General features: G+C 39.6%; 1 protein-coding gene across 2 annotated transcripts; it reads right to left on the bottom strand.

Moving 5' to 3' along the window:
* Positions 1 to 8,037: 8,037 nt before the first annotated feature.
* FLT1 (fms related receptor tyrosine kinase 1) lies at positions 8,038 to 171,874 on the bottom strand. 2 transcript variants are annotated; one of them, XM_063103564.1, is made up of 30 exons: positions 171,536 to 171,874; positions 146,469 to 146,565; positions 145,874 to 146,097; positions 121,776 to 121,900; positions 118,339 to 118,501; positions 118,105 to 118,238; positions 115,351 to 115,525; positions 114,274 to 114,391; positions 112,024 to 112,193; positions 111,290 to 111,449; positions 92,651 to 92,765; positions 85,121 to 85,229; positions 78,911 to 79,219; positions 73,904 to 74,050; positions 55,586 to 55,717; positions 46,714 to 46,820; positions 42,230 to 42,362; positions 37,496 to 37,600; positions 33,792 to 33,905; positions 31,536 to 31,624; positions 27,961 to 28,117; positions 27,435 to 27,532; positions 26,624 to 26,746; positions 24,908 to 25,019; positions 21,058 to 21,157; positions 15,310 to 15,415; positions 14,907 to 15,049; positions 13,329 to 13,413; positions 11,438 to 11,532; positions 8,038 to 8,342 (listed from the first exon to the last, which is right to left on the bottom strand). In XM_063103564.1, exons 1-30 carry the CDS (start codon positions 171,597 to 171,599, stop codon positions 8,141 to 8,143), a joined length of 4,011 nt encoding a protein of 1,336 aa, XP_062959634.1. In that variant the 5' UTR covers positions 171,600 to 171,874; the 3' UTR covers positions 8,038 to 8,140. The 2 variants fall into 2 exon arrangements, with proteins under 2 accessions (XP_062959634.1, XP_062959635.1); XM_063103565.1 differs by lacking the exons at positions 8,038 to 8,342; positions 11,438 to 11,532; positions 13,329 to 13,413; ... (12 more) ...; positions 55,586 to 55,717; positions 73,904 to 74,050 and adding an exon at positions 74,617 to 78,747.
* Between the last annotated feature and the right edge of the window lie 42,067 nt (positions 171,875 to 213,941).

The following is a 213,941-nucleotide window of genomic DNA, read 5'->3' as shown; positions in this document are numbered from 1 at the left end:
TATTGGCTCCACCACTTAGAGCTCTGTGATCTTGACTAAACCACTTACCACTCAGTACCACAGTTGAATAAATTGGGATTCGCTCATTCATTAAATATTTATTAAATGCCTGTTATATGCCAAGCATTGTTCTAGGAACCAAGGGAAAATTTGTGACCACAACAGACCGTTTTCTGCTTTTAAGATCTTCCATTTCTAGTGGGGATAAGACAATTAAGTATATAGTATGTCGGAAGGTAATAATGGAGGAAAGCAAAGCAGGGTCAAGGATGTGGGTGGGGGTGCCAGATTTAGCAAGTTAAAAATAGAGAACACCCAGTTGAACCTGAATTTCAAATAAACGATAACTTTTTTTAGCATAAGTACGTCTCAAGTATTTTATGGGACATACATGCACTAAAAAATTATATGTCCCCAGTATTGCATGGGATATATTTATACTAAAAAATTCTCTGTTGTCTATCTGCAATTCACATTTACCTGGCCATCCTGTGTTTCATATTGCAATTCTAGATGTGGAAAGTGTGGTGGGTAGTGGTACAATTAATTCCACTTGGTGGTACAGTTAATTCCACATGAGGTCGCCCGGGAAGGAGGCCTCACTGTCAATGCAATATTTGAGCAAGGGTTCAAAGGAAGTGAAGGAGCCAGCCATCCGTGCGGATATCTAAGGGAAAAGCGTTCCAGGTGAGGGAATGTGCTAGGCACGTTTGAGGAACGGCATAGAGGTGCTTAGTGCAGAGTTAAGTAGGAGGTGACATCAGGAAGGTAATGGGGAAGGGGCTGTACTTGTAGGCCATTTTAAGGTTTTTTTTTTTTTTTTTTCATTTTAAGTATTTTGCCATTTACCTTCAGCGAAAGGGGATACTGTAGGAGGATTTTGAGCAGAAGAGTAACATGATAACATTTTAAAGGGATCACTGTGGCTACTGTGTTAAGAAACAGATGGGGAGGAGGTGAGTGGTGGGAGCAAGGAGGCTACTTAGGAAGCTCTTGGAATATGTCAAGTGAAAGGTGGGATTTGACTAGGTTGGTAGCAGTAGAGGTGGTGTGAAGCGGTTGGATTCTGAATACATTTTAAAGATAGAGCCAACAGAGATGTCCTGATCCATTGAATGTGGAGTAAGAAAGGAAGAAACAAATCAAGAACGACCCTTAAGGTTTGGCTTGCTGTTGACAGGATGGAAGACTGTTGAATTGAAAGAGACTTGTAGGAACAAGGAGTTTTGGGGGGCCAGGGCAGGGAGGATGGGGAAGTGGGGAAAGATGATAGAGAGATTGGTCTGGGGCAAGTAGTTTGAGATGTTTACTACACATTTGTTCTGGTTATTTATTGTTTTGTAACAAATGACTCCAAACTTGATAGCATAAAACAAGCATTTATTTGCCCAGTGATTCTGTGGGTCAGGAATTTGGGCAGGGCACAGTGGGGATGGCTTGTCTGTGCTCCATCGTGTTTGAGGCCTCAGCTGGGAAAATTCCAATGGCCGGAGACTGAAACAACTTGAAGGTCGGGCTCATCTGGGGACTGTCTATGGGAGCACTGACACATGGCCTCTCCATGTAGCGTAGGCTTCTCCAAGCATGACGATGGGCTTCATAGTGGGAACTTTTGGAGAGTAAGTGTGCCTAGAGACTGGTAGAAAGTGCATGATCTTTGACCTGGCCTTCAAGTCATGCAGTGTCACTTCTGCCACATTGTGATGGTTACAAGTGAGTCACAAAGCCAGCTCTGATTCTAGGGGAGGGGGATTTGATGGGAGAGTGGCAAGGGCACATTGCCAAAGGTCATGTGAGATGAAAGGTACTACTGCAGCTATCTTTGAAAAATTAGTCTGCCAGGGCTTCAAGAGCAGATGTCAGTTCCACTTACAGATCACTGTACCACTTGCATATATATGAGTTTGAGGTTGAGGGGAGAGATCTGGTCTGTACGTGAAGGTCATTGTATGGATACCATTTAAAGCCCTGAGATTGGTTGAGATCATGAAGGGAGTTAGTATAGAGAGGAGAAAAGCTCCAACAGCAGAGTCCTGAGCTAACTGGAGCAATGCTCTAAGGTCAGGGAAAAGAGGTAAAATCAGTGAAAAAAGATAGAAGTAGCCAGTGAGCTAGCAAGAAAACATGTCATGTTCTGGAATCAAAGTGAAGAAGGTGTTTTTAGGAGTAAGGGTCAAGCTGCTGATGTGTCAAGTAAGAATGGACTGAGAATTGGCCACTGGATTTAGCAATATGGAGGTCACTGATAACCTTGGCGATTTCAGTGAGTACGAGCATGAAAGCTAGAATTGAGCAGGTTTAAGAGTGACTGAGAGGAGAGCGGATGGAAGCAAGTAATAGAAGCAACTCCTGCAAGGAATTTTGCTCTAAAGGGGAATAGAGAAATAGGGTGGTAGCTGGAGGAGAAAGTAAGGATGAGAATTTTGTTTTGTAAAATGAGAGAAATAATAGCTTGTTTGTATGACCCAGTGGGAAAAGGGGAAAATCGGTGATGGTAAGAGGGTGATGAATTTTGGGAGCAGTGTCTGAGTTGTGAGAGGAAGGGGTCAAGTGCACCAGTGTGTGTTTGGGGTTGGCCATCTAGAAGGGAAGGCAGAGTATATGAGCGCAGATGCCGGCAGGTGGGGAGATGTGAGGGTGGGATACTGGACAAGTTCTTTTTGGTTAATTTTCCCATTGAAGAGAAGAGCATATTCAGTACCTATCATGTTGGATTGCTTTGGAAATTAAATGAGTTTATTCCTCTAAAAGCACTTGGAATTGTTGCTGGCGTATACTAAGCATTCAAATGCTAGCAATTACTAGCTATCAGTGGTTCACAAACACCAATCTGTGGAACAACATTTGTTTGTCAGTTCTTCCTAGTACAAATGAAAATGGAAAAGGATAATATAGGTTTGTTTCACATATATAGTTAATATATCTTAGTCTGAGGTTAAGTCCTTCTGCCTTTTTTTTTTTTTTTTTTTTTTTTTTTAATTTTATTTTGTTGATATACATTGTAGCTGATTAATGCTCCCCATCACCAAAACCTCCCTCCCTTCTCCCTCCCCCCCTCCCCCCCAACAATGTCCTTTCTGTTTGCTTGTTGTATCAACTTCAAATAATTGTGGTTGTTATATCTTCTTCCCCCCCCCCCCCCGGTTTGTGTGTGTATGTGTGTATGTGTGTGTGTGAATTTATATATTAATTTTTAGCTCCCACCAATAAGTGAGAACATGTGGTATTTCTCTTTCTGTGCCTGACTTGTTTCACTTAATATAATTCTCTCGAGGTCCATCCATGTTGTTGCAAATGGCAGTATTTCATTCGTTTTTATAGCTGAGTAGTATTCCATTGTGTAGATGTACCACATTTTCCGTATCCACTCATCTGATGATGGGCATTTGGGCTGGTTCCAACTCTTGGCTATTGTAAAGAGTGCTGCGATGAACATTGGGGAACAGGTATACCTTCGACTTGATGATTTCCATTCCTCTGGGTATATTCCCAACAGTGGGATGGCTGGGTCGTATGGTAGATCTATTTGCAATTGTTTAAGGAACCTCCATACCATTTTCCATAGAGGCTGCACCATTTTGCAGTCCCACCAACAATGTATGAGAGTTCCTTTTTCTCCGCAGCCTCGCCAGCATTTATCGTTCAGAGTCTTTTGGATTTTAGCCATCCTAACTGGGGTTAGATGGTATCTCAATGTGGTTTTGATTTGCATTTCGCGGATGCTGAGTGATGTTGAGCATTTTTTCATATGTCTGTTGGCCATTTGGATATCTTCCTTAGAGAAATGCCTACTTAGCTCTTTTGCCCATTTTTTAATTGGGTTGCTTGTTTTCTTCTTGTAAAGTTGTTTGAGTTCCTTATATATTCTGGATATTAATCCTTTGTCAGATGTATATTTTGCAAATATTTTCTCCCACTCTGTTGGTTGTCTTTTAACTCTTTTAATTGTTTCTTTTGCTGTGCAGAAGCTTCTGCCTTTTTAAAGTGGGTTTTTCTTCTATGAAAAGTTGTGGTAGTAGATGGTATTTTTCTCTTAATAATTTTGTATAGACTAGCATATGTACATACATACATATATATTTACAAATGTATAGGCCAGTGAATTATATCACAAAGTGAACACACCTGTGTACCACCACCCAGATCAAGAAATAGAACATTCGTAGCATCTAGCTGGATTTTTGGTTTCTTTTGTTTTTTTCTCCCTTAAATTGTCCTTAGTTCACAAAATAGAAGGCTGGCCATCCCTGCGTTGGGACCCAGGATATTTTTGAAATTTCCTGGCCTGTGAAACCCTGAAGTCTGGTAATGTGTTTAACACCGAAGAGTCCAATAAACCTTACTAGGCCGTCCTTAATGCTGGAGGAAAAGAAAAAAAATCAATTCCCAGATGTGCTATAAGTTTCTACAGTCATGAGAAAATTTCTAAACTATGACGGGACACTGATTCCTCAAACATTCTTCAAATCATTTGCCTAAATGAGTGACTTTACTCATCATGAAAACCAATGACAAGGATTTCAGATTCTTTAAGATAAAATGCCTCTTGCCCCCTGTGCTGATCCCTGTACCACCAGTGGCAAGGGGGAAAAAAGCCTCTGGCCCCCTTCAGTTAACCACAAGTTTACTGAGATTAGACATTTACCCTTTTTCTCGTCTTTGTCGCAAAGTAGGTAGGCTTAATTTTTCCCCTTATGGTGTCTCTCCAATCTAGTTTCTTTATGTTACTACACAGGTAATAGTATGACCACTTTCTAAGACAAGGTGTTGGCCATTTATCCTATGTCTAGTAATTATTACCTGAGTTGTTTCGGATGTAATCCACAAAACAACATTGAAGAATTCTTAGCTGATGTTCTTTTCTTAGGGAAGTTCCTGTGCTTTAGACTTTTGCCTGTTATTTTCTATGGTTTCCTCCACACAACCTCTAGTACGTACCCTGTAATTATGGTAATTGCTTATCAGCCGAAAAGGAGTGTTTGGAGAAGACTGCTCCTTTTTAATTGAGGGCATTTTCATCTGCAGCCGGCACTCTCTGGGTGTATGCTTTACTCATTATCGTGATCTTATTCGTTTTAGTGTTTAGTTTTCTGGGCAATGTGCCTGGTTTGATTTTGTTTTTTATTTACTGTTTGTAGAGTCCAAGTTGCTCAGAACATCCATTTTGTGGTACAGATAGAAAGGTCTTTGCCTTCTCTTTAGCAGTGTTTGCTTTATCTTTCTTGTGCTGTGTTTAATAATTGGTATTTAATGAGATCTCCCAGAACCAGTCCCCCAACCCCAGGGATACCTATGACCCCTTTTTTCACTTACAAGCAAATCAGGGAGAAAATATGTAGATGTTCTTAGAAGTTAATTTTATTGTATGAAGATAGTATACAAAATACATTCATCATGACTAGAAATGTAGGACCAAATCATGTCTTACTTATATCTGTTGTATATATTCTTGGTTTGTATAAAAGTAACTTTAAAATTCCAGTTTCCTTAAATAGTTATGCACAAAACACACACACATTCACACACATATACGTATAGTTACTGCTACTGTCAGTCAAAGATGTGCTCCTCCTTTAAGTCATTTTAAATGGGGTTGGCAAGTATCTGTTTCATGTTGGACATTCTTATGAGCAGGGAAACAAGGCATAACTCAGAGACCTAAGCAACATTTTTCAGATTTGAACAAATTTGTCCCAGGGGCTACAACTAATGTCTGAACATTTCTTGGACTAACTAAAGACTTGCACGTGGTTTCCGTCCCATTCCACCCACGCTGTTACATGTACATTATCTCACAAACCCTGAAAGGAAGTGCTTATTCTTTGTTAGCGCCAGTCATCTTTGTCATAAGTGGCAAATGGTTCTAACATCTAATTTTCAGGGCTGTTTTAATGAACAAGCACTTTGCAAATAGGTTTATCTTCATTATTACAAGCTTTTGTTTTTCTTTCTACGTTAAGACTCCAGATGGAACCATTTTTTGACTTACAGACTCATGTAGGCTACAAACCTGAGTCTGAAGAAGCTGAATAACAAAATTCTAACAGGTTTTTTTCTCTTTTGGAAAAAGGGCATTTACTTACCCTTTTGATTAATGACTGAGTGAGATAATTGAAATCAAGACATCATGTGAGTAGTTAAGGTTTTCTTTTTTATCAATAATTGCTCGGTCCTTATCTCATTTGAAAAAAGTAGAAAATTGATTTGGGTCTTTTATTTTCTTTACGTTGAGCCTCTTTCTAGTTATCTGATTTATAATTTGCCAGCAGTCACAGGTGGTTTTATGTATGTAAAGAAGAGGAAGAAGGAAGATTTCCCCTCTTCTGGCCTAGCCTGATTGTTTGGATTTAGTTCTTGGCAGAGGGAGAGGCCCCCCCGAGGGAGCCACCACAGGGCACCACTGTCTCACCTGGGAATGCGCTGACTCTTCCATTTCTTCATACAAAGAACCTTTAAACAAGAATGTGGCACACAGAGAAGGAAGCATACATTCTTCTGTTTCTTAGAGTTCAGGTTCTAGAGTTAAGTTACACACATAAAAGGAAGCATGCCCTTCTCTTCTGGAAGCAGCAACTCACTATTGCCCATCCAGCTTTAGACTGGCTCCAGAAGGTACATATGTCCTAAATACATAGACCATAACTTGCATAAATAGCATCAAACAGAACCAGCTGAGAGATCCAGGGCCCACTGATCTTTAGGCCCTGAAAAGTAGGCCACTCTTCTACCCTATTGCCATCGTCCTCAGACCCAAAGCAAGGCCCAGTGCAGATGAAAATAGGCTTTTCTCCTATTGATGGCTCATTAATATCCCGAATCCCAATTGTAGACATACCTTGCATAAATCACATACCACCTTTCTTCTCAAGGAGCATAAAGTGCTTAATAAACATTGGTTAATGTTCTTCTACATCCTGCCAGATCAGCATGAGACAGTGGACTCCCCATTAAATAAAAAAGATACATGATTGACTTCCTGTGCTTTGGGTCCCAACTGTTTTGGTGCATTGGTTTGGTTGGTATAGAGAAGGTGTTTTCACTCTGCCTTGTTTTCTTATTCCATCAGTCCTAGTTTGGAACAGAAAAAAACTCTCTACAAGACTACATATTCATTCTCCTCAGGTTCCTTTTATAACTAACTGTACAAAACAGGATGATATAGAAAATTCAGTTGTGTGTTAACTATACATTAATACTCAGAATAGAATCTGACATTATTTTTTTAAATGTGGCTTTAAGCCCAAGAGTAGATAATCATAACAGACCAAACTGATTCCACTTAGCTTCCCATGAGCAAACCTGGCTCTGGGTGAGTTTTCAGTGTATCTTGCTAGAGGGGTCAAGAGTATGGGCTCAGAGCTGGGCACCACCCTCAGTGCTATAAATCAAAACATGCCACGGAAGTGGGCATAGGACCAGTCCCACAGGTAAAGTTTAAGATTTGCTTTAGTTCTAAAAACTATGTTTGTCCTTTACTTGCCTCCTAGAAGCCAGAAAATGTCCCCTCCTCTCTGTCCTGTCTGCTCCTGGCTCGGCTCTCAAATGTGGAATGGGCAGGGTTGGGCAGCCACTGAGACCGCACTGCTGAGAGCCTCTCCTGCTCCTGCCTGTATGCTCCGTCTCAGATTCTTTCTTGCGCCCTCTCCTGTCTTCTCTCTTCTCTCCCTTCTTCCTCCCTTTTTTCCCCTCCTTACATGTCTTCTGCCTGCTAAAAGACTCTTGAGACATTGCTTAGGCCAGCTAGTGACCCCTAGAGCTACAGGGCCTGTTGCCCCCTGGTTCTAGGGCTACGGGCCTGGCCCAGTGCAGTCTGTGTTGTATCTCCTGAATCCTAGTCCTGCGTGCCCTGAGTCTCGGGGGGTGGAACAGGTAAGTCATTGGGCTTAGAAAAGATTTCTCTAGCACAGTGAGTAATATGAGGATTTAGCAGTGGTGGTCTTCACTTGTCACTATTGCTCTACTTATCTGGGGTTACATTCTTGTTAGTCAAAAAAAAAAAGCACTATTAAAAATCACAAAAAGCAGCTGGCTCCTGTGGGAAGATAAAGGTGTAAACTTATATGCATAATACTGGCAGAAGCTGGTATTCTGGGGTTATAAATACACATGTGCTTCTAGAAATAAGGCTGTGTGTCAAACTTTAGACAGGTGGAGTGGAGTAGAAGACCACTGAGTTGTAGTCTGGGGGAGGAGAGCAGCACGAAATCTTCTTCTCCAGCTCGGAGTTGTCGTATGTAAACCTGCGCTTGCCTTTGTTGACGTGCCCGCAGCTGGAGCGGCAGAAGCTGGGCCCGGTGAGCTCAGAAAGCCCTGACTCCTTACTTTTACTGGTTACTCTCAAACTAAAGAAAGAAAAGAAAAAAATCAAATGTACAAAATTGGTTTCTTGAAGACAAACACTAAAATCCACTCTTTCTTAGTGGGTCATTTCTTCATACTATCCTAGAGTTATTGGCTACTGAAACCCTTCTGAATCTTTGGTCAGATTTTCTTCTAAAGCTGCACACTGCCTCCCTAGTACCAGATTGGTGTCACTGGGCAGAAAAATGCATTCCAGTAGCTGGGGGTAGAATGTATGATTTGATCATGCAAATCCATAATTCCAGGTGCAAAATAACTCCAGGACTTTGAGACAGCCCTCTCCTACTCTTGGGTCAAATAGCTTCTGTAGTAGGCTGAAAAATGCCCCCTGCACCCCACCCCCGCAAAATCCATGTCAAATCCCTGGAACCTGTGAATATTGCCTTATATGGCAAAATATATGATTAAGCTAAGGATCTTGAGAGGAGGAACTTATCCTAAATTTTCTGGGTGGGCACAATCACATACATCCTCATGTAAGAGAGGCAGTGGGAGATTCATGACTGTACACAGAGAGGAGAAGGCCACGTGAAGATGGAGCAGAGAGATGCAGCCACAAGCAAAGGAATGCCTGAAGCCACCAAGAAGCTGGAAGAGGTTATAAATGGATTCTTTACCAGAACCTCTGGAGGAAATGTGTTCCTGCCCACACCTTGATTTTAAGACTTCTGGCCTCCATAACTGAGAATAAATTTCTTTTTAAGTCACCAAGTTTGTAGTAATTTGTTACAACAGTCTCAACAAACTAACCGAGCTTTACACACAAAGTACAGTTGTCTCCCTATCATGCTTGTGTTCTAGAAGAGAAAATTTTTTTTTACGTTACGGGATAGTATATCACTAGTAAGGCTCAAGGGTGGAGAAACTTGCTTCTGGGTCCTATATGTTACATCCAGCCTAAGACAGATATGTGATAAAAAAAAATCTTTATCCATATTTGTTTGAATTTTTGGTTTAACAGGAGCTGGGATGAGGGAGAGAACCTCATGAACCACATTAGTTTGGTCTAAACTAACACATCCATGTTTTATATTTTTAGTCTCAGAATAGAGGATACAATTTATGGTTTTCTTTTACAAAGATCTAGATAAAAGCAGACACCCATTTTCTGAAGTGTTCCAAAGTAGGAAGCAAAAGAGCATGTTATCCATCCTACTTTCTCCTTTTATCCATTTATTCCTCATCAGTGTCCTGTAATCTGCTATGACTCAACTCTGGTACCATCCTCTGCTCATGTTAAAAGGAAACAAACGTGCAGATGTTTGTATGGGAATGTCCCTGTCTTTTCAGTTCACTTCTGGTTGATGAATTGTGCTAAATGTATCATTTGGAGGCATCCATTGCCCTTCTTTGATTTAGATCAGGGTTCAACACACTACAGCCCATGGGCTGGCCACCTTGTTTGTTTTTTATAATGAGAGCTTCACTGAGATATACTTTACATACTATTTATTTAAATAATTCACCTATTTAAAGTTTTTAAGTCAGTGGTTTTTAGTATATACACAAATTGTGCTCACCACAATCAATTTCAGAACATTTTCATCACCCCCCAAACCCACCGCCAGTCTCCTCCTCCCTGTACACACCTAGGCAGCCACTTCACCTACTTTGTCCTTCTAGATTTGCCTATTCTGGAAATCTCATATAAAAGGAATCATGAATATATACTATTTTCTGACTGGTTTCTTTTACTTAGCATAATATTTTCAAGGTTCATTTATGTTATAGCATTTATCAGTAATTCATACTTTTTATTGACAAACGATATTCTATTTTATAGATATACCACATTTTCTTTATCCATTCATCAGTTAATAGACATTTGGGTTGTTTCTACTTTTGGCTATTATGAATAACCTGCTATCAACATTCATGTACAAGTTTTTGTGTGGACAGAAGTTTTTACTTCTCTTGGGTATATACCTAGGAGAGGAATTGCTGGGATGTTGGGTAACTGTTTAACCTTCTGAGCAACTGCTAACGTGTTTTCCAAAGTGATTGCACCGTTCCACCTTTCCATCAGCAATGTATAAGGGTTCCAATTTCTCCACATCCTTGCCTGCAGTGACATTTTTTATTCTAGCCATCCTCATGGGAGTGAAGTGGTATCTCATGGCGGTTTTGCTTTGCATTTCTCTGATGACTAATGATATTGAGCATCTTTTCACATGCTCATTGGCCATGCCCACCTGTTTCTGTAAATAAAGTTTATTGAAACAAGCCATGCCTACTTGCTTATATATTGTCTATGGCTGCTTTTATACTACAATGGCAGAATCAGCCAGTTGTTTACTATCTGGCCTTTTAAGAAAAGGTCTGCTGACCCCTAATTTAGATGAAAGAGGAGCAGGTTCAGCCTTTGAAATAGGGCAGGCATTAGAACCGGGAAAGGAAGGAACATCAGTCAGATAGGCCCAGCCTCTCCCAGTCCAGTGCTATTCCCAGTAGAGACTAGCACAGAGAAGCTGAAGTGACACACAGGGCCAGTGAAGTGAAGCCAGAGCCTAAGTACTTCTGACAATAGTGGCCACAGTATGGAGGGAGAAGCCAACTGACTGACCACGCTGAGGGTCGGTAGAGAAAAGCGTGCTAGGACCAAACAGGAAACAGAAAGTCCTTCATCTAGAAAGGTTGATTTCTCAGGGTGACATGTATAAGGCCTGGAAAACAGTATTGTGAATCTTGCAGAAACCCTGCCAGCCCAGGAACAATAAGGGCCATCATTCTCTCCTGCCCCCGGAAGCCTGTGTCCATCTGCACCACTCACAGATGGGCGTACCAGGCTCCTTTCCACCAGGCACTGTGCTTCGCATGTTTAGACTGCCTATCTCTGTAGGAATTTTCTGCATGTTTTTCCCTCTTAAACCCCCACCTTCCTTCCCAGAGCTTTGTTCTGGGATGTCTGATTTTATGCCCCTTTCTTTCACTTGGGGTGGGGTGGGGAATGCTATTCTGCAATGCTTGAACACTACAGTTCAAGAGGGCAAGAAGCCCTCAACTATCCCCCATTAAACCATCTTTCTGCACACTCCTCCAAACAGTTGATCAGAGAAAAGACACCCAGGTCCCTTACTCAAGCTTCAGTGAGGCCTTGGGTTTACTCTCAGTCCAGGTGAAGCGCTTCAGCAAGGGGGAGGCCAGCAGGCTGCAACTGTCCACCTGGTAATGCTGGCAGGGAAGAAGAAGAAGAAAGGTTACATTCCTGTCTGGGGGATGACACCGGGGTACACCTCTGTCACTCCAGGCTCTGCCCTCACCCTCCACAATCCCTGCCTATAGACACAAAGCATTTTCTCCATATTGGCAACTAAGTCTTGATCAGTTGCAAGAAATGCCCATTCCCAATGACTCTGAGGCTCTTCTTCCTGAAGGTGAAGTACATAAATATAAACAAAAGGGAAAACTGCAGGAAACAGGTCAGCATTTTCCATAGTAAACTTTTATGCAAATTATTGCATAAACATATTAAAAACAATTTTGGCAGATGACAACTGGATACAGATATGCTGTTATTTGGTGACTATGATATGTAACAATTCTGAGGAATTATAAAAACATGTTTCAGTTTTTTTCTTAAAGATTCTGTATAATTTTCAGGTCCCCCTTGGTCATAGTTTTCAGCAATTACATTTCCTCCTTGATTCATCTTTAGCTTTTAGTGTTATGCAGACTTTTTGTTACTCTGTTAATACAGCATGTTCCAGTAAGTATATTCCACACTTTGTTCTTGCCACCCAGGCTCTTACTGGGCTTTGTTCACATCCTTAATTATCAGTAAGCACTTAAGCAAAGAAGTTGTCATAATTCCCCACCGTATTAGGATGGGGAAGATTAAGGTTGAGAGAAATCTGTGTTTTGCTTGGTATTGTTTCCTTGGCCACCCTATAACATCAAGGTCAAGGGTTCAGATCCTTGTACTGGCCAGTTGCCAAAAAACAAACAAGTATTGTTTCCTTGGACTTGAAACCAATGTACCAAGCAGCAAAACAAAATTTCCCTCTACTTTACCTTTGTATTCTGCGGTATATTTGTAATGGTTTTAAAATTTTAAATCATTTTTCCCCTTTATCTGGTGTGTCTGAGAAGGTTTTTATATTTTTTAAGGGTAACTGTGATTGTCTGAAAGCCGCACTGATTGTGTGATCACCTTCACACTGTAGTTGGTCTTCCAGACCCTTTATGAGACATAGTCATCATCAGCGCCTCTCAAACTTTAATCCCTAGGGACCTTTAGGGATCTTGTGACAAGGCGAGGTCTGACTCAGTGGGTGTGGGTGGGTCCTGCATTTCCAGCCTGCTCCCAGTCATGGCAACGTGCTTGTCTGGAGACCACACTTTGAGCACCAGGATCTGCAATACCAGATGTGCGCTCCTGCCCATCCCGCCCCTCCTCCCCTTATTCACTCAATCCCACATCCCAGGGCTTTAAAGAGAACAGCTGCTTGAGGCCTCTTGTTTGCCAGGCTGTACCGGTTGCTTCTCCCAGTGTGGCTGGGTAGGAACATGGCTGTTGAACCTGCACAACCCCGGGGGACGGGGCATAAGGCTTAGGGGGACTTCTTTCAGACTTGAAGCTGCTCTTAAGAGACAGCTCTTTGTTACATCGCAAGGCTCAGCTGCTCACACAGTGAGAGTTCTATTACCCTGACAGCAAGGATGCAGCATTGATAACCAAGAAGCTTAGAAACACACTCTGAAGTTTTCTAAGGGACTAACTTTGTATCAGGCAAGGACTTGTACCCCAGAGTGAATTCTGGTTCATCTTCAAACCATGGAATTCTATGCTCAAATTAGCTCTGCATAGCTAAGTCTAGTTGTCAGTCCCTTTGCCATTGTCATTTCAGCCAGCACTAATTATTGACCCTCACTGACTGAGGGCCATGAGACTACTGGAGTTGGTGTTCAGATGGAGCCTGGCAAAGGGTCTGCTGGGGTGCACTGAGTAGCTTAACTTCATGACTTACATCAAGCATGGAGGTGGCATTTGGTGAAAGTTCTTCAAAGGTTTTGATTCTTTCCAAGCTGATGATTTTGAAGGCGTTTACATATCTAAAGAAGAGGCAGAAAGAATAATCAAGATAAGAAAATATATCCAGCTTTGATTAGTGAAGAGACCGTGGGCACTGTATCCCAGCTAAGATGAACCAAAATATCAGGAGGAATTGTCTAAGTCCTGAGGCTCAACTTTCCTGCCGTGTCCCTCTGGCAATCCTGATGGTAATGCCACTTTCTCCCACAGTTGTCAATTCACATTCCATAGTTTTGAGCAAAACCCCAGAGAGACTCACTCTGGTCTCTTGTGGAATCAGAAAATGCAGGGCCTAGAAGAGACCTGAGACATCATTTGTTTTGAGCGCCCTGTGATAGATACAAAGGAGAGAAACGATGCCCAGGGAAGTGATTTCACTTTATTTACCACTTACAACCGCCTACTTCCTAAAAGGATGTGAGGTCACAAATAAAATGAACTGTTAAGGTTACACAGTTGACTTAATGGCATAATTGAGTACGAGGGCTAGTCTTGTACATTCTGTTCTGTGCTTACATAGATTGTGAGAAATGGGTAGTATTTGTATGACTTTGCTATAACTACTGACTTTTGTGGATGACCTATTAGGAAAGACCATCCTGTATGACAGGAATAAGATGTACTTCATAGGATTGTTCTGAGCCTAAAAGTAATTGATAAAGTAATTGTGAAGAGCCTATCCCAGTGCCAGGTCACAGCATGTGTCTGTGTAACCATTAGCACCGAATGTGTTTAGTATGTGTGTAACTGTGAGTACCGAGTGCAGACCCCTGGCCAGTGGAGTCTCAATAAATACTTGTTCCCTTGCCCCTTCCTCAGTTTCCTTCACAGTAATGCAAGACACTATATTAGTTTATTAGGCAAGGGGCAAAAAGCCAGTTTTGTTTGTTTGCTTGTTTAGTTTTATCTAAGGTTTGGTCAAAAAAGGTCAATGTAATGGGGAAACAAAAGATGGGGGGATGGTTCTAAAATAAGATAAACTAAATAAACTCAAGAAAATGCAATGTGTTATGCTTTTTGTTTGTTTTTTCCCCCACAACTGGCCAGTATAGGGATCGAACCCTGGACCTTGGCGTTACTATTAGCACCATGCTCTAACCGACTGAGATTATCCGGCCAGCCCACAATGTGTTATTCTTGATTGGATCCTGCTTTTAAAAAAAAGTGTAAAAGACATTTGGGGGAAATTATGGAAATTTGAATATTAATGATATTGAGAAATTTCTTTGGTGTGATAATTTTGGTGTGGTTACACAGGAGAATGTCTCTTACAAGACATATACCAAAGTATTTAGGGGTAAAGTGTTGTCATGCCTCAAGTCCTCTTTAAAATGGTTTGGCAAAAAGAAAGATACACACATACAAACTTAAAGCGTGTATAGACAAAACAGGGCAAAATGTTAACCATAGTTGAATTTAGGAAGTGGGAATATGGGTAATTATACAATTCTTTTTTTTTTTTTTTGGTATGTTTGAAAATTTATAGTAGAAAGGTGGGGAAAAGAAGTCTTACCTGACGTCATCAGAGCTTCCTGAATTAAACTTCGGAGCTGAAATACCTTCCTTGAAGAAGTCCTCAGAGAAGGCAGGGGTTGAGCATGTAAATCCACTGTTTCCTGTCAGTATGGCATTGAGTGGGATATAGTCTTTACCATCCTAAAATACCAAGATAAAGCTCTAATTGGACACCTATCTACTTCAGCCAATTTTTGTGAAGCATTATGTCAACTTCAACTATGTCATTTGTCCAATCTCGGTTATATTTTGAGAAGATAGTTCTGTATACACACACACTTTTTTTTTAACTGATCTCAGCTATTCTATTAATAGGTCTTAAAACAACAAACAAACACCCCCTTGACTTACATTCAAATGCATATTTGGCCTTCTGATATTCCAGATAAATTTAGCTTTACCTGTTGCACATTTGCCTGAAGCAAATCGCCCAGTTTTTCCACAAGTTCTGCAAATCTTGGCCGTTCTTTCGGGTCTTTGTGCCAGCAGTCCAACATGATCTGATAGCTGGTGGGTAAAAGCACAGTAGAAATAGCTGCAGAGCACTAATAACTGTAAGGATTTCCCCGTATGTTGCAAAGTGATGGGTGTCATCCTGTATATAAAGATCATGCTTTTTTTAGTATGTGACACTGCTTCCTTTTTAGGACACATGAAAGACTGTTGGGGCTGGCAGTGGAAAACATATGCCTACCAAGGTAGACTAACCACCAGCCCTCAGAGCTCATCAAGACCTAAGTTCTTTGGAGCACCTGTGGAGCAAGCAGAGCTATTTGGACAGGGAGCACCACCACTGTTCACTGCAGTTTAATGTGAAGTGAATGCCTCCCCTCACTTCCAAAAGCAGAACAACGTCCTTAAAGTTAGAAAACTTAATCGAGCTACAAATTATCAATAAGCGAATAATTTGCGGAACTTTTTTCCACTCTCAGGTTGAAACAAATGTTGATTTGAGCTGGCTTCTTAGGAAGCATGTAGTATTTCCGAGTCCTCACAGACTGGTGGAGAGGCACTGTGTACATGACCCACGTCACTTCCAAAAGGGGAAGCCCACAAGAGTGGGAGTAGTTCCTTGGGCTCTGTGCAAGGTTCCTGTGTGTGGCTGATTATTTTCCCCCCAGCACTTCAAAGCTGCTCTTACAAACTGGCCTCCCACCACTCGAGGCAAAAAGTACAGGCTGAGCTTCTGGATATGAAAACACTTGTGTTAATATCACAGTGGCTAAATCTCATCCCGCGATTCCAATACCAGCAGGTTCCTCTGTGGCTCTTCTCTTACATTTTGGACATAAAGGTACAGGGCTTAGCTCTTGCTCATGTCTGCACGGAGTAGAGGTCTGTACCTCCCCTCTCTCTGCAAAACACATGCCAGAGGTACACACACACAGACACACTGGATTGAGGATTTATTCTCTTTGGGCTCTCTGCTCTCTTCAAGGATGTTTATCATAAGTTATCTCTTCTCTCAGAAGATCGTCTGGACCAGAGAGGACTCTGACTGAGTCAGATCAAAATCTGAACGGCCTAGACTTTGGAACTAGGTCAGAAACAGGCCATGAGCACTATGTGGGCAGGGACCTCATCTCCATACCCCTCAACCGGCCCAGGGCCTGGCATATAAGCATTCAGTAAATATCTGCTGAAGGAAGTCGGACGGGTCTCTGGGAAGAGACAGCTCTGCTCCTTCCATGAATTCTTCAGCCCTACTGCAGACATCATTTGTAGTGCTAGGAGCTGGGTGTTGCTGGGGGGAAAGCCTGAGAAGCTCCAGTACTCACCCTACCTCTGCCATGTCCTAGATGAGTGCCTTCAAGTTGCACCAACAGTTCCAGATATTTCTTAAGTATATCCCTATCTTGTTTCAAAGGATATGAGTTAGTCGACAAAGATGGTAATAATACACAAAGGTTAAAAAAAATACTAGTAGGAAGGTAAAATAAAGAAAATGGGTGAAGCTACAGGCAAAGTTAATATGTAAAATTTATATCATGATTCTGAATATTTTGACAGAGGCAGGCTCTAACATTCCAGGCAGCTGGTGAAAAGAGGGAATAATTATATCATGCACATAAGCCAGAAGTTAAAAAAACAAATGAACAACTGCTCAGAAGTAGTACAGCTATTCCTAGCCCTGAAATCTGAAAGGAGGTTCCCGTGGAACTCTCAGCATCACTATTACCCATCAGGCAATAATGACTTCAGGCGGCTGTTGTGCACAAATGCTTTTCAATGTCGGCCAAAGCCTTAACAGAAAAAAATACCATTCAGTAATAACAATTCGAAGAGGCAAAACAGTGGGTTCCAGGTGTGTGTGTCCTAAGGTTCTGGTTTAACCCAAGGACAAAACTCTAGGTGCCCAAGGGAACGGAGGCACCGTGTGGTCTGTAGACCCCTTCTGTGGGCACTGGTCTTCAAAAGAAAGCTTTCCTAAAGTTGGGTGGCAGAATTCAGGTTCTATTTTCTGACAGGTGCCTGGCAAGTAGATCTCCTAAGTCTTTGATTAAGGGGAAAAAAAAGATCATACAAAAATAGGAAAATCTGCGATTCAGATGTGGTGATCTTTACGTGCTCCTGTCCCTTAATCTTTGTCCAATGTACAATCCTGTGGATAAGACTCTTCTCAGAAGGCGATTCTGAGTTGCCTCTCACCCCTGTACTTCACACATGGTACCCATTACACCTGACTCCCGGGGGTGTGGTGGGAGTCAATGGGTTCCAGGAGCTGTGAGGGCCCTTTGCACAGTGTGATGTGTGGGCCAATGTCAGGCACCACTGCGCTGGGACTCAATTTACAGAAACTGAGGACATTGGGAGTGAGGAAGGGGACTCTAACTCTCTAACTCTGAGCTGTTGTCCCTGCTCTCTGGGAGACACAGGACATGTATCCACAGCACCCAAGGTCCCAACTGTCCCTGACCAGCAGCATCTTAGAGTGAGGGCTCTTGAGCACTTTTCCCTGAATGCTCCTGAATGCTCCCAGGACTGGCCATTCAGGCACCCTGGACAAGCCTGCTAGTGCCCAAGAGCAGAAGTAACATAAGACACACCATCTACACAATACTACAGGGACCTCATCATATGGTAAGTTTATACACTTTACTATTTATTGTGATAGGTACAAAACAATATACTACAGAGACAGTCACTAGACAAAAGTCTGGGGTCCTCAGCCCAAGGTGCACTGGCTGTGGCAGAGGCTGGCCTGCTTCCGCCTTACCACACTCAAGCCTAGACGTCCAAGCCTCCTTTATCTCCAGCAATGAACAGTTTCTTGGAAGCAGATGAAAGGACATTGAATATATACCTAGATAATCTATAAAAGGCAGCCAAAGCAAGGAAGGCTTGAGCCAGGCAGACAGAAAGGGGCCCTGAGAGCAGGGGTAGGGACCACCCCATCAAGCCAAGGCCTGGGCTTCTCTCCACCAGCATCGTCCTCTCACCAGCAGCAGGAGCAGGCAGCTGTCTGGGAGATGCACCACCACAAGTAGGACCCTCCCCGGTTTCTCTGCTGAAACTAGCAAAAGGGACCACCTATATAACTACTTGCCGTTTTTTATGTTTGATTCTCAGTTTCTGATTTCTAGTTTCCACTCCTCTTGCCTAAAATTCAATGTGAATCATCTCAGCAAATACCAAAGGAAAAGGAAAAAAACCCAAAACATTCATTACTATTCCCTCATTGAAAGACATCTGATTAAACAGGCTCTGGGCAAGGAACCAACGACGCAGCGTTGTACAACTTTACATCGCTAAGTAAGTAGGTCTAATAAAGTAAAGAGACATTATTTGCACCCAAGCCAGGGGTGAGGCACCTGTGGGAAGGCTTTCCTTTCCAAGCTATCCCCCAATTTCCCAAATGCACACCGCTTTAGGCCAAGTTCAGGTCACAGAATCCCATATCTGAGAGCTGCACTCTGTCCTCACCCAGACTTTCCTACTGGAGGAACAAACAAGAAGGAAATTAATCCATTAGCTTTTACATGTTTGAGAAAAGGGCTGAACATTTGGATTCTGGCCTTCTGAAGAAACATTTCACAAAACTGCTTCTTACTTTTTAAAATTTCTCCCTCCCCAGTAGTAAGGAATCATACCTCTTTCTCTACAGGCTGCTCAGGGCACAGGGGCAACCTGGGTGAGGTTTATGTAAAGACTTGAAGGTGTGATAAACTCCAAGGGAGCTTTTAGTCCAAAATTGATGTGACTTAGTACCTCTAGAGTTATTTTGCACCAGAAGCTGGATAAGAATTGGAAATATACCCAGTAGGTATGTAGGATGGTGTTGTGGACTCTGGACTCAGACTGAGTTTGCTAAACTTAGTAGCAATGTGGCCTTGGGCAAATCACTTAGGTGTTCTGTGCTTTGGTTTTCTCTGTAAAATATAAAATGGAGATAGTAATAGCAACTACTTTACAGGGTTGTTATGAGCATTAGGTAAATTACGTTAAAGGTGCTTAAAACAGTATCTGGCACTTAGCACTAAATAACTAGTTAATAATATCGAATATTGCTATTTATTAATAACTTCAATTATTATTACTGTTAGTAATGAGAACTTACTCTGAGATTATATGAAAGGTGGAAGGACTCACGCAATGAATTCAAAGCATGAGTGGGCATATCAGAGAACCATTTCTTCTGAGGACTGTGGGGTATGTTCCCAATTTCATAGCCCCTGGGGTCTAGAGAGATCAGTCCGGAGGACTGGGTTCTAAATCTGTCTCCTCTGCTACTTAGCTGGCAGAGGGCACAATGCTTCACCTCTCAGAGTCTTACTTTCAATTCCTGTCCAACTCAGATTATAATATCTGCCCTGCCTGCTCCTCAAGATTGTTGGGAACTTCAAACGAGACTGTGTGTGGGAAAACACTTAGAAAACCATAAATAGCAAAGTGATCTCATTTTAAACCATGTCTCCTGTTGTTTGCCCCTCGCCAAGTAAAAGGAATCAAGCAATTAAAAACTCTTAAGGCCTTCAACACCTTCCAGCCCAAATGTAGTCTGGGGATAATCTAGCTCCATCTCCAACTCTCACAAAGAGACCTTACTTCAATCTCCCTACACATTCCTGATGAGGACACCATGCAAGAGTGACTGGGATAGGTTTCTCCCTCTTCCCTGCACTCAGGTTGCTCCCCAGCCCTGCCTTTGCAGCCTGAGTCCTCTGCTCCCCGAGCCTTGTCCCAAGATGATGAAGGAAAGAGACAGTGACCTTGCCCTGGGCCAGGTCCACACTTCCTTCATTCCCTCTGACTCTTCCCCAAGAGCCTTCCAAGGGCTTCTGACAGGACCCCATTGTGTGGGTGGACTGGGGAGGGCCGCCTGCCAGTTCAGGAAAGGTGGTGCCACCTCAGGGAGGCCCAAGTCCTTGTCAGCAGCTCAATAAAACCACCAGTGTCATCACATTCCTGCTCAGGTCTCAAAGTGCAAAACATCCACAAAAGCGCAGGGAAAGTATCTGAGAGAGGCAAGCAAGTTCAGTGTGCACAATGGAGAAAGGCTTCACGTGGAGCCTGTCATCTTCCTAGTCACCAGAAGGCACTGGCCTGGTCCAGGCAGCTCCAGACAGCTGCCGAGCCTACTCCTAAAAAATCCTAAATAAGTTGTATTGCCCATGTAGCCTTCTGGAGCATAATTACAGCTTCAGTCAGGAAATTCTTTCCCTCTCCAGCCCCTCTTCCCCTGCAGAGCAAACCAACCCCTCATCGGTCTTCAATGTGGATGGAAAACTGGTCAGTAGCACCTTCTAGCCTTTCATCCCTGTGGCTGCTTAGCTTATTTGGCTCCCATTTTATGAGTGAGGCCCAGGTCCTGCATCCAGTTCTTAGGTGTTCTATTAGTCTTGCCTGAATTCATACCTAGAAACTGAATTTCTAACTTCAGTTCCCAGCTAAAAGTCTTGAAAAGTCATGTTAGTGGTCAGGAAAGGAAATAGGTAGGGATGGATCAAAGACAATGTGCCTCACTTCTGGAAAACACTCCTGAACAGCTGGACCCACAAGGGGATGAAGGGGGGCATCCCTAAAGAAAAGGGATACCCTTTGCATCTTCCAAGGCTGGGATTCTAAAAATCAACAGAACACTCCCTCTTAGAGATGCCCTGCTAGGAAGACAACTGTCAGATGGGGACTGGAGGAAGCCAAGGGCTCACATTTCAGGAGTGGCGCATTCAGGAGCCCTCATCCTCATGCCATCCTTCAGGCGACTGCAGAAGTCTTCATCCATTTGCACTCCTGGGTATGGAGACCCACCTGGAGGAGACAGTGTGGGAAAATGCAGAGTACATTATGGCTTGAGGGTAGAAAATATCATGGGAGGGCTATTCAGTGTTTCTTTCCTCCCTGGAAAGTGATGTTTTAGTAATAAATTCCCAGTGATTAGAACAGATTTCAATGTACAGTGCAACCACAGAGTGGAGCAGCAAATCTTTTTGCTGGTGACGCTTGCTTGGGTGGTGCTGGGTGTCTGATGCCCACAGGCCATTCGTTCCTATGGCTACTTGTCTGTTTGGTCAGGGAAAGGGGTGTCATCTGAAGGGTCTCCTTCCTCTACCCACATGGATCTCTAAAGAAATCCCATCATTAGAGATTAATTCCTTGGGTAATGAGCTTGTTTTTAAAAAGCCAATAGACTTAAGATAGGCTACTTATTGACCATTCATACCACAGTGAGGATGATTTTGATCCACTACTTATTTATTTATTTATTTTTGCAATGTAGTTGGTTTTTGTGGACCTTTACCAATTCCTCCCTTTCCCCCCTCCCTCTCCTCCCCTCCCACACCCATAAACATCATATCTGTTCACTTATTTTAACAAATTCAAGGAATTATTATTGTGATTATTGTGTCTTTTTTTCTCCCATTTATGTTTGTATATTTATTGATTTATTTTTATTAGCTCCCACATATAAGTGAGAAGATGTGATATTTCTCATTCTGTGCTTTGCTTATTTCACTTAACATAATTTTCTCTAAGTTCATCCATGTTGCTGTGAATGGCAGTATTTCATTCTTTTTTACAGCAAAGTAGTATTCTATTGTGTAGATATACCACATTTTCCTTATCCACTTATTTGATGATGGGCATTTAGGCTGGTTCCAACTCTTGGCTATTGCAAATAGCACTGCAATAAACATGGGAATACAGGTATCACTTCAACATGATGATTTCCATTCCTTTGGGTATATACCTGTTGCTTTGCCTCATACAGGGAAGCCCATTTCTTCTGAGCAGTGAGACACACTGAAGGGGTTAATTTCCTGGAATCCTCAAGAGAGAAGCATTCCTCCTTGGGAAATTAACTTTGAACTGGGGTTCTGTCTCAGTATTTATTCGCCAGGCCAGAAAGTTACAGAAAAGGAACGTAGGTAGAGTTATGGCTAAGTATAGTTTAAAAATAGAAACTGGTAACATCAGTGAAATAACAAAGTAACATTCCATAATGCAATTTGCAAAAGGTAAAGTTGATCCACCAACAAAAGCTTGTTCTTAGCAAATACTGTGTTTTCCTACAGTAGTTTCCTCAGTATTTTTACATAACAATAAAGCAACTTTCTTAACGTATCAATCAGTAGGTTAACCTGCTCCAAGGACATCTGTCCCTGAGAGCCAGCAATTTTGCTGTGTTACAATTCTTTATCTATAGCAGAGACTTTAGCCTGGGGAAAGTTTCCTGTCTTTTGCACGTTTAACATTTCTATATGTAATTTAAAAAGTTAGGCTAAACCTGAAACTGCAGGGCTTTGGAAACTAGGCCCTGTGAAATACATTTGCTTTATAAATGTTAGTATACTCCACATATAACCAGCCATTGGATAGCTCGGTCATGGCTGATCTGTAATTGTTTGAGGAACCTCCATACAATTTTCCATAATGAATGCACCATTTTGCAGCACCACCAACAGTGTAGGATGGTTCCCTTTTCTCTGCATCCTTGCCAGCATTTATCATTCTCAGTCTTTTGGATATTAGCCAGCCTAACTGGAGTGAGATGATATCTCAAAGTGATTTTGATTTGCATTTCTCAAATGCTGAGTGATGTTGAGTATTTTTTCATGTGTCTTTTGGCCATTCACATATCTTCCTTCGAGAAATGCCTATTCAACTCCTTTGCCCATTTTCAGATTGGGTTACTTTTTTTTTTTTTTTTTTCTGTTAAGCTGTTTGAGTTCTTTGTATATTCTGGATATTAATCTTTTGTCAGATGCATATTTTGCAAATATCTTCTCCCACTCTGTTGATTGTCTTTTCACTCTATTATTTCTTTCATTGTGCAGAAGCTTTTTAGTTTGATATGATCCCATTTGTTTATTTTTCCTGTGGTTGCCTGTGCTTTTGGGGTCATATTCATAAAATCTATGCTCAATCCTACTTCTTGAAGTGTTTCCTTTATGTTTTCTTTTAGGAGTTTTATTGTTTCAGGATGTATATTTAATGTTTTAATCCATTTTGAGTTGACTTTGGTATATGGAGTGAGGTATGGGTCTAGTTTCATTCTTCTACATATGGATGTCCAATTTTCCCAACACCATTTATTGAAGAGGCAGTCTCTTCCCTCGTGTGTAATCTTTGTGCCTTTGTCAAAGATCAGATGGTTGTAGGTGTATGGATTGATTTCTGGGTTCTCTATTCTGTTCCATTGGTCTTTGTGTCTGTTTTTATTTACCATGCTGTTTTGGTTACTATAGCTTTGTAGTATAGTTTAAAGTCAGGTAGTGTTACCTTCAGCTTTATTTTTTTTTTGCTCAGCATTGCTTTGGCTATTCATAGCCTTTTATTATTCCATATGAATGTTAGAATTGTTTTTTCCATTTCTGTGAAGAATGTCATTGGTATTTTGATGGGGATTGCATTGTGATCTGTAGATAACTTTGGGTAGTATGGACACAGCACTGAGAGACTAAAGTTGTGACTGGTCTGAGGGAAAGGGAACCTTGGGCTCCAAGATGAGGCTGAATGGTATGTGGTGGGGGCTGCCGATGGTCAGGAGTCTGCAGACCTGAGGGTGCCGGAGGGGCCTAGATTTTGCCTTTTGCCAGTTTTACTGTCTAAAATCTTGGCTGGGGTAGGGGTGGGCAAGGTCTCCCAATTCACTGTCTTCCAGCCTTCAAACCTAGTCTATCTCAACATTTGTTTGTCTGCACTTTCCAGTGATTATTGCTGGTAGGAAGCAGCTGGGAGACATGTAGTGCTGGTAATGTGTCACTACGGGGCCATTGTGGCCACCAAGCTGCTTTCAAAAACTGTAAGCAACAGGTGTCTGTTATCAAAAGCAGGAGAATGATTTTTACACATTACAGGAAACCAGGGATGTTACAGGGTGACTTTTATTTGCTGCAAAAGGCAAATTTTTGGCAAAGCCCAAACAACTCTTGGCTAGAACTTGAGTTTTGGAGGCCTCAGATCATCAGTGTGTGTCTGCAACCAGATGTGGGCTCTGTGTGTGTCTGCGTGCCTTCAACAAGGTTTCTAGTCACTCACAGTGGATGTTATTGCAAGCAGAATAAGTATAACCAGGGTTCTTTATTGTTCATCCTGCATAAACCTGGGTCCAGGGCTGTATCATGTGCTAATATCAGAGGCATTTAAAAGACCTCCTGTTTCTAACACCTTGACATTGGTTCAGCTGTGCTTGTAGTGCTTTTCCTAAGGAGAAATTTTGAGCAGGCAGGTGATTCAGGGAGGGAGTGTGTAAGGGCATTAGAGATCTAGGTGTGTGAGGAATTAGGAGAAGGGACAAAGGACAGAGAAAGATAAATCTGGCTTCCTATTTTACACTCGTCTGACCTTGTTCTTGATCATATAGACCATTTTTACAGTATGAGACACACATACACACACCATCACTCATCTGAGATTGTACACGGACCCATGCCTCCAAAATGGTTTTCGATTGTTTTACGTGCTGATCCAAAGGTTCTGTCTATCCTGACAACACTCAGCAGAGCATGCAGAAATTTACTCCTGGGCTATTTGATCTCGTTCTTCCCCCAAATTTACCTAAGGAGAAGATTTCCCACAGCAACACTCCATAAGACCACACGTCACTCTTGGTGCTGTAGATTTTGTCAAAGATAGATTCAGGAGCCATCCATTTCAGAGGAAGTCGAGTCTGGAAGAGGACAAGGGGGCCTTGAGCAGAAGGACATGAAAACAAAGCACATTCAACCTAACTGCCCATGGGTCGCCTCCCAGATAATACTTGACCCAAAAATCATTGCCTAGAGCAGCTATGGTTTCCTAATACCAGGAAAAGTCTTCCTGCATGCAGTGTTATGCTAAAAGAGGGAGCTGTGCTATTCTGAGCCCTGTGAAGGCAGTGCGTGTTTAGTGAGCCTCTCTGATGGGTCCAGCATGGCCTAACTCTGCAGCTCTGTAAGAAATCCTTCTCCCAAAGAAAGCCTGCGCTTCACAGGGACATTCAGGGCTTGGAAAAGAATGATCTGAATTAGAAGACATCTGAAAATTGGTTGGTGATTTGTAGGAATTTTTCATTTTGAAAGGCATTCCTATGCAAAAAGACAGGACTTTAAAAGTCACTGAATGGGAAGAGTGGGCAAAAAAGCATTGGGATGGAGGAAGGTGATGGACATGAGAGAACATGCTGCTGTTTTTCAAGTGTGCAGACAAATCTTCCTTCTCTTCCAAGTATCAGAAGTCCCAGTGAGTTAGCCTTGCCACTTTAGATGGATAGGGGCTGTTGAGAAGTGTGGGACAATGGAGAGACGAAGAGGAAAATGGGAGGGGGGAGAGGGGGGAGGGGCTAAAAGAGACACAGATGGCTAGAAGAGAGGGACAGACTGATAGGTAGATGCCATCTTTGCAGACCAGGGTTCCAAGGAAAGTCTGTTTTCTTCTCTTTTATGAAGAGACTGTGGAGCAGTGGTTCTCAAAGTATGATCCTGGGACCAGATGTGCCAGCATTACCCAGAAACTTGTTAGAAATGCAGATTCTCAGGTTCCACCCAAGACTTACTGAATCAAAAACTCTGGGGGTGGGGCCCAGCAACTGTAGTTTAACAAGCCTTCCGGGTGATTTGTACATTCACTGAAGCTGAGAACCACTACTGAAATGTAATCATCAGAGCCCTGACATAAGCTTAAGTCCTCAGGGTATAGGCTGGAGAAGGGAGGACACAGGAGGTCACCCACAAAAGTAAAAAATAGCACTGTGTTCAAAAACGAGTGGGAAGACAAGCCATGTGAGCCAGCAGGGAGATGTGAAGTATGGACGGCATGCATGGGAGGTAAACTATTTCCTCCCTAGGGAGATAATACTGATCGCCTCCCCCACCCTTTCCTAAGATACATACACCTGCTGAATCAATCATCCGGGTTTATTTGAGAGAAAATGTCCAAGCTGTTCTTTCTAGCAGTACAGGGAACTCCCACAGGAGTCAAGGGAGGGAATGACATGCTCTCACCAGGGCCCCACTAAACCGTAGTCAGGTTGGCAAGTCTCAGGCAGCACTGCCCAAAGGACAGGTACCAAGTCAGGGATTAGAGAAGAATAGAATCAGGAGACAGTGGCCTTTCTGAGCCCCACGCAGGGGCTCTCTGGTACACAGCTCATCTGGACCTCTTGCCTTCAGAGAAAGCACATGACGGTGTTCAGGGACTACTGCTGAGGAAGTGTAAAGATTCACCAAGGGCTTCAGTCTGTGGTTTAAAAACGACAGGGTATAAATGAGTCAAATAAACATCAAACCAACTCACATCTCCTTTTCTCACATAATCAGGGTTCTTATAAATATCCCGGGCAAGGCCAAAATCACAAATCTTCACCACATTGTTCTCAGATAAAAGAATGTTCCGTGCAGCCAAGTCCCGATGAATGCACTATAATAAAACAGTTGCATAATCAATGCATTTCCTTAATCTAACCAACAAATTTCCCGTGCCTTCCCTGTCATTCTGAATTCGAGGATCCATTTCAAATGCTGTGAAGGAAGTGACTCTCAGTGCACATGGAATTATCATAAACATGAAGCGCTTCATTACAAATAAAAGTCCCTAGAGGCCTCAAAGTCAAGAAATGCTCTCAATCCACTGGACTACTGTTTTGCAGACAGCATCCTGGTCAACAAAGTTGGCAATCTGAATTTTACCAGTGAGCAAAACTTCCCCACAGCCTTTCATCCTGAGCTGCTGAGATCAGATGTCTATCCAGCTGCCATTTGTGGGAGGATGTTTTAAGAGAATGGATGTATAAGAGAAGCTCTCCTGTGAACATATATTCTAAGATTCTGGCCAATTTTGAAAATATGCCAGAGGGCACAGTAGAGTGTGATTGCCAAATGCATCCTGCTTGAAACCTGGTGAGGTTTTCCCTTAGAATTAAGTTATACCCTTTGGTATCCAAGGCTCATCCTTCTCAAAATTCCTCATTCAGGGCAAATTAAGGCACGGTGGTGATGTTTGTTCTCCATTTAAGGACATAGGTATAAGCAAGTACTAGGAAAAATGGATTTATAGCAAAGGTATGTGTCCAGGCCTGGCAAAGAAGAAAAACAGAAGAGAGGCTGACCTTTCTGGAAGACAAAAACTCCATGCCTCTGGCCACTTGAAAACTGTAAGAAATCAAATCTTCCATAGTGATGGGCTGCTTGTAGAAATCATCAGAATCTGGAAAGCATTAGAACCATAACTGTTTGTGAAGGTTCCTGTTATTCCACGAAATCCCAGTTTATTGGAACAATGTTAACAAAACATAAAATAAACCAACAAGTAGATCAGAGTTCATTTTCAAGAACATTTGAGTTTCAACATGAACCTCAGATTTTTCCAGGCCTCCAGCCCATTTTACCCAAGCATGGGGGGAGGGGGATGATCTTTTAAGACAAAAAGGCCTGAGGGGAGACAATTATACAGTTCCCTGTCAAAATTAGTAACTCTGTAAATAATCTTAATTCAAATCTTATCTCCTCAGGATATTACCCTCAGAGTCTCCCACGGATGTTTATTAGGGTGATAAAAAAGACAAAAATTTCAGAGATGCACATTATGCTGTAAAAATATCTCAGACTGTAGGACAGGAAGGAATTAATACCTACCCTCCTCTTCCTCAACATCACTCAGACTTTTATCTTCCTGAAACCCGGAGCTCGCAGAGCTCTCACTGCTGGTGACACTATCTAGTCTTGGTTTCTTGCCATGCTCCAGGTCTGGCTCCATTTTCTCTTTCTTAGGCTCCACATGTAATGCTGCATCCTTTGAACAGACCAAGAAGGACACGGATGAAAGCGTGCTCCAGCAGTGGGGAATCTGGCTCCTCACGTGGGCAACTGCCTGAGTTGGCAGAGCGTAGTTCCACACAATGGATAGTGAATTAGCGTTGAGGATCTTATGGTGGCCAGGCGCCTGGCCACCTCTGTGGTTGTAAAGTCTGTCTTCCTCTTGACTGGGCTTCTAGAAAGCATCTCGGTTCAGATAAAAGAACATTAATAGCAGCTGGTATTTACTGAATGCTTATTCTGTGAGAGCCACTATATTAAAAGCTTAGGTATGTTTTCTCATTTAATCTTTCCAACAATTTTATGAAGAGTTCTTACTTATACATGGAGAAAGAGGTTCAGAGAAGTAATCCAAAGTCATACACAGCTAGTATATGGCAAAGCTTGAACCCAGCTGTGGCCTCCCAAGAGTGCCATTAACCACTTTTCCGTACCACATGCCATCTTGTGAAAGATGAGATGAATGGCAGAAAAGGACCCCGCTGTGCACTTGGGGCTTCACTTGGTAATCCTTACAAAAAGTTATAAGAGGAGGCTGTAGTTACCAAGTTCTCTGGTTTCCTTGGGGAAGGGGGGAACATGAACATTTTTCCCCCTTCCATTCAAAACAAAGATACAGTTCGATTCTAACAAGGGTAGAAAGGCCTTTCAATCTGGACTGGGCATCCATGCCCTGGTTTGTAATCTGGCTCCATTCATCATGTGATCTTGGGCAAGTCACCTTACTTTCCAGGGTTTCATTTTCTGCATCTGAAAAGCTCTATCACCCCATTATTTTATGACTCTTAGGAAAGGAGTTGTTGGTTCTGGGTGTTCATATGGAACCAGAAAAGATTTTTATTGTCTTTAGTAGTTCATCCAGTAACTATAACACTAGAAACTTAGCACGTCCAGTAGCTTCATGACTGAACCATGTACCTAGCCTCGATTCTTCTAAATGGCAATACTGAGACAGAGGCTCAGTGTTCCTTGATCCACCTGCACGGTGTGGCAGTATTAGGATTAGCCAGCATCCTCACCCTTCCTTGGCTAATCTAGAAATGTCACAAGGCAGGAGTGATCCCTCCACTAGAGGGCACAGTGGGAGCAAGCAGAGGACAGGAGGACGCTTCAGGAGAGACAGCCCTAACACATTCTGAAAGTGTAAAAGGGATCGAGGTTCCTGCCCCCTGAAAAGAGACTCTCCCATGCTGCAGAGGGAGGCAGGCCTCAGAGTGAACACCCACTGCCACTTCAGGCAACCCACCTGAGGGCAGGTAAAGAATATCACTATTTGTTATTGTATCTCTGTGGGGGAGGTAGGTTTGATTCTGCTCAGTTGGGAACTGGAATTTTCTTTTTCACAAGACCCGTCCCAGGGCGGACGGCAGCAGGGAAAGTGCTGGCAATGCAGTGGGGAGAAAAGTACTCCAAGGGCTCAGTCAGGGCTCAGCCCCATGAAAACCCTCTCTGGACAGCCTTCTTCCTCAGGTCTCCCAGGAGTCACAGCCCAGGGCATGTCCCTAAGGACAAAAACTCAAGCTCCCTCACCCCTGGATCAATGGTATATTCAGCCTTCTTTATTGGTAAGCATCTCTGCTAAATAAAGGTTAATTTACCGAACTCTTGGGACTCTGGCAGAATACAGTGAATTTATTACAAATAATATGGAAGGATCCTGGTGAGTTTATTTGAAAAATGAATTATCCCATTTCAATTTAGCCTTTTTGTTTTGTTTTTCCTTCACCTTTTCTTTATCTTATTTTAGGTTCCAAATATGAAAGATAGCTGTGGGTTTTCCATGAAAACACTAAGCTCCACCGAGTTGCACAGGGAGGCAAATCATTAAATATAGCCAGAGAAGGAAGCAAACTCTTCAAAACAAAGGACGCACAAACCCAAACGTTCCATCCTGCCCAGGTCCCTAGGGCATTCTGCTGGCGTGGCTCTTCCTTAAGACAGGCCAGCATTTCAGGACTGAAGGGAATTAGCACTTCTTTCAGCTCAGGGTACCACTTCTCAGTGTTTCTTATTTTTCTTTTTTCACCTTATCCATTATGGTGTACAGAACAAGCACTGGAAGGGGAGTGAAGAGAGCTGGAGTTTTTCTCCCCCTGACTTTACCTAATGGCAGGTGTGTGTCTTTAAGCCAATCACTTGACTTCACTGGGCACATCTGTAATCTGAGAGTGTGAACTATTTGATCACAAAGATCCCTTTCAGCTTCAAGATTCTATATATGAGAGGGTCTGGCTTAAAACTGGGGAAAATATGTTCTTGCATACTTATTGCCAGGTTGGTAGAACACCTGTGTTTTGGTTAGATCAAAATTTGGGGGATGAAAGAACAGGCCAGCTGTTCAGTGGTTCTTTGCACTTGTGTGACAGAGATGGGCAACATAATTAGATATCTGACACTTTATCCACCATATAGATCCGTGTTTTAAGTTGGACTCAACCAATCTTTCTATGTTAGTGGGTCAGTGATGATGATGATGGTAATGATTAACATTTATTAAGTGCTCAACTAAGAAGATTTTGATTCTCCCAACAATCCCAACAGTTGGGCTCTATTATTAACTACATGAAATATATTAGGAAACTGAAACTTAGACTGAGTAACTTGCCCAAGGACCCAGATTTCATGAGAGGTAGAGACAGGATTTAAATCTAGGAAGTCTGACTCTGGAGTCTGAGTGTGTAACCACTGTATTATACAGATTTGTCACTAATGTTGCTAATTACTGGTGACTAATGTTCAAACATTGTTCCCTGGACTTTTCCAGCCCTGAGATGGACACAGCAGTTGTAGTAAATTATTTCTTCTCCGTTCAATAATCTCATTTAAGCCTTGGTTGCTCTCAGGTCTTGGACCCAGGTTTTCCCTTTATTACACAGCTTTCTGGTTCAGAGTGTGTATGGGGATGACTAGGTGTGAAGGTGTGAGGAAGTGGGAGAAAGGGCAGTAGGAAGGGAAGAAAATGATTTCAATCTCTGGCCCCATCACTGTATTGCTCACTGTATAAGTCATTCAGTTGATGGTGTCCTTAATTCCTCTAATCTAATAAGTGGAGGCAATTATATTTGTTATCATCTTTCTTCAAAAAACAAGTGACTTGTGCGTGTGTGTGTTATATATGGAGGAAGATAAAGAGAAATATATTTAAAGATGACCAGTAAATTTAACTCCCCAATCATTGCTGCATACACTGGAATCGAATGATTCCTTGTGCTATACACAAAAGATTGTAACAGATTAGCATGGAACGAAAACACAAAAAAAGGAGAAAGAGCAGAGATTGAGTTTTAAGCCTAATCATTAATAGAACAATATAGGTTTCTCTTGCTTTATGCTGCTACTGCCTAAATGGAAACGCATTGCTCTCTTTTAAAAATGCCAATCTTTAAAATCCTTACCTTGTTAAGAAAGAATAAGTCACGTTTGCTCTTGAGGTAGTTGGACAGATTTCCATATTTGCAGTATTCAACAATCACCATTAGAGGCCCTGCAAGCAAAACAGCATGTGCTCAGCCACCCCAAACCAGTCACCATTTGCCTTCAGCCTGCCTGAAAAACCTCAAACAAACCTGTCTTTATTTCAGGGAGACCTAGGGATGCAACTTAGAGATGAGAGACCCATGGATGCTGTGACTTTTACCCATTTAACCTGAGAAGGGGGTTAAAAAATACAAAAGAAATAGTAGAAAATGGAGGCTGGGTTGGTGACAGGGAAGCAGTAGTAGGAGAGAAATAACTTTGAGGAGGAGAGAGGCAAAAGCCAGGGCTCATAACTAGCTATCAGCCACCCTCCCTCTCTGTCTTTTAGCCAGACTCTGGCAAGTAGAGGGGCTTCTGGTCACTGTTACACCAGCCCCAGCACTGTTAATTAGCTCCCTCCCTCCCAGGGCAGAGAACAGGCTACCTGGCCTGTCTCTCCCCAGCAGCACAATGCCTGGTGGTGTCTGCACATGGTTTGCCTGGGGCTTATGAGAGACTCTAGAGCAGGAGTCTTTTGTAAAGGACCAGACAGGAAATATTTTAGGCTTTGCAGACAAGTATTCAGTTCTGCCTTTGTAGCGTGAAAACAGCCATAAATAATACAACCAAATGAGTATGACTGTGCTCCAATAAAACTTTATAAACACAGAAATTTGAATTTCACATAATTTCACATGTCACAAAACACTATTCTTTTGATCTATCCGAACCCCATTTTAAAAACTGACACTACTCTGAGCTCATAGGCTGGCTGTCGTTTGCCAAACCCTGGTCTAAAAGCAGCAGAAGGGTTGGGAAATGAGTCCAGCTGCACTGAGTTCCATGCGGTGCCCTGCAGGGCTCCCGCGCCCTGCCCTGCTTTCCCACCACATGCCCCGGCTAGGCGTGAGGCCCACAGTGCAAGGACCACTTCCAGGTCAAAGCAGAAGTGATCCCCCACTGTGACCCCGTGACCCCGGAGCTGCTGCCCCGGGGCTTGCCGGGAGCCGGCGGCTGCGCTTGTACCCTGCAGGGAGGGGCCGGGCGCCCAGCTGCTCTTCGAGGCTCATGGGCCCGGCCTGGTGGGGTGGTTTTCCGTTACTTTGGGGACTTCGCTGGCTTTTAAATGCATGTTAGAAATCCTAACAGCACCTCCTCTTCCGTCAGAGTTCCAGAGCGGAAGTCGCGCCCTAGAGTTTGCAGTCTCCACACCGACGAGGAGGAAGGGACAGATCTCGGGGCCTGTCTGGGGCCCAGCAACCCTCCCGCTCGGGAGGTCCTTCCATCCTGCCGTCGGTTTCACGGAGCTCAGAGGTGGGTTGTCTCGTCATCCGTGGTGAATTTTACAGATGCGAAGTTGAGGCACACAGGGCGAGGTTGCCACGGCACAGAACTTAAGCAAAGCTTATCAAGGGATAATGGAGAAGCAGGCAGGGCGGTGTCTAGGTCCCTAAGGCTCTGTTTCTGGCCTCCCCGGTCCTTAGCTCCTAGCTCTCCCGCTGCTGCTCCTAGCAGGCAGGTATTCCCCAGCTACACTTCATCCTTACTCACTTTGATGGGAGCTTGTGAAACATTTGGATGCACAGCTGCTTTGCACCTTTCTTTCTAGACCAAGCAACGGTCACACATCTACACCCAAGCACTAACTTTGCTATATAAGAGAAGAAAGAAAGGTCTGCGAGATCATGCTGGAGCCCTTAATTATAAGGCACGGCCCTGTCCCTGCCACTTGCCCCAGTTGGGGAGGCCTGTCTGCATGATGGATCTGAAGGGAAGGACCCTTCTGGTTGTCCCCCACATCACCTCCTCCTGGGATCCTATCAGTAGTGATTCATTCATTCCTTTAGGTGAAGCCTCAAGGAATGTTCAACCTTCTACTCTTTTACCTTAACTCTGGTCGCACTCCCTCAAAGTCATCTTGAAAGCAAAATGCTCTCCACTTGGCCTAGAGGCTGTGGAAGGAGATCTGAAAGGGAGTCCTGCTCAGAGTATTTAACTTAACTGGACAGGGAAGGCATTTCTAGGATGGCAGCACCCTTCTATAAATGGACAAACTGTTTCCTCTGGAGCTACTGAGAGGCCATTTTCCTGGAGGTGAGGAAGAACAGGGGTGGGGAGAAGGTGCTGTATGTCAGAGAACTCTTCTCTGAGTGTGTGCATGGGGAGATGGAGCAGGCCCTCCCCTTCTCCTTTACCTCCTTGCTTGGTGCAGGCTCCCAGCAGGTTAACCACGTTCAGATGGTGGCCAATGTGGGTCAAGATCTTGAGCTCAGTCATCAGAGCTTTGTACTCACTGGCTGTGGCCCCCTCTGTGTGAGAAGCAAGGAAGAGTCAGGGCAACAGGACAATGGGGTTCCTTCCGCCGGAGGCGGCATTCCTGCCCTCCTTGTTTGTCAGTGCTCAGCCGGTTGCTTCATTAACTTCCCCACATTCTGCAGAAAGGCCAAGTCTCCAGACTGTTTTCATTTCTCCCATCCTCCTGAGCCAACATCCTTTTGATTACAGTAAGGCCCAGTGCAGTGTGGGGTTAGTCACTGGACATTTCCTCTTGGTGGACTTAGTTCTGCTCAGCAATGCGCTGACTCAGAGCTGGGCACCCTGCTTAAGTGCCTTCAGAAGGCTTCTCTTATGTCAGAACCAGCTGCAGCAGGAACAGTTCAGGCAGGGGTGTGCCCGCCCCTCCCTCTTTTTTTTCTCACTCTCCTCCTTTGGGGAGTCACAAGAAGCAGCACAAGGAGCCTACAAGGGCAGAATGGCCACTTCTGTAAACATTTTTGCAATGTGTTATCTTCTCCCTATAACCTTTTCCTCCCTGGAGTTCACAGGGTTATCAGTGGTTGTGAGGATCCATAGCGTCTGACTTCAACTTCATTCTCAGAGATAAGCCATATCGGTCCAAGAATTAGTGGAGTTTAAAGCCTCAATTGAGTGTGTTCTGCCTGTTCTTATTGGTTAATTTCTAAGGCATTTACAAATTCTAAATTATTTTTAGAAATATAAAAGTCATCTTGTAAAATATTCTAACAGTATGAGTTGGAGTAAAAAGATATGGAGTAAAAGGATCTAGAATAAAAAGTGAAAGCTACTCCAACCCACTTACCTGCCTGGAAGGAGCCATTGTTAATAGTTTGGGGTTCAGACCTTTTTCTATGATTTATAAATACATATACCCAAGCAAAGGCTTTTTTGTTTTGTTTTTTTAAGGGTTTACACAAGTGGGATCATATATATTACATATGTATGTATTTTTAAAATTTGTTTTCCCCCTTTTTCAATGTGTCAGAGACTTTTTCTGTTCTTTTTAATTGATTAATTGTATTTCTTACATTTAGACTGTCCACAGTTTGGGTTTTTATTGCTATTACAAATAATGCTATAAGAGACAGCATGTGTATAATCTTTGTGCACTCGTGCAAGTATTTCTGTAGGACAGAGCCCTGGAAGTGGGTCAAAGGTATGTGCATTTAACATTGTGGTAGGTACCAACATAGTCTTAAATAAGCGCAAATCATTTTTTAGTAATAACCACATAAACTTCTGAAGCCTCCCATTGGAGTTGGGGCTTGCTCACAGTAGGTGCTCAACTGTTTTTGGATAAATAAACATCATGAGTACTCTCCTTATTTCAGACATAGGTGTAAGGTCCAAAAAGGTTAAAGTTTTTGCTCAGGGGCACTTTGAAAGAGTTTTCGACTCATGGCCTTTGTTTGACATTCTGCCTTTTCTACTTTTCCTAGAAACGATGGCCAATCAATTTAAGCAAGAAAGCTGAATGAAAATGGTTTTATAGGAATTTTATAGAGTGGGTAATTTGGCAGTCTTTTTCAATCAGTGGTGATGGCTAAAAAAAAAAAAAGATATGCATTTATAAAGATATTACATACACGATTTCCATATTATATAAAAGAGAGAATTTCTCTGGGTCTTTAAAAAAACATCTCAAGTCAGAATCTCCTTTCAAACTCATCAGTCCCTCTAAGCATTTATGCCCCTTTGGCACAGAGGAACAAAACAGGCTCTGATGCTCAGACTGTTCCATTTATAGGCAGGGCCACAGGTGTTATCTTGGACCCACAACAGACTAGCATGGACATCAGACTTGTGTCTCTTGGAGATGGTGTGCGGCAGTGAGCAGGGAAATGAGACTAGCTGAGGAAACAGATGCCTCCAGATTTGGTTTTGACTTATGTCTAGGTTGGATACTGGATTCTCTCCATAAAGCAGGCCAGGATCATTTACAGAATTTTGGAGCAACAGGCCAATTCCAGGAGGCCACATCTCTGCAGCCCCTCTTTTGTGACACTGTGGTATGGGGGAAAGAGCACTGTACTGAAAGCTGGAAGACTTGCACACAAACCCTTACTTTTGCATTGTGCAGCTGTGTGGCCTCACAGATTCTATCAGAGAACTTTAAAGTTCTTAATCTTCCAGCCCTGACTCCATTATTTCAGAGGCCCGTGGAAGGATATTTTCCATCTCAAAAGGCTATCCTCATCAACGAAAGAATGATAAAAGTTGACAAAGAACCTGCCAGTTCTCCGAAAGTAGCCTGGGAAGGAGTTTTGCATCTGCAAGGCTAACCTTTCTGAGTCCTTTTTCCTCTGCAAGTTGGGGATAACAATAACAATATCTACCTCACAAGGCTGTTGAGAGAAAATTAGAAAAATGGCAGTTTTGTGTGGTTCAAGCTAATATATTGAGTCTCTAATCTGGTGCTTTCTCACATAGAAGACACATTGATGTCTCTTCTCTTTAGAATCTGGGTTAGGGTGTCAGCATGCAGATATTCTTACAGAAATGCCTGCCATCATCTGGGTAGTCCACCTGTAACCAAAGTCCTGACTTAAGGATGCAAAACTCCTTCCCAGGCTACTTTCAGAGTAGAACTGGCATGTTCTTTGTTGAGTTTTATCAGTCTTTCCTTGATGAGGACAGCCCTTTGAGATGGAAAATATCTTTACACAGGCCTTTGAAATAATGGAGTCAGTGCTGGAAGATTAGGAACTTTGAAGTCTCCCAAAGCAAATGGCTCTTTCTCCTGGAGCCTGTGCTGTGTACCTGCTTAGTTGGGTGCACAGCTTCCCAGGCCTCAAAATACTTAGGAGCTAATAACTGCCCTTTGAGCTTTCAGCCTGTTTCTTTTTGGTTTTGGAACCTTAAAGTGAATTGAAGTAAATGAAAATTCCATCACAAATGAGGAAATGAAGTATTTTCTACACTTCGAAGGACATCTGAATCTTTGAAACATTTGGTTTACACAGTTTTCACTGATTTTCATTTTTCAGTCTGTCTTACGGTGATGTTCATAAATCACTGTGTGGTTTAGCTTTACCTCCCAGTGCTTCATAGAGTGGTAGTATCTTTCAACACTAGAAAGATAATTTTTTAAAAAAAATTTCTAAAGAGGAAATGGTTTATGGTTGTGGCTCAACAGTATAAAATAGTTTAGAGTTATGATCAACTAAGCTGTTGTAGCTTCATAGTTTCACTTTATCATTAGGTCAAGCCCAAGCTAAGCCTTGGGGATTTATGATGTGCAGCCAAGTTTCCATTACAGAGTCATAGTGGAGCATGCCAAAATTTGAACTTGTGGTTGTAATAGGCTTAAGTCCCTGATAGTCTAGAGTCTGGGATGTAAGAGGAGAAAGACCTTTGAGGTGACAGAGATTGTTTTCCCATGGACCATGCTGGATTGTTCCATTCAGAAGATTTATTCTGAGTTTGTGCTGGCCTAACCTAAAACTCCTGGAGCAAAGGGGCTCCTAGCAGTAGAAGAAAGTTATGAGACCAGAGCAGAAATAGCTTGTGTCTCTTTCTAGGCAATATCCAACTTGCACCAACATTTAGGAAACACAAGAAGGTGACGGGTCAGTTGAAAGCCAAACTATAGCATACATACCTTTTAGCATTTTCACAGCCACAGTCCGGCATGTGGGTGATTTCTTAATGCCAAATGCAGATGCTTGAACCACTTTTCCAAAAGCCCCTCTTCCAAGTGATTTTCCTGCAATGAAAAGAAGACATTGGTTTGTTTGCCAAGCCAGCAGGGTGAGTTTAAGTCTTTTTCAGGAAGGAAATGCCTTTTCCTATGTGTGTATTTGAGGCATGTAGTTTGAATGGAATCTCCAATGAACTGACCCAAAAAAAGAGACAAAGTAAGGGACATGTTTTTGGGGTCTCATCCTTCCAACTTTTAACTCTGCTTCTGAGGCCCCCACATTCTTCAGAGCTAGGGTAGGTCCCTGGAAGGCATCCAGTGAAGGCAGATGGCCAGTTTCCTTTTCATAGGGTCCTCCTGGAGGAGAGGTACTACCAATTCCTGGATGGTCTCTTCCATTGTTTAATAACATTATTACCAAGAAGTCTTCCCCATGTTTAACCTAAGCCCCTTTTCTTGCCACCTAAGGTCATTTCTTCTGATCTGTTTTCAGCACAAAGGGAGAAATAGAGAATAGTGGTTACTGCTATGGGTTATAATAATGCTCCATAACTTAATAATAATCAGTAAGTCATTTCTCAGACTTCCTTGGCAGTCAGAATATTCCCAGTCTTTTTACTATGTCTTTATATGATGGTTACAAATCCTCATGGTTCACATGAGCCTGTCAACCACTGGTAGAAATTTGTTTCAACCACAGAGAGGTAGCTGCTAAATGTAGTAATAAAGCAAGATTTCTTTCATGGTACCCATTATGTTCTGCTATAATGACTGTTAACATGTTTCTTTCCCCACCTTTGCATGAGCCAACTTGATTCAGAGGGACATGGACTATGTCTGAATCTTCCCGGTATCTAGTGCCCACTGCCTGGTGCATAGAAAGTCCCCTGTATATTTGTGCAGAATGGAGAGTACCATTTGAGAGTTTGTGGGATGCCCAAAGCAAGTCTCATACAGTCATAGGCAACTAGAGGGACCCATGGGATGGAGACATTGAGATTGATGTCCATTGGGGAAGGCACTCCCTGGAATTTCTTACTACCTTTTATATATGGGGACCTCTTTTTGCACCATCAGAAAACAGCTAAATAGAACTTAGAGAAACAGTACCTCCAGCATGATATGCCAAAAGAAGAGTGAGCCCAAGAAACCATTCTTTTCTGGCTCTTCTGGGGGGAAAAAAATAAACAACAACAAAATGCCACTGGTCAAAAGGAAATCCTGGCAATTAGAGTGTTAATTTAATACAACCCCTCCTTTCTCAACCAAATCCTCTTTCTCAGACTGTCCTGATAACATCCCTTCAGTTAATTAACCTTCCTTGCTCTCTTCCTTCCAATCTCTTCCCTCACGGATATTTTTTTAAAGTTTCTTGTAAAGTTTGTAATGAAGCTTTCGTGCTTCCTCATCATATTATAGCCTTTACACTTTTATGCACAACTACTCAGTGACAAAAATATCTGTACCTTGCCTCTGCTTAATATCTTCTACTTCCCACCACCCCAGGCGTCCAGTTAGGACATGGGTAAGTTTCAGTTACCAGTGTAATCATTAGGGCCCCTGTGTGGCTGTCCCTCTGCATCTATCTCATAGGGATGCAATCTGCATTAGGAGGGGAGCATATTTTCCTCTGGTCATACATGCACCTGTGGTGACTACTAAATGTTGTCCTCCCAGAGCATGCAACATGGGCAGAGATACAGTCTCTGCTTCTTTCTTCATGTAAAATTGTCCAAGGAATAGGCCAGAATGGGGCCTCTTGAGTGAAAATAAAAATGCCTCCAGTGAACCCTGAAAGTGCCGCATGTGGAAACCTGGTATGGGAAGAGCGCTGGCAGAAGCCGTCTTCAGCCTGGTAGAAACTGGTGCATTTTGGTTGGAGGTTTATTCCTTGCTTTATTTAGGGTGAAAGAACAATGTTTTTCTTCTTCAGTGCCTCCTACCGTCTAATATGAAAAGGGTCCTGAATCTGAGAAAGATCAGACTAATCTCTCCTGATACTCCTAAGACTCTTGCTTGTTTGGGGCAGGTGGAATCCTTTCGTTTTCCACAACTTCAGCCCATATGAATTACCTTCTGAGACATCACAACACACTTTGTTTTAATGAGAGTTTGGGCACTTTTCTTCTATCAGTGAGAATAGACTGGTTCTCACTTGGTTTCCCTCCATCTTTTCACTTACTCTCTCGGAAGCTGACAGCCGCCTCATAAAACAGAATGAAGCTATTATGGGCTCTTTAATCATCTGTTGCATTGAATCCTTCTGCAGACCCATGGTTACAGAGAGCACTGTTGCACTGGACTTGAACTTGCCTGATCCCTCTTTTCCCTTAAAATTCTCTGTGGTTTTGCCTGGAATGCCACTAACTTGCTTGGAAATGTGTAAGGTAACTGTCATAGAATACTGGAATCTCCTCCAAGAATGTCCTGGACTGGCCAGGGTTCATAGACACTCTGGGGACAGTATATGGCAGCATGGGCTGGGGCCCTCTCTGGCATTCAGGGCTGGTCTTACAAGAGACAGCACCAGCTCATGGCACCAGCCACTTGCCAAATTCCAGACTCCCTGTGTTGTTTCTGGTATGAGGTAACTCTAACTTTAAATCATTTTCTGATAGAAAGATGCAATATCAGACATTATCCTAACTTCTGTGATAAATTTATAGGAGCTGAATTCTCTCCCAAGGTTAGTGAGGAATCATGAAAAAAAAGGGGGAGAGAGATTTTTTTGATCCTGAATTGCAGGAATTTTGGTGGTAGCAACACCTCAATCCCAAATTCCAATTGTATCCATCTATCAGATACTATAAATTCCTATTTCCCTCACTAGGGCTGCTAATAGTAACCAACAGAGTAAAGACAGCTGAAATCAGACACAACTTTGTGTGTTTCTCTACATTTATAACCCCAGCAAGTCTGCCGATCAAACCAGCTTCTTCTCTCCATTGGTCTGGACATACTGTTGGTTACTTTCACTTGCCAGGCATTATTTCACATTACTTTCTGTCATTTATTTGGCTTAAAAAAACAAATGAGTCTTGGGCTTCCTTGCTCCCATGTTAATTGGAAGAGCATTCCTCCAGGCCTTACAGCCACATACTGCATTGAAAGACAAAGTTAGTAGACTTGATACACTTTCTCTCACCCATCAAAGACACTCAAATGGACATCAGCCAAATCATAGCATGTGGCAACAATGGAAAGGAGAAGAACAAAAAGAAAGATCTCCAACAAAGGGCATCTCCTGAAATGGTGTTATGTCAACCCACAGAGCCCCAGAGGAATTCTAGAAGAAGGATTAGCAATCTGAGATGGGACAGAAAGCTCATGAGTCCTATACTGGATGAAGCATGTTTGATTGTGACTAATAACTCTGGAAAGCAACATGGCCTGAGAATGGCTCATGATTGTGGGAAAACTATCCCATGTTCCCTGCCAAGGTCACTGAGGGACTGGGCTAGCTGCCGTATAATTTAGACTTGTAGAAGGAACTCATCCAGTGTGCCACCTGCCCTAAACTACTCTAAATTTAGTTGATTTCTTTTCTTCTTCTTTTTTTTTTTTTTCCTGTCAGCAGCCATCGCTGGCTTTCTCTTGTCTCTAGCTTTTAACTGATTTCCCAGTTGCTTCCCCAGGCCAAAAAGAACATACTCCTGGAGCTGGTTTTTTCTCAGTGTAAGCAGAGTTATTTCAAGGCCCAAGAGAAAAGCAAGAAAAGGCATTTTCCCTCTGCCCGCCTCAGACCCCTCACTCCAATATATAATTTGCATGGGGGGAGGGAGCAATGCTCTTGAGTTTGAAACAGCAGGCTCTTCACACTGAGAGTGATAAGCTCCAGGAACACTGGATCCACAGTCTGTTTTCCTAGTTCCAACTACTAATGACTCTGGCACACACAGGAATGAGTGGAAAACTTTCAGAAGCCACAATCCAAACATTTTGGGTAGGAGTAATAATTGAGTCTCCAATTGTTTTGTAGCACCACAGGCTGGAGATTAATTTGTATTGTGACGTCTGAGCTGGAGGAACTGGGGGGGGTAAGCTGAGGGAATACACATGCGCCTGCTATTTATAGCATCTGCACTACCTGGAAAACAGGCTTTGCTATTCAAAAATGAAACTTAAATGACCCCCTTACACTTTCTTCTCTGTCTGGACATTCCCAACACCCTGGGAAATTCAAAATTTATATTTTGTGGCTTTGCACAGAGGGGTTTTTTGATTGAAGTCACCAACTCTTTCACCAAATGTTTGATTTCATTTTTCCTTGCTGTCTTGAATTATGTTCTGGATCACAAATTTCTAACTCCTCCACAGTTTTCATGATTTAAGAGTGCCTGTACTTGTATGCCTCCTGTTGGAACCACTCTCTCCCCTTACCCTTCACTTGTCTACTTTTGCATGTATCCAGATGGAACTTTTTGATGGAAGAAACTCAGACACCTTTGTGATCCCTAGGGCTTAGATGAGTGTCTGCTGCTCAGAGAAGGTGCCTACTAATAGTTGAAGGGACAAACAGGTACTCCCTTGTCACCTCATACTGTTGTCCCAGCACTCCTTTAGAATGATTTACCTCTGTGTCCAACTCTCTTGCTACTTTATCAGCAGCTGTAGGGTAGAATCCTGGGTCTAGTTTACTTTTGCGTGTAGTAGGTGCTCAGTATAGGTTTTGAGTCTGTTTAACAAATACATTACCCAGTTTAAGTCTCTCCCGGGCAAACTCCCACTTGCTGGCATCATAAGGGAGCCGCTCACACTGTTCATCCAGGGGAACTTCATCTGGGTCCATTATAATCGATAGGTAGTCAGTTTTTATTTCAGAAGAAGACTGAGAAATAAAGAGATCTCAAAGTCACAAAGACGGAAACAATTTTTTTTTTTTAAAACCCAAACATCCAGTTTAAAACAATATTTTCTGCTACTTTGGGTCATTTGGTTGAAACTGTGTGGTCAGGTACAGAAAGTACCCCTCCACTTACACGTGCACATATCACATACGTGTATGCACTCTCTATTAAACAACTCCTTACTGTTCCCACAGTACCTTTCTGTAGTACTAGCTCGAACATCATATCATGGATAAAATGCACTCAAATTCTTCAGTGACCTTATGTGTTGTGTTTATTCTTAAACAATTATATGATGATCTTTCTAAAAAATGCAAAGCATTTTTATAAAGTCATTCCAAACAGTGACTAAAAATAACTTTCCATGGTCATTCTGTACAAATAGGAGTATACATTATAGATGGGTCAGCAGTAAGAGTGCATTGTGGCTTTTCTATACTTACAAGAAAGGCCAGAGTGGCAAAGTAAACTCAAGATCCCTGAGGTAATTAATGAAAGTTACATTTCTTATGAAGTGTTTAAACACTCAGAAGGACTAACCTCTTAGTTGCTTCAGCTACCTGAAGAGACTATAGGGTCTATTAGTGAGATTAGAGTAAGCTTTATCCTCAGTAAGAAATAGAAATTGATTATTTCAAAGGCCAAGAAGTAAATATGGTGTAAGACTTATACACAACCATATTTTGAGTTCATTTAGCTATTGGTAGAATGTCAAATGAGTAAGGCAGGCATCTGCCTCGAAGTGCTTGTTTTATCTTGGTAATGTAAATCAAGCCCAGAAAATACCCTTCATTTCAGATCATAAATAACCAGATTTACATTTAATGTGTTAGATTCATATCAATGGGTACATTTCCTGTTAATGGGCAAATTTCCAGAATTGATGAGTGCATTTCTGTGGGCAGACTCTTGGACAGGACAGAAAAGAAGCATGCTTTCCATATAACTCTTGCCTAAAAGCTATGTAAACTTCATTTAAATGAGTTTTGGGGTGGTGCTTTTCCCTACACAGGATCAGAGTTGGAAATGGGAAGACAACCTCTCTATACACACCATTTCACACCCACCCACATTCTTCAGCCCTTACTGACCCTGTTCTGGGCTGTCAGAGCTCACCTCATCCATCACTTGCAATCACTTTCCTTCTCACAGAAATTATCACTAAAATGTGTGACAAATAGCTCAAGCCAGAAAGATTTGCCTGGCCTCCATAAGGAGAGGAAACAAAGATATGAAGCACATTTGTCACAAGCCGCATTTACCACTGGTGTTAGAGTATAAGGGACCAGCCTGTCAGACACTCATATGAGTCTGTAAGACTGTAGAAGAGTAAACATTTCTATACCAAGTTGCTTTCTGGGTGTTCATTAGAGAAGCTGCTGGAGTAGATTCTACTACTAAACTTTTCAATGTCCATATAGCCAAGGCCATGAGAAACAATCTCCAGTCCTCAAAGAGCATAGGACAGCTGAAACCTAGCAAGGGACATCTTGGGTTTGTGCAGGATGTGTGGGAGGTCAGCAGTAGTGCTGATAGAGGCAGGGAAGTAGGCAACGGTAGACAGTCTTCCCATGTGGCACCTATGGAATTTTATGGTTTATCTCAATAAGGCAGATGAGAGGAACACCAAACAAACCTTAAGTAAGGGCTTTGAGGAGAGTGTGATAGTAGAGTGTTAGCTGCCAAATATTTCTTCTTTCAATTGACATTAACACTGAGCAGCTACTAGGTGCTTGGCATGGAAGGTGAGTAGCCAAGTGCTTCAAAGCCCAGGCATTGAGGCTGACTGCCTGACTTGAATCATAGTTCAACTTCTGACCAGCCACGTACACTCAGGCAAGTTGCTTAACCTCTCTAAGCCTAATTTCCTTATCTGTAAAATAGTGATAATAATGATACTTATCTCATAGGGTTGTTGTGAATGTAAAATGAAACAATTCATGTAAAGCTGTTAGAACAAGAGCTGGTATATAATAAGTATTAATAAATTTTAGCTATAATTATAACACTGGCCTGGGCAAGGTGAGGCTAAAAAGATAAAATGCAGTCTTTATCAATGAGGAATGTACACTGTGGTTAGAGAAACCACATAGAAATAGTTTTTGATGTCTTTTTCCTCTTTGCCCCACCACAACCAATCCCTTTTCAAATTTTATAGGCATTCTGGTTTTGAAATAATAATCTCTTGCTCTCATCCATTTGTATTTGCATCAAGATTTCACAGAATTGTAGAAATAGAAGGGACCTCTCCAATTTAGTCTCAACTTATCTTTCTAGTTTTATCTTCACTATGCTCCTATATGCCAAGTAACTAGATTACTTCTCCAGTCTGGGGAGTAGGAAAGGATAGGGTGGGCTGTGTTTTTCTGCTTCTTTCCTTCCAGCTACAGCCTTCAAAGTCTGTCTCAAGCATTGCTTTCTGTGAAGTTTTTTCTCCCCCTCTCCTCCTTTGAACTCCTATAGCCTTTGTACCTCCCTTACGGATTTGGCAAGTTTTGCTTTTGTTAGATGTATTTCCCCACATGATGTGTCTCCCCTTTCAAAACTATTGTGTGACCTTTGTTTCCTTCTAAAGCAGTGGCCTTAATTGTCATGTCTCAAAACCAGTCACTCATATGGCAAAAGCCTGTTGTTACCATATTTACCATAGAGGATATCTGCCAGCTGTGCTTCTCATATCAACACTTTATAGTACACTTTGTTGGTTATGAATATCAAGTCTAAGGTAAACAGCCTGGGTTCAAAACTAAGATCCAACTATAGTGACTTTGGACCAGTTACTTTCCCTCTCTGAGCCCGTTTCCCTCTCTGTAAAACAGGAAGACTACTATACCTACCTCTTTGTGGTTTTGGAAGGATTAACTGAGATTAACAGGATTAACTACATAAAGAGCTACCAGGTGCCTCTCTATTCATTCTTGCCCCCTCTGGTCCATTCCAACAGCAGCCAAAATAATCTTTTCAGACACATATCTGTGACATTTACCATCCCCCACCTTTTCTTAACATCTCTCCTCTGTCAAGGCTTCCCAATCCTTCTAGAATACAGACTAAATTCCTCACCATGGCCTACAAGGCCCTGCCTGGCCAGGCTTTGCAGCCTTGCCTTTCCTTTTCTTTCCTTGGCAGCCTCACCTCTTACCTTGTTCCACTGCAGCCCTATGGGCCTTCTGTCAGTCTCTCATTCTCACAGTGCTCCCCTCCCCAGCCCCAGCCTCATATGTGCTGCTTCCTCTGCCTACCACCCTTTTCCCTTTCTTCTTTGCCTGACCACCTCTTTTACACATTGTTTAGTCAGTCAACTCTCTCAGCTAACTCAGAGTTGCAGTTTGACCTTTATCTGTGTAGTTGATTAGTTAGTCTCCTCCCTAGACTGCACACTCCAGCATTTGCCCTCTGCTGTCACCAGAGGGCCTTGCACAGGGTCTGGCACTCTACAGTGAGCAGGTGAGCAGTAAATATTTGAAGCATGAATAAATGAATGAACGAATGAATGTTAGCTATTTCCAACTGAATTCTAAGAAGCAGGTTGCATTGTAGGTGTAATTATAGAAACCTGATGTCCTAAATTCAAACCTGGACCTCATACCCTAAAGAACTTAATTTTATGGTAGAACTCAGAGTATGGAACAACAGTGCACTTGTTTGCATTTCCATAATGCTGTGAGAGAGAAGTCAGAGGTGGGTCTTTATTTTGCCTTTCCTTTTTATTTCTTAGCAGAGAGTGATGTTAAAAAAATGAATACTTCATAGGTCCCATGCTAAATTTAAAGACTCTCTTACATATTTTTTTTTTTTAATTTTATTTTGTCGATATACATTGTAGCTGATTTATGCTCCCCATCACCAAAACCTCCCTCCCTTCTCCCTCCCCCCCTCCCCCCCAACAATGTCCTTTCTGTTTGCTTGTTGTATCAACTTCAAATAATTGTGGTTGTTATATCTTCTTCCCTCCCCCCCCCCGGTTTGTGTGTGTGTGTGTGTATGTGTGTGTGTGAATTTATATATTAATGTTTAGCTCCCTCCAATAAGTGAGAACATGTGGTATTTCTCTTTCTGTGCCTGACTTGTTTCACTTACATATTTTTTATATCAAAAATATCCCTTCTGTTCCTGAGAAATATTCATCCACTCATTTGTTCTGGCTTTTCTTTTGAATACCCTGCTTTGTGGTTAAAGACATTTCAATGATTTATTTTTCACATTCACTAGGTCAGAGATAGGAATGAGACGAAAGGGAAAGAAGAATGTTTAGTACCTGCTCTAGACTTCAGACCAGGCACTTTAGAATATTATGTAAAAAGGAACATAGGATTTCATCTGTATTCTTACCCTTTTCAGTTTTCGGATAAAGAGGGTTAATAGGAGCCAGAAGAGGGTTGCAGCCACACAGGTACATGTCAGAGTGATCAGCTCCAGATTAGATTTGTCTGAGGTTCCTGGAGAAAGAAAATCACCAAGATGGTGTTAAAAACAAACTCTAAAACTTAGGGACTTTGTGGTTTTATGAAAGAAGGCCAGTGCCCCTAAATGGTTCATCATAGTGAGAACAATCTGCTAGTGCAAAATTAGCCTCTGAGACAGATCCTGTCTAACCTTCTGAGTCAGGCAGGGTACACAATATTAGCGTAATGAACTCTCACATATATTAAAAGACTTTCCAGAAATTTTGCTGTTGAGTTTGCAAACTTTGTAATCCCAGAGATAGCTAATTAAAAATCAGAGAGAAATTAAACATGAGAAAAAATTAAGGCAGGAACAAAAGCCCATTCAAGTACTAAATCTGGAATATGTTAAATCTCCCTAATGGATTTTAGAGGAAATTCTAAAGAAAAAGAAGAAAAAAAAAAAAAATACAGAAAAGGGTTCCTTTGGGACTCACAAAATCCTTCAACGTAGATTTTAAAAATAAAAATAAAACTCAAGGACTGTCACAGTTGTCAGCTTGCTCCTTTTTGAAAAGCCAGGCCAAACTACCTACATCCCACTCCCTGAATCTGGGGCTCTGTTTCTAACCACTGTGGCAGCCAGCTTGCAGGGCTGAGGTGAGAGGAGGTAACTGCTGGAAATGGATCCTTCCCAGTCATCTCATTTCTCAGAAACACAGATATCAAAATGTGAGCACTATTCCCCCAAGACCAAAAAGAAAAGATCCAGAGTATTCATGTGATGCCTTTAGAGAGGGAACTCTTTGGAATTTGTAAAAGAATGCCCCAGTGGAACAGAAGAGAGGTTCCCTAAGTATTGATTCCAGTGGACAATTTCCCAGGAATTCTAAAGTAATGCCCTTATCCTTTAACTTCACTGAAATGAGACAGAGGTCTTATATTATTAAGGTAGGCAAAGAACAAGTGAGAGCCAAGCACTTAAAACCACCCTACGAAGTAGATGGCAGTAATATCCCAGTTTCGTAGATGAGTACTTCATCTTATGGGCTCTTTGTTTCAATTCAGCAAATATATATTGAGACCACTACAGACAAGGTTAGAGGCTGGAGGAGATAACATGGTAAGGGAGAGTTGCCACTCTCAAGGAGCCCATTCAAACCTGACCAAGAGACTTAAAGAAGAAGAAAAAAAAAGGTTTTTGGAAGAGGCAACATTTGAAATGGATTTTGATCTGCAGAGATGAAGACAGGGGAGGATATTACAGGCAGAGGGAATAGTACGAGTAGAGACCCAGACCTGGGAAATGACAGGGCACCGATGGCAGCGTGATGCAAGATATAGGACAGGACCAGACCATAGAGGATTCTTAGTTATATGCATGACGGGTTTGAACTAAATGGTGCAGGTAGTTGGAACCAGTGAAGTTTCCCTGCCCTGAATCACAGCAAATACACAAGCTGGAAACCTGAGAATCACAACAACAGTAATACTCACTGGCACTTATTGAGGGCTTTCTATTCTAAGGACTTTCCTAAGGTCTGACATGTATTAATTCACCCAAGACTAACAACAACCCTGTGAGCTAGATTATTTTCATTTTATGAATGAAGAAATTGAGACATGGAGAGATTAAGCCTCTTGCCCAATGTCACAATCTGCGAGTGGTGCAGCTGTGATTTTAATGCAGATAATCTGACTCCACATGCTTATTGCTAATCTTCCAAGCGTATGCCACTTCTTCCTTCTCTCTTGTCCTTTCAGCCTTTTGAAGTGCATATTAATCACTTCCTATAGGTCATAGTCCCTGCCACAAATTATTTTTTAGTCTGGAGTGAAAACTGACATTTTCTCTCCATCTTGTCTCTCACAAAGTTCTGCGCATTCTGCTTCCGTGGCTCATGAAATTGTCACCTCTTCTCTACCCCACTGTCACTGCCTAAAGTAAGGCCTCGTCAGTTCCCACCTAGACCACTGCATTAGCCTCCTACCCAGCCTTGACTCACTCCAGTCTCTCCTCCACCTCTGCAGCCAGAGTGACCTTGTCAAATCACAGATTTAATCCTATTACTCCTCTGTCTAAATTCCATCGTTTTCTCCCTATCACCATTGGGATAAAAGTCCAAATCCTTAGTCCTTTATGCCCAACCTTTCCTGTCTCTTCAGCTTCATCTCATACTGTCCTCCTCCTTGTTCCAGTCACATCGAAATTCTTACAGTTTCTTAAATACACCAGCTATTCTGCACCTCCATTCTCTGGCTTTTGTTATTTCTCTACCAAAATGTGATCTTCCTGGGGCAGAGGCCACATCTTATTTATCCCACTTATCAGATTAGGTGAATGAATGTATAAATTATGTTTTGATTTACCTGTCTCCAAGAGTTTCATGAGGATTTCAAAGAGTTCAGGGTCAAATCCCTGTTCCTGTGTATTATCCAACAAACATGGACCATCTCCTACATCTCAGATCTGTTCTAGGTGCTGGTATACAGTGGTAAGAGAAAGGGCATGGTTAGAGCTCACAGTCTGATATTCAGATCTGAGGTGATAACTGTGTTAAAAATTCTGAGTGAAGCAGCAGAATGTAGCATTATGGTTCTCTTGTTCACTGCTACATCCCTAGTGTTTAGAAGAGTGCCTGGCACATAGTAGAAATGGTGGATGAATGAATGAATTTATTTGGCTTTATTTGCTGCTGTGTCAGCTTGTGGTTAAGCTTCCTTGAACCTCATGAGATTGATTGAGAACAACCTCCTTAAAGAAGTTCAAAGTACGATAGGCTTTTCTCTCAGTACACATCCTCGCAATGGGAATATTGCAAGCTCAAACTCATGAGTTGGGATTTCTTCCCCCAGTGTGAGGTCTAATGCTGCCTTGCTGTGTACACACACACACACACACACACACACACACACACACACACACACACACACACACACTCGCTTACATTTCTTCCCCCAGTGTGAGATCTAATGCTGCCTTGCTGTGTACACACACACACACACACACACACACACACACACACACTCTTGCTTACACAGCAAATACATTTTGTGGAATTTGATTGGGACCTGCTCAGGGCACAATGGCCTTTAGCTGTCGGAGATGCTTCTCGAGACATAATATTACTGTCTGCATAAAACCTCTGCAGTTGCTTCCCACATGGGAGAGGTCCCTCTTTCCCACTGCATTCCGTGGGGCAGGAAGCTGACCCACAAAGTCTAATTCCATAGTCCTTACTCAAGCAAAATTCCTTTCAGTGGAACCAAATGTGTTTATGTGCAAACACTAACACATTGAAGGAATTAATTCATTAAAAAAATCTTTAAGATGAACATTTATTAGGAAGGAAAGACCTATTTAATATTAATATTCTGTACTGCTTACTGAAAAACAAAATTAGAACTCGATAGTATATGATATAATATCTATATTCTATTTGATAGCTCAATCTCTATTTGAAATACAACTGTTAGGACAGTCTTATGCTGGATAGACTGATTTAAGCAATCCCTGAGGTGTTTTCTCAGTGGTCAAACATCCACACACTAGCCGGACTAGACCCAGCTTCAACTTGCTGGTGACAGCTGGTAAGCTCAGTGCATGAAATAGCCCAGCTGCACATGGCAGGGGGAAGGATGCCAGCAGAAGTGTGAGTGGGATTTGACAATAAGTAGGAGGTAGCATTGGTTCTCAGGGATGTCACTCCCATATGATGTTTGTGAAATGCCAGCATCAGTACAAGGTTATTGTTATTTGGGATACTGACAAGACAAGAATGTGGCCAATTTGAAGAGTGTATGGTAATTATACTTTTATTACAGAATGCTGACCCTGTTGCATGGAGCATTCCATGTCAATTACTCTCCCAGGCTTCATACCATCCCTCTTGGAATAGTAAGGGCAGGTGCCACACAGGGGATGGTCTGCATTCTGAAGGGTGATGTGCCTTGTCTAGAGTCTCTGCAGCTGCACAGTGTCCTGAGTCTTTCTGATGGCAATGGCCGCTCTCTATGCACACAATCTGGGCTACATGGTCTAGCAGCCTCACCCTGACACGTGGCACCGTGTGGCATCAGACTGCTTGAATTGACAGGTGGCAGAGCCAGTCAGTTCAGCTCATGCAGTATAGCCAGATAGAGTTTCCCAAGAGCTAAGGAAGCACCCCAAGCAAAAAGCTGGGGCACCTCCTGGCCCAGGGTCTGCTTGACTTTTGAGTACAAGTTTCATCAAGAAAGGGCAAGAAGCCTTTATGGGATCTATGAGCAACTGTGCTGTAGACCAAGGACTCTGCCCCACTTTCCTCATCCTTAAAAAGTGGAGACGATAACAGCCCCTATTTCATAAGTGAAATGTGTAAGCCTAGTGTTGGCTATTATTTTGAAGGCTTCCTTTCTTTCTCTCTTTTCATTTGCCCTCCCTCCTGACTACCCCCCCCCGCCTTTCTTTTCTTTTTTATTTTTTTCCTTATCACTTTTTGGACTTTTTTTTTTCATCCATGTACCCATTATTTTCTGCAGACAGTTGAGCTACCACCTTCCCTGAGAAGTTTGCCTGACATTGCAGCGTGGTTTAGATGTTATTCTGGTTGTATGGTTATTTTAATTTAAGGTAACTATTTATGTGGGTTTATTGCCCACTAAACTTTTAGGATCTCAAGAGAATATATTTCTTGTTTATCTTGCGTCTCCAACACTGGCCCAGAGGAGGTCTCAATAAAGATTTATGTATGGATGAAAAGAAAATTAAATCAGATCGACCTAGACCTAAACTCTCCACATTCCTGACCAATATGAGGTAATGAAACAGGGCTACCTCCTTCTAGCTAAAACCCAGTAACCAGTAATCCAATTAACCGTATTATGAGGTTTCTCTAAAGCCTACTGAAGTATCAAAATTGGCCTGCAGAACTTCATTACTATTTATGAAACTTTTAGGAATCTATATACACCAATTTGAAACTACTCTTAAGGATAGTGATGTATGGAAATACTGTATTCAGCTTAAATTTGAAGTACATTTTCAAGAGTCATTTTGAGTAAAGATATTTAAAATTGCTATTATGTGACATTAGTTCTGTAACACATTTTTATAACAAGTTAATTCCTAAAGTCAAACAGGAATTCTGTGGTTTGGAACACCTTTTGGGTGACTGCTTATCCAGGAAAAGTATAATACAGAAAGTTTTGTTGAAATGGAATTTGGTATATCATATTAACAAAAGGTAATGTTAGCTAATACTTACAAAGTTTTTATTATATGCCAGAGACTGTTTTAAATGTGTTAATCCTTACAACAACCCTATAAGGATTGGTAAACCATTAACATCTTCACTTTTCACTGAAGCACCAGGAAGGTAAGTAACTTGCCAAACATTATTAACAAGCTGGTGAGCAGTGAGATGGCTTCAGAGTGGGTCCTCTTAATCATCACATTCTGCTGCTTTAGAATTGACACACAATAGAGCAGAATGGTAAACATAGTTCTAATTCTCAGCGCTGCCAATTCCTAGCTGTGTAGGACAAATCATTTATTTAACCTTTCTGTGCATATATTCTCACTTTTAAATAACTGCACTTCCTCATAGGATTGCTGCAAAAATTAAGTAGGATAATGCATATTTGGTAAGATATAATTACATAGTCCCAGGTCTTCACAGAACCCAGCACCAAGTTCATTAAGCCTAACACCACTTCTATGATACCCTATGCAGTTTCATGCCAGCCTAGTTTCCCCAGGCGGAATTAAGATGAATTTTTTTTTACTTTGAATTATTTTGTCTCAAGAATTATCTACAAAGATCTTACATCACCCTAACTGAATTCCATTACCATTATATGAATTCTGATCAAGGACAGATTTATGTCATGTCAAAAGGCATGTATATCCCCATCCCCCATCCCTCCTGTGTGGAACTGGTGAACAGCCAATTCGTCTCTCCATTTTGAGCACTGTTCTCTCCTTGGGAAACCCTTCTAAATAGCCAACACCCATGAGAGGAGTCACATCAGTCCCCAACATATTCCATGTGAATTAGTTTATCACATCCTTCCTCAGTGCCAGGTTAGTCACGGGCATAAATTTGGGGACAGGATTCAGGAAGAGGAGCTAAAGTGGAGGGCAGTCAGGGATCAAAGGAGTGTCAAAAAGAACTGAAAACTGAAAGCTGGCTAAGGGTGATAAAAAGAAGTGGCTGGGGACCCAAGTTTTGAGCTTTTTCTATTCTTGACTCTTGGAATTTAATTACTAGAGAACATAGTGTATACTTTCTACTGTACATATGAGTCCTTTCTCAAATAATTGTAATGTGCAATTATTGTGGCATAAACTTTGCAAATCACATCTATAATGCTATGTTGAATATTTAGACTCCACGACTCTGAGGCATTCTTTTTGAGCCTTCCCTGACTTTTGTATTCATCAGTCATCTTCAAAAAATGTTTAATATGGTAGTTGTTCTTCAAGTTGTTTTCTCCTGTGTAATTATAAATGCTATTGAACTGTAGTGAGGTCTAAATCTATTACAAGGATGTTCTTATATATATTGTGGTTATTAATTGCAATAATAATTATGAAGTATTGCTTATCTTAAGTCCTTGGATGAAAATGTGCCACACTTTCATTGTAACAGGTCCTGTGAGTTCCATGGGTTATTGAGTGGCATGTTAATTTCAGGAATGATTTTGGTTACTAACAGTTTTGTCGTTGGTTTTGATATTGGAACTTCCCCTTTGAGAGCTCCATGTGTGTTTGTGCTCATGCTCTGTCCAAACCAAACAAGACCTGTGATTATTTAAAGAAGCTACTTTGACTCCCCAGTCCATTCATCCTTTTCAGATACAAAAATAACACATTGTTTTATCTATGAGTATAAGAATCCTTTTTCAAAGGAAATAAAAAAAGCAGACAGTTTCCTTCCTGGCTAATTCATGAGCCTCTTTAAACCTGTTAAACATAGCCACAGACACAACTCGTTTGCCTGGTTTCATTTCCTAAACTTGATTTGACAAGATAGGTCAGTGTGAAGAGTCCATATACATCTATAACAGGAAATCAAGTCTAAATCTAGGGAATGTTTCACAGCCACCAGGGTGATAAGAATAATGACTTAGGCTCTAGAGCAAGAATCTAATTTCAGTTATGAAATTACTGAGCAGACACTGCATTCAACTGTTCTGAATGGCATCCAAGGATCAAATTTTTATTCAGTGAGCCCACAGTACTTCAGTTCAAGAAACTCCATCTAACTCACACGTGCAGGCTTTCCTAAGATCTACATAATGTCATGCCAGGGCTTCTCCCAACCATTGCTGACCTGTGTTCCCAGTACAGAAGAGTGGGAGCAGATACATGGCGAGAAAAGGCAGCCATGTGGTAGGCTGAGGTGAGTTCACAAAGAGTCCAGTTTTCACCTCAGGTCTGCCATTACCTGACTGTATGATTTAGGTTAATCATTTCAGACCTCTCTGGAGGTTCATAATAGTTGTTCTGTGTATCTTAAGAGGTTGTTGAGAGGATATGGGGGAAAATACCATCTGCTCTGAGAACTGGGGAGGCCTCTGCTTTCTGCTCTCCCTGGCCTACTCCCTGAGGGCTACATCTTGGAGTCCTTGCTAAGAGACAAATTAGCAACCATTTGAGGAAGGAGGTGTTAGAAATGCACACTCCATAAACTGTTTTCTCCATGTGTGAGCAGAAGAGTCAAGAATATTTTAAAACAGGGATTATTTGGGAGACAAACAGGACCATTACTAAAGGTATTCAGTGAATGCTACCCTTTCACTTTTTCTGCAAGTATAAGTTTGTGGTAGAGTAGTTTCAGATTTTCAGGAGACTCTAAAATCACCTCCTTGTGAAAGCCTGAAGATGATGTTCTATTTTAAAGGAGTCTGAATTCTCAGAGTTACAATCTTTAAGTAATGTAAGTTCCCAGGACAAGAGAACTGAAGTACATCGACTTCTTCCTAGTTCCTCACCCAGAAATACTTGCATATGCTGAAGTCTGCTGGTGAGCATTTGGAAATAGGCTACTGAACAAGTTCTGTCTTTCCATGTAAAATCTCAATATGCTGTAGATATTTACATGTAAGAGGTGCCTATTTGATAGCTATGATGCTGTAAACTTAATGTTTTGGATGATTCTTCGTATTAGAGAATTGAAATTGAGGTCTAAACTATTTTTTAAATGGAAGCCACATGGCCATAGCCAGAGCAGGATTAGGCCTCTTTGTACTTTGCTGCTCAACAAGCTTTCTGAGGCATGTAAAGAGGAAGCACTTGGAATATTTTTCTTAAAGTGGTCGTTTATAATATGTTGCTTCTCTCTGATAATATTTTGCAGCCTACTTCATTTTAAAAACCAGCTTATGAAAACATTTGGAATAGCAGCATATAGTCTAACTACTGGGAATTGGAAAAGGAAAACAAATGAACAATGTCAGTGTGTGGGTTCCCCCCACACACCCCTTTCTTCCTTCTCAGACTTATTTCTCACAGGTATGGACCACTCCGGCCATTCTCTGTGGGTCAATGTAATCACACTGTCAGCAGCTGGGTTTCCTTTCTTCCGGGAACTACTCCCCCTGTGGAGACTGTGTTCAGATCGCAGGCTCTCAGGGACAGCCAGCCAGTGTTTTCACCTTCTTCCTTCCCAGACAGAACAAGACAGTCCCTCCCAGGAGGGTGGGGAGAGGGGAGAAGGAGGTCAGGAAAGGAACAGACTGGAGCAGGCAGCAGGAGACTGGAAGGTGGGAAGTTAAACAAACAGGGAAATAGATGTCTGAACAGTTTCTTGTTGCTTTCTTCAGTAGCTGTTTACCTTGCACAGTGAGGTATGCTGAACTTTCCACAGAGCCCTTCTGGTTGGTGGCTTTGCAGTGATAAATGCCTTCATCCTCTTCTGTGACTCTTTCAATAAACAGCGTGCTGCTTCCTGGTCCTAAAATAATTCCTGGGGAGTGAGAGATGTTTAGATTAGTGGGCCTGGATAACAAACAAAAACAACTACTTCTGCAACACAACCTTCTTCCTATCACTGTGCATTCAGACAAGGAAATCCGAGCTCTGGATAACCTGGGGCAGGGCTGCTTATTTGTTTTCTCTCAGTCCACGCTTTCTGATAGTACCGTCAGTACCCAGCAGATCCCCAGCTTTGGAGATGCAGATTCACTCATGGCATAGGAAGAAAGGAGAGAGAGCTGCCATACCCAACTTTAAAGTTGCAGATATCAAGAAGGTAGCATATCTAATAGTAACAAGTACCATTTACTTAATGCCCACTACATGCTAGGCAGTATGCAGCACATCATTCATACCTTAACATTTACAACCATCCTGTAAGGTGTTATTGTCTCCTTTTTGCGAATGAGGAAACTGAGATTCATAAGATTAAATAACTTGACCAAGAGCATGCAGTTTGACCGAAAGCAAATTTATGGCATGTCGATAGAGGGAAATCATGTTTCAGTTGTCATGTAGCCTGATGAGGCCGTATAGCACAACGGTAAAGAGCTTGGGTTGTGTTTTAATCCATGCCTTAGCACTTCAAGTTTTGTCACTTTAGGCAAGTTACTTAACTTTGCTAAGTTTCAGTTTCTTCAGTGTTAAGATAAAAATGAAAGCAGTTCTTACTCTATTCATGAGAAAATGAATGGCAAGTATAGGCATATAGTTTAAGTGTTCAGCAAAAATAAGCTTCAGTATTACTACAGAGCATGGTGTAATGGAAGGAGCACCATGAATTTTCAGACCCTGAAAACTTCAAGACCTGCTAGCTTCAACACCTAGTACTATTATCAAGTATTTATTGAGTGTTTATTCTGCTGTCAGTCTGTGTAAGATACTTTGTGGTTCAGACTAAGACGTAGTATCTGCTGAAGAAGAAAAATTAATTTATACCAAACACACAGGTATAAATTCTCTCTCTCTGTATGTCACACTCACACACACACATAAACCAACAAACAGAACATGTTTAATGAATGAGAATGAAGAAATGTAGCATAATATAACCAATTAAGTGCAAAGTCTGGCAGAGGGAGGGAGATAGTAAGGAAGGGCGTCCTCAGGGAAGGCTGCATGGAAGAGATGGCCCTTGAGCTGGGGTTTGAAGGATTATCAGAGGTAAGTGAGAAAGGAAAGTAAAAAAATGAAATGAGTGTGTTGAGTACATGTTCTGAAGTAGTGATAGAATGGGCCTGACCAGACTATAGGCTATATTTTCTTAGTTTAAACTGATTATAAAAGATATACTCAATATAGAAAATTTGAGAAATAACTAAAAACATTAAAAAAAATTTTAAAAAACACAAAAACCCCAAACACCTGTAGTCTCATCTCCCAGATGTTCCTTTAGTCTGTTTTAAGTAAACTTTTTTTAAAAAAAAACAGTTTGTTCATTCATATAACAAATCTTTTTGAGCTCCTACTATGTTCTAGACATTATACTAGATGCTGGTAATACCGTAATAAGCAAGGCAAATAAAATCCTTGCCTACAAGGATTTTAAATCCTTGCTTATATACTAGTTTTGGAGAATTGCAAATAAATAATGTAATTTCAAGTAGCAATAAAGTCTGTAAAGAAAATAAATCAAGTTAAGAGGATCATGAGTTAAGGAGGGTGAGGAGGCTATTTTAGATTGGGTGTTTAGGGAAGACTCTGTGAGGAGAACCTTTGAGCAGAGACATGAAAGATGGGAAGAAATAAGCCATTTGAAGATCTGGGGCCTTTTAAGTATAGGAAATAACAAATATAAAGTTTCTGGGGAAGGAATGAGCTTATTTAAGAAACAGCAATAAGACCATTGTGGCTAGAACACTGTAAACAAGCAGAAGAGATGAGAGCTAGGGAGGGCCCAGATCATTTGTGACCCCATAGGCCATGGTAGGGATTTAGGGTTCTGTTCTAAGTGCAGTGGGAAGCCACTGGAGGGTTATAAGACTATATGAGAACAAGGGTGGAAATAGGGAGAGCAGGTGGCTGGCAAGTGAAGTTGCTCAGGAAAAGATATGGTAGCTTGGACTGGAGTGACTATGTTGGAAATGGTAATAATTGGTGGCTTTGGGGATTTTTTGGAAGGCAGAACCAATCGGCGTGCTTATGGGTTAGCCTGCGATATGTGAGAAGAGTAAAAGGTTGACTTCAATGTTAATGGTTTGAATAAGTGGGAGAATGGTGGTACCTTTCCTGAGGTGGAGAAGATTGTGGGAGAGCATGTTTGAGGGAGAAAAATCAAGCATCCTGCTCTGTTTTGCACACAGTAAGTTTGAGGTGCCTATTGCACATCCACAGGGAGCGTTCATCAGAAGCTCACGGAGGAGGTCAGGACCAGAGAAACCACGTGCAGTCAGCAGATAGAAGGCGTAGAAAGCCATGGGCATGGAAACAAACCTCATGGGCACTGAGTCCAGAGAGAAGAGTGGAAGTCTAAAGGCTGAGCCATGGGAACTTGGAGTAAGAGGAGGAAGCAGCCACAGAGTCAGAGGAGGAGTGGCCAAGGAGGTGGTAAGAAAACCAAGAGAGTATGGTTCCTAGCACCCAAGGAAGGAGTTTCACGAAGGAGAGAACAATCAGCTTTGATCAGTGCTGCTGAGAGACTAAGATGAAGGGAGATAACTGACCACTGGGTTTGACAATGAGCCATTTCAGGAAGTGTGGGAGCAAAATCTGATTAATGTCACAGAAAGAGAGAACAAGAGGTGAACAAGTGGAGATGGTGAGGATGTTTCCTTTCAAGGAGGTAGCTGTCTGTAGACTAGCATGAGGTGGAGAAAGGAATTCTTTCTCAAAATGTGAAATTTTACAGCATGAGTCTGTGCTGATAGAAAAATTCAGGGAGGGAGAGGTAGAAAGGGAGGGAAGCAGAAGGGAGAGAGACTGATGGTACAGGGGCCAGAAGGAATAATGCCAAAATCAGAGTTCCTGAAGCAGTGAGGGGGACCGAATCCAGTGGCCAAGTTGGCCTTGAGTAGGAGCAGAGGCGTTTTAACAGGAAGGACAACAGTATAAAGGGATGGGTAGATTAGACAATTTGGCGATACATTTTCTGAATAAATAGGAGGTGATTATCTGTTTAAATTGAGGAAGAGGACGGAATTTTGGAAGTTTGAAGAGAGAAAAAAAGGTGTTAGTGTTAGTTGAAGAGAGGAAAAAAGGGAAGTATTGTTTTGGGAGAGAAGGAAAACAAAATTACTAGTGTACAGTTTCTTTCTAATGATCATACAACTTTAAATACCGCCTCCCCCCCAATAGCACAACATAAATATTCTCCCATGTTCTTATATACTTTTAATATAATTGCCCATTATATATGTATCATAATTTAACTATTCACCTATTGATTGGCATTAGTTATATGTAATTGTTCATAACTATAAATAACAATGCAATTAACAACTTTAGGCATAAAGATTTTTCTGTATTAGAGATTGATTTTTTAGGACAGATTCCCAGAAACAGAGTTGTTAGGTCAAAAGCTCTTGATTCATATAACCAAAATTGCATTCCAAGTTCAGATTAAGGAAAGCTTTGGAATCTTGGTTGTGGAGTTTTGACTCAATGCAGGAGCAAAGAGAGAGTCACAAGGCTTTCTGACCAGGGAAACAACATAATGAAAGCAATGTTTAAGGAAGTTTATGTCTAGAAAGAGAATGCAGGGTGAACGGAATGAGAAAAAGTGGCATCTGAGTCCAGTTGTAATTCAGGCAAGGAATGATGAGGCCTCAAACCCAGATGGTGGGAAAGGAAGTAGAGAGGAAGAAATGGAAACAGACATTTTGTAGAAACAACCTACAGGAATTGGTACTTTATTGTATCCAGGAATAGAGAGAGATGAATCCAAGGTGATTCTAATATTTTAAGCCCAGATAACAGGAAGAAAGAGTTCTCCCCTATAACCTTGGCTAAGTCATTTCATCTCTTTGGGGCTGTTTCCCCATCTGTAAAATGAGAATAATACCTGCTCTGCCTATTTCATGGTATTGCTAGGATGATCAATTGAGATAATTTAAGTATATGCTTTTGAAGCTTTGAAAAGTATAAACTATGGTATACGTGGCAATCACAGAAAATTCAAGTATGGCTGCATAGTGATTGGTCAGGGTCAATGAACATTTATAACAGCAGCTCTCTTGCTACCTACAGTCATCTCTTTTGCAGCAGATCTGAACTTCAGTCAATTTTCTATGTCTCATATGCCAATTTAAGGCTAATACCATGAACAAATAAAAGTCAAAGGACTTGGATTTCTCCCAAGGAAACGTGCAGTTAGGGAAGGTGAAAGGATAGTACCACAGATGCTGATGAGTGAACCTCATCTGGCACAGATTCCGCTTTCCATGCGTGGAGGAGAGGAGATGGGGTGAAAGGATGTCCAAATTCAGTGGGCAAAGCTCTTCTTTCTGACTTGCCCTCACATTGCACTGCAACCAATGGCATGGAGACATTGAGGTGTCACCATCAGACAGGCCACTCAGAACCCTCCCCAGGCCCTTTCTCATTCTCTACTCTTGCTACTTATTTCCCTTCTCACAAAAATGGGCAGGTTACTCTCTTTTTATTTTTTCCCATTCCTCAAAATCTTCCGTCCATACTTAATTCATAGTTGTCTCCCCTAGTTTCTCTAATGCCTTAACTTGATGATGCTCATTTGGTGTGACCCAATCTCTATAATAATAGGCTCTGTTCTGTTGATGAATGCATCTTTTTAAAAAGGTTCTGTTTTTGGTTTAATTTTAATTTTTCACTGTCAAAAATTTAGAAAGTGCAGAAAAAACATAACCCTTATACCCACCATTAAGATTATCAGATGTCAACATTTTGCCATATTTGCTTTAGATCCCTTTGTCTCTCCCTTTTATGTGAAATAAAATCTATAGATGCTTTGTCCTTCCTTTACCCTCTCTCTTCAGAGATACCACTGTCCTGTAGTTGGTACATATCATTCTTGTGTATGTTTCTGTACTTTCTCTAAATAGGTATGTATCTCTTTACAATATATAACATTTTATATGTTTAAAAATTCTAAATGAATGGTATTATACAGATTTTATCCTCTTCAACTTGTTTTTTTTCATTCAACAATGTTTTTATATTTATCCTTGTCATGTATATCCTTTTTCTACCCTGATATCATAAAGCATTCCCCTTATATACTTTCTTCATGAAATCTGTTTAAAAGATTTAGAGTTTTGCTTTTTTTTATTTAAGTTTTTAATCTGTCTGCACTTTCTTTCAGGGAAGGGTATGGTATGGTGTGAAGTAAGTATCTAATTTTTACCATATAAATAGCCAATTATCCCAGCATCATTTATTGAATAATTTATTCTGTTCCCACTGAGTTGTGGTGCCTGCTCTACCAGATACTAAGTTTCCATATTTTATGGTTCTGTTTCTAGGCTTTCTATTTGTTCACAGTGACCTAATAATCTATCCGTGTAGCACATCATTTAAATTATGATTACTTGATAATACATCTTGATATTTTGTATAACTTAACCCCTTCTTCCTCAAAATGGTCTTGACTATTCTTGGCCCTTTATACTTCAATATGAATTTCAGGTTTAACTTGTCAAATTCTGTGAAAAGCACTGTTGGGATGTTGATTGAAATTCCGCTGAATTTGTATAATAATGTGGGGGAAATTGTCATATTTACTTTAAGTTGAAGCATATGAAACTGCCAAGAAAAATTTTGACCTACAGAAATGGCAGTATGGTTCCACCTAATAATAAATGTTCCCATCCAAGAAAAGCAAGTATCTTTGAGTTATTTAGGTCTTCTTACATGTTATTTAATCGTTTTATGATTTTCTTTTTAAATATATTGTTTTTCTTTAGTTATATTTATTTCTAAATATGTTGTAATTTTTGTTGTTATGCAAAATGGTATTGGGTTCTTTGAAGGGTTACTCCATATGAATTTTTTCTTTCCTTTTTGGGTGTGTTAGTCATTAGAACTAACATGTAAAACTCAATTATAAACATGATGCACCACATTGTGTTGCTGAGATAACTTAATTGTAGGCCTCCTTGCTTCTAGAGGGATAGCCTAAGTCATTTCCATGTGCTTGTTTATGTATTTCCATGGCTTCTGACACTGAATACAGATTCTTCAGCCACCGAAGATGTAACAATTCCCATGGAAACTGATTATTTATTTTACTATAAGAAGCTGTATCAGAGTGGACCAACAGGATGTACAGCAGAACTTGCAAATGTAGATACCTTCAGGGGCCAGGCATGTAACATGAATGAGTTGGGGATGAGATAATGGGAGGGGACTGTCTATGGAGCACAGAAGGCCTAATAGCAGAAGCCTCTACCAACCTTCAACCAATTGGAAATTTGGGAACTTGAGTTTAGTGTTGTCGACTGAGTTTTAAAGAGAAGGCAGAAATCTGAATGTTTTATGTTAAAGCTCATGTTTTTTAAATGTTGGCAGCCAAGTCGACATATAAATTTACTGCAAAGGCCAATAGAAACACGTATGCTGGATAGATTAGACACAACTTTGAATTAGACAATGTACCTGGGGATAAGCTTTTATATTTTTATTAAGCAAGGACCTTCATGATTTGGCCCTTGCCTATCTTCCATGCTCCTCTGCCTGTTATATCTGTAAATCTGTCCTTGGTATGAGCCATACTAATCTGTATACAGTTCATGATAAGCCTTGGTGACTTTGTATATGTTGTTTCCTTGACCCTTGGTTAACATTTGCTTGTTTTTTAATATTCAGTTTAAGCATTAGCTGCTCTGGAAAGCATCTTCTGATGCTCTTAGGCCCCTTCTCTGTTACTCCTGTATCTCTCTGTGCATGCCCCTACTCTGGCACTTAACATTTTGTAGTAATGGCTGACTTGCTTATCTGCCCATTCCACTGTGGGTTCCTGGAGAATGGTAACTCTGCCATATTCATTACTGAATCCTCAGCACCTAGTGCTGAGGTGACAGACAGTTGGCTTTCAGTAACTGAGGAAATGACCAAATAAGATAATGGAAAATGGAATGTAGGGAGTGAAGAATGAGAGTGAGCTCTGCAATCTTTGCTGAATATTATGAAGCTAAGCTCATATCAGTGCTAACTCCCTGTGTGGTAGTATTGACTGATGACCTGCAGCGTGCCCAGTTCTCACAATCTGTAAATTGTATGTTGATTAATTTTGTCATTTTATGATTCAAAATGCCCCAGTTCCTGGAGTTTAAAAATGCAAACTCGGGTGGTTTCATAGGTTTGCTTAAAACATTAGCTCCAAAGGGACAATTAAAACATAATACTGGGTTGTTCTCACAGGAGCCTGTAATGTACTCCATCCAAGGTGTCTAATGATGACATTCAGTGTAAGAACTTGAATGACCTATTGCGTTGGTTGCTAATGGGAATTATGGATCAGTTTTAAACCATGCTGGTCTATATATTTATCCATGGAGTGCAGCCTAAATTTTAAATATGCCCAACCCTTTTAGTATTTAGTATTTTCAAGGGACTTTGGCAATAATTTTATTTCTTCCCATTATACCTTAAGGTGAATGACAATCTTGGCATTTTATATATGAGCAGCATATTGCCCAGGGAAGAGCATGGAATAGAATTTTTATTCAATTCACCACTGGGTGAATAAATCTGTAGAGATTTTGGATTCACCTATTGATTAGATAAATGCACATCACGTGTTTACCTCCTATTCCTTACACACACACACAAAACGACCTGTCATGTTCCTAAATTGGTCTACCAGTCTGACCAGTGACTCCTATTTTGTTGCTCTATTGATGATTTGTACTTCTGACTTAGAGAACATCATTTCCATCTAGTTTGGCCAAACTAATCTTCATCATCAAAACTCTCTTCTTTATCCATCAAAGTCCAATTCAAATGACATCTTCTCCATGAAACCTCCCTGAACACCCCAGTGAGAAGTGCTAATTTGTATCTGGTGGAATCTTATACAACTCACATTACACATTTATTAATTGACTTTGCACCTATTATGTGTAAGTTTTTCTTTTTCTTTTTTTTTCTTTTTAGTGACCGGCACTCAGCCAGTGAGTGCACCGGCCATTCCTACATAGGATCCGAACCCGCGGCCGCTGGGAGCGTCGCTGCGCTCCCAGCGCCGCCGCGCTCCCAGCGCCGCACCCTCCCGAGTGCGCCACAGGCTCGGCCCATGTGTAAGTTTTTCAAAGGTAAGGACTAAGTGTTGCTCATTTTCATTTTCTCTAGAATATAATAAAGTATCTGGCTCATGGTGTATGTAATTAATAAATGTTTGTCAAGTTTAATAAAGCAAAAAGTGAATTTTGTTTGTTATTGTTGTGATAGTCTTGGCTCTCCAACTAAATGATAAGTTCCTTAAAGCTGGCACATAATAAGTTTTCAATAAATGATAGCCATGATAATGATGATGATGATGATGATGTTCTAGGTATACAGTAAATAATCATATCTTTAGATTGATAGCTTTTAAAGGAATTGATTAGCTAAGAGTTATGTATGAACTAAGGACCAGAAGAGACAAAATATAGATTCAAGATGGCAAAAGGGGACCTAAGAAAACTAGAAACAGCATGTCTGATTGACTTCCCGCATAGGAGATTTTATGTATCTAGTCAAACTTTGGAGGTTTGGAAAACTATGGAGAAGAGAAATCCAAGTTTAGTAAAATAACAAAGGTTGAAAAAAATTGAGAAATGATGAATAATGGATCCATTAAGTGGCACTAGAAAGATGAATGATTTGAATGTTCCCAAATGGTCACCACGTAGCTACTTCTTTATTGAGATTTTACCCTAAGATCCATCCTCATGGCAAATCCCTTGCAAATATAAGGAGACAAAAATGTTGGTAAAATGTGGAATAATATGAGACACAGTGTGTTAAGCTGGAAGAGAATTATGAGGATGTTGCAAAACACGTGGTCTAAAGGAGATTTGATGGGCCATATGATCCCTATGAGACAGACTATTTTCTCTTTAGCCATGAAAAAACAAAAAAACAAAAACAAAAACAAACAAACAAAAAAACCAGAAAAAGGAGAGGAACTCTTAGAAAAGAATAAGATTGAGGACAGAGATGAAAAAAGTTGTATATTTTTTCTCTCCATGTAACTACCAAATAAGGGAAGAGCCATAAACGAAGGTCCTTTCATTTGGGATAATGTCTATTGCTTCACTAGTTTAACGTAAAAAATTGAGTTATGATACTAGAATAGTTCCCAAAAGCTTTCAGGAAATCATAAACTGGTTCACTTGAAGGGGTTATGGTTGAAGTGAACTCCTTGAAACTGTGCTGGAAACACACATATCTGAACATTTAAAAATGAAAGCACTTTTTGTAAACTTTGCTGTTGTTCTAACAAAGTATTTCAGGATACTTCAGTCACTTAAAAAAATGTGTCAAGTGGTGCTGACTTATGGTTATTGGGTATAAAACCTTTGTTGTCAACTATGTATATCTATAAATTGTAAACACACATGTCTGTAAATTGACACACATGCACATGCCCCCACCCCTTTCCCAGGAAATTCTTGTGGTATGTTCAGATTTGCTATCACATGTCCATAAGGTTGGATCCATTTATACTGCAGTATATAGCCATCTACCTACAGTGGCCTTTCTTTGTATAATGAAGTAGCATTTCTAATGACCATTTTAAGACAGAGAAATACTATAGCATTGCATAAGAAGTTAAAGTCAAGAAAGTGTTTTTCTATCAATAGAGGAATGGCTAAATAAATTATGGGAATACATACTATTTTACAGTGTATGGCTGCTAATATGAGGTAGAACAATACGTATTGACATAGAAAGACCTCCAAGATATGTTAAATGATAAAAACAAGTCATAAAACAATACATATAGTATGATCTTAATTCAAATTCATCTTAGATAGAGTTGCTGGCTTTCCCATATAACCGCACCACCAGTCACACAATATAATCTATTATTTTATTTTCATCATAGCAGTTACTATTATTTGACCTATGCTATAAGCTTATGGTTTTGTTTGTTAAATTTATTGCCTGTTTTTTTTTTTCTATTAGAATGTAAGTTCAAAGTCCTTGTTTTTTTCCCAGCATCTAGGATGTACTTGACAAAGAGTTGGCTCTCAGTGACTATCTGTTGGATGAATGAATAATAAAATCCCATTTATATATTTAAAAAAGCCTCCCATTAGTATATATGCACACATATGTGTAAAAATGGAAAAATAATTGACAAGATACGTAACGGACAGTTAATGTGTTAATTCTCCATAAGGGAATTTTTTATTGTTTATTCTATTTCTGTACTAAGTGAATCTTTTACAATGAAAAAATATTTATGTATTACTTATTTAATTAAATAAAATAATGGTAGTTTTAAAAATGAAATTATAGGCCACTTTACCATCAGCAAAGAGCCATTGAATGAAAGTTTAAAAGCTCTATAGATCCAAATACTTAAACATTTGCAAAACTTTGTAATATTGACTATGTATAGAATGATCAAATGTTTTTGAAGCAAGAAAAGTAGATTTATGATTTACAACAATTTATAGTTTTGGATAAAAGCAATAAAAGGACAAACCAAAACCCATTTCATGAAAATACTGTCCTCCAGGGAAGGGTCAGCGTTGGGGGCTAGGAGCCGGGTGGGCGATAGAGTATGTTTTCTGTGTTTTGTTTTGTTTTTCAGTGATGGTCAGTTTAATTATGACCAAGGTGAATGAGATGGCTGCTTAAACTAATATACAATCTTGATTGTTTAAAGCTCCTTTGTAGCAGGATATTATGTAAAAATCAAGTTTATCATTTGAATGTGACATGGGTGGGATGAACTTTCTTGATTTGACTTTTTCAGCAGCAGTTTAGGGTCATGTGAATGATGGCTGAATTCACTGACTACGTTATCTGTTTGCATATTTTTCTTAATTGAATTGGGGACAGTGGTGACCCCACTTGCAGTGTTCCGTATGTGTCACTTTAGTTCCTGGTTAAAGTGTTTCAGGTTTGTGCTTGGGAGGAAGAAGGATTTCGATGCACATTCTGGACATGTGAAATAAAAAAAAACTCATCTAAATTATTTTGGTAAAGAGGGGGGAGAAACCATATCTTGGGTATGAGTTTTCCTTCCTTAGTCATCCAGTCTTCCGTGTGAAGAGGAATTTGCAGATTGGAGATTGAAACTCCTTCCACTTTAAGAGCCCACACAGTGGCTCTTAGTTTTGGGGTTAGTCTTTAGGCAGGTTTCAGTCTCTGACAGTTCCCTGGGATGACTGCTGGGAGCATATACCACTTCCACCATTATATCCCCATATTTCTTTATTTCTCTTCTCTTTGCTTTTCTTCTTCCCCGATCCTTTTTCTTAGCTATAGGTACCTCAAGCATAACTGCTCTTCAGACAAAATAACCTGCTGACGTTGGCCACGCTCAGAGAACAGTTCCGTGTGTTGCAAGAGGTTACAGAAAGAATCAAAAAAGGAGGTTAATTCATAGTCAAAAAGGAGGAGCTTTAATGGGTATGGGATTTACATTTGGGGTTTTGAAAAAGTTCTGGAACTAGATAGTGGTGGTAGTTGCAAAACATTGTGAATGATCTTAGTGCCACTGAATTGTATACTTCAGAATGGTTAAAATGAAAATGTATGTTACATGTATTCTATGCCACGATTTTTAAAAAAGGGGAGAGACTTTTTCTAAAGTGATGGTGACATTTGCAAGTTCTCTCCTATTTCTTACATTCTAGATTTTTCATTTGAAAATTCAAGAGGACTTAAAACACACACACACAACCAAACTTAAACAACTAGCAGGGGCCCTACTATTCGTATGAATATGTTTGTGCTGCCTAATATGTCATCATCCCTCAGTTGGGTCTTGCTGTGGCCAGCAGCTTTTAGGAGGCTTTTCTGGGCTGAATGGAAATGAGGATTATGCTGTAAATTTCATTCAAGAAATTTTCTTTGAGCAAAGTATTGGGATATGATAGGATGCTATGTATATATGTATGTATATAGGTGCAATACCTAAATAAGCTGGAACTTGCCAGCAAAGAGATATGTTTGGGGCCTTAGATTGATTCTCCATAGATAGCTTCTATTGATTTCCAATTCAAAATGGGACTTTACTCCTGGGTTACTTTACTTTTCTGGATGTAAACCATAGAATTCTATGGCTATACTTTTCAGTCCCATTAAACTCACCAAACATTAACAAAATCGCAAAATTGCAGGAAGTGCATAAAGTAACATTTTCCATTTTTTCACCATGTTAGGGCTATGGTTAAAGTCAGGGTCCCTCTGCTGGCTGAGGTTGTAGCTCTGAACTTTGGTAGTGCCAACAGATTATGTGTTTTCTGTGCTGTTACCCTATCTCACTCCTTACTTAATTCCACTCCTTTCTCCTCACCTTCTAAAAGGAAGTTTTATTCCTGGAAAAGAACCAAGCCTTGAATCTGCAACAGTTCAGAGTGTTGCACATATTTATATTGTCAGAGGTGCAAATAAACCTTATAGATATGTTTGGAGGTCCTGGCAGGGGAGAAGAGCTATTTGTATATCCAGTAGTGAAGCTTGGTTCTTGTTGGTTTGGATACAGAGACCCCCTGACCTTAATGACACATACCGAAGAGAAAGGACTACTGAGAACAGGTGCTTAGCTGATCACATCAGCACACTCTGGCTTCAGTGGGGATGATAAATAGAGCAGCCTCTCACCTTCACATGCAGTGCCCTATGTGTTGTGTGCCTGGGAATCTTGCACGCATATCTACAATAATAGTTCTTCATTGTGTACGATAAGGGTCAATTTCATGAGGAAGAAGAGGCAATTACTATTCATGTTTTGCAAAAGATAATTGGCATTTCTGAGTTTCATTATTACTAAGAAATCAAAGAGGTAGTAAAGACACTCAGTCACAGGCTCTCCAGGTAGCTTCATACCATTGTTCCAAGTCTGGGTGCAAACCTTTAAAATTTTTAATCCAACAGGAATAAATGCTTCTTAAAGGAGTTTTGCTGTATATTTATTCCTAGGAATCAAGCTATAAAGCAGCCACTGTCAAGTAGAATTCATCTTCAACCTAGAATACTTGTGTGGTGCTTTCTTGGTACTGGTCTTTTCAAACTACATCTTTCTCTCTCATCTCTGGTTCTTTATATTATACTCACTTTAGCTTGTCCACTCTCTTTCCACCTGTCTCTTCAAAGCAAATATGTTTTAAATTCATCTTTCAACAGTTTGTACCCTATCAGTCCCTCCTAATGGTTCTCAGTTGCTTCTTAACTCAGTTCTAATTTGTAGACTATACTACCTTTATTACTTCCCATGTCTTTTCTCTTATTTCCTCATCTCTCTTCCATTCTGTATATTCAACTAATAATTAACGATTGAGAACCTACCGTATGCTCAGCATTAAAGTAAGAAAATTAAAGCACAAAGGATATTTTTTTCAATTATCTAATATATTAAGTATATTTTAATCCTGTGATTGAGCCATAGTATTTTCTACTTGCCTCATTTATTAATCCACCATATTTCATCATTAGACCAATTAACATGACAATAGTAAATAAGACAGGACACACTTGGCCTACCCACACATGGTTGCTGCTTGAAGAAGCTGTATTTTAATTAGACACATACATAAATTAATTACTTTAGATTTTTGGTTAGTCAGACTTTAGTTTTCTTGTTCACTGCTATTTTTGCAGAGCCTAGCACAGCATCAGATACAAAGTAGTGAATAAATATACATTTGTTGAATAAGTAAATAAGTGAGTGTTAGGCTAATACGGCATGAATTCTGGACTTTTTAAAACTTAAAAGTGGGGCTGGCAGTTAGCTCACTTAGTTATAAGGGTGGTGCTGATAACATCAAGGTCAAGGGTTTGGATCCTCATATCAGCCAGCTGCCAAAAATAAATAAATAAATAAATAATAAATAAAACTAGAGTTGGGTTCAAAATAATTTTTAACTTTATACATGGCATGTTGAGTTTTTAAAAATGCTTCATATAGCTCTCTTTAAAAAACGCTTCATGGGCCAACCCCGTGGCTCACTCAGGAGAGTGCAGTGCTGGGAGCACAGTGGCACTCCCACCACAGGTTCGGATCCTATATAGGGATGGCTGGTGCGCTCACTGGCTGAGTGCGGTGCAGGCGACACCAAGCCAAGGGTTGCGATCCCCTTACCGGTCACACACAAAAAAAGAAAAAAAAAAACCGCTTCATACTTCATATATTTTAAAATGTACTTTAAAAATGTTTAAAAATATGCTTTAAATGAACTCAAGTCTTAAAGAGACTTAATCTTTAAGTGTTAGGAATGACAAGATATTCATTGTTTTAAATACATGTTCGTTGATGCCTACTAGGTCATGTAAAGCTAATGCTTGCTTGTTCTCTTGTGAGTGATGTGTGTGAACTAATGCTTAGTTCCACAGGCTCAATGTATAGTGTGGTTTACGGGGCCCCTTCTCTTCCCACTTGGGTTGCCCTGGCAGAGAAATTGCCTCTCGCATTCCCTGTGCACATGCTTTCTGAGCCTGCACATTTAAGATCCCTTTTGTTCCTGCTTGATGCCCTTTGGCCCAAGAGCTTACTATTCAGGTTTTATAACACTTTCTTGAAATTGCGTTTCTTCTGGAGAATGGTTGTGCCCCACTGAAAGGTTTTTCCTGAAAGGAAATGAGAAGGGAAGGAAAAGCTCCAACTAGCCTAAGTTCTTTCAGCAGGCATTTTATGGCCACTTGTCCAGAGTGTGAGCTCTCATGTGTGCCCTGCTTCCCCTCTTGTATTTTCTTTGGAATGAGAGCAAGTTATCATTTAACAAATAACAATGATAATGCACTGGATCCTATCAGTGATCCAAGGTCACTAAAATTCTCTTGGAGTATAAATCCTTTTTGAGCTGCCAGGCTTTGTATAAAAGATGCATCTCAAGTCTCCAAAGGATATATACTTTATTTCCAAGGTTTTAAAACTCATTCTAGCTTGCCAAGGGCTTAGTTAGTAATGAACTAATTTTCAGTCTTTTTAGGCCATGATTTTAATGTTCTTTCATTTCAGCTTTGGAACCATTGAGTCAAGGAGTATTACTTTGGTTATGTGTCATCTTTATTCATAGGTTTATAAACAGAAATAACCATAAAAGAGTTGGCACTTTTAAAGATATCTGTATGTACAAACATAATAGTCATAGTCATGGAGCATATTGCATGGAACCTGCGTTTGCTGCCTCAGATGGGAATATTCCATATGAAACTTTATAGAAACTATATACAAATAAAATATTATCTCCAGAGAACTAAGAAATTCCTCTCCAAAAGACTATAGTAGTTTTAAGGAATGAATAAAGGGAAATGAAAGATAAAATTGATCACTTAGCATAGTTGAGCTTAATAAATCCTAATATGTAGTAGCATACTAAAATGATATCTATAAAAGATTTTATATAAGAATTTATATGACTCATTTTGGTTATTCCTCGTTTGCTCAGAAGATCAAAGGAACATTGGGGGAGGAGGGAAGACATCTTTAATATACTGTTTTTGAGTTGTTTGACATTTGAGCTAACTTATTAATTAACTCTTGATGCCTTCCCGTGAATTCTGACAACTGACTGCACAATTTCTGTATAAATGAGGTGGTTTGGAAGGTAGTATTTACTGAGCCATGAATATGGGCTAGCTTAGTCATGTTAACTCATTTAAACCTCACCACGTTCCTGTGTGGTTAGTATTATCTCAATTTTATAAATAAGGAAATAGGGGCTCAGAGAGTAAGGACAAGAATTGTCCAAATTCTTACACGACCCATGAGGATGGAGCTGGGACGCAGACCCTGGTCTCCCTAGCACTGTATATTTCCATTTGTAGTAACTAATCCCATAATGGTCATGAGCTTTCAAAGTTGATTTAACTCTGATTTCTTAACCCACATACAAAGTATGGAAACTGAACTTATGTCAAATTAACTTATTTCAAGGAGCCATTCAACATCTTACATGATTTCTTAAATTGTATTTTGTAATCAAGTAAGTTTGAGAAATACAGAACTCAGTTTACCAGGTTTCCTCTTTGGCTCTTTGATATGCTCATGTGAACTCTGAATCTCTAAGGGGAGGGTACTGCATCCTTTCACAAGCTATTTATTTATTCATGTATTAATTCATCCTTTTGTTCTGGTAGAACACCTCAAGGGATTTGTTTTTCATTAAACTACCCATCTTTACTGTGTCATCTTGGGCAAATCACTTTAGCATTTTGGGCCTAAATTTTCTATTCTACGTATTAGATTAAAGATATTCCAAAGGTCCCTTCAGCTTTAAAAATTCTGTGATATAGGCTGCACCCCCAATGTTATCAAATGAACTGGCTAAGGATAGAATAAGATTTTCTGAAAACCATTCATTCATTCATTCATGGAACATTTATTGATTGCCAAGCACTATGTCAGGGTCTAAGGATATAAAGACAAGATACAAATAAGACAAAAAGATATGTTCTCTGCCCTTCTAAGGGAAAACACATATCAGCTGTTAGTTAGAAAACGATATAGTAAGAGAGCAGTAGAAATATGCATAGATAATACAGACACATATGAACTGATGATTTTTTTAAAAAACTCTGTAAGAGAAGTAGAAACATTGATAAGTTATAATAAAGTCTCATGGAGGAGCTGCCTCTTCTTTGTGGGAGTTGAGTAAACCTTCTGGAGGGAGAACACCCAGTTTGAGTCCTAAGGGATGGGTAGGCATTAGAGGAAAGGAATGTACTCCAGGCAGAGGGGACAAGAGAACAAAAAAGTAATAGGGATTGAAGAAGCTTAATGTATACAGTGATCTATAAGACTTTGACATTGCTAGAATATAAAGTTCAAGGCACAGGAGGCAGAGCATAAAGTTGTAGAAGTAGGCAGGGGCCAGTTACTGAAGGCCTTTCTCAGTCAGATGCTTGAACTCTATCAAACTGTGTGATGGGGAGTCAGTGGAAGACTTGAAGCAGGGAAGTGACATGTTCAGAGCTGTTATTTTATACAGCTATGTGAAAAATAGATGAAAAGAGAGGTAGGGAGATGAGTTAGGAGACTAGTGCATATGTTCAGAGGATAGATAATGAGTGTCTGAACCAAGAGAACAACAGGTGAACAGAAGAAGGCATGGATTTGAGAAACATTTGGTAGTTAGTAGATGTAACCTGCTCAGTCTAGTGACTGATTGGACAGGATGGTGGAGAAGAGGTCCACCTTCTAGTTTGGATGATTAAGTACATGATGTCAGCATAAGACAAAGTGCTACTTCATGAAGAGAAACGATGTGATGTGACTGGTTTTGGACCTGCTGAGTGTAAGGCCTTTCTAAGACATTTGCAGATATCTTAAAATTTGGAGTTGTTATTATACAACCCCATTCTGTGTATCAAACTCAAATGGAGGTTTCATTTTGAGGAGAGGACTCACATTTAAGGACCACTCCATATTGTCACTTACTTGATTTAGGTTGTTGGCAAATAAATGGCAATTTTATTTTTAATGTAATTATCAATCAAAATTTTAAATAAGTTCAATTTAATCTTATTTAACCATAGAATTAGGACGCAGGCAATCGGTAGGGTTTATACTTATTAGTTTAAGTCTACTTTTTGATAGAATATTTATTATTGAATAAATGAATAACCACTAGTGTAGATTTTTTTCACCAGTATGATAAAATATCATTTTAAATAGGCTTTTCTTACCAAATCATTAGAATCGCTGTAGGTGAATTGAAAAGATTATAAATATACTTCTCTGAACTTCATATATGTTAAGTGTTCAAAGCTCTTGTTCAAGCCAAGAAACTCACTTTCCCAGCTGTCAAGATGAACTGAACCATTTTCTAAGTGGCTCTTCTCATTTCTTTCTGAATGCACTATTAAAAGCATTCCAGCTGAATAGATTCTGTAAGGATCTTTCTATATGGTTAGGAATATGGTCTGCATAGGAACTGGCCCAAATATTCCTCATTTGAAATGATATACACATGAACCAGAGCCCAATTTTTGCAGCTCTGTCAGCAACTGGTTGTAGATATACTGGAAACAGGTGATAGGAATGTTAGGGGGAAAAGGGGTGATGAAGGATGAGGAGTAAAGCAAGGAAAAAATCTCTTACCGGGTTCTTGTTGTATTTTGTGGTTGTTTTTAAACCAAGTTATCTGAGGCTCTGGGACACCGTTAGCATGACAATCTAAAGTGGTGGAGCTGCTGATAGCCACTGTGTGATCACTGAGGTTTCTTAGGAGGTACGGTGCTTCCTGATCTAGTGAAGAAAGAAAGGGAGTTGTGGTTACTTGTCAGTTTTATTCTTTTATTGTATATGCATATCAACATTTAAAATATATATAGAAAAAGCAAAACTCTGCTATAGGGTTTCATTTGCGTTTTGTTTCCTAACTTTCTCCTCAAGAGTTAACTTACTGCTCCCTCTTTAATAAGATGCTACAATAAATTGAAATCTGTTAAACACAGTAAAATCAAGGACTAGATTCTGTACTTTTAGATTTCAATGCAAAGGTTTTTGCCTGGTAAACTGGTTTTCTTCCTTTTTTTTTTTTGAGAGAAATCTAAAACCCAAAAATTTTGTATAAAATTTCAGGAGCTATAAATGAAAAACATGATTTTGAATATAGGCTTGTAATGAATTTTTGCATAACTATATAGTGTTGTAGTGATGGGCTGATATAACTTCATATGTATTTTTATTGACATGTTTGTGAGGGCATGTTTGTATTATTCATCTGTCAGTAAGCTAAATCGTAAGGCAGCAGACCAAACAGGAGAATTTCTTGAACTTTGAAATCTTTATTAATTATTTCCTTCCTCCATTCCCTTCCCAAATGCAAGTGACCAAAGGATTAATTCAAGAGGCAGAGGCACAGATTTGTAGTTTTTGCACTATATAATAGTACAAATATTATATTTTATATTATTTTCTCTTAAAACATACAAATATGATACATTTTATTTTAATAAAATGCCAACCAATATAGTACAACAAAATGAATTTAATACATTAAGATGCAATACATTACAACATTAAAATCCCACATAGAAACAACAGTACCCACAAGGCCCCCAATGTCTCTATTTAATGAAGTAATCAGTCAGTCCCGCTGATGTGTATACATTCTAGTTAGGTGGGTACTGGATTGGTAGCTCATGCTTCCAAGGTAAAAGAATAAAAACAACTCCTAAGGTCGTCCCTGCCCTCCCAAATCATCCCTTTCCCCTCTTGTTGCAAATCCTGAAACAGAAATCAAAAGAATTTTGGCATAACTTACACATTCTGCGTCACTGGTTTCAATTATACAGTATGAGCTTTCTCTGACCATTTTTGATTTCCTCATCTTAGTGTATTAAAACTGTGAATGCAGCTTAGGAGTGATTACAATGTTATAAAAGATGATACATTGCAATGGCTTTTATTCCATGTCCCTGCAGGATTCTGCTGAGTCCCCAAACCTTTCTCTTTTTATTCCTGCAGGGAAACTCTCAGGATTAGCATTCGTTAAAGCAATTTAGAAATCCCAGGTTAAAGAATATATTATCATATAACTTTTATAACATGTTGAAGTAGTATAATATGGCAGGGTTACTATCTGTTAGGAGAAACAGATTTCTCAATAAATCTTGATTTCCATAGCTTATCATTAGTCTTCTCGTTTCATACAAGATGAAGTCTGAAGGCAAAAAAGAGTATTGAAAGAAGTGCTGTCATTTACAAAACCTTCTTCAAACATAGTGTGGAATGAATGAAGCAATGATCCTTTGGCCTCTCTCATTGTATCTTTCCTATCCTATGTTGCCCTTCTAGACAGAACCATTACAATATTTCTGTGTTTGCATTCTGTGTAATCTGTCAAACAGCTTTTCCTAGTTGAAAATGCAGGCCTATATAACAAAACCTTCAATTTATGACAATTTGTACATGCTTTCTTATTACAATTTTGACCTTTTTACACAGTTAAGACCCCAAACGTATCAGTGAAACATGACAAGATAATAAAGAATGGTATCATATTACTATATAGTATCTTTTACAGTGGCAAGCCAACTTTTACATATCTCATTTAAAACTCAGACCCAGTTCACTGAGCTGTACTTTTAATAGCTTTCTCTAGTAATTTACTATTTCCCATGCATTAAATATGGTAAAAATAACCTATCATTTCCCATAGGCCTTATAAAATGTAAGTCTGAGTATAGGCACACGATACCCAAATTACTTTCACAGCTATGAACTATAACATCATCAACACAGACAGGATTTGGACTTCCCTGACAGGTGTATTAGAAAACAGTGCTTATATAGAAGAGAACATTTTATTTTAACATAAATGTCATGAAAAACTCTCAAATGCCCTATTTGTACTACACAAACTTCAGACAATAGAAGCAGCACAAAGGCTGCAGAATAAACATGGGACTCTCAGTTAAGTACAAAGTTCACATAAACATTCTGAAACATACAGTATTGTGAGTTTTTTCTTTGTACCCATTTCTGAAAAATGTTCTTCCTATGTTAAAAGTCTCATTTTTGGCTAGTTTCTAAATGACCAATCAACCCAGGAATTATATTTTGTCAATTCCTACTTTATACATTATAATAATCCATTTTGACATTTCAAATAAGAAAGGGTACATTGAATCCATATTTTAAAACCTAAGTTATTTGATAGAAGTAGGTAGCTGCTTATCAGAATTTAACAAATGTAGCTGATTCCTTCAACCTGAGAAAATTAGAATTGACGTAATATTTCTGCTGGTTATCAGTAGCCAAGGATAGCTCCCCACCAGGTTCTTCTTTTACTTTCAGTGTTATGGCCCCAGAGATCTGCCAGGTCCCATAAATACATAGTTTCTATTCTTCATTCGAAATGGGGACTGAGGAACCAGCCTCACTGCCCCCTCCTTCATCTCAATTGTTCTCCATATAATGCTCTTTTTTCTTTCTTTTTCCCTGTTATCCTCACCTCACTTAATATCCCAAAGAGTAACTAATAAAAAACAAAACCCACCCAACAGTTTATTTTTTAAATAAAATCTCAGGAAGGATTAATTATACAGTGAACACTTAATTACTCTATGGAATTCTTAAAATCATCTTTTGGAAGTACTAAAAATCACCTTCTGTAAATACTAACATCCTCACCTGCACACAAAAATTGTAATAAGGGGAAGGAAATGGTAGATTCTGCATGTCCAATTCAGCATTTTTTCATAAGCAATCCCTAAATCATTCCATTTGCTTTTCAAGCTTTAGTAAAAATTGAGGTCCCCAAGTTCTGTGGTACTAAAGCATTGTTTCCTGAAGGAACACACTGACTTATAATGAACAAAGACGCCAGGCCAAAGAGCCATAGGTAAAATTTCAAGATACAATTGATTATTCTTTCCTTTGAGCTGACAACTTCCAGGTTACTAATTGTTTTCAGAGCATTTGGGGCTCCATAAAACTGGCATTCTGGGGAAATGCTATTGTTTACTCTTTCACACTTGACAAAAGCAATTCCCACGTGAAAGACAAGTTTAGCCGTGGGACAGAGTCTGTTACCTAAAGGAGGAAACAGTCTGGTGAGTTCCCAAGCTTGAAAAGTTGTCATATTGTCACCTCCTATTGAACAGCCCAGCCACTGTGTTTCTCAGCCATGGCTATTTTGGTCATTATAGTTTTTTTTCCCCCTATAGTTCATGCAAGTCACATATAATGATCAATCATAAATGAAAACAACAGAACAATGCATATTAAATTAGTGAAAAAGTCAGTTTTCACTCAAATGGAAACTTAAAACAAGAGATCACAATCTCTCTTGATTTAAAAATGGCGTGTATTTTTAAATGACTTCAAATTTTGCTTCCATAATTTTTTCATTTTTTAATCCCCATGAAAAATTCTGTTAACATTTGCATAAGGTGAAAGTGGACTTTTAAAAATTTTAGAAGAATGTATTATACCTCCAGTCACAATAGCCTTTATTCCTTTCATAAACTGATTGTGATACACCTTTGAATGCCATGATTTAAACATGATAAAGTTCATTAAAAGAATAAGCAGGGGACAAGGCATGATCCACTTTTTTCAGGTGCTATAAATAGTGTATAGTTCAGTCAGAGGCAGTGAGGAGGAAACCCTTTGCTAGACTAGTTTACTATGAAACCCATTTAGCACATCTATAAAATAAGAATGAAGAACTTAAATTCATAGAAAAATCAGGGTCTCATAATGAGCATCAGAATATAAAAGGATGAGAATTTATCTTTTTACTTTAGGGAAACCTATCAAACACAGCACCTAAAAACCAGTTAAGTACTAATTGCATAATGACCTGGAATTGCGTGAGAGGAGGAGGGAGGTGGGGTTAATTTGGGTGGACTTTCATAATTTACACTGTGATAAAACTTGACTGTCTCTGAATTACACCAACATCTTGCACCCCTGGGGCCCATTTTAGAAACTCCAGTTTAAGATCAATGCGCTTAATGTAAAAAAAAAAAAAAAGCATTTTCAAATAAATAAGCATTACAACTTGCTATCCAGGTGCTATTTACAAATCATGAACAGATGAAATAGTACAAAATAAAACCAGGCAGAAGTCCGACAGTCTCAAATTCAGCTATACTCATTCTGAACTTATTCGTGTCCATCTTTGGCAGAAACCAGCATTTGTTTAAATTATTCAGTTTGTGCAGCTTCAAAACTTAAAAATTAAAAGAGGTTGGCATCAAAGTGGAAGGAAAAGATCAGTCCCAAGTTGTTGTTTATCAGGCAGGAGAAAACAGCAAGAGCAAAAACACAGAGAATGCAGTGCAGGGATCCTCCAAATCCAAACGTGCACCAAGTCCACCCCAGAGAGCAGACCCCTTGGCCTGAACGAGGAGCCCAGAGCTGGGACCTGGGGTCTCATTATTACTGCTATCATCTCCGAACTCATTTTGGGAGGAGCATCTCCTCTGAGCCTGAAAGTTAGCAACAGTGACAATAAATCAAGATGATATGAGACAACTGTTACTTTTTAATGAGTCCTTTAATGTTTTACATTACTTTTTGTGGTACAATCATTCCTTGTGCTTTTAAATTTGGAGATCCGAGAGAAAACAGCCTTTTTGTTGCAGTGCTCACCTCTAATTGTAACTTCTTTCTTTTGAAGGACTTCTTCCCCTGTGTATATGTTCCTGGCTCTGCAGGCATAGGTGCCTGAATCTTCCAGGGAAACGTTCTTGATGATGAGATTAAGAGTAATGGAGTACTCTTTAGTGACGGCCATTTTTTGCTTGCTAATACTGTGGTGCATTGTTCTGTTATTAACTGTCCGCAGCAAAATCCAAGTAATGTCCCTGTATAAGAACTTGTTAACTGTGCAAGACAGTTTCAGGTCCTCTCCTTCTGTAGGCATTTTTTCCAAGTTGACATGAAACCCATTTGGCACATCTGTAAAATAAGAATAAAGAACTTAAATTCACAGAAAAACCAGGGTCTCATAATGAGCATCAGCATTAAAAAGGATGCGAATTTATCTTTTTATTTTAGGGAAACCTAACAAACATAGCACGTAAAAACCAATTAAGTTTATTTCATCCCAAGTAAGATAGAAAATGCAAAACAGGACAGTTATTAGAATGGTTCTTTTTCCTTATTTGCCCACAGTTGCTCTTCAAAGTTGGGATGATGACCTTGTTTCCCATTTCTTTGTCATGTATAGTACTCCTACTGGCAAGTGGACATTTGAAGTGGACAATATAGTGAAGTAACATAAAAGCAATTTGTACTAAAAACCAAAGATACGTTTATGGTCAAACTTATCCAAATTATCTTTGGGAACAAGTGAGAATAGGAAGTCCTAGGTACGTGCCAATCAACACCACTTTCGTCTTCAACTTTTCCAGTGAAAAGCAACTGTTAATTGGTACCCTCCTCCTCCTACTGTTCCAAATTACTTTTCCTGATCTCTGCTGGCACAGTGGGCCAGAGAAGAGCAGGTTACTTGCTCAGGACCCCTTTTCTGGTGATGGTTCTCTCAAACATAAAGGAGCAAAGATTTCTTCTGAAAATGCAGACAACTAATCTGGAAGAGTTGCCAAGTTCTGAAGTGGGGGCAATGGGGGGAAGAGAATAATTTTAAAGATCAATTTTCATTTTCTCCAGTGTTGATTCCCAGCTAACCTTTACCTCTATCTCCTAAGTGCCTCTAGCAACACCCCATGAGCTCTCTCCTCTTTAGCTTTCCTACACTGGACCATCATTTAGGTTTTGGACTGAGAGTGTCATTTTGGACCATTTCACCAAAAGATTTTTAAAAATCATTGGTTATTGGCCCTGAACTGACATGCTCTCAAAACCCTCCCATTGCTTGTTACTCGTAGTGTATCTATATTTGAGTAAAGAATTTGGGCCAACATTTTACAAAGTGCTTTGAAGATGAAAAGCACTATGTTATGCTATTATTATTATTATCCTTTGCACACAAAGCTATAAAGAAACCTTTAAACCTTAAGGGGACAATAGTCCAAAATTAGTTAATAATAACTCTTTCCTAAAACTCACTTTGCTTGTTTTTCTGATTTTTCTGGGCTTTGGCTTTATTATAAAGTGTCACGTCTGAAGAAATGCCAAAATATTCATTTGAAACCTGGGAGCAGGGGGTAATAGTGGCTTATGAAGCTGTCAGTGATTGAGGAAAGAGGAGACCAGTGGAAGTTTTCCTGCTTTTAAAATAAAAATCTAAGAATGTGCCAGAAGATTCAGGAGCAGCTGACAGTCATTTTTAACATAACAATAAAGTGTCCGAAATAGCCACTCTAATTCAGCATCTTTTTTATATTTGGGACATTTTCCAAGCATAAGGAGCAAAACATCAGCCATCAGCTTTTACACAGAGACTAGAGCAGAGGTATTGTGTACTAGTTGCTATCGAATCATTTCTTAAAAGACCACAGACTTTCCATTTATGAGGTCTCATCCTGGTAGTTGGAACCCAAACGAGCTGAAGTAACACCATTGAGATCATGTAGAGAGTTTCTATTTACTTTAGTGATTTGAAACTTCCTGTGGAAATAGCTCACAGGTTTCCTGATGGAAGATTTTGTTTATCTTTGCCAAGCACCACCAGGAATCTCAAAATAAAATGCATTTAGTGACATTGGGAAACCAGGGAGATAAGGCAGTGCTGTTCCTGTTTCACCCTCAGTAATTGCTAACACACCCATAGTCATGCTGAGTGCCAGCAAAACAGCAAAAGCATACTCATAAGAAAAGAACCAAATCCGTTGGAGGCCTGTTTCTTATATAGAGACATGGTTACTGAAGCTAATTTGGTTCATGTTATCAGACTGCCTCTTAGAAATGATTATCTATTTCTCATATTCTAATCCTTTTGGTATTCTCTTTTGATCATGGAAGATGATAAATAAGATGTCCTCAACTATTTAATGAATCCAGAGGGATTTTCCCCTTAATTCATGTTGATTTTTTTTTTAGCTTGAGTACAAAAACAGACTCAAGAAAGAATAGCCTTCTAACCCTCAAAGTGAAAACAAAAAATCTTCTCACACTTGAGTATCTGTTGCAGATTCAGCACAATCATCATCATCACGAAATATGACTCATCCATCTAACATATTCATGTCCATGGCATCTTGTGAGGTGTCATGGAGAAGAATCAACCCTTGCTCAGGGGTTAGGTGAAAGAGTAATCTATTTTTATGGGTGAATATTTGGGGTTGACATTTTTACTCAATTGGATCAGACATGTGGTGTTAATACATGAAAGAGACAAGCATAGAAATTTAAAAGGATGAAAGGGATCTCATTTGTCAGGTGGAAATAAAGAAGGCTTTACTTCCACTGAAGAATGGAAATAACATTCTCTTAAAAAGTGAGTGATTACTAGAAAGTTTTGCTTATTTCAAGTAGATGCTATGTACAAATGAGTGCCAAAGTTTGGAGTCAAAGCAGTCAAGGATTCTAACGGCCACGGTTTTCATCAATTTAGAAGGCAATTCTAAGTTATCATTGTATTTTAAGGCGCAATGTAATTGAAATGAAGATCAATAAAGACCCAAATCTAGATCTTTAGAGAATTAAAATTTTAGATGGCCCTTTTAAAAAGCATGATGCATTACTGAGTCAAGTATAAACACTGAACAAATATACATTCATTCTTTCAGAAAATAGACGTGTCCAAGGTGTAACATTCCTGAGTATGTAGTCTCATTTCTAGTGAGAAAAAAAATCTCATGACAAAGATTTGAGTAAGAAAAAGATAATAGTTAGTTAAAAATAAATAATGAATGTAGGCAAATTAATCTACTGTCGCCAATCAAAACTAGAACTTTTCAGGACTGGTAGAAAAGAATTCAGAGAAAGCATATTCTAGGCAATGGGGGCTTGATTGGCTGAACTTTGGTTAAGTTTTAAGATTAAAGCTCTTGAATTTCTGCTAGAGGAAAAGTATTGTGAGCTTCAAGTAGATATGTTCAAATTAAATTCTCATCATGAAAAGGTTTTAGCAACTCCATGGTTACAAAATTGTATAATGTGGTGAGAGGTGGGAGGGAATTTCTGCCTTAATCCAGCAGGTGGTCAACTTTACCATCTGGGTCCCTTTCAGCAACAATACCATGCATAGAAATACGATGCAGCAATGGAAAATCTCAGTGGGATAGGCCAGATGTTGGTGCAGTAATTAATGCTGAGCATCATTAACCTTTCTTGGGGACTGTAAACAACAAGGAAGTGAAAATGATGTTTCCGTCCACTCTTAGCACATCTTCCAGGATTGCCCTCAGACCCAGGCAAGGAGGGTCCCTGTCCTGGACCTTGAAATGGCTTTGTTCTGGCTGTACCCCTCCACACAAAGTGAAGAGTCTGTGGAGCCAAGAGGGCATGCCCACACAGAATCTGTGTCACTTCTTTCCTACATCGTGCTTGGAGTCCCTGGGACCCCAGAATTCCCTATAAAGATGATCCTAAGTCTGCTCCCAGCTTGCCTCAGGCCTCTTTCCTCTTCCCTAGGTCTGGCCTCCCAAGATCAGACTGCTGATCAGTATGCGCACCTCTAGGTCCATCCAAGAAGTGGCTGTGGGGATACTATTTGGGAGGGGCATGGGCAGATTCTGGATGTGTGTGGCCAGAGAGACCACACACATGGGTGCAGGGCCCTTCATAGTGTGGGACAAGAGTGAGGGGTGGGAAGAGGAGATAGGTGAGTCTACGAGCCGCTGCCACAGTCTGCTCTGGAACTCTGAGCAGTCCCCAAATTCTAAATTTATCCTGACCTTTCAGGCCATCATGAAGGTATATTTGTCCATATGAGACAGAAACATGTTTAAGGACCTGTTTGCTTGCTTTAGAATATGTCAGTGGTTAGATTATGGTTTGCAGGACTCCACTGGTACTCTTGTCTTGGCTCTGAAAATGTCAGGGCAAGCCTGTCCTCTCTAGCTGTTCAAATTCTATACCCCCTTTTCCCCAGGACCTCTTCAAGTCTGGCTTCCATGGGTGGCTTTGGGCACTTGAAATGTGGCTAGTGTGACTGAAGAACAAATTTTATTCAATTGATTTTATTTAAATTGATTTCAATTTAAAAGCTGAAGCAGTGTAATATTTTTTTAAATGTTGTTTACATGTTGAAATTATAATATTTTGTATATATTGGGTTAAATAAAAATAATTTCACTTTTTTTAACTTTTTAAAAATGTGATTACTACTAGAAACTTAAAAATTTCAAATATAATATATGTGGCTTATATTATATCTCTATTGGATAGTGATGGCTTTAGAGAGTAAATTCATCTGTCACATTACTTTTGCACATACATTTTGATACTAGGATATATGAGGGTACTTCAAAAAGTTTGTGGAAAAATAGAATTGAAAGATACTATGAATCTTTCCATGAACTTTTTGAAGTTCTCTCATATATAATTTAACATTTCTTTGTTTCCTGGGTGTTAGAACTGCCTTCCTTGAAGGACAGGGCCCTGTGTTTCAAGTGCTCAGAACAGAGTTGAACTGTCCTGTTTAACATAGTTAGTGGTCATTAAACTGTTGCAAACTTGTTGAATGTTCAGAACAGAACAGAAATTGCTCAATCTTTTGCATTCTAAATCAGACATATAAGTACAGTGACTACGGATTTGGACAGTAACTTGTTTCCAACCAAATATAAAGAACAGTGCAAACCTTTGTATTTAATTAGTCCAAATCATTTGAGGTTTATTAGAGAACCAATCTGTGTGAAATTTCTATCTGCATCCTTCTCTAAATAAAGGCCTTTTCTTACTTGGAATAGACGCAAAGATGATTTCCCTTTCCCTTCTCTAAAATGAGAGACAGGGACTGAATTGGTCTAGAGCTGCTCTGCCTAGAGATACCTCTTCATTTCTCCAAATTCCATTTCCTCATCTGGAAAATGCGGGAACTGTAATACTGAATTCTCCAGTTCCTTCCAGCTCTAACGTTCTGTGAGAATCTACTCAAGGATATATCCCATGGCACGGCTTCTCTGGGGCTTGGCTAACTTGCCAGAAGTCTCCTGTGATCTGACAACCCATACATCTCACGGAACTGGACCTGCCTATTTCTTTCTGGAGGCCTCTAGGCAATTTTTGCAGCTTGCCCCATGCAGTGCGAAGTTTCCAAAGTGTTGGCAGACTGCCCAGGTTTCCTCAGAAATTGGGGGAGTGTGGAGCCAGACAATTGTTTTTATACTTTGAGCTACTTACTTGCTTCCTGTACTCATGGAGGGACATAGGGAGTGCCATTTGTGTTCCTTGGAGGTTTTAAGATTTGCAGAGACCATCATATTTAAGGCTAAAAATTCTTAAATGCTACCAAAAAGTAACCCATTAATTACTGTTAACAAAGCTCAGTTTCACATCTCTATAGGCAATCCTCATTCCCCCCAAAATCTAGATTACTTAAATTGTGAAACAATTAGCTTCTTGGTTAACAAGAAAACCATGTCATCATATGTTTTATAATTAGTTTCCTCTATTGTTGTTGAACAACCACTGTGTGCCAGACCCTGTGCTAAATACTGAGGGAATTTGAAAAATGAACATGTAACATCCAAAATTCATAATCCAGTCTGGGAGGTAGACATGCACAAATAACTCTAAAAGAAAATTAGGAGAAATAATAGAGGAGATCCAATGATGTTGTAGAATTCTATTCCTGAGAGCAAGGACGAAGGTATTCAAAGTTTGACAATTCTATGGAACTTATTTTTTTTTAAATCACTCAAGCTATAAGTGCACTAAAAGCAAACAAGACTGAAGAGAGACTGAGGTCACCAGGCTGTCTTTATGGGTATAAGATGTGTTGCTTACCTGTGATATAAAAGCTTATGTTTCTTTCCACAGTCCCTACTTTATTGGAAGCCATGCAACTGTAGATTCCAGAAATTATAGAGTTGGCCACAACCAAGGTGCTAGCCGTCTGTAAAAGAAAAGGACATTTTAGCTAGGAATAGGATAAAAAACTATTTGAACATCCCTAAGGTATTTCTGAGGGTTGAAATGATTCAGCTATTCCATTCATTCAGCAAAGATAGTGTTGCATGGGTGGTGGTTACCAGAAAGCTCTCCCCTTGCCGAGCCCCAACAAGAATGGAAAAATAACAGGAAAGCAGGTCCTCAGGAGACCGGGGCCTATGACATCCGACTCATATGAGGGTTTCAGGCTTATTTATCTCGTGCTGCTGGCGTAACAATTACAGACCTGAAGCCGAGCTGTGGGACTGCACGTCCTACCCTAAGAGGTGGTCAGTTCCACGTCAATGAGAGGAACAGGTGAGGCAGAGGCCTTCCCTTTTGTTTGGGTGACCTGGGAGCATGGATGCCATTTAGTTACAGGAGCCTTCTCTGCTGTTTAGTTCTATAAATTGGCATGTTAGGTGAGCAAGGACAGACAAGAAAGTTTGGCTGAACCATTTCTTTCATGTACTCAAAGAATGTGGCATGCATCCCTGAACAGTTCTGAAGAAGACACTAGGCCAGAAAGTTCACTAAGATTGGGGTGTGTGTGTGTATTTGTAAATTATTTAATTTCTCAGTTTTGTCAATTCCTCATCTAAAAAAGGAAGATACAAGTTATGAATTAATACAACAATACTATTTCACTAGATTTTAGTGCTACTATTTGACAGCTTAGCCCCTAAAGAAACAGTCAAGTTTATGTGAACATGAAAGCACTTTTCGAACTGTGATGTCTAAAAATTAATGACACAAAGTAATGAAACAAAAATTTAGACAACTTAAAGACTTGCGTTGTTTTCTTTTAAAGAAAAAGATTAATGATATCAAATTGTTGAGCATTCTTAAATTTAACCCAACCCTGCATTAAAAAGTAATGTTTATCTGTGTGAAAAAAATGAAAAAGCTAGTTTTTCATACTTAAAATTACAAAAAAAAAAAAAAGTTCATCTAGTTACTTATAAATTTTTGCAGCCTTTCTGGTAGAACACAAATAACTAGTCATGGGCTTTGAAACTGTAGAGGTGTCATAGCTGAAGTATTAATGATCAAATGACTTACAAGCTAAAGTAATGCACAGGCTGAAATGTGACAGTGAACTTTCCAAGGTGGTGAACATACTGTATAAGTGGTTTGGTCATTGGGAAGGCTCCTAACTAACGTTTTCTGAGTTGCTAAGTAATATACTAGGCACTTTACTTGTGTCCTTTTATCCCACCTAATAAATTAAGGTTCTATTGTCTTTAACTTACAGATCAGGAAGACTAAAACACATGCTCCTAATTTTTTTAGCCAGCAAATTCATTGCTCCAATTTCTCCATAATTTGCACTATGGTATAGTGAATATCACATAGTGCCTTCTTTTCCATTTGTTGGGAGGATCTGCTTAATTGCATCTACCCATATATTTTCTGTGTATTATTGAAATTATTGGTAATGAGAGTGTCAGCAATATGTGGCATTTTTAATTCAATTTTGCCAACATTTATTGAGTGATTATTAAGGCATTGCCCAGATGTTATATAGGAGACAAGAAATGAATATGATATAATTCCTAATCTTAACAACCTTTAAGGTGATAGAGAAGAATTTTCCTACTTTGAAGATCAAATATATATTATTCTCTCTTTTGCAAGGAAACACTCCTTAGAAGACAAATAATTAGTGGAAAGAGAGCTCAGGTATCTCTTTCCTTGTTTTGATTATTAATTTTTATAAGAAGTGGGAAATAAAAAATTCCGAATAGCCATCTCCTCTTAATTATTTTACCTACCACTTAAAGAGTCATGGAAGAAAATGAAGTAGTTAGAAGAGAAGCTTGTAGATGTCAAGATGAAAAACTGTTAGCTGGTAGCAGCTGGAAGGAGAGTAAAAATCATCAAATAAGATTCTGACCCCCTTATGTTATCTCAGGAGTCTCAGGCACAGATGCTTCAAAGCAGTTTGCAACAGGTTCAGAAACAAGGAGCTCAGATGAAGCCTTCTCATGCTCGCCTGTCAGCTCAAGCACTGTTCTTCTTATGAAGTTAGTTCTCATGTGTTTATCCTTAATGGGCCTAAATAGAAACTTTGATTCTCAGATTTATTTTTGCTCAATAAATAAGTGAAAAACCCATTTCTGTTGGCTTAAGAATTTAAAAAATTACAGACAGCAATTACCTGCATCTATAAGTTGTGTTTGGGTTTCTATTAAAATGATTTTGATTTCACTGAACTCAAAGCAACTGAGAACAAGAACTGGGTTTCATGGCAACAAAAAGTCAGTTTAGATGTACACATTTGCCATGTTAAGAACCCATGCAGGTAATCTGGGAATGGCTGCAGCCATTTTACAAGTCTCCAACAAATAGTTGGATAGGTCAGAATTTTTATATAATCAAAGAAAAAAATTGAAGTACCCAGAAGTGAAATGAATCTGGGTCACATGATGAACAATGGAAATAGAAATGCATTTGAATCTTCCTTCTTTTGTCTGAATAATGCCTTCCAAAACAGATACTTATAGTCAGACCTGCCCCAGAACTCACTTCTCCAAAGTTGGTGCTAAAATAGAAGTAGAAAATGACTTTGATGGAAGTGTACGTTACTCCTTTGTTTCTGGGTACCTTTAAGTAGCTCTTACTATGCACCAGACAGTATGCAAGGCAGTTTACACATTATCTCATTTGATCCTCCCTATAGTCCTATGAGATGGGTGTGTTACCCTGTTCTACAGATGAGGCAACTGAGGTTTTGTAGAAGTTAAGTGGTTCACCCAGATATATACACTGGACTACAGACAGGCCTGCACAGAATTTATGATTCCGGTGCCTGTGCTCTTCATCTCTACGTTGTACTGCTTCTGCCTTAAACCTCTTTAAACTGAATAACGCAGGTCTATTGGTAAATTTCTGTCTACTCTTTAGATTGAGTATTTCCTTGAGAATACCTCCTTTAATCAGCAGAGATGAATCACATGGCTAAATGCTACTATGTAAAGAAATGCTAGTTTCCATCTTTGACAGCATTTTGCTGTAAGCTACAAGCTGTTTTTTTCCAGCTGATATGATGTTGTGTGGTTTGAAAATATGTTTGATGAATGAAAAGGTTATAATTAAAGAAGAACATTTAAAAATCAGGTTAAACTTATAGCCTACGATCAACTTTTTTAAAAATGATCTCTAAAGTACTCTAAAACATTTTTCTTCTTCCAGAGGATATATTTTTAAGTTATAAATTAAAATATATTTTCATAAAAAATAAAAGATATTTGACAGTTAAAATTTAAACTTTATAAGGTCAGAGAAAAGAGAAAGTGAGTTGTAGGTCAGCGTAGTTTGGTTGAACTAGAAGGCAGCTTCTCATAGGACAGTGAATTTTAATGCATGAGTCTTCTGAATTAAACTTAGGGACAAATCTGTTCCCCAGTGCTCATAACCAAATACTGATATTTCAAGGAAAAACAAAAACAAAAATAGTGTAACAGTTGCAGCACCAAGTATCAGCTTAATACTTTAAAAGAGAACGTGACGAATTTGAGTTGTAACATATGTTTCAAATTGTAATCATTTATTTTATAAGGTACACCAAAATAAATTCTCAAGGATATCTGCTTGTATTAGTTCTGTAATTAGTTTTCATTTTGCACAATTGAGAATAAGTGAAAGAGGACTGAGGAAGAAAGAGAAAGAAAGCAGAAATGCTAAAATAAAATCAGAATATAAACATCCATATCAGTCAGAAGATAAGTAGTAACAATCCTTTCACATCAACCTACAACATTAAAAAAATTCAATTTCTGTTGTTGATTTAATAATTTGGGACAAGCATCCTTTTAGCGAGGTTTCCAGTCCAGTGTACTCCTCATTTTTACACCTTTTATTTTGAAGGTGCTTCGAGTTTGCGGGTGTGTTCACTTGCCCTGCCAGGACCTCGCGGATTAAGATATTAGAAACAGACCTTTCAGGTTCATTCTCTGGGCTCTTTTGTGTGACCCAGGAATGCTCATGAAACTATCGTCAAGTACTATAAGTTTGGAGTTTCTTCATGTTCCTTCCTTCCTTCCCTTTCACTAAGCATTAGTAATCCACCACTACAATGTTCTATGAGCCTCACGGAACAGAATGGAGGGGTGATGTGTCATTCAGCCTAATTTCTAGCACTAGTTTTTAAAAAATCTATGTATGGAACAATGATTTTAATTTCGAGATGTTTCTAATACAGCTTCCTTTCTAGTGTTTCAGAGAGAAGAAATAAAAGTAGATGTGTAAAGGTCAGAAGAGAATCTAAAATTTACATAGGGTGGCACATTTGAGCCAATTGAAAATAGAATGTGAGAATCAGAAAAAATTGGCTGTGTGTGGGAACTGAAACACAAGCTGTAATTCTGTGATTAGTATTATTGCTTCTGTCATGTATTTGTCACACACTTCTCAATGTGCAGTCAAAACGACTTCAATGGAAATGTTGCTAAAACATTGCAATTGTCACTATTCTCCAGGCTTACAGAATTAATGCTGTAACATGTATTTCCTGTGTGTTTTTTCTAACACGGAGTTCCTTCTACTTCCTACTCCATATCCACAAACCCAATTAGTCTGGCAACCCAATTTAGACAATACGAAAACTCCACATTTGCTGTTAGCAAAAAAAACTCCAATTGATGACTCACTTTTTACAAATCTGGGTCAAAACTTGCCAATGAGGAAACTGAATTTTATTGTCCTCTATAACCCTTCCTTGAGTTAAACAGGAAAAAAAAAAAAAAGACAAAGAAAGAAGAAAAAGTCTCTGAAATCCACAGGTACTCCAGTGTGAGCGCTGTCCCAGTGATCTGTGGAAATAGTATTGCTGGGCAGGCTAACTGTATGACTGTGGATAAAAGGAACATCACAGACTAAGTTGGCACTTTAATTTACTTTTTAAAAATGCACAGAAAGTAAGAACAGTTTTAATTATAAAGGAAAGAGTACTGTATATAATTCAGAAATAGCAAAACTTCCATGTCTCATTATTATATAAAAGATACATTATTTTCACACACACAAAAAGATATATTAGTAGATGCTGAAAGTAAAAGTAGTAAATTCTCCTAAATTCAGGACATGAAATCAATAATTTGCTTAAGTCTAACGTGTTGCAGTTACAGCTGCTAATAGAATAGGCGCCTTATATATATGTCAGCTTTGTTTAGAAAGAGTATTAAATGTTTTTTCAGTGCAAACAACTGTTTAACAGATAGTATTTATTGTATATGATCACAATGAATTTGGGAAATTGCATTAGGGCATATATGGCAATTAGTTTATTAAAGTAGTATTTGTAGAGGGCTTTCTCATGATGTTATTTCATTTCATCTTTATAACAGGAAGTTAGGTAGGGCAAATATCATTAGCTCTGGGTTTTTTTTTTGGAGGAGAGAACTCAGGTTGAGAGAGGTGAAATGATTTGCATGTGGTTGTACAGTTAGAAAGTGGCAGGGTTTGACCCAGGGGTTCCTGACTGCAGGTTGGGTGGCACAAGTGCCAACTTTGTGCAGTGGTCTATATTTAAAATCTTCTGCATAACTACACAGTTACAAGACAATAAATTCGTTTCCAGCCTGCACGGAGAAAATCAGGGAAGTTCTTTTATCTCAGCCAGGTTTTGCTACTCCACTCCCACTGTTGTTCACAGGTATAATATATGGCATCAGATTGCAACTTCATGGTTCAGGCTAATCCGAAACCCTACCTAGCTTTCTCATTTTCCATTTTATTCCATACTGTGTATTTGTATGAATATTATACCAAAATAGATCTAGAATTTACCACTGAAATTAATCTCATAAATTCCTGTTTTAATATCCAGAAGTTAATAGTACATCCACCTGATATGGTCAGGAAGAGGCAAAATGAATTGACACAACCAATGGCATTTTGAAAATTTTCTAGTTCTTTGTGACAGCTAACTTGCTGTGTATCTCTAACAAACTGAGGCAATTTCCTTTTTTTAAAAAATGTATCACCCAAATTAACCTTCAAATTTATAGAATTTCCTCTTTTCTAAGCATTTCACTGAACTGCTCTCTGTTATCAATAGCTATACATACTGCTTATTTGTGTTAGAGAGAAGGAATTGTGAACCACTTACAGCCACTGCTGTAGTTATAAAAACTATCCCTAAATCCTTGACAAGTGACTATTGATGTTATCATATGAGTATAAGCCATCCCCACTTCATCTAATTTCTGTGTTGACTTAGATGGCTGTGAGAGCACTGGGTTTTGGAATAAGAAGACTGGTTTGAATTTCTCATTTACACTTTTAAGCTGAGGGGCTTTAGGTTAATCATCTTATTACGCCCCCACCCCACCCCACCTTTTTTTATCTTTAAAATGGAGATAACCACTCTGGCTTGCCAGAGGAAGATGTTGACATTAGCGCATGTCAAAAAGTTTTACATAATGAAAAATAGAGTTGTTATTTGTTGTTATTGTTAAATCCTACCTGGAGAACAATGCCTTCTACTCTGTCATCTTCAAATGCAAATACAGCTGAATGAATAGATAATAGAAGCATAACCACACTCAAGCAGACAATGGCATCTGTATTGGCAGTCTCTACCCCAAATCAAGATATGCATATATGAATAGACATTTCAGCAAAGGGTTATTTGATATTTTTTCTTTTTTAATGCATAACTATCCTTGTGTCTGACAATAGCAGATTTTTAAGTGTGTTCTTCACTAACTCAGTAGGAAAAAAGCCACTAGGTCTAAGATCCACTGAGACTTGCCTGGTTTACAGGTTGTCAGCTATTGCCAAGGCTGAGTGGGGGGTCAGAAAATGAATGGTGCAAGAGCAAAAGAAAAAAAAGCCCACTAAACTCTGATTATGTCAAGGAATCTTCATCGACTGTTGCTCTTGCAAAGACGGGAAAAACATGATATTTTGTGAAATGGAAACATTCAATTTTAGCCTTAAGTCTTGCACTAGCTTTTGCTTATTGGGATACATCTTTATGTACGTCAGTGATTCTCAGTCCTGATTACATAGGACAATCACCTGGGGTCTACCTCAGAGATTTGGATGTAATAATAATTGGCAGAGCATTCTAATATGCAGCCAGGTTGGGAACCACTGATGTGGACCAGTTTGATGTTCAAGAGGACAGCTTCACCTCTTCCATTAGCAACGAGTACTCATCCTCTTGGAACTGGTGGTTAGTTAGAAATACAGCAGCGTGAGTAGTCTCAGTGTATCTCTTCATGAAGAGATATCACAGATATAGTCTTTCTACTCTGTGAATTTTTTTTTTTTTTTTTGGAGCACTTAAATTACTTCTAGTTTCAATAAACCTAGAACTGGGAGCTGAGCATATATTTTTAGAATAAATATCCCAATGCTCATTTTTACAAACAATACCTTATTCTTTCCTTCTATTATTGCCATGCGCTGAGTGATGCTCTCAATTCTGTTTCCTATGTTGCTGTCAGGATCCAGGATAAAAGGCTCTTCGTTATTGGAACAAAAGTCATACCTATTTAAAAAAAAAGTAAGTCTTGACAATGTTGCTTTATGGCGTGGTCCAGCCAATGGTGACTGATGAAATGAAAATCATTAGAAAAGTCCTCAGATAACAATGTTCTTTTTCTTAGATTTTTTCCCCTAATATTCGTCCTCAGAACTTAAAAATAGCAACATATTTCCCTGATATTTAAAAAACCCCATACCAGTTTGCTACCATATATCCTTTCTGTTCTAAATGTTAAATTTTAAAAAAATGCATAAATTGGAAAATTTAATATCTAGATTTTAATTAGTTCCTAGTAGAAGTAACATGGCAAACACAAGGAGAAAAAATGAAGTTATGTTAATGAATGGAAACCTCGAGGAAATAATAGCATTTTATATCTTTAAATGGCAGGCTTTTAATCAGAATATTCAGTTGTACAGTTAATTTTTTCCAGGGCTAATTAAGTGCATATGGAAACAAATATCATGGAGCATTATTAAATTCAGTCTATTTCTTTTCAAGTTTGGGGTATCATGGCAAGCTCTTTAATTTCTCAAGCCTCAAGTGTTTAATTATAAAGTAAGGATGTTGCTGTTGTTTATCTTCAAAGTCCATGAAATCTCTCCTCTCTCTTTTTTTATTTTAAACATTTCATCATTTTTTATTCTTACCTTTTAGACTAGAATTTTTGGTGAGCAGAAAGCTGGTCTCTAATTTGTACATATCTTGGGAAGATTCTGGAAGTTTTCAAACCAGGAGGAATTTTAAAGCCCAATTTCCAGAAGGAATGAGTGGTTGATCTTAAGTAGCCAAGAGCAGTAATGAGTTATGTGAGAAAGTGAGAGGATAAAGTAAGTGAGAAAAAAGGTGAGATAGAAGGGATTGTGATGATTAGAAAAAGTTCTGCTATTATTCCTCCCTGGTCCTCGAGCTAAGAAAGACTGCAGAAGGGCCGAGCCCGTGGCGCACTTGGTAGAGTGCTGCGCTGGCAGCGCGGCGACGCTCCCGCCACGGGTTCGGATCCTATATAGGACTGACCGGTGCACTCACTGGCTGAGTGCCGGTCACGAAAAAAAAAAAAAAAAGACAAAATAAAAAAAAAAAAGAAAGACTGCAGAATGCTAAACTATCAAGTCGGCTGGGTTAGGCTCCCCTCCTTACATTACATGCGCTGTAATGTCCTCCTGCAGAGCACTCACCACCTTCTAAGTGTCAACTTAATGCTTCAATGCCCCAGTAGGCGACAGCTACATGGGGACAGGGACCAAGTCTATTTATTCGCGTTGTTCCCAGAGTTAAGCAAGGGCCTAGTGTGTAATCAGCACTCCACAAATGTTTGAAAACATACCGACAGGCATGAAGTACTGAATGTGCTGTTTCTAGTAGAGTTTTCATTTGTTTTAATTGTTTATCATTTTCAAACATACTGATAAGGAGAGAGCATAGTGATATGCTCCATATACCCATCACCCGGATTTCACAATTATCAAGATTTTGCCACATTTGTTTCATCTATCCCTTATTTCTTTTTTTCTTTTGTGAAGTATTTTAAAGCAAATCCCAGACATCACATCATTTTAGCCCTACATACTTCACTGGGTATCTCTAAAAAATATGCACATTTTCTAATATAATGACAATGCTACTTTCATACCTAACAGAATTACCAATAATTCCATGGTAATGTTTGTACCTAGACCATATATCAGATTTCCCCAAATATTTTTAAATGTCTGTTTTGACAGTTAGATTGTAAGATTTGAAATAAAAAAGAATTAATAAGGGCTGATCATTCCTTTAGGAATTTCTGTGATTTCTACTAGCTATTCCTTACAATCATTAAGTAAAATAAGTGAACATTTTAACCTTTATTGATTAATAGAGTATACTGAACCAAAGAGAAATTATATACTTTCTCCTTTATTGGAAACGTTTTAACGATAAACTTTTAAAATCATTACATACAGGTCACTTTTTCTATTTTTCATTATCAGTATTCTCCCTTTGCTAGACTATAACATCTACACCTTGAACTATTATTTGACTTCCCGTCTTTCTCGCACTCAGCATGTATATGAATACATATAATATATATGTATACACATGTGTACACCTATATTAATGTGTACTTGGGATTATGTGCACTTGGGATTATGACATCAAAGAGCTGAAGTTCTCTTGTATCTGGAAGAGAAGTCTTTAGATTTTATTCCTTTTTTCCCCAAAGCAATTAAAAGATAAGGGAGGACTTAGTCAAAGATCTTAATTTCATACTCTTGGTCTTCAGGAAATGCAAGGAAACATGTTAGAGTAAGGTAAGTCTAGGCATATCCCAAGGGAAATACAGTCTGCTGTCTGAGTTCACTTGGGGCTGTCAACCTCTGACACTCCCACCTCCCCCGACTCCCCCATCCCCCACCCATGACTCAAAGGGCAGCTACTAACAGTACAAGCCCTAGTATGGAAACTATAGGCCAGACTTACTGCCAGATCTTCCATATGAAAAGGACAAATTCTGTGACTATTTTCTAATTTAGGGGCTGTTATTTTTCCCTCTTTGTAATTGAAACCATAAAAATAGAATGTCATTTAGGAGCCTAACTATATATCAGCACTTAAAAAAAGATTTAGGGGGAAGGGAATTTGCCTGAGCCTTAAGAATACATCAAGCTCTTAAGGAAGTAGATTGTGCCATGTTTGAAGATGCAAAGATAATCACTGTGCTGGGAACCGTCTTGAGGGGGGAGGAAGCCGAACAACAAGAGGAAAGCAGCGTTAGCTCCTGATTTCGCACAGGAAGTCCACAGCACCTCCTGCCAAAGCGAGATAAGAAAGCTCCCATGCACTATTCTGGACAAGGCCACTGTTATCAACTTCGGCTCGGCGCTGTCCTCTCTGTGCTCCAAGCCTCTATCCCTTTCCTAATGAGCTTTAGGACTTCTACCTCTATTTGCATACGGCATGCCAAATACAATAGCATAGAGGTATTTATAACCAGAGAAAGGAAAAAAATTTGGGGGGTAAGAGTGTACTCCTTGTCTTCTCTGTTGGTGCTCTGGAGTTGAAACAACTCAATTTCAGATTAGAGATATAAATAAATTAAAAGAAAGCAGCCAAGTATGTATCTAACACATGGAGCTGGGACCCTCCCTGTAACATGTCAGTCTGTTTAACTCCAAGTGGGAGCCATCTGTGGAGCTCTCCCCTCTGGTCAAAGTTACTAGTCTTCTCTTCTTGTCACATTATGGGAAACCACCACCCTCCATGTTATGCAGGTGACACCACTGACCTGCGTGCTTAGGTTGATTAGTGGTGATGGATTTGTCTTGTTCCCTCCACACACATAAATATTGGCTTCTCTATGACCAAAGACAGATGAAGACAGTTTGGGGCCACAGAAAAAGGCAAAGCCAACACAGGGGTCAAACCTACAATCTCGACAATATTGACTGCTGCCTGAATTTGTATTCAGTTCTGGCTCATTTCAGAATCTGTGCACTTAACCCTTACACCATGTGTAACATGACATCCGTATATGATCATAATCATATAACAAATTATTACACTCCAGTACTTCTTTGTATATAGGAGGAAAAGCCTTCTCAATGATTCACTACACTGACACCATTACTGCTCTGGGGGAATTAATATCTTTTTTAGCTCTTTTTGTATAACATGGTCAACTTATTTCAAAAAATTTTTAAACATCTCTCATCTTACACACCAAAATATATTGAACACCCAGTATGTGCACAATCTGCACTAACAGTTTATATTAGAGCTCACTTTGTTACCTGAACACAATTCCTGAACTCAACTCAGTTCCTTTACAAATGCAACACTCACAAAATACAATTCACAGTGTGCCCGCAAAGGGACTCCTGCAAGTTTAATAACCACTCCAATTCTAGAAGATCTACTCTTCAGACTGAGTTTCAGATAAAGAGATCTTTGGTTTTCTTTTAGGATCTTCTTTCACCCTATGATAAATGATATGAAGCTGACTTTTGTTTCAAAATGTGTTTTGCTAACATCTGACTCTTGGCTGGATGAAGGGAAACCAGTTGTTACTGAGCTGCTACTGTGTGACAGACTTGGGCTAGAAGCTATACATATTTAGCCTCAACTAATTCTCATAGTCACCTAATGAAGTAGGTATGATGATTCTCATTTCACAAATCCTGTGACTCTGAAAGAACAAATGCCTTGCTCCAGTTCACAGAGAAAGGAGCAGAGCTGGGATTAGAACCCAGACCTTCCTAACACTTTCCACCTCACTAGCACTGGGTATGTCAAACAGAGTGACTTGTTTCTAAGGAACATCCCCAAACCTTTCCTGCTATGCTTCCCAAGGGGAAATCTGACTCAGAGTCTCTGGTTACACAGGAAAACTCTGGGGGTCCTCTGAATTCAAACTGGCATAAAGTCAGACACCAAGAGAAATTAAATTTTTGTTTTCAAGAGAGAGAAGAGGGATACCTAGTCCTTTGGAGGAGCAGGGGAGAGGGAAGGGGCAGAGGAATACTTTAAAATTATATTTTTGACATAAAATTCTGGTTAGTTTTGGTCATAAAAATGCCTTGATGCTAAAATTATAGGAATTCTTCACCTTCTACTTGATGATGACTTTTATTATTATTTTTAAAAATCTTGCCACAAAATAAATCATCCAATTTTTATCACAATCTTTTTCTTTCCCTGGTAACTTACTTTTGCCCACATGATCGGTTGGCATGTTCTGGGATGAAGCTGGCCTGTTTTATTACAGACTCCAATACTTTAAGGAGTGCCTCTGGGGTAAGAAAAGAGGTGGGCAGTGGGGAGTAAGTACCCCAACACCCAATGGCTGCCTATTTGAGCCTGAGCCATTTCCTAGGAATGAATATACATATTAAAGCACATTTAATTAGGAGAAAATGAGGCTCTAGAAAGTTCTACAAAGTTCCAAGGCAGAGAATAATCTCCCTTTCTCTTTTTTTTGGATGAAATCTGAGCACTTGTGTGAACTCTGCTTATCTGTTCAATGGGATTTTACTCCACATGCTAACCATAATTAGAATCTGTTTGTAAAGAATATTGAATCATTTCAAGTTAGGAAACAAAAGGGTAGAGGAGTAATAAAGAGCAAATTGAGGCTGTAAAATGTCTTTAAAAAAATAGAAAAGAAAAAAAGACCACCTGGAACCCTGCCAGAGGGCATGACCAGGGCTGGCTCCCCATTATGGTACACCATCCTGTAGAAGGGCCTGATGTAAACATTCCTCTGCTACTGTGAGTGTTGTGTCAGAACATTAGTGATAGTGTGTCTGAGCCATCAGATTAATAGAATCTGCAAACACTATCTTTTCCTCTCCTCTCACGTTGTCTTAAAACAAATAAAACAATATAGGGGAGAGGACACTGACAAAAAAAGGCGTAGAGTTGGAAGGCATGTTTAGACAGAATGGTTCCTGCTCCTTTGCTCCAGGAAAAGGGCCTGTGACTTCAGGGTGGTCACAGGGTCAGGCAGAGGGGATTCTGGAGGAGCGCCTTGTGTAGTAAGAGACCTTGTGACGCCTTGGAGCCCATACTGAAAATTACTTCTTGTCTCAATGGAGAGGGGGGAGTGGAGAAGAGTTTCAGGGATTGTAGGCTTTGGGTTAGCTCCTTGGACAATGGTGGAGGGGATCCAGCATCGTGGGCCACCTCTGTTTAGATAAGAGCTTTTCCGTGAGTGACTTGGCTTGCGCTGCTTCCTACTCTTGAGGGCCTCGTGGTCCATTCACACTCAGAACAAGGCCTGTCTTCCCAGCCTCTGCTTTCCTTCCTCCTCTCTCTCCTTCTGCTTGCTTCTAGCATGAGCTCCAACAATCTCCCCTCCCCCTAGCCAGACATTTACTCTTGCCTTCCCCCACTTCCGCCTTCTCCTTCACAGAATCTGAGCCTGAGCCAAGGGATCCTACAACCTCACACCTAGGAACTAGGAGGCTAGAAGGGTGGGTACTTACTTGGTTACACCCAGATATGAGCTCAAAGAGAACACCTATTTTGTTCATTTGTTTTTCTTCTCAGTGAGGGACTGGTCAGCTGAAGGAAGGTGATTTGTTTGATAAATAAGAACTCTTCAAGGAAGTATTAGGTGTGGCTACAAATAATATCCTTTAACATATTCAAGAAGGAGGCTTAAGATAATAGCTCCAGTCACTCAATGTAGCATATTTCAAGCTATCATCATGTTTTGTTCTCATAAAAGGAAGAGAACAGCAGTCAATACTGAAATGTTCAAAAATCTTCCAGGGGTTGGGATGGGGAATAACAGTTTAGCATAAGGAGCAAAGATTTTAGAGCTAGCCAGACCTGAGTTCAAATCATAGTTTTATAAGTTCCTAGTTATGTATCCCTGGATAGCAAAAGCCCAATTATGAGAATCATAGTCCTAGAAAATTGTTCAGAGGACTTGCAGTCTTTTTGATTTCTTGAATAATTCTGAAATTTTGTCCTTGGATTACACCAGGCCACAAAATCACTCTTGATAAATTCCTCTTTGGTGTTATGCCATTGGTCAACAATGAGGGTTGTTAGAATTACCAGTGTTATGACACTCACTGTAGTAGAAATGTGTTTGAGGAGTTTGTCTACTATATCACATAGGGTACAAGAGAAGGAATCATTTCTCTCAGACCTCAGTTCCCTGAAAGGCTGTACTTCTCTTGGTTTGTTTTTATCTTATGGGCCTCTTAATCTTGCAAACGTTTGCTTCCTTTTTCTTTGTCTCTCTTGACAACTTAGAAAGAAAAGCATGTGGGACACATCTCTGTCCTGGACTTACCCCATTTTCTCACCTCATCTAGAGGTGAGGTTATTTATTGTACTTTTTGTGAACCACGTCAAATTCTTTGGGAATGGAAGTGTTCTTAGCATTGCCAACTCAAAAGAAGTAACCCCATGCTGCCGTGTCTTACTAGTTTTATTGTAGGCATTAAAAAACAAACAGAAGGGAAATAATTTAAATAAAGAATTTAAAGAAGATCCCTTTGACATCAGCAAATATTAGGGTGATACCAAATGAGTTAATTTATGTAACATGCTTAGCAAAGTACCTGGCATACAGTAAACAGATTTTTAATGTTAGTTGTCATTTTATTATCTGACAACTTTGAGAGCTACTTAAGAGCAGGGACTACGCCTTATTCATCATTACTGACTCAGTGTCTAGCCCAATCACCCGGTAAACAGTGGATGAGCAACACATGTCTATTGCTCAGTTAACTGCCTGATGAGAAGAGAGAATCTTGAGAGTGGTCTGATTAGATGGGGACCCAACCTCATGTGAGTTATCAACCCTGAATGCATCACTTATCGCAAATGTGCTGAAAAAAATGGGCACTAGTGACTGTTGGATGACCTCACACACACACACTAAACTGAGCACTATGTCACCACCAGCAGTGCCTCTCCATTCACAATGATAAATATTAATGAAGACAGGGGATCTGATGGGGACCTGGATAAACTCAGCACAGCAGTATCAGTGCCTAGCGAACTGGTAATAATGGACAATTTCAACTTAGGCGATGATGCTGACATGTGGAGAGGTATCTTCTGGCACAATAGAAAATAGAAAACTGATCAATAGTGATCTTCTTTCTTCAAGGGTAGGCAAAAATCCTAGCTCATAATTACTAGCACTACTTTACTCAAAAAATAATCTGTTCGCTCACATTCCATTTAAGATGTAAAATCATGTCCCTTGAAAGAAGTACAAGATTTAGTTCCCTCTGTTATTAAGGAACATGTATGTTTATTGAAGAGACAAGTCATATTCATGGAAAAATATCAGAATGCAATTGAGCACAAGCAAGTAAGATGACAAGAACCCATATTGCACTGTATTAGCACCACGTTTTAACCAACCAAGCTTATATTCTACTATAGGCTGAACAAGACTTGGGTCAATGAGTGTTTGAATAGCCAAGGTAGAATTCATGAATGAAAGTAGGTCCAGGATATTATAACTCCTCTAATTTCCTAAATAACCTGAGATGTCTCACATTTCTGGTCCCATTCTGATATCATATCCTTGGAACAAGTCACCATAGTCAGAAGTCCTGTCCAAAAAATCAAGCATGTTTCCTAGAAGAACATTAATTAACCTAACTGCATGGATCATCTGGTCAGATTATTTTCAGCTTTTGCAAGATGTTAATGTATATATGATGCCACTTTAAAGGGGAGTGACTTTGCAGTGGGCAGCCCCACTAAAAGTACCTAAAAGTACTGGACAACTTTCAGCAAACAAATTTAGCACCTGCAGTGTGGGCTAAGTACTTCAGATGTATTATCTCATTTAATTCCCCCCCAGACAAACTTATGATGTCAGTGTTGTTATCTCCATTGTATAGATGAGGAAATCCAGACTCAGAGAGGTGGTTTATTTTGCCCAGAATCACACAGCTGGTAGGTGGTAGCAGGTGGCAGAGCCAGGACTCAAACTCCAGAGCCCATGTCCATAAACTCTAGACTATATTGCCTTTCTGCATCCTAACACCTTTTAAAGTTGGGTCTTGATGTTATAGCACATGTCTTCCTTCTGTATCATGAACTTTTGACCAGAAATTACTCATTTTAATGTTTAAGTAGTTGTCAGTGAACCAATCCTGGCAGTGATAAATGAAGTGCTTCCAGTGACCTAGTTGATGATGTGCTGGTGAAGGCCACTCACTCATTCATAGTCTCTGACATGTCAACCAGGATTGGTTTCCTAACAAGGTACTTGAACTCTCTGCACTGATCTGGAAAATAGTAGTAATTATAGTATCTGTCTCAGAGAACTTTTGAAATAATTAAATGAGATAATATATGTAAAGCACATATTAAGCACTTAACATCCCGTAGGTAAGTGCTTAAAAACTTTTAGCTATAAAGAAAATAAAAATATAAATTCTAGGCCATACAGTCTTCTACCAGCCATATCTCCTATTTGGCTCTGGATAGTTTCTAAATACCCTTTTTTGTTTTCCTTACCTTAGGCATTCAAGGACTTTTTCATACTGATAAGGGAGATTTGTCAATAAGGTAGCAATCAGTCATCTTATGTAATTTTCAATGATGACGACAAGGCATATGGATCATTAAAGACCTAACAAAATGGAATAATATACACCCATGTGATTTTTTTTTTAAAGCCTGAGTGAAAAATCCAAGGCCTTGATTTTCAAACATGGAAGGCAGAATTTCAGGGATACAGTGTACGTAATACATGCTGAAGAAGTACCACAGGAATAAGACCACTAATAACAAGTCTGTAAAAGTCCATCAATCTGTGAGAAGTGACAAGGTGAGCTTCTGGTTAATAGATAGCAGAACACCCAGGCACTGGCTAAGGAACGGGAGCTGAAGTAGAATGAATGTCCAGCCTCCATTTGTGAAATTCCACATCAGGTCCAAACTTACCTTTCCAATTTTGGCTTTTATTTCTTTCTCAACCCAAAGCCAATAAGTCAACCAAATTAGTCTTCTGGCAGGTCCTCTTGAGCTCCTCTTTTTATCCATTCCTACCCCCGTATTACTCTGTCACACTTTGAACCTCTCCCTTTCCACTTGATTTTCTAGGACCTCCCCCATCATCTTTAGGGCTCAGATCCCACCATCTCCCTGGTGCTTCCTCTACACTGGAGCACTTAACATCTACACCCAGTGTTGACCCATTTTGTTCAACCGTATCATAAGCACCTCTCATGGAGACTTAATACAGTGTCGTGGAGGAAATGATAATGAACAGTAAATCAGAGACATGGTCTAGTCCTGAGCTTGCCATTAACTAGCTGTGAGGTGAGAGATAATTATTTTTCTTTAAGCCAGCTTCTCATCTTTAAAACAAGCTCTTTAAAAAAAAATCTCTAACATTCCTTAATTCTAAGTAAGTTAATCATCTGAAGTGACTGGATCAAGGCATGCTGAAATTTGCAGTCTCCATGTCCTCATTTCATTCACTCAGTTATAAGCCATTATGTTTTCTCCTTCATATTCTTTTGACTACTCTTTTTTCATCTCCTGTAATTACTCTCCTGTGTCTTCTTTGCCTAAATCTCACAAGCTTTCTGGGGCCACTGAGGGCTGAGTACTTGCTGAATCCTAATCCAGAACGTTAATCTAATCCCAAACAGTAAATGAGAAAATGGGACTTTCCTTCTAGAGATCAAATACCCCTGGCAAGGTAGGTAAGTCACAGAGAGGGACATAACTATTATGGGAAAGTGCCGTAATAAATGGGCCCATTCATTAAGTGTTTGACTTGCTACCCTCCTGAGGTGAGTCTTATTTAGACCTGCTCATCCCATTGGGGTTTATACCCCTCAAAGGATCTACTCCCACCTGTAGGTTTGGGGCCCAAACTAGCTGCAGGTCATCACTGGTTCCCAAAGATATTGTAAAATTTGAGCCAATTTCTCCTAATTGCTGCTAACCTTTTTCTCCTTTTCTCTCCCACTCTTACCTCAACTCTAATTCAACAGATGGGCTCAACTCTTACTCACTGCTGACAAGAGCAAAGTTAATAGGTTAGGCCAGTGCTCTCCCAAACCGATCCCCATGAGGACTTCCACTCCTTCCTCTGGGAATCCACAAGGAGCCACTCTGAGCAGTCATATGGGACACCAGTGAAAAGTAATCTTCTGAAATGCTAACCTATGTAGCCCCTTTTTTTTATTCCATAATCCGAAAACACCTGAGAAATAACTCTCTGAGTTTCAGTTTTCTTATGGGAAAATAGGGGAAATTATGACCATTACATAGAATTGTTATAGAGATTAGAGATAATGTGTGTAAAGGGATGAACACAGCTTTTGACACCAGAAAGGGCTCATTGATTAAATCTATAATAGCTATTATAATTAAGCAGACCATTGCACTCATGGTGACGAAACATCCTATGAGGCTTCCCGAGAAAGTATGAAGAAACTAGGACTAGTGACAAGAAGCTAATTATAAGTTACTGCCCAGGCCATAGTCTATATCCATCGTGCACTTTTCATCTTCTCAATCCACCAGGTTCTGCTTTTTCACTTAAAAGTGCAAATTACATTAAAACCACAGACTAGACTCCATATTTCAAGAAAGTCTCCATATATCAAGACTTATATATCAAGTCAGTGGAGATATATCTAAAATGTAGATTTCCAAGCATAGATGTATGATTTGTAAATGATTTGTCCTATTTTATCTATTACCTAAGGCTCTTGTGTCAGGATATTAGTTTCTAGATTCAATGATGAAAATTCCCATTCAACTTTTTAAAATCCGTAAATATAACCAAAGAAAATTTGAGAGGTTCTGCCAGTCTTCTTAAGGAATCTTTCCAAACTGCATGTCACTATGTCTGGTATTCCTGATCCTGGGCAGCTACAGTGAATCTTGCTGAAAAGATCTATCCAGCATAGGCTTCCTATGACTCAGACTTTTGGTTTAATTTAAAACACATAATGAGGGGCCGGCCTGTGGCTCACTCGGGAGAGTGCGGTGCTGATAACACCAAGGCCACAGGTTCGGATCCTATATAGGGATGGCTGGTTTGCTCACTGGGTGAGCGTGGTGCTGACAACACCAAGTCAAGGGTTAAGATCCCCTTACCGGTCATCTTTAAAAAAAAAAAAAAAAAAAAAAACATAATGAAATGTTTGATAGCAATTACAGGAGACAGTTCATTAGAAATAATTCATCAAATTCACTGTATTACTATGAAGAGTGGGAAAAAGAGGGAAATTTCACAAGGCATAGAAAAGTGGCAAAGAGGAATTTGGCAAATGAACTCACGCTCTGTTCTCAGGACTTTGTATGAAATATTAATAAGGGCTGTTGTCTGAACATTCACATTGGGCAGTGTGCACTTCCTCATCCAGTAATTATATAACAGAATGCAAGAAGTTTCTCATTAGTCAGTGAACATTCACTTTTGGCTTGTGATGAAAGCCTCTTGTATAAGATGGCCAGTTTTATTTGCCTGTTAGTTCAAGCTCAAAGTTCTCCTAAAGTGGTCTTTGGTCAAGTGGTCTTCTTTAAAGTCCTCATTTTGATTCGAGGTTTTGTTTGTGGCAAATCAGAATCCTCTGTAGCATGCCTGATTTGAGTCTGCATACTCATACCCACACTGCACAGGATATATGTTAAGAGACACATGGATACAAATTATAGGTATACTTAAGAGGAATGTGATAAATATTAAAACATGAAGTAAGTGATCATATTTCCCAAAGAAGAGGTCTTTGTAAAATTACAGTTTCCCTCAGACATCTGACCTACATTTTGTCCCCAGGAAATGTTGACTTTTTCAATTTTTAAATTGTTAAAATTTTCATTTCGCAGATAGAAAATAGAATATGGGACATAAAACTGTTACAGCATAAAAATAATAGACATTCATGCTGGCAATCAATTAAATTTGGGTCCTTGAGTACATTTCTAATTAACTACCATTAACAATTGTTTTGTTTTTGTCCTGTTAATTTTACATACCCCAGTGATGTGCAAAACTGTTTACCCCAAATGGTCTAACCCTAACACATCCCTAATGATCCAGGCCTTTCTTTCTTTGCCAATTTGCTGACGTAAACAATAGAAAAATGCAATTAGGCAAGCCCCTCTCAGAGCTCGTAGATGCCTCTGCCTTTCCATGATTTTGTAGGCCACCCCCTCCTCCCATCCCCCAAGGGAAAACAGCAAACCACACTTAGTCCTGAAGTGGTCAGCTTTCTCTAGACCCCCCATAGTAGTACTCTACTGCCAGGTGCTGAAGAAAAGTGTTTCAGAAATGGGGCATCAAATTGTCATTGAGAATGGCAGGGAATATTATTTTCTATTTAATTTCTAAAGCATGTAATTGTTAGACTCCAGATCTGATCTACTTTAGAGTTTCAGAAGTGGTTCCTTGAGAGTCCATGTATGTCTATTAGGTTTTTCTTGGAAAACCCAACATTTTAACTTATAAAGTAGTAAAGAATATTGTACTCCCTCACCTTTTTGTGGGTTGAGAATGCAACAACATTTTTTCACATCTTAAAGGGGCCCATTGGCAAAAGACCAAATAAAGCCAGCAAGGTTTTAGAGCTAACAGGGCAGAGAATTATAATGGCTTCTTTTGTAAGGGCTGGACAAAGGCTGGCAAAGGTGACCCAGGTTGGCACTGAAGAAAACATGGGTTGACACCAATGGTGGAGAAGCTGCTGCATTTTTTTTTTCTTGCTGGGTAATTGTTAACATTATAATTACTGAGTCAGTTCTGTATCACAGATTATATTCTTACATGTGAGGCTTTTCTTACAACCATTCTAACTTTCCTTAGCTGAGATTTTCTGTCAATTTGGCATTGATCCTCAGAGTTAATGGTCACATTGCTTTATAAATTATAAGAAGCAGAAGGAAATATCAGTTTGCAACAACTGGGACATTATTTTGAGCTTTTTTGAAAAAAGAAAATATTATTTGAAGTGATTTTCTAATTTAATTCATTCATCGTTGTGTGTTATAGGAAAGGGGAAGCACGGAGGTTGCCGTTTACAGAAGGGGAAGTGGAAGCACAGATTAAATAACTGGCCAAGGTCGCACAGAAGTCAAGGAATGTGCCAAGAATAGAACCCATTTCCTTGATTCCCAGATCTCTATCCCTGAGACTTTGTAAGGGATATTCTGCAGGTACATGTATATGTATATTCAATGAGCAGTCACGAAATAAGTTAGGTCTTACATCATTAAAATATAAGTGCTAAAGACAAATGGTATTTATGTTTTTACACAGGGTTGGTGCCTAATAGATATTTGTGTGATAAGCACATGGTTGACAGTATATTTAGACTGAATACTGATGATGTGCAAAATTGGTTTGTAAGATGTGAGCAATATTAATGCAACATACGTAGACGTTTCTCTCTACATGTTTTGACTGGTCGTCACAGACAGCTGATAAAGAAATTGAGTTCACAAAGAACTCAATGTTATACAATTTTTTTTTTTCCATTTTAGGGGTATAACATAGATGTGTTGCAACTATTCCTGTTATAATTGGTCAGTCTTACTTATTACTTTGAAATTATGATTTGTGATAGTTAGATGGGGAATGAGAATTAAAGTGGGCTGTGACCTAAAGAATGTGGGATCTCAAAACAAAACTTCAATAATCAGAGGTTGCAGGCCTTGAACATCCTTATAATAAAGACCCAAACACATTCAACATTTTAAAAACAGGCCTTTCTTTAAAAAAAGAAGAATAGATAACCTCAGAAACAACCAAGTAGACTCTGGGCACTAATGGGAGGTGATCTGGGCTAATGGAGAGTGCCAGGAAGGATGATCCAGCAGAAGGCCACTCACCACTTCGTGGTTGTGGGGAAATAGATGAAAATAGATGAAAGTTCAAAGACTGCTCTGGCATAAAAGTCTCCATTCAGCTACCTGAGAGTCTCCTTTGTATTCAAGCATGCATAAATAAAAGTAGTCTTCCAACGTCTTAGATTCTTCCTGAGAAAATATAACTGGTGATCTGGAATGTAGACCAAGTATGCCAAAAGTGTCCTTTCCCCATCCTCTCCTGGGTTCCTCAGATCTACCCTTTCCATTCCCCAGAGAGGGGCCCCTTCACTCTAGCCCTGTATTTTTACTTGTTCCTTTAGAGACCAACCTCCTTGCCATGGGCAATCTTATCTAAACAAGATTTCCTGTGAGAGTATACCAGTACTGTAGCAAAGCTCATCAAGGTCTGTGAAATCAAGAGTAGCTCATTGTTCAGGAGGTTTAGTAGTCCTACATAGTTCTTCAAAATGCAGGGGGGATATGAAGTCCTGGAGATCGAATGTGGAGGCCTAGTAGGAGTCAGCTCTGCCACCTGCCACTCTGCCCCACCCCAGCCTTAGTCCTCCCGTGATGAGAAACAAATGAGTGGGGCAGGCCACACAAACTGGGAGCATTACTTCATTCACCCATTATATTCTTCTATTTATTCTTCCTTTTAAATCTGCCTGACTCTTTTATAGTTCCTTAATTTTCCTTCTGAAAAGTCGTAAATTATATTTTCCTCAATTCTACAGCATTTCCCCCCCACTACTAAATTTCTATTTTTAAAGCACAGCAAAATTGTATTTTACTTTCCATAATTTGTGTTCATTTCTCAGAAATGTCCAGTAAAATTTCTCACTGTTGTGAAACTAGCCCTATAGTAGACAGAAATTTCCTATCAAGTTCCTCAAAAGTTCTTGGGTCTTATTTAGAGAAATGTACCCCAATGCTAGCAATAATTACAACCCTGCATTTCCATGGCACTCTGTACCTTTTCCCCAATACAATAGCTCATTCGATCCTCATATTCTCTCTGTGAACTGTGTATAGTTATCTTTATTTTATATGAACAGTAGCTACAGACATGTGAAAGGTACAGTAAGCTTAACTCCCTTATGGTTGCTCCCTAGGTTTATGCCCAGGCTAACATGGAGCAGGTTTGGGAATATCTATTCAGAAGTCTCTACCAGTTGCTAAGGATGAAAACAATCCAAAAATTTTACCTGATTCAGTGTGGATAATGTATTTTAATGTTATTAAACAGTCTCAAGAAATATCCTACTTCTCTGTCCACTTTGCCACCCCAAAATGCAGAAAAGTAAAAGAGAGAAAGATTCTGCTTTATTTCTTCTTGGCTCATTGGTTATATGAGTTGAAAACTAACCATCCTTTCCCCCTTCTCTTTTATTTCTCACGTTTTATAAGAACCAATTCTAGGCAAAACAAAAACTACAACATTGTTCAGTTAAAACATAGCTCACTTGCATAAAACATTTTACCACATTTTTTTTAAAGTTGAACAGTAGTTCTGATAGTTTAAAAATATATTTACATATTTATTGGACTCCAAGAAACAATATATTTGAGTGAAGTCTGAACTTCTTTCTATATTAACTAATATACATCAACTAGCTGGCCATATTAAACCAATTAATAACTTTGAGCTTCTTAGAATAAACAAACACATTCTAGCCTCAAAACTAAGCTAATGGTTTGGCTGTAGTCATATATTGATGTGCTCTTTACCTAGACCCTAAAATTTAAATACCAAGAATTGCTCAATTTTTGTAAGAGTAATGTGTATATATTAGTAATTCAGTCTCTTCTGATGATAATGTATAAATACCACTAAGCAAATATGTTACTACATAACTCAAAATAAGTGAAGTAGAACATCCCTTATTCATGTGTCACCAACTAAAATTTCTGTCTACAGCTGAATCTAAGTTAATCTAAGTGTATAAAAATATGTTTACATAAAGAAAAGACATATTTGAAAAATTTTAGTAATTAAAGAGGGCTTCATTTGTCTATACATTTTGACTTTTATCTCCCTGTTAGGGAGAAATAGAGTTTCTAACTATTTCCTAACTATTTGTTTCCTAGTATTCAAAGGTCCCATTTATATTTCTGAAATACTTCTAAGTCAATGTACTGAGTTAGCCACCAAGCACCAAATCTGGGTCTGACTCAGGTAGGCTCTTCAATCAGTACCTTCTAACTAAAAGAATGACACCTTGTTATGGATATGCACATTTTGGGCAGATAATTTCAAGCAACAGCATAGTAAAGAAATGAAGCGGCATGGAGACAGTTAAAGCTTTCATTTCTGATGTCTTGTGAGTAGTAAAAAAACGAATGCCTTTAACAGAGATAACTCAAATTGTCACTGTTAAGGCAGTGGTCTGAGTCTTGAGAGAATTCCAGAAGGAATAAGACATCTTCCTGGGCCTTGGAGAGCTTAGTCTATATAACACAGCAGAAAGAGTCCACATACCACAAAGAAATAGGAAAGAGAGCTAATGTTTACAAAGTTTCACTTCTCTGGCCTTACTCCCAAACCATATTTTATAAGCATCTCTCAAGCTCAAATATATAATATTATGTTCTATCACTCACAATTGTTATTTTCTAACACAGCTACTAGCTCTAATCCTAAATAGAATTGAAATTTTAAATTTGATATTGTCAAATCAAAATTTAAAAGTATTTATAAAAGTCTATGTTATTCCATAAAAGTTCAACTCTACACTTTTATTCAAATCTAATAGCTTCAATTATTTAGTTATTTTTAATTTACTTGCATGGTAGGTTAGCACACACATCAAGACCTTAAAGGGATGGGTCCATAAATATGGGTGCCTATCCCAAATTGGCAAAATAATACAAAATCTCAGTAGATCTCATTGTCTTTTGGGTTAAATATCCACAGTGGTAAAGAAGGGAGGCAAGATTTGTAAATTCTCTATATTTCTATTCTTAGAAAATGACACTGAGATGAGAAATCAGACATGTGTGGCAATAGCTACTTCTCAGGAATTCTATAACACACCAGTAACTTTCCACTATCAGAGTAATACGCCCTAAACAGAAGAGTAAAACTAATGAGATGAAGAGTTGGAATTGTAGGAAGAATCTAGAAAATGTAATAGTCAGTTCTATCTGTTTATGCTAGAATTATGCCTTGTTTACTTTTTATCAAGATAGTTTTGTTTTTGTTTTTGTTTTTTGTTTTTTCTTTTGAATAGCAATCCTCCCAAACACTCTGCAAGTGAAGTTAAAAGCAATAAAGACAATTTTTTGGCATAATGATAATCCTTGGGTAGTTTCAATATCGTGTTGTACCTATCAATTCTATTTCTGTTCTTCAAATTAGCTCCCATGAACTATCATTAGTATCATCCCTCTAGACTAAACAAAAAGGGGAAAAAGCAAACAGGGCTCAGTCACCAACAGGATGCAAGGAAATGCTTCACAATCAACAGAGGGTAGGGCTGTATTCTTTCAGCAAATACACACTGAGCATCTACTGTGTGCTAAACACTGTGCCCTGAAGACACAGAGGTGCTCTCAAGTAGCTCATATCTTAGACAGGGACAAATGTATGCACATCAAGTGGCCTAACAATGGTGTGAACAAAGTGCTGTTCACACTGAGTGAGAAATGAGTTTGAATGAGGCAGTCAGGAGGGTTCACAGAGAAGGTGACATAAGAGCTAAGCCTTGGGGTTTGATAAAGAAGTGCTTCGCATAAGGCATACAGTCAATGGGAGTGCATTACAGACAGATGGAAGAGCATGAGCAAAGCCCAAAAGTAGGAAACCGTGATCATCAGGGTCAGGAAATCTTGGGTCATATCCAATGAATATGAAATGAAAAATGGGAAGACCAGTGAAACTGACATAGTGGTGTAGCCCAAGTCGGGGATCCTCAATTGGGAAACAAAAGACTGGAGTTCTAACCTGAGCTCAAATAACAGGCGCACAGGGCGACCTTAATTCTGTTCCTGTGCTCCTAAAACTAAACTAGGGAGAAAAAATATGAAATTGTTAACCAATGGTAGGGTATATTCAGTAAGAATTCAGTAAGAAGTTAGCTGTTGCCTACCTTTTTCCAAAGCAGGAAAAGCCTTTGCCCCAAATATACTGCACATTCTTTCTGCAAATTCGCATCTATGTCTATTAAAGAATCTTAATTCCAGGTGTCAAAAAATATTTGAAAGGTAGTCAAGAAACTAACTGTCCCTACCTTGCGTTGGAATGATTATGGTTACATGGGTGCCACAACCACTTGATTGTAGGTTGAGGGATACCATAAACAGTACAAGTCAGGATTTGTCTGCTGCCCAGTTGGTAGAGAGTTGGGTCTGGAAATGATGACACGGCCTTTTCATAAATCTGGGGTTTCACTGGAAAGGAGATGAAGAACAGGACAGAAGTCAAGAGCTATTCTAATGACTTTCTCCTGAGCCACATATAAAGGACCACATTCTCACTGGTTTTGATGTCTGGGAAACAAACACAGAAACCAAAAACTAGTAAACCCTCACATTTGTCTAGAAAATGCCAACTTTAAAATATAGTAGAAGTGTTTTGAGAACATTAATATTTTGACTCCACGGTATGTACACTATGATTACAATTATAAAAAATCATATTGCCTATGGAAGATAACAAGCAAACATGAAATAGTTATGATGAGAACAGAAGTGGTTTTTATTTTTTTATCTTTTATTTTATTTTTTTTTTAGTTTTTTAATTTTTTTGGTGGCTGGCCAGTGCAGGGATCCGAACCCTTAACCTTGGTGTTATAACACTGTGCTCTAACCAACTAACCTAACTGGCCAGACCAGAAGTAGTTCCTTAAAATAAATATTTAAAATTTTGTTTTCTTTGATGTTGTTATATTGACTTTTGAATTTACAAATTTTCCTTAATTGTCCCCCTACTGAAACCGTAAGAAAGTATGAACAGTAAACTTACCATTTACAATTAGAGTGGCAGTGAGGTTTTTAAACACATTTAACTGCTTTATGGCCAGCAAGATTGTATAATCCCCTGCGTCCTCTGCAGTTACATCTTTGATGATTAATGAATTGCCATGAGCCAAATAGCGAGCAGATTTCTCAGTCACGGGTAACCCATCTTTTAACCTGTGTTTAAAAGGATGATCAGTAAGTCATTTCACACTGCCTCTCAGATATCACTTTGATAACATGACCATTTAAGTTTGTGAGCTGATGTTTATCAGTTTTGAGTCCTTGATCATCAATGTGGTTTTAAAAATTTAGATACTAACTTTTTGGTAACACTTCATATTTACTGGCAAAGAGGAAGAAGTAAACTGAGGGAAGAAAGAAATGTGGTGGCTTTGTAGCCACAGAGATGCTGGAGGCCATTGTGACTTAAGTATTAACCCAGAGGTACCAGCTCTGATTCCACCCAACATGTTTTTCAGAGTTTTCCAGGAGGCTCCATCAGCAGTGCAAGGGCCATTGTAAGTCACATCAATTAGATCAGTTCTCCAGATAAAAATAAAAATAGATTTTCCTATTGTGGTCTCATGTGGAGTTCTTATTAGTTACATAAATGGTCACACCAGTTGTCCCTTTCATAAACTATCGTGAAATCAAGATTAGCAAGATTTTTTCCCCTGAGGAAGAATAGTTAAGGCACAAAACAAATGGAAAGTAAAACCTTAAAGAAAATTTAAAAACATTTTAAATATAGATCAATGCCCTGGTATCATTCACTTGCATACTGAACTGAGAGTCAGGGGCCTGGATACTTAACCTGGCTCTACCACCAACTGTGTGTTGCCACACATGCAACTAACCAGTGTGAGCCTTTTTCTAGAGGTTCTCAAAAATCCCTTTTAATTCTGAAATTCTATGATTTCATTAAAGTGCACAGTTCTTTAAATGGGCATTTTTAATCTGTTAAGTGTTTGTTGTATTCTGTATAAAGGTATAATATTGGAAATGGTATTAGTTCAAAATCCTGCATGTATTGCACAGTCCTGCAAATTCCCGTTACTGGTGGGTCTTAGTTCCAAAGCAGTTAAAATCACTATGCTATGTTTTGTGATTACAAATATCATCACACTATTACCTTAAACTATTTCCTATTAACAAGTTGGCATTTTCAAAGGTGGGTTGAATTTTTTTAGGCCCTTGCTACTTGGTACTAAAGAAATCAGCACTAACAGACAAAGGTACTCTCAGGCACTAAAAGAGTGAATGTGCCTTCTAGAGTCATTAAATTACTATTAAATGTACTATTAAACTTAAAAAGTTATTAATAAATTTTTTACATATTATGAAACAAAAAAACCATCCCTTTTCTACTGTCATGGCTTGAAGCCATAGCACAAGGTTTAGTTTTTCTCTTTAATTCCCTATTAAATATTTGAGGAAACTGAAGACGAACACTATGCTCATGTGACATTGAAAGCCAAATAAGCTCTGGTTGAAGAGATTCTAAAATGGCACCATTTTTATACTGTATGGATAGTTTTACTAATCAGTTTTGTACTATACCCTTTGTTTCAAATGTATTGACGTGAGCCAAAGATATTGGCATTTAAAAGTAATTTAGCAAAATGATTTCAGATTATAAACAGATAACATTGTTTTACATCAGGTGTTGTAGTAGTATTAAAAAAAAATAGAACTGCTTAATGAGTTTCTGAATATGCTGCAAAAAAAACTTAATTACTTTAAGTAGGTCCATCCATTTGTCTAGCCCTGCAAATGAATAAGTCTTGTCTCTGTCAATGTTTGTTTAATTTTAAAACAAGACTGGAACTTTCACGCCAGCTGTATATAAAAGAACTATTTTCAGCATCCTCATTACAGGAGCCCAGTTCTTCAGGGTTAATAGAGCATGTTACATATTCAAGATGCTTCCTAGTCATTGCCAACAGGTTCCCATTCAGAGAATGCTGACATCATAGGAAGGTTTAGAGATGCAGAATTCAGTCACAGTAAGGGACTGACTAGGCTGAAACAAGCACTCAAAAAAGCCTCATCTCTGGCTTCCTCCTGTCCCATTATTTCCCTTCCCCTCCAACCCTCCTCACATTCACTGTCTAGAAATCAATACAGGTTTAGCTCCTGTGCTGTCGGGGGAACTTCTCTTGATATTTTGTCAGGAATTCAAGTCACTGGGCTCTTGCATCTTCCTATTTACAAAGTGTTTCTTAAACTGATATGAAAATAATTATGGTCCTACCATACAACTTCTGGTGAGGGAAATGCCTTCACTTTCATAGACAGCCGATAAGACCGCTTGCCTGCTACAGTTTCAAGCACCTGCCGTTTTCGATGTTTCACAGTGATGAATGCTTTTTCTTTGAAAGGAGAAATGATAAATACATTAGAAATGAATATATCTATGTAAACAAACTCTCACTGCCTCATTAAGGGAGAGTGTAATCAATGAAGAGATAAACAGCTGAATTATGATTGAGCCTATCAATGAGCCCAAATGTTCATCAATGAATAACATACTATAAAAGCACTCTAACTGGTGAAGCACTTTCAGATCAAATGGTAGCAACTCCTAGGCACATAAAACAGTGGCAGAGCAACAGAAAGTGAAACATCTTAAATATCTATATCACAATAACAAAAAAGTGGCCAACTCAAAATCTACCTGACCGATATAAGTAAGATGGAAGAAAGCTGCGCTGGCAACTTATTTGATATCAAAAATCAGCTGGAGAAAGCCAAAAGGAAATAAAAGGCTATTGATACAATTGTTCTACAGTTTCTGCCTTTTTACACTGTTTTTCTTCTCAACAATGGAAATAAATAAGGTTTTAAAGCATTTTCTTTACAGGATTTGTGTGTTGGAATTAGGTAATATTAGGATTGCATGATAGTAAAACCAGGGATAAAATAGCATTAATTCTAAATAATTTATCACACCTACAAATATTTTTGTTTCTCTAATTCATGGTAGTACCTGGGAAAATTTTCTCAGATAATAAAGGTAAAACTGTCCATTTTTTCTGTTTTGTTTATATGGAACACTAAATAATTTCATAAATATCATATGATCTAACTGAATAATTAACCATCATAAACTTATAGAGAAAAGACTCTCTGTCCTACTCAAAAGTATTAAATTTAAGGAGCACTTAATATGATTTGCCTTTTGGCAGAGGGGAGTAGGGGACCATGGCAAAGTATTCATTCATGATAATATAACTCTTAGCCAAAAGAAAATCTACTTGCTTATGGAATCCAAGAATCTGCAATGCTTAGAAAGCACAACATGAGCTGGCAGTGCTGAACTACTGTTTACCATATATATGCACTGAGGTGTTAACAGATCTGAGCGATGGTCCACTCTTCACATGACAAGTATAAAGTCCTTTATCTTTGTTCTGCACTTTGTCAATAGTAAGAACACTGTGGAATACATTGATTTGGGAATTGCTTTGGTCAATTCGTCGCCTTATAGAAGCTCTCTTCTTTGTCTAGAAAGAAAATGCGTAACAAATACAGAAGTTGTAATTGTTCACGGTCAAAATTAAAGGTTTTTAACATTTCTCAGATCATTATTTTTGACAATAGGTTCTTTTTTTATCCTAAGACACACATCAAACCCACCTATAGCAAGATGTTCAGAAACAGTGGCTTTGTCTAGATGTGCTTCAAATATGTGGCACAGTAGCATTTATTTAGCACTCTATTTTTTCAAATGGACTTTCATGTACATTATCTCGATTGTCTTTTACAACAACCTAGTGAGATTGGTAGGATTGTTGCTTGTTTATCAACAGAGAAACTGAAGCAACAGAGACACTGGCCAAAGTCGGCCAGGAGCTCGGGACTTTTGAGTACACGTCCATTGCCTTTCCTCGAGCATACACACCTCTCTACATGGTAACTTGTTCTCTAGGCACAGACATCACGTACTAGCATGGGCAATAATTAGCTTTAGTATCTGACTTAATAACAGTGTTTCTCTTAATAAATTACCATGTGAGTTTCCTTTTGCTTTCTTACTAGAAATGAATGAAAAGATGAGTATTGGTTATACCTACTAAGGTGAAATAGTCCTAGTTTCCTTATTTCACGATTTGAGCAGTGCTTGCCAATTTCTGCTAACTCATAGTAAATAGATCCAGGAACATGCAAAGCTATTGACAAATTTAGCCAACACTTGGAGGGTGTTGTCCCATGTTTTACTGAGGGAAAACCAAGAGAAGGCCTTGAGGTTCAGCAGTCTGAACTGGCTACAGTGACCTGCTCCCTCTTTAGAGAAGATGAGATCACATTGCCTTATCCTTTAATTGTTCCCTCTCCTTCTTTTTTTTTAAGCATTATGTTTTATAAAACATAATGTTATTTTCTCCTCTCAGTTCTTCCCATGAGGTTGGGGGGTAGGGGTGGAAAGGGGCGTGGGAGAAGAGCAGGGAAAAAAGACTTAGGCTGTCCAGAACTGATCTTTGGGTCTTGAACTTAGCTCTCCTCTGTAGCAGGTTTAATAAACTTCTACCCACCTGTCCTTTTATTTCCCTGTTGGAACAGACACATATTTATGTAATTTTCTTCATTCTCAGTAATAACCAGAGGGGAAAGTCAGTAACTACCATCAAAAGTTAGAGAATCATTCCTCTGAAATAACAGACTGAGGAGACGTTTTGCAACTCTATTTATATAGGTATTACTTTTCCCTTTGAGAACTCTTTCCTTCCCAAGTTTGAGTAACACTGGTTTTGTTTGTGACTTGGAAAACAACCCATCCTGTGTTTTAGAATTGCTTTGTCCTGTGCTGCAGCCACCAGCCACAGGTGGCTGTTTAAATTAAAATTAAACAAAATTAAAAATCCAATTCCTCAGTCACACTAGCTACATTTCAAGTGCGCATCAGCCATAGGTGACTAGTGGTTACTGTATTGGATGGCAGAGATATAGAACATTTCCATCACGTAAAGTTCTACCAGACAGTGCTGTTTAAGAAGATTATTGGCATTCAATAGATGTATTATCAATACTTTTATTTACAGTAGCAATAGCAACAGGATAAATGTTTCTTTCCTCTTGGCATTTATTGAGAATATTTTATTTGTATCAAAAACCCCAGAAAATATTGCTACAAGTCATAGCATTTTTATTTAAATGAAATAATACCACTTTCTAGAAAATAGTTTATGACTGATGAGTCCTTAATGTTTCCCTGCAGGGCATTTGTTACTTCTTTTTGTTGCTAAGTTATTCTAGTTCCATGGCAAGAAATGTTGAATTAAAAACAACAATACCTTGGGGTTGATGCATTAATCTTTCATACATAATTTAATCATAAATTAACTTTGTGATTGGGCATTTTGGATGACATAACAAATTACTATACTCGGGATATGCCATATAAATCATATTGACACAAGAAATAGGGGCTGGAACTACTGTTAAAATTTTCTTAACAGTTTATCATAGTTTCCCCTTCTATATATTTTCTAAATAGTTATTGTTTGCAAGGATATTCAATTTGAATAAGGGAACATGACTCAGTCTTCATTCTTCTCATTTTTGTAAAAGACAGAATTGTTCCTTTGACATTTAAATGGAATATTGGATGGCTAGGTTGTAATATCCTTTCCAAACATGCTCCAATCAGTTGCCTGACTGTCTGCTAGTATCTTAAGTGAAAGTGCTGACAAAGACAGTTATTGTTGTTGTTGTTATTGTAAAAGACAGTCCCTGCCTGGCATTAGTGATAAATTTCTCTCTCATCTCTCTCATCTCTAAATCCTAGAGAATAGTTTCCAAGGATGAAACAATCCCTTTTTCCACCCAGAATCATGCAATAGAAATACCAGTCTATACACTTCAAAACAAAACCCCCAGACATCAAAAGACACTATCTATGCATATCACGGACCTGAAATGCCAGGCAAAGGAAGCACCCAAACCAAACCCACAGCTCCTAGTTGACTAGCACTGCCATAAAGTCAGAATTTTCTGGTTTTTCCCATCTCAAAATCCCAGTGGGATTTCACTTGCTAAAAACAAATACTGTCCTACAGAAGAAATAGAAAGATGGGTCACTCACTTCACCAGGGTAACTCCAGGTCATTTGAACTCTCGTGTTCAAGGGAGTGGTAGCAGTACAGTTGAGGATGAGAGGATGATTTCTAAGTAATTTGACTGGGCTTGGTGTGCTTATTACATCTATAATTTTATAGCCTGCAAGTATATGAAAAATTTTTTTAAAAAATCGAGGTTTCATTAAGCAGATAAACCATAGAGCATTTGGCTCACATTCATGCTTTTGAGCAGCACTTACTTTGTTGATATGTGAGATAGTGTGTCTTATACAAATGTCCGTTGACTGTTGCCTCACAAGTCAGAAGCCCTATTTCTTTGTATGTTGCTTTTGATATTATGAAGCCCTTCCTACTGTCCCAGGTTATTCTTTTTCCATCAGGGATCAGAGTACCAAGTGGAAACTGAAAAAGAAGAAACATGTTATAACAGAATTCTGTTAGCACTGTGGCAATACTGTTTTACTAGTAGTTTGTGAAAACATTATTTTCATCTAAAATGAAAATAGTACAGGTAAAAACTCTAGTTTGTTGTAGCTGATTCTTTAGTTTTCTTTGCGCATAGCAAGATATATTTGTATTATAATAAATTATAGTAATTATGATCATTATTATTGGTCTTGGCAGTAAGTGACACCTACCCAGGGCAGACCTAATTGTCATGTCAGACTTCCAGTGGGAGCCCATAATTCTTTGGCCTCTGGGAATCTTCATAATAAACTGGTCTGATACTCAATAGAGAAACCAATTAGCATTTTTCCACTGGGGCTGCCACTTTATCCTTATGTGTCTTCATCATATGGAGCTTTTGACAAACTATAACTTGTCCTCCCATTTTGCATGGTTTACTAAAGAGGTGTCTTAAAATGACTATAAGTAATTCCAGGTCCTCCAAGATTCATAGCATTAACTTGGCACTCACTGGGGTTATCATTCTGAGAATTCTGCTGCATCACAAGTAAGGCATCACCTGTGCCTTTGGGAGGGAAACCCCCAGAAGCTGAAGCCTTGGAAGCCAGAGGCACAATTATGAAGTGTTCTTAAAATCTTTGGAATATTCCCAAACATAGTGAGTCCAAATAGAAGAAAAGAATCCATGATTTGATTCTCTCCTTATGCTTTCTTCTGACATTAAAGACTTAATTTTTAAAGACGGCAATATAAACCCTCTACCTTGGGATTAAACCTTATAAAGGTCACTGCTGCGTAGAGTGGCCCAGCAAAATTCCCCTGACGCCAGGTTACCAGCCCAATTTCAGAGGTGGTAGACTCTAACTACCACTGTTACTTATCCCCAGTTGCAGAAGGAAAAATAAAAATCAGATTACTTTCCCCTAAAGTTTATAAAGCAAATGCTAAACAGCCATAAGGAAGTTTGAAACCTTTCTATCTCCTTTTAAAAAGTACACCTGACATCTCTCCCTCTCTATCCAGTTATCATTTATTGATACTGCTTGTTAAAGGTGTTAATCTGCATTTATGATCCTATGGCAGAAATTTCTAGTCCAGAAGTCACTAGTGCATCTCTCCCAGTGAGCATGTCTATATGGTGTGTGTTACAGGGTTTGAAATTCATTATATCCTGCTTAGAAAGTACTGAAAGCAAACTAAGGTTTCATTTCATGTTTTAATAAATCAAGATTCTACCTGTAAACTTACAAATGCTCTGCATTCAGTGGGAAAAAGAACCTTCTCTTCTAATTTAGTGCAAATAATTAAGGGAAAACTCAGAAAAATTTAAATCAGGGATTAAAATCTATGATACTTTTAAAATAAATAAAAATAAGAATGTGCCAAATCTAAAAGAAGGGTTTGCTGGCAGACTTCTTGAGCACAACTTAAAAATATGTTAAAATTTCCTTTAAAATATTTCTCTTACTCTAATATATCCATTCCTGCCACTAATAATATTCCATTGCCAGAATAACTTTAGTTTTAGCTGGCAAGAACGAAAACAGTGATAGACTGTGTGGCTGTCAGCTGTGGCCATCACTGCATGTGTCACAAAGATGCAAACAGATGGGCAGGGTGATATCGGGCTTAAAAGTGCTGGGCTGAGTGGGGACGCCTGTCTCCAGCTGAGGACAGCTCCACCAATGCAGGCATGGGGAAGAGAGAGGGAGGGGATAGCAAATTAGAAGAAAAGGGACAATAAGAGAAATGGAATGGAAAGATATTGTTTTATGCCAACATAAATATGTAATAGGTTAGAATATTTCCAATATTTATGTGCCAAACCAAAGTCCCTGTTAGAATTTTATGCTTTTCTCTCTCTCTCTCTCTTTTTCTAATTGTGCATTGTAGATCTTTGGTAGAAAAACAGAGCCAATAAACTAGCCCCTGCCCCAGATTTTTATATGTGGGGTTTTTGAATGTTCCTTACGACAGAAACCCATCTGCATTAGGGCTTGGATGAAAGAGGGAGGTTCCCTATCCCCATGGTTTTTTCCATATTAATCATATAGCAATTATTATCTCAGACTAAGAGGAGTAGTGCCATGCTATTGAAAACATGACTTGAAAATAAATAAAGTACTGGGTATTAAACTGTTAAATAAATAATACTAATAACTAACCCTTGAATAGGGCTTATTTTGTGCCAGACACTGTTCTAATTGCTTTCTGTATAGTGCCTCATTTAGCCTTCCTAACAACCATGTGACACCTCAGAACTCAGGGTCAATAGGTGATATTGAAAATCACTCTTACTATAAAGGGATGGCCGGTTAGCTCACTTCGGAGAGCGTGGTGCTGACAACACCAAGTCAAGGGTCAAGATCCCCTTACCGGTCGTCTTTTAAAAAAAAAAAAAAGAAAGAAAATCACTCTTAAAACTTTTCCAACGTGACTACCACCACTATCACTACCAAACACTTCCTGTGTACCTACTATTTGATGGATGTGCTAGGCTGCCTTGGGGCAGCCTTAACTTTTTGTCTTAAAGCTCTAAGCTCTCAGAATTTAGCACAGTTTTCCATTTTGAGAGTTTTATCCAATTCTTAGCCCTCGTATAGTCCTAACTCTTACTGCTGATTAATAAGCTAGACTGTCACATTTTAGTTTTTGTCTTTGTTAGATTCTACCGTAAATCTTTTTCCTTTTTCACATGTGCAGTTTACAACATAATATGAAAAAAATTCTCATATATGGCTCTTTCCCTTTTTTTTTCCCTAAGAGGCTAAGTTTGGGTGCCCAGCAGGAGGTAAGCTTTTTGTCACCAGGAACTTAACTCACACAGAAGGTGGTGGCTCCATATGAATGAAACAAGAGCATGTCAATACCTGGAGAATCAGGCACTCTACTGACAGCTCTGTCTTTAGCAATAATTTGGATGAACCACTCTCTGCCAAATTAGTAATTTGTGTAAGCACTGTAGAATTAGTTTTTCTCACATTTGTGGACATTTGGATTTGAGGCAGTACATAAAAATTTTCACGATTTTAGTTCTTTCATTATCACATAGATTTATGCTTAAGATATTATCATTTTATTCTATTTAAATACATGCATGAGTATAACTTCTAGCACTTATACTTTATAGTAAAAGGATGTTAGAGAAAAGTCCACTGAGAAGCTCAAATGTCTGCAAGAAAATTATTCCAGACAAATAAAATAATTAAAACTTCATTATGCTAATTTGTAGTAAAAATATTCTGAGAGCAGCAGTGCTCAGTTTTACCTTTTTTAAAGTAACAGTGATGTTAGGTGATGTAACCCGGCAGGGAATGATGACCTCCCTTCCTTCAGTCATATGTATAATTTCTGGTATTTCAGTGTACATCTCTACAAAAGGTTTACCAGTATCTGAAAGAGAAAAAATGAAAGAAGAAAAAAAAGTAAACAAATGCAAACATCTAGATTCTGTGGCCGGTGAGGTAATATGGGCACTGCCACAGTTACATAGTTCTCCCCTTCATGTAATTCATAAATTCACATTCTTTGTCTCTGAATTTCGCCCTCTGTGTTTCTGCCCAGAAAAAGAAAGGTTCTCTGATAAACCTAATTTCTTATTCAGTTCGTGGCCTTCAATCAGATTGCCCTGATACCCTAATGTCCATTGTGATATGGGGTGACCACTATGGGAAAAAGCCATACAAGCGCAATGAGAGAGAATGGAGAATATTTTGCATAACCTTCTTACCATGGCCATGCTAAGTGCCTCAGGAAGCACCCTCCAGAGCCTTTGTAAGAACTCAAAGCGTGTAGATGGAGTGGCCAAAGTCAACTCTCCTTGGAGCATTAGAGGTGATGCAGAAGTGTAGCAAGTTGGGGAAAAGATTATCATTTGAATGACAGAAGCATGACTTAAAGTCTTCTAGACCTTTCCTGGCAGACTAATAATAATGAATGAGAAGGTCTGAGCTGCCTAGGGGCAAGGGGAGAGGCAGGAGAAGCAGCGTTGAATACTGCATTTATTTCATATGCATATTATGTCTGTTTCTTTAGTATGCACTGCGTATCTGCTAATAGCAAAGTACCTGCAAGTGCCAGCAAAGAGGTCTGGAAAAGGCTTTAAATAATCACCAAAATACCTCCTTTAAAAGTGTGGCATTTGGCCAGTCTCAGAGTCAAGGAGGATTCAAACCACCCGTTCAGCTTCTCTGCAATTTCTCTGGGGAACCAGAACAAGCATCAGATGCTTTTAGAAACATTCTCACAGTCTACCATTCCCTTGCCCTCAGGAATCCACTGACATCCTCAGGTAGCTTACTCTGCAGGAGTCATTGTGTTCTGAACATCCCCTCTTGGCTCCACCCTTATAAACTCAAATGGAAAGAAGTCTTGTGTCAACTCTCTCCATCTCCATCTGGCCCTGAAAGAAGCAACTAGGCTCCCACCTGCTTGCTGGTCTCTCAGATCTTTTAGGTTAGGAAGCTCATTCTGGATGCTGATTGGAGAATGAATAGGAGAGAAACAAGAGCAGTAAGCAGGCAGTACTTGACTAGAATAGGTGGTGGCTACAGTGATTGTTACAGATTGAATTGTGCCCCCAATATATGTTGAAGTCCTAACCCCCATGCCCCAGTACTTCTGAACGTGATCTCATTTGAAAATAGGGTTGTTGCAATGTAATTACTTAAGTAGAGTGAGACTCTAATCCAATACAACTGGCATCCTTATAACAGCCATGTGAAAACAGACATACAGGGCATACAGACACATAGCACGTGAAGACAAAGGGAGAGATGGGTGTGATGCAATTACAAGTCAAGGAATGCCAAGGATTACAGGCAACCACCAGAAGGTAGGAAGAGGCAAAGAAGGATTCCCTATATGTTTCAGAGAGGACTTGGCCCTGCCGACACCTTGATTTCACACTTGTAGTTTCTACAACTGTAAGACAATGAATTTCTGTAGTTTTAAGTCCCTTCCCCCTAAAGTGTGGCACTGCTGTAGCCTGCTGAAGATGGGATAGTTTGACATACAGTGGTGTGGAATGTAGGCACAGATGTGATCAGAGAGGGCCCTAGCGACCCTTTCCTCACCGTCCATCTTGCACACTCCTAGGCATTTATATAATTCCTACTGGTCCTCTATGAAGACTTGACAGGCCTCTTCCTTCCTGCACCCTCCTCCACCCATGCCCACCTTGGGGACTCTCCCAACATCCCCAGTGATTCTGTTACAACAGTCACAACAGCACACACTGAATTAGTAGTTTTTTTCTTTGGGTACATCTTGGATGAGGAATTCATAGTAGAGAGGGAATGGATCCTATTCTTCTCTGTCTAATATGTACTGAATGAATGAATGGGTGAATAGCCATCCAACCCTGTCATCTTACAGATGAGAAAAGAGGTGCAAACAGGTGAAGTGAGTGTCTAGATGAGCAGAGCCAGGCCTGGAGGGCAGTTTCTCCTGCCTCTAATCCCGGGCTCCTTCCCCTGTACTACTCTGAGGGCTGAACTTCTGTCTTCCTTCTCTTGAGGCAGAACTCCCCGTAGGAAAGGCTGCAGATGGCAGTGGTTTTTCAAAGATGGAAGCTGCTTTTCCCACGTTCAGTAGGGGAAAGTAAGTGCCATGACATGCTATATAGAGTTAGAGAAATTCTGAGAAGGGGACGATCACCAAGGAATGGGGTTGTGAGGGCAGACTTTGGGTCAGGGGTAGAGTCAGAGGGAAGCAGCAGATCACGGTGGTTAAGAGCACACACTTCACAGCCTGTGTTTGAATCCTGGCTCTGGTCCTTTCTAGCTGTGAAACCTTGGGCAAATCATTTTACCCTCTGTGCCTCATCTGTAAAATCTATTTCAAAGGGTTATGATGAGGATTACATGAATTAATATATATAAAGCACTTAAAATGGCACCTGGCAGATAGTACTGCATATGGGTTAGCTGTTAATTTTCTTTGTATTATTATAACGAGGGATTCGACCCTATGGAGAGAGGAGGGTAGGTAGATATGAAAACCACAAATTATACTGAGCATCTTAACTATAAAAGGTATAAATATGTATCAATATAGTGATGTAGAGAAAAGACTGTAAACAAATACATTAAAATGTGAACAATGATTATCTTTGGGTGATGGCTTTATGAGTTGTTGCTTTCTTATTTACCTTATGTATTTGTCACTCTTTTTAGAATGATCATGCATTATTTTAAAATAATATTTGTAATTATTAAAGTTGAAACTCAAATTATAAGGCACCATCCATTTTTACTTGAGGAAAACTATTAATTTCACATTTGATTTACTTTAGTTTTGTCCTCTATAATGGAACGACACATTAACTGTCATAGTTTATAAAGTTATATGTTTATTAGAAAATCTCAATGGATGTAGAAACATATGCAGAAGAAAAGCTAATTATACAGAGAAAAGGATTCCTTATCAGCATTAAATTCCTCCTCTAAATAAAGTTGCTGAGCTAGACATTCAGGGAAGGACTATGGGGATTTGATCATTCCTTTCCTTCCTCCTGTGAGCCTATATTTTTGTCTCTTTTGTGAGTCCCAAGGTAAACCCAAACACCAGGAAATGGTTTAATTCATTTAACTAAACTGTAATTCCTTCATATTTAATTTACTGTCTCCTTAAGCAAACATTTTCAACAAAGGATACTGACATAAAAAGTTCCTTCAGGAAATAGTAAACATCAGGGTAATTATTTCTAGGCAAATGAATACCAATCCCAAATGAAAATAGAAGAGACTAATTCAGTATGCCTTTGAATTTCTTCTTTCCCTTTGTCATTTAGGATCTCCAAAACACTTAAATTTTACTACAGATATTGGCTCTTAAAAGCCAATAGTAACTTCAGCACTGTGTCCACTGTAATTCTATTCAACGATGTCAGAACTTCAAGGATTTGTGTCTATTCAAACACAATTCAATGTACATCATTTGTATGACAGTCCATAGTGACATTATAAATCCACTGTGTTTGCAAATGAGCTTATGATTGTATTTACATACACAAACACACACACAATACTCTCTGGGCTTATTAATAGTATATTTCCTCTGCAGTGTGCTTCAAGGAAGGGCTGAGAATGAACTTGCCTGACATATTATAATACAAACATATTTTGTTTTGAAGGACCACAGATACAAGAAGAGGTCACGGTTCCATTAATATCACCAGTAAACCCACTTACTACTCCCATAGGACACATTTGTCTTTGTCACAAAATTAAAAATGACTTCTCAGCCCAGCCAGCACTGCAGAGTGATTTCCTGAGACCAAATTGGCTGGTTGTTGAAATGGTGAGGAAGAGCTGCTCCAAAGACTGCCGGTGTACTGGCAGCTCAGACATACTGTCACCAGGGACTCATGCCAACACACAGCTAGGCATAGGTCATGCTGCCCTCACCTCTCTGAACTCTTAAGAGCTCAAAGCAGTGACAGGAAACTGGCAAAAAATATGAAGTTTTTTCACCTTATGGGAGTATCTGGGCTATAACTTATCCTTCAGGACAACAAATGGCCTCAGACACAGGGAAAGATCAAACAGAGACCCTTGCTCAGAATAGAATTATGTCTATTTTTTAAATGTTTTTTCCTCTTGAAATCTGTAATCATGCTGGCACATTAAGATGCACAGACATAGAGGCCTCAGTATGCCATCCTCATTCTACTCCATTTCTGACTGGCATCACTTAGAAATGCTTCTACTGGGTGCATAGCAAGTGAATGACCTCCAAAATTTAGGGAGCTTTTCTGACTTAAAGAGGGGCTCGAGTAAACATCTTGTTTTGTAGACATGTACATTTTAATGATTTTTAAATAAACTTAGTCTTGATTTCCTTTCCCTTTAATTTCACTTTCCTTACCTCTAAATCGGTCATGTGGACTCCTAGTTATTTTAAAGGCAGATGTGATTTTCATTTATTAAGGATGTAGTGGAGAGGATAAGAAACTAATTAACCAGTCCCATGAAGATGGTCTCAATCTAGACACAAGAATTTTTACATCATGCAGGTCTTCATGTTGTGGACCATACCTAATATTCAAGGAAAGTTTTTGATTGAGGAAATATTTCAGTGGAAATATGAGCAAAAAGACGAAAAGAGAAAGTTTTTCATTTCCTGTAAGTTTTTGACTTACACTGTCCACTAAAGCCTTTGACAATTCAAAACAAAGCTTTAGAGCAACCGCAATAAAGCTGGAGTGGCTATACATCAGACAAAATAGGCAAAAATAAAGAGGGACATTTAACAGTAATAATAATAAGAGAGTCAATCCATCGGGAAGATATAACAATTATAAACATATAAGCACCTAACAATAGAGCACCAAAACATATGAAGCAAAAACTGACAGAATTGAATGGAGAAATATTTCAACAATAATAGATGAAGATTTCAGTACCTCACCTTCAATATGGATAGAACAACTAGACAGAAGATCAAAAAGGGAATAGAACACTAGAACAACACTATTAACCAACTATACCTAACAGACATCTATTGAATACACCACCCATCATAGCAGGATAAATATTTTTATCAAGTGCACATGGAATATTCTCCAGGATAGACCATACACTAGGCCATAAAACAAACCTCAATAAATTTAAGAGGATAGAAATAATACAAAGTATGTTGTCTGACTATGGTGGAATGAAATTAGAAATCAAATAACTGAAAAGAAATTTAGGAAATTAAAAAATATGTGGTAATTAAACAACACACTCATAAATAGCCAGTGGGTCAAAGAAGAAATCAAAGGCGAAATTAGAAAATACTTTGAGATGAATGCAAATGAAGGCACAACATTCCAAAACTTATGGGATGAAGCTAACACAGTGTTTAGAGGGAAATTTACAGCTATAAATGCCTATATTGAAAAAGAAGAAACATCTTAAATCAATAACATAACCTTAGACCTTAGGACACTGGGTAAAGAACAGCAAACTAAACTAAAGCAAGCAGAAGGGAGGAAATAATAAAGATGAGAGTGGAGATTAATGAGAGAATTGAAAAAAAAAATTGAGAAAATTTGTGAAACCAAAAGCTGGTTCTTTGAAAATATGAACACAACTGAAAAACCTTTAGCCAGACAAACCAAGAAAAAAAGAGAAAAGACCCAAGTTACTAAAATCAGAAATGAAACAGTAGACATTATTACTAAAATAAAAAGCATTATAAAGGAAGACTGCATGCCAGTTAATTAGATAACAGATGAAATGGACAAACCCTAGAAAGATACAAACTACTGAAACTAACTCAACAAGAAATAGACAACTGAAGCAGACCTATAACAAGAGATTGAATTAGTAATCTCACAAGGAAAAGCCAAGGCCCAGATGGCAAGTGGATTCTACCAGACTTAAAGAACTTTTCCAAAATATAGGAGAGAAGGGAAAACTTCTCAACTTATTCTATGAGGCAGTGTTACTATCATACCAAAATCAAAGACATCACAAGAAAACTACAGACCAGTATCTCATATGAATATGGAAGCAAAAACTTTACAAAATACTAGCAAACTGAATCCAGGAACATATAAAAAGAATTATATACAATTGCCAAGTGGGATTTGTTCCAGAAATGTAAGATTGGTTTGACATCAAAAAAAGAATGTAATTAATATACCATATCAATAGAACAAACCTCATGATCATCTCAGAAGATGCACAAAAAGTATTTGACAAAAATCCAAACCCCTTTTATGATAAAAACACTCAGCAAACTAAGAATAGAATGGAAATTCCGTAAACTGATAAATGGCATCTATTAAAAATCCCCACAAATGAGGCTGGCCCATGGCCCCCTCAGGAGAGTGTGGTGCTGATAACACCAAGGCCGCGGGTTTGGATCCCTATATAGGGATGGCTGGTTAGCTCACTGGCTGAGCATGGTGCTGACAACACCAAGTCAAGGGTTGAGATCCCCTTACCGGTCATCTTTGAAAAAAAAAAAAAAAACCCACAAGCTAATATCATCCTTAATGGTGAAATAGTGAATGTTTTCCCCCTAAGAGTAGGAAAAAGACAGGGTTGTCAAGTGTTGCCACTCTGTTCAACAATGTACTAGAGGTTCTAGACAGAGCAATTAGGCAAGAAAAAGAAATAAAAGGCATCCAGATTGGAATGATCAAAATGGTGCAGCTACTTTGGAATAGTATGTGTATCTTCAGATGACATAATCTTGTATAGAGAAAATCCTAAGGAATCCACTAAAAAACTATTAGAACTAATGAATGAGTTCAGCAAGATTGAAGAATACAAGATCAATGTATAAAAATGAATTATACTTTTATGTACTTGCAATAGACAATTTGAAAATGAAATTAAGAAAACAATTTCATTTATAACAGCATCAAAAAGAATAAAGTGCTTAGGAATATGCTTAATAAAGAAGTGCAGAACTTATTCTTTGGAAACTATAAAACATCACGGAAAGTAAAGAATATCTAAATAAGTGGGAAAACATCCCATGTTCATGGATTGGAAGACTTAATATTGTTAAGATGTCAATGCTCCCCAAACTGACCTACAGATCCAATGCAATCCATATCAGAATCCCAGCTGACTTCTTTGTAGAAATTGACAAGGTGATTCTAAAATTCATATGGAATTGCAAGAGACCCAGAATAGCCAAAACAATCTTAAAAAAAAACAAAGTTGGAGGACTCAACACTTCTCCATTTCAGAAGTAAACCTACAAACAAAAATGATCACGACTGTGTGGTACAGGTCTAAAGACAGACATACAGACCAATGGAATAGAATTGATAGTCCAGAAGTATGCCTATGTGTCTATTCAATAGGGAAAGAATAATATTTTCAATAAATATTGCTTGAACAACTCCACATGTAAAAGAATGGAGTTGGACCCTTACATCACACAATATACAAACATTAACCAAAAGTAGATCAAAGACCTAGATGTAAGAGCTAACTATGAAACTCTTAGAAGAAACCAGAGGTAAATCTTCATGATCTCAGATTTGGCATTGGATTCTTATATATGATACCAAAAACACAAGAAATAAAAGAAAAAATAGGCAAACTGGACTTCATCAAAATTAAAAGACTTTCATGCTTCAAAGAATATTATCCAGAAAGTGAAAAGATAATCCACAGAATGGGAGAAAATATTTGCAAATTATGTATCTAATAAGGCACTTGTATCTAGAATGTACAAAATATATTTATATGCATCTAGAATATATTTTTAAAATCTAGGTGTATATATATATAGTTTTAAAGAATATTTTAAAAATCTAGATATGTATCTATATATTATACATAATATATTATATCTAGAATATATAAGTATATAATATAACTATACAAAATAATAGTTTAAAAATTGAAGAACTCTTACAACTCAATAATAAAGGCAAATAACCCAACTGAATACTAGAAAGAGGATCTGGATGGACATTTCTCCATGGTTGATAAGTACCTGAAAAGATACTCAAACGTCATGAACCATTAGGGAAATGCAAATTAAAACCACAATGAGATACTACTTCACACCCTCTAAGATGTCGATAATACAAAGGACACAATAACAAGTGCTGCAAGGATGTGGAGAAATCGGAACCCTCATCCATTGCTTGTGGGAATGTAAAATGTGCAGCTACTTTGGAAAACAGTCTGGCAGTTCCTAAAATGGTTAAATATAGAGTTACCATATGATTCAGCAATTCTACCCCAGGTGTCTACCCAAGAGAATGAAAACTTGTGTTCACACAAAAGCTTGTACACAAATATTTATTGCAGCATTATTCATAATAGTCAAAAGGTGGAAACAACTCAGATGTCTATCATTGGATAAATAGACTGCTAAAATGTTGTATATCCTTACAATGGAATATTATTTGGCAACACAAAGAAATGAAGTGCTGATGCATGATATAAAGTGGATGAACCTAAAAAACATTATGCTGAGTGAGAGGAGTCAGTCACAAAAGACCACATATTATATGATTCTACTTTTATGAAATATCCAGAAGAGGCACGTATAGGGACAGAAAGTAGATTAGTGATTGCTTGAGGCTGGGGAGGTATGGGTGTATGTGTGTGTGTGTATGGAGTGGGGGAGTGATAGCTGAAAAGTATGGGGCATCTTTTTGACAGAACAAAATGTTCTAAAATTGACTGTGATGATTATGGTTGCATATATCTGTCAGTATGCTAAAAACCATTGTCTTATATGCTTAAATGATGAATTGTATGGTATATGAATTATATCTCAATAAAACTTATTTAGAAAGAGAACAGAGTTTTGTGCTCTTTCTTAAAAATGGTGATCCACTGTTTTCTCAGCTGGAATGATTTCTGTAGATCATCCAGGGCAAACTCCTCACTTTATGAATCCTTCCAACCTTTCTTTCCCATTCCCTTATCATGTCCAGGCAGGGCCACACACACAAAATGGAATTTTCCCCTGTTACAATGTTATCATGATTATTTCAGTTCTCCCTTGGCAGCCCCAGGTCAGTGGAGAGCATAAGGAAACATCTCTGCCTTCATCTAGATGGAAAGTCACTTGCCTGATGTGTCTGAGTATCATAGTCCACACAGAATGTGCAATTTAGTATTTCCTAGTGAGTTGTCCTGAGTATTCAAATGAATATCATAAAAACCTCAGCTATAATTTATAAAAATATAATGGCTGTCACCACTATTAGTAGACCAGTATCCAGATTCAAAACTGATTTTAAAAATCTCACTGAGGCTGACCTAGGAATATCAGTTGCCAGCTTCTGCCATCCAGACAGATACTTATACCTTATAAGTATTTCTATTACAGCAAGGTAAACAGAGAAGGGGCACTGTGTTTCAGACTCAAGATGCCATCCTAAAATAAAAAATTTTTAAATGTATTATTTGTGTGATACAAAATAAGAAGAGCCTCTTCCTAAGAAAGTTTTTCTCTCCTATCTGCCTGTCTTCAGAAGAAAGAAGTGGTTTTGCCTTGTCCTTTGAAACCTCATTGCCTTGCTCGCACAGCAGACTGAACAGCAGGAAAAGAGAAAAGGAGAAGAGTTAGAACAGGGTTGATGGTTCAGCCTCTCTCCTTCCTCCTGCATTGTCTATAAATTTGCTCCTTGGAATGTGGGTGTCTAGCAACAGGGGATCAGGATAAGCAATCATCTTAACCCAGCAGAATCTGGGCACATGGTACACAGTCCGCAAATGTTTATGGAGAAGATACCAGATGGAGCAAGAAAAAAAGGTGAAATTGGGACGTATTATGTACCCAGCACAGTCCCTGGACTTAGGGTCATTATGGTCTAGCTGCACGGACATCTCACACACAGGAACATTCATGCTGATTAGAGAACAAAGTAAGTACTAAATTCTGTCTTGAAGGGGAGTGGGGACATCATTTTTTAAAATTTGCAGCTAAGATCTAAATAAGTTAGTAGAAGATCTCCATAAGAGTAGAATGCCAGATAGATGGTAAGCATGATTGACCATAAGATCAAGAAGGCCTCAGGCTTTCTGTGCTTCCTGCATATGCAAATAAAGCTGGCCAGCTGATTTCTGTGTTGTCATCACCAGATGACTGACCTTGGTTACATCATGGTCAGTTGAGGTATCTCAAAAGAAAAGGAAAGAAGAAAAGGAGGAAAGAAGGAAGGAGGGAGGGAGGAAGGGAGACAGAGAAGGAAGGAGGAGGAAGGAAGGGAGGGAGGGAGAGGAGGAAGAAAAATAAAACAAATGAAGGAGAAAGGACAGGAATGAACAAGGAGCTCTAGTAGATTACTAGAACTCTTTTACTGCCAAGATTTTTGGCTACGTCCCAAGTTCTATTATTCCTCAGCTCTGCCTATGAATCATAAAATTATAAAATTGTCAAGGGACTTTTAAGATACCCTAATACTGCCTCTCATGTTATAGATGAGGAAACTGAGGCCTAGAGAGAAGAGACCTTTCCCACACAAGGAAATTGCTGAGCAAAATAATATTAATTGCTGAGCAAAAACTGAATTCAGGTTTCCTGATCCTAGACCAATCTCTCGCCACTACAACAAAAATCTGGCCCTTGCACTCCTGAATGACTCAAGTGACAGTTTCACCTTCAAATATCCACATCCAGTGGGAGAAATGATGGCCCAGAGATAGGGGTAATGGAATTCAGCAATATGAAACAGCAGACTGATAAGTAAGTCTCACTATTTGAACCAAGGTGAGCATTGGACCCTCTGCTTAGCTCTCTGTGCTATGAACTCTTTGGGATACTCTGTGATGACCACCTCAGAACCAACAGCCAAACCAGAGCAAGCTGTGTTTTATGGAGACTCAGGAGGAAATTCCTTAAGTGCAGGGGGTGCTTATTCAAACTCCTCTCCAGCTCCCCTAGAGAGACCCTCAATGCATTCCATCTGGAGAGTATTCCCTTCATAGTCATGTGTAGGGGGAGTCAAGAGCCAGGGGCTGCAATGATGACCTGTGCCAACTGGGGACTCTTTGGGGCTCAACTTCCGTATCTAGAACATGGGACAGGCACCTTCCTATTACCAAACTCATGACTTGTTATGCATTCATTTAAAATGTTCACACTAGGTGTAGCACACCGACATTCCTCTGGGGGCCAGAAAAGCAAGGCAAGTGAACAGAGGAACTAGATGTGAGACAGTAGGAGTGGCGGTAGTTGAAAATGTGGGAGTCATGTCTGAAAGGGGCAGCCTCTGCTTGCTGCAGCCAATTGTTGATAGTGTGGCTAAGATAAGTAGGAAATCAGATTTTTATATGAACTCTTCCAATTATTAAGTATTGGCAGCGAAATGCACTGTGCCTGCCAATCAGAACATGTGTGCCAGCTGAATCTGGCCTGCACACTTCAGTTTGGAACCCTGAACTGCACCCCTGCTACACTCCCCCCTCCCATTTTACACAGCACACAAAGGTCTGGGGTGGAAGCCCAGTCAAGGACATATTGGGAAGACCAGGGGCTACAAAGTCAACCAAACCTGGGTCCAAAGCTTGATCTGATAATTTGTGAAGGGTACACAATGAACATGGTATTGAAGTTCTCCAACTTATCTGTAAAGTGAGACTGGTAATAGAATTTATCTCATTGGCTTGTTGTGAGGATGAAATGAGATGATATATGTAAGAAGCCTGAGCCAAGTATTAATAAATGATAGTGACATACACCAGGAGCTTAATGAATCTCAACAGTGGAAAGGTCCTAAGGCATCATCTCATCCAGCCCCACCAAGTGAGCACCTGTCCTGCGCTTGAATATCTAGACACATAGGAAACTCACCATCTTCCAAGATAGTTCATTCTACTTTTAGATAGCTTTAGATATTACAAAGTGTTTCCCTATGTCAAGCCTGTCTGCCTGTCTTGACTTTTTTCATCCTTAGATAGTTTTTCTGCCATCCAGAATTATAAAAAGGAAGCATAATCTCTTTTTCACATAAGAAAACTTTGAAGGAGATTATCACACTCATGTCTCCTATTTTCCCACCCAGTTCTCTACTTTGTGAGGTTAAACATTTCAGCTTCCTCAATTGTTCCTTGCCAATGAAAATAATAAAATCATCAAATTATTTAATGCTCATAACCCTATGAGGCAGGTACCCATTTTACAGATGATAAAAATGAAATTTAGAGGGATTAAATAATTTGCTTGAAATTTCTGTTTTCAGTGCCCCTCTAGAAGGGTAAACTAAACAGTAAGACTGGCAGACTTTTATTCTGGACACTGTATTTATTAATGCAGCCCCAAATTGGATTCATTCTCTTGGAGAATGTGCATGGAGTTAAGCCTGAAGTCTTTCTTATGTGTACTGTCTCAGCCATGACTTCCCACATACAATATTAGGGTAGATGGTGGGTTTTGCAAACCAAACACAGGTCTTTACATATATTCCTCTCAAATCTCATTTTGCTAATCCCAGTTCACTATTCTAGTCTGTTGGAAATTTTTTAGATCATGATTCAGTCACATAACGTGAGTTTTGGCCAATTTGACTCATGTGCTCAGTATGCCCTCAATTTTCTCTTCAAAGTCAAGGAAGCCAGCTAAGACTAACATAAATTTAAAATCCCATGTTTCTTTAATTTATCCAACACTTATTGAGCACCTTCTATGTACCAGACCCTGTGCTGGGTCCTGGGGCTATCATGGTAAGCAAGATAGATTCAGTCCTGATCTTCACAGAGCTTATGAGAGGTGAGTCCTACATAAAAAGAGGTCAATAGAAGCACCACCCCTATTTGGGGGAAGGCTTGTAGGCTTCCCAGAAGGGGTGATGTTTAACTTGAGACCTGAAAAATGAGTAAGAATAAACTGGTACAGAAGAGCTAGGGGGAGGAGTGGGAAAGGGTGAGGAGTGTCCCAGGCAGAGAATCCCTAGTCTATACCTCTTTTACTGCTCTTTTCCAATAGTGTCCTGCTATGTGGTTAACTGAAACCTATTTTATTTGAACTACCAAACTGTAGGCCCCTTGAGAGTTGAGGGTATCATCTTTATACTTCCTGCCATGCCTGATGCAGTGCCTCTCACACAGAAATTACTACTGATTAGTTCTCCTAAGTGGTAGGCTACATATATTATCTCATTTAGTCTCTTAACAACCCCAGGAAATAATACTGTTTTCATTTTACAGAAGAGGAAACCAAGGCTCAAAGGATAATTATAACAATAGTAGTAGTAATAATAAACACTTTTATGGTGAATACAAACACCAAACATTGTTATAAATGTTTTAAATATATGAACTCCTGACTATGAGAGGTGATTTAGGGCAAGAACTTTGTTGCCTTCTCTGCCATGTACTAGTTATATGACCTTGGGTGAGTTACTTAAACTTTCTGTAAAATGGAGATGAATGATAATGTTTCCCACTAAGATCAGGAACAAGCAAGGATGTCACCTCTCACTACTTCTTTCCAACATCATACTGAAAAAACTAGCCAATGCAATAAGACAAGAAAAGGAAATAAAAGGTACACAGATTGGAAAGGAAAAAAAAAACTGACTTTGTTCTCAGATGACATGATTATCTATAGAAAATCCAAAGGAATCAATAAAAAAACCTCCTGGAATTAAGTGATTATAGTAAGATTGCAGGATACAAAATTAATATACTAAAGTCAATCACTATCCTATACACCAGCAATCAACAAGTAGAATTTGAAATTAAAAATACAATACTATTTGCATTAGCACCCCCAAAAATCAAACACTCAGGTACAAATCTAACAAAATAGGTACAAAAATCTATTTATATGAGGAAAACTACAAAACTATGATGAACAAAACCAAAGAACTAAATAAATGGAAGGATATCCCAAGTTAATGGATAGGAAGACTCAGTATTGTCAAAATATCAGTTCCTCACAACTTGATCTATAGACTCAATGCACTCTCAGTCAAAATACCAGAAGTTATTTTGTGGATATTGACAAAATGATTCTAAAGTTTACATGGAGAAGCAAAAGACCCAGAATAGCCAACACATTATTGAAGAAGAACATAGTTGAAGGGCTGACACTACCCAACTTTGAGACTTACTATAAAACTACAGTAATTAGGGCTGTGGTACTGGCAAAAGAACAGACAAATAGATCAGTGGAACAGAATAGAGAGCCCAGTAAAAGACCCACATACATACAGTCAACTGATTTTTAACAAAAGAGCAAGCAATACACTGGAGCAAAGATAGTCTTTTCAACAAATATGCTGTAACACATTGCTGTAACAGCTGGACATCCATGTCCAAAAAAAAAAAATGAATCTAGATACAGACCTAACACTCTTCACAAAAATTAACTCAAAATGGGTAATAGACCTAAATGTAAAATACAAAATTATAAAACTCCTAGAATATAACCTAGGAGAGAACCTAGATAATCTTTGGCATGGCAATGATTTTTTAGATACAATACCAAAGGTACAATCCACAAAAGAAAGAATTGATAAGCTGGACTTCATTAAAATTAAAAACTTCTGTTCTGCAAATGACAAGAAGAAGAGACCAAGAAGACAAGCCAAAGACTGGGAAAAAATATTTGCAAAAGACACAGATGACAAAGACTGTTATCCAAACTATAACAAAGAACTCTTAGTTCAATGATAAGAAAACAAACAACCCTATCCCTGTACTGGCCCACAAAAAAAAAATTAAAAAAAGAGGAAAGAAAAGGAAAAAAAAACAACTATCCTATTAAAAAATGGGCCAAAAGCCCATTGTTGAGATATTAAGACATCTCACCGAAGAAGACATACAGATGATAAATAAGCATATGAAAAGATGCCCCACATCATATGTCATCGGAGAAATGCAAAATAAAACAATGATACCACTATACACCTATCAGAAAACACAGAAAACTGACAACACCAAATGCTGTTGAGGACGTGGAGCAATAGAAGCTGTCACTCACTGCTGGTGGGAATGCTAATTGTTCCAGCCACTTTGGAAGACGTTTAGCAGTTTCTTATAAAACTAAATATACTCTTATCATACAATCCAACAGTCATGCTCTTGGTATTTACCCAAAGGAGTTAAAAACTCGAGTCCACACAAAAACCTGCACATGGATGTTTACAGCAGCTTTATTCATAAGTGTCAAAACCCAGAAGCAACTGATATGCCTTTCAGTAGGTGAATGTGTAAACAAACTGTGGTATACCCATACCACAGGATACTATTCTGCACTTAAAAGAAATGAATTATTAAGCTATGAAAAGACATGGAGGAATCTTAAATGCATATTAGTAAATGAAAGAAGCCAACCTGAAAAGGCCACATACTATATGATTCCAACCATATGAATTCTAGAGAAGGCAAAACTATGGAGACAGTAAAACAAGAAAAGATCAGTGGTTGCCAGGGGTTAAGATTGGGGGGAAGCGATGAGTAGGCAAAGCACAGAGGACTTTCAGGGCAGTGAAAATACTGTGTAGGATTCTGTAAAGATAGATACATGTCATTACCCATTTGTCCATACCCATAGAATGTACAACACCAAGAATGAACCCTAATGTAAACTATGGACTTTGGGTGATTATAATGTCTTAATGTAGGTTCATCAATTGAAACAAATCTACCACTCTGGTGGAATGTTGATAATGGGGTAAGGCTATGCATGTGGGGGAAAGGGGGCATATGGGAAATCTCTGTACTTTCCTCTCAATATTGCTGTGAGCCTGAAACTTCTCTGAGAAAAAATAGTCTTTAAAATATATTAATACACACACACACACATATACAACATTTAAATAAGTGATAGCACTACTTCATAGAGTTGTTGTGAGGATGAAATCTGTTAACATACACAAAGTGCTTAGGATGGTGCCCAGTAGAGAATAAGACCTACCTAAATGTTAACCTTTATTCTTAATAAGCAATTTGTCCAAAGTCAAAGACCTAGCAAGTATCAGAACAGGGATTTGAAACCAGTCTGAAGTCCAGATCATGTTGTTTTAACTATAGCTTATTAACTGATATTTGATAAACGGAGGGAGGGAGGGAGGGGCGTTTACTGCTTTAGTAAGCCACCAATTTTGAATAGTATAACCAGGTAGCCAAGGTAACTGCCAAAGTCACTCAGCAAAAATGCATCAAATGACAAAAGAACAAATGTTCTAAACAATTAAAGGAAAAGTAGAGTATCAGAACTCCAAAGACCATAAAGATCAAAACAGATTACCTCCTCATCTCCAGGCAGAGCAGGCATTTCATTATCATTGTTAACATTATAAAATGTCAGAAACTTAAAGCCTTTTCAGCTTAAGGGGATTTCTTCTGAAAAAGTCCCTTACTCATTTTTCTTAAAAGATTACTTGAAGGAGATTTTTAAAAAATTCTTAAAACCATAAAGTTTTGATCCACTATTTTTTTGTAGGGGTGGAAATGAGAGGATATGGTCAATTTTGTTGCCTTTGGACCTCACTGCCATCTTGAGATTTCATAATTCCACCCCAGTCATCAACTTTTCAAAGTCTTAGATTGTGTCCAAGTGGCTTGCTCAAGACTATGTCCATTCTGATTATTTTTGAGTATTTATGTAGTTCTACTAAATGTGGCTCTAGAGAGCTGGCATGCCAAAATTTTCTGGTATGGATCCTAGGGAGCACCAGGAATTGTTCTGTCTCTGAGGGAACAGCCTGAACATTTGACAGGTACCATCAAGTACTAAGGATGAAATTCCTGGGAACATAACTAGGTGAACATAAGGTCTGGGGCAGGGGCCAAGGAAAGAAGATGTGATGTTCCTGACTGCCAACAAATCCACTAACATGAGTGGTAGCAGTCCCAATCACATGTAAGTGTTTCCTACAGTCAAGGTCCCTTGGTGTTTAATGACAAAAATGTTTCTGGAAGGGAAATGTGAAATGGCAGGGCTTAAATATATCAAGAATGTCTTCCATCAAATTTTCATATAGCTGGAAAGGAAAATTGTTAAGACTTAAGTTACTCTTCTCTAAACTCTTGCCATGTGGTCCTAATCAGCTGCCCCCCAGTGATGGATAGACTGGATAATCTCCTTCATGCTTCAGCCCTAGAGGGAGTACATAGCCAGGATATAGAGGGATCTGTTTCTCAAGGAAAAATTCCAAACAACAATGTCATTATTGTGTATTTTCAGCCCTAGAAATATTTGTTTCTCCTCCTTCACAACTTCGTCAAAATGAAAAAAAAAAAAAATACAGCAAAACCTGATTTTTTTATTAGATTTTTGATAAAGCTATACACAGGCCAGAAAATTCCTAGAAATTTGGTGCAGAAGATCATTTGAAGGAGAATTCTGCAAATGCAAATCAGCCTCAGATTGCTGCCATTTTAGGAAACACACCTGGGTTTCCAGATGTGCAGCCCAGAGGCTGAGAGTCCAAACTTTGTTCACCCCAGCATGTTCATCTGTCTCCTGAGCAGATACACCAGGAAAGGATATGACAAGAAGAACATGATTCATCACCCATCCTGTCTGCAGTTGCTGCTTTCTTGTGATGCAAAAGCTCAAGTGACTCTACGGTAGGAATCACAGGCAGTCCCTGAGACCAGAACTTTGGAAACCAATTCTTACTGGAAGATATGTGCTAGAAGAAACATGAGTTTCAGAAAATAAGTGGAAGGAGCCATGCATTAGGGATAGAGGTACAATGAATAAGGAGGGCTAGAAAGAAGCTCTTTGGATAGGCAGGGGAAGAGGAAGATGAGTGCATGTTGAAACTGAAATTTAAAACCAGAGAAGACTCAAGATATTAACCAAGCAATAATAGATAATGTCATAGATTTCCTAAGAAATTCAGACCTAAAGAAAGAATTCAGCCAACTAATGTGGATAAGAGGATTTTGTTTTGTTTTGTTTTTGTTTTTCCGGCTGGTTTCTTAATTGTTTTCTTCATACAAAATTAAAATGTAAGCTGTTTTAGCCTCTTTTCCCTTAGAGGAAAATTTTGATGAACAGAAACAATTTTTTCTCTTTAAAGTTTCTCTCACAAAATTGTGACAATGATTCCACTGAAATATTTAAGAAGCTTTGACAATCTGTTCAGCCATGCGATGTTCTCTGCATATCACGGTTCTGACCTGCACTGAAAGCATCAACACCTCCTTTCAGTTGAGGATGAAGGCCTCACATCCTTTGTGCACTCCCACCCTACGAGTGTCATTCTGATCACCACAATGGGGAAACGTGAAAGCTGCAAGGCTCTGTGAGTAAACCTGTAGACTGCTATTCTTCTTATTGATGTCCCTGCTTGTTATATTGGCCATGTTTGTTGGACTTGCCATACCAGCATGGCAAATTGGGCAAACACCAACTGCTCAACCATCATCTAGCCGAGCGGTGTTGACAGAGCATTCTTGTGTGTGTGCCAAATTGTGTCAGATCTGGGAAGGAATCTAAAGGAAGGCAGTGTTGGGACAGAACATCATGCTTCATAGAACACTGATGGGGTCCTCATTAAGGACAATTAAAGGAGTCATCTTTGCTCTTTAGAGAGACTCACTTTTGAACAGTAGTTATTCCTTTAAAAATTAAACCTGTGCTTTTAAAAATACTTATAAATCTATTGTGAGTCATGGTCCTAGAAAGAATTGGGAAACACCAAAATTATAGGGTTTCATAACAATGCTCTTTGTACCTCCCACAGAGCAAACAACTGGGCCTTGCATGTAGCAGGTATGTAATCAACACCTGCAGACCAACTCCTTTTGCTGATGAAAACTCCTGGGTGAAATCTACTTGTGGGAAAACCCATTTCAGGAGTGAGATGAGTGCATTGTGCAGAACTATACAACAGCAGTGCACCCACATCAACTAAAGGAGAGGGGTTATTTCCACTACCAAGTTCTCTCCAGGCCTCTGTTTCAGTAGTGGTGTGCAAAAAACACAATGGTGCTTACAGTTAGCACTGTTTTCCTAAATAAAAAGTAGATACTGTCTACCCTGATAACTTTTAAACTTATTATACCAAGTTTCACAATAAGAGATAAATTTTACATCAGACCCATGAAACACACACACACACACACACACACACACACGTATTATATATATATATATATGGGTATAATATGTGTGCATGTTATAAAACAGAAACAAATAATACTTACCCTTACTATTTGCAATATACTTGGATTTTTTTAATTGCTGGATTTAAAAAAAAATTTTAATTGCACCCCACCTAATTTGATTCCACAGCCCAATAATGGGCTGGGATGCACATTTTTAAAAACACTGTCCGTGTTGTGTGAGCTGGAATGCAGCAGTGAAACAGTATGCATGTAGAAAGCATCAGAACAAGGCTCTGTCCCCAATAGGTGACGACACAAAGCTCTTTAGGATCAAGGTTTATTTCTCTAAGGTCTGTCACTCAGAAAAACAGTCTGAAAACAGCTTAACCTATCATTCCTCAAAAGAAATAGAAAGAAATTGAATTTGAGATTTAAGATTTAAAAATGCTTAATAACTATATAATCTATATTCTTAAGGATGAAAACAACAACCACTAGTTCATAGTTTGAAGTCAAGAGCTGAAACTCCAGTGTAGGGGAAACAGCTGTAAACTAGAGATCCAACCTGGATCCCCATTTTGACTTTCTTGTCAGCAGGTCACTGAGGTTGTTTTCTCATATTTAAAGTGGAAGAAGTACCAAGTCAGTTTCTCTCAGAGATAACTATGTAAAAACTCTTAAGAAAATCTGAAGTGCTATACAAATAACTGCATTGAATTCCTCTCAGAATTTCTATGCTGTAAGGATTTTTATTTGCTCAAAGTCTCAAGGGTATATGCAGAGGATGATGACAATAATGTCTTTGCATCAATGTAGTTTAGTGGGACAAAGCTCCACCCGGCTATGGGACCTGGAGCAAGTTGCCTAATTACCCCTTCCAGAATTCTGAGTGTCACTTTGGCTCCTCCCTTTCTGCTCACCAAAGCCAACTGAATCCCTCGAATCCATCAACTCTCTTCTTCCCCACCACTATTTCAGTGAACTTGGACAGCTATCTCTTCTGCTTTGATGCACACGGCAGCCCCCATCTGATCTCCCTGCCTCAGTCTTGCCCCTTCCCACCTCCTCCTGTCACTGAGATTCAGAAGGGAAAATCTGACCACCTTATTCTGCTGCTAACACTTTTCCGTCCCTCCCCACAGAGCCTTGATGCGAAGTGGATCCCTCACTTGTAAAATGAAGAGAATAACACGTCACCGCATTATTATATGAAGGTTAAATGGCATAATGCAAACCAAATCATTTGTTTAAGTGAAAAGAAACATACAGATGTAACAGGTTATTACATCAGTGGAAAATTGAATTTCCAGACAATTCAGTAATTAAGTAAAGTAGTTAAATATATTACTTGAGTAATTAAATTGACTTAATACATTATGTCAGAGGTTTGGCAGATGTATTCAAGCTGTAATGATGAAGTGGTGATAATGATTTTTCTGTACATTACATGTAAGATGTTAAATCCCCCCCAAAAAAGAAATCAGTGCTCAACTGGGAAGAGTGCCTGTTACAATCAATAATGTTTAAATAATAGTTTGTTCATAATTCGCGTACTGGATTTGGTATGTAGACAAAGCTATATACTCCTGATTGTTTTCTTAAAACCTTATCAAACTACAAATCTGCCTTTTCAAAAGATGTGTCTAAACAGGGTTTCTCATCTTTATAGAACACTAAAATGAAATGCCAACACAACTGCAGATGTTTATCGGGGCAGAAATCCTCCAAACAGATAACGTGTTCTAAAGTAAATATTCAACAATAATAAGTAAGTGACAGCCAGTTACTATCTAGTGAATAATCACAGCTGTGTATTAGGGGATGATGGGAATTATATTAATCCCAGAGACAATCCTCTGAATCATCAGAGACAAGTTTGGTGTCCCTGAACTAAAATAAGCCTGTAGTAGAAGTGTTCAATAAAAATGGAAACAAAACAAAATTTTCTTAGAAAGAGAATTAACAAAATAATGAAAACAGAAATATATAAAATGTTAGGCTATTTGGAAAAGTTATAATTATTTAATGGGTTATATCACAGCTAACTTGGACTTTATTTAATAAGGAGTGATTATAAGACCAGTATCACTCTCCCAGAAAACAGACAACAGAATAGGTGTTATTGTTCATAGTAGTACAGTTAGAGGCACATAGCAGTGTGCCTAAATAAATATTTGCTGCTCAAGTTAATTAGCAAACAAATAAGATTCAGGGAGGCTCTTCTATTGCTACCATTATTGATTCAAACAACTTTTAGTGTTAGTGCTCTTTAAAAATAATCAGTACCATTACAAATCTTAATAATTTTTTCAGTGAGCTTAGATAATATTCATAGCATATATATGTGTGTGTGTTATTCCATTATAATAACCCATGAAACACAATGCATTTCACAGTCCTTCCTCATCCAAGAACAATCTTTGAAATAGACAATTTCCTAATGTCCAACAAATTGCATAGGAGTTTTGAGATATTGGAACTTGTAACTTTATGCTAATGTTTGTGGATAGGAGAGCAGTTATGATAAATATATGACACAATGGCCACTACTCTCCCCAATTTCATAACAGAATCACTTTCCCACCAAGCCTGGAATTTATCCTCAACGTTAATTTTAACATACTATTCCACATAGTACCTGTTAATAAATTCATTTATTCACTCAACAAATATTGAATTCTTACTATGTGCCAGGCACTATACTGGGGAGGCATCCTGCAGATAAAAGTAACCAAGACAGACATGGACCTTGCCCTCATGAGGCTGAAGTTAACAATTGACTTGACACCCACATAATGGTTATTTGCCAGATCTGCTCTGTTGTATAGGTAAAATGGAAATAATTCTAAATAGCTGAGTTTCTCTTCTGTCATGAAAGGGGATTCAAATGGATGGGCTCTGCTCTCCTTACCTGCTGGCTGCATGAACCCATGATGCCTATTGGATAGTGCAGGAGTTAAATGTTAACATAGCTGAATATTGTTCTTTACTAAACAAGAGATGGTCTTTTATTCATTTATGAGTTTGATTTGCAAGTCAGACTCCAATAAACCCATAGGAGAGAATTTTATGAGAGTTTTAGTGCGAATGATTTTCTTCCACTCCCCCAGAGAGATAGAGGAATCTCTATGACCCACTGCAAAGTGCCTTCTTTTCTCCACAAGTGCCGGAAAGAACATAATATGCCATGTAGAACTAAGAAAAGAGAACAGATAGCTGAGTATATGTCTTTTTCTACCACTCTCAAGCATCATTGTGTCTTCTTTTCCCTGAGCTGCACAATATCTCTCTGAAAGGCTCTGTTCTTAATTCTTCCCCTTCTCCACCCTGCCTCCTTTCCTGCCTGCCATCCTTTCTACCCTCCTATGGAAGTGGGCTGACTTGCCCAAGCGAAGTTCCCCAGCCTGCATCCTACTCTTATGTTTAAGTGAGCTGATTATGTCCTATGATGGCAAACTATGTAGTCCCCTACAGTTATCTACCCCATGGAAAATGCAAAGTGTTAGAACATGTCAGAAAATGATTCAGTCAAAATTGGGCTGGTAGTAGCTAAAAAGAGATTACTGTCAATAACATGCAACTATTCCACTGTCTCCTAAGACTACACTGAATCTGGACAATTACATATTATGCTCAGGTAAAACACTGTCTAGTTGTCTTATTTCAAAAATTAAAAAAGAATCTCACCAAAACATTAATTCTATTGTACTGCCTCAAATGGAGAAACCCCCTTTAACTCACCAAGAGGTGGACTCACAATATATACTTAGCTATTGAAGCTGATGATTAGTTGTTCTGTTTTTTGTTTGTTTGTTTGTTTGTTTTAAAGATGACCGGTAAGGGGATCTTAACCCTTGACTTGGTGTTGTCAGCACCACGGTCTCCCAAGTGAGCTAACCAGCCATCCCTATATAGGGATCCGAACCTGTGGCCCTGGTGCCATCAGCACCACACTCTCCCGAGTGAGCCATGGGCCGGCCCTCTGTTTTGTTTTTAAGTTGATTTTGTGCCTGAGGTACCTACTAATGTCGCTCTATGTTCTCTAGAGCCTGGTTTTTTGTTTTTGTTTTTGTTTTAATCCCCCTCTCAACAAGTTTTGGAATTTGGCTGAAACTAAACAAGGAAGAACAAAATGACAGGCCAATTTTCTTATTCTTCCTCAGGGACTCATTTCTATTGTCAATTTATACTCTTTAAGGATTTTGCATTTCTTCCCTTTGAATATTTCTTCATTTGTTCATTCTCTAAGGAAGGAAAAACAGTACCATAAAAATCATAACCCAAAATGACTCATTTTTACCTTTTGTCCTTTCCACTATACAATGGTATGTACCAGCTCTTATATACTTATAATACTTGCTTAATGAACATGAAATAATACATTATCAACTGGAACGAATTTTGTAACACTCAAAAGACAAAGCAACATTACATACACTAATCGAGTAGAAAAAAACATTAATTTACAATCCCAACATATAAGAGATTGAAGGTGTGGTAAAGGACAAAAATCTTATATTCTGTTTTGGACTTCTCAATAATTAAGAAATAGAACTAAAATTCTGTCATTCACCTATTCATCCTGTTATGTGCCAGACACTGTTCTAGGTGCTGCTGATACAGTGGTGAACTAAATAGAGAAAAGTCTCTCCTTTCATGGAGCATGCAAGTGACTGACTGGGCCTTGAGAATTCTGGTGGAAACTGATACTCAAGAAATACATTAAGAAATGCATTCCATGAGTTTCTACAACTAGGATGGAATCTCTTTCCTGGCCTATTTCTTTCATATTCACTAGGAAAGCCACCTTTCCAATTGATCAGGGTAGATTTATGACCCACTGCAAAGCAATAGAAAACAATGCAGAAAATGCAGGTCTTACCATTAATAAATATATAGATTGTGGATTCTGCTTCCTTCTTTGAAGTAGGTATAGGTAGATATTTGCAGCTGTAGAGGCCGGTGTGGTTTGCCTGAGCCATGTTCAAGGTCAAAGTACTGCAGAATTGTTTGCCGTTCCTTCCACAGGCAGATTTAGTTATATTCAGCCTTTTGCTTTCCTTACTCACCGTTTCAGGCAAAGACCATGAATGGGCTGCTTCCCCCCTGCAATCACCGATAAGAAAACAAAACACAATTAAGCTGGAGCCAGGGCTCAACATCAGTTACTAAGCATTCATTTTATTAGGAAGCACTGTTTTGAGGTCATCTCTTAAGTATAGTCATCTCCCTCTTTATAGAAAAGCAACACATTCAGAATAAAGATGCAAAATGTTCTGAGCGCCCCTTCCCTGTTTCCCCGAGTGAGTAATGCTCTCTCTTCCATGTAATCACCTGTGTGAAGCTGGATACATGTGGTTTGTGCTTTGCAGTTAACAGTAGACCACTGAGACCCCTCTACCTTTCTACTCTGCCAGGGAATGATTTTGCCTTGGGAAAGGCAACTAGATTATTTCCGAACCAACACAGTCACTTACCTGCATTTAAGAGACAGTGTCTGGCCTGCTTGCATGATGTGCTGGGTGCCTTTTAAATTCAGTTCGGGAACTCTTAATTCTGAACCTGAACTAGATCCTGGAAAACAAATGTTTAAAATGTATTATTTACAAATTGCCTTCTCATCTTTTTTTAAAAGTTATCTTTCCATAAATGTGAGTTATCATCTTTAATTTACTTACATATGCAAAAGGATACATCTAATACAAATTTCTCTCAATTCACTAATTTTTTCTAGTCCAAGCCTTATCACAAATATATATATGTATATCTGTCCTTTCATACCAAATGACCTAAATAATATCCAAAAACCCATTTACTTAGAATGCATGTTAATAGAGTCATATATGGTTCAAAATGCAACCATATTAAGCACATATAACAACTTATTAAAAATTCTCAATATTAAATGTCGGTGCCATCCAAAGTATATTTATAATACTGAACTTCTGCCAGTGTGAGTCTTCTAGTCATACGGGCCTGTCTGATCTTTTTTCTGAATAAAAAGTATACAAATTTTCCTGGGTTCTAGACATAGCGATCATGAGTTGAGCAATGACAGTCTGAGCCAATCATTTCCCTTTCTAAACAAGTTTCCTCATTTGGAAAACTAATTTTAGAATTAAAATCAGTCTTAGAAACCATATGGTTTGTCTTACATAATCTATGAGTCCCCTCTGTAATGGTACAGTAAAAAGGGAACTATTCACTCTTTCATGACATTTGGCAAGTGTATCTCTCAGAGGATTGTTGTGAGACAATGAAATAAGGTATGTGAAAATGCTTTAAAATGTATACATCTCTGTGTAATGCAATAATGATATCCATCCTAGCAGCTAGCTGCGTGACATTGGACAAGTCACCTCTCTCTCCAGAGCTCAGTTCTCTTATCTACAAAACAAGAGGTTGGATAGATGGCGCTGGATCTCTGACCTTCCATTTTGAACCATCCCCGTCGCACGGTTCTTTGGGCCATAGGATGCTATAGATTCAAGCCTCCCTTGAAGCTCTCCTTGACCAATGAGAATAGTAACCATAGGATCTCTCTCTCCTCCTCCTTCCCTTCATCCCTCCCCTCTCTGCTCCTTCCCCTTCTTCGTCTCCCTCCTCCTCCTCTTCCTGCTGAGGCAAGCTGCAATGCCTGGTAAAAGCAGGAGATAGGGGGCCAAGGATTAGCACTCCTTAGGCCAGATAAGGGAAGGGAGGAAAGATATTCTTTGGAGTAAAGTTAAGTATTTGGCACCAATCTTAGCGAATATCGTTACTTAAAAAAAATATTTTAAGGTTAAGGGTTTATACAGTGGAAGTCAAGGTAGAACTTGAAGTGAATGGTCCTCTAGGGTTTAATGTTAAGTGACAAATCTGTGAGATGAGATACACATATCAGATCCCAGGTTATACCCAGCAGTGCTCTCTAGTGTTTCTCTCGGGTTCTAATATCTCAAAGAAAACTGGGCTTAGTTAAAAGATCATCATTCGAAGCTTAGTTTTTCCACTTACTAAGCGCATGGCCTTAGCATTACATAATCTGCTTCTCCATAGCATCCTGAGTAAAACTAGAAAACCCACAATCTCCCTCACAGGCAGGGTGTGTGGATTCAGTGCTGTGTCATGTAAGTGGTTGGCTTGCTGCCTGGAACATGGCAGATACCCACTGTCACTACCGACATCTAGTCGCCTTTCTCCTCTCTGCCGCCCATCCCCACCCCTGCTTCTGTCAGAAAATATTTTGCTAGGTATGTAACTAAAAGATATTAATGTTATTTATATGCTTTTCTGGTGTTGCTGATGATATAAATTAATATTTCAAAAGTAATTTTATAGGCAATAGGACTTGGTATCAAATTACTACTGGATAAAATGGCTCAATATTAGCTAATTTAAATTAAAATCACTATTTTATATGGATTCAGTTGGTCTATAAAATAAACCTCATAGAAAAAGTCAACCCATTTGGATACCTAGGGACACATTTTGTACTTTACTCATCTGCATGAGTTTCCTGAGGTAATATGAAGCTCAAAGTGGTCCATGGGAACACAGAGTTTCCTAAAACCACAGCCAGCAATTGATAACACCTACTCTGAAAAATTTCCAGGCCAGAATAGTTTCTACCCTTCTTTATGGCATGGAACTCTGGGGATTTGATTGAGCAATTGTTCATGTGCTGGAAAAGATCCAGCAAAGCTTCCTGTGGAAAATTCTGGCATTACCTGTAGTTATCTCTGTGGTCTGTGTGGAGGTGAAGAGCTTTCCCATCCAGGAGAGGCAATGAGGAAGAAGACTCCCTTTGCATGATATGAGGTGAATCCCACTGCCCGATATTTTAGTTTCTAAATTGAATGAATCTTTCTTTATCAGCAACCCAGTACACCAGTACTCCTGACCCTCGTCAGAGAGGACCTCCGACCTCAGAGAACCACCTGAAGCCCAGCTGATAGAAGTGCTGCACACAGAAGATCTCTTACAGAATTTGCCCTCTGCACATTCCTCTCTGCACTCCCATGCTGTCCCCCCACAAAAAGAAGACAGCATAGCTGAGTAGTTATACGACCCTGAAACAAATAGGGTTACTGGAAAGTTAAGGGAAAAAAATGCCAGGAAAAATATGATGCTCTATAATTTGTCTCCACTAACATCAATAAATTTTGCACTTGGAATGAGGAAACTAGATAAAAGTAGTTAATTAAAACAAAGGAAAAGAAAACTATAAGGAAATCACATCTCCAAGTGACTGGTGACTGAGTACATCACTCTCCTTCAGTTGTTAGGAAGTTAGACTCTCATACAGATTAATGGAGATGTGAAGACTACAATTGAACAGGAAGACTAATAAGGAAAAAGCAAAATGAAATATTTATTTCTCAGATGCTTTGAAATCACATTATTAGGCCTTAAAACATTTCTTTGAGGCAGTTTAATGTTCATACCTAAGTAACGCAGATTCAACTACCATTTTTGAGCACCTACTATATGTCAGATACTTTTCCCATCTCAATACCGATATATATGAAGATATAAATATGTACATATCCATAAACATGTACATCTTCACACCATGGGAAACTCAGTTAGCTCTTCTCAGCAGCTCAGAGTCATGCCACCCAATTATATGATAAATCCACAGGATACTTCATCTTCAAGGGTGGGGTGTTATAATTTAACAATGCCTGCTTCCCCCATTGTGAAGCTAGTTGGGTTTTTTGTGTTTTTGTTTTGGCAGCTGGCCGGAATGGGGATCTGAACACTTGATCTTGGTGTTAGCAACACCACACTCTAACCAACTTAGCAACCAGCCAGCCCCTCCATTGCAAAGCTAGGACAGGGATCAAAATGTTTGACTGTTTGCCATGGTGGACTAGAAATCTGATTTAAAGGATTGATTTTGTCCCCTCAGTGAATGATTTTGTCCCTTCTGCAAACTACTGTTTTGTTCAAAGCCAATTATAATATCATAAAGGGCATACAGATCTCCTTATATCAGAAAAATTATTATTTAAATAAAACAAAACAAAAAACTCAATGCAGACCATGAAAATGGGCTTCATCACATGCTGCTTTGCTCAAAAAAACTATTTAAAGTCAAGCAGTAAGGTCTAATAGCATTAAAAAACCAACATGAGAATGTGGACTTATTTGAAAACTGACTCTTTCTGTTGATCTGAATATTTTCTTTGTTGTTTTTTCTGTTCTGTATTATCTAGCAGGTAGAATAAAATTTTATGACTGTTTGACAAAAATCTCTTCTCTTCTTTCCCACATGCCAAACCTAGGGAGGAAACCTGGTACACAGACTGTTCTAAAATGCTACCCGCAATTTCCCACCTTAATTACATTAGGCAAAATGGAATGCTTTCTCTGACTTCGATGGGAAGGGTGAGTAAATTTCCAAGTAAAATATGGCTTTATTTTGCAACAAAATCCAAAGCCCAAATGGTCGAGGCTCTTTCTTCAAAAGTTCTTCAAAGCTACCATGATGGATACTAAAAGAGCAATCTCCCATTAGAGGTCATTATGAACCAGGCAGCCTTGCTGTCACTGTTAAGGCTCAAAGAAGATTCTTATGTAAAGTGTGACTAAATGTATCTTTATAAAACTTCTATTTTTATTGATCTAAATAAAAAGTGTTCTTGCTAGTCAAATACAACTTTAAGACAAGTTTGCTATGCTATGCCCCTATTGTATTGAAATCAAAGCGTTATTCTCTGTAAGGAGCTTTATTCAAATATAAATAATAAAATATCTATGTTTTTCCATTTTTGATTAAGACATTCATCTCCCCAGCTCTGCTACTAACTAGTTCTGTTATGGCAATGAGCAAGCCACTTTAAGCCTCAGATTTTTCATCTGTCAACAAAGGAGGTTAGACTTCCAATTTTTTAAATCCCTTCCAACCTAAAAATTCTATGATTCAGAGATCACAGTAATTGATAACAATGTACAAGTTAGAAATCTCATTTTAGAGGACTGGCCTGTTCGCTCAGTTGACTAGAGTGTTGCTAACACCAAGGTCAAGAGTTTGGATCCCTGTACCAGCCAGTTCCAAAAAGAAAAAAAAAAAAAAAATCACATTTCAAAGATATTTATGGCTAATAAAAAGGTAAATAGCCCACTTTTTAAAATTGGCAAAGGATCTGAATAGACATTTTCCCAGAGAAGATATACAAATGACCAATAAGCACATGAAAAGATGAAGGACATCATTAGTCATCAGGAAAATGCAAATCAAAAACACGAGATACCACTTCATGACTACTAGAATAGCTTCAATAAAAAAGAGAGAAATAAGTGTTTGTGAGGATATACAAAGATTGGAACCTGTACATTACTGGTAGCATGTTAAATTGATGTAGCTACTTTGGAAAACAATGTAGCAGTTCCTCAGATGGTTAAACACAGAGTTAATCATAGATTAAACATAGGACTTAGCAACTACATTCCTAGATATCAACCCAAGAGAACTGAAAACATAAGTCCACATAAAAAATGGTACACAAATGTCCACAGCAGTATTGCATTTAATAGCCAAAAAAGTGGAAACAACCAAATGTCCATCAACTGACTAATGGAAAAACAAAATGTGTTATATCCATACAATGGAATATTATCTGGCAATAAAAGGAATGAAGTACTGGTACATGCTACAACGTAGACAAACTTTGGAAACTTGCTGGTGCACACAGAGAGAAGGCCATGTGAGGACACAGTGAGAAAGTGGCCATCAGTGAGCCACAGGGAGAGGCCTCTGGAGAAACCAAACCTTCCAGTACCTTGATCTCAAACTTTCAACTTCCAAAACTATGAGAAAGTAAATTTCGCTTGTTTAAAAAACAAAAACATTATGCTAAGCAAAAGAAGCCAGTCACAAAAGGCCACATATTGTATGATTCTGTTCATATGCAATGTCCAGAAAAGGCAAATCCACAAAGACAGAAAGTAAAGATTAGTGTTTGCCAGGGGGTGGGGGGAGGGGGAATGGAGAATGACTGATAATGGCCAAGGGGTTTCTTTTTCAGGTGATGAAAATGTTCTAAAATTAGTGTGCAATAGTTGCACAACTCTTCGTATACTAAAAAAATCACTGAATACTTTAATATTTATAAATATTAAATATTTATATTTATATTATTTAATATTAATGTTTATAAATATTAAATATTTATAAATAAAATACTTTAATATTCTGGTCTCGTACAGTCATATTTTGGGGTGTCCTGGGTTCCTATAGTATGTGAATTTTATCTCATTAAAATTGTAATTTAAAAAACTCTTACAATTTATAACCAAAGTAGTCACAGTTTCATTAAAGGCCCAGAATATCGTGCGATTTTGAAATTTGTTGCCACATATGTTCTCATCAGTGCTAGGTTTTACTATAGTTGTTTTTCCAGCTTAAAGCTTTAGAAGGCTGATTTTAGAAATAATTTTCCTTCACATTCAGTAACATCACTATGTAGTAGAAATTTTACAAACATATTGCAAAAAACTTACTGTTCCCTCATTACAATCTTTTAAATTTAATTTAGTGTTAATTTAAAATCAATTCTAATTGCATATTTTGAATTTAAACTATTTAAATTGGAATTTTAACAAACTGAGTCATATTGAAAACTATGTTGCTAGGACTCTGAAGAAATCTGGTATTTCCTTTTATATTAAAATTATTGATTTCTAATTTATTTGTTTTTAGCCCAAAGCTTTTTGTATTAGATTTTATTTCAAATGAGATGCATCTGTCTTTGATTTTGCATACTATGTTTTCAGTTGTACATAATCCTGCATGATAAACGGCCTCTATCTACGTAGAAATCCCTAAGTATTGTGTTTCCAAAATTTGAATTTAAGATCATGAGCCTTTTACAAAGGTTGTGGAAGGTTAATTAAACATAATTCATAATAAAAGAAAAGATTCTTTCCTTAAGATGTAGCTTATTAAAAGCTTAAGTCTCACAGACTGCATCTCATAGAATCTTTTTGGTTGGTGGCAAGGGTGGGAGAATGCAATTGCAAATTTCCAGAAGCTTCCAAAATTTTTGTTTGAGATGTTAATTCCTACAGGGCTCTAGTAACTTAGTAAAAACTTAAATCCTGGTCCTAATCTCTGTATTGTGCCTCTGTTCAAGTACTTATCAGATAATATGAAGTGGACATTATATCTGAATACACTGGTTAGAATTACACTGCTAGCTAAGCTGATAGGTACCACCCGTTGATGAAGAGCACTATAATGTGCATTTTTTTCTCTCACTTGCAAGATGATGGAGAACAGCTGGAGGGTACATGCTCCATCTACCAGCAGACTAAATAGAAGCCATGGGAATTTGTATGGCAGCAGCTTAACTTCAATCCCACAATTAGCCGTGATCGTAATTAAAAAAATTTTTTTCTTCCAAAACAACTGGACTTAAGTCAAAGAAGAACCTAAAGAAATGAAAGGATGTGAACATAAATATATACACACATACATACCTGCCTACACATATGCATATGCTTTTCTCTCTAAAATCTTCAAGTTTGTGGCTGGCCTGTTTGCTCTGTTGGTTAGAGCGTGGTGTTGTAACACTGAGGTCAAGGGTTCAGGTCCCTATAACGGCCAGCCACCAAAAACAAACAAACAAACAAAACCCTTGAAGTTGGTTTTAATCCTGGTGGGGAGGTTGCTGTACAAATGGGAGAGGTTTTTGGTATGTTTTAATTGCATTCTCCATTCAGTTTAGGCATAGGGAAAGCTCCTTCTAGGCTGGGATTTAGAAATTGACTTGTATAGGGCAATAGCATGAAGCTGTGATTCACTGCTGACTAATCCCTTATGTAGATAAGATTATCTGTGACTTTTAGATGGGCAACATCTAAAATATAGATTTTACAAATTTTACAAATTCAACATTACAAATATAGAATATTTTAGATTAGGGTAATTAATTGTGTTATTGATCTTCGGGGTCCACAAAAGAACTGAATGTTTAGGTAGCTGCTATCCAGCAACAATATATTTAATTTGTAGAAAGTTTCTAATTCCAGGGACCTGCTATTTTCCTTTAAATCGTTAAGTATATTAAATTCACTATTTTCCTGCACAGAAAGAATTCACTGGTTTCTTGCTTTAGAGTTTTTTAATTCATTAGATTCAAAAGTCTCTAATCTCAATGCCTTAATAGAAATTCAAAATAGTCATTTATATAGTGTTTATGTCTTGAATCCAAGTATTAAAAAATAAGTAAAGAAATTATTTAAATATTTAATGGCACTTTTCCACAAGTTTGTTCATTTCAATAAATCTGCTCTGATTTGTTTGTTTTAAAGCTGTCTTAAAACTCATATTTTAATTGTCTGTCAATAAAACCCATAAATAAGTTCTGCAGCTTATGGCACAAAGGACATCATACTATTAGCCACTGAAGTGGCGAATGCCTAAAATAATCAGAGCTCGGACAGTCTTCATTCTATCCATACATGGTTCACTGACTTTACTCATTTTTCCTTAAACTTCATAAAAGTTATTTAAAAGAAAAAAACTGCATGGTTTGAAATGTTTACCAGGAGAAAAGTCCTCTAATAAGACCAACATTCCTACTGTCAGTGTTTAGGAGGGGAGCATGTCTTCAGTGTGCCTCTCAGCTTTTTACTTTACACTGGCTTCTCGGAGGGTCACGGTTTAACAGGGTACATTCATTGATCATTAGGCCTGTCACCAGGCTACCATCAGGAGCCTACCCTTCCAATGACCTATAGCCATGCGCAACTCCTTTTCATGTGACATCAGAGTTAATTAAGGTTGGTCAGGGAGAAGTCTCCTGCTGACCAAGAGTTACCTTTTCCCAAAAAATGTTCTATTCCCACACGGCTGTTCTTTTATAAATGAGTTCAGAAACCACCTCCAAAGAGCTGTCTAACAGCTTGTCATTTCAGTTTACCATACAATGTCATGGAAGTTATCTGAGCTGCCTGGAGCAAAGGTCAAGATCTGGGTGACCAGGCACGAGACATAGCTCATAAAGTACTTGGTAGAGAAGTCTGGTTATGCAAAGGGTGATGAACAGAACAGATGCTCTTTACGCCCTCAAAATGCAGAGAGGAAGGTTTTCTCTGTTAGGACTTGGACACATCTCCATTTTCTCTATCAATAGCAGGAAATTCAGAAACTCTTTTCATCTGAAGCATGTTCCCCATAGGCTGGGCCTAAGTTCTTGTCCAATGTCACTGTTCAGAGGACTGTGGGGAAACTGGGCCCTGATGTCATGTCTTATAGAATGGATCATAATCACCAGAAGGGTTATGCTATTGTTCAAGCCGAAATTTACAAGTTATTTAAAGTCAGATTATGAACACCTGAAAAAGTCAAAATAACTGATTGCTCAGCAGAGGTGCAATTTCAATAAACACACACTTGATATATGCAAGATTAAATATACAACAGTTAGCTTAATGGGGCAAGTGGTTTTTTATGCAGTTATTAATCTTTTATCAATTTGTGCATCCTCTTTAGCATTCATAGTGCCATATAACAATACAGTATCAAAACCATGACAGAATGCTTATAGCTGAAAGAGCATTTGGATAGAGTTAAATTATTATGAGTAATAATAAGATTAATAATATGTTTGAACTGCCATAACATTAGCCTTCTAACCTCTAAATTATTTAGGATTACAAGTTTCAATTCTGTCAAAACATCCTCCATATCCTCTTTAAGTAAACAATTATCAGTCTGGAAGCATAGCATGGTATGTATGCGACCCACAATTTAAAATAAAAAGTTTTCTCTAGTCTACGTAGCATTAGGATTACAGTTTGGTCTGTGACCAAATATTTTACTAAATGCTTTGCTTCCATTACTGGTCACTGTCAAAGTTCCAGTCATCTATGGAGACAATGACAACAGGTCTCTGAATTTCATGAGCACGTGGAGCCTTGTGAGTTCCCTTAGAAGGAAAGCATCCCACAGAAGATCTGGGAAATATTTTATCAATTCAGTTTAGGAGCTTGCCATGTAATGGTTAAAGCATAGGAGTGGGAATTGAACCTTTTAGTGGATTCAGCTGCTGCTTATAACCTGTTATGTGATATAGATAATCTTTAGATTCATGCACAGTTCTTTCCTGGAAAAAAACAAACTGAATATGTCATGGAGCTGTTATGTTGTGATGCTATTAAGTAACCATAATAATGTATCTTGTTAGGGCCAGCCCGAGGCTCACATGGGAGAGTGTGGTGCTGATAAAACCAAGGCCACAGACTCAATTCCCTATATAGTGATGGCTGGTTAGCTCACTTGGGAGAGCGTGGTGCTGACAACACCAAGTCAAGGGTTAAGATCCCCTTACTGGTCATCTTTAAAAAAAAAAAAAAAATTGCATCTTGTTCATGTTTTAATTTTGAATCCAAAACAATGCCTTAATATTTTTGTATAATGACATAAAGAAGAAAAAGGCTGGCAAGCAGGCAGGAAGGTAGAGGAGCATGCATGTTAACACTGCAAGAAAAGCCAAAAAATGTTATTATAGCCAACACAAAGTTTCATCTGTTCTTTTCATCTACTCTTCAATATTTTCACCTTTATAATCTATTATGAGAGAATACCATTTGCTTTGCATATAAACTATAGGGAGAAATAAAATGAGACTGGAAGTCTCAGTGTGGTGAAGTTCTTATGTTAATTTTCAGCTTACTTAGATATAGCTTATGAAGTCCATACTACATACAAAACATTCTTCGGGAGTTCTTTAGATTGTCTATAAAGGGGATGTTTTAAATTCATTCACTAACAGGAAAGTGAAGATCTCTGTCTTTGCACCCAATAATATATACAAACCCTCTGACCTTTGAGATTTAAATAGCCAAGAGTGTGCAATAAAGTTATTCATCATAGGGGAAGTGAGTTTTTGAAAGCTACATTAGCATGGTTTCTACAGCTTGTTAAACACTATTCTTGACCATTGTGTTTTCTATTGTCAAAATCAGTTTCCTTCTAAATTAAACAATTTGAAATACAATTGCTTTTCATTACACATAATTTAGAAACTAATCCTGCTTAGACAATGGGGTGCATGTTAACTAAATTGTTCTTTTTTATCCTGGGCTCTTTTAGGATTCACTTAATTTACATGTTAAATATTTGTAATAGCTGTGCCTTCCTAAGATTTTACAAACTTTTTCTTTCTTTAAAACCTTATCTCAGATGGAATTAAATGTTATATAAGTTTTGGTGAGAGTCAAGGGTCTGGAAGGTAAAGTAACCCATTAAAAGTAGTATAGAAGTATCTCAATTTTTAAAAGAAAGGAGAAACATTTTACCAAATGTTTTTCATTCATTTCAGTGTGTGATACTAAGGCCTTCCTTACAAATAACCGCAGAAGACTTTAGAGTCATCTGTACCCAAAACCTGAGACATGTGGGTTTTAATTCTCAGGTACTTTTACTCACATACCTTCATGACACTGTCTAGAATTATATTTCTACAAATTAGAATTTTTGATGTCATCCAAGATATTACACTTCTGATAGAAGAAAACAATAACAACAATAATTTCTGTTATCAATTGGCTACCACTGTAACAGCTTTGAAATAACAGATGAATCAGCTCATTCTGGAGGACAAGGTTAAAACCAATAAGTAGAAGTCACATAAAACCGGAAGGAAGAATTCTGTGGAGAGGTAGCAGGTCCCCAATACTGGAGCTGTTCCCATGGAATTAAGCCACCACCTCCCCAGGATGAGACTGATGAACGGGGTTAAGGGTTGGACTCCTATGCACAGTTCTAGAGGCCTGGGAACTCATTTCCCTCACTCACCTATTCTTCCTGTCTGTCTTTTACTGCCAGCCAACCCTGGTTTTTTTCCCACCACATTCCCTGCATGACCTCTTCCTCTTACCCTTATTACCTTGTTGATTTCTCCAGTCTTTACCCTTAAGCATTTATTCTTTCACTGAATATCTGAACATATACTAAGAGAGGAATACAATAATGAACAAGACAAACAAGACTGCTTTCTTTAAGGTGTTTATAATTTAGCATGGACAACAGATAAATAAGTGTATATAGATGCATGTAATTTTGTACATAATTACTTTTTCATGTAAATATAAAATTACATTATATTTGTTATCATGGGGAAGTATCAGATGTGGGGGTGCTTCGCCCAGCTCAGAGGGTGAGGGACGTTCTCTCGTAAGGATGAAGTTGAAGGTAAGACCTGAAGATTGAGCATGTGTTTGCTAAGGAAACACCAGGGTTTCTTTCTCTCTCCTTCAAAGACTTCCAAATCTTCAAACCCTTTAAAGCTTCATCTTTACTTTTAAACAGTTGTTTTCTTTTAACAATGTCCCTTAAATTCTCTTGCTTCTTACGACTCTGCTTTCCTTGGCCTGTTGGCTGAAAGGAGAAAGTTCTATTGTCTTCTTCCAATACTCTGGTTCATTTTTTTTAGTCTAGGGTCTACCTGACTTCACTTGCCACTGGAAAAAAAGCCATGAGTAACATTCTTTAGAAGATATACCATGTCACATCATGCTTTTTGAAATGAGCATCATGAAAGAGGACTGGGATGGAGATTCAGCAATGAGGGGAATAAAAGAAAACTATCAGATGTGACACATTAGCTAGGACTTAACTTTTCCTCCTTTTCTCTATTCATTGAGCCTATACCATGATGGTCCAGAGCCAAGAGGAAATAGTTTTTGACCAAAATGTTCTTATCCAAGGTGGTGAAAACAATGGCAGCAACAGTAACATTACCTAATCTCAGGCTATGTTGATGTACCTAAAAATTAAAGGTTCCCAACCAACTGTCTCTCTTTGTTTGAGAACTTTGACCAGCTGTAAGTATCCCAGCAGGGGGGTTCATCTCAAGGACAGTATCTCTTGGGATCCAGGTCTCTAGTGGCTGGGCAGCTTAGATCCCCATTCTCAATCTTGAGTCTATTCAGGAGAACATGCCCAGCTCAGCCAAGGACAAGAAAATGCTCACTGGACCCAGAGGGATGGCCCAAATAGAAGGAACGGAACATTATGTATGGATTGGGAGAATTACTGCCAGCTCTTGGGCATATATCTATTGATCTCCTCCACTTATACACACACGTACACACAGGTTCTTAGAAGGTGAGCTGATGTGCAAGTATGACTCCTAAAAGGGCCTCTGAGACCCAGAGGAATGGCTTAGGATACAGTTTTAGTCATTTCAATCAGCACTTATTGAATGACTACTATGTGTCAGGTACTGTACTGAATTCACCACTGCAAAGACGAATGAGAAATAGCCCTTCCTCTTGAAGGGCTTTCAGCCCAAAACTGGCCTCTTTAGGAGATGTCATTTAGAAGAATAGGTGAATACCAAGAAATATGGAAGATAATCTAAGTCTGAAATAGAGATCTCCTCCAAACTTTGTACACTTTGTTTTTAAGGGACACATTTTTTTTATTATAGGGAGTCACAAATTCTTTACTAATATAAGATATTAATTTTAGTAAAATTTACAGTTAAATTCACAAAATAAGAGCACTTTTTCAATGGTAAACATGTAGCATAATGAATATGACCATATTTATACCTCAAAATAAAATCAATGTGTTACTTGATGATAATCACTTGAGTACCTTTTAAGTGAATGTGTTAAAATGTTTCAACATAAAGCAGTCTTCTATGCATGCCTGAATTCAAGTTGGAAAGTGGACATAAGTCTAGGATGATGACTGACTATGAAGTTATCATAAGGAGAAATAAATTTGATATGATCCATGTTTTTCCTCCTGAAATCATGGGAGAAAATACTGCATTCCAAATCACTGTAAGAAAATATATTTCTAAAATCCCCCCACCCAAGTTTGTATTTAACATTCTCCCCAAATGGTGAATGAATTACTCCATCAAGGAAATCCCATGTCCATCTGTTTGGACTATAAAGCACAGTTTAAAAATAATGACAAGAAAACTATTTCAACATTTCAGAATTTTATTGCCCCTTAGAAAAGATATGTCTGGATATAGAATCACTAAGTTTAATGTCAGTCCAAAAAGGCTAAAGTGAAATAGAAATTCCTGAAAATTAGCATTCCTGTTAGTTTCCTGAGTTCTCCATGTGCCTTCTAAGTGACTTTGTGTAGCAAATGCTTTTCAAAGAGTATTTTTCATTTATCGGTTTTGAGGACAGAGGATTGAATGAGAGCATGAGGGGTTGAACCACTTTTAATTTGTACATCAACAATGTGTGTCAAATATTCTCTAAACCTCAAGAAGTTATAAGTACTCAAAGTCCATTTTAGGGCAATACAGTCACTCAGTTTCCATGTATTTTTTTTTTTTTTCTCTAGTTCTAGCAGAATTCCCTGTGGAGAAGATTCTAAAGCTATAAAAATTTTCAAAGAACAAAAGGGAACAAAAATCTGATCCTGCAGAAAACATTAAGTGAAAAAGAGAGTTAAATAATGTTTCCCAAAAAGAAAATATCATTAATCATAGATGAAATGCTGTAGCAAGAGTTTGTGTTGCCTTTTAAAACTGTTTGCAATCCTCTCTGACATATCCCTGCCTTTCCACCTTGTATTAGGTCAGGGTTCTCCAAGTGCAAGTCCAAAGGCCTCAAAACCAGGGAAGCTGATGGTATCCATGGTGTAAGTCCTGGAACCCAAAAGCTGAAGAGTCTCGAGCTCTGATGTCCATGGACAGGAGAGCAGAGTATATCCCAGCTCCAGTGGCTATAGAGAGAGCTTCACTTTTCTCCTCTGTCTTTTGTTCTCTCCAGACCCCCAGTGGACTGGATGGTTCCCACCCACATTGAGGGTGGGTCTTTCCCACCCAGGCCACTCAGACTCTACCTATCTCTGTTGGAAACACCCTCACAGACACACCTAAAAAGTAGGTTTACCAGGTTTCTCAGCATTCCTTCATCTAACTAAGTTGATACCTAGAATTAACCTTTGCACACCTATTCACATATATTCTCTAATGCCAACTTAGAAGAACTAAACAATTATAAAAATCAAACATAGAATTTCCATATAAAGCATATATCCACTTGACCACACTTTCAAGCTGTTTCCTTGGAGTGAAAGATAAAACTCCTCAATGAGTGGCAGAATAGGATTTTTCTCAGATTCTGATAAACATTACCGTATCCTGGTATGGAAAAGTGTCTCTCTCCAAGTAATAGATCAAGGAAGAAGCAAGACACAATTATCTCTTTCTTGACTCATTGCAGAGCTGAGTATCTGAAAGGAATGATCTGAGAAGGAGGAAGAGACACAAGGAATGACAACGCTTAAAGTAGTGCTTCTGGGTCTGCTAGCTGTACAAGGACTGCCAATCAAACAGGGAAATCAAAGCCTGTGGCATGGCCACCCCAGACTGACAAAGGAACTCTCCCTAGAAGGAGGCTCTTGGACAGTTGTCTTTTCTCACAGATATAATAGCTATTTATTCTAAACCCTAAAATGAAACTCTTGCCTTTTCTTTAATGCTTATATCTTATCATTGAAGATATTTTGGGTAAATGTTAATGGAAAGATCACAGAAGGTGATTTCAAAATCAGATTTCAAAACGAGAAAGACCTAGGTTTAAATCTTGGCATTCTGGTCACTCCATAAGTGTGTGACCTCAGCAAATCATCAGATTTTCCTCAGCCTAGGATTTCAACCCATAAAACAAAGTTAAAAGTGCACACGTTGGATGGTTAGAAGAGGCTTACTGGAGCTGACATAGAAAACGCCCTGTGCCGATGTGCTCACATTCCGTCCCCTTCCCTCAGGGACAGAGCTGTTGGCCTCCCTCCCTCCAATTCATGTAGCATCTGCCTTCAGGCTCAAACACAATTCCAAGTGCTTTCCTCAGGTACTCCAGTTTCTTTCAGCAAAAGCTCCAAGTCTTTGAGGTTGCTGGGATCTAACAGATACACAAAGGAGTAGACATTTGACTCCGGGAAACTATGTCAGGGAGCAGCAGGATCAGCTTTTCAGGGGACCTGCCTGGAAAATCAAAGTGCTGGCCTCATCTGTCCTTTGCAATCTGAACTAGTTTAAAGCCACATATAGGGGAGCAGTTTGGGAGCCCACATAAAATCATGTTCTTAATAGCTTTGGGAATCCTTTTCTGACAATTTTTTTGAAAAGTCCTTGAATGCCTATAATAAGAAAACCCACATGATTACAATTCTGTCTTACTGCAGACTTTGACGATGTCTGCCACACGAAGCCGTGGAATCTCCCAAGGCCACTTTAAGCTGGAGTAGCAGTGGCTTCTCACATTCTTTGGAGATGGCAAAAGTCCAAGGATAGAATGGTTTTGAAAGAAGGGAAAGGCTAGCACGCTCCCATCGATGCTCTGTTCCTTCTCTTTTCAGTTAGGCTGTGAGGCATAGTAAGAGGAGGGAGATTTGGAGTCTTACAGAATCAGATTCAAATAATTCCAGCTTTACTTACCACTTCTATGATCTTAGGGAAAGTATTTAATATACTCAAGTGTCAGTTTCCTCCTAGTTAAAAGTATCACATCTACCTCTTGGGACTGAGTAAAATAATACATGTAAATCAGGGTTAGTTTCCTCCTTTCTTCCTCCCCCAAAGCATATCTCTTCCTACAGTCTCCACATTCTTCAAAAGAAGGTGCTAAATCAGGGACTTTATGATACAAGCCACAAGAAGTTGCAGAGCCACCTGCACTCAGAATCTGGGATCATCTGTCCTCCCTTGCTAGAGTCATGGTGGTCTTAAGAGGCCAGCTGCACCAGCATGGCATGCCAGGTTAACCAAGGCCCACGTACCCTAAACAAAAGACTTACAAATAGGCCAGTCTCATTTCCAGATACTGTTTAGAAGGGCCAGGGCATTATTTAGTATTTATTATTATTTACTACTTAATGCAATAAGTTATTTACAATTATTTTCTTGGCCAAACTGCAGCCTAATATCCAGACTGAAAAGAAAGGGTGTAATGTTAAACAGTGGTGTAGTAGATTGAAAAACATTGCCACAATATTGTGCAGCACCTCCCATCAAGAGAGGAGTTTGCTTCCCCACCCACTGAATTCAGCTAGGATAGAACAGAATGTGGCACAGTAATGTTCTAAGGCCTCAAAACGCCTTGCAGCTTCCACAGTCACACTCTTAGAATGCCTCTGCCTACATACAAGCCCCAGCTAGACTACTGAATGAGGAAAGACCCTGTGCAGAGGGAGGCCCTGCACCAAGGAACCCGTGGAAATGCCAGAGACTACAGCTGCAGGGGTGACCCAAGTGAGAGCTAAAGGGAAACCACCTAGCTGAGCACTGCCCAAATATCTAACCCACAGAATCAGGAGACATAATGAATTGTTGTGTTAAGCTACTAAGTTTTGGTACAGCTTGTTACGTAGTTGTGACTCAGCCTTGCAGAAGCAGTAATTGAGTGGTAAAGGGTATGTTTTTTCTGTATGTGAAAGTAAAAGTGTCAAAGAGGAACACACACAGTATTAGGTATCAAATACCCTATAGGTATCCCTAGATGCTGTCAGGGAAGGGGAAGCCACTTGGATTCTTGGTGTTTCACCAAAAGCATCCCAGCATCATGGTTACACATGACAGGAGCCAGCTGTCTCCAACTGGCAGCAACTTTTCTCAACAATGGGGGCAGAAACACACTTGAAAGTAAGCAGAACCACAGTGCTCCAACAGGTAGAATTCGCCACCCAAATAGGGGATGCTGGTTCCAGCAAAGGAAATACTGACACAGAGGCTCAGTTGGAGAGGCAAAGCATTGTGAGGCTTCAGACAGCATTTTACAGGCACAATGGAGGGAAGCAGGGCTGTCCTGAGGCATGTGGGTACCAAAGACAGGCTGATAGTGTGACATCTGCCAGTGTTTATGTGGAGGAGAGTCTGAGTACTATGCAGTGTAAAGCAAAGAAGGGGGACTATTAGCAACTTAACATATCCCATTCGGCAAAACAGACCCCCTCCCCTCAGGAGGCAGGTTCATTTAGCCTTACTGGTTACGCACCCCTAGCTCTTGATCTAAGTATTCCTTTTGCCACACTCCACTAACACGTAGTCTTCCAGGCAGGAATTCTCATAAATACAATCCCCTCCACTTTGTCAAATGTGTAGTGATGATTTAGTGCCTTTACAGACTGGCACCTGGGCAGGTGCCTCCCACGTGGCCAGGCCTCTCAAACTAGCCCTAGGGCATTTGTTCCCAAAGTGTGGTCTCTGGACCAGGTACAACAGCATCACCTGAGAACTTGTTAGAGAAGCACATTCTTGGCCCCACTCCAGACCTACTGAATCAGAAACTCTGAGGAGGGGCCCAAGCAATCTGTAGATTAGCAAGCCCACCAGGTGATTCTGATGTATGACAAAATTTGATGTTCTTAACCTCAGCTTCCCACTAGAATTGCCTGGGAGCTTTAAAATTACTCATGCCCAGGCCGCACTCAAGAGATTGTGATTAAATTGGTCAGGGGAGCAGCCAGGGCATGAGAAATTTTAAAAGCTTCCCAGATGATTTTAATGTAGGATCCAGGCTGGGAACCATAGCCCTAGAAAGAGGCAAAGGGTTTCACAGAAATCAACTGGCAGACTAATTACTAATCAGGGTTTTGCTAAATGTGGCCTTGAGTTTAAGTGGTTTTAGATTTGTATATAATAATAGCCAAGGCTTTTCATTTATACAAGGTTCACTTCAGGCCTCTTTTAACAAAAGAATCTGATCATTGTTGTAGCTTTGTGTCTGTAGACCACATGAGTGGGTCTGTAGCTTTAAAGGAAATCCATTTACACTCCACCTGTTAAATAGAAGGATGGAAGACCAGGCTGAGAAAAAGTGCCTGCAGGCACTGGTAATCTGTGAAGACAAAAGCATTTGCCTAGATTTTCAATAATGAGACAAGGAAGAATGCAAGTGCAAAACATGTTAAATTTTAAGCCAGTAAGCGGCATGTGAGATCTACCAGCTAGCTGCAGCACAACACAGTGAGACAGCGATGCCTCCTTGACAACCAAAGATTCTGGATTACCACCTCTGGTTTTTACCACCAAGTAATTGTGTTTTGGAAGCAAATACCTTGCCGAACTTTTATTTATGGTTAAAACCTATCTATTTAATGCCATTTTTACTATTTTCCACCAAGTCCATATTTTCTAAAATTTTAATCTTGCCCCCCATGATTTGGTTAACCACAGTGTTCTTCAAGACCAAAACCTCTGTTTACTTTGATTAAGGGTCCAAGCTAAGTCTAAGAATTTGTAAAAAGAGTTTTGAAATAGGATACAGGTGACCCAGCAGAAGACAGGACACAAGACCAATGTGGGAGCCAGAAGAGGCTCTTGGCTGGCCCAGTTCTAGTCCCTTAGTTACACAGGCCAAAGGTCATCACTAGGATGTTAGTGAGGAGAAATTCTGACACCAGAACTTACTATGAACACTTTATTAAAGTCAATGCTTCCCAATTTTTAATGTGCAAACAAAACACCTGGAGATTTTATTAAAATACAGGCTCTGACTAATTAAGTTCTCAGGGGACGCTGATGCTGCTGGACCATGGACCACACTTTGAGAAGTATGTTTGGGAATGTATTGTGGGCATGTGCAGTGTAGGGGTGGGGATGGGGGTAGGAAGGCACCAGCTTGAGCCCAAACTGTGGGATTCAGATTTTTAAGAACACACCTCACACCTAGTAGGGTAGTCCTGCCAGGAACCCATTTACATGAAGTGTTGAGGATAACACATCTTAAAGAGAGAGGGAGCTAGGCAGACCAGCCTGGTCCCCAAAACAAAGGCTTCTGTTGAAACAAAGTTGATTGACTGTGGCCAGATTTCTGTCACTCGGGTTTGCATCCCAGCCCAGCACCCAGGACTCAGGCTTGAGTCTATGAGAGGGCAAATAAGTCAAACCATAAAATCTGAGAGCTCTCTTGTCTCTAAAAATTGTATGAGACACTGCGGGATAAAGCCCTGCTTAACCCCCCACCAGCAGAGGCTAAAACAACTTCTGCAGAGACCAAATCCTGGCTTTGTTGGCTCAGAGGCCCCAGTGAAGCATCATGCCAAAACAGGAGGGGATTATATAAGACAGCTTCCTCAGAGAGTTGAAGATCATAGCTGATTTTCTACATCTTAGTCACTCACTGAAGAGGACAAATATTATCTATTGAGAACAGTCATTCCAAGTAATCCCATTGTAACTGAGGCCAAATGGACAGGCAGGAACATATTAATATACTGGAATAAATTCATATCTGGCCCTGACGGATTTCCTCTTTGAAATGATAGTGTGGCTACATATTCATTCATTCATTCATCCTAACACTTACTGAGGGCAGAGCAGGCATTACATTAGGTGCCAGGGATCTAAGGTCAGCTAAGAGGGAGGACACAGACACGTAAAATACTAAAAAGGCAAGTTGAGAAGTATTGGAGGAAGGAAACCTACAGAGGCTACAGGGGGGCAGAAAAAAACCACTAGTTCTGTCTGGGACTACAAGGTGGAGCTTTTGGAGATCGTGATTGCTGAGATGAATTTCATAGGCAGGGGAGAAAGAGATACAGAAGGAGGAAGAAAAAGAGTCGTGTAATCAGATGGGCAACATGAATGCAGTGACAAAAGTGAAGGCCCATCTGAAGAAGGCTGAGTGACTGGACTGGGATAGAGTTTGCAGAGCTGGAGCACAGAGAGTGTGGAGGGAAGGGGTGGAAGAAGGAGCTAGCACCATAGCCACAACTGTGAGCCACGGGCCATTCGCGAAAAGGATTCCAAGTGCTCACAAGGAAAATCAACCTCACCAAATCTCTTGGTGTGCTACTAAGCAGCCACCATTTTGATTCTTAATTTAAATCCCTTATAGGCTTTAAGAAAATAGAAGAAATTTTCATATTAAAAAATGCTGTCGTTTAGAAAGAAATTTTAGCACTGTAATAATGTTATTCAACAAATATTTGAACACCTCTACTCTGTCAGGGGAAGAGGAAATATACAAATGAAGAAGAAATGTTGTTCATCAGATTCTGTTCCTGGGTCTGTCACTAGCCAGCTGTTGACCTTGAAAAAAAAAAATCACTGAACTTCTCTGGGCTGGTTTTCTCATCTTTGAAATAAGTAGATTGGATCAATGAGGTTCCACTTAGCTCTCACAATGTATGTGTCTGTAAGACAAGATCAAGTCTCTCAAGGAGCTCAAAATGAAGGAAAAGAGTAGCAATCAGAAATGGCTTTTAAGCATGCAGGTTTACCAAGACTGATGGGAAATCCCCAGGAATTCTTGACATCTCCCCACATCCGCCCCAGCAGCAATGCAGGAAATCTAGTCCGCTATCTTCAGCAGACTCAATGGAACCGTTTCCTTAATGAAACCCCCCTGCAGACCCGAGTGCTAAGCCAGAGGCTTTTCTTTCAAGTCCTCTCTAAAATATCCCATTCCTCCCATTTCCTTCCCCTCCCTCAATCTGGAATAAAATTCAGCAACTTAATCAGCAGCATGTAATTTCCAAGGCACCCAAGTGTGGGGGATCAACAATGATCCTGGAAAGCATCTAGCAGGAGATTTTGTCATTCCTTACAAGTCTCTCCAGTAGACTAAGGCCAGTGGAGCAGAATGGACTGTTCTGTCAAATTGTTTAAGCCAAATGCAACAAGTGGTTTTATGCTTTTAACAACTCATAGTAACACAATTTTATTTCAAAAAGGAAAAAAAAAAAAAAAAAGCCTGATAGGATTTCAAATGCCCCCCTCCCCTATCCACAATGACAAATACACTGAAAAAGAAGATATTTACTTGATATCCAATATACCCCCAACTGAATCAAGAACCTAACATGGCTGGTCTCTTCCAACACCAGAGGGTTTTGCATTTACCACTGAGTGTCAAGACAGCTTCTCTCACTTTCTCTCCATTCTTATGCTCACTCACATACACACCTCAATTTAAAGCACTACAGAAGCTACTTACTCTGTTATTTGTTCTTGCATTGCTGAACCACCCAAGCCAGAGAAAACACCAGCCATAACTTTGCTGTGTAGATGGCAATAGGTTGCATAATCTTCCTCAAGGATGTCACATTTTTTTGGCCAATATAAAACCATTTTTTGCAACATATTTCAACTTCTATATTACATACATTCAAAGCATATTTAGAAATGTCTCGATAGTTTTTGGAAAGAACAAAGTAATTATTTGGTTTGTTTCTTAAAAGTCAAAAAAATAGGTTCAATTTTAAATAAGGGGTTGAGTATTCCTGTTGAAACCTGGCACTCTTTTAGAATAAAGCCATTTTTATTATTAAGTAAGTGTTAATTTAAAACAACAACAAGAAGTGCAGAGGGGTTTAAAGTGATTGGTATCCTTAGAAGAGTTAATGCAACTAGAGTTATGAAGGGTAGTCTGCTTCACAGAGTTCCACATTCTGCTAGTGAAAAAGCCCAAGATAATGATTACCGCTGGCTCAGGTATCCTCTACCATCTCTTGCAAAACATAGCCCGTTAAAGTCCAAGTTAACTATTTGGTTAGGTACATTCTACTAGAGAAGAATAAAGTATGATGTGATTAGTGATAGCAGGGGAAACCCATTTCATCCTTTACAGCCCCAGTGTCATATGGTTTATCATCCATTCTGTATGCCAATATAAATAAGGTGGGAGGAGAGAAAAGAGAGACAGACACTGTATTTAGCCTATTTATTGAAATCATTCATTGAATTTTAGAGTTGGAAAAGGGCCTTAGAGATTAACCATCTATTCTAACTTCTGCATTTTACTTATTAAAATAAAAAACCCACTGGATGATCATTAAAAATGAAACTAGACAGTCCATTATAAAATTTTCAACATAGAAAGAAAAAAAGGAACAAAATGCTAAAAAAAAAAAAAAAAAGGTAAAAATATTTGAGAAACCAGAGGAGGTGGTTACCTACAGTTCATCTGAAACATGATCCATCAGCTGGAAAACTATGTGGACTGCTAAAAGTCCTAAATAATTAACATTTCAAATATCCAATTTGGAAAAAAAAAAAGTGTAGCTTTACAAACCTTGGAGAAAACAAAAATTGTTATGTAAAATTAACATTATTATGAAAGATTTATTACATTCAACTTGGAAATAGGTATTATTTTCATAAATATTTTGATTTATTATTAATGTGGACTTCCCTCACAAAATTTACAATTTAAGTATTCCCAATTGTTTATAGTAAATTGTAAATGTCGGCTGCTTAAGAACTCAAGAGAAATGGGGGCAGGAAAAAAGGATCTGTGGCTCTAACCAAGGGTGCCTTAAAAGTAAGAAAATTAAACTTAGAGGACTGGTATCCTTTATAGATAGAGAGTGCAATACAGAGGGCTTGAAAGTATCTGAATTGTTGGCATCTTTTTATTTCCCAGGATATTTGGAAGAAGGTAAATATATTCATTAGGGGGAAATGCATTATCTTTTTGTATTAGGGAATATCTGGTTATTTGACACCGCAATGTGTGCACAGCCATGTTAATAAAGCGCTGACCCGGGCCCATGATGAGTGAAAGCGCACTCCTGATAAATCCACAGAAACGGGGCCTCTTTCTGGACACCACTTCCCAGAGATGCAGCCCCTCGTCTAGTGTGAAAGCCCTGATGAGGTTTAGAGTGGGTGGCTAATTGTTTTACTGTAAGATGTCTGCTAACCAGCCCAGAAGCCTGCGGTTTTCAAAGGCACGCTTTGCCATGACAAACCCGCACCGCTGACAGATTTCTTAAACCGTCAGGTAAAAGGGGTTCTCACCTTGCCAGTGTTTGTCCCACTTTCTTCCTACAGCACACGCAATTTTTTCAAAAATCGCAAAGAGTATCAAGATTTCTGCCCCATTTAAGTAGATTATAACATAAAAGAAATCACGAGAATCTCAGTCATTTCTGCAAAATTCCCACCAAAGATGCTCCTAATCACAAATAAAACTATGCTTCACTAAAGCCAACCACGTTTTTGTAACAAAATAAAGATATGTGTCTAAAGCAGAAAATCCATGAAAGCATGTACTTTTCCCAACGTATTTCTGGATTCACAGTAATTTACCTAGATTTACCGTTACATAATACTCATACACGGGTGAACTATTTTAATTCTCTAAGCAATTATATTCTAATTTAAGCGACTTTTCCAAACCAAAAGAAATGTATTTGTGACACAGAAAATACAACATCTCCTTTAACATAGTTATTTAGCACCTTTCCCAACCGATAGCGAGTTCTCTGACACTATGACCTCGTCCTGCCTCCCAGTTCAGTGATTTCACCAATCTGGTCGGGACTATTGTTATTTAGAAACTGACGGTCGAATTAGTCTTCCCACTGGCAATGAATATTTACTTGTTACTGCCATTTGGTTTTAACAAGCGTTTTTGTTTTGTTTGTTTGTTAATGTGCTCAACCTTACTGGCTTCCCTTTCCTTGAGTCATTGCAATGACTTCTTTTATTTCATATTTTACCTTTTCTCCACGATGCTTAAAGGAAGATGCTCCCAGCGAGACGGAGCCAGAGGGCTCGGCCACTCGGCCCCAATGAGCAGAGTCGGCTAGTCCGAGCCCCTGAGCTCCCTCGGGCTTTGACCCCTCAATGGGTGCAGTCTCCGCGCGAACTGCTGGTAAAACCTCCTGGCCCCGGCCGTCCCACCTCCTGTTTCCCAAACGCCCGGCGAAGGCTGACTCAGGTGGCGCGGCGGACCTTACCGATTCCTCAAACCGCATCTTTTGGTCCAAATCGTCCGCCCTTTCTTCGCCCGGAATTTGAAGGCGAGACTCACACTTCCCAAACTTAACGGTATGTGGGTCCTCGGCTGCCCTCGTCGGTCAGGGTCACTCACGTCGTCGAACTGGGCTAAGCGCACCCCGCCTGTCCCCGCAGATGCCCCACCCGGGGAGCTGCGCCGAGCGCGCCCGGGCCCCGTGGTCGGCACGCGGCGCGGAGGAGCGGGCGCTCGCCGAACGTTCCCGGGGACGGTCCGGCTCAGGGGCCCGAAGCGGGTCCAGGGATACCAACACCGGCCGTCTCCTGGGATCCTTCCGCTCCCCGCACGCATGCGACCCCCTCCAAACTGGCTCGCTTTCTTCCCTCTCGTGGCGAGATGTAGTGGCCAGTGCCCCATATCGCCAACGCCCCGGCCTCAGCCCAGCCCTGGGTAGCCTCGGGCCATTCAGGAGCTGCTGCTCCCGGCTCCGGAGGACCCTGCGGACCCGCGCCGGGCTGCCGGGGAGCAGGCTCCGGGTGCCAGGAGAGCCCGGGTGCGCGGCGCTTCCCGCGCCCGGATCCCTGCCGGGATGACCCCACCCGGGAGCCGGGCAGGGGACCAGCGACTCCTACCGCAAAGGGTCAGCCCCAGCAGGGACCGGGTCTGAGCGGTGATGCCCGCGGGCCCCGGCCAGGACTCTCCGAGGCGCGCACTCAGAAAAAGGACGCCGCGGCCCCAGGCGTGTCCGCTGCACCTAATGTCCCAGCTTCCCGCCGAGGCTCGTTTCTCGCGGCTGCAGTCTCGCCTCCCCGCGTGCACCCGGCTCTGCCCCCACCCCTGACCGCCCCATCCCAGTCCTGCTCGGGCCCCGGCCGCGCCTCACCTGGGAGAAGCAGAAAGCCGAGCAGCGCGCACAGCAGGACCCCGGTGTCCCAGCAGCTGACCATGGTGAGCGCGACACGGCCTGCTCGCCCTGCACCCGCGCTCCCCGCGGCCAACGACCCGGCCGCCCGAGCCCGTGCTCTCGCGCTCCGCCGCCGCCGGACCTGCGCCTCGGGAGCCCCTCTCCGCGGCTCCAGCCAGGAGAAACCCACTTCCCAGGTAATCCTCGCCGCCCGGCGCCCGCTGGCCGCTGCGCTCGAGCCCTGGAGCCCGCTCCGAGCCGCCGCCGTTGCTGCCGGGGGGAAGCCGCGAGGCGTGTCCACCGTCCGCGCCCAGAGCCTCCCGCGGACCTCGACTGAAAGGAGCCGAGGGCTGGGGCGATTTATAACCTTTCCCCAGCCCACTTCCTACCCCGGCACCTCCTTCCAGTGACGTCAAGGGGTCCCCCACCCCTCATCCGCCTCCCCACCTACACTCTTCTTCCTCCCGGGCTCGCTTCCCTACGGCCGTGGAGAGGGGCGGGGGCGGCCGAGGGTGGGCGGCCCGGGCCGAGCGGCGTGCGGAGGCGCTGGCGACGCGGGCCCGGGAGCGCGGCCCGGCAGGTTCAGGGGCCTTGCTCCGTGCACTCCTGCCCCCGCCCCGCCTCCCATCGCGCTCAGGAAATCCTTGCAGGCTCCCTCCACCCGGCTTACTCAGCTCTGGGGGCCGCCCGAAACTGGGGAGGGCACAGGGCTAGAGCTCCAGCCCCCGGCCCCTGGAGCGGAAAGTCCGGGCCAAGGGAAGCCGGCTGCGCCTCCCCGACGATGTCCTTGTCAGGGAAGAGTGAAGCGCAGTCGGGCTCTCTCCCATTGCTGGCTCTTTCTGCGCTGTCCCGCCGCCCGTGACCCCGCAAGTCTGTGCCGAAACGTCTAGGAAGGCGCCAGAGACCCTCTGCACGAGGCACTGGACCAGGAGCGCCCGAGGGGACACGAGGGGACGCTTGCCTGGCACCTTCGGGGAGACTGCGAACCGGCTCAGGTCCCAGGGGAGCGCGTCTGTGTCTTTTTCGGACGCATTGATGCACCCGCCCAAGTCATTTCCTCAACCCTCTGCTTCCTAGAAGCAAAACAAGGAATAACATCATGATACCTTTTAAAAGCTGAGGCGTGAAACTGCTCCTGCAACGTGTAAGGGCCGTGCACTTGAACTTTAATTCCTAAATACTCACAAAAGAAATCTTTCTGGTGGCAGCTTGCTACGCAAGATGAGAGACTCTGGTGCTCTTCGAACAAAACCCAGTGAAATTAACTTGAGGCACTAAATCATTTGTGATGACACTAATTCCACGTTGCTCCTCAGTTATGTCTACATTACCTCAAAGGCTGAAATCGTCCCGGACACCACGGAACAGCTCAGTCTTTTCACTGTAAATATCTCAGGTTTGAAAAATAGTTCTATTGGAAACTGCCAGACGGTAATGATAGAAGGGACTGTGATGGCTCCTAAACGGGGCCAGCGACTCTTCCTGAAGGACTGGACTCCCTCCCCGCCTGGGAAGGTTGGGCAACCCGAAGTTGCCACATCTCTGAGCACGCAGCAAAGAGGCCCCGGCCGCGGGCCGCCCCACACACGAAACGCGCGTCCGGGCACCTGGAGCGGCGGCAGCTGAGCCGCGATCCCTGGGTCCCTCGGGGTTCCGAAGCAGGGAAGCTCAGAGCGTGGTGTCGCTCGCCTGCCCCTTCGCCAGCCCTGGCTTTCCAGAGCTCCTCGCCACTCTCCCAGGCTTCTTTTCTCTGCCTTACTCACACCTCCAAAATCACAAAATCATTTCGCGAAACAGCTGGAAAGCTAACAGCTGATCCTTTTCCCAGCTGGTCCTCAGCTCAGGACACAGTCTGGGAACGCTCGCAGAGCCGAAGCGTCCCTCTGCCGCACCTCTGGTGCTTGTCAAGCTGTGAGCATTGCCCTTCCGCAGCACCCAACAGGGGCCAGGCAGCGTGTTAGGGCAAAAGCACTCCCAGCCCTTCTAAGGGGCTTAGAGCCTGGTGAGGAGGCTGACGCATAAAGAGGCCGTGGCAGTGCAGTACCGGATCGGATCACAGATCACCGGGGCGCAGAGAACAGGTGCAACCCTCTGCAGGAAACACTTGAGTGCTTCTCAGGAGAGACACTTGGCTGACTCTGGGGAAAAGTGGCCCATAGTACAACGTACAAAAGTTTAATTTCATATATTTTTTCAAGTGCTGTTTTGATTTTTTAAACACAGAGAGACAATGCTTCCCAAACCTGCTGCCAGAAATGAATCTACATAGTCTGTGAAGCCAGAACAAGGTTAACAGAGTCATGGTTGAATCTGACTTAGATTTATGTGAAAACGATGCTGCAGTAAGGGTGGTCCTCCACAAATTCCCCAATTATTGTTTTGAAAAGTTGCAAGCTTTTAATCATAGTTAGCAATTTCTTTACTACTACTTCTTTTGTTAGTTGCATTAGCCTTCTCACAAAGAACTCAAAAATACTACAGATTGTCACAAGGGCTTGTTCATTTCATTTTAGCTTAGATATGAGGGATAAAGGTATAACTCTCAACCCTCTGCCTGAAAGAGATAATACCTTTGAATGAGAATGGGCTACAGCACTCTTCTTACTAAATCACCAATGAAAGAGGTTTTATAGATAATACGATGGAAAAGATCAAATTCAACATGCCTGGAAGGTATAAAAAGCTATTGAAGTAGACTATCTGCTTGCTTCCTGCTCACATACAAAAGAACATTTCATCTGTTTGGTTAGCAAAACCAGACACTCTCTCTTGTTATCAGCTACGAACATTCTCTTGAGGTTTCTTTCTCACCCGTGTTCCGAAGCACGCTGTTGGTAAAGAAAGCCCTCCGCTTTAATATTCAAGACCAAACAAGCGTGTTGGAACCTCAGTGTGAGAGACAGGAGGGAACCCAGGGCCTCATCTTATTACAAAGGACCAAACTTGGAGCTACTCAGCTTGCAGTCTCTGAGGCTGTCAGGAATTTCTTCCCCCATGGGTCAGGTAGCCTGATACAAAAGGAAAAGTAGACTCTTTGGAGTATACTCCAATTGTGGAGCTCAAATATATATGTTTGGTTACAAGAACAAAACGATCTTACAAAACTCTTTTGTGTTATATGAAAAACACCCTCATACTGCATATTCTCTGGACAGTTTAGGCTCCTTGGTGTAAGAAGCACACACTCTCAAATCTCTTAGAGAAAGTTCTGCTGAGTTCACCAGGCAGGGACATTTATGTTTTAGTTGTCAGATGCTGATAAGTCCGTTGGCTGAAAAGTCTTGCTGTGGCGACCTACTACTGTGCCTGAAAATTCCCCCATTTTCAAGAACTTAAAACCTTTAAAACTGGTTTTAAAAGCCCTTTGACCCATCTACCAAGCTAATTCATGGATTTCCTTTATAACATCTTACATGCTCCAGTATCTCCATGTGAAAATTTATTGAACACTGAAACATCTCCTATGCCCTGGGTATCTTTCTCTCCAGGCTTAACATTCTGTCCCTGTGGAAATTCTTCAAATGACGTGCTCTAGAAATTCCTTCCATAACTCCCCTTAGAAGGTTCCAGTTTATCAGCATCCCTGCAGGTGAGATACTCAGGATTGAAAATGCAGCACAACTATTATTTCACTCCTGCTAGAAACAGTTTGTCTTCCAGGCAGAGAGAAAAGCCTGTGGGAAGGCCCAGAGGTGAGCGAGAAAGGCAAACAGTTCAGATGGGAAGAGCAGCGAGGGGGAAGGACAGGGTGGTGCCACAGAGCACGCAGGGGCCACAGGCCATGCACATCCTCGCTCCTCCTGTTCTTGCTGAACATGCTTTAGTCTGTCGCTGACTCCTTTCTCCCTTGGATAGGTTGGTGCAGCTGCCATATGTACAATCTCCTTTTGATTTATTTGGGGTTCTGGCTGATTTTGGAGACTGCATATCCCAGCTCTGGACTCCTAGTTTGCCCTGCTCCTCCTTCTACTCCCAGGGGCTGTGACAGAGATACTTTACTTCTGTTACTGCAACCTGAGATCACAAGAGCATTTCTGTTGGCAGCTTCATACCTTAGACTCTTAGGGAACCTGCTGTTGGTTAAAAACCCTGAGGCTTGCTCACAGGGGCTGGTGTCTGGCTTTACTTGCCCAGCCACAGCTTTTGATGACTCATGTCACAGAACCTTCTGCACTCTTTTATTGCACTTCTCATTTGAGTTTGTCTGTCTGTTTGGCCTGTTGAAATCTTTTTGGTCTCTGATTCTTCTGTTCAGTGGATTTTCTATATCTCCTACTTCAAGTTATCCACAAAAATGATAAATGTGCCTTCTGGATCACCATCAAAATTATTGCTTAGGACAGAGCTGAATGAATGAATGGAGGTAGAAATCTGTAGGGCTGAGTAAACCAAGGAATGACTCAGATTATTCCTTTGTTTCACTTTCTCTAGATGTATGTTCACCAAAGGAGGCTGCAAATGAACTCATTAACATTTTCACTCATGATTTAGGAATAATTGATGGTCCTAGCAAGGAAAATAAGACAGGTAGGTTTTAGTCAAGGCATTAAGTTAAAAAAAAGTTTTTAAAAAGACCCAATTAAACAATCAGGAGGAAGCAGTTCATGGAATGGTGCATGATCCAAGAAATGTATTTTTTCATTCATTAAATATTTTTTGAGCACATACCCTGTAGACAATGCTGTGTTAGTCCGATTGAAAATAGTAACATATAGGATATAATTATTGCCCTAGAAGTCCCTGCGATACATTTGAGAAAGCCAGACTCACACGAAACATTAGGAAACAATTCTAAGACGATCAAAAGTGAGAATAATGTATGGTTATGAGTGCTAAAAAGAATTACTAATTACTAAATTGGGAAATGGTTTTGAAGGTAATAACAGATTTATATCAGCAGAGAGGAGAAGGCATTCTGGAAAGCAGAAAAGGGGAATAAAACCAGTCAACTATGGGAGGAAAAGGGTGGGGGCAGTTGAAGGTGGTGGGTGCCAGAGAACAGGGAGGTGGGGCTTGATGGAAGGTTGAGGGGCCTCGAATATTTGGGAGGTACATTTAATGTGTTTCATCCTGTCACTACCAGGAAGGGATGGCTTTAGGATGACTAGACTGGCAAATAGTGAATTAAATGGGAATGAGGCTGAAATAAGCGAAACGAACTAAGAAATAAACTTACGAAAAAACAAGCTATTAAGAGGTGATAGGCTGGGACTGGCCCCATGATGGGCAGGAGAGAGTGCAGGGCAGCTCCTTCAGTAGTTAAGAGAAGGGATGGCTAAAGATAATTACCTTTGGGATCAAGGTGAGGGACAGAGAAGAGCCTGAGAGAACTCCAGGTTTCCAAGAGGACTCTAAGAAAGCTGAGCATTGCCTGATGGGACGTCTTGTCAGGGGAGGACTTGGTTTCAGTCACGTGGGGAGAGTGAACAGTTGCAAGCAACCTGTTTTACTTTCCTGCTTCAGCCATGACAGAGTTTAAAGGGGTTGCATGACTCAGGTCCAAACATTTTAAGGAACTAGAAACTCAACAGATACTGCTATATCCCAACTCTAAGCAAACAAACAAACAAAACTGTATGTATATGGGATAGTTGATAGATAGATGGATAAATAGATAGACAGGCAGACTGAGTTCTGCAGAGTGGCTAGGCTCTGACTAGGAAGTTTATTAAAAGGCATGAATTGAATTTCCACCTCTGAGTCAGGAGGGTTGACTAGCAGTGTCCTCCATCTTCAGCCTGCCTTCTTCGAAAGTTCCCCTAACTCCAGACACACCCTCAGGGCAGGTCAGCTGGTGACTTCAGTGGAAGACCAGCCCTTTCCTTCCTGCGCCTCTTCCAGGCTCCTCCTCGATGCACTTTTGCACTTTTCATGACTAGCAGAAGCAGCAGCAGTCCTAGAGACGCCCGGACACACTGTGCCCCTAGATCATGGCCCATCTGAGCCAGACGTGCACAGACATGGCCCTGGAGCTCTCTAGAGCAGTTTTGCAAACCTGGCATTTGTAAGAAAGTTAGATCCCCAAGCTCACCTAACCCTACTGTGGAGGGAAGCATGAATGTAAGTAGCTTTAGATTTTTCTGTTAAAAAAATAATAGTCCATAAAATTAAGTTCTAGCTAAACTGAGAATGTTGCTTCCAATTACTACCTGAAAGTCACAACCTCATAGGCTGCTTTCCACTAATTTTAGACTGCTAAATAACTTTGTTTTTAGAATTTCTGTAATAAAAATTTCCTCAGAACACCTATATAAAATATGGGATCACATTTTCTGTAGTTTTTAGTACAACTCCAGTTTATCCACATAAGAGGGAAAAAGTTAATCTCAAAATATGACAAACAAATCTGTTTTTAAACATAAAACACATCAATGTCAAAGCATCAAGTCAAATATTAGTGTGGTTTTTCTTGCTAAAATTTAAAACCTAGCCAAATAATAGTTTATTATTTAAATAAAATTCCTTTTCTTCATATACTGAAGTCATCAAAGATGAAGTGATAAAACATCTGAGATCTGTTTTAAAATTATCTAAGAGGAGTAAAGATGAAACAAGACAGCCATATATTGATAATGTTGAAGCTGGGTCATGGGTATACAACTCATGTATACTTCTTTTTTCTTATGCATACATAAAGTTTTTTCTTAATAAGACACATTTTTCTTTCTCAGTCTGAAACTGAAAATGCAAAGTATCAGCCTAAAGTCAATTTTGGGATCTGAGGCAGAGGCTACAGAGAAAAAGAGGGACAAAGAACATTCACTGGGAGCCAGAGCTTTGGTTTCACTGATACTAGAAGACACATGTCTGTCCCATGAGTTTCAAGCACAGCCAGTGTTTGATGAAGAGTTATAAAACAATCACAAGGGGAAATAACTCATCGTTATTGTTACAATAACATTCATGTTACAAATGATCTTGATGTGAAAAGCACTGCTGTGTAAAGAGCAGCACAGATAAGTAGAAACTAGACCAAGAATACAGAAGAGGAGAATGGGAGAATTCTTTACGAGGAAAATATGCTGTCTTTGCAATGGACAGGAAGGAAATGCGTAAGCTTTTAAAGTCCTTATGTTTCTCCATTATATTTATTTTAAAATTATGAATGGAAGAGCATGGTGCTGATAACACCAAGGTCCAGAGTTTGATCCCTGTACCAGCCAGCTGTGAAAAAAAAGAAAGAAAAAGAAAAGAAATATAAGAAAAATTATGGATGGAAATCATGAAGTAGAGAAAATGAAATGTAGAGTAAGAAGATAGGAACTCATGTTCTACCATCTAACGACGTTATTTAAAAGGGCTTTAGGGCTGCCCAGTTAGCTGAGTTGGTTAGAGCACAGCCTTATAAAACCAAGGTCATGGGTTCAGATCCCCATACGGCCAGCTGCCCCCCAAAAAAGGACTTTAAAAACTATATTTCTTACAAACAAAACTAACAGAATTTGCAAGCATCCTAGGCAATTTTAGGAACAGGAAGACAATATTGCAAGACAATTGGCTATTTTTTTTAGAACTTATGAAGAAAAGAAGGCCCAATGATCGGAAAAGAAAAGAAATTCAGAAGACAGACTGATGGAGATGAAACATAGAATTAGAAAATATTAGTGTGTGTGTGTGGTCTAGTAGAGGTCTAGTCCAACCACCTGATCTTAGTTTAAAGAAATGGTTTTGAAGTGATGGGCTTGGCCCAAAGTCACACTTAAATCACAATACATAGGTCACTCTTGACCTGCTCAGGCTTATGGCTCCACCCCAGCATCCCTAGCCCTTCTGGTCTCTTCACAGGAGGACAGAGCTGGTTCCTGAAGACCCCTTGCTCCATCCACTGGATCTGTGTGAGACGATCTCATCAATCAGTGAAAGGAAGGCAGGATCTGCCTGCAGCGGATCAGTTCAGATCTCATTCAAGTAAAGATCATCTACTCTGGGCTCAGGGTCACCTGACAAGAGTGAAAATGCAGACTGGAATTCAGGTCCTCTAAGGTATCCAAAGGAGCTGTCATCATTTGCTTATGCTGGGACATTCCACCCACACCTGGAACACTCTGACAATTTTTGTCTGCCTATTCAACTCTCGCCCATGGTGTGAGTGCTGACCCAAGTGCCATGTGCACCCTCAAGACTTTTCTGAGCACTCTGGTCAACCAGACCCCCCATTCCTCTAGAATGTACACGTCTGAATTTTTATCCTTTACTTTCTTGTTTAGAAATTGTAGGGAACTGCAAGGAGATGTTTTTAGTCCTTTAAGTGCTTGTTTAAACAGCAAATATAATGGTGAATGTACAAGTTAGGAATGCTTTTGTTTGCAAGGAACAGCATACCCAACTGCATTAGCTTGTTTCTGCTGCTTATAACAGAAATACCTGGAACTGGGTAATTTGTAAAGAAACAATATTTATTGCTTATAGTTTCAGAGGCCGGAAAGTCCAAAGTCCAGGGAACACACCTGGTGAGGGCCTTCTTTGGTTGTGACTTCAGCAACGCAGGGTCTCACACTGCAAGAAAGACAGAAGCAAGAGAGAGCTAATCTCCTCACTGGCTTTCCTTTTAAAGCCCTCAGAACTACACCCCTGACCACCAGTTATAATCCATTCACTAGGCATGGTTTTTAGACTCTAATCACCTCTTCAAGGCTCCATCTCTCAATTACCATAATAGGATTTCCCACCCTCTTAACATTGTCACAGTGGGGATCAAGCTTCAATGAGTCTGGGGGGACATCCAATCCATTTCATACCCCCCGTGGCCCCCCGAAACTCATATCCTTTTCATATACAAATACATTTATTTCATCCCCAAACTCTTATTTCAGCTCAAAAGTGCAAAGTCCAAAGTCCCATCTGTGAAATCAAAACAAGTTATCTACTGCCAAGATACAATGGTGGGGCAAGCATAGGGTACATGTTCCCATCCAAAAAGGGAGAAACGGGCCAAAAGAAAGGTGTAATAGGTCCTAAACAAGTCCAAAACCCAGCAGGGCGGGCATCAGATCTCAAAGCTGGTGAATCACGTATCTTGACTCCATGTTTGATGTCCTCTGCACACTGGTGTGGGGTTTGGGTCTCCAAGTCCTTGGGCAGCTCTGCTCCTAGGGCTTTCCTGGTCTCCAGTCATGCTTCAACTCTCCCAGGTTGGTGTTGCATGCTGGTTACTCTACAGATCTGGAGTCTCCATGGCAGTGGTCCTGCTCCCACAGCTCCACTAGGTATGGCACTGGTGGGGTTTCCTGCTGCAATTCTGACCCCACATTGCCACTGGGCATTACTCTAGCAAAGGCTGTATGCGGTGACTCTGCCTCTGTGACAGATCTCTTTGGGCCCCCAGACTTTTCCACACACCCTCTGAAACGGGCCAATTTAGCCACAGCTGGAGCAACTGGAGCAGCTAGGGTGTGGGGAGAAGCATCCCATGGTGGCCCTGGACAGTGAGCCCAGGGAGGATGCCTCAGGTCTGTTCTCAGAGACCATTCTCTCTCACTAGGCCTCTGGGCCTATGATGGGAGGGGCAGCCTCGAAGATCTCTGAAATGTCATCAAAGTTTTTTTTTTTTTTTTCCATTTTCTTGATAATCCCTTTCTTTCTGTAAAATCTCCTTAGCAAAGGGTTGCTGAGCTACACCATTGGTTTCCTCTGTTGAACTGACTTTCTCATTCTTTATGTGGCCAGGCTGGGAGTTTTCCAATTTTTTGCCCTCAGCTTGCTTTTTAATGATAGATTCTGCCCTTACTTCATGCCTTTTCTGCCATTACTCAGAAAAACCATTACAAGTATCCATGCAGCCTCCTTAGAAATTTCTTCCACCAAATACTCTGGGTCAGCACCTTGAAATTCCACATTCCATAAAACTTTGGGGCATGGACAGAATGCAGCCACATTCCTTGCAAGTTCATAGCAAGGGCAATCTTTGCCCCAGTTTCCAATAAGCTCCTTTTCATTTCTATCTGAGACCTCCTTAAAATGGTTTTTACAGTCCATATTTCTATAAGCATTCTGGTCACCACCATGTAACCAGTCTTTAACGCGTTCCAAATCTTCCCTGGTTTTCTTATCTTCTAAACTCCCACAAGCAGCTAGGCTTTTTCTAGCACGCTCCTCCAAATTCTTCCAGCCTCTGCCCAATACCCAGTTCCAAAGCCACTTCCACATTTTCAAGTATTTGTTATAAGCGACATCTCACTTCTCCAGTACCAGTTTTCTGTATTAATCTGTTTTTGTGTTGCTATAACAGAATACCTGAGACTGGGTAATTTATAAAGAAAAGAGTTTTATTTGGCTCATGATTCTGGACCAGCTGCTTCTGGCATGGGCCTCAGACTGCTTCTATTCATGGCAGAAAATAGCAGAGCAACCAGTGGGTGCAAGAAGATCACATGGCAAGAGGAAGCAAGAGAGAGGGAGGGGAGGTGCCAGAATCCTTTAAACAACCAGCTCTTATGGGAACTAACAGTGTGAGAATTTGCTCACACACACACACACTGTATTAGTCCATTGCTGTTGCTTATAACAAAAATATTTGGAACTGGGTGTTTTATAAGATAACAAAATTTACTGCTTATGGTTTCTGAGGCTGGGAAGTCCAAAGTCCATCTAGTGTTGGTGACAGTGACCTACAGGTTTCACATTGCAAGATGGTAGAAGCAGAGAGAGCAGAGAGACACTCTCTTCTCTCTTCTTTTAAAGCTCTCAGAATCACACCCCTGACCACCATTTTTAATCTGTTCACTATGGCATGGTCTTACAATCTAATCACCTCTTCAAGGCTCCACCTTTCAGTTACCATAATAGGATTTCCCATGCTCTTAACAGTCACAGTGGGGGCCAAGTTTCTAATACATAAAACTTGGGGAACACAATTCAAGTTTCAGTGAGTTTTGGGGGGACATAATTCAATCCACCACACACACACACACACACACACACACACACACACACACAGCACTACCACCAATAGCATTAATCTATTCATGAGATATCCATCCCCATGACCCGAGTACCTCCTAACACTGCTACACTGGAGATCGAACTTCAACATGAGCTTTGGGTGGGCAAAGGTTGGAGGGACAAAAATATCCAAACTATATCACCAACTAACAGTAACTTAGGCAATAAAGACAAAATGTAACAATCTCACATAGTCATGAGTCTGCAAAACACATTTCCAGATTGGATGTGGCAATTTCACAATGTGATGTAGTACCCAGGCAGGTCTTCTCTGTCTTTCTGCCCTGCCATCTCTGATGTTGCTTTATGGTCATGAAGCAGCTCATACAACTACATTTAAGGCAGGAAGTGAGGCAAAGTGGTCTTCTCCTTGCTGAGCCCTATCTATTTATTAAGTAAGAAAAACTCTCCCATCTCATTGGCCAGAACTGGGTCACATGTCAACACTTAGAACAATCACTGGCTAAGGGGAATGGAACATGACTGGCTTAGGCCAATCGGGGTCCCGCCTGTCCCCCCCCCCCTGCACCTGTACATCCTGGGCACAGCTGGACACTCCCTCACCTGAAACAAAGGCTCTCTTTTCCCCTCCTCCCAACCTGAGCAAGATCGGGGGTCTGTTAGAAGCCAAGAGGGAGATAAATTATCTTTTGTGTGAACAAAATCAGTGTCAGTCACAGTGAGTTTATGGGTAGCCATTGATCAGTGACACATAAGAGCCATAAAAATTGGCCTTCCTAAAACACAATTTACATGGTGTCACTTCCCAACTGAAAACTATAGAGTATCCACATTCTGCCTATTAAAATAGAAAAAGCAGTGACCTTAACTTGGAATCAGAAGAACTGATGAAAATTTTTTCAGTCCAAATTGGACTGAAGAGATATCTAGGTAAAAGTGACAGATAAGATTTATATCAAAGCATTTCCCTCCCTTAATATGTAAAGAGAAAAATCATAAAAACCTGCCCCCAAATATTCATTAACAGCAAGCAGGCAAGGATGAAATTACACCGTAATGAAATACGCTTCAAATATTAGTAGCCAAGGAACTTCTGCAGCCGAGTTAAGAAGCAAAGCGAGGCTAGGCTTCTAATCCTATCCCTACACCTCAACTCAAACTAGCGAGTACATAAATTCTAAGAATCTTCATTAATACCTCCCACTAATACCTACTGGAGAGGAGCAAGCTATGTGGGTGTCCTCGTCTTTTCCCCCTTCTGTCTGATGAATAGCAGCAATAGAAAAATAAGTGGACATCACAAGAAACAGTCCCAACCTGAAAATATCCTTTCCATGGGCAGAAGAGAGAGAAGAATCACATATTCTAACAAATACTACTATGCACCACAGATAAACTCTTTCTTTTTGACGATTCCCTCTTCCTTATTTTTTTAAAAAAAAGGTATATATATATATATATATATATATATGAGTGTATATATATATGAGGTACTCAAAAAATTCACGGAAAGATTTGTTTTGTCTCTTAATCCTATTTTCCACATATGAAGTACCCTTGTATATATATGTAACATTCAACCCACAAACTGTGAGTTGAAGGAGAAAAACTGTTTTTAGATATAGTGGAAAAGGAGTTAAAAAAAAAAAAAGTCATCCATATTATATCAGAGAAAATAGAAGGTCTGTAGAGAATTGTTCAAGAGGAAAAAAACAGCATGTTACCTATATAAGTATAAAGGTACTTCAAGAAGTTCATGGAAAAATAGAATTAAGATCATGTGAATCTTTCCATGAACTTTTTGAATACACCTTGTATACTACAAGAGAGGGAATGAAGGAAGGGGGAAAGAGAAAAAAATGAAGGGAAGAGAAAAGAACGGAAAGAAAGAAAAGAAGGGAAGAGACAAAGAAAGAAAGAAAAGCAGACAGTCTGACAAGTGCAAGACTGGCAAAGAGCTTACTTTAGAGGAAAACTTAATTCAAATAAAAGAAGAAAACTCTTCCCAATCTTTTTATACTAGAGAATAATTTTTTTAAAAAACCATGAATTCAAGAAAACAAGACCTCACAGATAATATGATATGGTAAATGTGACAGAGATATGCTATGTGTTCTCCAAATCTTGTGTCATTTTCTTTTTCCTGGGGACACAGGTATTTTGCATTCCCTTGGTGATACAACCATCTGACTAGTTCTGGCCAAATAGTGTACATTCTAGCAATAAATATAAGTGTGACATGAAAAGTCCAGGCCAATTCAAAACAATACCAGGCTAGCAGGTGAGCGTTCTTTATACTGTCATTTCTCCCACCCCCGGCAACTTAGAAGCCCTAGGTGCCATGCAACATACCTTCAAGATGCGGGTATTCTGGACTGTGAGTTATCTCTCGGAAAGGAACTGCTCAGGAATGCTGTCAGCCCTCAGTTAACTTCACATGAGAGTGAAACCTTGGTTTGATAAGGCACTGAAAAGTTGTTAGATTTGTTAGTGTAGCATAACCTACCTTATCCTGACTAATATGAAAAAACAAAATGAAATAAGAGTTTGGAGATAAAAGGACACCAATTTGATACTCAAACAACATCATTACATAATAGATATAAATAATTGGTATAATTTCTTCCTTAAGTGGTAAAATTGACTAGTATACTTATCTGAGCCTGGTGCTTTCTGTTTTGAAAACATTAATTTTTTTCTTATAATAGGATATATTTTTAAAAATTTTTATTGAATCATAGTTGATTATACATATTTTGGGGGTTCAACATTGACATATGTTGATCAAATCAATATTACTAGCATATATATTGTTACAAATTGTACTTATTCTTTATGCCCCTTGTTCAATCTCTCCATCCCCCTTTCCTTCCCCCCTCTCCCCTCTAATTACCTGAGATTTCTTCTCTCCTTCTGAAAGACTAATGGTTGTTCTGTTGATTTGTTGCCTAGATGATCTGTCCAATGCTGAGAGGTATGTTCAGGTCTCCCAATATTATTGTATAGCAGATGCTTCTTCTGTCACTCTGGAATGGGCTTTGTAGAGAGAGACATCCTCTTCTTTTCTTTGGCCTCTGCTGGTGACTCTCCTTGTGTCAATGCACTCCAGTGGCTGGCAGACCATCTACGTGGTAGTTGTGGTGTCTAGTTGCTTTCATGGCAGCCATGGGTATTGTGGCTGTGGGGGTCGCCCACATGGAGGTGATGTTTTTGGCATGCTCCTTGGTGCTGGCAGTGTGCCTGGTTTTGGGAGGGGGATTCAGTCCTTGGATCCATGTCTCAGGACCCTGGGTGGGCCCCAAGGTGCTGGCAGTGTGCCTGGGCAGGAACTAATTTTTTGTCCTTTCCTTACTTCTGAAATGGGGAACTTCTGGTGTGGACCAGTACTTCAGCCGTGTGGTTTAGCTAAATTGCTGCTTTACTGCTGATTCACTATGGAAAGCTTTTTCTGCAGCTCAGGTTTAATGGTTGACCTTATAGGTACTTCCAGCTCTCCAGAGACCCGGTGTACCTGGGTTGTGTAAAGACTGTTCTAGGCCTGAGTCTTTTCATCAAACTGCTCCCCCATGAAATTCTATATTCCTGACCAGTCTCCTCTGAGTGGTCCTTCCCTGATTGGGATGCCAGTCAGCTGTCCTTGCTGTGCCCCTGTTTCCCCCACTGCCCATGCTACAAACACTCCCCATGGGACGGGCCATGTGGCAGTCCCTTGCAACAACTCACCAGCCTCTGAATGGCTCCTTTTTTTTTCAGTTGTTGTGGCTCCTTGCTCATATGTTGGTCCACAGGAACCCTATTAGTGGTCTTGCTGGCCTGGGAGCCACCAAGACCCTCTTCTCCCCTGCTGCCTCCAAGCAACTTCATCCAAAAGGCACAGCTGCGGCTTTTGCTGGCTCCTAATCTGTGCACTCAGCAGCTCCAGCCTGGAAGCGGCCATGACACGAAATGGTTGGAGTCATTTTTTCTTTCTCTCATCGTGGCTTCTTCCACCTTCATGAACTCCGTAGGTCTCTCCTCTTCTTCCCCTGAGCTCTAGCAGCCCCAGCTTGGCTGTTGTTGCTTTTTTATAGTTGTAAATTGGTTGATTTGTGAGAGAGAATGACGCTGCAGACTATCTATTCCACCAACTCGACCGGAAGTCAGCTTATTAATTATCGATTCAATTTTTTTAATAGCTATAGGCCCATTCAGATTGTTTATTTCTTCTGTGACTTTCAGCAAACTATGCCTTTCAGGAATTAGTCTATTTCATTTAGGTTATCAAATTTGTGGGCATAGAATTGTTCATAGCCTTCCTTTACTATTGTTTTAATGTCCATGGGATCTGTACAGATGTCCCCTCTTTCATTTCTATTATTATAATAATTTGTGTCTTCTCTTTTTTTTCTCAGTTAGCTTGGCTAGAGACTTATCAATTTTGTTGATCTTTCAATAAAGTTAATGGATTAATCCATTAATGGGTTAGTTAATTAATGGGTTATCATGGGTGTAGAGTGGTGGTTTTATAAAGAAAACACATGAAAGCACTCTTGCCATTCTCACTATGTGATCCTGTGTTACCACAGGACCCTGTAAGAGTCCCCACCAAGAAGGCTCTCACCAGATGTACCCTTTGGTCTTGGACTTCCCAGCCTCCAAAACTGTAAGAAATACATTTTGTTTCTTCATCATACCCAGTTGCAGGTATCCTGTTATGAGCAACACAAAACAGATGAATACACCATACATTTACTTTTAATCTGTATGTGCCTTTATACTTAAAGTGGGTCTCTTGTTTTTTGATCCACTCTGACAGTCTCTGTCTTTTAAGAGTCAGCATTTAGACCATTGATGTTCAAAGGGATTATTGATGTAGTTGGATAAATATCTACCATATTTGTTACTGTTTTCTATTTGTTGCCCTTGTTCTTTGTTTCTATTTTTGTCTTTCACTCTTTTCAGCCTATTGTGGTTCCAATTGACCATTTAAAATAATTCCATTTTCTCTTCTTTCTTAGCATATCAGTTATACTTTTTTAAAAAAAAACTTGTTTTTAGTGGTTGTCCCAGAGTTTGCGTTATATAACTATGACTAGTCCAAGCCCACTTGTGAATAACATTATATACCACTTCCCAGGTAATGTGAATACTTTATAAAAATAAGATAATCCAAATTCTTCCCTCCTGTCCCTTGTGTTATTCCTGTCATTTCATTTGACTTATATATAAAGATTCAAACCCCTGACCTTGGTGTTATAACACCACATTCTAACCCACTGAGATAACTGGCCAGCCCCATATGATCTTTTAATTCCATTAACTTTTTGAAATACCCTCATGTGAACGTATACACACACACACACATACATACACATACATATGTATATATAAAAAATCACCAGCTAGAATTCATATGTGAATCAACACTGCCACATTGGGGATCAATCTTTCACTTGAGCTTTGGAGGGAACAAACATTCAAGTCATGTCAAATGGAGAAAGATATACCATGCTAGCACTAATCAAAAGAAAGCAGGAGTAGTTATATTAATTTTATTCATTATACACACACACACACACACATATATGAATTCTAGGTTAGTGGGTTTTTTTCTCTTAACACTTTAGGTATTTCACTACACAGTCTTCTCGTCATCTTGCTTGCAGAAAGTTTCTGGGAAGTCAGATGTAATCTTTGCTTTTTTGTGGGCAAGGTGTTTTTTCCGTCTGACTTCTTTGAGAGTTTTTTTCTTTATCTTTGATTTTCTGTAGTTTGAAAATATGTCTAGGTATAGTTTTTTGACATTCATCCTGCTTGGTATTTTCTGAGCTTTCTGAACCTGTAGTTTGATGTCTAACATTAATTTGGGGAAATTCACAGTCGTTATTGTTTTGAATATTTCTTTTGTTCCTTTCTCTCTTCTCTTCTGATATTCCCATTATGCGTATGTTACATTTTTTGGTGTAGCACACAGTTCTTGGATATTCTGTTCTGGTTTTTTTTTTTTTTTTTTTTTTCAGTCTTTGTTCTCTTTTGGAAGATTCTACTGATATGTCCATAGCACAGAGATTCTTTCCTCAACTGCATCTTGTCTACTAGTAAGCCCATCAAAGGCATTCATTTCCGTAACAGTGTTTTTTGATCTCTAACATTTCTTTTTAGCTCTTTCTTAGGATTTCCATCCCTCTACTTACACTGTCCATCTGTTCTTGCATGCTGCCTACTTCATCTATTCAAGCCTTTAGCAAATTAATCATAGTTGTTTTAAATTCCTTGTCTGATAATTTCAACATCCCTGCCATGCCTGGTTCAAATGCTTGCTGTCTTTTCAAACTGTGTTTTTTGCCTTTTAGTATGCCTTGTAACTTTTTGCTGAAAGCTTGATATACTAATATACTTGATAAAAGGATTTGTTGTAAATTGCTTAATAATGTGGTGATGAGGTGTGGGGGGAGAGGAAGTGTTCTATAGTCCCATGATTAGGTCTCAGTTTTTTAGAGAGCTTATGCCATGAACTTCACAAGTGCTTCATTTATTTTTAATTAAAAAATGTTACCAACTAAAACTTTTTGACAAAAAAATAGGAAAGGATATTGGATCCAAGTAGATCAATATCCTTTAAAGAGACTAAATTAATGTTAAAAAAAATCATCTCCTTCCTACCCACTGCTCCTCCCCCAAAATATGTTTCCTCACATAGTTTCCCAGGTATATTTTAATCTCTGTCTCACAAAACTGATCTAGATAAGAGGAGTGAACATTACCCAATTTGTTTTGCAGGGTTGCTATGTTCGTGCATTTCTGTTGCTCATAACAAAATATACAGAACTTGGTAATTTGTAAGAAAATGAAATTTGTTACTTACAGGAGGCTGGAAAGTCCAAAGTCCAGGGAACATATCTTATGAGGATCTTCTTTCGTGGCTTTACAGCAAAGCAGGGGTCTCACATGACAGAAAGTGGTGGAGCAGAGAGAGAGACTCTCACATGCTCCCTTTTTAAAGCCCTCAGAACAACGTCCCTGACCACCATTATTAATCCATTCACTATGGCATAGTCCTATAATCTAATCATCTCTTCAAGGCCCCACCTTTCAATTACCATAACAGTATTTCCCACCCTCAACAGTTACAATGGGAATTAAGCTTCTAATATATGAACTTTTGGGGATACAACTCAATCGATCCACAGCATTCTGGCCCTGGCCCCCAAAATTTATGTCCTCACAGGTTCACTCCTTCCACAAAGTCTTTACTTATTTCAACTCAAAAGATACAAAGTCCCATCTGTGAAATCAAAACAAGTTATCTACTGCCAAGATACAATGGTGAGACAAGCATAGGTTATATATTCTCTAAAGTAAGGCAAATCACAACTAAAGCCAAAATGTTTCATTATTTTAGTTATTATTTTAGTTACACTAAGGTTACATTTATATTGTCAGAGCTAGGGCTCAGACCCTTCAAACCCATTGTACAGAATGGGTCCCCAGACCCCTCACACGCAGGTCCATGCTATGTAATTGGGAAAGATTCCAGGAGCTGTTGGCAGATGACAGGAGCTCAGTCTTCAGCTTCCTCAGTGGCAGCAGCTTATAGGTCCAGCAGTGGCGGTGACCTTGTGGAGGGGTCCCAGGGGCACTACAGCAGCAGCAGCCTCTAGAAGTAGTAGTGGCCACCCCATGGCCCCCTGGGGGGCATCCTGGGGGTAGGAGGCACCGTGGATCAGAGCCACTTATCCTTTATACTTAAATCCATAACCCAGGCCACCTGGGTGCACACGCACAATCACACTAGATGATATCCAAGGAACTCCTGAGCACACGTGCCTATTTACATCAAATACTTGGCAAGATTTTGAACATCTGAGGAGCCCTGACCATTTTCCTATATTTTCTCAAGATATTCCTATTCAAAAAGGGAGAAATAGGCCAAAAGAAAGGGGTAAGAGGTCCCAAACAAGTCCAAAACCTAGCAGGGCAGGCATTAAATCTTAAAGCTGGAGAATCATGTACCTTGACTCCAGCTTTGATGCCCTCTGCATGCTGGTGCAGGGGTTGGGTCCCCAAGTCCTTGGGCAGCTCTGCTCCTATGGTTTTCCTGGTCTCGGGCTATACTTCAGCTCTCCCAGGCTGGTGTTCCACTCTGGTAGCTCCACAGGTCTTGGGTCTCCATGGCAGTCCTACTCTTATGGCTCCACTAGGCATGACACTATTGGGGTTTTTCTGCTGCAGCTCTGACTCCATGTTTCCACTTGGCATTGCTCTCGTGAAGGCTGCCTGTGGTGAGTCCACCCCTGCGACAGATCTTTTCCTGGGCCCCCAGCCTTTTCCATACATCCTTTGAAATCAGAGTGGAGGCTCCTAAGCCTTCAGAGCTCTGGGATTCTATGAGCCTGCAGACCTAACACCACGTGGATGCTGCCAAGGCGTCTGGCTTGTATTTTCCAAAGCTGTGGGCCCAGCCACACCTGGGGTCAATTTAGCCACAGCTGGAGCAGCCAAAACAGCCAGGGTGCTGGTGTGGGGAGAAGCATCCCAAGGTGGTCCTGGGCAGTGATCCCATGGAGGGTGTCTCAGGCCTGCTTCCTGAGCCCATTCTGTACCCCTAGGCCTCTGGGCTTATGATGGAAGGGCTGGCCCCAGAGGCTTCTGCAATGCCTTCAGGGCTTTTTCCGCCTTTTGTTGATAATCTCTTTTTTTTGAACTAATCCTAGCACCATTATATTTTTCTCCTGAATATGCTCTCTGCTTCTCTAACCCATGGCCAGGCTGCAAATTTTCCAAATCTTTACACTCTGCTTCTCTTTTAAGTTTTGGCTTTATGTTATGCCTTTGCTACCATAACTCAGTGTAGGCTGTTACAAGTAGCCATGCAGCTTCCTTAATGATTTACTGCTTAGAAATTTCTTTCACAAAGTACCCTGGGTTGGGACCTTGAAGTTCCACATTCCATAAAGCTTTTGGGCATGAACAGAATGCAGCCAAATTCCTTGCCAGTTCATAGCAAGGGTGAACTTTGCCCCAGTTTCCAATAAGTCCCTTCACACTTTTATTTTAGATCTCCTCAGTATAGCCTTTACTGTCCATATTTCTATCAGAATTCTGCTCACCACCAGTCTCTAAAACATTCCAAACTTTCCCTGGTTTTCTTGTCTTCTAAACTTTCACCAGCATATTAGCTTTTTCTGTCTTGTTCCTCCAAATTCTTCCAGCCTCTCCTCAAAACCCAATACCAAAGCTGCTTCCACATTTTCAGGTATTTGTTATAAGCAGCACCCCACTTCTCTGGTACCAGTTTTCTCTATTAGTTTGTTTCTGTTGCTTATAACAAAATATATGGAACTGGGTAATTTTTAAGAAAATGAAATGTATTGCTTACAGCTTCTGAGGTTGAGAAGTCCAAAGTCCAGGGAACACATCTGGTGAGGGTCTTCTTGATGGCAGCTTTACAGAAATTAAGGGGTCTTACATGGCAAAAAATGGTAGAGCAGAGAGAGACTAACCTGTCATGTGCTCTTCTTTTAAAGCCCTCAGATAGGGGAAACACTTCAGGACTCGGCAAAGACTTTATGAGCAAGGCCCCAAAAGCAGACAACAAAAGGAAAAATAAACCAATAGGATTATATCAAAATACAAAGCTTCTGCACAGCAAAATAATCAGTTAGCAGAGAGAAAAGACAACCTACAAAACTGAGGAAAATATTTGCAAACTATGCATCCAATGAAAGATTTATATCCAGAATATATAAGGAACTCAACTTAAAGGTAAAAAGTCAAGTAACCTGATTAAAAACTGGGCAAAGGAGCTGAATAAGCATTTCTCAAAGGAAGACATACAGATGGCCAACAGACACATGAAAAAATGGTCAACATCACTCAGCATCAGGGAAATGCGAATCAAAACCACACTGAGATATCATCTCACCCCAGTTAGACTGGCCAGCATCACAAAGACAGAGAATAACAAATGCTGGCAAGGATGTGGGGAAACCATCCTACACTGTTGGTGGGACTGTAAATTAGTACATCCACTACGGAAAACAGTATGGAGTTTCCTCAAACAACTGCAGCTATGCCCCAGCAATCCCACTGCTGGGTATATACCCAAAGGAATGGAAATCAGCATGTTGAAGGGATACCTGCACTCCCATGTTGATCACAGCTCTATTTACAATGGCTAAGAGTTGGAACCAACCTAAATGTCCATCGATAGGCAACTGGATAAGGAAAATGTATTATACTTATACAGTGGAATAGTTCTCTACCATAAAAAGGAATGAAATTATTCTGCCATTCACAGCAACATGCACGAACCTAGAGGAAAATTATGTTAAGTGAAATAAGCCAAGCACAGAAAGAGAAATACTGCCTGTCCTCATTCATAAGTGGGAGCTGGAAAAAAAGAAGGAAGAAAGAAAGAAAAGGAAGAGAGAGAGAGAGAGAGAAGGAAGGAAGGAAGGAAGGAAGGAAGGAAGGAAGGAAGGAAAGAAACAACAATTGTAATAATCCCTTGAACTCTCAAAAGGAGAGAACAGAACTGAGGCCACCAGAGGTGGGAAAGGGGGAGAGGGAGGACGGGTTAGGGAGAAACTGGTAAAGGGCTACAAAAAATGTTTACATTGTGTAATGATAAAATAAAAACAAAAGAAAATAAAGCCCTCAGAAGGACACCCCTGACCACCATTATCAGTCCATTCACTATGGCATGGTCCTACAATCTAATCACCTCTTCAAGGCCCCACCTTTCAATTACTGCAATAGGATTTCGCACCCTCAACAGTTAACAGTGAGAATTAAGCTTCTAACACATGAACTTTTGGGGACACAATTCAATCAACCCAAAGCAGTTACCATAAGCTTGATTCTAAAACCGATTAGAAAAATGGAATAATTAAAGCCATTAACATATTTTACTTATGAACATTGCTTGCAGATAAATGCTAAATGAAATATTAGCAAATTAAATCTTACTTATTTCACTTATGAACATTAGATGAAGAACTTCTAAATAAAATATCAGATCAAGGAAATAAAAATAATAAATTTTGAAAAATTTTTATTTATTAGTTGTAAATTGACAAATGATAGTTGTATATATTTGTGGGATACAAAATGATGTTATGATTTATGAATACAATGTGGAATAATTAAATCAAGCTAATCAACATATCCATCATCTCAAACATTTATATTTTTGTTGTGAGAACATTTGAAATTTACTTTTAGTGACTTTGAAATGTACAATACATTATTATTTACTATATTCACCACACTGTGCAATGCATTGTAAAGGAAAAAAAAGCACTTACTCCTCTTGTCTAATTGAGGCCCTGTACCCTTTGACCTTCATCTCCCCATCCCCCTCCACACCTCAGCATCCAGTAACCACCATTCTACTCTCTGCTTTTCTGAGTTCAATTGTTTTAGATTCCACACACAAATGAGAACGTGCAGCACAGTATTTGGCTTTCTGTGCTTGGTTTATTTCATTTAGGATAATGTTCTCCAGTTCCAAACATATTGTCACAAATGACACAATTTCTTTCATTCTTAAGACTGAATAGTATTCCATTGTGTATATACACCCCATTTTCTTCTGGTGATCCATTCTTTTGTTGATGGACACTTAGATTGATTCCATATCTTGGCTTCTGTGAATAGCACTGAAATGTACATGGGAGGGCAAGCATCCTTCTACATGCTGGTTCAGATCTGGGGGGTAAATACACAGAACTGAGATTGCTGGATCATATGGTAATTCTAGTATTAGTTTTTTGAGGAACCTCCATACAGTTTTCCATAATGGCTGTACTAATTTACATCTCCACTAACAGTGTGCAAGGGGTCCCTTTTCTTTGCATCTTCGCCAACATGTTAACTTTCATCTTTTTTGACAATAGCAGTTCCAACAGGTATAAGGTGATATCTCATTGGGGTTTTAATTCGCTTTTCCTTAATGATTTGTGAGGTTGAGCATTTTTTGATATATCTGTTGGCTATTTGTATGTCTTCTCTGAGAAATGTTATTTAGGTCCCTTGTCCTTCTCTTAATCAAAATATTTGTTTTCTTTCTGTAGAGGTGTTTGAGTTCCTTACGTATTTTGGATATCAACCCCTTATCAGAAGTATGGCTTGCAAACATTTTCTCCCAATCCACAGGTTGTCTCTTCAGTCTGTTAATTGTTTCCTTTATGGTGGAAAAATCACAAATTTTGACGTTGCAGTCGTATTGAATGACTGATTCTACTGTCTTGGATCCTTGTCAGGCTTTGTGATATATCTAAATATAGTGTCTAATTTTGGTATTCATATTTTTTTAAAGGATACAGAGTAATGAGATAATTTAGGAAATATTCCTCTGTACAATGATGAAGAGAATAGAAAAATATGTATTCTGATTTCAAATAAAAGAAATAGCAATTGATTGGCTCAGAAAGACAAAATACCAGAAAACATATTTGAATTTAAAAAAAAAAAAAAGCATGAGCTTATCATTGTAAAAAACATGACATCTTTACTTGAAAGATCGTCATCAATAATTCCCTTAAGTCCCCGTGAAATGCATACGCATGATGGAAAATCCATAGGAACAGGGCCAGCCTCAGGGGCGTGCTACCGTTCAGTCGCACAGGGCCCCATACTTGGTTTCATGTTCTGCTGTTGCCATCTTGAAATTCTTAATACCTTTTTTTCAAACGGGGTTCCACATTTTCATTTTGCAGTAGGCCCTGCAAATCATGTGGCTGGTCCTGCATAGAAGGGTAATTGAAATAGTCGACCACTAGCTCTATGCTGAGACAGTGGGATTCCTCAGGCTGGAAAGAAAGTGATATGGGCATGTTTCAAATCCACAAGGCGGTGAAGACTGTAGTTGGTCTGAACAAAGAGTTTTTCCCATCATGTCTCCACCATGAAACTTGAAAGTGGAAATTTTAAGATGAAAGCTGGTCTGGCAGGCTAGAAGCTGGAGTATATGCCACTGAGCAACTCAGAAACGATTCCAATTCTCAACATTTTAACCCCAAATCAAGCTACAAAAGCTATGAAGCATTATCGTGAAAGGGAAAATAAGTTCTAAAAGTGGACCAAGGGATTGGGGGAGGAGGGAGAAAGGTATGCCCAAATAACAGTGTATGTCCCCAGGATGCCAACAGCCGCCACTCCAAAACTCCTCTGACCTGGTCCCCAATGCTGAGAAAAGAGGCAGAGGGAGCCAAGCTCAACACAGTCCATCCCATGAATAGCTCTGTCAAGTAATAAATCAATGCTCTGTATTGATCCAGGAATCAGAACCTTGCTCTAAAAGGTTATGTAGACATATTTTCAAAAATATTTTGATACCAAGGTATATTAGGAATAACAATGAGATCATTTATGTCTTTAACACCAAATCACGAACTCTATACACACAATTTAGCAAATAAAGAAAACTGAGTCAGAGAAGTTAAGCGGTTTGCACAAGATCGCACACAGGTAAGCTGCAGAGCCGAAACTCAAGTCCCAGTTCTTTGCCCTCTGCTGCACTGCGGCTGGGCCCACGGCCCAGGCACGTTTCCATGTCCTGAAGTCAACACCACGGGAGTGATTGCTGTGCGCTCTCCAAACCATCCCTTGGCCCCCGACGTTCATCAGACTTTGAGCCAGGCAGATCAAGGGTCAGATACTATACGGCATTTTTATTGTCATATGTTGTAAGCAGTAGCATCTTAGAAAATTATTGCCCAAAGAGATACTGTCCAGAGGTAGACATGACAGTCAGTGAGGACATAAAAATGACTTCCTGATTAGGCAGATTTTTCCTTCAGCAAATATATAAATTCCTACTGTGAGTCATTTTTCCTCCACAATCTTCTTAAGAACCAAGTAGGAAGCCTTTTCTCTTAAATAGTTTAGGTCAAAAGTTCATAAACTATATTTCCGTGAAACTCTGGTGCCCAAGGAATTAGACCAAGGTTTTGAGCAGAATTTTTCAGAAAATACTAAATTAATGGAATCTTTTTCTCTATTTAAAATTTTATATCAAATATTTCTTATAATTTTGAAACCTGCTCTTCATCTCTCTGTACAAAAATCTAGTGTGTGATAGCATAAAATTTTAGCATAAAATTATGTGTCGTGATCTTTGGGCTGGACTCAGCTATTGCTTTGCCATCTCCTAGCTGAATGGTCTTGGCCAGAGGACAATTACAAGGAGGTCTAAGCTTCTGGCCCCTAACTCAAGGCCTTGTACCCAATTCGTTTCGTGCCTTTTCTTAAAGCTTCTTAAATTTCCTTTCCTGTAAAATTGCTCATGTGTCTGGCCCCACAAAAGCTGGATCTGCCTCTGCTTGCTGCAAAGTATTTAACCTCTCTGTACTTCAGTTTACCCCTGAAAAATGAGCATAATCATAGTATAATAGTATTACCTCATTGTGAGAATTAAATGAGATAATCTATGCAAAGTGAGTAACGCAAAGAGTGACGTGTAATAAGTACTCAGTAAATGTTAACTATTATTTAAATGTTAATGACCACTATCATCAATGTCAATTTATTGTTCTATTTTAACATGTTATTCATTGTACTCCCCCAAGAACTCCATGAAAGTCAGGAGCTCCTCTCTCTCTACCTATCTGAGAACCACTGTTTGGAGGGTCTGGCTCCTTGGAGAAAGAGGTTCTGGACCCGTTGGCAGCTTTATGATTTGGCTGAATTATGAAGTTGTAAGAAAACCTGGGATAATGACCATTAGTTATAGTGGTGAATTACTTTGCATCTTTGAGTGGAGATCTAAGAAAATAAAAATTTGATAGTAGTTTTCCTTTGGGTATTAATACCACACTGGTACAAAAGTAAATTTTGGTTTTCTCTTTTAAACAAGATTTTCGTGTTGTATTGATGAAAGATAGTAAAAGATCTGTGTTTGTATTCACCTTTTGAGTAAACTACAGAAAAAAAATAGGGGAGATGATGAGAAACGGATTCTGCATCTTTATTTGGTCTTTTGATTACTTAAAAAAAATGAGTTGAAGACTTAAGGTTTCTTTCAAAAATACGACATATGTCACTTTATATTTATATAGATATGTTATTAACATACGTTCCAACAGAACTGTGGTTACTAGAAGTGGGAGAGGAGGAAGAAGAGGGGGTTTAGCGAGAAATTGGTTCGGGGTCATGTATTAGTCTGTTTGTGTTGCTATAACAGAATATCTGAGACTGGGTAATTTATAAAGAACAGAGGTTTATTTGGCTTAATAATTCTGGGACAGCTGCATCTGGCACGAGCCTCAGGCTGCTTCTACTCATGGCAGAAAGCAGCAGGCAGCCAGGGGGTACAATCAGATCATATGGTGAGAGGAAGCAAGAGAGACAGGGGAGGTGCCAGGGTCTTTTTAAAACAACCAGCTCTCACGGGAACTAATAGAGTGAGAACTCACTCACTACTCCGACCCCTCAAGGAGAGCATTAATCCCTTCATGAGAGATCTGCCCCCATGACTCAAGCAGCTCCCAACACTGTCACATTGGGGATCAGATTTCCACATGAGATTTGGGAGGACAAAAACATCCAAACTCTATCAGGTCACAATGATTACATTTTATAGTGATGAATATACCGATTATCCTGATTTGGTCATCACATATTGTACACAGGTATTGATATTCAACTCTGTACCCCACAAATATGTATAATCAATTATGTTTCAATAAAAAATAATAATCTATGTTCCATAATTGTATGAAATTCTTAAAATTCTGATATGTCTTGGTGTATGTTATCAGTCATAATTATGACTATTGTGTAAAATTGTTGTAGGCCATAGAAATAACCAAATTTCTTTATCAATTGCATCTTAATTGTCCACAGTAAACTGCTTTATTTTGGTGCTTTTCTTTCTAAAAGCTCTTTGCAAATCCTAAATTGCTGTGTCTTCAAGGAGGTTCATGGAAATGATGAAAATACTTTAACAGGTATTCTGAAACACAGTCCTTTGCTGATCACATTGAGATTATTCAGTTGAACTGGAAAACAAAAACAAACAAAAAAAGACACTCCCAAACTCTAATCAAAAACTGGATTCATGAGTTTCAAGATGGCGGTGGCTGCGGCGGCTGGCGCGGAGTAGCTGAGGTGGAAAAGGTGGCCACTGGGCCTTAGGCAGCCGGGAAACTTGTGGACCTTCCTCTGGCCATCTCTTAAGGGAGGACTGCTGCTGCTGGCCGGTCGTGGGGGCTCAACGCCACTTTGCCCCCGGCAGGAGAGGCTGCCTCATTTACAGGCAACAGCTTTGAAGTGTGGAGCAGGAAAAGAACTGATTCTTAGCTGCAAAAGCGAGTCTTGAAACAGGGAACACGGCGCCAGGGCTTCTGTGGATGCAGCCAGGACCCCGGAGGCTGGGGCCGCACTGAAGGCGGCCAGCTGCCCTATCCAGGATTCGAGGTTTCAGGCCGGCATCAAAGAAGACTCCTGGGAGCGCCCGAGCAGCGCCGCGACTGAACAGCCCGAGGCGGCAGCGCCGAGAACACGGAAGGCAACAAACCAGAGACAGAGCGAGCGCCCGACCTGGCACAGCACTGTGAGTGATCCCTGGCACAGCTCTGTTCGGGGGGTGGATGCCCACGCGGCTCCCCGCCTGCACCACCAGGCCACTAACTGCCCCGGTGCTGCCTCCATTTTCCCAGGTGCGGGCAGCTCCGCCCTGCTTGGCCATCACTGAGCCCATTTGCTTGGCCTGGCGCGGGGCTTTCCGGAGCCTGCGGGCCGGCCTCCTCTCCCACTCCCTCCGCGGTTCTCTGGCGGGGCTGGGGGTGTGGGGCGTCCCGACCAGTTTTGGGAGGGCTAGGAAGTACCGGCGGGCCGACTGTCACTCCACCACACCCTGGACTCCGGCCCCGGTAAACTTCCTGTTACTGGGAGGCAGATACCATCTCTGCGACCACCAGTTTGGAAAAAAGCCTAACGAATTTCTGGTTGGGAATAGTGTGGTAGGAGAGTTCCCAGGTCCGCTTGAACCTGCCGGAGAGCAGGCTGCAGGCGGGCACTAGACTCGGTTTATACCGGGGGGATACAAAGGTGAACAAGACCCGAGAAAGATCTACACAGTGCTACAAAGGCACCCAGAGAGACCGGTCATCTGTGCCTAGCAGAAACCTGGTAGACTTCCTGGGCGAGGCGGTGCTGAGCAGGGTCTTGAAGGCCCAGCTGATAGACGAGGGGTGCAGAAGACACGCCCCAACCCAGCACAGTGTGCACAGAGGGGGGAGTCGTGCGGCCAGGGAGGCGGAGACTCGACAGAAACCACACACCCGGTGGGGTCGCCACTGCACGATCTAACAGCCTGGGCCAGAGCACACGGAAAGGGGAGAAGTCCTGTACAGAAAGTGAAAGCTCAACAGAGATCACACACCCTGTGGTACGTGATCCACCAGCCCAGCAGAGTACAAGCTGACCAGAAAGGTGGATCCCCGGAGAAGCCCAAGACCCGAGGCAACCACACACACAAGACACTAGAGGCCAACTGAGCAGTCACAGCGGGAGCCATACCAAATTGGCAACCACAGCAACATCCTAGTTAGTCATTAGTCTTAAACCGGTGGACTGTGAAACCCCCTGCCACAATGAATAAACACCAAAAAAAAGACACCAGAAATACAAAAAATCAAGAAAGTACACCACCAAAAGTTAATAAATCTCATACTCTAGATCCTATAGAACAAGAAGCCCTTGAAATAACTGACAAGGAATTTCGAGTGATAATTCTAAGGAAACTGAATGAGATACAAGAAAACTCAGCTAGACATCATGATGAAATGAGGAAAAGTATACAGGATCTGAAAGAGGAAATATACAAGGAAATCAATGTCCTGAAAAAAAATGTAGCAGAACTTGCTGAACTGAAGAAGTTATTCAGCGAAATAAAAAACACAACGGAGAGTTTAACCAGCAGGCTTGTCGAAGTTGAAGAGAGAACCTCTGAACTTGAAGATGGGCTGTTTGAAATAACACAAGCAGACAAAAAGAAAGAAAAAAGAATCAAGGACATGGAAGAAAATCTGAGAGAGATATCAGACAACCTCAAGCGCTCAAATATCCGAGTCATGGGTATTCCAGAAGGGGAGGAAAATGGAGATTCCATTGAAAACATATTCAACAAAATAGTGGCAGAAAACTTCCCAGGTATAGGAAAAATCACAGATCTTCAGATCCAGGAAGCTCAACGATCTCCAAATGTATTCAACCCAAAAAGGCCTTCTCCAAGACATGTCATAGTCAAATTGGCAAAACTCAGAGACAAAGAGAGAATCTTAAAAGCTGCAAGAGAGAAGCGTCAAATCACCTATAAGGGAGCCCCAATCAGGTTAACATCAGACTTTTCATCACAAACCCTAAAAGCTAGAAAGGAATGGGGTGATATTTTCAAAATACTAAAAGACAAAGATTGCCAGCCAAGAATACTCTACCCTGCAAGGCTATCCTTCCGAAATGAGGGGCAAATAGTATATTTCTCAGACAAACAAAAACTGCGGGAGTTCACTACCACAAGACCACCCTTACAAGAAATCCTCAAGGGAGTACTGGGTTTGGTTCCTGAAAAATAACTACCACTGCCATAAAAACCTAAGAAAAATCTAAACCCGCTAGTACAATAAAAATGGCATTCATGAAGAGAAAACAAGCTAACAAAAACACTATCTACAACCTAAGGAACCAACAAACAAAGAAACCAAACAGTAAATCAGAAAGTAAGGAACAAAAGACACCTAAGACAACCAAACAACCAATAAAATGCTAGGAATAAATCAACACCTTTCAATAACAACTCTTAATGTTAAAGGCTTAAATTCCCCAATTAAAAGACACAGACTGGCTGACTGGATCAAAAAGCAGGACCCAACTATATGCTGCCTACAAGAGACCCACCTCACCCATAAAGATTCACACAGACTAAGAGTGAAAGGATGGAAAAAGATTTACCATGCAAACAGAAAAGAAAAACGAGCTGGAGTGGCTATTCTTATATCTGACAAAATAGACTTTAAACTAAAAACCATAAAAAGAGACAATGAGGGACACTACTTAATGATAAAAGGACTGATCCATCAAGAAGACATAACAATCATAAATATGTACGCACCCAATGTTGGAGCAGCCAGATTTATAAAACAAACTCTATTAGACCTAAAGAAGGAAATAGACACTAATACCATAATAGCAGGGGACCTGAACACTCCACTGTCAATATTAGACAGATCATCTAGGCAAAGAATCAGTAGAGAAACACAAGATCTAAACAAGACTCTAGACCAATTGGAATTGGCAGATATCTACAGAACATTCCACCCAACAACCTCAGAATATTCATTCTTCTCATCAGCACATGGATCATTCTCCAAGATAGATCACATATTAGGTCACAAATCAAGTCTCAATAAATTCAAAAAAATTGGAATTATCCCATGTATCTTCTCAGACCACAGTGGATTAAAACTAGAAATTAATAACAAACAAAACTCTGGAAACTATACAAACACATGGAAATTAAACAGCATTCTACTTAATGACATATGGGTCCAAGAAGAAATCAAGCAGGAAATCAAAAAGTTTATTGAAACTAATGAAAACAATGATACATCATACCAAAACCTGTGGGATACTGCAAAAGCAGTATTGAGGGGAAAATTTATTGCATTAAATGCTCACTTCAGAAGAATGGAAAGATGGCAAGTGAACAATCTAACACTTCACCTTAAAGAACTAGAAAAACAAGAACAATCCAATCCTAAAGTTAGCAGACGGAAAGAAATCATTAAGATCAGAGCAGAACTGAATGAAATTGAAAACCAAAAAACAATTCAAAAGATCAACGAATCAAAAAGTTGGTTTTTTGAAAAGATAAATAAAATTGACAAACCATTAGCATGGCTAACAAAAAAAAGAAGAGAGAAGACTCAAATAACAAAAATTAGAAATGAAAAAGGCGATATTACAACTGATTCATCTGAAATACAAGGAATCATTCGAGACTACTATAAACAACTATACGCCAACAAATTTGAAAATCTGGAGGAAATGGATAAATTTCTGGACACACACAAGCTCCCAAAACTGAACCGTGAAGACGTAGAAAATTTGAACAGACCAATAACAATAAAGGAGATTGAAGCTGTTATCAGAAGGCTCCCAACAAAGAAAAGCCCAGGACCAGATGGATTCACAGCAGAATTTTACCAAACATTCGAAGAGGAATTGACACCGATTCTTTACAAACTATTCCAAACGATTGAAACGGACGCAAATCTCCCAAACTCATTCTATGAAGCAAACATCATCCTGATACCAAAACCAGGTAAAGATATAACCAAAAAAGAAAACTACAGGCCGATATCCTTGATGAATATAGATGCAAAAATCCTCACTAAAATACTAGCAAACAGAATACAGCAACACATACGAAAAATTATTCATCACGATCAAGTGGGATTCATCCCAGGGATGCAAGGTTGGTTCAACATATGCAAATCAATAAATGTGATACACCATATTAATAAACTCAAACACAAGGACCATATGATCATCTCTATAGATGCTGAAAAAGCATTTGATAAAGTTCAGCACTCATTCATGACAAAGACCCTCTATAAGTTAGGTATAGAGGGAAAGTATCTCAACATAATTAAAGCCATATATGACAAACCCACTGCCAATATCATCCTGAATGGGGAAAAGCTGAAAGCTTTTCCTTTAAGAACAGGCACTAGACAAGGATGCCCACTCTCACCACTCCTATTCAACGTAGTGTTGGAAGTACTAGCCAGAGCAATCAGAGAAGAGAAGGAAATAAAGGGCATCCAGATTGGAAAAGATGAAGTCAAACTGTCCCTGTTTGCAGATGACATGATCCTATATATCGAACAGCCTAAAACCTCTACAAAAAAACTGTTGGAATTGATAAATGATTTCAGCACAGTAGCAGGATACAAAATCAACACACAAAAATCAGTAGCATTTCTTTTCTCCAATAGTGAACATGCAGAAGGAGAAATCAAGAAAGCCTGCCCATTTACAATAGCCACCAAAAAAATAAAATACTTAGGAATTGAGTTAACCAAGGAGGTGAAAAATCTCTATAATGAGAACTACAAACCACTGCTGAGAGAAATTAGAGAGGATACAAGAAGATGGAAAGATATTCCATGCTCTTGGATTGGAAGAATCAACATAGTGAAAATGTCCATACTACCCAAAGTGATATACAAATTCAATGCAATCCCCATCAAAATTCCAAAGACATTTTTCTCAGAAATGGAAAAAACTATTCAGACATTTATATGGAACAATAAAAGACCACGAATAGCCAAAGCAATGCTCAGCAAAAAAAATAAAGCTGGAGGCATAACACTACCTGACTTTAAGCTATACTACAAAGCTATAATAACCAAAACAGTATGGTACTGGCATAAAAACAGACACACTGACCAATGGAATAGAATAGAGAATCCAGAAATCAACCCACACACTTACTGCCATCTGATCTTTGACAAAGGCACCATGCCTATTCACTGGGGAAGGGACTGCCTCTTCAGCAAGTGGTGCTGGGATAACTGGATATCGATATGCAGGAGAATGAAACTAGATCCATACCTCTCACCGTATACTAAAATCAACTCAAAATGGATTAAGGATTTAAATATACACCCTGAGACAATAAAACTTCTTAAAGAAAACATAGGGGAAACACTTCAGGAAATAGGACTGGGCACAGACTTCATGAATACGACCCCAAAAGCACGGGCAACCAAAGGAAAAATAAACAAATGGGATTATATCAAACTAAAAAGCTTCTGCACAGCAAAAGAAACAATTAAAAGAGTTAAAAGACAACCAACAGAGTGGGAGAAAATATTTGCAAAATATACATCTGACAAAGGATTAATATCCAGAATATATAAGGAAATCAAACAACTTTACAAGAAGAAAACAAGCAACCCAATTAAAAAATGGGCAAAAGAGCTAAGTAGGCATTTCTCTAAGGAAGATATCCAAATGGCCAACAGACATATGAAAAAATGCTCAACATCACTCAGCATCCGGGAAATGCAAATCAAAACCACATTGAGATACCATCTAACCCCAGTTAGGATGGCTAAAATCCAAAAGACTATGAACGATAAATGCTGGCGAGGCTGCGGAGAAAAAGGAACTCTCATACATTGTTGGTGGGACTGCAAAATGGTGCAGCCTCTATGGAAAATGGTATGGAGGTTCCTTAAACAATTGCAAATAGATCTACCATACAACCCAGCCATCCCACTGTTGGGAATATACCCAGAGGAATGGAAGTCATCAAGTCGAAGGTATACCTGTTCCCCAATGTTCATCGCAGCACTCTTTACAATAGCCAAGAGTTGGAACCAGCCCAAATGCCCATCATCAGATGAGTGGATACGGAAAATGTGGTACATCTACACAATGGAATACTACTCAGCTATAAAAACGAATGAAATACTGCCATTTGCAACAACATGGATGGACCTCGAGAGAATTATATTAAGTGAAACAAGTCAGGCAGAGAAAGAGAAATACCACATGTTCTCACTTATTGGTGGGAGCTAAAAATTAATATATAAATTCACACACACACATACACACATACACACACAAACCGGGGGGGGGGGGGAAGAAGATATAACAACCACAATTATTTGAAGTTGACAACAACAAACAAACAGAAAGGACATGGTTGGGGGGGAGGGGGGGAGGGAGAAGGGAGGGAGGTTTTGGTGATGGGGAGCATTAATCAGCTACAATGTATATCGACAAAATAAAATTTAAAAAAAATATATATATATATATATATAAATGCGAAAAAAAAAAAAAAAAGAAAATGCAAAGAACATTAAATACAACCTTTAAATGTCTGCTTCTTGATTAACCTCTGTCTGACTTCCCCAGTGACTTTAGGTCGGTGTGATGGAATATTTATCAGAGCTTTTAAAGACAGAATTGAGTTCAAATTCTGTCTCTGTTACTTATTTGCTATGAAATAGTGAACATGTAACTTCTTTTCTTTGGGCCTTTATCTTAAGATGGGAATATTAATACCTAATTTGTAAAGCTGTCAAGAAAATAAAGATAAAAAGAGGTTAAAAAAAAAAAAAAAAAACTGGATTCATGAAATTGCTAATCTAACATAAAAAAGAACAAGAATTAATTACATGGGACTGAACTAAAGAAAGACTAAAATAATTTTTTGGACTATTTGTTTGAAACACTGCTGATGGTTTTCATGTTTCGTTTTCTAGATTTAAGACTTTTTTTCCTTTTTGGTCTATTTACAGCTTTACAACAACTTGGTAAAGTATATTTTTGTGAGCAAACTTGAAATGTTTACTTTTCTCTCTACTTGATCCCTCCAGGATTTTGAAACTATTTGTGCATATTCTTATTTTTTGCATGAATTCAATAAGAATCTGTTCTTATAACAGGACACAATTGGAAACACTGGTTATTTCACTAAGGCTTTGATTGGAATGTCATATTTCCAGATATGACCAGACTGCTTTAAGGAATTGAGGTTGACTTTTTATGGAGCCAGTAAAAGCCCCTTGAAAAGACTGACCTGATACCTTGCCTACACAATTACAGGGTTCCCGACCTTGCAGTAAGTAAAGAATATCCCTTATTGACAGTCCCAAGAGCCAAGATATTTTGGGGACCTCCAGAAAAGAGGAATTCCTAATTCGTACAGGTAATAGTCTGAGCCTTGGTTTGGCTTCCTAAACCTTGAGAGGCTTTTAAGAGTCTACTCTGAGATTCCTTATAAAAGTCCCAGCAAGACAATTTAAAGAGTCTATATAACATACCACTATTCTTGCTGCACTTTGTGCAAATAATTTCGCCAGAAACGAAACCTACTTTGCAAATAAATTAGTCTTGTTATAAATATCTTTGGAAAAAACGGAGAACTAGAGAGGGAAAAAAATTATGTTTCAGGAATAACTATTCTAGCCCTGTCCATTGTTTTTGAGTTTTTATTATCTGGCCTGAATAGTGAATTTTTACTTTCATGTAAACAACCTTTGTGCCTGTTACTTTATGGACTATTCAGAAAGTCCACTGGGACACCTGATACACACTACAAACCAGGAAAATGTCAGATTCCCACTGCCTACTCATGTTCCATCTGACGCTACTTCAAGCCTGACACCTAAAAACTTCTTGACTGGCTGCCCTCTGGACTCAGAACTGAGTTTATAGTTTGTTCTGACCATGAACATTTGTTTTCTTTTGTTTCCGTCGAAGCGCCTCTTATCGGACTGCTCACACCGTGCCGAGGCCGGCCTCTGATGGAAGCCCATCACAGCACCACTGCCTGGAACGGGATGCATCCCTCAACTGCTGAACTGGACTGGCTTTTCATGGAGCTGAGAGACTGATCCACTGGCTTATGAAACAATTCACCACCCTGATTTCTGGATTGTGAAACTTCTTGGAGAAGTTTCAGAGCAGGGAGTATTGGGGCCCAGAAAGTGATACCCCAAAGTGAAGGCCTCAGAAGCAGCCTCAAAAACAAAGTTTTCCTCTGACCTCCTGCCCTCTTGTCTCTCAGCCTCATTCTCCCTGAGGCCAGCCATAGAAATCAGGATCCTTCTGCTCCCAGGCAGGTCACAGATATACTCTAATCTCCCCCCTGCCTCTCTGTAAAGAAATTCTCTGCCCTACCTTGTCTGCTTGTAGGTCATAAGACCCCCTTCCAGAAAGGGTCCTGCCTCCTATCCAGGAAGAAGGAATGCTGCACAGAGAGGCCAAGAAGAGTCTGAACAGACATGCATTGCTGGGTTTCCCCTCTCAGTCTGTTAGCTTTAGATCATTATTTTCTTGTCCAATCACATTTCTACATGGCTGTGCCTGCTTCATAGAACCTAAGCATAAATATGGACAATTTCCCCTATATTATGGGGTCTTCATTCTGTAGGTTCCCATGTCATGTAAAACTATGATCAAATATAATGTTATGCCTTTTCTTCTTCTTAATCTGTTTATCAGGTGATTTCTCAGAGAGCCTCCAGGGGGTTAAAGGGGATATCTTCTCCCCTACAATAGCATTAATAAAATGCTTTCTAACAAAATGAATCTAGAGAGCCTAGGCAGTGTTTTTTAACACAGGCTCTACTTGCATGGTAGGTGGAACTAACTGGTTTTGCAGGGTATTTAGCATTCCTAAATTGCATAGAGCCTGCTATCCCCTGGCTCCCAGGCATACATTCCAAATGTCCCCCCCTCCCTCCCCCCCCCCCCCCCCCCCGTGGGGCCATGTCACTCTTTGTTGGTAAGTGCTACGGTTTGAATGTTTGTATCCTCTCCAAATTCATATGTTGAAATCTTCACCCCCAAGGTGAGAGTATCAGGAAGTGGGGCTTTTAGGGTGTGATTAGGTCATGGGGGCAGAGCCCTTATACCTGGGGTAAGTGCCCTTAAATAAGAGACTGGAGAGAGATTCCTCACCCTTTCCACTATGTGAGGACACAGTGAGAAGTCACTATCTACGATCCAAAAAGTGAACTGTCTATGAGTCAGAAAATGGGCATTCATCCCACACTGAATCTGCCAGCGCCTCGATCTTGGACTTTCAGCCTCCAGAACTGTGAGAAATAAATATCTGTTTTTTAATAGCTATGCAGTTTATGGAGTTTTGTTATAGCAGCCTGAATAGACTAAGACAGTAAGTGAAAGTATGAGTGTGTTTTGATTAGGAATGTCCCACTGTATTTCATATAATTACAGAGAAAAGCTGTGCCATTTCAATGTGCTTGAGGTAACGTCTGTGGGTCTCCAAGGGACATTAAGAGAGAAGTGGGTATGTGTGTCTAGCTGTCAGAGGCAGGAGAAAGCAATCAGAACAAGCCTTTAGTGGCAAAGTACAAAGGCAGGACCTTGATATCAGGAAACTCCATTGCTGGCTTAAAAAGTTAGCCTGTACTAAGCAAAAGAAGCCAATCTGGAAGGCCACATACTGTATGATTCCAACTCTGACATTCTGGAAAAGGCAAAACTACAGAGACAGTAAAAAGATCCCTGGTTGCCAGGGGCTGGGATTGGAAGGGGTGAATAGTGAGAGACAGAGGATTTTTAGGACAGTGAAAACACTCTGTGTGACCCTCTACTGGTGGATACATGTCAGCGTACCTTTGTACAAATGCACACAATGCACAACACCAAGAGTGAGTCCTAATGTCAACCATGGACTTCGGGTGACAATGACGTTTCAGTGGAGGCTCGTCAGTTGTAAGGAATGTACCCCTCGGGTGCAGGATGTTGATAGTGGAGGAGGCTGTGCCTGTGTCGGGAAAGGGGCATGTGGAGACTCTGTACCTTCCTCTTAATTTTGCTGTGAACTAAAACTGCTCTAAAAAATAAATCTAGTTAAAAAAAATTTTGTAAACCTGTTTTTTTTTTTAAGAAGTCAACCTTCAGTTTCTTGATTCACTATTTTGAGGGTATTATAAACTTGACTTTTCACTATTTTTAGGATTCACAGAAATCTAAGGCCTAATTTTGTTTAGTATTTCCCAGTACCCGTGAAAGAGCTAAGAGTAGATATTACTACCCTAAATTAAATAGTTACAAAATGTCATTATGTATTAAAAAAAATTAGCATGTGTGGGAAGTCACCCAAATGAAAAGAGGAAGACATAAACCTAAAAGTGGTGAGTAATCTAGCAATTTAAGGAGAACTACACCATAAAGTTTCACTATTTATAGACTGCACTTACTGTAACACTCAAGTCAGGGATTCATAGTCTTTTTCACACCAATTTCAATAAATTCCATTCAGTCAGCAACAGTTACCTTCTCAATCATTTTGGGAATTTTCTTTTTTGGTATTTTTTTAATTGACAAAAATTGTATCTATTTATCATGCAACAGTTGTTTTCAAATATGCGTGAATTGTGGAACAGCTAGATCGAGCTAATTAATATATGCATTACCTCACATACTTATTTTTTTCCATGGTGAGAACACTTAAAATGTACTCTGTTAGTAACTTTCAAGAATACAATACAGTGTTACTAACTATAGTCTTCATGTTGTATAACAGATCTCTTGAACTTATTCCTCCTATCTAACTTCTTGGGAGTTTTCTTTCCAGAGCCTTCTTCATTTTATAAAATCCTTTCCTGAATTTGTTTTCATCTTTTCATCTAGAAAGCTAGGAGAACGTAAATTAATTTTTAGTTCCTGAGACTCTACCATAGCTCTAAAGAGTTCTGACAACTGGAGACGAAAACAACCAGGTCAGGGAAAAAGGTGGCAGAGGAAGTGGGGGTGTTTGGAATTTAGATCTTTTGGGATCCAAAAAAAGCTGCATACCCAGCCTCAGAAGGGGAGCCTGGGAGAGTATTTCAGGGTATTCCCTCTCTTGATGCCAGGAAGAGAGAAAGCTTTGGGTCCCACCTCTGTCCCTGACCAGCTGTGTGATCCGGACAAGGGACATAACTGCTCTGAGCCTCAGTTTCCTCATTTGTAAAACAGGGATAAAAACAGTGCATCCTTCATAGGGCTGTAATAAGGAAAGGCATGGAGGTGCTCACTGTGACCAGCAAGTTGTAGATGATGATACCTGTGGCTGTAAAGGCTTTCCCATTAACATGCCACATTTGTCAATCATTCTGGCTGAATCTCTTCATGTTTTAAATCTTCAAGAGATTCAATGTTTTCTCAGTCAAGCCTGGGTGGGGCGACGTGTGTGTGTGTGTATGTGTGTGTGTTGTGTGTACATGTTGTATGTATGCATGTACACACTCAGAGGGGTACGCCAGCTTATCTGATGTCCAGACATAAACTCTAGCTTCAAATGGCAAAGAGCGTAATAGAAAAAGGTGGCCAAAATGTAAAATCTTCTGGTTGGTAAGAAGACAGCTGTGGTACCCATGGTGTTGGCCTGCGTGTGCCATTTCACCTTCTCTCCTTCTTTGTTCAGGGCCCTTGGGAGGCGCAATGGACTGAATGTTCATGTCTCGCCTCAGGACCAGAGTTCTAAAAAGGGACCTGGCAACAGTCCTAGAAGGAGATTACTAAGCAGGAAACCAGTATCGAATCCGAGGCCCAGGAATAGAGGAAGGAAATGGGCAGGGAGCAAGGGATAGTTTGTTGTTAAGTCCCTGGATTGATTAATTTCATGTAGACTTCTATTTACTGCAGAGAAGAACAGCTTTAGTGGTAGTTGCAGCAATGCATGAAGAAAACAAAAGTTTCATCTCTACAGTAGTTACCTACACAAGCTAAGCCAGCATGAACAGCCCATTGGAAGGCAAGCTGAAATGCAACCATTTGGCTTTTTCCAGCTGCTAAGGAGCCCCCAAAGCCTCTGAGCTGAAGGTTATCAAAGAAGCCTCACAACTCAATAAACCCTGACTTGTTTAGTGTATTCTGGCTAATCCTTTTGTGAGCAGACTGTGAGGAACAACCTGCCTCTCTGCTGGCAGCTATAAAGTGAGGCAGGAATGCTAACAGCTGGTGTGGATGGACAGAGACTAAGGAATCTGGAGCTGCTAAGTACAGACAGCAATTTCTATTGACAAGGACAAAGGATTTAAACCTTCTCTCCCCCCCAGCTCTGAGCATTTCTTTTCTGAAAAGTTTTCTTTTCCCTCTAGTTCATACAGTATAGAGCATGTTCAGAAAAAAAAAATGTTAAGGGTTGATGACGGGGAACTTAGAGTCCTGAATAACCCCCACCCCCATGAATAGGTTTGGGATAGTGACCTGCCGTTGCCTGTTGCTGTCACTATTCTAAGACAGATGTTTGCAAAGCAGCAGGAACTCAAACATAAAATCATTCCAGTAGAAGTCTCTTCTCCACTGCACCCGTGGAGCACACCTATGGAATGCCATTGGAAAACTGCCACTGGACATCATTTAATTCACTCCATGATGACTTTTGACCTCTGAATTCATTTCACATGGGTCACCAGATTATTCCCGTTATCACCATCAGACATTCATTGACCAATGCTAGGCATGCAGATACAAGGTGATCCTTTAAAGGGTTCACAATCTAGTTGGAACATATATATAAAGAGATAAATAACTACAATAGGTTTAAATTAGAGTAGCACACTGAAAAGAACATATAGAAAACCTGAACAGACCAATAACAAGCAAAGAGATTGAAGCAGTAATCAGCAGTCTTCCACAAAAAAAAAGCCCAAGACTGGATGGCATTACTGCTAAATTCTACCAAACCTATAAAGAGGAATTAATACCAATTCTCTTCAAACTGTTTCAAAAAATTGAAATGAAAGCCATTCTCTCAAACTCATTCTGTGAGACCAGCATCACCCTGATACCAAAACTAGACAAAAATGCGCCAAAAAAAGAAAACTGCAGGACAGTATCTCTGATAAACACAGATGCAAAAATCCTCAACAAAATATTAGCAATCAGAATATAGTAACACATCAAAAAAATTAAATACCATGATCAAGTGGGATTCATCCCAGAGATGCAAGGATGGTTCAACATATGCAAGTCAATAAATGTGATATACCACATCAACAAAATCAAGAACAAAAACTATATGATTATCTCAATAGATGAAGAAAAAGCATATGACAAAATTCAACATCCTTTCATGATAAAGATTCTCAGCAAATTAAGTTTCAAAAGAAAGTATCTCAACATAATAAAAGCCATATATGACAAAACTGTGGCCAATATCATCCTGAATGGGGAAAATGAACAAGACAAAGATGCCCACTCACCACTTCTATTTAGCATAGTATTGGAAGTTCTAGCCAGAGCAATCAGGCAAGAAAAAGAAATAAAGGGCATCCAGATTGGAAAAGATGAAGTCAAACTGTCCCTGTCTGCAGATGACATGATCCTATATATAGAAAACCTAAAGACTCTACAGAAAAACTCTCAGAGCTGATAAACAGTTTCAGTAAAGTTGCAAGATACAAAATGAACATGCAAAACTCAGTAGCATTTTTATACTCCAATAACAAACTAGCAGAAAAAGAAGAGAGCAAGCCCATTTACAATAGCCTTAAAAAAACAAAAACAAACAAACAAAAACCCCCTAAGAATCAATTTAACCAAGGAGATAAAAGATCTCTGCAGTGAGAACTACAAATCACAAAGAAATTAAAGAGGACACAAAAAGATGGAAAGACATTCTGTGCTCTTGGATTAGAAGAATTAACATTGTGAAAATGACCATACCACCCAAAGGGCTCTACAAATTAAATGCAATCCCCATCAAAATACCAATGACATTGTTCACAGAAATAGAAAAAACAATCCTAACATTCATATGGAACAAGAAAAGACCATGAATAGCCAAAGCAATTCTGAGCAAAAATAATAATAATAGTAATAATAATAATAATAAAGCCAGAGACATAACATTACCCACTTCAAATTATACTACAAAGCTATAGTAACCAAAACAGCATGGTTCTAGCAGAAAAACAGAATCCAAACCAATGGAACAGAATAAAGAACCCAGAAATCAACCTATATACTTACAGCCAACTGATCTTTGACAAAGGCACCAAGAACATACATTGGGGAAAAGACTGCCTCTTCAATAAATGGTGCTGGGAAAACTGAACATCCATATGTAGAAGAATGAAACTAGACCTATACCTCATGCCATATACCAAAATCAACTCAAAATGGATTAAAGATTTATCTATAAGACCTGAAACTATAAAACTAAAAGAAAACATAAGTGAAACACTTCAGAAAATAGGACTGAGTAAAGGCTTTATGAACAAGGCCCCAAAAGCACAGCAAACAAAAGAAAAAATAAAAAAATGAAATTATATATCAAATTAAAAATCTTCTGCACAGCAAAAGAAACGGTTACCACAGTGAAAAGACAACATACAGAATGGGAGAATATATTTTCAAACTATGCATCCAACAAGGGATTAATATCCAGAATAAACAAGGAACTCAAACAACAGTAAAAAACAAGTAACCCTTTTTAAAACTTGGCAAAGAAGCTGAATAAGCATTTCTCAAAGCAAGACATACAGATGGCCAACAGACACATGAAAAAATGGTCAACATCACTCAGCATCAGGGAAACACAAATCAAAATCACACTGAGATATCATCTCACCCCAGTTAGACTGGCTATTATCAAAAAGCCAGAGAATAACAAATGCCGATGAGGATGTAGAGAAAGGGGAACACTCCTACACTATGGGTGGGACTGTAAATTAGTGCAGCCATTATGGAAAACAGTGTGGAGGTCCCTCAGACACCTACAGATGGAACTGCCATATGATCCAGCAAACCCACTGCAGGGTATATACCCACAGGAATGGAAATCATCATGTTGAAGGGATACCTGCACTCCCATGTTGATCACAGCTCTATTTACAATAGCTAAGAGTTGGAACCAACCTAAATGTCCACCTATGGACAAATGGATAAGGAAAATGTGGTATTTATACTCAATGGAATACTACTCTACCATAAAGAAGAATGATATTCTGCCATTTGC

This window comes from Cynocephalus volans, chromosome 7, assembly GCF_027409185.1.
Source record: "Cynocephalus volans isolate mCynVol1 chromosome 7, mCynVol1.pri, whole genome shotgun sequence".
Classification (NCBI taxonomy): Eukaryota; Metazoa; Chordata; class Mammalia; order Dermoptera; family Cynocephalidae; genus Cynocephalus; species Cynocephalus volans.
This window is presented reverse-complemented; position numbering and strand designations above follow the sequence as displayed.

Excerpts from the sequence above, each read along its gene's own strand:
- FLT1 (XM_063103564.1), bottom strand. The coding sequence starts at position 171,599 with ATGGTCAGCTGCTGGGACACCGGGGTCCTGCTGTGCGCGCTGCTCGGC. Across the intron at positions 27,533-27,960 it reads TGATGTTGAGGAAGAGGAGG|ATTCTGATGATTTCTACAAG; the intron begins GTAGGTATTAAT and ends AATGCTTTCCAG. Across the intron at positions 13,414-14,906 it reads GGAAGCTCTGATGACGTCAG|ATATGTAAACGCCTTCAAAA; the intron begins GTAAGACTTCTT and ends CCTCTTCTTTAG.